This window comes from Carcharodon carcharias, chromosome 17 (assembly GCF_017639515.1).
Source record: "Carcharodon carcharias isolate sCarCar2 chromosome 17, sCarCar2.pri, whole genome shotgun sequence".
Lineage (NCBI taxonomy): Eukaryota > Metazoa > Chordata > Chondrichthyes > Lamniformes > Lamnidae > Carcharodon > Carcharodon carcharias.
The window spans coordinates 59,127,797-59,416,154 of record NC_054483.1 but is presented as its reverse complement, the minus strand read 5'-3'; the positions used below and the strand labels follow the sequence as shown (position 1 = coordinate 59,416,154).

At 40.9% G+C, this 288,358-nt stretch overlaps 2 protein-coding genes and 1 long non-coding RNA gene across 7 annotated transcripts; 1 reads left to right on the top strand and 2 right to left on the bottom strand.

Moving 5' to 3' along the window:
• Positions 1–48,447: 48,447 nt before the first annotated feature.
• Positions 48,448–215,380, bottom strand: ptenb (phosphatase and tensin homolog B). 3 transcript variants are annotated; one of them, XM_041209711.1, is made up of 9 exons: positions 215,022–215,380; positions 160,326–160,410; positions 121,939–121,983; positions 84,507–84,550; positions 83,580–83,818; positions 71,524–71,665; positions 68,653–68,819; positions 64,619–64,834; positions 48,448–52,053 (listed from the first exon to the last, which is right to left on the bottom strand). In XM_041209711.1, exons 1-9 carry the CDS (start codon positions 215,098–215,100, stop codon positions 51,865–51,867), a joined length of 1,206 nt encoding a protein of 401 aa, XP_041065645.1. In that variant the 5' UTR covers positions 215,101–215,380; the 3' UTR covers positions 48,448–51,864. The 3 variants fall into 3 exon arrangements, with proteins under 3 accessions (XP_041065645.1, XP_041065646.1, XP_041065648.1); XM_041209712.1 differs by lacking the exons at positions 121,939–121,983; positions 160,326–160,410; positions 215,022–215,380 and adding an exon at positions 109,567–109,585; XM_041209714.1 differs by lacking the exons at positions 83,580–83,818; positions 84,507–84,550; positions 121,939–121,983; positions 160,326–160,410; positions 215,022–215,380 and adding an exon at positions 78,866–78,962.
• Positions 215,381–234,035: 18,655 nt separating this feature from the next.
• atad1b (ATPase family AAA domain containing 1b) lies at positions 234,036–273,238 on the top strand. Of its 3 annotated transcripts, none has more exons than XM_041209604.1 (10): positions 234,036–234,106; positions 236,672–236,859; positions 247,131–247,229; positions 250,602–250,722; positions 253,400–253,600; positions 260,238–260,344; positions 262,219–262,308; positions 265,151–265,201; positions 268,026–268,162; positions 270,240–273,238. In XM_041209604.1, the coding sequence occupies exons 2-10, from the start codon at positions 236,686–236,688 to the stop codon at positions 270,358–270,360; spliced, it is 1,101 nt and encodes a 366-aa protein (XP_041065538.1). In that variant the 5' UTR covers positions 234,036–234,106; positions 236,672–236,685; the 3' UTR covers positions 270,361–273,238. The 3 variants fall into 3 exon arrangements, with proteins under 3 accessions (XP_041065538.1, XP_041065539.1, XP_041065537.1); XM_041209605.1 differs by having other exon boundaries at positions 234,042–234,063; XM_041209603.1 differs by lacking the exon at positions 234,036–234,106 and adding an exon at positions 234,553–234,682.
• A 1,791-nt stretch (positions 273,239–275,029) lies between these two features.
• LOC121289794 lies at positions 275,030–285,075 on the bottom strand. The gene is made up of 3 exons (XR_005945651.1): positions 284,409–285,075; positions 280,258–280,297; positions 275,030–275,982 (listed from the first exon to the last, which is right to left on the bottom strand). It is a non-coding gene; the product is annotated as an uncharacterized LOC121289794 (long non-coding RNA).
• Between the last annotated feature and the right edge of the window lie 3,283 nt (positions 285,076–288,358).

Here is a 288,358-nt window from a genome sequence, read left to right as displayed (position 1 = left end):
TCCAACAACACTCAAGAAGCTTGATACTATTCGAGACAGAGCAGTCCAATTGATTGGCATCCTATCCACAAACATTCACTCCTGCCCTCTACTGCTGCACAGTGGCAGCAGTGTGTACCATCTACAAGATGCACTGCAGAAACTCACTGAGGCTCCTTAGACACCACCTTCCAAACCTATGACCACTATCATCCAGAGGAGAAGGGCAGCAGATACATGGGAACACCACCACCTGGAAGTTCCCCTCCAAGTCACTCACCATCCTGACTTGGAAATATATTGCCGTTCCTTCACTGTCGCTGGATCAAAATCCTGGAATTCCCTCCCTAACAGCACAGTGGGTGTACCTACACCACATGGAGCAGTTCAAGAATGCAGCTCACCATCACCTTCTCAAGGGCAATTAGGGATGGGCAATAAAGGCTGCCCTAGCCAGCAATGCCCACATCCTATAAATGAATTTTAAAAATCCAATAACGAATGGGATGTTTCCCTGTCAAATTAACAATATTGTATGTTGCTATTTAAGTAAAATTTGTACTCTCTGGCTTGTTTAATTGTGGGATCTCCTCTCAGATGCACACAAACTAATACTGAATAATATAGTTGCTTGTTTTAAGATTAATGACCCATGCTGCACATATATTGGATGATATTTGTAACCAGCTGCCAACAACGGGACCTGTGATTGTTTGGTAAACTGGTTGGCGCATCTTGAAAGGGTAAAAAATAAAATGTATGATTGAAGAGGGGGATTAAGCTGGGGCCGGGGGATGATGGGATAATGGGCCCAGAAACAGGAGGAACACTGGACCTGTTTCTCTGATCCTGTCACTTAGGCTGGACTCTTGTTATACAGTGACCCTTTTGAAACTCAGAATTTTATGTCATTGTGAAGCAGGAACTACAAACTGCACAAGGTACTTGCACTCTGAATTTGTATCTGACATTTCCTCAATGAGGTCCAGTTTTGTAATGGATTTTCTATTTCAGATATAGATTTTAATGCATTTTGTTTTGAAGTCAAAATGGAGTTTGCTGTGCAATGTTAAAGGGCTAAGACTGTAAAACAGTGTGCTAACGCAATGGCTTGTTGCAGGCTGAACTTTTGCACATGTGCAAATATTGCTTTGCTAATGAACTCAGCCAAACCCAATGTTTAAGCAGGCCCAACTAATTCTATCATAAGCAGCCATAAAATTAAACAGGTATGGGATTGAGTTGTGACAACACTTGAAAAATACAGGACAAAATCTGTTACATCAACTCAGACAGAACCTAACCTATATTTGTCATGTTTCTCCAGGGAGAAATATTTTCACTGAACTTATCAAAATGAAGCATATAAATATTTATCAATGACTGAGAGTTTGGAAGATGATGAGATTTGAAGTTACTAGAGGATTCCTGAGACCCAGAGTGGCAAGGGCTGGATTAAAAGCCCCACGTAGTACAGCTGTGATAGTTTTGGTCTCAAGGTTAAGTGAGGCTTGAAAGCAATGCTGCTTTTTTGGGAGTGGGGTGGTGTGTGGGGAGAGGGGAAGGGGTTGAAATAAGACTTGGACATTGCAACTAGAAATTGGAATTCAAAAATCAGACATTGCAACATGGGTTATGAATTGGCAGTTCATTATACACACTGCCCATTATCGTCAATGAAAAAGGCAATCAGGAAAGATGTAAAATGAGCACCAATAACCCACACCCATTTTATGCTAGTGCTTAAGATTAACTTCGTCTTCCATGTTTATCAACGGCTCAGTTTTATTTATCTACTTCTAAAAACGGATCCACAACCAAAGAGTGTCTCGAGCCTCTCTGACCTTTCCGACTACACCACATTTTTAACCTCCCTTACCTGCCCAAGCTCCTTGAATGCAAAGATACCACTTCCTTTTCCCAAAATTTCTTTCTGAATTCCTCCAATCATCTGCCCACAGTATTATTAGTTGGCAACTTCCAGAATTTTGATCCAGTGATGTTGAACAAATGACAATTTATTTCCAAGTCAAGATGGTGTGTGACTTTAAGGGAAATTTGCAACTGATGGTGCTCCCATGCACCTGCTGCCCTTGTCCTTCAAGGTGGTAGAGATTACATGCTAAGGAGGTGCTGTTGAAAAAGACTTGGCAAGTTCTGCAGTGCATCCTGTAGTTGGTACACACTGCTACCACTGTGTGTCAGTGGTGGAGGAATTGAATGTTTAGGTGATGGATGGGGTGCCAATCAAGTGAGCTGCTTTGTCCTGGATGATTTCCAGCTTCTTGAGTGTTGTTGGAACTGCACTCATCCTGACAAGTGGAGAGTACTTGATACAGTCCTAACTTGTGCCTTCTAGATGGTGGACAGGCTTTGGGGAGTCAGGAGGTGAGATACCTGCTGGAGAATTCCCAGCATCTGACCTGCTCTTGTAGCCACAGTATTTATATGGCTAGTCCAGTTCAATTTCTCGTCAATGGTCACCCCCAGGATGTTGATAGTGGGGGATTCAGTCATGGTAATGCGATGAATGTCATGGGGAGATGGCTAGATTCTCTCTTGTTAGAGATGGTCATTGCCTGGCACTTGTGTGGCATGAATGTTTCCTGCCACTTATCAGCCCAAGCCTGAATGTTGTCCAGGTTTTGCTGCATGTGGGCATGGACTGCTTCAGTATCTGAAGACCTGCAAATGGAAATGAACACTGTGCAATCATCAGCAAGCATTCCTACTTCTGACCTGATGTTGGAGGCAAGGCCATTGATGAAGCAGCTGAAGATGATCAGGCCCAGGACACTACCCTGACAAATTGGATGGAAAAATCCATTGAATAATTGATATATTGTAAGGGGTTAATGTTGCAATATTGCTGTGAAATGAAGGCTACATGAGCAAGAAGCATTCACTACAATGCAGCACAGGGGTTCTTAGCCCATCAATGCAGGACAGGATGCCACCCACTTCAAAACCAACCAGTTCAGTCAGCTTAAAAGCAAAATACTGCAGGTGCTGGAAACCTGAAACAAAAACAGAAAATGCTGGAAAAACTCAACTGGTCTAACAGCATCTGTGGAGAAAGAAACAGAGTTAATGTTTTGGGCCCATATGACTGTTCTTCAGAGCTAAAGAGAAGGAAAAATGTGATGAAATTTATATTGTTTAAGGGGGGTGGAGCAGGTGAAGCTGGATAGAAGGCCAGTAATAAGTGGGGGCAAAGGAGAGATTGACAAAGATGTCATGAACAAAAGGACAAAGGAGGTGTTAATGGTAGTGATACTGACTAAAGGAGTGCTGATAGTGGCATTAAGGTAAGAAAGCAGAATGTGATAATAGCAGGACGAGGGTAAGCACTCTGGAAAGAACAACGTGAACAACTAATAGATGGTCCTGGTGGGGGTGGGGTGCAAGGACAGTGGTGGAGAGAAAAAATTGAAAATGGGATAAAAGGTGGGGATAAAACAATGAATAAAAATGAAAATAAGTAAAAATAATCTCCTGCACCTCTGCCCTCACACTTCCTCTCCCTACCAGAGCCATGATGGAGTCCCTCTTGTCCTCACTTTTCACCCCACCAGCTTCTGCATTCAAAGGATCATCCTCTGCCATTTCCGTCAACTCCAGCATGATGCCACCACCAAACACATCTTCCCCTCACCCGCCCCTGTCAGCATTCCATGGGGACCATTCCCTCTGGGGCACCCCCAACACCTCATCCCCTTCTCACAGCACCTTCCCACACAATCGTAAAAGGTGCAACACCTGCCCTTTTACCTCCTCACCATTCAAAGGCTCAAACACGCCTTTCAGGTGAAGCAGCACTCCACTTGCATCTCCTTCAATTTGGTCTACTGCATTCGCTGCTCCCAATGCCAGTCTTCCTGTCACTTGCCATTTCAATACACCACCCTGCTCTCATGCCCACATGTCCATCCTTGGCCTGCTGTAATGTTCCAGCAAAGCCCAATGCAAACTCGAGGTACAGCACCTCATCTTCCAATTAGGCACTTTACAGCCTTCCAGACTTAACATTGAGATCAACAACTTCAAACCATGAACTGTCTCATCTATCCTCACCCCTTTTTACCCCCTTTATTCAATATTCATTTTTATTTAAAATTTTTTTTAATCCACGTATTTTTATTTATTTTAATTTTTATTCATTTATTCATTGTTTTATCCCCACCTTTTATCCTTTTTCCGATCTTTTCTCCCCAACTCCGTCCCCTCCCCCCACCCCACCCCCACAAGTGCCATCTGTTACTTGTTCATGTTGTTCCTTTCAGAGTGTTTACCCTTGCCCTGCTATTATCACATTCCGCTTTCTGACCTTAATGTCACCATCAGCACCTCCTCTAGCCCGTACCGCTACCATTAATAGCCCCTTTATCCTTTTGTTCATGACATCTTTGTCAATTTCTCCTTTGCCCCCGCCTATCACTGGCCTTATATCCAGATTCACCTGCTTCACCCCCCCCCTTTAAACTTTCATCACGTTTTTACTTCTCTTTAGCTCTGAAGAACAGTCATACGAATTCGAAATGTTAACTCTGCTTTTCTCTCCATAGATGCTGTTGGACCTGCTGAGTTTTTCCAGCATTTTCCATTTCAGTTCAGTAAGCATGAGAGATTATAGACAGGGACCATTCAGTCAACAGGTCCCACCTGCTTCATCTAACACTATTACCATAACCTCCTGTTCCTTTCTCCCATATATGTTTATCTAGCTTCCTCTTAAGTTGGCATAACCACTCCGTGTGGTAGCAAGTTTCACATTCTCACCACTCCCGTGTAAAAATAAAAGTTTCTCCTGAGTTCCCTATTGGACTTATTAGTGACTATCTTACATCCATACTTCCTAGCTCTGATCTGTCCCCACAAATGAAAACATAATTTCTATTTGTACCCTATGAAACCCTTTCAGAATCTGAGAGGCCTCCATCAGGTCACCCTCTGTCTTCTCTTTTCTAGGGAAAAGAGCCACAGCCTGTTAATCTTCCCTGATAGGTATAACCTCTCTGTTCTGGTACCATTCTCAAATCTTTTTTGAACCTTCCACATGACGGATTCAGACATGGATGCAGGCCAGGAGGGGGAGAATGATTGACCTGAAGAAAGTTGCAGAGTTAACATTGCAATGTAGCTTTCTATGTTAATTACCTGATCTAAGGATGCAAGCCACAACCTGTAACATGTTTGGGTTCCATTCACTGAATACTTACCATACATAGTCATATTATAGTCTGGGAAAAATACAAGCAGCAGTTTAGAACTGAAAATGAAGTCAGACAGGAATCTCAAGGGGGTTTGACACAGGAAATCCTTGTAGGACAATTTTGCTGAATGACGCATGTTCATTTAGAACCAGACAGGATGTTCTGGAGAATGGGCAGCTGTAAGTCACTGTCTGTGGTACTTAAAGTTGTAAAATCTCAAGACTACTTGCCAACTTGTGGGACAAAATGGCAAATAATAAAAAGAAAATGCTAAATAAACTCAGAAGCTTCAAATCCTGAAACCTGTTTGACCAGGTCACTTTGGACATTGTTAGAAGGGACTGCATCAGGGGAGTTCTCAATAACAAAGCTAGCCCCATTCTCATCTTGTCAAATCTTGTTCCCTACTTGCTGATTGACACACAACTCAAGTGTAAGAAGATTAATATCATATATTTATGTGGCCATTGTTTGGAGGTACATTTCTGCAGCAGCTGTAATATATATGAGGGTAGATTTTCCAGTCAGCACCATTATTTCCAAAAGCATGGAATAAGCATGCAAGAGCTGGGAAAGGAGATTCCCTTCATCAGATTCTCACCAATTTAAGATCCAAACTGGGCATTTTATTCTGGAGCATTATTGTTATATTTAAATTTCCCCTTGCACAGTTCACCAACCATCCTGTCAGTAAAACTTTTCCTCTTATTTATTCTATTCATAATTTTGACCACCTCCATCAAAACTTCTGTTAACCTTCTCTAACAATCTCCAACCTGATTTGGAAATTCTGTGTCACCTGCAAACTTTGAAATTATGCTCAGGGTATTAATATGTATCAAAAAGAACTGTGCTCCTAATATACAGTGGTTGACACCACTGTATACTTCATCCAGTTATGTTTCGGACTGTTTGCCACTTTCTGGGCTGAATTTTACATCCCGAGGGCAGGCATGCGCCTAACCTGATCGAGCATAAAATCACGCGAGAAGTCGCCGGGCGAGCATCCCGACGTCATTGCTCACTTATGCGATATTTCACTCAGTGGGTGCACACATAAGTCAGAAACGTCCCTGCCGACCATTAAGAGGGCAACCAAGCCCGTTAATGGCGCAATTGTCTCTGATTTCTTGTGGCCCGTTCAACCTTACCGTTAGCAGACAGGCAAATCAGCCAGGCGGACTTGGCATTTTTCATCAAACCTCATCCAAGGGCAGGATGAAATGTCCATTATGAAATAAAATAAAAATAAATATCTGCAGCATTTTATCAGCTATATTTTCAGGTGAATGACTGTGATTCATGGACGTTTCTTTTCAGATTTTAAAAACCTTATTTGGCAATTTTCAGGTCTGTAGCTCCGAGGTAACTATCTGCCTTCAGGGAGCTTTCTCACAGTGCTCAGCCCTGCCTTCAGTGACATAATTGCCCACCTTCTTCCCATTCCCACCCAGCACTCTGGGCATTTCAGTGTGCATTTCATTAATTGGCCAGCCAGCGTGAAATCACGGTCAGGGGCCGATCGCGGTTGGCAGTTTGTTTCCGAACCGTTCCCGGGCCCGCTGATCAGGCGCGCCCGCCAAAGGTAAAATTCAGGCCTCTGTCTCATAGCCACTATCATATCCAGGCTGCCACTGCCATTTGAATCCATGAACTTTAATTTTGCTAGAAAGTCTAGTATGTGACACTTAACCAAACAACATTTGGAAGTTCATATATAGATTAACTGCATTACCTTCATCAATCCTTTCGATTATTTAATCGATGAACTCAATCAAGTTTGTCACACACGATTTGCTTTTAACAAGTGCACCAAACAAGTACCATCGATCAAGAAGAAAACCCACCACCAACTTTTTAGGACAATTAGGAATGAGCAATAAATGCCAGCTTTGCCAGCAACGCCCACACCTCAAGAATTAATGATGGAAACAAAACTGTGCTGACTGGCATTTAGTAACCCATGTCTTACCAAGTGAAAATTAGCTTTGTCCCAGTATATTGGAAGTAGAAGATGTGCCACCACTGATGTTAGGCTGACTAGTTTATCTTTGTCCTCTTTTTTGAACAGGGGGGTAACGTTTGCAGTCCACCAGTCCTCTGATGTCCCTACAATATCCAAAGAAGATTAATTGATTAATCCTCGAGATTATTTTTCCAAAGCCTTCCAGGCTCTTCCAGAACCTTTGCTATTTTCACTCTTACTTCCCCTCAGCAGGCTAGACTGCACCTCATTTACTTTTCTACTTTCAGCACTGTCAAGCATTTAAATAACTGCTCTTTATCTATTTTTATCCAAACAATTTTTCCATCCTTTTCTCCTTTACTAGAACACTGCGTCTATTTTCATAAAAGAGGATAATGCCAAAGTACTCATCCCATACCTCAACTCTGACCTCTGCCTCCACAAGAAGATTTCACTTTTGGTCTCTAATTGGCTCCACCTTCCTTTGACTAACCTTTTTTTACTTATAAGCTTATGAAAGACTGTGGTGTTCCCTTTTATAACATCTGCTAATCTATTCCCATATCCCCTCTTTGTCCCACTTATTTTCTTTTTCATTCTTCTCTGCACGTTTCACTTGAGCCTTTGCTAAATGACAATGCTTGATAATATTTGTGACAGTTTATTACCATGACAAATTGGCATTTATGAAATGTAATGATTCCTATTTCAAATAACATAAGCTTTTAAAGTGACGGCACACATTTCAAACACAGCAACAACACTTATTTAACTATGGATGACGTGGGACCTTCTTCAACAAAAAGATGAAACAGTTCATTAAATAAGCTGGTCAGGAATGATCCATTAAAATATGGGAGACACTTCTGAGAATTCACTAAAAGCCAATCATAATAAAAGAAGAAATGTTGTTGCAAAAGAAGGAGGAGCTTGACTGGCACACCTTGAGAAGGAATCGGTTAATTGTCAGAGACGGCGGAGGTCTGCCAGCAGAGAAAACGTATTAAGCCAAGTGTTGTGAGATACAAGATGCAAAGATTATAGTCCCAGTATGTTGCTCAGCTATTTTATCTTCACTTCAAAACTATGAGGTGTGACCAGTTCACCCTAGTGCCATTTTTGGATGAGGAAAAGGCTTAAAACCAAATTTTCTACATTAATACATTTTTCACATGGATGGCCTGTGATCATCAAGGACTGATACTTACAACAGCTGGTTGAACTGATAGAGTAAAATGGTCCTATAACTGCTGCCATGTTGCTTGCATGATAATTTTCCTTGCAGGGACAAAATGAATATGAGAAACACATCAGAGCAAAGGTAAGTGTCAGACTGCATCATTTGCTTTTGTCAAAGAAGTGGGTAATCCTGTAAAAATGTATTTGACAAACACACCCAACACTCAGTTGCTTAAGTCAGCCAGTGGCTGGAGTTGTACAAATTGGGAAAGCCCAGATCTGAAGCCTGGTCAATGCAGAGTTATGTTAATACCAGTAACTGGCCTTGGTGCTCATGGTGCAAGGACCTAGATTGCTGTTCTAGATAACCATCCAGTGATCCCTGCAGCAAGTGCATATGCTTGGACATTTGAGGGAAAACATGATCAGGCTTGAATGTGATGCAGAGTTGTGAGTAGAGTATTATGGTACAATTGATTCCATGTGTGCATTTGCAGAAGAAAGGAACAGAAATAGATGAACTAGCAATTACAGAGATAGAAAGAAAAAAGACTTACACATTAATGATGGGCCTTTTGCAACCTCAGGAAGTCCCAAAGTACTTTACAACAAATGAAATACTTTTTATGAGCAGTCTTTTTGTAATGTAAGTTAATCTAACCAAACTATTTAATTTTTCAATAATAGCCTCCCCAGGATCCTCTATGTCTAAACCTATATTGTAAACAAATTTAACATATCAATATTATGGTTTAATGATAAATATCATTACCATATCCTGATGTAATTTATTTCTTAGTATGTTGAGATTTTCAAATCTACATGCAGGTGATCAGAGACTTGATTTAACTAAAAAAACAATTAAGATAAAAGCAATGTCATTCATGTATACAATGCTCTGAGGGTTAAAAAAAGTTAATTTTTAGCATGAATGTCACAGGAGTATTTAATTTTTAAAAATTCATTTGTGGGATGTGGGCTTCACTGGCCAGGACATCATTTATTGCCCATTCCTAATTGCTCTTGAGAAGGCGGCAGTGAGCTGCCTCCTTGAACTGCTGCAGCCCATGTGGTGTAGGTACACCCACAGTGCTGTTAGAGAGGGAGTTCCAGGATTTTGACCCAGCAACAGTGAAGCAATGGCGATATATTTTTAAGTCAGGATGCTAAGTGGCTTGGAGGGGGGTGGGGGGGGAAACTTCCAGGTGGTAGTGTTCTCATGTCTTTACTGCCCTTGTCCTTCTAGATGGTAGTGGTTGTGGGTTTGGAAGGTGCTGTCTGACGATACTTGGTGAGTTTCTGCAGTGCATCTTGTAGATGATACACACTGCTGCTACTGTGTGTCAATGGTGGAGGGAGTGAATGTTTGTGGAAGGGTGCAAATCAAGTGGGCTGCTTTGTCCTGGATGATGTCAAGCTTCTTGAGTGTTGTTGGAGCTGCAGTCATCCAGGCAAGTGGAGAGAATTCTATCACACTCCTGACTTGTGCTTTGTATATGGTGGAACAGGCTTTGGGGAGTCAGGAGATGAGTTACTCATCACAGGATTCCAACCTGCTTTTGTAGCTACAGTATTTATACGCCTAGTCCAGTTCAGTTTCGTCAATGGTAACCCCAGGATGTTGATAGTGGGGGATCCAGTCATGGGGGATTCAATGCCATTGAATTTCAAGGGGCAATGGTTAGATTCTCTCTTATTGGAGATGGTCATTGCCTGGCACTTGTGTGGCATGAATGTTACTTGCCACTTGTCAGCCCAAGCCTGCATATTGTCCAGGTCTTGCTGCATTTGGACATGGACTGCTTCAGTATCTGAGGAGTCACGAATGGTGCTGAACATTGTGTAATCATCAGCGAACATCCCCACTTCTGACCTTATGATGGAAGGAAGATCATTGAGGAAGCAGCTGAAAAGAAATCTAATGAATTGGTGAAGACAAAGACAACTGGACTTGACTTGTTGGTAGCTTCCACATTGTGTTTCTTTTACAGCTGAAGATTTGGTTCAAGGGGCTTTTTTGTTTTAACTTTTGTAGCAATTGATATTTGGTTTCTAAACATTATCATACATTGTGGTGGCAAATAATCTCTGCCAAGGACCCAGGTCTTATGGAACTGTATTGTCTGATTTCAGCTACAGTTTTGCCATCACTGTATACTATTGCTTGCCTGCTGTGCTGGTGCTATTTGGGTTTAGGTTGTGCCACCAGGGCTCTAGTTGCCATGCACAAGTCGGGTCATGAATACTCCAAGTGCTTAAGTTATGTGGAGGCTGCTGCCCAGCAGTCTCTGAAACTAAGCCAGAAGTGACAACATTTTAAAGAATTTATTTTGCTTCAGCCTGTAAGAACACATGGATTTCTCAGATGGTGCTATATTTCGTTCAGCTCAAAACCACCTCCAATCTGACATTAAATAAAAATTTCACTTAGGAGACCACAGAAAGGGTGGGGAAACAGAAAAAAAGTATCAGTCTGATGCACAGATTGTGTGGTACGGAGCTCAAAACTGAGGTACGCTTTTGGGACAGAGTTGAGAGGACTTTACATATATGTGATGTGTGGTTGATAACCAGACAGGGTGCATGAAATTAAGTTCCTTTCTTCAGCTCTATCTGGCCTGGCAGGCGTCCTGCTTACACCTCTACACCTGTATTCGTACAGGACAAGCTGGCACACAAGAGGGAGAGGTCGCAGACCAGTGGAGGAATACTTGAAATGAAGGTCCTCATAAACATTGAAAATAGAGTCATCCAGCTGGCTGGCGATAATCTGGACTGTTCCTGTGCTGATGGTGAGGTCAATGGTACTCAATGAAGTGAGGATCCAGCAGTGCAACATCCATCCAACAACCATGCAGTCAACGGGGTCCACGACCCATGTCTTGACTTAAGATCCGAAGACACCTCGGAAGAAGAACCTGAAGACACCCTAATTGAAGACCCATCATAGCACTAACCCACACCCTCCACCAGTGCAGTGACACATTCCTCAGTGGGACCTAGTTCTAGAGTAGCCTTGGGGGTCACAATCTGGTGAGCACATCACATTATCTGATCCACAGCAGGCAGTGGCAGGGACTTCCCTTCCCAGAGCTCCTGCACTTGGAGGACTGCTGGAGGCCAGAAATTTGCTGAGTCCAAGTCAGATGATGAGCCTCTGGACTCGGTCATGTCACAGTTGCTGGAGCTGCAAAAGCAACCTCAGAGGCATCAGGAAAGGATATCCGCTACACTCCTCAGATTGCAAGGCATGATGGAGGAGTCCATCCACATTCAGTCTGAGGTGATAGCGCCAGCATGCCAATGTACCAAGGTCAACACTGGTAGGATGGCGGCCACCATGGTGACCTTGGTCCAGGACATTGCTCCTGCACTGCTGCGCGAGCTGAACGCCTTTGCTTATGCTATTGTTGGCCTCCAAAAGTGTCAACAAGAGAAGGGTGTGTGGTAGCTCTATCTCACTCCAGCTTCCCCTTCTCCTCAAGGAATCATCCAGGGGCCCTATGGTCCCCGTAGGGAGGAGGATCAGCAGGTGCACACCCCAGGGTCATCCACCCAGATGACCCCAGCAGTGTCCAGCCCATCTGAATCCCCTCTTCCTGTGCCCACACCAGCTCCAGCTCCACAGGCCAAGGAGGGTGCCAGTGCCACACAGCAGGACTACAAAAGCAGGCCGGGGACCTCCAGGTCTCAGCTCTCCAGAGGACACCCATCAAGGTCAACACAGACAGGGTGTAGCAGTCAGCAGGTTGTCTCCACCTCCGCTGTGGTTGTTGGGGGAGCAGCAAGACATAGCAGCAGGGTTAGGAAGGTTAAGAAGATGTAAATCTTTCGAGTCAAGCCAATTAACTAAATTAACAAAATCAAGGATAAAGTAAAAGCAGCCCCTTAAAGGGAAACTGCAAAAACAAAGACAAAATTTAAAACGATCAAAAGGGTCTATAAACTACCGCAGTGCCCACCGAACATGGAAGGCTTCGATGGTGCCGGCAGACACCGCGTGCTCCCTCTCCAGGGACACCCAGCTGTGAACGTAGCCGCGGAAGAGGGGAAACAATCGGGTCGGACGAACCCCTCTTTCGCCCGCTGCCTTGACCTGTTAATGGCTAACTTGGCCAGGACCAGGTGCAGGTTCACGAGGAGGTCCACCTCCCACCCTGTAAGACAACCATGTTCCATGTTTGATCAGATCCTGGTAAATGACGGGCAATGTTTGCAAGGAACCATGAAGGCCCCTGAGGTCTACAAACAGAAGCCACTTGGTGGAAAAAATACGTCACCAGGGCACACCATCTCAGAGGGGGTTCATCGTACAGGTATCATTACAGGGCCTGAAGGCAGAAAGTCACCACCTGGGTGCATAGGCACACAAGCGCCTGACTGCCCTCCCTAAGCCGGAAACTCAGAACCTTAGCAGTGACCCAGTGAAGCCTTTTGTCCCAGAAGATGTCGAGGAGCATTCTCTGGATTTTCGTGACAAAATCCGGGGAAGAGGTCAAAGTGACCAGCCGGTACCACAACAGAACACTTGCCCCAGTTGATCCTGGCAGAGGACTCAGCAGAGTAGACCTCCTGGCACTCGCAGGTCAGCCGGGTCAGTGAACATGAGGAGCATGTCATTGGCGTAAGCCGAGAGGACCACCCCGATGCCCGGCCCGCGCACAGCCAATCTTGACAACCTCCCCCGCAAGAGGCGCAGGAAAAGCTCCACACAGATAGAATACAATTGGCCAGACAGGAGGTAACCCTGACGCACTCCCCTCCCAAAGTGAAGGGCCGATGTCAGGGACCCGTTAACCTTAATTAGACACTCTGCGGCAGTGTACAGAAGTCGGATCCAGGTGACGAAATGCATCCTGAACCCGAATGCTCGCATAGTCCCGAATAAATATTCTGATCCACCCTGTTGAACATCTTCTCCTGGTCAAGAGGCAGGAAGGTGCTCGACAGACCAGTTCTCTAGGAAAAATGGATGATATCCCACACCAAATGGATGTTATCAAAGATGGTCCAGCCCAGGATGGTCAGCATGGATCATGTGATCCAGCACGGTGCCAAGGCGAGATGATGTTGCCCTGGCAAAGATTTTATAATCCGTGCTGAGGAGGGAGACCAGGCACCAGTTCTTAAGTTGGCAGAGATCCCCCTTCTTAGGCAGCAGGGCAATGACCACCCTGCGCCACGAGAGGGGCATCTCCCCATTTGCGATAGTCTCCCTCAGGACCCCCACGCAGTCGCTCCCCAGGATGTCCCAGAACGCCCTGAAGAACTCCACAGCCAGCCCGTCCAACCCCGGGGATTTGGCCCTGGAGAGGCTGTTGAGGCGCCGGTCAGCTCCCCCAGACTTATAGGGGAGTCAAGCTTTCCGGCGCCCTCCGGGCCGACCTGCGGCAGGTCCTCCCACAAAACGCTGCGAGCATCCTTGCTGGACAGATCCGGAGAGAACAGGGCAATGTAGTATGTTCTGGCAATGGCCTGAAGCCCTCCGGATCTGAGACAAGGGATCCGTCGTCGGCCAGCAGTGTAAGGAGCTGCTGACGGACCCCGTGCCTTTTTACCAGCGAGTAGAAGGGGGAGCCGCGGTCCAAGTCCTGCAGGAACTGGATCAGTGACCTCACGAACACGCCCTGGGACCCAACGAGTTGCAGGTCCTGCAGCGCGCCTTTCTTGTCATCGTACACCAGCCGCGGGGCAGGATCCGCATCGGGCTGACGGAGATGTGCCTCCAGGTCGAGCACCTCCTTCTCCAATTCCTCAACCCTGGATTTCCACCTCTTTGTCGACCCCGTCACGTACTCCTGACAGAAAACGCGGACGTGAGCCTTGCCCATGTCCCACCATAGCCTTAAGGAGGGGAAGCCTCCCCCTTTCCTTCTCCAGCCGGCCCAGAAATGACGGAACGGGTCCAGGAACCACTTGTTCTCCAGCAGCAGGTTGTTATTGAGCCAGTACGCAGACCCCGTCCGAGCGCAGAACGTAGTAAGCTCCACCCACACCAGACAGTGGTCCGTGCACGGCACCCATTGCACAGAAGCCGACGGAACGCAGGACACGTACGCCCTCAAAATGTAAAGGCAGTCAAGTCTGGACACTCCAATTCCAGGTGACATGAAAGTAAAAACACTGGAGTCAGGATGGAGATGTTGCCAGACGTCCACCAAGTCGAAGGACCCAACCAGGTCCTGCAACTTACTCACACCCAGTGTGTAGTGCTGGCAGGTCCCAGGCTTCGAGGGTACAGTTGAAATCTCCCCCGATGACTGTGAACTCACCCATGTCGATGGAGCCCAGGTCATTGGACGCTTCCTCAAAGAAGCTTGCTTGCTGCTGCACACCCAGGGGAGTGTAACACATTCAAAAAGTGAAGCGCTGCACCCCCGAGGTGCACAGTGAGGTGCAGCAACCGGCCTGGCACTGGCTCCTTGACCCCCAAGATCTCTGGCTGAAAATGCGTGGCCAACAAGATAGCCACCCCACCAGGATTGGAGGTTGGGTGACTGATGTAGACCCCCCCCTCGCCACTCCAGGAGCTTTGTCTCCCGGAATGGTATGGGTTTCCTGCAGGAAGCACACCGCATCCCTCCCGTCCCGGAGGACCAAGAAGTTCTGGAACCTGTGCTGAGTGTCCCTGCTGCTGTGGATGATGAGCTGGCTATGGTAGTCTTCATTGTCAGAAGTATGTGCTACCATCACCCAGTGTAAGTGCAGGAGGAGAGGACTATTTTAAGTCTTCCTCTTTTTCAGGAGCCCAGGGAGAAGCGTGTGGACCCTCATCTTAGCGTTCCAGTCCAGCTTGGAGCTTTTAGGGCTTCGTGGGTGGACCAGAACACCAGTGGATATGAATGCCACCGGTCCAAGGCCAACTGGCCCCTGTCTCGGCAATCGCGATTGCTCACAAGAAAGCCCCAGGAGGGGGGATAAGAGGGCAGTCGACAGCAAGCACCTGGGGATCCACCACCTCACCTGATAATGACTCCAAGTTGACCACCAAAACTCCGCCCTCCTCTGGGGCATTGCCTCCTTCTTCCGACCCCTCCGGGGGCTGATCTGGAGCCCCCAGCTGGGTCTACATCTGCCTCAATCCCACCCCCAGGATCAAGGGCAGAGGGGTCCTCTTTGATCTCCTTTTCTGGTTCTGGGCCACAGGGCAGCGGCAGCTCAGAACCCCGCTCTGCCCCAGGCACCGGGTCGCCTGGTGAGCCCAGAAAATGTTTCGGACTGGCGCTAAAGATTGGGAGGAAGCGGGGAGCCTTTCCTTGCCATCACTGCCTGATGACCCAGTGGTTGGGGCCATGAAGAGATTGCTGCAGTCCCCTGGCGATCCAGATGACATCTCGGGGGTACAATGTAGGTTGGGGTGGGGCACCGCTGCTAGGATGATACCCACACCGACACCTGAGGGGACCTCCTCAGGGGATTGCAGCAAGGGGTCAGGGATTTGGGCTCCCCCTAGAGAATGGAGCGAGGACTTATGGGCGGAGAAGCCACCACTTTTTCATTGGGGAGGAGATACTTCCAAACTCATGAGTTGCAAGGTCCTGCCCCTCCAAGGGGTTGGCATCTATTCAGGGGTAGGCTGGGGGCTGGGCAGACCTCCATCTGCTAGACCCCACCACCTCATCCAGCCACTCCGGATGCTTCGCCCTCTGGGGTTTGGGCGGGTCAAACTTTTTAAGGTGGATCACCGACTCAGGGTCATACGCCCCTTGTTGCTGGACCCGGGAACCCGTGCGGGGATGACGCCAGGCCCAGCACATAGTGTTGAGGTGCCCATGGGCCCAGGAGCATGCAAGGTTATGTCACCGGGGCTGGATGTTGTTTTTTTTTTACCCCGAGTTGGTGTCTTCGAGGGTCTGGGGATCAGAGGGTTTGGGGGTTTCAAGTGATTTGGGGGGGCCATCTCCGGGTGGCGGGTCTTTCTCCGTGACTTCTTATGGCACAGATTCTCTCCCCCCGATCTCGCCAGCAGCTGAGGTGACCTTAGCCACCAGTGTCACTGCCCCTTGTGGGGGAGCAGATGGAGCGATGGTGAGGGGAGGTGCGGCATGCCAGCCACGTCCACCTGGGTGGCGCTGGCGGCCTTGGAGGCGGGGTAGTTCTTCCTCATGTTCCCACCTTGCACCGCGTGCCATCCAAAACACCCGGTAGGCTGCCCCCTCGAAAATGACATCAAACCACCCCTCCATGCGCTCCTCCCGGGCTAGACGAATGAAGACCTGGCGCTGGAGGGAGTACACAAGACGGAGACTGGGCTCCCTGAGGCTGAGCGGGACCAGCACCACCCCGGACCTGACCTCCTCCAGTTGGTGAAGGTGGGGTGGAGGAGCTCACTGGGAATGAAGGGTGGGACAGTGGATAACACGAGCCTCTCCGGGGTGGCCTCTATAGGGTCCACCGCCAGATAGGTCCTGCCCACAGTGAGCTGCCTTGCCAGGGCCAAGTGCACTGCCCTCTCAGGCCTCAGGAAGATCACCGCCTTCCTGTACATGCGCTGAGGGGCCGACAACCCTGTCCAAAGCCTCCACGCATGCCTCCATATTCATCTCGGGGTGAGTGTAGCTCTTTATCTCTAGGGTCTTTGTTAGGAGGTGGAATGTTGATGGGACCATGGAAGCCACAGGAGCAGTCACTCCCACATAGGGGTTCTTGTGGGACCCAGCCACCGGAGATAGCGCTGTCACCACCACCGTCCCCTAGGCCCGGCTATCGGTGACCCTGTTGCACCCATAGGGGCTAAGCCACACCCACCTCAAACTTCAGGCGGAGAGAGAGAGGCATTAAAAGATGGCGTAATCTCTCCCTCTTGGCAGCAGTACAGGTAGAGAGGGGGGAAAGAGAGAGGGAAAAGGACAGCAAGACACAAAAGGGAAAGGGTAAAGGGTGCAGGGTGGGTCTGTGGCACTCAGTGGAGTAGTGTGTGGTTGGGGGCCTCGCTATTCTCCCTGTAGGGGGAGGCGATGTCTTCACCAGGCAGCTGGTACAGCCTGGCACACAGAATTCAGCCCTGTCTCTCTTCACAAGGCAGCACCAACTACCTGGACTCAGACACAGGTGAAGTGAGGAGTGGGGCAGGGTGGGGGGTTGTTGCAGGATCTTGAAAACACGCACAGCCCTTCTCAAGTCTCTGCGATTGCCTCCTTTCCTCCCCCTACAATGCACGTGGTGTCTTCTGCCCCCACCAAACAAATGTCCAGACACCCACCTCAGATGTTATCACAAAAAGTCTTTGCCTCCTGGCCTCCCTTCCTGTAGTGCCTCCCCTCTCTCTCTCTCTCTCTTCCCAGGTCCTGCAGGCTCCAGACCCCTGCAGCCCCAGCAAAAAGCACCAGCAAGAATGTCTCCTTGCCTAAGGCTCCTTGTTCTGATGAGCAGTGTTCGTGTCAATCAGATGTGAAACCTTTCTGCACAAGATAAAGGCAGGTGTCTCAGTCCAGGGCCCCCTATCTGTGCAGTGTGGAACCTTCAGACCAAAGTGATGGTGCGGCTTCACACTCATTGGACACATTAGTGATGTCTGTGCTTTGACCGTGCTGGTCATTGCTGCCAGAGTGTTGTGGGCAGGGGTCACAGAGTTCTGTCATTCTCTCCGCATGCTCTCAGCACCTTTAAGGTGAGGCTGGCTCCCATCTCTTCAGCATCTGTGTCCAATGATGCTGTGCTCCTGAAGGGGTCAGGTGCTGAAGGCGGACAAAGGATCAGGTGCGCATTTAAAGTTTCACAGCTGTGTCTCCAAGATATAACCCTGGTCACAGAGCACAAACGAGCTGCCCTCAGCCAGACAGGAGTCAGACATTCACAGAGGAAGATCTATGGAGTGTCCACACCGCATGTCGTCATCGTCCTCCTGGAATCAAGCGACTGTTAGGGCCTCCGCTGTGTCTCCGTAATATGAGCCTGAGCACTGAGAGTATGTGTGCTGCTATCAACCAAACAGATTCACAGGTGCAAAGTGAGGATGTCAGGACTGTCCTCACTGTATCTAGTCATCATCCAAAAACAAATCTTGCGGCTATGAGGGCCTCCCAAGTGCGCCTGCCTCATCATGCCAGTGTGATAGCCTCATCGCCAACATCCTTGCCTTCAACCCCCTTCTCATTGGAGGATACGTGCAACTTTCCATCTCCTCCTCAGCCAGGTCCTCCTCACTTTGCAGTGCCAGGTTATGGAGTGCGCAGTGATTAACAACAATGCACGATACCATCTGGGGACTGTTTTGGAGGCCTCCACCAGACCAGTCGAGGCATCGGAACCTAATTTTCAATGTGTTATGTAATGTTTTCCTTAGTTGGTAAAATTCACCACATATCTGTTTTAATTAGAGATTTTCCATTTATTTTACATTGGAATTCTTTAGAAACAAACATATTGCAGCTTTTATTTGAAAAATGTTTTAATTATAGTCTTTTTCCTAAATCTTAGAACACGGGTAATTTCATAAAAATATTTGCTGGCCATTACCTTATAGGTTTTATGCTCTCAAATGTTAATATTTGACCCTATTTATAGATTGCTACGTAAATCTATTGCTTTTCTCCCCACCCCCAAAAAAATTAAAAGAACTATTTCCATACTTCTGTCATCCACATGGAAATCTAAGAACCAAAACTTTCAGTATTATAAGGGGGTCATTAGGACCGAAACCCTGAGCAAACTTTCCCCTCCGGCTAGATCAATAAAAATGGCAGCCCTGAAACTTACTGAAGTTTGGGAATTTTTGGCCTAAACAACTGTTTTATGCTCCTCCATCAGCTTTAAACAAGGGTTTGCATCCAGTAATTACTTTTGTTGCTTTCATAAGTACGTAGTTAAATAATTGTGAAGATTTACACTCAAAATCTTGAGGCTTTAATCCTGGGCCTGAATTTTACCCTTGGCGGTTGTGTACGGTCGGCGGACTTTGGATCAGTTGGGAAACAGGCCCCCGAATGCAAACGGCTCAGGACCGGGATTTCATGATGGCTGGCCAATGAAGGCCCGCTCAGCGTGAAACGAGTCTTCCCAATGGTTGGGAATGGCCAGATGGAGACGGGGGCCTGTCGGGCGCTGGGTCCAATGGCGACTGGCGGGCAGTTTATAAACGGCAGAGGCAGCTCCTTGTCAGGAAAGAATCATATGTTCTGCATTCTGAAGAGTGAAGCTATGGCCTCAATAGCAGCTGGAGATGCCAGGTAGGAGGGCAGGTTGTGAGCACTCGGCCCCCTGTTTTCAGGACGAGTGCCTCGCGGTACTCTTGGAAGAGATGGCTGCCAGGAGGGACACCCTGTTTCCCAGAGATAGGAGGAGGAGGCTACCGCACCAGGTAATAAAAGCTTGGAGCAGAATTTTCACCTCGGTGGGTGGGCGCGCACGCCTGACTCGCTCGAGCGTGAAATGACACACAATGACATTGGGCGAGCGTCCCGACGTCAACACACTGTTGCGCAATAGTTCGGTCGGCGGGCGCACGTGGGGATTGGCAGCACGCCCGCCTAATTCAAAGGTCTATTAAGGCCATTAAAGTACTAATTAACTTAAATGTTTCATTGCCCAGTTGGCAGGCAGGCAAAAAGGCCAAGCGGCCTTTGCACTTTTTAGGAAACCTCATCCACAGGAGGGATGAGATTTCCAACAGCAAATAAAAATTAAATAAAAACATTTACATCTCTGTCACATCAACAGGGACATGTTATGACTGAGTCACATAAGGGGACCTGTTTCTTAAAACTTAAAAATTCCTCATTTCTGTTTTTCAGAATTCATCTCCCTGAGGCAGCTTTGTGCCTCAGGGAGATTTTCCAATGCGCACCTGTGCTCATGAGTGAACTTCCCCTGCTTGACTTCCTCCCCCAACCCCACACAGGTAGCACTGAGCACTGCAGCATGCATTTCACACTAGGCAGGCCTTAATTGGCCCGGCAGCGTGAAATTGCAGTCTAGCCACGACTGCGGGGGATGGTCGGCTTCCCGACTGGCCCCGTCCATGCCTGCCAAACCTGCCCAACAAAGGGCAAAATTCTGCCCTTGGGGGGAGGTGGCAGCTGAGGTCAGCAGCCATGACGTTATGTGGCGTACATGGGTGCAGTGTTGCAAAAGATTCGACGATCTGCAGCTCGTGAAGAGTAAGTACCGTGTTGGCATGGATCAGTGTGGAGAAGTGTTAAGGGCTCACCCCCGCACCCCACCCCCCCCCCCCCCCCCCCCCCCCCCCAACCCCCCAACCCAAACCCGGTGCAGCTCAAAAGTGCTAAAGTCTGAGTACCAACTGTCAATTACGCCAGAGCTGGCCAAGGGAGTGAGCCCAGGCTGCTTGGACTAAGTGCCTTCTGGCTCAAGGGCCACAACTACGTTGTGCCCTGAGAGGTGTTGCTCAGGTGGGGTTGGCCAGGCTACAATGGCACAGCAGGTAGAGAGTGGACTAATCAATGCTCCTCTGTCCTTTCAGGAGAAGTCGAGCCATAACCACATTGAGAGGTCACGGACAGGCGGAGGCCCCCCAAACTTCCTAATATTGACCAGATTTGAGCAGGGCACTTTGGAACTGGAAAGCCGGCACACACCTCATTTTGCCGGTTGTGGAGAGCCAGGCGTGTCAGATAAAGGTAAGAGTGCAGTGCACAGAGGTGAAAGTTTCGGATAGTGCAAACATTCTAGTGTAGTCTCTTAATTGATGGGAGCCTCAAAACTGGAGTCCCCATTGATCAGTGAAAGATGATGGCACCATGGTGCAGGTCTCCGTTGTCTCACCAGGGTGCCTGGCATGCACAGTGACAGTGTAATGACTTAAACTAATGACATGTCCTTGTTCTCCCTCAGATTCACCAGCATTCACTCATTTGCAGGACCCCGAAGAGCCACCCCTGACGCCAGAGGACCGTCAGGTTTCAGCAGTACCTGCATCACACCCGCTCCCTGAAGCAGGCACCAGTGCAGATACCAGCACCTCAGTGGGCATTAGATCTTCGGCTAGAATGTTGGTGACCATAAGACGTAGGAGCAGAAGTAGGCCATTTGGCCCACCGGGTCTATTCAATGAGATCATGGCTGATCTGATAATCCTCAACTCCACTTTCCTGCCTTTTCCCCATAACCCTTGGCTCCCTCACCGATTAAAAATCTATGTATCTCTCCCTTGAATATACTTAATGACCCAGCCTCTACAGCCCTCTGCGGTAAAGAATTCCACAGATTCACTATCATCTGAGAGAATAAATTCCTCCTCATCTCTGCTTTAAATGGGTGACCCCTTACTCTGAGATTATACCCTCTGGTCCTAGACTCTCCCACAAGGGGAAATGACCTCTCAGCATCTACCCTGTCAAGCACCCTAAGAATCTTATATGTTTTAATAAGGTAGTCTCTCATTCTTCTAAACTCCAATGAGTACAGGCCCAACCTACTCAACCTCTCCTCATAAGAAAATCCCTCCATACCCAGGATCAACCAAGTGAACCTTCTCTGGACTGCCTCCAATGCCAGTATATCTTTCCTTCACTGAGGGGACCAAAGTTGTTCACAGTATTCTAGGTGTGGTCTAACCAGTGCCTTGTATAGTTTATCAAGACTTTCCTATTTTTATACTCTATTCCCTTTGAAATAAAGGTCAACATTTCATTTGCCTTCCCTATTACCTGCTGAACTTGTATGTTAGCTTTTTGAGATTCATGCACGAGGACTCCCAAATCTCTCTGTGCTGCAGATTTCTGCAGTCTTTCTCCACTTAAATAATAGTCAGCTCCTCTATTCTTCCTGCCAAAGTGCATAACCTCAAATTTTCCCACATTATATTCCATCTGCCAAGTTTTTGCCCACTCACTTAACCTGTCTATATCCCTCAGTAGACTCTTTGCATCATCCTCACCACTTGCCTTCCCACCTATTTTTGGGCAATACTACATTCACTTTCCTGACTCAAGTCATTAATTCATATTGTAATTAATTGTGGCCCCAAAACTGATCCCTGTGGCACTCCACTAGTTACAGGTTGCCATCCTGAAAATACCCCCCTTATCCCAACTCTCTGTCTTCTATTAGTTAGCCAATCCTCAATCGATGCTGATATACTACCCCAATACCATGGGCTCTTATCTCATTAAGTAACCTTATGTAAGTTATGTGCTGTACCTTATCATACGCCTTTTGGAAATCCAAATATATTACATCTACTGATTCCCATTTATCTTTCCTCTTTGTTACTTCCTCAAAGAATTCTAATAAAATTGTCAGGCATGATTTCCCCTTCATGAAACCATGCTGTCTCTGCATGATTATATTATGCATTTCTAAATGCTCTGCTATTACATCCTTTATAATAGACTCGAACATTATCCCAATGACAGATGTTAAGTTAACTGGCCTACAGTTACCTGTTTTTTGTCTCCCTCCTTTTTTGAATAAGGGTGTTATATTTGCAGTTTTCTAATCCTCTGGGGCTTTTCCCGGATCAAAGGGCAACATTTTGCCCCCGTTGGGGGGGATGTGTAGCAGCGGATGGGGGTGGGCGGGTTCCTGATCGGCACCCCGTTTGGGGGCGCGCCGCCATTTTACGTGGGTGGGCCAATTAAGGCCCACCCAGCGTGATGTCCGCTAGGAAGCACTATGCATGCGCACGAAAGAGCGCACAGATCTCCCTGAGGCAAAGTGCTGCCTCAGGGAGATCGGCTCATATGTTAAACTTTAAATAAAGCTGAGAAAAAAAATTTCGCTGCCATGTCCCCTCATGTGACACTGTCACATGAGTTGGGACATGTCCATATCTTTTATTTTGAAATATTCTTACATTTTTAAGTCCCTCATGAAACCTCATCCCACCCGTGGATGAGGTTTCATGCTTTTCCTCTCGGCCGCCTGGCCTCCCCGCCTGTCCGCCAACCTTAAGGGTCCATTAATTACCTGAATTACTTTTTTTTAAAGGCCTTAAGTGGTCATTGACAGTTCGACGGGTGCAGCCTACCGAACTGACAATCTAAATGACGCATTTCACGCATCAGCAAGCAGGCCTCGGCCCCGCTCGCTGACTGGAAGATCCTGCCCTAAGGATTCTTGGAAGATTACTACCAGTGCATCCACTGTCTCTGTAGCTACTTCCTTTAATATCCTAGGATGCAACCTATCAGGTCCAGGGGAATTATCAGCCTTTAGCCCCATTAGTTTTCCTAGTACTTTTTCTCTAGTGATAGTAATTGTATTTATTTCCTCCCCCATTTTTGCCCCTTGATTATTTAGTATTTTTGGAATGCTCTCAGTGCCCTCTACCATGAAGACTGAAGCAAAGTATTTATTTAATGTTTTTATTCAACTCTTCTGCCATTTCCTGGTTCCCCATTATTATTTTCCCAGCCTCATTTTCATGTTCAATTTGGCCTCTCTCTTCCTTTTTATACATTTAAAGAAGCTCTTACTGTCCATTTTTATATTATTTGCTAGTTTACCCTCAAAGTTTATTTTCTCCCTCTTTATTTTTTTTGGTCATCTTTTGTTGGTTCTTAAAACTTTCCAAATCCTCTAGTTTACCACTAATCTTTGCCACATTATATGTTTTTTCTTTCAATTTGATACTATCCTTAACCTCCTTGGTTAACCATGGTTGGTTTATTCCCTTCCTACAATCCTTCTTCCTCACTCGGATATATCTTTGTTGTGAGTCACGAACTATTTTCTTAAATGTCTGCCATTGGTCATTAACCATCTTTTCTGCTAAACTCCTTTCCCAGCCCACTCCAGCCAACTCTGCCCTCATTCTTTTGTAGTTACCGTTATTTAAGTTTAGCACAGTTGTTTCTGATTCAGGTTTCTCACTCTCAAACTGAATGCTAAATTCTACCATGTTATGGTCACTGTTTCCTAGGGGATCTTACAGTCTGAGATCATTTATTAAACCTGCCTCGTTACACATTACCAGATCCAAAATAGCCTGATCCCTGGTTGGATCCACAACATATTGTTCTTGGAAACTGTCCCAAATACACTCTATGAATTCTTCCTTGTTTCTACCTCTGCCTGATTTTTCCAATCTACATGAAGATTGAAGTCATCCATGATTAATGTGTTGCCCTTTTTACATGCCCTCATTATCTTCTGATTTATTCTCTGTCCTACAGTATAGCCACTGTTAGGGGGCCTATAGATTACTCACACCAGTGTCTTCTTCCCCTTGTTATTTCTTACCCCAACCCATATGGATTCTACATCTTCCGATCCAAGATCATTTCTTGCTTTTGTACTTATTCCGTCTTGTACTAACAAAGCTGCCCCATCACCTTTCCTTTCTGCCTGTCCTTTCGAAAAATCACATATCCCTGAATATTTAGTTCCCAGCTTTGATGTCCTTGTAAACATGTCTCCGTAATGGCTATAAGATCATAACCATTAAACTATATTTGTGCCTGTTCATTTATCCTGTTCCAAATACTACATTTAAATAAAGAGCCATTAATTTTGCCTTTTTTCATTCATTTCCCCCTTTGACCCTATTTGCTGCTGTTTTTTTAATGTGTGTACTCTCTGTCCCACTCTGGGAATCATTCCCTGAATAGCTGCCCTGCAATGCTGCCATATCCTTTTGCTTTGTAAGCCTAAGTATCCCCTCTCCACATCCCCTGTCTATTTAGTTTAAAGCCTTCTCTACATCCCTAGTTATTTGATTCAGTAGGACATTGGTCCCAGCATCGTTGAAATGAAGCCTGTCCCACTGGAACATCTCCCATCTATCCCAGTACTGGTGCCAGTGCCCCACTAACTGAAGCCAATTCCTCCCACACCAATTTTGATCCACGCATTTACCTCCCTAACTTTATTTACCCTATGCCATTTGCCTGTGGCTCAGGTAGTAATCCCAAGATTATTATCTGAAGGTTCTGTTCTTTAATTTAGCTCCTAACTGTTCAAATTCTTTCAGCAGAACCTCCTTTCTGGTCCTATCAATGTCAGTACCAACTTGGATGACGACAACTGGATCCCTCCTCTCCCACTCCAAGTTCCTCTCCTGCCCTGAGGAGATGTCCTTAACCCTGGCACCGCGCAGGCAACACACACTTCGGGACTCAAGCTCACAGCTACAGAGTACAGTATCTATCCCCCCTAATTATACTGTCCCCTACCATTATTATATTCCTATTTCCCCCCCTACTTGAATGGCTCCCTGTACCACAGTGCCATCGTCAGTTCGCTCATCCTCCTTGTAATCTCCCCTCTCGTCCACACAGCTTGCAAGAACCTTGTAACTGTTGGATAATTGCAGGGGCCGAGGATCCTCGAACGCTACCCCGAGTCCCACACCTGCTTCACCTGCAGTAACACCGTCCTGTCCCTCATCACAGACCAAATTTGAATTACCTAATCTGAGAGGTGTGACCACCTCCTTGAGCAAAACGTCCAAGTAGCTTTCCCCCTCTCTGATGTGGGGCAATATCTGCAGCTCAGACTCCAGCTCCTTAACTCAGGTTCAAAGTTCCTTGAGCTGCAAATACTTACTACAGATATGGTTGCTCTGGGTCACCTTGGTGACCAGCAGCTCCCACATGCTGCAGCAGCAGCAACACATCACCCGTCCAGTGATCACTATTGTATTTTATTTAATTACTTACTCTAGTATCTCTGTTCTTTACACTTGAAGAATCTCCTGCTCTTTACACTTTATTGTAATTTTTTTTTACACCAGTATCAATCTTATGCTTGACAAGCTATTTTTCAGAAAAAGAGAACAAAAAGATTAGAAACCTAAACACAAACTAAAGGCCTTACTTTTACTTTAAATGCTAGAAATACTCACCAATCAGAAGCTCTCTGCATTCTTTTCCCTCTCGTGCTCTTCAACGGTCTCACACTCTTCTCTCACTCTCACTGTTAAAAGCCCCGCTCCTCTCTCACTCTCTCTCTCGTTGTAAGTGATCACACTGTTTCTCTCACACTCTCTTGCTGTAAATGACCACGCTGTTTCTCTCACACACTCTATTGTAAATAAACTCCCAATAAAGTCTCCCTGCTGATGGTTCCTTGTTACGATGAGGTGTTTATGTCACTCAGATGTAAAACCTTGGTTCCTGCACAAGATAGAGACAGGTGTCTCAGTCCAGGGTCTCCTTCCTATGCAGTCTGTAACCTTCAGACCAAAGTGAAGGTCTGGCTTCAATCTCACTGGACACATCAGTGATGCCTGCACCTTGATGGTTCTTGTCAATGCTGCCAGAATGTCATGGGCAGCCATCACAGAGTTCCCTCATTCTCCCTGTGCGCTCTCAGCACCTTTGAGGTGGGGCAGGCCCCCATCTCTTCAGCATCTGTGTCCGGTGACAGTGTGGTCCTGAAGGGGTCTGGTGCTGGAGGCTGACAAAGGATCAGGTGCGTTTAAAGTTTCAAGGCTGCATCTCCATGATATGACCCTGATCACAGCGTGAGCTGCCCTCAGACAGACAGGAGTCAGACATTCATAGAGGCAATGTGAATATCTATGGAATGTCATCACTGCATGACGTCATAATTCTCCCGGAATCTAGTGGCTATTAGGGCCTCTATTGTGTCTCCGTGACATGAGCCTGAGCATTGAGGGTATGTGTAGATCGAGGGGCAAACATCACCCAGGAGGACATCCCTGCTCCTCTGAATAGACAGAGCCTCAGTTTAACCTTCTGTCTGAAGGATAGCATCTCTAACAGTGCAGTACTCTCTAGCATTGTCCTAAACTGCCAGCTCAGGTTGTGTGGGCAACCTCTAGGGGCTTGAATTTTAATCACCAAGAATAGTCAGGGATATTTCAAATGCTTCAAATAATTGTTTTTTGGATTGTGACCATAACTCGACTCCAATGTGCCCATTTCCGCATTTAACAGAGTTGTGCGTCAATACCTGCAAGTAAACTACTCACCATAGCTGGGACCATATTAATCCATCGGGGTATTGAAGATGGGCTTCAGATAGGTCTGGAGGTGCCCTTAGGGTGTCCAGAATGATAGAGGGATGCTGCATCCTGCACAGGTGTTGCACAGCAGAGAAGAATACAGGTTAAAGAGGATGAAGGGGATCATCACTCATTTTTGGATGAGGAACATATAAATGAGGAGGGGGAGACAAAGCTGGAGCACTCACCCATTGCTACCAAGGATGTAAAAGTTCACTAGGGTCGACTTGTATGGCAAAACATAAGACATGAAACCCTGTAGTCCACCCCCATCACTAGGACCACCCCCACTGCCCTCACCACTTTGCACTAAATATTCCTTCAATCCTTCGTCCAATCATTGCATGTCCAGTCAATGTGTTCTGTCATAAAATGCCATTCATCAAATGACAATTGAGAGGTTGAATTGGCACTCCTATTGGCAAATGTTGTGTTTCATTAAAAAATAAGGAACATGACTTCATATTTTGCCACACATACACACACTTGCTGAATAATCTTTTGTTGAACTTACTATTTCCACTTCTCCTATGTGTTGCAATCACTGTAACTTGAGCAGAGGTAGAGGCAAGCTGCTCAAATCCCAGTCTGGGGAGCTTTTGGCCGATGCCCTCTGGGTTTCGAAGCCCATGATGGCCCCACCAAAGACTGCTTCTCCCACACTATTGTAGGGGGAGACATCGGGAGACGAGGGAGCATGTCGGGTACTTACTGAGGGCTGTAAAATAGGTGGGAAGTTGGGGTACTGTGAACGGAGTTCCCACTTCCATGTTCCCCTACTCCAGAGAGCTGTGGAGGCTCAGTCATTGAGTATGTTCAGAGCAGAGGTCCACTGATTTCTAGATACCAAAGGCATCAGTGGATACCAGGAGAGTGTGGGAAGATGGTGTTGAGGTAGAAGATCAGCCACAATCCAGTTAAATGATGGAGCAGGCTTGAAGGGCTGAATGGGCCACTCTTGCTCTTATGTTCACCATAATCCCTCTCTTGGGCCAGCAGCACATCACTCCCATTCTACTGCAGACCAATTGAAGATTAGCGACAGCTTCTGCACTGCCGTGACCTTGGCCTACAAGAACTTAACTGAGAGGCTGTGCTTGAGGGTTCAACAGAGGTGGCTCCTCCCTTCATGATGTACAGTCTCACCATTCTGTGACCACCAATCCACTAGTGATCCAATTGGACACCTCCATCATCACCACTATTTTGGAGATGTGTGCATGGCACAACTGTCAGTACCTGGCTAAATTGCAGATGCAAATCTACTTTTCTCCTTCTCAGTGATCACCTAGCTCAGCTGAGCAGAGCATGGAGAGGATTCCACCCTCAGCATAGATCCCTACAGTTGTCCTTGACCCCAGTGTCACCTTGTGCTCATTTGAGAGGTATGAATCACGATGTGAAAACCCAACTAATTATCTTTGTGGATCTTCTAAACTGGGTATTAGCGCTGGTGCACATTGTGCATCCTGTGATGGTGCACCCTCAGAAGGAATGAGCTTCTCTATGGAATCACCCTCATGAAAGTCCTGTGATACTTGCTTTACATGTAACACTCCTGGAAGACAAAGCAAAGGGATGTGATTTAGTTGTGGCAAACTCCTAAGGCAGGATTTTGAGGTTGTCGGACAGGTGTGGTGGACGGGCCCATGAGCAGCCAGGAAATGGTCTGCTGCACTTGATTGGCCCCCAACCGCGATTTCACGCTGGCGGGTCAATTAAGGCCCACCCAGCATGAAATACGGCTCTGCACTGGTCGTGAAGGGCTAAGCGGTGGTGGGGGCCTGTTGGCCGCTGGGTCCAATGGAGCACTGCCTCCTCCATTTTCTTTGTCAAAAGGAAAGGATTCCACTAGAACGTCCAGATAGTTTGTTACTACAAGACGCAGATTCTGCATGTCTGTGCAAAGTACCCTGGCAGGTCCCATGACACTTATATCTTGAGACACAAAGCTATTCAAAAAAAAAAATGGTGACTCTCATGAAGAGGCAGCTCCAGGAACAGAATCAGGCGTTCCTGGGGTTGCACTCGGACCTGAAAGCCCTCACATAGGCACTGACCTCAGGTGGTCAGTGTCAGTGTGGGAGATGGATGAGGAACCCAGTGTCCCTACCTCCCTGAAGAATAGAGAGGGCAGCCTCCACACCCTCCATGTTCTCCTCATTGTGCTTGTCTTCCGACAAACTACTGGATTCATCCTCTGTAGCCTGTGGAGCTGCCTCAAGACCCTCTTCCTCCAGTGGGTCCCCCTTTGCCAGTGCCAGATTATGGAGAGCGCAGCATGCAACCACTATCAGTGGCGCCTGTTCTGGAGGCTAATGTAGTGCTCCCCTGAATGGTCTAGGCATCGGAAGTGCACCTTCAGAAGACCTATGGTCCTCTCTATCACCGTCCTTTTGGAGGCATGACTCCTATTATAATGCAGCTCTGCCTCTGTTCTTGGGTGGCAGAGAGGCACCATAAGCCATCTTTTCAATGGATAGCTCTTGTGACCCAGGAGCCATCCATCCAATTGGGCTGGGGCGTTGAATAGCCCTGTGTCTCAAGATATAAGCGTCATGGGACCTGCCAGGGTACCTTGCACAGACATGCAGAATCTGCATCTTGTAGTAACACACTATCTGGACGTTCTAGTGGAATCCTTTCCTTTTGATGAAGGCACCCGGCTGACCAGCTGGCACCTCGATGGCCACATGTGTGCAGAGGTGACAGTGGTATACAGTTGGGAGAGAGTTGCCCTGGGAGTCCTCAACATCAACTCGGGACCCCAAAAGGTTTTATGACATCAGGTCAAACATGGGCAAGGAAACCTCATTTACCTGATTACCATGTATCGTCCTCCTTCAGCCGATGAATCAGTGCTCATCCATATTGAACACCACTTGGAGAAAGCACTGAGGGTGGGAAGGGAACACTGTACTCTGGGTGGGGTACTACAATGTCCATCACCAAGAATGGCTCAGTGGCACCACTACTGATCGAGCTGGCCAAGTCCTAAAGGACATAGCTGCTAGACCGGGTCTGTGGCAAGTGGTGAGGGAACCAACAAGAGGGAAAAACATACTTGACCTTATCCTCACCAACCTGCCTGCCACGGATGCATCCATCCATGACAGTGTCGGTAGGAGCGACCACCGCACAGTCCTTGTGGAGATGAAGTCCCACCTACTCATTGAGGATACCCTCCATCGTGTTGTGTGGCACCACTACCGTGCTAATTGGGATAGGTTTTGAACAGATCTAGCAACTCAAGACTGGGCATCCATGAGGTGCTGTGGGCCATCACCAGCAGCAGCATTGTACTCGAACATAATCTGCAACCTCATAGCTCGGCATATCCCCCATTATACCATTACCATCAGGCCAGGGGATCAACCCTGGTTCAATGAAGAGTGCAGGAGGGCATGCCAGGAGCAGCACCAAGCATACCTAAAAATGAAGTGTCAACCTGGTGAAGCTATAACACAGGACACTTGTGGGCCAAACAGCATAAGCAGCAAGTGACGGAGCTAAGCGATCCCACAACCAACAAAACAGATATAAGCTCTGCAGTCCTGCCACATCCAGTTGTGAATGGTGGTGGACAATTAAAAATTCACTGGAGGAGGATGCGCCACAAATATCCCCATCCTCAATGATGGAGAAGTCCACCATATCAGTGCAAAATATAAGGCTGAAGCATTTGCCACAATCTTCAGCCAGAAGTGCCAAGTGGATGACCCATCTGGGCCTCCTCCGGAGGTCCCCGGCATCACTTATGTCAGTCTTCAGCCAATTCGATTCACTCCACATATATCAAGAAATGGCTGAAGGCACTAGATACGGCAAAGGATATGGGCCCTGACAATGTTCCAGCAGTAGTACTGAAGACTTGTGCTCCAGAATTTGCCGCGCACCTATCCAAGCTGTTCCAGTGCAGCTACAACACTGGCATCTGCCAGCTATGTGGAAAATTGCCCAGTTATGTCCTGTACACAAAAAGTAGGACAAATACAACCCAGCCATTTACCACCCCATCAGTCTACCCTCGATCATCAGTAAGGTAATGGAAGGGGTCATCAACAGTGCTATCAAGCAGAACTTGCTTAGCAATAACCTGCTCACTGATGTCCAGTTTGGGTTTCACCAGGGCTAGTCAGCTCCTGACCTCATCACAGCCTTGGTTCAAACATGGACAAAAGAGCAGAACGCCAGAGGTAAGGTGAAAGTGACTGCCCTTGACATCCAGGCCATATTTGACAGAGTGTGGCATCAAGGAGCCCTAGCAAAACTGGAGTCAATAGGAATCAGGGGGGAAAATTTCCACTGTTTGGAGTCATGCCTAGCACAAAGGAAGATGGTTGTGGTTGTTGGAGGTCAGTCATCTCAGCTCAGGGATATCATGTTAGTGTCCTCGGCCCAACCATCTTCAGCTGCTTCATCAATGACCTTCCTTCCATTGTAAGGTCATAAGTGGGGATGTTCGCTGATGATTGCACAGTGTTCAGCACCATTCGCGACTCCTCAGATACTGAAACAGTCCATGTCCAAATGCAGCAAGACCTCGACAATATCCAGGCTTGGGCTGACAAGTAACATTCGCACCACACAAGTGTCAGACATTGACCATCTCCAACAAGAGAGAATCCAACCACTGCCCCTTGATGTTCAATGGCATTACCATTACTGAATCCCCCACTATCAACATCCTGGGGGTTACCATTGTCAAGGAACTGAACTGGACTAGCCAGGTAAATACTGTGGCTACAAGAGCAGGTCAGATGCTAGGAATCATGCGATGAGTAACTCCCCTTCTGACTCCCCAAAGCCTGTCCACCATCTACAAGGCAGAAGTCAGGAGTGTGATGTAATTCTCCTCACTTGCCTGGATGAGTGCAGCTCCCACACACTCAAGAAGCTTGACACCATCCAGGACAAAGCAGCCTGCTTGACTGGCACCACATCCACAAACATTCACTCCCTCCATCATCAACGCACATTAGTAGCAGTGTGTACCATTTACAAGATACTGCAGGAATTCACCAAGGCTCTTTCGACAGCACCTTCCAAACCCACGACCACTACCATCTGGTAGGGCAAGGGCAGCAGATATATGGGAACACCACCACCTATAAGTTCCCCTCCAAGTCATTCACCATCCTAACTTGGAAATATATCGTAGTTCCTTCATTGTCGCTGGGTCAAAATCCTGGAACTCCCTTCCTAACAGCACTGTGGGTGTACATACACCACATGGACTGTAATGGTTCAAGGCAGCAGCTCACTACCACCTTCTCAAGGGCAACTAGGGATGGGCAATAAATGCTGGCCCAGCCAGTGAAGCCCACATCCAGAGAATGAATTAAAAAAAAAAATCGATTGCACCCTGGATACAGGGGAACCCAGCAATTGCTGCAAACACTCTGGCTTGCTCAGCCTGGCTGGCCTCGCCCATACGAAATGAATAAATGTCATTACCCGCCTGTACAGAGCTTCTGTCACCAGCTTGACGCAACTGTGGAGAGCTGATTGGGACACTCCACACAGATCCCCCACTGATCCCTGGAAAGATCCTGAGGCATAGAAGTTGAGGGCCACTATGGCCTTCAGAGCCACTGGCATGGGGTGTCCACCCACACAGTTAGAGGTGATCTCAGGCCCAATCATCTGACAAATGGAGGTCACAGTCTACCTAGAGAGGTGGAGCCTCCTTCGGCATTGCACCTCGGACATATTGAGGTAGCTGCTTCATTGCTCGTGAACCCTGGCAGGATAGCAGCGTCTTCAGTGGCCCCTTCCACCTTGGACTACCTGCTGACCCTGCGCCTCTCCTCCCACACGTCGCTCCCCTGGAAGCCGCGCTGGGGCACCTGGTCTCCTCCCCCTTCTGCCCCTTTCTTCTTCCTCAGATGAGGTGTCTCCAGCAGAGAGCACAGTCCCCATTACCAGGATTCCAGCAGGCTGTCTGATACCTGGATTTTCTGGGGGCCTTGGAGACACCAACAAATCCTAAGTGAAGCCTGGAAATGCTAAGAACGAAGCTCAAAACGGAGATGAAGCGGTCAAGTTCAAATAAGCAACCAGCAGCAAACTCTCTCTTAAACTCCTCACTACTCACAATGGCAATGCTGTTGTGGCCCTTTTTATCCCACCCTTGGATGAATTTTAGCAAAACGTGGGTTGACCGCCTGCCCATTTTGCCTGTGCAATGAGCGCGAAATTGCGTAGTCAACATAAAATCTGGATCAGTTCGGTTTTTAATGGCCTTAAGTGGCCTTTTAATTGATGGTGGGTGTGGCTCTGACACCTGCGCGCACTTGCTGACAAGATTGTGTGCATGCATGCGTGTGGGATGACGTTGTGACACTCGCCCGACGTCTTCTCGCGCAATTTTACACCCGATTGGGTTGGGCGCACACTAACCTGCAGGGCATAAAATTCTGTCCCTACAAGGCTAAGCTCATAACCTGGCAATTATGTAACTAACATTGATTAAAACAATCAACTTAGTTGCTACAGACCAATAATCATTCCATACACCTTAAGAATTTAAGTCAGTTTGAAAACACAAGGAAGATACTGGAGCAGAAAATTATACACAGGTAGGCTGTAATGATAAACATTGAAAACATAAAACTAATGATAATTCAGTCTTCTGTAGTCATTAAAAGCATTATTGGAGTAATGAGTAATTGCACTAACTTTTAAACTTCCCACGTTCAATTATCCCTGTTGGTGATGTTAGCTATCAGCCAAATAACAGTAGGGGGTGGGTGGGGATGGGGGGTGGTCCCCCAATTACTCACAATGCCCCAGGCTAGAGAAGAAAGTCAGTCAGGACTTACAGATAGCAGCTGATTGCTATCTAGTGACTTATGCTGGAAAGTGCACATGAGATAAGAAGGATCGGGCTACATGTGATGCTTTTTGCAGCTGAATAGTCTGTTGAAATTGATGACTACGATCAAAGAGGAAAAGTGTTACTTGGGCATTGCATTGGAGCTACAAGTGCTTTTGAGACCAAAATCCAAGATGGATTAATATCCTACAGAGAAGAATGCTGGCACAAAAAAGTGGATTACTTAACATTTATCTTGGTTCAACAGTATTGCTAGAGGATAAGATAAAACAGCAGAAATTCTTCATTTTCATGGAATTCAAAAAGCTTGATAAAATCTGAAATTGCTTTCACTTGGTATGAAGATTATTCTCAGCATCGCAATTCTATCTTATCACTCAAACAGGAATTTTAAAATTGGTTAATTGTTACATGCCTATTTGTTCGTTGATTATATAGCCACATCCACTCTTGCATGAGACAGTGATTTCACTTTAAATATATGTATTTGCAACAGCAACAACTAGACAAAGTGGAGGATCAACCATTTTCCAAGAGCTGACATACTTTACTAATCCACTGTGGACAGAACAAAACTTCTATATTCCAAATAAATCATAATCTGCACAAATCATTGTCATTAAAGACCAGTCATTTCACCAAAACAAAGACAACCATGGAAGATGTTGTTGTATTTACAGACCTAGTCAATACATCAATTTGGCATACATATTAGTGATTATTTTTGGTAAAACACTGTCACTATTATTTTTATTTAAAATTGTTTGATGCACATAGTAAGTCATGGTGACCTTATTTAAATTATTAAACGCGCTGACGTACCTATATTTTATTAAATTCTGATAGGATTATTTAATGTCAACTCTTAACTGTTATGCTTTGTATGTAATTTTTGTGGCAGGTTCTGAAACATTTACAGCTATTTCACTCAAGAGCTTAAACACCAATTGCTACAACCGCAGCATTCAACTTATGAAATCTGATTTTTCCTGCTATCTTTCAAGATGCTCTATGTATGCTGAATACCAAAAAACAATTTGTAAATGAGGGAACATTCAAAAATCAGGGTAATTCAATAAAATCAGCATTTTTTCATTGCTTAAGTGTCAGCAACAACAAGACAGACTGTCTATCCAACTGGAAAAATCACTGATAACTTGAAAAGTTTTGAGATGAAATACACTGTTCCCTATATTAACAGGGTGTGGGAGAGCTCAGGGAAAAATGAAACAAGGCCAGTGAAGGCACAGCCTCACTTAAATAATACACTGCAGACCCCTGCTCAAGAGTCAGCCAAAGTGACAGCCTGGCCAGTGGATGGGATTGCAAACAGATAGCAGGGCTGCAACCAGTGATCCATAGTGATTGTACACAGCATTCAAAAGTTACCAGTAGCTCTGGGCAGCGATTGGGAGGGGTATATGATTGGGGCCAAGGATTGGGTTGGGGGTGCCATAGGTTTCCTTTTTGAGGTACGAGTGGAACATCCTGCTCTTCCTAGCTTATAAAAAGTGCTGAAAGTAGCCTTAGCAAGTCAATGTTTGCTGCCTCAAATCTGCTGCTGGGAATCGTACAGCTTGTGCCTCTCACTCACATGCAGGACCAATGATATCCTCAGGCTGTGACTTGGGAATATTAATGGTCTGATTTCTGTTTGTTAAAGTGTAAACTGCAGGGAATGGAGTTGGGTTCTCCACCTTGATTAATTGCCCTCCCCTACTCTCTCCCACTCCCCCAATTCTCTCCCACCACTGAAGGTGGTGATGGGGCATGGAGTTAAAATCAAAGAAGTCACAGTTTCTTCATCCTTGTATCGTTATTAAAAGCTATGCCACATGTTTGGAAATAAAGATAGTTTAAGTAAGTTATATTGGTACTTGTAGGTGTTAGGAATGAGTTTTAGCTTTAAAGTTTAAATTTGATTTATATTTCTGTACTGTGTGTTAAGAAAGGTCAAATTGAGTTTTAGTTTCACTTTAAAAAGGTGCCTGCATTTCTAATGAAATTTTTTACAACTGTTGCAGCGAGGTTAAACAAACAAGAGTAGGAAAGACAGTGCTGTTGCCTAGCAACAGGGGTCCAGAGAGACAGGTCCCTCCCACAGACACACAACTAAAGAAACAGCAGTCTTAAGTTCAGTTTGAAGCCAGGACCCCAGAGAGACTGGACACTGGGAGAGGGAGCTGCATATTTCCCAAAAGAACCAAATGTTCCCAATGCCAAAGGAGTGAGACAGAAACAGGGGAAAGTCCCAAGCAGACCTTCTAGTCAAAGGAAGGACAGGAACCTGGAAAAGGTCCTGCTAAGTGAAGAGTGAGGGACAGAGAGAAAGGCTCCAAGCTTCAGATTTAAAGAGATAAAAGCTGCAGAAAGGAAATTTAAAGCGAACACAGCTTGCAGGATGCAAGAAGGTCCAAAGGGACTACTAAAGCTCTGTAATTCTTTGCTATGGGCATGTGAAGCAGTGGTACTGCTGACAGCTGAGTCAGTGAGAGAGTATGCTTGGAAGACAGCTTGAATGCATGTGGTGACCTAGGGGAGAGGAAGATTGGAAGGAGAGTTCGAAAACCTGGAGGTGAACCCTTGCAGAAGGCATCTGAGAGAAAGCGTCCGTTCGGGAGAAGATTCCAAGGCGAGGTCTTGGCGAGTGGAGATTGGAAGCCCTCATGTGAAAGATGGAGTTCAGTGAAACTGGTTGGCTCATGGTGTGACAAGCACGTAGGGGGAGTTGAGATCATCTCCAAAGCATCTGGTTGAGGTAGCATTTGCCACTTGGTTTCAGAGTGTGGTGTGTCTGACCACAGGGTGCTTATTGGTACATGGACTGTGTACTTACTGTGGACATTAAAATATAAGATAGCTTCTGCAACTTGTGTTATCCTTACAAATCTGCATATATCTGTAAAGGTATACTTGTGGGTGAAGGTGTATTGTAATTTAGTTCATCTTTTCTTGTTGAATAAATGTTTTATTCGTTTGTAGAGTTTTTCAGCTGAACCTTATGACTGTTCAGTAGCCACTCTCCACGTATCTAAACAAACAATTAAAAGTTAGGATCTATCAAGCAGGGTTCCACTCTGGGATCAGGCTTGTCCAGGGGTGACCTCAGCTGGGATCATAACACACATTTCATTGGTTAAAATTATATGCTACTTGCTTTTTATGACCAGGCAGAGGCTTAGTGGCTAAAAAAAAATCAGCCTCAGGTGGTAGTGAGCAACAAGCAGTAATCGAAGGTCACCAAAACAAAGTATGAGTTGCTACATATAGCTGAAAGCAATTTCCTGAGTAAGGGCCATGGAAAGAATTAAAGTGGAGGATCTTGAAATCAATTCATTGATGCAGTGAGTCAGTGGAGTTTATTTGCAATGCTCCATGCCAGCTGTGGCTTAGTTAGCAGCAATTGCACTTCACAAGGTTTTGGGTTCAACTCAGGACGTGAACACAAAAAATCAAGGCTTCAGTGCCATACCGAGGGAGTGCTGCACTGTCACAAGATAATTTTTTTCAGATGAGACGTTGAACCAAGGCCCCATCTACCTGCTACCTGGGTGGATGTAAATGCTCCCATGCCCCCTTGCTTTGAATTTAAACAAAAGCTTGGCAGTTAACTGTTCCCTGGTGCATTCTCCATGACAATGCCTCTACCAATGTCCACTTGCCAACCAATTAGCACTCTGTTCTCATGCAGTATAAATTGTTGTTCTCTTTACAAATGGTATTCTTGCATTTGTCCAGATGAACACAAGATGAAAAGCTTCAACAGCTTGTCTCTTTTTTTTCCAGCAAATACTTGCTAATATCCAATGAGATCAGTCAGAAGCTCTCCTCATTTCCAATTGTTGCTTCTGTCTGCTTTATTTTCAAGTCATGTATCCTCAATGATGATACTTTTGCATAACTCCTCATGAAGGATTGACTTGGTCATGTTTTACCATTACTAACGCCCTGAACACTTCCTCCCAATGAAAGGATTTAGGTGACATTCTAAAAGTTACATCTGGCTGCTCAGTTCTCAAACAAATATTTGAAGTTTTAGTTGAAACAGAACTTTTATGCTTCCTCAAGATTACTTTAAGAACACCAGGTAAATTTATGTTGGATCCACAGAGCTCACTTTCTCCTACATCCATCTACAGTTGGGTTCAATGCTTGTACACATTTACAATGAAAGGAAGGCAAATTTTAGCTGATACCAACATTATAAATCAAGCTCAATCATATTTAATCCAAAGAAGCCCATGCACAACTATTTTCTCTCATAGCCCCTGTACCATTTCTGTTTTACATTAATATTTGTGACTCCATTGTGACTATTTTGAAGAGCAGGGGTGTTATCTCTGGCATCCTGGTCAATATTTATCCCTCAATCAACATCACAAAAAAAGATTATCATTATCGCATTGCTGTTTGTGGGAGTTTGCTGTGCTTAAATTGGCTGCCGCATTGCGTAAATGACAAGGGACTACGCCTCCAAAAGCAATTCATTTGCTCTAAAGTGCTTTGAAGCTCTGGTGGTTGTGAAAAGCGTTCTTTAAATGCAAGTCTTTCTTTTCATTTAACTGATGACATTGACATAGGTTTTAGATTCCTCAATCAAATTTGCTGGACAAATTTTCCAATTGCTGCTGTGCAGGCTAATGTGGAGAATTCACTTAATATATCTTAATTTTTGATTCTTTAACATTTCTACTTATCTTGCTTTTTTAAACCAGTTCACCACAGTTTTAAAGTTTACCACAGTTATGCAACATTAAGAAATTGCTCTGAATCGAAGTAAAAGTAGAAGTGTAAGCTATTACAAAACTGCATTTTTGTGGAAATCTCGAGGCAGTATTTAGTAAATTTCAATGCATCAGATTTCGATAAGTGGACAAAACGGTACACAATGCTCTGATGCACTAAATAAAGGCAAGTGCAAAGTCTAAAGTCTCTATGGTTGTGAAGATATATCGCCTGGGAAGGTGATGGCATAGTGGTATTGTCCCAGGGACACAGGGGAATGCTCTGGGGACCTGGGTTGAATCCTGCCACAGCAGATGGGGAAATTTGAATTCAATTTAAAAAATATGGAATTAAAAATCTAATGAAACAATTGTCGATTGCTGTGAAAACCCATCTGGTTCACGAATGTCCAGGGAAGGAAATTTGCCATCCTTACCTGGCCTACATGTCATTCGGTTGTACCAAATTGCTACAAAGTCTCAAAAAGGTAAAAGGGCCAACTAGCATCAACCTAGGCATCAGAAGTGATGACGCTGCAAAATTCTCCTTACAGGCATCCAGAAGCTAGTGCCAAATTAGGGGAGCTGCCTCACAGGTGACAGCCTTACAGATAATGTCCCTGGCGGCACAATGGCATACAGTTGGGAGGGAGTTGCCCTGGGAGTCCTCAACATCGACTCCAGACCCCATGAAGTCTCATGACATCAGGTCAAACATAGGCACGGAAACCTTCTGCGGATTACCATGTACCGCCCTCCCTCCGCTGATGAATCAGTCTATGCTGAACACCATTTAGAGGAAACACTGAGCGTGGCAAGGGCGCAGAACACTCTCTGGGTGAGTTAGAACATCCATCATCAAGAGTGGCTCGGTAGCACCACTACTGGCCTAGTCCTAAAGGACATAGCTGCTAGACTGGGTCTGCAGTGGTGAGGGAACCAACAAGAGGGAAAAACATTCTTGGCCTCATCCTCACCAACCTGTCTGCTGCAAATGCATCTGCCCATGACAGTAGCGGTAGGAGAGTCCTTGTGGAGACAAGGTCCTGCCTTCACATTGAGGATACCCTCTATCGTGTTGCGTGGCACTACCACCATGCTAAATGGGATAGATTTCCAACAGATCTAGCAACTGAAGACTGGGCATCCATGAGGCGTATGAGCAGAATTGTACTCAAACACAATCTGTAACCTCATAGCTCAGCATATCCCCCACTCTAACATTACCATCAAGCCAGGGGATCAACGCTGGTTCAATGAAGAGTGCAGGAGTACATGCTAGGAGCAGCACCAAGCATACCTAAAAATGAGGTGTCAACCTGGTGAAGCTACAACACGAGACTACCTATGTGCTAAACAGCATAAGCAGCAAGTGATAGAGCTAAGCGATCCCACAACCAACTGATCAAATCTAAGCTCTGCAGTTCTGCCACATCCAGTTGTGAATGGTGGTGGACAATTAAACAACTCACTCGAGGAGGAGGCTCCATAAATATCCTCATCCTCAATGACAGGGGAACCAAGCACATTAGTGCAAAAGGTAAGGCTGAAGCATTTGCTACAATCTTCAGCCAGAAGTGCCGAGTGGATTATTCATCGTGGCCTCCTCCCAAGGTCCCCAGCATCACAGATACTAGACTTCAGCCAATTCAATTCACTACACATGCTATCAAGAAATGGCTGAAGGCACTGGATGCTACAAAGGCTATGGGTCCTGACAATGTGCCGTACTGAAGACTGGCACTCCAGAACCTGCTGCACCCCTATCCAAGCTGTTCCATTACGGCTACAACACTGGCATCTGCCCGCTGATGTGGAAAATTGTCCAGGTATGTCCTGCACACAAAAACCAGGGCAAATTGAACCCGGCCAATTACCTCCCCATCAATCTACTCTTGATCATCAATAAAGTAATGAAAAAGGTTATCAGCAGTGCTATCAAGCGGTACTTGATTAACAATAATCTGCTCACTGACGTCCAGTTGGGTTCCACCAGGTCTACTCAGGTCCTGACCTCATTACAGTCTTGGTTCAAACATGGGCTAAAGTGCTGAACTCCTGAAGCGAGGTAAGAGTGACTGACCTTGACATCAAGGCAGCATTTGACCGAGTTTGGCATCAAGGAGCACTTGCAAAACTGGAGTCAATGGGAATCAGAGGTAAACTCTCCATTGGTTGGAATCATACCTAGCCCAAATAAAGAAGGTTGTGATTGTTGGAGGCCAGTCATCTCAGCTTCAGGACATCATTGCATGAGTTCCTCAGGGTAGTCTCCTCAGCCCAACCATCTTCAGCTGCTTCATCAATGACATTCTTTCCATCATAAGAAGGTTCCTAATTTTTTTTAATTCATTCACGGGCTGTGGGCTTCGTTGGCTGGGCCAGTGGAGATGCTCGCTGATGATTGCACAGTTCAGCACCATTCGCGACTCCTCAGATACTGAAGCAGTCCATGTCCAAATGCAGCAAGACTTCAAAAATATCCAGGCTTGGGCTGACAAGTGACAAGTAACATTCATGCCACACAAGTGCCAGGCAATGACCATCTCCAGCAAGAGAGAATCTAATCATCGCCCCAGGTCATTCAATGTCAGTACCATCACTGAATCCCCCACGATCAACATCCTGGGGGTTACCATTGACCAGAAACTGAACTGGACTAGCCATATAAGTACTGTGGCTACAAGAGCAGGTCAGACGCTAGGAATCCTGTGACGAGTAACTCCCCAAAGCTTGTCCACCATCTACAAGGCACAAGTCAAGAGTTGGAAGGAATACTCCCCACTTGCCTGGATGAGTGTAGCTCCCACAATGCTCAAAAAGCTCGAGACCTTCCAGGACAAAGCAGCCCGCTTGATTGGCACTCCATCCACAAACATTCACTCCCTCCACAGGAGCTGGTGTGTACCATCTACAAGATGCACTGCAGGAATTCACATAGGCTCCTTCGACGGCACCTTCCAACCTACGACTACTACCATCTGGAAGGAGAAGGGCTGCAGATAGATGGGAACCACCACCTGGAAGTTCACTGCCAAGTGACTCACCATCCTGACTTGGAAACATATTGCCATTCCTTCACTGTCGCTGGATCAAAATCCTGGAACATCTCTCCCTGACAGGTACCCGTGGGTGTACCTACACCACATGGACTGCAGTGCTTCAAGAAGGCAGCTAACCGCTACCTTCTCAACTGCAACTAGGAATGGGCAATAAATGCTGGCCCAGCCAACAAAGCCCACAGCCCATGAATGAATAAAAAAATTTAGGAACCTTTATTCAAACTAAACTTTTTTCCATATTCTGTGACATAGCTAAAATGTGCTACTGAATATGGTCATTACTTCAAAGGATGTGAGTTAGGTTTCTCTACACAACTGTCTTATTTTTGTGGTACACCATCAACGTTGCAGCCGGATTTGTGTGTTTGACCTTCTGTAACTGCTACTCTGAATAGAATCTTTTCTCTTCATAATCTTGAGCGAATGGAATAATTCAAAATATTTGTGCAGCTCAGAAATCAGTCAATAAGGTAAGTTCTACCTTTTGTAACAATGCTTTCCAGATTGCTCTGGAACAAAGTCCAGTCCTTGCACTTACTTGTATGACCCTCAATCTCCTCTAACACAATGGGATGTTGAAATAATTTAGATCTCACTTCTGCAATTTCAGAAACTGGGTGCTCACTTGTAGCTCTAAGTTAGAGACCATGTAAATGGTAGTTTGTTAATACAGAACATGGCAATGCCTTGACCAGAATCGACCTGCTTGCTTTGAATTTAAACAAAAGCTTGGCAGTTAACTGTTCCCTGGTGCATTCTCCATGACAATGCCTCTACCAGTGTCCACTTGCCAACCAATTAGTACTCTTTTCTCATGCAGTATAAATTGTTGTTCTCTTTACAAATGGTATTCTTGCATTTGTCCTGATGAACACAAGATGAAAAGCTTCAACAGCTTGTCTCTTTTTTTTCCAGCAAATACTTGCTAATATCCAATGAGATCAGTCAGAAGCTCTCCTCATTTCCAATTGTTGCTTCTGTCTGCTTTATTTTCAAGTCATGTATCCTCAATGATGATACTTTTGCATAACTCCTCATGAAGGATTGACTTGGTCATGTTTTACCATTACTAACTCCCTGAACACTTCCTCTCAATGAAAGGATTTAGGTGACATTCTAAAAGTTACATCTGGCTGCTCAGTTCTCAAACAAATATTTGAAGTTTTAGTTGAAACAGAACTTTTATGCTTCCTCAAGATTACTTTAAGAACACCAGGTAAATTTATGTTGGATCCACAGAGCTCACTTGATTGCCTTTCTCCTACATCCATCTACAGTTGAGTTCAATGCTTGTACACATTTACAATGAAAGGAAGGCAAATTTTAGCTGATACCAACATTATGAATCAAGCTCAATCATATTTAATCCAAAGAAGCCCATGCACAACTATTTTCTCTCATAGCCCCTGTACCATTTCTGTTTTACATTAATATTTGTGACTCCATTCATGTTTCTTGAAAAAAAATGTTACCCCTGCTTTTAGTTTGTTAAAATAGTGTACAATTTATTTGTTGCTTGGTATATGCCCCCCTAATTCTACTAGACTTAGGTAAGTAATGGTTACATTTCACTTCTGTATGGCCACTGTCTCAGGTTGAATGGTTCACATTTGACTGAGCTTCCAGCCCCATATCTGCTCCTGCACAAACACCGCTATTTCCACCCCATAACATTGTTTACCTCCATCCCGCATCCGGACTCAACTATTCCAATACTTCCCTGGCCAATCACCTATCCTTCATCCTCCAAAAGCTTCAGCTCATTCAATAACTTCAATTAAAAAAAACTTGGTACCCAAATTCCATCCCTCACCAAGTCCTGGTATCGTTGCCTTCACTGGCCTATATTGGCTTTTGGTCCGCCAACATCTCTGCAACATCCTTCAGCCCTATAATCCTCTCATAACTCTGTGTAAGATCATAAGAAATAGGAACAGAGGCAAGGCATTTGGCCCCTCTAGCCTGCTCAGCCATTCAATAAGATCATGGCTGATCTGATTGTGTCTTTAACTCCACTTTCCTGCTGCCACAGGTTGATTCCCTTGTAGATCAAAAATCTAACTCAGCCTTGAATATATTCAATGACCCAGCCTCCACTGCCCGCTAGGGGAGTGAATTCCAAACACTAATGATCCTCAGAATAAATTTCTCCTCATCTCAGTCTTATATGGAAAACCCCTTATTTTGAAACTATGCCTCAAGAATTCCTCCAATTCAGGCCTCTTGTGCACTCCCTTCTATCGTGCCAGCAGGTCCTTGAAATTCCTTCCCTGATGTTTTTCACCTATCTCTTACTTTAAGACTTCCATTTAAAACTCACCTTTTTGACCAAGGTTTCAGTTAAACTTCCTAATGACTTCCTTAGCTTGGCATTCGTTTTTGTCTGACGGTGCTCCTGTGAAGTGTCACAGAATGCCATTTCTTTGTTAAGTACTACATAAATACAAGTTGTTTTACCTTTCAGTGCAACGTTCTGCACTAGAATTATTCAGCCCCCACCCCAGGTACTTCCTATTTTACTTACCGAGCAGCTGCTTTCTAGAAGCTAAGTGGCTATAATCTGGCAAAATAAACCTTAAGAACAGAAAACTGAAACAGAAAGAATTAGACAAGGGTAAGTGCATGCATTATCAACATCCCAAATAATCTATTCCTTCAACATTATTATTCAGCTTCTCCCATTATCCCTTGCTCATTATTCTAAACTCATTAGGTTCAGCCTCTTATTTACAAGAGTCTTTGATTGCCAAATAAATGGGCAATGCGCCATCCTTTCATAAGGTCACTATTTTAAGATTTAAAATCACATTTTTGCAATCCCTACCACATGAAAAAGGACTTCAAATATAAAAGTTCCTCGTTTGGTCATCTGTAGTTTACAGCTCTTCTCAAAATCTTATTTAACTCTGCCTTCCACCCCACCTTCTCTGGTTCAGGGCTTCACACGTCTCATTTTCTGCTTCATATGCAAATAAAGTCAATGTAGTTATTCCAATATCATTGCTTCCCCTCCCTACAAAGTCACAAACGGTAAATCCAGATGAGTCTTCTTCTGTCTCTTATCTTTCCAAGTTTATCAAACCCTGGGTGCTGCTGAGAAAATTGCCTCGTTTCCTAAAGTCTTTTGTAGCATTCTGTATTTGAGGCAAGAGAGCATCAGCTTGGAAACAATCAGAAGGCGGAACAGAATTCACAGGGACATACATTTTAGGCTAGATTTACTAAGCATTCACATTCAATGAGCATAATGGGTAACCCAGAAATTTTAATTTGCAAGTAATTTGGGCAGTACAAACAAGAAAAATGTCTGGAAATATATGAACTGTCACGTGCAGTTTTCTCCTCCTAAAAGAGCTGAAAGATTCAAGGTCTTCAATATCTCAGTCTTGCAATGTTCACTTACTTCAATCAACAATGGTCTTGTGTGGGGGTGATGGTTCTCAACAAGCTCTTCAACAGTTGTGAAGATGTGATCAGACTCTTCAAAGTTGTGCAACGCAAGCATTTGTGTTGCTGTTGATGAAATATATAAGAAAGAGATGCAGAACCCTGGGGGGAGGAAGCTTCAATCAATGCATGATAAAATTCTAACTGCTGATCAACATTTGGTCTCATTTGGATAATTCTGTCTTTTTATGAAAAATCACTTAAGGAGTAAAGCAAAACCTGCTCAAAATAGAAAAACAGATATAAACTAAATCACAATGCTTTTGTAAATGAGGAAAATAGCTTTTGAAAAATTCTTAAAAGAATTTTCTACGACAGTCAGTCTGTTGCTGACAGAAAAACATGACCTGAGAAGGGAATCTGCAAACCCTAATGTACAGAGATCATGCAGCTGTTCCAACTAAAAAACTCATAGGAATAATTTTTTATGCTTATGTTCCCAACCATGTTTTGGATGGTAGCCTAATTCTATTGTATGTTAAAAGATTAGTAAGGAAAATGGTTTCAGATTTTATAAATGATACAATTGTGCAGTAGTACTGACACCTCCCCCCACCTCCCGCAAACAAGAACATAATAGCAGAAAATAACAAAATGAAAAAAGAACACAACCCTTTGCCTTCACAATCCTAGAAATGCACTGGGCATTTTTCATTACTAGTCAATTACCTGATCAGAAAATATATCTGCTTGATAGGAAATTCAGCCACATCAAATTAGACTAGGACAAACATTATCAAATAATGCATCAAATATTTCAATAAATGGCAAATTGCCAAGTGGCTAGATCAATCCCTACATTTTAAATAGGGTTTCAAATAATATTTCAGGTTTACAATAATGAGATGTTTTAACCAACCAATATAAATTGGGAGTGTCAGGTGGTTTAGAGTTAAGGTTAGTGAATGTTAAGAGTTATGGCCCAGCACATCTGAAAAGCAACAGAAGCAGTTCACATCTCAATTTGGTAATGGAAAGTGATTCAGATAGTGTTCAAGGAATGGAAGTAGTGGTACCCCTGGATGAGTGATTATAATATGGCATTATCTGTTATTTAACATGGCTGAGGTCCAGAAGCCAGGTACACAATTTGACAAAAAAGACTACATTTAAGTGAAAGATAGAAGAAACAATTTGAATTGGGGGTGGGAGAAGTGGAAAGAAACAAAATGTTAGTAACTTAATGAACCATGAAGTATACCTATGTTCAGCAACAGACTAAACAGGTATGAATAGATTATGAGGATCTCCTCAGAGCTTGCAGGGTGAAAGAGAAGGCACTGAGATAAATGTGAACCTTCAGAAATAGGTTATATAAGTGGTCAAAGGGGTAAAGAGGAACCAGGAAATATGATTGCAGCAGATAATAAATGTAACAAGAAATTGTTTCAGTACGATATATAAGAGGTGAGAAGAAGTGAAAATCTTAACAGAACAAAAATGGAAAATTAATATAAAATAAATATTCTCAATGATAACTTTTGAGCAGAGTAACTGATTGGGAACGGGGTGGGGGGGTGGTCAAGTCATATATTTAAAAACAATGAGCTGATAACTATTGGAAGAAGCTTGAGGGCCATAGTGCATTGATTATACTGCTCAATTTCCCCCTGGGCTATAGGACAAGGAACTTCTTATATCATTAAGCAGAGGATTTATAGGGTGGTGGTGGCTGGAGTGGAAGAATGGTGGTGGGAGAAGGAAATCCACAACAGAAACATATTATGTAGTCTGGATGGAGCAAAACATTTTTCCCACTTTGGACTTTACACTCAAGTATCCCCTCCAAAGTGGCATGCAATACATTAGCAGAGATAATCTAAGTTGCTAATGACTTTAACATGAATGAGTTGGAAATCCCAGATAAGTACAAAACAAACTCTCACAGATCAATGTTATTGGCTGAATAGATTATTGGAATCTGAAGGAATTGAGGGATATGAAGGTTGGACAGGAAAGTGGAGTTGAAGTGGAAGATCATCAAATGATCTTACTGAGTGGCAGATCAGGCTCAAGGGGCCATTTGGCCTACTCCTGTGTCTATTTTTTATGTTTTTAGTGAAACATTGGCAGATGAAAATCAATTTGAAATACTGTACGTTAGAAGAAAAATAACCTAACATCATATGTACATTCTGGATGACATTGACCTAGGAAGCTGAAAGAGAACGAGGGATGTTAGTTGACTTCATATTAGTCACTGTGGAGCAGCAGTAAACACAGCAACTAGAAAACTGAAGCACATGGCTGAATTACTACAAGTCAGAGGATGGCATGCTGAAACTTTACAGTGCTGTGATCAAACCATACTGATTACAAACCACCAGGGTAACAGTCAAGCTGTGGAATTTGTGCAGAACAAGGATGACCCCTAGTATCAGTGAACCAAGGACCAATAAAGAAAAGACCAGAGAAACCTGGATTTTTTCAGCTTTGAAAGAAGGCATAACAGGGAAACATAAAACAATACAAGATATTAAACAGTAGAGTTAAGTCTGAACCACAACTTCTAGATAAACCTTAACAGCTGGTGGGAGGTTTTACTCTGGTAAGGGCACTATATAAATACAATTTTTTGTTGGGATAAGAGGATTGATTGAGGAATGTCAAAAGCTTCACACAAAGAACAATTAATAAACTGAACAGACAGCCAAGTAGAAAAATGGAAGTGTAAACTGTGGAGCTGGTCAAGAGTGGTTGGATGCAAGAATAGGCATTTTCCTAGATGAGTGAACTAAGAAGGACCAAAAGAGCTTTACAATATTTATTTTCGGTGGGAAAAATTAATGGGGGTGGGGAAGGGGTGTGAATTGGATGTAAAGGTGAAAAATACTGCTCATTTTAAGCTGGTAATGCCAGTCACAGCATTCGTAGGCATTTTTACCTACAACTGCCATATTACCAAAGTAATTTTTCTATCATATTAAACCCATCAGATTTTCTCAATCAAAACAGTGGATACTCAGATTCCTTGTATGTAAAAGAGATTTAAAACCTTAAGATATAGTACTTAAGGTACAATACTTTTGTCTTCTTTCTACCACAAAATTACATTATTTTAGCAAAAAGACAGGATTATGAAGGCAAATATAACCATTCAAGATGGAACACTTGAGGTTAAATACTATGACCACTGCACAATGACAAGAATGAGACTTTAATCTTTAATCATTTTAAAGTGGCGTTTATAACAGTAAGATAAAGGGTAGTTAACAAACAACACATACAATAACAAATAGACATCGGATTTTATGAGCATCAATAATCTGTACAATTTACATTTGTTGGTTTACTTTTTGTGTATTCTCAGTGCATAGCATTACACACAGAGCAAATAGCTGCACAGCACAATAGTATCTTTAACAGGCTGAAATGGAAAAGGCTGTTTTACAGGCTGAAAATATATTTTTGTATACATATTCTATATGAAACGAAATCCAAATCTGAACAGGCAGAGCAGCAGGCAGCTTTGTCCTACACTGCAGTGAAGCCCCTTTATAGTGCACAGTTCCACCTTTTCCATCTGCATGCATGATGACAGAATTTTGAACAGTATTTTAAGTAAACAAGAGGCACTTTGTGGCAACCACAGGCTTTGTTAAACATATTGCACAAATCTGGTATTACTAATGACATGGACTCTCACACTGGCACCTTATGAATATTTTAAAGCTGAAACTTGGATATTTGATGCTGCCTGTGAAATCCACTCAGCCCATATCTTGTGCCACAGTGCAGGACCCCTGAGGCCACCCATGCAACTGCCCTTTAAGATTTACTGTGGCAAATATAATTCAGTGGGGCTACAGATGACTAAGGATGGCCAAGTAAATTCCTTTACAGTGATGCTGTCAACAAACAATTTCAGACATTAAGCTGCTGCACATCCAAAGAATTTTTTATTAAGCGTATAGTCTGGAAACTCAAGAGAGATAACCTACAGAATGTATTTACCAGACTAATTATGAATACTGTCATAAATAAAAAAAGAGACTGGACAACTTTTTCAGTCAAAGTAACGCATGTCTGGCTCTACAGGGATGGTATCAATACAAGAATATGAAAACATACTATTACCACCTTTCCCACCTTCAGCATGCAAGGCCTTTAGAAGGTTTGGAAAAGTTGTTTATGGACCCCAATACACCCTCAATTTTCAACAGAAAATGAAAAAACTCTTACAGTGCAAAAGCCCGGTACAATATGCAGCTGCTCTTACCCCGGCTCCTTAGCGTTCCAAGTGACACTGAGAATTTTATTTTCAGTGTCCTGAAGATGAAAGGGCCGTCTCTTTGCCCCCTAATGTTAAAGGGAAAATAAAGCTGTATAAATACTTTGCCTGAAGCCAAGCTAAGTATTTCCAAGGCATGTAAGGCAGGAAAGTTTTCCTTCACTTGTTTTTGTGCACCTTTTACAAACTGGCTTTTATTGCCTGCTCCTGGTTGTCAAAATTTCCTTTTATTATCAATATAAAAAGATATAGTGGTAAACGTCTTTATGAAAGATGATATACATAAGGAAACTCTTCAAAAGTGGCATGTCTCAAATGTTCAGTTGTGAGCAACAGAAGTGAAGGGATTTTGAAAGGGACGGTGGGGGGGGAATCAATAAAAAACATTAAAAGGAACGTTCCATCAATAAAAGAAAACTGTCAACAGAAGCTTGTCATTTTATCTATAAACCTATATTCCTTCCCTCTTGAGCTACAATTGTCCATTTCTCTTTCACTGCACAACTCATGCTCTTCACATTAGCTTTTGGACAGTTTTAAAGCGCCACTACAAAGAAAGATTTAAAAGATTCATGGTTTATAGCAAGGACAGACACCAGAACTGAAACATCTAGACACTAACCAACACTAAATGTTTTGGGAAGTTACTTCCAGCCCAAACTGGATGTAATGTTTGTAATTGTAGTTGTCCATCACCAAATGGCCAAGCATATTAAATTTAGTGCTGAAGTAAAGAAAATAATAGATACAATTTAATGCAATAACCCTCCAGCAAAATACAGTTTTCCCCATCTATAACAGTCTACTTTTCCCTCTTGAAAGAGGACACAAAGGGATTCTCACAACAGACTTTTACCACGTCTGTGTAACTCCATTTGGCTGGGCCCCATGGGAGTATGCAGTTCTATTTTTCTACAATTACAGGAAATGACGACGACTACCGGTTTAACACATTAACCAACAGAGCACACCAGACTTCATTTCATGCTGTTACAAATAAGTAACGTATACACAGCTTCCTAGATATGAATGCAAAATCTCTTATTTTTAATGTTAAAATCCTGTGCATACAGTGACCTTTTGTCAAAACCTGCTTACCCTGTTGAAAAATCAGTTGCAACAATTTTCCCTGTTTACTTACACACAACATACGTTATGCATGTGACACATATTACCTAAACATGCTGCATACTCCCAATCCAAATTTTCCCTTACCACATATCATATGCCAATACTAGATTTGGAGAAAGAAGGCATCTTGCCAACAGAAATAAAACAGCTAGTACTACATAAACGTAATGAGGGTAATTTATATAGATACTGACTTAAAGTCCAAAACAGTACTAACAAAAGAGTGATCAACTTCAAGCACTGGCCTTGGTTACACAGGACATAATGGAGCAGCACCAATTAAAATAATTCTAGCTAACTTATTAAATCATTGTAAAATTCTCCTTTTTACATTAACTGTTTAACTTTGAGCGGGCATGCTGCCACATTTATAAGATTAAGCCATTATTACCAAGGGACTCCAGCTTGTAACATCCCCTAAGAAAGGAAGGAAAAAACTTGAAAATTTTCCCTACGTGGACTCCACATTCTGGACATCTGTGGGCCAGTAAGTTGTTTTTATTTTATCTGAGATTCAAGCCTCCTCCCAGAAAGAATTCCTCAATCCAGCTGCCTTTTCTAGCACCAGTGTGCTTTGAAAGCACAAAAAGCAAGCAGCAGTAGCAGCAGATTGCACAATCTCCTAGGCTTAATGCCTTCTAGAAAGGTGCAATGAGCTGTAGGTGGTACTGGAACCAGAGTATGGATTTTTTTTTCCTTTCTGTGCATCCTTTCTAATCCCTTTTCCCAAAACATGCATTTTATGCAAACCTTTTCACAAGTCCTCCTAGCTGATAACAGACTGATCTGTTGTTAGATGGATTTAAAGGGGCAGGGCACAAACCCTTTGTACAGGTAAGTTAGCACCTACTGTTGGCAATGTAACACAAAAGGAAAAAATTTCCTACGTACACACCAGATCTGTCTCCACTTTTTATAAAACTGGAATTAAATGGGAAAGTGCCTCTTTTTCCTGATTGCGTTTTTATGTGCCATTTGACACACAAAAATGTATACATATAACATATCCACGCAATCTCTTTTCATTGGACAACAGTGTCAAAACCTTGATGATGTGTATATGGGGCTAAACAACATTGGTCAGGAAAAGATCATTGTTCCTATAATTGGTGTAGCATTTTACTTGACACATTGTCCTATTGCCATTAAAAAAGGTACTTGCTTTCAGTTTATTCAAGTTTGTTTCCTTTTTCTCGCAGTTTTAATTTTCCCATAAAAATATTTCAGACTTTTGTTATTTGTGTATGCTGATCTTCATCAAAAGGTTCATTCTCTGGGTCAGAGTCAGTGGTGTCCGAGTATCTATAGTCCTCTGGTTCATTATCACTAACATCTGGCGTTACTGTGGTTGAACTATTGCCCATGGGATGCTGTTGTCGTTCCTCTACCGTTTTTGTGAATAACAGCTTCACCTGCACAGTAAAAAAGGTATAAAATAGTTACACATCAGGTATATCACATCAATTTGAAGCACTTTTTTGAATTAATTTGTAAGAAAGACACCGTGCTCTTTAGTGTAATGAATCATCCTACAAATCTGAATAAATATTGTACTACTGCAATTCTCTAGCTATTTTAGACAGGTAGATCAAAAGGTGTTCAAGTGACAGAATGTACCCTTGAAGCTTGAACTTGAATGCATTTTCAATCTGGCATTACAGGTATAAAACCACAATATTCATACTTCAAAATAGTATGCTCTGCACATTTAAATAAAATCACAAGGGTACACAATATGCACAAATCCAGGAACGGTCGTCTAAGCTATTTAAGTCCCAGCTGTTAAGTCAGGTAACGACCAGAAACAACTAATATTATCTGAACTGAACTGCAGAAAACTGGTAACAGCTAAATGTCAAATGAGTACAGTAGTAAATGCACGTAGAGTTTTAAGAGACATGGATTATATTATTGTGGTAGTGTTTGAAACAAAACAACAGTGTGGTGGAATAAGTTTGTAAATGGTACTGGCCTACCAATCCAGAGGTTGAAATTTCAAATACCATCCTGCTGTAAAGCCAAATTTAAAAAAATCTGGTGATTTGCAGGCTATCACTAGAAAATGACCATGAGAATTTTCCCTTATGTCACAGAAACCCAACTGCCATCCTCACTTGATCAGGCCTATGTATGAATGCAGTTCCACACCATGTGTTGAGATAAAGTATTCGAGCACACCAGGATATGCAATAAATACATTCCAAACATTCCAAAATAAAAGAAATATAAAATGATTATGCTGTCAACGACATACATAGAATTAGTGCACAGAAACATACAGTTTGGTCCAATGTGTCAGTGGTTAAAATCCACTGCAACTTCCCAGAGTAATGGGACCTGCCTCCATTTTGCAGTATTCCTTTTTCCCCACCTGTATAAATCAAGCCTCCCCTTAAATGGGTCAACAGTTCCAGGTGGCAGCACAATGCACATTCTCATCACTCTCTGAAATGAAATCCCTTATTTAACCTGATAGTGGCCAACATATTTATGCCCCATTGTTCTGGACTCACATGTAAAAATTACTACGCATGGCTTGGAAATATTGTGAAATGTATACTCGAGCATATATTCTTTAGAACTAAACAGAAAAACATGGCATTTCAGAAAATATTCTTTATATTTCTTGGATATTGAATTTAAGAAACACCTTCAACCTTCCTCAATTTTTGAATGTAAAGCAATCTTCATAAAGGAAGATTCTAAACAAAGTAACTTAGTTACAAGTAAGAAAGTAACTTAGGACACTAACTATTTTGTACCAGCAAAGCTAGTCAAATGATCTTCTATACATAAGGGCTTAATTCTGAACTACAGTTCAGTCCTTGACCAATGAAGATAGTGACAAAGTTTAAATAGAGCAGATTGAACACAGATGCAAAGCTTTAATATATAGTAGGTCATAAAGAGCACTGTATGGGAGCTGAATTTCTCAGAGGAATACAATACAATACAAATTAGGCAATTAATGTTCTTCCTCATTCAATCAATCAATCACAACATTCAAATGAATTAAACCAGAATTAATATGAACAATTAGAGATAAGGGACAGTGACCGAATATTAGGACAGCAATAATTTGATCAGTTTGGAACTGTCAGACTAAGTTAAAAAAAAATGCAAGAATGGCTCCACTTTTGCCCAAGAGAATCTGGATCAGTTACAACTAAAAAACAAAATCACAAATCTATTCAATGATGGGTTTATCCAAGATGCTATCACCAGAAAAACAAATGATTCCTTGAAATAGAGATCTCCATTGTAGCTCCTTGATGGCCCTGTGGAAAAATGAACTGGCAGGTGCCATAAAGACTAGCATGGTCCCAGGTTAATCAGAGGTCTGTGCTGAGTTCCCTGATTTTAGCCACGCCACTCCACAGTGCAACTAGTATCAGTACTCTAGGCCATAAGGGAATATTTCTTGATTTTCTATGTATTGATGTAATGGAGAAAAGTTGATGGCAGCTACAGCCATATTGGGTTTCCTATCCTCACTTGATTTTCTTGGTGAAGTGAGGGGTGGTAAGGAAAGATGGCAAGGTTGAGTAGTGGTGGGGCGGGAGCAGGGTAGGAGGTGGAAGAGGAGATGCGATGGTGGAGAGGTGGAGGGAGGCGAGGTGGAAACAATTGTGATTCTTTTGCCAATCTCCTTAACACGACAAAATTGTGGCAAATCATGAGTGTCAGGGATACCATCTTGGAAAAAGATAGTTTCAATGTTTTTTTTTAAAAAAAGTTCTCTACTTAGTTAAAATATGATTTACCAGTAGTTTAGGCAGGTTGGTGAGAGATTCTGTATCTTTGTTAGTGTCACTGTTGGGACATTGAGTAAAGGATGAATCCAGAGCCAGTCCTTTCCTTAATATAGGTATATTCACAAAACCACAGAGCATAGGCAGTCCTCTTACCCCCACGGCCCGCCCACCTCCCCCCCTAGCCCAACAATGGTGCAAACCAGTTCTTATATACTTAAGAATAATTCCCTAATCTTTCCCCAATTAGTAACAGTTGCGCTCACTTACAAACTAAAAAATACACGGCATTGTAACAGAACTCCAACATTAAAAATCCTAACCCAACAAATTATGATTCCTTAATCTGAAATTCAAATCATGTAGCATGGCAATTAATTGTGGTTTTCCAAAACATTCTTGCATCCTGAAAGTTAACTAGAAGTTTGGAAACTTTGATAATTTAAGTAACTAAACTGCCCCATATAATCTCAGATCCAGATGAAGCCAAATTCTTTGAGCAATCCAATGGATGTCCACATAAGTGATGAAAAGGGAAAAATCCAGGGATGGAAAATGTCAACAATGGACAGAATTTTCACTTAGAAGTACTGGAATGTTCTCAGGAATCTACAGGGATGTCTCTCCCCCTTGCAGATCCCTAGGCTCCCCTCTTGAATTAAAGGTAAATAATCACCATCTTCATTGCACTAGAAAAAACACAATAATCTAGCAACCTCATATGGTTTAGAGGCTTCACCATTTTTTGTGTCAGAGCCCTGCTTGCTAACAGCAGTCTGTACCTCTGCAACTGCAAACTTATGTGAAGGCTACTGCTATATAGCTGTGGGATGAAAGCTTTGTTTGAGGAACCTCAGAAGAGAATCCTTATTAAACTGTTCACAAGCTTTGGGGAATCATGTTAATGGGAGGGCTCCTGAACTCACCAGCTCATTATTTGCTAAAGAATCCTTGCCAAATCTGAATTCTGGATGAGTATTGGCAAAACCAGAATTTTAATTGATGACAGCATAACTGCCAAGGTTTACCTTAGTTGTACAACAGTCATTTTGTCAGCTATTATTTTATCCTGCCTGCTGGTTGGTCTTGTAAATAGAATGTCAAGTGGAAGAACTTTTCCCCAAACCCAATAAGTTTATACTTTCTAAATCATCAGTCAGGGCAGTCTGATTTGATTTTGAATGCTCTTTTTTAGCTGGATCTCAAGAGCAGTCGGGTCAAAATAATTTCTTCAGTTGACAATTATCCAATAGGCCTTATCTGTGATAGATTCGTATGGCTTTGTAAAGCTGATAAAATACATTTTCAGCTATTCATTTGAGCTTGGAACCTTGATTTACTTTTCCTGACTTCTCTCTTCAAGCATCCTAGAAAAAGTTTTTAATAGTATTAACACAATAAAGTCTTTATTACCTGTGTAAATTTCTATACTGCCATCATGGCCCCTTTTAAGAGTTTGATAATGGATAAGAACGTGGAGGCAGGAAAAACTTCGAGTTCTCAAGCCATGTCATAGCAAGACTATTAATCTATCCATATAAAAATCCAGCTCAGGCTGTGGAGCTCTTAATTAACCAACCAACAATGTCATGCAGCAATCACTTTGTAAACCAAGAAAATAGTAAACTAAGGCAAACTGTACAGAAAAGCACAGCAAAACATAAAACCAGAGCTGTTAAATGTTTCTCTGTGCATAAAAGAAATGTCACTGACAGGAGAAAAACCAAGGTGTAGATTGTCACAAGCCATAAAATATGAAGACTGCCTAATAAATATAGTTCTTATCCATTATCAAACTCTTAAAAGGGGCCATGATGGCAGTATAGAAATTTACACAGGTAATAAAGACTTTATTGTGTTAATACTATTAAAAACTGTTTCTAGGATGCTTGAAGAGAGAAGTCAGGAAAAGTAAATCTAGGTTCCAAGCTCAAATTAAATGTATTTTATCAGCTTTACAAAGCTATAAGAATCTATCACAGATAAGGCCTTTTGGATAATTGTCAACTGAAGTTGAAAACAAATTGTGACAATGCTTATTTACTCAATAGGATATTTTTTAAATATGCCATATTAAGTTTGAAATGGATCAAATGTACAATTATGAAAATTTCCTTCATGTTACAAGGAGGTACGTAATATAAGGAGGATCTTTATCTCGAGATGTAAAGAGGAGTTATATCGGTGCAAATCTACAGAACCACAGAAATCCACTGCACAGAAACAGAAGAAACAGGTCATTATGTGTGCTCTACCAAAGGGCCGTTATAATCAAAACCTAATCTCACTGCTCCCTTTTCGCTCATAAGTCTTTGCTTCAATTTTGCATTTATTTTTCTGCATTCTTAATTCAAGGAATTACACTTGTGAGCTCAAAGTGTCACTGTTTATCCACACCCATAAGTCTCCTTCCATTAATATAATGGTTTGCATTTATATAAGTGTCTTTAATGTAATGTCCTTCACAGGAGCATTATCAAATAAAATTTGAAACTGTGCCATGTAAGGAGAAATTAGGATAGATGACCAAAAGTACTTGGCCATGAGTTAGTTTTTAAGGAGTGTGTTAAAGAAGGAGGGGTAGGAATATTAGGGCCGAGTCAGCTGAAGATATGGCTGCCAATGATGGAACGATTAAAATTGGGGATAGAATGGGAGAGGCGAGATCTTGAGAGAGTTTGAAGATGTTACAAAGATAGGGAGGGGTGAGGCCCAGGAGGGATTTGAAAATAAGGCCGGGAATTTTAAAATCGAGGCTTGCCAGACCGGGAGCCAACATTGGTCAGTACAGAGGTGATGGGCAAATGGAACTTGGTCTGAGTTAGGATACGGGCAACATGGATGAACTAATTTTTTTAGAGGGTGGAGAATGGAAGCTTGGCCAGGAAAGCATTGGAATAGTCCTGTATAGAGATAACAAAGGTATGGATGCGGGTTTCCACAAATGAACCTGAACTGCGGCAGAGATGGGCAATGTCATAGAGGTGGAATTAGGTGGCCTTGGTGATGGAGCGAAATATAGTTGGAAGCTCACATACTTCTTTTACTTGTATTTTCTCCCAAAAGGTACTGTCACACAATCCACGTTCAACCGCAAAGCCACCTTTCTGCCCATTGGTTAAATTTTCTTCTTGAAGCCTTTTACGCAGTTTTTCACTGTTTGCCAAAACTCCTGTTCTTGTGTCATTTTCAAATTTTGAGATTGTACTCCCAACATCCAAATCCAAATCTATGGGCGGAATCTTTCCAGATTTGCACAAAGTGCGGTTGCGGGCAGGGAAAAGTATGTTTTACCTGCTGGTCGCAACGGTGGCTTCTTGAGCTGTATGGTCCCATTCCACCTCATTAATTATGCATTCACGGGGAACACACTGACTCACTGGTGGGCAAGCTCGGGTATGCCCACCATGTCGTGACCTCAGTGTTTCTCGCTCTGGGTGCCATATTTAAAATGCACCAGTGTGCATGCCTACTTCAAGTCTTCAGACCAGGACTGCACCAGGCAGCAGAAGGCAAAGAAGACAGCAATCCCCAAGTTTAGTTACACCTGCTGGATGCAGGTGGAAGGCTGCTGCAATGTCCTCTACCCCCACTCTGGCCGCAGGAGGTCCACCAGAGTCACCAATCTGCCCTGTGGCAGCAGTGGTCAGTGCCATTGGAGCACAGAGGAGATCAACAATTCAGTGCAGGAAGAGGGTGTTTGCTCTCATCTGTTCCACCAGGGTAAGTCAAACATCTCAACACTTTCAACTCTCTCACTGTCAAACCCATCACACATCCACAGGGATTTGCACCTCAAGGGACACCACTACATCTCACACACGCCTTCAGAGCTCCATCAGGCTTATATGTTCTGGAGCTCACATCCTCGTCCCATCCATGTCTCTGCTCACCATGCAAACATTCCACGGAGTGCCATGCATCCTGCTCACACTCACTCCATCTGTTTTCATGCAGAAGAAGCTGACTCACAACAACATGGAGAGGCCCCAGACTGGGGGGAGGTGGTGGAGAGGCCCCAGACCGGGGGAGGTGGTGGAGAGGCCCCAACCAGGGGTGGAGAGACCCACATTAAGCCCCACACTCACTTTGAAAGCATGCAATCATACTGACTAGTTTGGAGATGGTACGTGTCTGTGGTGACAGTGAGGTTGGCAGTGAACACCCCCATGTGAGAATCCCGCACCATAGCATCTCTCTCTCTCAAACCAGCTAAGAATGCTCTCTCTCATGGTTTTGACTCTGCTGCCATGCACAAATTATCTCTACTTTGGTTGACAGGGAGCTCTGCCAACCGACTGACACCCTCAGCCAGCCGGTCCCTGAGCTCCATACAGGTCCTCACCTCCACCATTGAAAATATGGAAATAAGAAGCCTGAAAGATCTTCCACAGTACTTACCCACACCTTCCATCAGCACAGAGATACAGACCTCAGTGGGACCTAGATTTAGAGCAGGTTCGGGCTCACAATCTGGTGGTCACATGTCTGCAACAGGACGGGGCAAATTTAGCCGAGCACCCTGACACCTGAAGGACTGCTGGGGAAGAGACATCTATGAGGTCCGAGTCAGATGATGAGCCTCTGGATTCAGCCTTCCAACTCATCGTGGAGAGTCAGCAGAAGGCTGGAAAACATCATGCAGAGCTGTTGGAAGCACTCAACAGAGCAGCTCGCGAGTTGGAGGAGTGCGTCCGCCTGCTCTCTGATGAAATAGTGCCCACAAGTGTGCATGTGGGGGTCTCCATGGGAAGGATGACAAACATTATGGAGACCCCGGTCCAACAGAACATGGAGAAGCAAGCTGACCTGCACTCCATCGAGTTCTTGCAGTGGCAATGCGAGGGGAAACAGGGCACATCAATATTCCTCCAGGTGCTCCTTCCTCTCAAGGAGTCAGACCGGGGCCCTTGGGCACCCGAAGGCAGGAGGAACGGCAGCTGGACGCCCCTAGGTCATCCGCTCAGGAATCTCAGACTGTCCTCTGCCTCTGAATACCCTTTGCCTGTGACCCCCTCAAACACGTCCTCTGTCACCCCAGAGGGAGCAGCTGGCCCATAGGAGGATAGCCAAAGCAAGCCGGGGTTCTCAAGGCCTCAGCTCTCCAGAGGACATATGCCAAAGTCATCAGAGGCAACATAGTCAACCCTTGCACATACCGTCTCCACCGTGTCTGCAGATGTCAGGGCAGTACCTGTAAGAAGTAGTGGGCCTAGAAAAGTTAAGAATTTCTGATCACAAGTGGTTGCACAGGTGAACACATTCTGTCACTTTATAATCTGAAAATATATTCATTTTCACTGAATAATGTCTAATAGAGTCTTTCAGCTTCATTTACAGGCTTCCCAAGTCCTCCCCCTGCATCCCCCTACTAGCAGTTCAACGCACACAGCCAGACTATGAGTGATTCTGGAGGGAGAAGTGTGCGTGTGCGCGTGTGTGGCAGGACCTTTCGGAGCCTTGTGCAAGCATTCTCCCACATATGCGGAGACTTCCTCCATCAAACTCGTCTCTATGTCCTGAGCATTTTGAATGTTGCCTGCCGGGGGTCTCTTTCAGCTGTCCATTTCAGCTGACCCGCATCTCCACCCACCCACTTATTGCCCTCCCTTGCAGCACCTGTGCCCAACGAACACGAGGTTCCGCTCACTTATGATTTCGACAACCATGGTAGTCGTTAAGTTTCTACTCAGCTCTCCTGTCCTTTCTCCTCCTCCAGTCACCCATGTGTCCCCCCCCCACCCGCCACCTCCCCCCCCCACCGGCATCACCTTCCACCTCCCCACCATCACCTACCAACCAGAACCCTTTTTTCTCCAGGATGTCCAGGTGAACGTGCACCTTCCCTACCTCCCTGAGAATTCTATTTTATCCACATTGACCTCCCTGATCTCCTTCCCACTCAAGGGGCTGTGTATCTGCCTCCAAGTCCCCATTAACCATTTTCACCGTCCCCTCTACCGCTACCATGCACCCACACCCTCCGACCCTTTCGGCTCACTCTGTGGCCCCCCATATTCACCATTCCCTCTAGCATGTCCACCCTCAGTTCGCTCTCCAGGAAACAGTAATTGACACCACAGACCCCTCCCTTACACGTTCACCTGGACATCCCCACCCTCCATCCAGGACTCCCCCACTCCTGACTCTTCCCCTCTTCTGAATCTTCCCCTCCAGACTCCTAGCCTCCAGGCTCCTCCCCAACCCCTTTCAGATCCCTCCCCTCCCCCTTCTCCAGACCCATCCCCTCCCTTCAGACCATACCCTGCCTTCCTGCCCCCTTCCCAACCAATCCTCTCCCTCCCCACCCCCTCCTCCCCTCCCAACCATTCCCCCCTCCGGACTACTCACCCCCAACGCCCTCCTCTCCTGACGCGCCCCGTCAAGACCCCACCCCTCCCCCCGACTCCTCCCCCTCCCTCCCTTCCCCACCCCTCTGCTCCCCTCTCTCCATCCCCCTCTGCTCCCCTCCCCTCTGCTCCCACCTCCCGACACATCCCCTCCTACAAACATCTTCCCCTCCAGACCCCTCCCCTCCCCAACCCCACCTCCAGACTCCTCCTTCCCTCACAACTTCCTACCCCGACACCTACCTCCCCAGTTTGTGCATTCTCCCCCGTTACACCCTCCTCCCCCTGTACTCCCTCCCCACCTCACCTCCTCCAGGCCCCCAACCCCAAGTACACCTCCCTCACCTAATCAAACCTAGACCTTCCTCTCCCCCCACCCCCTGACTCGCCAATCATCCAAAGCAGCCAATGGGCAAGGCCGTGATGTCCTGAAGCAGACCCCAGACATCAAATGAGATCTCCCACCATTAGTAAGCTGCTTCACGACAGAGCCATGTCCATGTGAATCCAGACAGCATACGATGCACATGTTCCGTCATGGTCTGGTAGCTGCAGGGCTCCAGCATCTTCTGCTCCTCGGATGTCTGCGATGTGAGCAAGGCCCTAATGCTATGTCCCGACTTCTGCATTTCACACTTGTCCAAACGTGTTCTGGGCTGGCATGTTTTCCCACTGATGTGTGTGGTAAATATGACATGGAGGGCTGATTCCAGCGAGCAGGCAAGATGATGAGTTGCAAATGTACTGAAATTAGGTTCCCGATGTTGGATGGCAGGAAAGACGCCATTGTGGGGCGGCGAGGAATGGCTAACTGGTTTCACAACAACATGAAACCAATTTTTGGCCTTCCTGTTATATTGTTTCCCCCCACCTGCCATGATGCCCGCTGCCAACTGGGGTGTAAAATTCTGGCCTCTATGTGCACAGCATAAAAATGGATCTAGCATGGACCCTTGGGAAACCATTTCCAATGCCTCTGTAAATTCAGGCAATACCCATTTACCCTAAGCTCTGTTTCCTGTCTGTCAACCAATTTTGTATCCAAGCTGCCTGTGCTTGCTCTTATATTATATGCATGAAATGTTTTAATAATGTCTTTTGAGAGACTTTGTCAAATGCCTTTGAAAATTCACATACACTACACGTACTACAGTCCCTGTCTCTATGCAATTAGTCTTTTCAAACAACTAACTTTGTCAAGCACATCATGTTATCTAAATTGGTTAATCCATAAATTTCTAAATGTTTACTAACTTTATCTCCAATGAAAGGTTCTCTGCAAATGATATTAGACTAACTCATCTATAGTTCCCTAATGTATTCTACTCTTCCTTTTTGAACTAGGTTGAACATCTGTTGCTCTCTGGTCCCACTGCACTAATCGCATTTTAAGTTAGACTGAAAAAAAATCCTGCATCTCAGAAAAGGTCGGGGCTTGCCAGCTTAAAGCAGTTGGAAGATGCCAAAAATCTAAATGCAGGTGAGAATTTTCTACCACCCAACATCAATTTCTCAGAAAAAAACAGGAGTGTCTTGAAAGTAGAAGTATTTTATTGACATTCATGATCGACAGCACTGAGCTTGACATTTGTGAGCCCCTCCTCAATATAATGTGACATGAGGTAGTCACCTTAAGCTGCATTCCAAAGGTTCCAGTCCATCAGACTGGTGTATGCAGAGTTATGATGGTTCATTCTGGATATTTATTACTTGGTTCAGCCTTTTTCGTTGGGCACAGTTTAGTGAAACAATGAAACATTAAACTGTATCGCAACTTAGCCAGTGAAAGAAGGCCTTGAGGACAATATTTTGTGGATGAGTTCAGTGTTTTTATTTTCTGGAACTTTGTTTATTGTACCTACATGTTTTCAATGATAATTTATACAGCCATATTGGAATTGCCTCTGTGTAATCGCATAATAGTCCTAAAAAGCTGGTCCAGGGCACCTGATCACCTTGGTTTTATTTGCACTTATATTTCTTTTTCATCTGTTTGTTCTGTTCGAATTTTGTGAACTTGCAGTTAAAGAAAGGCCAATTCTTTGTGTTTTCTCATTGGTGGTTAAACCTAATTTAGAATACCAAGATCTGTAACTATTTTAAGACAATTGGCAAAAAAAACAGGGAAGAGGGAAGAGATGAAGATGTCTCTATTTTGCGCAGCAAGTTATGACGACCTGGAATGGACTAACTGAAAAGGTGATGGGAGCAGATTCAATAGTTACATAGCTTGAAAAGGTAAAACTTGCAGAGGTATGGGGAAAGAGAAGGGGAGTGGGGCTAACTGGATAGCTTTTCCAAAGACCCGGCAAATGGCATGATAGAAGCATAGGATCTTACAGCACAGAAGGAAGACTAAGAATTGGCAGCTTGAGATATAGTACATTTTTGGGAACATTAATTTTAATTTTATGTGTTGCAATGACGCTCTATGATTTTTACCTATGCACTTCACAGACAAAAAGCTTGGAAACTCCTCGACTGCATACTTAGAACAAGTCAAGATGGTGGCTGAATTACATTTTGAATAATTTGATTGGTTAGCTAGTTTTACAATTGTTGTTTTATAGTTGAGACTTCAGAATTGTGAAGAATTCATACTTCAGTTGAGGATATCAACATGAGTTAATGATTTGACATGATTCGTTCCTTTTTCATATGATACTGATTCAATCAGATATAATTGCAACAGACATTTCTAACAAGCAACACTTTCAAGAGTGACGCATATTTTCCCTATGTACTAGATGCAAGAGATTTAACTATTTTCTACAGTTAGCAAATACATTGGAATGGGATTAGACAAAAATCACCCTTCCAAGTATTTGAGATCATTTACAGACTGAAAAGGCTTGCAAGTGTCTGAAAATTGTCCTTAAATCGTAAGTTATTTATTAAGTGCAAATCAATGTACAACAAAATTAAATTTCTAATGGCCTTAAGAGCTGTACAAATATATATGAGCTTTGTGAACAAATAATCTATATGGAATAGTTAACATCAAGTTGAGTGGCTAATTTCTCGATTTACTAAGAGGCTAAAAAGCATGTGGCAGAAAAGCATAGTGAATTTTGTTGGAACAAACCAAAATTCCAGGGCAATGCAAGTAATTGTGATAAAAGCAAAAAACTGCGAATGCTGGAAATCCAAAACAAAAACAAAAATAAAAATACCTGGAAAAACTCAGCAGGTCTGACAGCATCTGCGGAGAGGAACACAGTTAACGTTTCAAGTCCGTATGACTCTTCAACAGTAATTGTGATGCCTACTTACTATTTTCAGTGGATAGCAATTGAGAAAATTAATATAGCATAAACAATCACCTAAAGTTTCAAAAGTGTGATATGTGCTCAAAGGAAATTGCAAAACAGATTAGTGGTGATATTAAAAGCTTGCAGTTTTTACTTGGTCGGGGGTTAACAAGAATCATTCTTCAATAATCCCATACGTGGCCAAAACTGATATATCTAGTACAATTCCACACAACCAACTGATCATACAATTAATAGCAAAAGAATAACCCTACTACTTCTGTGGTTAAGAATTTATTCATTTCCTGTCCTGTTACCTGGTGCATACATTACTAGGTAATGAGTGATTTCTGCAAGAAAAATAATCCTGGCAGATAAGACACAAAACTACAAAACTAGGCTGATCTTAGAATATCAGTTTCGTACCAAAAATCTAAAATGATGAGCCAAGATTCTACAAATTCAAAAAGATCAGGTATTCAGTAACCAATGGTCAACAAGCTACTAAAACACAAGAGGTTTCTATATTAATAAGTACAAAATCATTTGGCACCAACTGCAAAGTTCAATAAAAGTATATTACACTTTCCATTTTCTACATTTTATATAAAACCATTTACTGACCTTGAAATTTGGTGAGAAGTATCTGTTGGCCTTGTCTTTATTTGCCTTGTCAAGTTCATTTTTAGTCAATGTGAGGGCCAGATATTCCTTGTCATTATCTGTACGCCAACCATCGTCGTCCTTGTCTGTAACTATGCTGCCATTTTCTACTTTATCTAAGTTCTCATTTGGTTGTGGGATGAAGAACGTATTTATCCAGAAATGGAACATTTTATCCTGAAGAAAAGAAAATAGCCCATAAATCTCATTTAATATTAATAGAGTCCGGTCTCCATTATAAGAAATAGCTTGCTCCATTTAAGCCATACTCTGGCTGAATACGATCCCAATATTGAGTCCTTAGCCTTAAAAAAAAAGACCCAGCAGTGATACAGAAGCAGTGGGGCAATCACTGGTCTGTTAGGTGGTGAGGAAGAAGGGTTTGAGAGGAAAACCATGTTTGAATCCTGTTCAAGATATTGGCAATATACGAGAGGCAAATTTCTTACATACTTAATAACTTGCTCTATGTAAGCTCTAAAGCTCAATTCTCAAGTTGAATTCAAAAAAGTATTAAATACTGTTTCCAAAGGGCAATTTCTGTTTCCGAAAGTGTGGGAAGTAGATAATGATTGAATTACAGCCATTGCACATCTTTTAGATGTCGGAATAAATTTTCTTACTGCGCTGGAAAGGCAAGGCACCAAAGAAAAATGCATCTGGCTATTAGGAATAGAACAATTAAAACCAGGCATAAATGACTGAAAGAGTTACTAACTGAAATTTTAAAGTGCTGTAATGAATTAAAATGTACTCATACAGACCTGGTAGTAGATTGGCTGCAGATGCTGCATGTCCTGGAGGAGAGAAAATGCAAGGAAAGGAGGAGCAAAACAAAACAGTACTTTTGATAGTTTTAAGCAATGAGGAACTGATGAAATGGGGGATTGCAAACAAAATAAAGGAACTAATCCAAAACATTTCCTCAAAAGCTCAGCAAGTGTATTACCAAGTTACCCAGCTAGATTCAACTTTCACTCTGTGTCAAGTTAGCTGATCTCAGCCAGCCAAAAAGGTGTCAGAGGTACTACAGTATACCTCAGTGGATCAAGGTTAAGGAAGAGAAAATCATCTAGCACCACTCCCAATTGCTATCCAGCAACTTTTACTGAAAAGGCATAGGAATGGGCATTGGGAGGAAAAAAAGATTAAGCACAAATATGAACCTCTTGCATTCAAATGGCCTGCTGACACTCAAGGCACAGAACTGCACATGACTAATAGGCAATTGGGTGAATTATCTCAGGGATCTGTGCTTGTGGAATGGCACCTCAGCAATGTCTTCAGATTGGGAGGAAGACAACTGATGAACAAAAAATGAAAACCTCTTTCCTTCTTCCTGTTGATAAGCAGCTTACATGTGGTAGGGAAAATATAAAAACTGTCAGATTAATATATTATGCACCCACCTAACCCTCAAACCAATTCCAAATTGCAAATAAAAGTTACAAAATTAGATTCACTGTTTAGGTCAATTACATAAGTCATAGAATCAATTAAAATTATCAGTAAGTGCCATGGTGAAGGATTCCCTCTGTATACAATGTGTAAAGAAAACATTCATAAATAAAACCAATTTATAAATGATGCTTTTGCAGTTTTGTGGAACATAGCAGAGAAATTCTCTTCTATAGAAGGCAGTAGCCAGCTGTGGCCACTAAACTGTTTTCAGAACAGCACCAAACTATGATAAATAAATTTAACGCTGCTGGTCCTTAACTTATTATTCTTATGAACTATAACGATGCTGAGTGGCAATTTTGACTGTGATACGCTAGAGTATCAGCCTATACACCCCACAAAAAAGCTGATTGCATAAATTAGTTGAGGTATGTTAGTGTTGAAGAATGGAATACTTTTCATTTCAGACACCCAGGATCAGCATTAAGCACTCCCAGCTCCAGCAAAGCAGTTAGATGCAAACTTCCAACCAGCCAATAGTCTCAACCTTAGGAGCTCCCATCTTTTTTCCATTTCCTGTTTCAGCTTCCCTGTGGCATCAATGATTGCAAGTGCTAAAATTTGAGCTGTTTGTTCCACAGCTACAAGAAACTGGATAATGCATGCCAAAACTCATTTAAAGACCCAATTTAAATTTAGAGTTAATGGCTGTTGCTTGGATTGGAGAAGTTGGAGGATTAAAAGTGAGTCAGTGTTGGGCCCATTGGTTTTCAATATAATCGATGATTTGAACTGGGGCATGTCAAGTACTACATTGAAATTTACTGATTACATAAGAGTAGGTGGCTTGGCAAACAGCAGGGAGGACAATCAGTTTAGCGAAAGCAGACATGTACATATGTTACAGAAAGGAAATAAAAGCAAGAGTTTATAGTATAGATACAGATCATCAGGAATGAGACTACAGTTATGAGGAGACTTGAGATATTAGGAGTATTTCCAATGAAGCAGAGAAAGCCAAGAAGAAATTTAATAGAGGTTTGAAGCAGACGAAGATATAAGGTTACAAGGAGATAGCAGGGCACCAATATTAGTAATATATTGTCAAGCAATCAAGCAGAGCAGACATGATAGATCGAATGGCCTACTTCTGTGCTTATACATTTCAGCAGTTTTATGGTTAGCAGCAAGCTAAAAGAAGAGGCTGTCATCCTATTACTTTAAACCCAGGTACCAAGACTAAAGTCCTGTGTATGACTCATTTCAGTACCCAGTTCTCCTATTTATTGCACAGAAACATTATACATACAACCGTAAACCTGAAATATTAAGTTTTAATTTTCCTTATTATAAAAACCCATCCAGTCATGCAAAACAAAGTCAGATGACAACCCGCCAGGTGTAATGGTGACAATAGAAGACACTAGAAATTAACTAAAATTGGTTGACTAATACACTCTAAAAGCATATTACAACTTGTCCAAACATTTGAAAATCTATTATCCTTCATTTTTGATCATGTCAAAGATTTAATTTGCTGCACCAGGATTTAAGCTGATACCCAAAACCAATTAGTGGTTTGGAAATATTTATACTTTAATTCTTACATGTGTAGGAGCCATTTCATCTGATTGCGATAAACAGGATGGGGCAACTTATCAAGGAATGACATTCTTCTATTTGGCACGTAAATATCATATCACCAATTGACCTGTTTGCTTATATGACCATATCAATTTTCACAGTTCTAGGTCACAAGTAACTTAAAACTCAGATGTTGAGCTAGTTTTCAGTCAAAAGCCATTTTGTCAATGTGATTCATGCTTCCAAAATGATTAGTATATTAAGGAAAGTAAAAGAATGCAGATAAGTGTTTTTCTTTTTTGAAAAACATATTATAATGTATTCAGAGCAACAGTTAAATAACATTACAGTTAAATGTAAATACAGAAGGGACGAAACTGCAAGAAAAGACACTGCAAGCAGATTTTAGCTTTAGTTGTACAGGCTTCATTGTACAACAGTAGAACTATAATAGGCAAGGGCACATTTTCATTATGAAAGTTTATGCTAGACAATGTTTGAGACAAAACTTTACAATGGCCTGTTCATGTCATTCTAGCACCCCAGGAGTTAAACAGTTGTGCAGCAACAATTAACTGGATATACTTTAATACATTCTGATGAAAAGTCATTGACCTGAAACATCAATCGTTTCTCACTCTACAGATGCTACCAGCCCAGCTGAGTAGTTCCATAGTTTTCTGTTCTCATTTCAGATTTCCAGCACCTATAATATTTTGTTTTTATAATTTGTACACATTGTTTGCAAAATAGATTCAATCTCAGTTAGTGTTGTGTTTGACTGTTGAATGCCTTTGGTGATGGAATATCGGGAGTGGAAATCAAACAGTTGAAATTAGTCAAGTGTTATTATACTTTACATTTCTGCTCATTTTTTTCAAAAAGGTTACTGATGGCAAGACTTCTTCTTGCACTGCACTTTACAGACTAAAGCTTGTGTCCTTGCTGTATACCAAGATATTTACACTCTTAGTTCTATCAAAATGGCTCCAGATCTAGTGAAAACAAACCTTTTTCATCATCTTGTTCTGTTTGTGGAAGAATTCCACTTTAATATCTCCACACACTGGTAGAGGTTGAGGAAAATCAAAATACATATATTTGTCTTCACGCCTGGTCGGTCCCAAAGGGGAAGTGAAGATCTTCACCTTCAGCTGTGAAACCACAAACATAGGATCTAAGAGAGAACAAAAGAGTTTTAGCTTTTCAGTTCTAGCAAAGAAAGGGAAATATTCACTATAATGTTCTTTAAGTAGCTAAACTGCAAAATTTATAATGCAGCTCAGTGTAAATGAAAAATCTGATGGCTTCAGGTGACAATTTAAATGTTCAGAGCCATAACATAATCTATTCTTCAATAACTATGCTACAAATTGGTATAAAAGATCCTCCCTTAATCGTATACTGGTTTCCTTTTGTAAATGAGCATGCTTTGAAGGGTCACATTAATTGAGAATTAATAATTCAGAGATTCATGTGGAAATGAAATTCATTACATAGAAATTTTAATTTGACCTGTATATTTCAAGGCATTAACCAGATAAGAAGGCAAAATGATACTGCTGTCAGTGGCACATGATCTTGAAACTTAAAGGGTTTATCTCAAAGCATTCAAAGTTGAAAATTCTGCTTCAACAGTCCTGTTACTGCCTACTTCCACCTCTTACCCCAAGTCAGGATCTTCCTTCCTAACGGTCCTTAGTGGGAGATGCAGAAGCATTGAGTACTGTCCTCATGAAGCACCAAACTTAAAAAATGGTTGTACAACTTCAAAAGGAAATCAATCAGGTAGCAATTTGAGCACCCTGTCACAGCTTTGTGAACTTTCATTCATACGGGTTCAATTAATGCTTTTTTTAAAAAAATAACATTTTATATGGGGAAAATGCCTTTTATTTGTCAGATGGGGGTGAAAGCTCATTCCACACCAAATGGATGAAAATGTTTGCTGCCATGCTTTTGACATGAAGTAAGGGCAGTGCATCCCTGGATGATCATAAGAATGGGTCATGGCAGAAAACTGCCCATCATCCGATATAAATTGACAAGCTCAAAGAAGCCAAAAGGATAAATGCCTGCAAGTGGAAAAATTCAATTTGTTTGGAAAGTAGTAGATATTCTTCTCAAACTGGAGTTAAGGTCCATTGATTGGTGGCAGTAGAAAGGAGGTACACCTAATTGGGTACGCTATTCCTGAATACTGAACGACACCACTTTTTTTTTTAAAAGTAATAATACGATGGAGTTTTCTGTTGCTTTAGTGGTATTAGGCAATAGAGAGTTGCATTCCCGCTCTGTCTAAATTAGCACCTCTCAATTATGGCGGCAAAAAGGGCATGTTAACTGACTTTCCTGGACCAGGGATGGACAGAAGAAGAAAGAAAAACATAGGCCAGAATTTTATGGAGCTTGAGTTGGCAATCTGAACTCGAACAAAATCGCAGGTGAAGATGTCAGGCGCATGCCCTGACGACATGGCGCCCTCACACAATATTACGGTTGGCAGGAATTGGAAGTGCGCTTGCCACCAATTAAAAGGGCAATTGAGTCCATTAAACATGCAGTTGTCCCAAATTTTACATGGCCCATGCGCTTTTACGCTTGGCACATGGGCCAATTGGCCAGGTGACGTTCATGTATTTTCACCATTCTGGATCCAGGGCCGGATAAAAAGCCCGAACATGTTTGAGGTTTGATGATTCATGAGTATTGCTGTCAGTTGTGTGTAGTGTCATTATAGTTTGGGGCATTTTATTCTACAAAGCCAGCATTCTCTCGGGAAACTGAAGCCTTGTTTCAAGTTTTAAGATTTGTTTCATGCTGGCCAGCGGTTAATTGGCTTGCCATCGTGAAATTGCTGTCGGGGGCCGATGGAGGGTGGGAGCATATTTCATACTCACTTCCGGTCACACCAATCGTGCTCCCGCGCCAAGCGTAAAATTCAGGCCATACTTTTGCTTCTGACTGCACCTAGTGATCCCCTGCTCGATAAGGAGTATGTGAAAGAGAAGAAGCTTGGTAGTAGCGCATCTCATATCAAAATGGCCTGTCAACTCACCAGCTTCATTTATGAATACTAGTCACTTGGTTAGACACCAGGAGCAGTACCAATGTTCAAAAATACTATTCATCAAAACAAGCCCTTCCCAGAAGAGCAGCGGGTGTGGGGGGAGGTGGGCAGGGTGAATTGGGCAAGGACGGTAAGTTGATTAATTCTTTTTGGTTTCTGACCTACAATTTGCTTAGTATTGAAATGCAATTTGATGACAAACTTATCTAATTTGAGTAGCATGAAAGGACATTCTACGAGTGTTGATCAAAACATGAAAATACCAAGAATTATTTTCAGTTCATCATATTCATGCAATCTCTGAAAATCTTCAAAGTTAACAGATTTTAGTTTTATAAATACTAATCACTTTAACAAAGTACATTTTTGCACCCAGCCCCACCAAACTCACACCTCACCAAGAGCTGGTCAACTGAATTAAACAATCAGCTCTGCAGATAACATTATACAGTAGCATCCAAACTTTCTGGTTCTATTCTCTCAATCTGGATTCCAGGGAGATTCTATTTAGCAGCATAAACGATCCTTTGAGAATTTATTTATTTTTTTTTTTTTTACAAATTTTGACTTAAAAAAACATAGTCCAAACAGATATTAAGAAAGCATATTTGACCATTACTTAGAAATATCAGTTGAAAATGTTTGTCCTAGATACAGTTATAATACACTAAAGTACAGCTCAAACCTTTTGTAGTATTATACTGTCCATCTGCCTGGTCAACAGCAAACTGAAACAGCAATATACTATTACAATTTTCTGTCCCTTTCCAACAAATGTATATATTGCTAAAAATAGTAAAACAAAACTTACTGCATGTTCCACCACTGAACATTGGAACCGTTTCAAACTGCATCTTGTGAAACAATAATGCCACTGGTTTGTAATCCAATCTGTGCTTCAAAAGGTAGCTGTAATAATATACATAACGCCTCTGGCTGGGAATTGTTACGCCCTAAAAAAAAGTAAAATATATACGTGGATACTGTTCAATGCTACAGTATAATTGCTTTGAACAGCTCAGTTTCTAGTTGCCAGTTTACTTCAATTCCTGGCAACAAAAGCATTAGAGATGCCTGGATATACACTGTAGTTTCAGAACAGCAATTAGCAGTGACTAATTTTGCATTGCAACAATATGGATACAAATCCACCAGCATTTTATATGACATGCAACCAAAATGTCTGGTAATATATTTTAACTATGGCATGTTGAATCATTTATAGTGGTAGGATTCCAAGGCCCACAGGCTCTGTTTACTAAATTTACACCGGTATATCTGCTGGCAGCAATTACACTTCAATTATTACAAGGACAAGTCCACAATAATTCAAGAACATTGGTTTATTCTAATGCATTGGGCATTTAAAAACTTACTAAGGATAACATAAATAACCAAACATTGAAAAAGTCACTTAACCCATTTGCCCATTCCTCAAAAATCTATGGAACTGCCTCAATATCCTTTACACATGCTTCAAGCCTATTTTCTATCTTTTGATTTTCTACATTAAGTTCCGAATTTGCTCAGCCTAATATTCTGAACATTTTATATTCCCAAAGCAAATTTAATATTTTCTTTAGCATTAATTGCATCCTGTAGCATTTTAATCTTCAAAGCCACCATTCTCTAGGGAAAGTGAAGTCTTGTTTCAAGTTTTAAGATAGTAGAGTCTAGGCAACAGTGACCTCAACAGTGTGTAGTCAAGATGCCTGGAGATTAATCATGCTGCAGCCACACTGCCCTCTGCTCTCTTACCCACCTTAACTCCACTTGCATTCATATGGACCCTAACATCTCATTACATTAACAGCTACTCCACAACTGCCATGAGTGACCGACTTTGTCTGCTCCCATTCCAGACTGACTGAACCTCCCCATTACTTATAAGCAGCTTTCCTACTTCACACTACCAACAAACTACCTCTTCTGTCCTATCTGATTTCCATCTACAGTTCACTTAAGATTAACAGAAGAGATCTTCTATTTGGCTCTTTCCATCAAACCCTCTTGCCTTCCTTCCACTAAGGAGAATGTCCCTGCTTTAACTTGTGGAAAGGGAAGCTGTTTAGTTGATACCACACCACTTATAGTGGAACAATGACAATCATTCCTCGCACAGAGAGAACACATCTCTTCACCTGAGTAAAGAGATGAAAGCTGGATACTGTCTCAAAAAATACTCCAAATGTTTGTGTTACTTATTTTACTCATTATCCCCAACACAATGAAATTGTGTTCACCTTTTTCAATTCACAGAATAACAAAGGAACAAAAAGCATTAACAGCTATTTCCCAACATGACCATAGTTGAGCTAAAACCTTTCCTGACTATAGATACACACAACAAATTTCCAGCAGTTGTCAGTGTTAGTAACCAGGAACCCGAACCTCAATGAATTTTTCTCCTACCTTGCTGACCATGCTGATGCCTATCATTTTTTTAAAAATATTTTCATTTCCAAGTGAATATTAAATTACCCTCCTTCTAAAGATCCTTAGCAAGCAAAAATCCCATGCTGATTTTAATATACCGTGAATAAGAGAGTTCATGAAATGCCAAGGAAAATTATCCTACCTTGATCTATATGTGTAAGCAATAAATAGATGTTGAATAGGAGAAATAGCCATTTTAATTCCCTTATACCAAATAGGTTATGTGCAGAATTCTTTTCAAGTAAATTTGCGTGTTTTGGGAATTATAAAGGATAAAATGATGGCACTTTCCTCTATCCCATGTGAGCTCCCTCTGTTCACATGCCATTATTTTGAAGATCTAAACAGGAACCAATTACATCAGGCTCTCTGTGACATGGAAATCAATGAGAAAACGCGCACAAATACTTAGCTCTACAATGTGACAGTTGAACTTATGTCACTGCACCATTTCAAACTGTATGAAGGCAACAGAGTTCAGCTGCAATTTGGCAAATAGATGCAGTATTATTGCCAAAAGGCATATAAATACAGCAAACTCATCACAGTTGGAGAGTAACAGCTTCAGTTGTAATGTCATACACATTCATTATTCTCATGCAAAATGGGGCTTGATCAGAGATTATCAATACACTGTATAAATACTTCTTGCATCTTATTCCTCCCTGCACTTTTCCTGCCTCCCCTGAAAGTATGAACTCCTCAATGTTCTGCAGACACCAGCTGCCCTCTGGAACGTCAGAGAAGTGATCATTCTTCATGGAAGCCAAAACAACTGAGCCTGATTTGGTTTTCACTCAAAACCACATAAAATAAATTTCCAGGAATTACCTGATAGCAATTAGAAATAAGACCTCCTTCTCCCTCAAACCTCAAATGCAGAGGAATTGAAGGCATTTGCACCACACCAGCTATTGCCTCAATCATTATCAGCTAATCTAGCACAGATCAGCAAAGTAACTTGGTCCATCTGGTCTAATGGCTTAAAACCACATCTCATGGCGTTTTTACTCACTAGGCCACAAGCTGAATTCAATGCCATGCACTGCATTCCTGACAACGCCAAGAAATTGGAATGCAAATTGAGTGAAGCTTAATAAAATGCACAGGTATTCAATAAGATGCTTTGTAACAGAAGTTAATGACAACAAGATAGTGATCAAGGTCATATATTAATTCATTTTCAAAGCTCACTTTCTATTAATTTTCTTTTTTGAAATGACATAAGTTGATTGCTTAACTTATGTCAGCACCATATTTTTACCAAGTGGATCAATTTTCCATTTACTTCATTGGATTACTTAATTTGAAGTTAAAATATGTCTGTGCAGCATCTTAATCCTTTGAGAAACTATCTTATAGCATACACCTTGATCCACTCTCACCTCATCTCTATGACACTGAAGTAGATCTTACTTCTGCTGTCGCTCAATATCTATGTGAAAACCATATTCTCTATTGTTTCTGTCAAATGAGCACCTTACAGCCAGAAAAACAAATCATGTGAACTTTATAGTGTCCTCAACCACCTTAATGATTCAACCCTGTTAACTGTATTCAGTTCCAGCTTTCCTTTGTTGACCTCTCTTTGATCAATCCTGATGCCCCACTCAGTTACAGCATGGAATTTACAGTGTAATTGGCTGTAACAGTACACCTAATCAAGTCTTAATAAAGCATTGTAATTAGTTACAGAGAACCCCTGCTTACTGGCTGACTAATGGAGAAGGGCAGATATGGCTGAAAGGGAATGAAAATAATGAAACTTGCAGACAAGTTTATGTATGATTCATACTTGCTAAAAAATGTACATTAAGCATAAATGTACATAAGATGCCTAGTTTTTAAAGGTTCTTACAATAAATTGGGAACTTTGGCAATAGGAGGAGGTTTTACAATATGACAAGATAGATAGCAGTTGATGAAGATCACTCAACCCATCTTATCTCAATCATCCAAAAAAAAGTCCCAATAAAACAACTTTTTTTCCAAATGATTCCAGGATTTCTGCCTTCATTATTCTACCCATTTATCTCATGAACCAAGCCACTCACATCTAGCATCTATGTTCTTCCTGACCTGCATTTGCTCTTGGTTCTCAATGCAAGTTTAAAATTCTTATCCTAGTACTTAAGTCCCTTCACAGCCACAATCCCATCCCTAGCCTTCTACAGCTATACAACAAGCCCTGAAATACTTTGTTCTGAGTTGCTTAGTGTGTAGCCCTGCCTCCCTTGACCCCACCAGTGGTGGCATTCACCTGTGCTTGACAAACTAGAATTACGTCTCAAAACCCTTCTCCTTTAAAACCCTCCTTCAACCCATCTCTGACAACCTTTTCTGATCCCTCCTAATATTTCCTCATTTAGTTTGATTTCCATTTGTTTCTTATGGCCTGGTGAAGTGCTTTGGGACAATTTTTTGACATTAAGTATGTTACATAAATAAAAGTATTATTACTTTAAAATAGAGTCTGGATTTACCTTTTCAATTACATTTACTATTTATGTTCCTCTATGAAGTCATCTCCTTTTAACTTCTCTAGATTTTAACCTCATTATACAATCCTTTGAAATTAGGGATCAGCCTTGCAGTTCTTTTGTGAAACCTCTCCAAGGCTTGAATGCCACCCTTATGATGTGGTGACCAGAAATAGACATAGTACTTACCCAAGGTGTGATCTGAGTCTGATTAAGGCACTATATAGTTTATGTATGACAGCCTTGTAATTAAATAGTGGGACGGAGATAAAGCAGCAAATTTGCAGGCAACTTTTACGAAGATGTGAGAAGTTTAGAATAGTGGTAATGGGAGACTTCAACTAACCAACTGTAGACAAAGAGGAGGAATTCCAGAAATCAGTGCAAGCGAATGTTTTTGATCCAGTCCAACAAGGAAGGAAGCACTGCTGGAACTAGTTCCAGGGGAAATAGGGAAAGTGGAGCATGGCTTAGTGGAGGAATATTTAGAAACTGTGATCACAATATCACTGTGGAATTATGGAAAAGGACCAGGGGAAATCAGATGTGAAAAATACTCAACTGGGGAAGGACACATCTCAGTGAGTTGAAAAAGCTTCTGCTTAGATTAACTGGAATCAAAGATTGACAGGTATAACAGTAAATGACAGGTATAACAGTAAATGAGCAATGCTTTCAAAGAGAAGACAGTTCAGATATAGACGAGACACATGTCCCATGAGAGGGAAAGGAAGGGCAATCAAAGATAAAGGTAATATGATTATCAAGTTTATAATTCAGTAGAGGACCAAGTAGGATACAGAAAGACAAGCAAGAACTGAAAATGGAAATAAGAGGGGCAAAGAGCAAATGCGAATAGATTGTGGGTAACATAAAAGGAACACTAAAATCTTTTATAAACATATAAATAATAAAAGGGCACTCAAGACTGGGGCTGATCTTAATGTGGAGGCAGAAGATATGGTGAGTACTTTGTATCTGTCTACACAAAAAAAATGATACTGCCAATGTCACAGTAAAGGAGGAGGTAGTAAATAGGATAAAAGGTGGTAAAGAGGAGATGCATATAAAGTTAGCAGCACTGTAAAATACAGAAGTCACATCCAATCTGGATGGGATGCAACCTAGGTTGCTGAGGAGAGTAAGCATGGAGACTGGAGAGGCTCTAGCCACAATATTCCAATCCACCTTAGATATGGGAGCAGTGCTAGAGGATTGGAGGATGTAAATGTTCCTCCCTGTTAAAAAAAATGAGAGAAGCTTAAATCTGGCAACTACAAGCCAGTTTGCCTAATATTACTGATGGGACACCTTTAGGCAAACTAATCTGGGACAAAATTAATCTGTGTCTTTTCAAGTTCCAATTAATGACATCCAGTGTGATTTGTTAAAAGCATATTCTGTTTGACCAACTTGATTGAGTTCTCTGATGAAGTAACAGAGGGCTGAAGAAGGTAGTGCAGTTAATATTGCGTATTTGGATTTGCAAGGATGTTTGCTGCGTATTTGGATTTGCAAGGATGTTTGCTAAAGACGCAAGAGAATTCTTAGCAAATTGAAGTTCATGGGACTAAAGGGTCAGTGGTATACAAGATTAAGAAATTTGTTAAGGGATATAAAGCAGAGAGGACTGGTGAACAGATGTTTTCAGACTGGAGAGATGTGTGCAGTGGGGTTCTCCAGGGGTTGGTGTTGGGTCCACTTCTCTTTTTAATATATATTATATATATATATATATATATATATATATATATATATAAATAAATGACATTGACCTAGGTATACAGGGTATAATTTCAAAGCTTGCATAAGAAACAAAACCTGGGAATGTAGTAAACACTGAGGAGGATAGAAACAGTTTTCAGATGCATGACAGATGAAATGTAATGCACAGAAGTGTGAAATGATTCAGTTTGGTAGGAAGAATGAAGAGAGGGAATCTAAACACAATTTTAAAGCGGATGCAGGGACAGTGAGCTAGGTTGTATGCACAAAAACATTTGAAGGCAGGACGACAAGTTAAGGTGACTGTTAAAAAAAGGCATATGAAAGCAAGGAAGTTATGCTAAACCTACATAAACCATTGAGCTGTAGTATTATGGCCAATTCTAGGCACCACATTTTGAGACTCAAAGGAAGGGTGGGGCTGAGATTTTATATTGCTCTACAAGCAAATGTCTCCACAGGCTACAGCAGTATAAAGGTGTATCTGATTTAGCTTGAGCTATAAAGCCATAGACTCTGTTATCAATTCTGGGCACCGGTTAGAGCAACCAACTTTGTCTTTAAAATTTGGTCTGTTGATCTTCAAACATTCTTAGAAACATAGAATGAAAAAGCACAGGTGGAGGTTAAGGGCTTAAGAGAGGGTGAAGAGAAGATTAGTTGGCAGCATGGATGAAAGACTTTAGTGTGTGGAGAGACCAGAGAAAGTATGGTTCTTCTCCACTGAGCAGAGGGGGTTAAATGAAAATTTGGCAGGTGTTCACAATCATCAATGGGTTTGACAGGATAAATCAGGAGAAACTGTTTCCCGTGGCAGAAGGGTTGGCAGCCAGAATGCACAAATTGAAGGTAATTAGTAAAAGAACCAGAGGCAACATTAGGAAAATAAAATTACAGGCAAGTTGTACGATTTAGAATGCACTGTTTGAAAGATAAGTTGAAGCAGATTCAATAAAAACTTACGACAGGCAACTTGATAAATACTTGAATGGGGAAATTTACAGAGCAATGGGGAAAGATTAGGGGAGTGGAACTAATGGTTAGCTCTTTCAAAGAGGCAACGTAGACACAATGAGCTGAATGACCTCCTTCTGTACTGCTTCTATGAATGTAAGAAGATCAACAAACCAAATTTTAAATGCAAAGTGGTGTTCCTCTAAATGTTGGCCAGAATTGATAACAGACTCCATTGGTTAACAGTTCAAGCTCAATCACATACACTTTCATACTGCTGTAGCCTGTGGAGAGATTTGCTTGCAGATCAACTGTAAAAGCTCATATTTTAATACATAATTGAATACGTTGATTTTTCTAAATCAAAATAAATTACAATGTTATATCATTGTACACCCATATAGTATGATATGAAAGTGTGTTTGCGTGTGTGGAGAGGGATTTTAATAAGTTAAGAGTTGAATAAATTAGCTATGTTTTGTTCATCTTCATAGATTTTCAGCCTCCATGTACAAATTGAACATTTGCTATCATCCCACAGGGGACAGGGATGCTAACCTTAGGATGCTGTCGCTTTCAGAATTTCATGCCCTGCGTAGTCAAGTAGCCTTCCTTGCTCTGGACCTTGCCATTAGTTCTTTGGCCAGAGGAAGCTGCACTGAAATTCCAAACAAGAGCAAAAGCACTGAATCATCCAACAGTGAACAGTAGATCAACTCCAAGCCACATCAGGAGAGAAAGAGCAATGCAGGATTGGTTGGGAGGAAGCTTTATAAATGAAAGTCAAATGAGCAACATTATACCCATAGTGGGAAATTTAATTTTCCTCAATTTGAGCATATCAAAACACAAAAACTACCAGTGGTACTCAGAGGAAACATCAAGGCACTGTGGAGCTTAACTCCTAAATGTTCATTGCCCTGAAAGGCTCAGTCAAGACAGTGATGCTTATTGTAAGCATTTACATTATTCAAGGTTGCTACCTTAGAGACAGTCTAGAATTAAATGCTCCATACGTTGGCCCAAGAAGGTGCTGCAAAGTGATAAATACCACTATCCAAAAAGGTTTGTTTAATGATACAAAAAAAATGCTCCTAAATCAAACTGTGGATTTTTATTCTATGAATATCAAAAGGCAACGTCAAGTGGTGAATACATTTTTTTGAGGCAAAATGAAACTCAAATTTTGTCTGTAAAAAATCAGATGTTCAAAGATTGCCTCATCCATCCATGTAAATATAACAGAGTGATCTACTGCTAACACATGCAATCCACTAACCTTCTATATTAAAAAAAGAGCCAATAACTGTTTTTGTTAAGTACCTTAAGTAGCAGAATGTGTACTCATTTCAGGTTACTTAGCCAGCAGCATTTTTAAATGTGATTTAAAAAAATATGATGTAAAATCACAGTCCTAAAAGACTAAAACTGCAATTGTAACATGTGTGGACAAAAGGTTTTCAATCCCATAATGCATGCCCTCCAAGGAAAGGTTTTTCTAAAAGCCAATAATGTCATAAATACTTAGTGCTAGAAATATTATTCTTTGAAGACACTTCACTCAACAGCCACGTAGGAAACTTGTGGTGGGAGACTGCAATGGTAAATCAGATTCTCTGGTTTGTAGAAACCTTGTACAAGATTCTGAGACTAATTAATGGTGCCTAGAACCATTAGAACTACAGCCATAGTCAATTGAAAACGTTGGTGCTTTGTGAACTCAAGTACAAATAAAAAGGTCAATATGTAAAAACTAGCCAGGAGTGGATAAACCATAGTAGAGGGATTGCACGAATATTTTCACAAACAAGCACCAAGAAGAAAGTCAAGTCTTGATAAGGGATGAGCAAGGGTTGCACCTCTACCCCAAACAACACCTGAATCACACAGCATATTGATTGGTGGATGTGAGAGAATGCTTTTTGTTTGGAAGCAAGCTATTACAAAGAATGTCTTGTAATGAAGAGAATTGGGATGATTGAACATGAACTCCAATCATACTAGTTAATGCTATGATTTGGAGTGCAGTTACTGACACTAAATTTTACAATTCCCTAATGGCTATGAAATAATGGGTTTCTCATATCATATGTACCTGTTACTAGTACTGGTTGTTGCAGTTCTATGATTTATCTTGAACCTCTGGTCTTGGAATCTAGACTCAAAATGGGTAAGTCAGAGTGATGTAAACAGAAGCCTCCCAGAGAGGGATTAAGCACAACAGAGCTCACACATCTGGTTACAACAAAGGCCATTATTAATAAATGTTGCTAAACTATTTATACAGCAGTCCACAAAGGGGTTGGTAATAATGCTTGTAAATAGAAAGCTAGCTGAGTTATGAATAAAATAAATAACAATATTGTTTCTTATCCTTATATGTTTGCTTTTAAATTTACAATTTATAAGTATTCCCTGTACTGTATCTATATACGCTAAATCATGAAGAAGCCCAGACATCAATGTCCGAGACAGTACTTTGCACAGAAACTCTTCCCTGATACCACTACTGCCATCCTCTTCCTCCCTAGTTCCTTTCCAGGACTGAAAATATGCCCACAGTCCTACAGAATCAACACTTGCCCTGGGCAACTCAACTGAAAACAATGGATCCCTTATTGCCAGTTAATCTGTTTTTAGTGATGTTGGTTGAAGGATAAACAACTCCTCATCCTTCCTTTGAAATCGTGCCATGGAATCTTTTACATCATCTGAGAAAATAACTGTTCTCGGTTTACTGTTTTAGCTGAAGGACGGCACTTCCATCAGTGCAGCAGTCCCCAGTCCTGATGTGTCACCCTTGATTTTGTGCTCAACCCACAGCCATCTGACTCAAAGGCACGAACACAAACAACTGAGCCATGTCAACACCTTTGGGTTTCCTTGGGAATGAACATCAGAGAACCACACCTACACCCCAGGCTAGTGATGTGGTTGTGTTAGCTGCCATCTTAAAGACAACTTTATACTGGGATGAACATAATGATACCAATGGAGAGAATAAAATTACCAGCTGGAGATTAGGACACACAGGTGAATTGGCCAAAGCTTTATCACTGAAGGTCAACCTAAATAGTTGGCTAATTTATGAATGTTTATACAGGTCTGAAAAATCCAACACATTCTCCCAGCCATACTAGTGAATGAAGAAAGTAGATGAATTAGTGCATCTTCGTGTAGGCATTTGACAATATTTCTTAACAGCTGATTCTTTATCTGACTAGGGTTTGGACAAATGCATGTGTTAACTGGACCACAAGGTCTTTGTGTTTGATAATCAAGCTTCAAATCCTCACAATCAGAATTGCCTTCCAGGAAATGAAGGCAACATACTTTGAAAAGTTAATCAACAAAAAAAGCAACATAAACTGATATTATGCAAGTTGATCATTGAAAATAAGCAATGATTTACAATCTAATTTAGTAACCAGGAGCTGGTTTTGGCTGGTGACCAAGATAGGGTCGACATGAGGTAGATTAATTGAAGTTGGGTCATAATCAAAGTCTTGCCAGTAAAGTAACACAAGAAACTTTGCAACAACAATCTTGAGAAACACAAAGCCTGGTAAACAGTCAACATTACAGGAAGATAAAAGTGTTTTTAACAGAACCACATACCAGAGATGGTATGGGACACTCAATTGCTAGTATGGAATGATTGTAACTTGTTACCTGTAGTTGGAGGATGAATGAATGAAGAACATAGGTACCATTTAATGAAATTTAATCCAGAAGTGTGAAATGATTCATTTTGGTAAAAAGAACAAGGACAGGCCATGTAAAATAAAGGGTACAATTCTACAGTGGGTCTAGGAATAGAAGGACATGGGGGTATATGTGCACAAATCAATGAAGGGCAAGTTTAGAAAGTGGTCTTGGGCTTCATAAATAGGGGGATAGAGTACAAAAGCAAGGATGTTATGACAAACCTATTTAGAACACTGGTTCGGCCTCAACTGGAATAGTGTGTCCAATTCTGAGTATCACACTTAAGGAAGGGTGTAAAGGCATTAGGAGAGGTGCAGAAAAGATTTACAAGAATAGTTCAGGGATAAAGAACTTCAGTCTTGTGGATAGATTGGAGAAGCTGGGACTGTTCTCCTTGGGGAACAGAAGATTAAGAGGCCTTGCCAGAAATGCCCGCATCCCATGAAAGAATAAAGAAAAAAAAAATTCTATGATTCTATTTACATAGAAGTGAAAAAACATAGAAGAAGAAAACCAAACAAAAAACATGAAAGGGGATAAGGACAAATGGAAAATAAAGAGAAAACAAGAGAAAGGAGAGGCAAGGCAAAAAAAAAATACAAATAAATGAGAGGAAAGCGAAAGAAAATATTGATAAAGGAAAGGACAAATTAATGGAGGGGAGCAGCCCCTTTGATTTTCCACCTAATTTTAGCCTACAGTAAATAGATGTTTGCAGGTAGAGTGTAGTGGTGTTATGAATGGGAGGAAGAGAGAAAGGGGAAATAAATGTAGATTAAACTCCTCAGTGAACATTCCTTTGAATACTACCTCCTATCAGACAGATGTGGTTGAGTTTCAACATAAGATACAATTAAAATACAACACCAATTCCAATTAAGATATGTCAATTTCAGTCAAAACAGGTATTCAGAAAATGAATAGCTCTGTAAAGGAACAAGGTGGAGGAAGTAGTAGTTATAAATTGTCAATCCACTAATATAAATAATTGAGATTTGAGATCCTAAGTTGGCTAAACAATTCCATTTACGATCACATAAAATGACTTTTCTTCAGTTGTAGAAAATCCAAATTATTTACAAATTACAATTCACTTTTATGTTTCTTTATTGAATGGGACATGCCAGATTTCAGTGATAAAGCTACATTCCAAATTATCTTTTGGCAGTGTAGAAGTGGAGTGCAGTCAAATGTTCATGAGGAATGCGATTATTTATCACGTCCTAAGCCAAAAGATAATAAAATTGGCATTAACACTACTCGTTTAAACTTATTAGTCTGTAAACATTTGAACCATTTTCTTTTACCATAACTTATCAGTTAGAAAATAATAAAATTGAGAATGTTTTGATCCAAAGTTGCTTTGAAATTTCCTTAAAATTACAAAAATTAAACACCAATTTAATTCAGTAAAATAGGTACCTTTCAAACCCTTTTCCAAAATTTGGATATTTAGTTTGCTTAAACATACACATGAGCATTAGCAACATTTGGCGCTCAAACAAAATTCTTCACTTGCAAATTTATTTCATATCACATTGTGATTAAACATATCTCTACTCACCTTCTTATCTATAGTTCTTGCTTGGCCATAGAATTCTAGGGCTTCTTGTGCTTTTAAAAATTTGCCACGATGAAGCAAATAAGCACAGATCATTACTCCTGTCCGTCCCTTTCCAGCTTTGCAATGGATTGCTGCAACATTGTTATCATCTTCACTCAACCAGTGGTCTAGATCTTCACAAAATGGCTTAATGAGTTCTAGTTGTGGTGGATTGTGGTCTTCAAACGGATACTGTGCGACTAAGAGGATAGGAGAGTAAAATAATTCAAACAAGTGAGCAAACTACCATTTTTATAATTTTAGCATGTATATCATGCATAGCAGCCGCAAAGAAAACATTAGAATGCTGACTAAGATCGGTCCAAGGTTTAACTTCAATAAACTCCACCAAAGTATTTTGGGACTATTTAACTTTAGACGAATATAAGTTATTGCATACAAAATTATTGCCGGTCAAAGCAAAAGAAAATAATAAAGCTATTGAAATATTGTTAATATATTGTACTAAATGTGCGTATGCTATTTTAGCTACTCTGCCAATAAAATTAGCTAATGCCAAATGTCTTCAGCATACAAAGGTGAAATATACTTGTTAAAAAAAAGGCACAAGCCAATTTTCCAGTGTACACTTGACATTTTGTATTCAGTCTGTTGCATTATTGCAGTATTTTTTGCACCACGTTATTGAGTCATAATGTAAACAGAATATTACAACTCCTGCTACACTTCTTATTCCACCAGAATCAACCAGAGAACAATGAGATTCACATCACCAACTACTCGCATCAAATGCCAACAATTTGGCAACCTTCAGTCTATTTTTTATTTACACATTTCTAATTTAGTAAATGATACATGATACAAGGAGGCTTTTGATTCATGACTTAATTTCATTACGGCAGTGCCTACCTATAATTGTTAACCCACCTCTGCAATTAAATTTAGTAGCATCATAATGTCTCTCTGCACATCTGCAAAGAAAAGTAGAAAAAATATTAATCCAAATATCCAAACTAGGATATACCGAACACTTTAAGTTTATCATATATTTAGGCTACTAGACATGTTGATTACACAAACAAAATTAATACACATCAAACAGAGTAGGTAAGAAAGTGTCCAACAGATATCTTAATGCAGATTAACTCTGAATACAGTCACAGAGCCATCATTTAATGTAATCTGAAAATTGATCTTCCTAGTGGCTTTTAAGGACCTTATTTTAACATCCATTCAATAGTTTTCAATAACTGCAATCCAAGATAAATATTCAGTTTTGTTGTGACTAAGTATTAAGCTTAGATTTATGAAACAAAGAATCAAGATTACCTGAATCAGGTATTAGATATACAAAGGAAAACAGATGTTTAACATCAAAGGCCTTTATTGACGACACAAATGTCCTAAAATTGCTGTCAAAATAACATCAAAGCTAATAGTGCACCCCATTATTTATGTGCACAGCATCTTCAAACAAAGCCAGACGCGCAATTAAACACAGAAGTCAAAAAGTTGCTGTCACGATGCATTGCCGTTATCTTTGCGAAAATGACACCTTTGTCTAGCTCCCCATTCAAATACATTAAACAGCAGATAGTTCCTGTACTTAGCAGGTAGTTAGGAGGGAAACTCTACACAGAAAATTAAATCAAATCATCTCAAGTCTAAACACCTTTTTAACAACATAATACATATTATTTACTGCCAGTCAACCACTCTGGCACTAAAAATTAACTAGTACAAGCTAGAGTCTTATTGCTTCAGGTTTTAAGTGCTGTTGGAGATTTATATATTTTAATTTATCACCACGGTTTTGCAGTAGAAATAACAGTGAGGATATCAGTACTCCTGATAATTAATGAGTAAATCAGGCAACAATTTCTGGTGACTGAACAGGTGCAGATAAACACGGAAATTAGGAAGCTGCTGACTGAATTGCCCCGCTTCTCCTGAATTTTCATTATACTATTACTTCACTGAGAAACTTGGCACTGAAATGTGTGCAATGGCATGGGGCTGGGGCTTGTCTATTCCAGTCTAAGTGAATTTTTAACAGCATGGTAATTCTTAATTACTAACAAACAATCCCTCCAGCACAGAAATTTAACTTTAGCAAGTGAAGTTTCATCCCTTCAGATTTTAATTATTGTAGGAGATTTTTTTAAATTAAAATAGTTGTGCTTTTTTCTTTCGGTCATTAAGCTACAATTACTTAAAGTGCAATAGACTTCTTGTTAAGCAATCTCTCAGGTTTAAGGATGACTTCTTCCATTCTAAGGTTGTGGATTCTGCCGTGACTAAAAAATCTAATGCCACAGGTGGGGCAGGTAGTGTTTGATGAGGTGGTTGGAGGTGGGGTACTCAGATTTTGGTACGCTCCTTCCGCTGTTTGCACTTGGCCTCCACCTGGGGCTGTCGGAGATGTTCAAAATGGTTGGCACCATCGCAGATGCATCTTCTCCAGTTTGCATAGTCTCGAGCAAGAAATTCCCACAAATTGGTGGGGGTGTTGCAGTTTTTTCAGGGAGGCTTTGAGGGCGCTTTGTCTGCCCTCCTGGTAACCACTTGTCATGATGAAGCTTGGACCAGAGGGCTTGCTTTGAGAATCTTGTGTCAGGCATGCAGACAATCTGGCCCGCCAACGTAGCTGAATAACCATTACTAGTGCTTCGATACTGGAGATGTTGGCCTGAGAGAGGACACTGAAATTGGAGTGCTTATGGTGCCACTGAATTTGCAGGATTTTGTTGAGGCATCACTGGTGATATTTCTCCAGGGATTTAAGGTGTCTGCTGTACATTGCTCATGTCTCAGATGCAAAAAAGGAGGGCAGGTAGTACTGCAGCCCTGTAGACCATGAGTTGGTGCTGGGTTTGTCATCAAGCACTTTTTCTAGGAAGGCCAAAGGCTGCACCAGCACACTGGAGGCGATCTTGAGTTCCATTGTTGATGTCTGCCTTGCTGGGAGGAGGTTCCAAAGGTATGAGAAATGATCAATGTTGTCCAATGGTTCACCGTGGAGCTTGATAGTCAGGGGGCAATGTTGAACTGCAAGGGCAGGCTGGTAAAGGACCTTTGTCTTCTGAATGTTTAGCTTAAGGCCCATTCTTCATATGTCTCTGTCAACGCGTCGCCAACAGTGCAATAGACACACCATATCACATAATTACCAGAAAGAATTTAAGCTGGTATACTTTTCTCTAGGAAAGGGAAGGCTGAAGGATGACCTAACAGATGTCTTCAAAATTCATTAAAGGTTTTGATGAAGTGGGCATAGAGATGATATGATTCCACTTGTGGGGAAGTTCAAAACTAGGTGTCGTAAATATAAGACAGCCAGTCACTTATCAATTCAATAAGGAATGCAGGAGAAATTTCTTGAGAGTGGTTAGACTCTGGAGCTTGCTGTCACTTTGAATAGTTGTTGCATTTAAGGGGAAGCTAGATAAGTACACAAGGGAGAAAGAGGTAGAACGGCAGGCTGATGCGGTCAGATGAGTAAAATAGTGTAGAGCATCAATACTTGTTAAATTGGGCCAAATCAGTGTTGTTAATTCTAAGTAATTTGAGAATATTTTCTAGTTTATGTTAGCCTCAACTGTAAAAATGCTTCTTTTTAATTCAATTTATAAATTAATATGGCAATTGTACTGACTGGTTCATATTTGTTTCTCCCACTATTTAGCTCCCACAATAAGCTTAAAATGGTTTACAGAAGTTTGAATCAGTTGTTTTTCAGAAAGCATAAAATGAGGGGGTCCTCAGTGCTGCTTGGTCTTTACTAATGGCTGGTGAGTGAGGGAGTTTTAATGGTTAAGTTCTATCTAAAGTCTAGTTCTTTTTCTTTAATTTAGCAATCAACTAAAATTTACTCCTTAAATTGAGAAATTACATTTAATCCAGCCTTAAACAAGCTCTCTGAGAGGAGCTGCAGCTAGTTAATTAGGTGGCTAGCTTAAACTGGTTTTCAGAAGCTTGAATCAGTTGCTTTTCAGGAAGTATAAAAACAGGGGGTGCTCAGTGCTGCTTGGTCTGCACTGAGAGTTGCTTTGAGTGTATAGAATGTCTGGGTGAGTTGGATGAGGGAGGTGTCCCTTTCTTTTTCAGCCTCTTACTTTGGTATAGGGAAAGAAGCTGATTGGTGAGTAAGTGGTAAAGTTATTCTACTTATTCTAATTGTAACAAATAATTTTTAAAGTTATGGTATGGGAGGTCAGCTTGGCAGAGTGGAATGTACATCCTGCGGTATGTGGTAAGTCATAGATGCACTGTGTATCTTAGATGAACACATCTGCAGAAGCTTGAGCACTGGATTTTGGAACTCAAATGGTAGCTGGAGTCACTAGTACATTCATGAAGCAGAGAGCTATGTGGATAGCACATTTAGGGAGGTGGTCACACTGCAGTTTAAGAGCGTGCTGGCAGAGGGAGAATGGGTAATTGCCAGGTAGTCTAAGAGAACCAGGCAGGCAGTGCAAGAGTTCCTGGAGTCAATCTTGCTTGCCAATCTGTTTTCCATTTTGGATACTGGTGAGGATGATTCCTCAGTGGAGTGCAGCCAGAGCAAAGTCCATGGCACCACAAGTGGCTCAGCTGCACAAGAGAGGAGGAAGAAGAGCAATAGTGATAGGGGGTTCCATAATCAGGGGATCGAACAGGTGTTCCTGTGGCTGTAAACATAACTCCAAGATGGTGTGTTGCCTCCCTAGTGCCAGGGTCAAGAACGTCATGAAGTGGCTGCAGGATATCGTTCTGGGGGTGGCGGGTGAACAGCCAGAGGTTGTGGCCCACATTGGTACTAAAGACATGGTAGGAAGAGGGATGCGGTCCTGAAAACAGATTTTAGTGAGTTAGGAAGGAAATTATAAAGCAGCACCTCAAGCAGTAATCTCAGGATTACTCCCAGTGCCATGTGCTAGTGAGCATAGGATTGAACAATTGTACACTAGGCTGGAGAATTGGTGTAAGAGGGAGAGCATCAGATTTGAGGCATTGGGATCAGTTCTGGTGCAGGTGGGACTTCTACAAGATAGACAGGTTACATCTCAACAGGACTGGGTCTAACATCCTCACAGGGAGATTCAGTAGTGCTGTTGGGGAGGGTTTAAAGTAGCTTATCGGGGGATGGGAACCGGAGGTATAGCCAGAATAATGTTAAAAGTCAAAATTAAGGGCACTCTACCTGAATGCACACAGCATTCACAACAAGGTAGATGATTTAAAGGCACAAATATAGGTAAATGGGTATGATCTCATTTCCATTATGGAAACGTAGCTACACTGTGACCAAGACTGGGAACTGAATATTCAAGGATACTTGACATTTAGGAGGGACAGACAAAAAGGAAAAGGTGGTCATGTTGTGCTGATAATAAGTGGTGGGATCAGTACGTTAGTAAGTTAGTAAGGAAGGATCTCAGGTCGGAAGAACAAAATATGGAATCTGTTTGAGTGGAGCTAAGAAACAGCAAACATTGGTAGGAGCTGTTTATAGGCCACCAAATAGTAGTTGTAGTGTGGAGCATGATATTAATCAGGAGATTAGAGAAGCACGTAGCATGGGTAATACAGCAATCATGGATGACTTCAATCTGCATACAGACCTGGTAAATCTAATGAGCACTAATGCTGTGGAGGACGTGTTTCTGGAGTATGTTAGGGATGGTTTTCTGGAGCACTAGGCTGAGAACAGACTAGACAACAGGCTATTTTAGATCTAATTATGTAACGAGAAAGGGTTAATTAATAACCTTGCTGTAAAAGAACCTTTAAAGATGAGTGACCATTTGATGACGAATTTTACATTATGTTTGAAAATAAGGTCATTCAATCTGAAGCCAGAGCGTTAAATTTGAACAAAGGAAATTATGAAGGTATGAGGGGCAAATTGGCTGAGGCAGATTGGGGAAAATACAATAAAGGGTGTGATGGTACCATGTAATGGGTAGTCTTTAAGGAATTATTACATAGTTTACAGTAATTATACATTCCTTCAAGGTACAAAAACCCAAAAAGAAAAGTCAGTCAACAGTGGTTAACAAAGGAAGTTAGGGATTGTTTAAGATTAAAAGGGCCTATAAAGTTGTCAGAGATAGTGGCAAACCTGAGGATTGGGAGCATTTTAGAATACAGCAAAGGAGGACCAAGAAACAGATAAAGAAAGGGAGAATAGAATGTGACTAGCAAAAATCATAAAGACATACTGCAAAAACTTCTATAGATATGTAAAAAGCAAGCATATGGCTAAGACAAATTTGGGTCCATTACAGGCAGTCAGGAGAATTTATAATGAGGAATAGAGAAATGGCAGGGAAGCTAAACTTGTGCCTGTCTTCACTGAAGAAGATACAAGAAATCTCCCAGAATTAGAGATCCAAGGAACTAAGGAGAACGAGGAATTGAAGGAAATTAGTATTAGTAAAAAGGCTGTATAGGAGAAATTGATGGGGCTGAAGATTGATAAGTCCCTGGGAGCTGATATTCTACATCCCAGAGTGTTGAAAGAGGATGCCATGGAGATGGTGGATGCATTTGTGATCATCTTCCCAAATTCTATAGATTCTGGAATGGTTCCTGCAGATTGGGAGGTAGCAAATATCACCCCATCATTTAATAAGAGAGGGAGAAAGAAAACAGCTACAGACTTGTTAGCCTTACATCAGTAGTAGGGAAAAACCTGGAATCTGTTATAAAGGATGTGATAAATGGACACTTGGATAATAATGATCTGATTGGGCATTGTCCACATGGATTTATGAATGGGAAATCACGTTTGATGAACCTGTTAGGATTCTTTGGAGGAATTAAGGGGAGTTGATGGATGCAGTGTACTTGGATTTTTAGAAGGCTTTTGACTAAGTTCCCCCACAGAAGGTTGGTTAGCAAAATTAAAGCACATGGGATAGGAGGTAATATACTGGCATGGAGTAAGGATTGATTAACAGGCAGAAAACAGTAGGGATAAACAGGTCATTCTCATGTTGGCAGGCTGTGACTAGTGGGGTAATGCAAGGATCAGTACTTGGGCTCCAGCTGTTCACAATATATATCAATGATTTGGATGTGTGTACCAAATGTAATATTTCCAAGCTCATGGATGACACAAAGCCAGGTGGAAATGTATGTTGAGGAACATGTAAAGTGGCTTCAAGGGGATTTGAACAGACTGAGTCTGGCTATGGTGGATTGGGAAAATACACAAAGATTTGGTGGTAGACAGGCAATTGCTAGTATTTATAAAAAAAAAAACTACATGGTATACAACAGATACATTCCTCTAAAGCACAAACACCTAAAAAGTAAGGTAAATCGACCTTGGTTAATGAAAGATATTAAAGACTGCGTTAGATCAAAGAAAGTGGCTGATAAGAATGTCAGGAAAAGTGGTAAGTGTGAGGATGGGGAGCAGTTTAAATCCGAGCAAGAGGACCAAGAAATTGATTAAGAAAGGAAAAACAATATGAATGCAAACTAGTGAGGAACATAAAGACAGACTGTAGAAGCTTCTTTAGGTACTTGAAAAGAAAAGGATTAGCTGGGACAAATGTGGGAACAGAAGAATTTATAATGGAGAAGAGGGAGATAATTGTTTAGTTTCTGCACTACTTTGTGTCTGCCTTCATGGAAGAAGATACAGAAAATCTCCTGGAAATACTATGTGATCAAGGGACTTGTGAAACTGAGGAACTAAAAGAAACTAATTAGTAAAGAGGCAATACTTAAAAGTTAACTGGATTGAAGGTTGATAAATCTTCTGGACCAGACGAGCTTCATCAGTGTTGAAGGAAGTGGCTAGAGGGGTTATGGCCGCATTAGTGGTTATCGTTCAAAATTTTACAGGTCCTGGAAAGCTTCCTGCCGGCTGGAAAGTAGCAAACGGAACCCCGCTATTTAAGAAGGGAGGGTAAGGAGAAATGGAAAACTACAGCCCTGTTAGTTTGACGTTATTAGGGGAAATGTTAGAATCTATTACAAAGGATGTGATAACTGGACAGTTAGAAAATGTCGGTTCGAAAATGCAGCAAGACCTGGATGATATCCAGGCATGGGCTGACAAGTGGCAAGTAACAAGTGTCAGGCAATGACCATTTCCAACAAAAGAGAATCCAACTATTGTCCCTTGATGTTCAATGGCATGACCATCACTGAATCCCCCACTATCAACATCCTGAGGGTTTGGTTGACCAGAAACCGAACTAGACTAGCCATATAAATACTGTAGCTACAAGAGCAGGTCAGAGGCTAGGAATTGTGCGACAAGTAACTCCCCTCCTGTCTCCCCAAAGCCTGTCCATCATCTACAAGGCACACTATCAGGATTGTGATAGAATAATCCCCACTTGCCTGGATGACTGCAGCTCCTACAACACAAGAAGCTTGACACCATCCAGGACAAAGCAGCCCGCTTGATTGGCACCAAATCCAAACAGTCACTCCCTCCACCCACAGACGTACTGAAGCAGCAGTGTGTACCACCTACAAGATCACTAAGGCTCCTTCGACAGCACCTTCCAAAATTACGACCGCTACCATCTAGAAGGACAAGCGCAGCAGACAGATGGGGACACCACCACCTGGGAGTTCCCCTCCAAATCACTCACCATCCTGACTTGGAAATATATCATCATTCCTTCACTGTCGCTGGGACAAAATCCTGGAACTCCCTAACAGCACTGTGGGTGTACCTACATCACATGAACTGCAGCAGTTCAAGAAAGCAGCCCACCACCACCTTAAGGGCAACTGGGGATGGACAATAAATGCTGGCCCAGCCAGCAAAGCCCACATCCCATGAATGAATATTTTTTAAAATGGTAAAATTGGGCAGAGTCAACATGGATTTGTGTTTGACAAACTTATTGGAGCTTTTTGCGGATTTTACTTCTTCCATAGATAAAGAACAACCAGTGGGTGTGATGTGTTTGGATTTTCAGAATGCTTCTAATAAGGTCCCACACAGGTTCATGACGAGAGGTTGGAATGTGGGTGTCCAAAAGGGCCTGGGTGTCCTTGATCATGAGTCACAAAAAGCTAACATGCAAGTGCAACAAACAATTAGGAAGACAAATGGTATTGTTATGACCACAACCAGTGTTAAATGCTGTGCAAACCAAATCCCAGAGGGAAATTTGGCTTATGGGCCATACCCTTTTTATTGTATTCTGAAAACGTACCGATCTCAACCTTAAGAGGTCCAGTAACACTTCTAGTATTTTTAAAAATTAAAAATAAAAGCTTTATTAACAGAAATAAAAGCTTTATTAACAGGAATAAAAGAAAACTTAAGCACACAAGATTACCGTTATACAATTAAAGGTTAGTCGTACAAAACAATCCCCAAAAAAAAAACACTACTTGGTCAAACCTACAGGCAAAAACACCTTCCAGACAACACTCCCTTATAGATGTTAACTATATAGAAACCCAGTAATATTACACAAAGAAAACAGCTGTAGCTTCAATAAAGGCATACCACATGACCTCTACTGTCATCCACTCTGCGGTGGAATTCATTTCAGAATAAAACTACTTGCTGCAGCCTAAGTTTCTGGCTTGACCGGATGGCTGGTTTAAATGGCATCATCTCCGAGCCCAGAGCTCCAGCTAAACAGCTCCAGCTCTCGACAGTAACTCTAATGCACCATTTATCCTTTTCATCTCCGATCCCATTGTTCTCACGTTTTATTGAAGCTAAAATCCTTCCAAGTATAAAATCTGTTATGCCTCTCCTTTGTCTTTGCTTTTGGGTCAATAAAATATAATAGCCACACTATTATTTACCTATGAAACTCCTGCAAGATGCAAACATATTTCTTGTCACCTCTGACTCTCACTTGATAGTCAAACAAACTCTCCAGTTACTTAAAAATGCAAATGTCAGATTTAACCTGTTTACTTGTACCTCAAACTTAACACTTCTATCCCTTTCATGTTGTAAACAACCATTGACTCCTATCAATCTCTTGTCCAACTTAATTAAATCACACACAGACACACACCGCTCACCCACCCCAAGCCTTCTTTACAGAATAACACAATATTCCCCCAAAATATTAAATAACATCCATTCTCACAATGTTGACCTACATTATGGGAGAATTTAGGTACAGGAGTAAAAATGTCTTGCTGCTGTTATATAGAGCCTTGGTGAGACTTCACCTGAAGTCTTGTGCACAGTTTTGGTTCACCAGGTTAATATCTTGGATGGCACGATTGTCTTATGAGGAGACCACGTCTGTATTCCTGAGAGTTTCAAAGAATGTGGGGTGACCTGATTGAAACTTAAATTCTTACACAGCAGGACAGGCTGGATGTAGATGAGATATTTCCCTCGGCTGATGAGTCTAAAACCAGGGCAGTTCAGCATAAGGGGCATTTAGGACAGAAATGAGGCAGAATTTCTTCATTCAGAGGGTGGTGAATCTTTGGAACACTCTGTCCCAGAGGGCTATGGAAGCTCAATCATTGAGCATGTTCAAGACAGAAATAGACAGATTTCTGGTGACTAATGACATCAAGGGATATGGAGGTTTCGCAGGAAAGTGGCATTGAGGTAGATGATCGATCATGATCTAACTGAATGGCCGAGCAGGCTTGATGGGCCAAATGAACTACTCCTGTTCCTATGTGAGTGGGCAAGAACATGGCAGATGGAATATAATGTGAAAAAAAATGAGGATATCCACTTTGGTAGGAAGAACAAGTGTGCAGAGTATTTCTTAAATGTTGAGAGATTAGAAAGTGTACACACGGACCTGGGTGTCCTCGTCAATACGTCAATGAAAGCTAATGTGCAACTGCAGCAAGCAATTAGGAAGGCTAATGGCACGTTAGCCTTTATCAAAGAGGATTTGAGTACAGGAGTAGTGAAATTTTGCTTTGATTGTATAAAACCTTGGTTAGATGGCAACAGGAGTACTGTATGCAGTTTTTGTCCCCTTTCCTTAGGAAGGATATTATTGCCATAGAGGGAGTGCAACAAAGGTTCAACAGACTTATTCCCAAGATGGCAGGACTGTCCTATGAAGAGAGATTGGAGAAACTGGACCTCCATTCTCTAGAGTTTTGAAGGAGAAGTGATCTCATTGAATCCTACAAAATACTTAAAGGAATAGATGTTGGTAAGTAGATGCTGGCAAGATGTTACCCCTGGTTTGGGAGTCTAGAGCCAGGGAGCACAGCTACAAAATAAGGGGGAAGCCACTTAGGACTGAGATGAGGAGACATTTTTTTACTCAGAGGCTGTGAATCTTTGGAATTCTCTACCCCAGAGGGCTGCGGAAGCTCAGTCATTGAGCATGTTTAAAGCAAAAAATGATAGATTCGAAATACCAATGACAAAGGTGTAGGCGGACAGTGTTGTTTTTTTGGGGGGGGGGGGGGCATTGAAGCAGATGACCAGCCATGATCGTATTGAATGGGCTACATGACCTACTCCTATGTTCCTAAGATCATGAACGTGCTTAAAGCACAGAATGATTGATAGATTCTAAATACCAATGACAAAGGGATATGGGGACAGTGTGGGAGGAGAAAAGGCATTGAAGTGGATGACCAGCCATGATCGGATTGAATGCGCTGCATGGCCTACTCCCATGTTCCTAAGATCATAAGCAAGAATGGTTAAGCATCACACGAGAGACACTTCATCTATTCCACTAAAGGTTAATCTGTCTATGGCACGACTGGAATTGGAAGGATCCTGGGGTGCAGGATCACATTTATTAATTTTGCTTCCAATTTCCACCCCTGCATCATTTTCACATGGTCCATCTCTGACACTTCCCTTCCTTGACCTCTCTGTCTCAATTTCTGGTGATAGACTGTCCACCATTATTCATTACAAGCCTGCCGACTCCCATAGCTACCTCGACTACAGCTCCTCACACCTTACTTCCTGTAAGGACTCCATCCCATTCTTTCAGTTCCTTCGCCTCCATCGCATCTATTCTGATGATGCCACTTTCAAAAACAGTTCCTCTGACATGTCTTCCTTCTTCCTTAACCGAGGTTTTTCACCCACGATGAATGACAGAGCCCTCAACCGTCCGGCCCATCTCCTGTGCATCCGCCCTCACACCTTCCTCTTCCTCCCAGAACCATAATAGGGTCCCCCTTGTCCTCACTTATCAGCCCACCAGCCTCCACATTCAAAGGATCATCCTCCCCCATTTCTGCCAACTCCAGCATAATGCCACCACCAAATACATCTTCCCATCATCCCCATTGGCATTCCACAGGGACCATTCCCTCCGGGACACCATGGTCCACTTCTCCATCACCCCCTACACCTCAACCCCCTCCCATGGCACCTTCCCATCTAACTGCAGAAGGTGCAACACATGCCTCTTTACTTCCCCCCTCCTCACCGTCCAAGGGCTCAAACACACCTTTCAAGGGAAGCAGCACTTCACTTGCATTTCCCTCAATTTAGTCAACTGCATTCACTGCTCCCAATGCGGGCTCCTCTACATTGGAGAGACCAAACGCAGAGTGGGTGACCGCTTTGCGGAACACCTTCGGTCTGTCCTTAAGCATGACCCAGACCTCTCTGTCGCTTGCCATTTCAACACACCACCCTGCTTTCATGCCTGCTGCAATGTTGCACTGAAACTCAATGCAAACTGGAGGAACAGCGCCTCATCTTCCAATTAGGCACTTTACAGCTTCCAGACTTAACATCGAGTTCAACAACTTCAGATCATGAACTTTCTCCTTCATCCCCATCCCGCTCCCCATTTTTTTCTATTAAAAAAAATTTTCTTTTCCCACCTATTTCTATTATTTTTAAATTTATTTCCATCCAATGTTTTATCTCCACCTTTCAGCCCATTTCAATCCCTTCCCCCTACCCCTCCCCCACTAGGGCCATCTGTCACTTGCTCATCCTGCTTTCTACACAATGTCACCATTAGCACATTCCTTAGCTAATATCACCACTGTCAACACCCCTTTGTCCTTTTGTCTATGACATCTTCGGCAATCTCTTCTTTGCCACCCCTATCACTAGCCCTCTATCCAGCTCCACCTGTCCCACCCCCCTCAAACAGCTTAAATTTCACCTCATTTCTATTTTTCTTTAGTTCTGATGAAGAGTCATACGGACTCAAAACGTTAACTGTATTCCTCTCAGCAGATGCTGTCAGACCTGCTGAGTTTTTCCAGCCATTTTTGTTTTTGTTTCAGATTTCCAGCATCCCCAATATTTTGCTTTTATCTTAGAGTTAATTTTAGAGTCCGCACGTCTCTTTTTCACCTCTGTGGACTCGAGGCATGTGGATTCAAAACGTTAGCTCTGTTTTTCTCTCCACAGATGCTGTCAGACCTGCTGACTCTTTCCAGCATTTTCTGTTTTTATTACTTTTAAATGTTCTTTAGTTGAAATAAATTCCACTTCTGCAGAGCTCAGATAGAATCCAAACTTCTATACAAGATTGGAGATTTAAAAAAAAAACACTTAATTTGAAAAATAAAGTACAAGTAATTTTAAGGGAAAAGCAGGTACTCGTTGTTCATTATTTGCCCATTCTCCTTTCATTCTTTTAATCTTTTTCCCTTCATCTATTTTAACTTCTCTCTTTTTCATCAATCATTTCTACAGTAGCAAAAGTTGCCTTATTCTTTCGAGGATAAAGGCAGGAGATGTATGACATGAACAATTGTAACCACAGTGTCAAACTGAGGTATTTTACACTTTGTAAACTCCACTTGTACCTTGCTGCATGCAAATTTTCTTTTTCAGTCCTGAGCTGTACATACAAATCCACTTCAAAGTCAGAATTTTATGCTAGTGATTAACCTAGGGGAGAATGATTTTAGTTGGGAGAAAGTGTTAACTGTTTGACTGCTCCAGTGACCATTACAACCAGTGCAAGCAAAGCATTTCATCATAGCCCCAAAGCTCCAAACGGCTACTACAATTCCACTGTTACTGATTATGCTTCAGGAGATCCATGTGCTGGTACTTTTATTGCTGATACTACCATATATTGTTTGTGTGATCAACTGCCAACATTCAAATTGTAAACCAAAGGTTGTGCTCTAGCTTGTCTTATATCTTTTCCTGACCTGTATGCAGTTAAATACTACTAAATGTAATGCCATATGAGTAGACTCAAGTAGACATGAGCATATGCATCTTGACATAAATTTAGACAATTACACCCTGTCAGAAGTGAAAGCCTTGAAAATCTTGGGTATGTACTTTCAAGCTGACATGAAGTGCAATAGCTAAGAGTACAGTATGCCTCATCCCTTTCAGACCCCCTGCCCATGATCTGTTGTTGATTCACACTGATTACATCTGCCCTTGATCGAAAATACTTGTCTGTGTGGCATGCTGGCCTCACATGTCAACCACACAGATTCAAAAAATACAGAAGCACTCACTGAGATTGATCTTAGGTCCTTGATACTAATCGTAAGACAGTGCCCTTCATGTTATAAAGTTTAACTCTACAAATAAGAGTTAATACTTGTACTAAATTTGGAAAATCCCTTATGCAAACTACCCAATTTCAGAACTGGTTAACTCCACCATGCTCAGAGCAATCAAGGAAATTCAGAAATTTAACTAAATTCAAGTCTGTAAGATGTAGGACAGAAAGCTACTGGTATGGCCCTATTCCTACATGGTTCAGGTATCAATTAAATATTTAAGTTTAAATTTATAAGTTCTTTAGTGCCTGTAATGTAGGAATGGTATATTGGTTTGTAGTTTTAATATAATTTTACCCTTTTACTATCCCATTCAACACTTCCCTGTTACCTGCTGAATTTATTCTTGTTTCTACATGATTGTTACATGGTTGCGAATTTTTAACCTGATTCCTTAACCTTTGTGAATTTTCAGTGCAAGCTACACTGCAATTCAGCCTTTGAGCTGTGAACATGTTTCTTGAATAAAATGCATTATTATAATACTTTTTAGTCTGATTTCACTTGCCTTGTTCCAGCTCATTACACAGAATCCTTTCTGGCATTTTGAGGTATTCCATAAGGGCAACATAGCGTGACCAGCACAGCACAACCTTAAGTCAATGATTTTGGTACAATTGAGGATTTTATAGTTGATATTTTTTTCTTGACACTTGGTATATGAAATGGCTCAGATGTTTGAGGCAGTTTTTTTTACCTTAATCATATCCTGGTTTCAGGTGTGACTTTTCAATTTTCTGGGTGCAGTGATGGCTTTATTGTTGCAAGTGAATTCTTCATCTATTAGTGTATCAGTTACAAAAGCTTCAACTAGGTAAGTGAACGAGCTGGGAACATTTAGTTTATTATTAAATGGGTGACAATGATTTGGTTTTGTGTAATACTTATCAAGAGCTGGCTGATACATAAAACTTTATTTTCTTCATCATGTGGTTGTTTCAGTGGAAATTCTGCTTTGCCAAGGCAAAATGCCTGCTCAGAAATGGTACTATTTTGAAGTGGCTTATACCAAGCCATTATACTTCGCTTTCAGAAGTGAGTAATGCACACTTTGTACTGCAATACATGATCCCAGCATCTTTTGCATGGCCCAGGTTTCAATGCAAAATGCCTAGACTGAGAGTTAAATATCACACTCAAATAAAAAGGGCACTGAGGTCATACATAAGCTCCTTAATAAGTGTGATTTGCTTGTCTCAAATATATACCTTTCTCTATTGTTTGGCTGGTTGGAGTGTGGAAGTTGGGAAGGAACAGAGGGTGAAGGGAACCTGTTCAAAAACAATTGTGGGCTTAATTTATAATTCAACTTCCTGATGCTCAGGAATTTTGGTTCCTTAGAAGCTTAAGTTACAAGAACCTAAGTTCCCTTCATAAAACTATTTCAACAACTTGCATTTATATTGCACCTTTAACATTGAAAAACATTCCAAGGTGGAGCAAGAGAGATGTAGAAAGGTCCAGTGACTTAGGGAGAAAGTTCCAGAGCCTAAGGTCCAGGCAGCTGAAGGCATGGCCACCAACAGTGGAGCAATTTGAATCATGGGTATGCAGACTGCCAGAATTGGAGAATCATAGTTACCTTGTAGTGTTATAGGACTGGAGGAGGTTACCAAGATGGTGGGGCATGAAGACAAAGCTATGGGGGGGGATTTGAAAACAAGAAGCTTATCAAGGTGTTGACGGACTGAGTCAATGTAGGTCAATGAACACAGGGGTGATGAGTGAACGGTACTTGATGTGAGTTAGGATACGAACAGCAGAGCTTTGGAGGAGTTCCAAATGTATAAGATGGGCCAGTAGGAAAAGCATTGGGAAAGTCAAATCTAGAGGTAACAAAGTAATGGATAGATTTTTCAGCAGCGGATATGCTGATGCAGAAGTGCAGACATGCAATGTCACAGCAGAAAATAGGTAGCCTTGGCAATGGAACATTAAGATGGTCAGAAGCTCAACTCGGGGTCAAACAGGACATCAGAGTGAACAGGTGTGACAGCATCTGCAGAGAGGAATACAGTATGACTCTTCATCAGAACTGAGGAAATATAGAAATGAAGTGAAATATAAGACTTTTGAGGGGGGTGCGACAGGTAGAGCTGGAAAGAGGGCCAGTGTTAGGTGGAGGCAAAGAAAAGATTGTCAAAGATGTCATAGACAAAAGGACAAAGGGGTGTTGACGGTGGTGATATTAGCTGAGCAATGTGCTAATGGTGACATTAAGGGTTGAAAGCAGAATGAGCAAGTAACAGATAGCACTTGTGGGGGGAAGGGATCGAAATAGGCTAAAAGGTGGAGATGAAACAATGGATGGAGATACATTTAAAAATAATGGAAATAAGTAGGGAAAGAAAAATATATTAAGATAAATTATTGGAAAAGGTGGGGGAGGGGGTTGGAAATGTAGAGACTGCATTGGGAGCAGTGAATGCAGTAGATTAAATTGAGGGAAATGCAAGTGAAGTGCTGCTTCACTTGAAAGGAGTGTTTGGGCCCTTGGACGGTGAGGAGAGGGGAAGTAAAGGGGCAGGTGTTGCACCTTCTGCAGTTGTATGGGAAGGTGCCGTGGGAGGGAGTTGAGGTGTAGGGGCTGATGGAGGAGCGGACCAGGGTGTCCCGGAGGGAATGGTCTCTGTGGAATGCCACCAGAGAGGGTGATGGGAAGATGTGTTTGGTGGTGGCATCATGCTGGAGTTGGCAGAAATGGAGGATGATCCTTTGAATGCGGAGGCTGGTGCGGTGATGAGGACAAGGGGGACCCTATCATGGTTCTGGGAGGGAGAGGAAGGCGTGAGGACAGATGTGTGGGAGATGGGCCGGACACAGTTGAGGGCCCTGTCAACCACCATGGGTGGAAAACCTCAGTTCAGGAAGAAGGAAGACATGTCAGAGGAAATGTTTTGGAAAGTAACATCATCAGAACAGATATGACAGAGGCAAAGGAACAGAGAATGGGATGGAGTCCTTACAGGAAGCAGGGTGCGAGGAGCTGTAGTCCAGTAGCTGTTGGAGTTGGTAGGCTTGTAATGAATATTGGTGGACAGTCTATCACCAGAAATTGAGACAGGGGTCAAGGAAGGGAAGTGTCAGTGATGGACAATGTGAAAATGATGGAGGGGTGGAAATTAGAAGCAAAATTAATAAATTTTTCCAGGTCCAGATGAGAGCATGAAGCGGCACCAAAGCAGTCATCAATGTACCGGAGAAAGAGTTGTGGGAGGGGGCCTGAGTAGGACTGGAACAAGGAATACCCCATAAAGAGACAGGCATAGCTGGGGCCCATGTATGGGCAATTTATATTTTTGTTTCAGATTTCCAGCAGCCGCAGTATTTTGCTTTTACCAGAGTGAACAGTCTAGTTCAGCTTAAGACAGAGGCCAGGGAGCAGGATGGAGTTGGTGACTTGGAGACAGAGCTTTGTGGAAGGAACCAAAGATAATGGTTTTGATCTTCCTAATATTTAATTGGAGAAAATTTTCAACAATATCGGTTATTTTGTCAGATGGTCTACATCTCCTTTTTCTGTAATCAATGGAAATTTTAAAGTTGCTGTATTGCTTCCATATATTCCAGGCATCGATACTGGGATCACTTTTAATAACTGAATACAATTTTCTCATTCGTACAGAGCAGTAAATAATACAAAAATCAATCTAAACAACTTAGCTGTTCAAATCCACTTATTATTTACGTTGGAAAGGAGTGATGGAGGATTGCATAATGTTAGAGACCATTTAAGGTTTAAAGAAATCCAAACACCCAGCAATTCAACAGAACTACACAAGATTTCACATTTTTAAACAAAATAAAACTTTATTACATATAAAGTGAAATTAAACAAATCAAGCACCACTAACTTGAGTCGTTATAAGTTATAGCATTGTGCTATAAACTCAGTTTAAATTTTTACTTCTCCCCCACCCCTCCAAGAATTCCCTTATCTTACAAATCTTGAAGGGTCATTCACTTCTCGAGGACCAAACCAAAGGTTTGCTGAACTCTAGAATTTACTCGCATTTCTCTTCAGAGTTCCAGTGTCCTCCAATTCACACAATTTCATGGGGATCTTTCCATAATATTTTGGCTAAGTGACCCTTCAAGTTCTTCTAAAACCTCACAGCTCGGGATTCCACCGCTTGAGCACGGGTCTCCCTGCAACTCCTGCACAGTGGTTTAAAACATCAGAAAGCACCTTGGTTTCCAACAGCCCACTGCTTTGGTTTCAAACTGCAACCAAGCTGATTACTTCTAGAATTCTAACCGTAACAAGGTTAACTGCCTTTCACTGAAGGTGACTGTAAATTTCTTCCTTTAGCTAACAGCTAAATAAATCTTCCAGTTGTTTTTCTCCTTAACCCAACTTTGTCTTATACTGAATACAAGCTCACAATCCCAGGCTGCGTCATGGACGACAGTTGACACTTTCTCTTTCTTAACTACTTTTCCAAATATCCAGTCTTGCCTGCTGGCTATGCACTAATTGAGTTCAGAGATAATTCAAAACAAAGAATCTCATTAAGCTCCACCCATCTCCAGGATGATGTGACACAGGGCCCAGTTCCAGGTAGAAATGAAAATGAACTACCTTTTAATTCCAAAGCTTTTCTTTATTCTGGGGAAACCACATGAATAACTTATCTTTTCCTGGAATAATCACAATAGTCATATCTCCAGTTCTTTAGCTATGTAAGCCAATCTGCTGTTTTATGATCTTATCTTTCTGGCTGTTCGCCTCTTAAGTTAACACGATCTCAACCTCTAAGTGTGATAAACTCCAAACGTATTTGAATTGCATTTGCTTCAGGGATGATTATCAGTTTCAAAACCAGTTAAAACTTTAATTCATATAATTAAAATTTATATTCTAAAATAGACATTCACAACAATAGTATGGAAGAAGCTGTCAACATCCATTAATATTTCATATTTGCCACACCAAATTTCCAAATTGCCATACCTGTACTTTTCCTGCCTTGATCTGGCAAATATTTGGCAATAGAATTTTGTCACTGAGTATTTGCCTTGAAGTCAGGTGATATACATTGTAAAGGCATCTTTCTTCTGCATGGTCCCTTACTGGGTCATGCTACTGGAACAAGTGCAACACTTCGACACTTTTATACTCTTGAAGGAGGTCATAACACAAGAGATGTCTCATGTAACCTCAAATATTCCACCAAAAGAATATCTTCAGATGCTAACCATTAAACTCCAATTGATTTTGACCTGGGACAGAACAATAAAGATCTGCAAAATTGGAGGACACAAATGAGCCCTAGAACAAAAGGAAATCCATTCAACAGAAAATTTAGTTGTTTTCTTTTCGCATTCCCCCAGAACATTGCTACTGACTAATCAAGTATGCAGGTACGAAGGGAGATGTTTACATTAAAATGGTGGTTTCTACTTCAAGCTCAATGTCCAATTAAGCTAAATGAAAACAAAGTTTACTAAAAGTATGCAAGCTACTTCAGATAGCTTTATGACAAATATTATCATCCATAGCCCAATAGGTGCCCAGCTTATAGCTGTATGCACTGGACATGATGGTAGTAACAAAAAGTTCACCCTATAACTCATTTTAGGGTACTGTAATTAAGTTCCTGATTTACTCAGTTCTATAACTATAAGAGGTTTGATTTCTTTAAGCCATTGGTTTTTAACCATATGGGTGAATACCAATACAATACACTTGTGTGTCTAAATCATACTAATGAGAAAGAAGCCAAAAAATCAAGCATTACAATTTATTTGTTTGAAATGTAAAGTAAACATTACCTTAGGTAGGAACCTCAGTTATGTTTCAAAACCTACAATCTAAATGCCAGGGTACAGAGAAATGATTAACTATCTGTGCCTCAATCTTACTATGTTGAAACCAAATCAGCCAGCAATTTTTTTTTTGTGCAATGGTTTTTAGATCACAAGCATCAGTTGCAGAAGAAGCATTCATAAGTTATATGCCAGATGGAAATTAATGGAGGGTACTGCTCAATTGTCAATTAACAAATATTCTCCCAAAGAACCCGAGGAACGTGAAAGGCTGAGATGATGACAATGTGGATTCAAACAGAACATCACTTCAGATGGGGGTCAACAGAGGCCAAAATAATCACAGGTAGATGACACCCTATGCAAAACATCTAATAGTGCTAGAGGAACACTAGAAGACAAAATATTTGCAGTTGTAGGTAATATGTTGAGGACTCATATGAAGAAAGGTAGATGACTTCTGATGAGGAAAGACAATGACTCAATGAGCATTTCCTTTCAACAGCCAAATCAAGTGGGAAAACTGTTGAATTCAGGTACAGAATTCGCTCTATCTGGAGAGAGAGGAGGTTCCTATTATGGGGTGCAGACGTCAATAGAGCATTGTTTTGTCAAGATTGAGAAGGCCAAAATAGTGTTCTCAAAATTAAATTCCTTCCTTCTACAAAACATTTTTGGAAGATTCTGTCAATCAGGGAAAATGGTAGGATTATTTAAGAAATTTAGGTCCACCTTAAAGATACACATCCAGCTTCCAGGATGTGACCTATGATCATAGGGCAAAAAAGTGAGTTAATAGTTAGCCAGTGATGCATAGGTGTCCATCTTTAGATGTTATCAAATCCTAAAGATTTGGATAACTTTTAAATGTATCTTGCTGAATAGTGGTCCAGCCAACCTATCAACTCTGGTCATGAGTTGTTTCAAAAGCATCTGCCATTGCTTCATGCACCAGGCTGATCAATCAGTAATGCAACTCGACAGGAATAGATCATGGGTCCTGCATTACCTGGTGACACACTGGTCTACTGTGGTGTCATCTGTTGAGACACTTATTCAAATTGCCTAATACCAGAGATTGAAAGCATTTAAACTCTAGCCACACTACTTATAATGCAAGTTGACTGATGTACCAAGTGAACTCAAATGCTGTCTACTGAACCTAAAGATACCAAGCTGGAAAATGCATCTGTCATCTACATTAATACACGGAGAACGGGTTGAGAAAGGATAGTTGGCAGAAATCAGGTTGATCAATGATTGATATAGCCTGTGACAAGGGACTGCTGGTGGAGTATGTTCAATGGGAGACATCTCATGAATACTCAGATTTGGGTATCACAGGGTGACTGGTATTCTAGGGTATTACTATTCTGAAATTATTTCATTTTCCGTAAGTAGGTCCACTGATCCACACAAGATGGCAAAGTAACCTAGAACTTGAAACAGCACCTTAACAAAGATAGCACACTTCTGGCTTTGAGCAGGCTTTTGCAATTTACTACAAAGCTTAGCTCCTGGAAGGAGCTGAGCTCCTGTCAAATAACTAAGCAAAGAGATCCCTGATTTGATGCTCTTTAAAGCTGAACCAATGTTTTGTGGTTTACAATTTTTTTTAAATGTGGGGGAATCCCATGCAAATACTCCCAAACATCTTGCACCACCTACCTAAATTCTGAAAGATAATGCCAGCTACCCAGAGAGAACTGCTGTACTAGATTCATCACTGACTACTGAGGAGGAAATACTGCAGGATTATGTATCAGTCAAAATGTAGCAGTTTACCTAAATAGCAAAAGTTTTGTAAAGAATTGTTAAATGCAAATGAGCTGAAACAAGATGAGAACAAGACAGTAAATATTTTTTAAAGGTTTCTTAAAACTATACACAATGAAAGATTTAAGTGACTTGCCTCCCCCATCCAAAAGAAGTGCCAAGACAAAAATCAAGTCTTGATAGAAACAAGATAGAAGCTGAAAGGGTTCTCCATTTGACCCTGGGTTGAGCTTCCTGATATTCTCTCCATCAACAAGACTAAGTACATCCACCTCTGCCCCACCACAGCCCATTTGCAGTTGAAACCTTTAACCAGGCCATTGTTATCTCTAGATTTGACTATTTCAAAGGCTCTCCTGGCTGGTTTTCCACCTTCCACTCTCCAAAAACCCTCATCAAAACTCTGGTACTCATATCTTAAACTTACATCAATTAATGGTCTCCCATCCCACCTGTGTTCGCTGACCTACATCGGCTCTTGGTGTGACTATGCATCAAATTGAAAATTCTTATCATAGGATTCAAATCCCACCATGTCCTCACCCATTCCTACCTTTATATCCTCCTTCAGTCCTATAGCCTTCTGATTTCCTCCACTTCCTGTCTCTTACGCATCCCTGATTTCCAATACTCCTCCATTGGTGGCATTGTCTCAGCTGCCGAGGGCTGAAGCTCTGGAATTCACTCCCTAAACCTCACTGGCTCGCTCTCTCTCTCCCTCCCCTCTAAGAAGTTTTTTAAAATCTACCTCTTTTGACCAAGCTTTGGGTAACCTGTCTTAATATCTCCTTCCACAGCTCTGAGTCAAATTTTGCCTGTTATGTTTCTGTAAAGCACCTTTGAGAGTTAAACCAAGTTAAAGATGTGACAAAAATGCAAATTGTTAAGCAAAATAAATCTCCATGGTTAGATTAGGATATTTATTACCAGAACGTTGAAGTTTGAGACATTGAGAGTCATTGAGAGTTAAGACATTGGGGAGGTAACAGATTATCAGGAACAGGCTAATATGGTACACATATTCAAAACAATAGTAAATCAGACAAAACTATTAAGTCTTATATTAATTTAATGTAAAATGAAAACTATTATTAGGAGTAAACATTATGTATACAACAGCCATCTTGTAAACAGCAGTCAACATAGCTTTAAGAAAACAAAGTCCTATCTGACCAATTTTCTTCATTTATTTGAGAGAATGACAACCCAAGTTGACTGTGCTATAATCCATAAAATGTTGCGCACTTAACTTCCAAAAAGCACTGAATAAAGTTCCACACAAAGACTACTAGTTAAGTTCAAAAGTGACGAGGATTGAAAATAGAATTTGTGAATGGATAGCAACTTGGCTGACAGGTATGAACCAATAGATGCTGATTAGCAATGTTGCCTCAACCTCAAAGGCTGGTACAAGCCTGCCTCTAAGTTACTGCATGTGTATGCCTGCATAAAAAAAAAGTTAGGGTCTGTGCACACAAAAATTGCCCACGCACCTGGAAAAAAAAAGTACAAGAAACATTTATGTTGGGATGGGGGCCAAGAATAAATATGGATTTGGATACTAGAGAATTCAGTGCTGGGTCCCTTACTGCTTTTACTTGACATAATACGATAGCAGCAGTGTGTACAATCTATAAATACACTGCAGGAATTCACCAAGGCTCCTTTGACAGCACCTTTCAAACCCACGATCACTATATACCTGGAAGGACAAGAGCAGCAGATAAATGGGAACACCACCACCTGGAAGTTCTCCTCCAAGTCACTCACCATCCTGACTTGGAAATATATCACTGTTCCTTCACTGTCACTGGGTCAAAATCCTGGAACTTCCTCCCTAACAGCACTGTGGATGTACCTGCACCACATGGACTGCAGCTGTTCAAGAAGGTAACTCACCACCACCTTCTGAAGGGCAATTAGGGATGGGCAATAAATGCTGGCCAAGTCAGTGAAGCCCACATCCCATGAATGAATAAAAAACATGAAATGTTGCAAATCAGCTAGCCAGGTGGTGAAGGATTGAACCAAACCCCAGTCTTTATAAAACTTAAGTTTTTATTTAGGGATTCACATTACAAACATGCATCAACAAACTCAACCTCCACCGTTTCAGTCTGTTGTTATACATAGAAGCTCAAATTTCAGAATAAGGGGTAGCCCATTTTAGTCAGTAATGAGAAGGAATTTCTTCTGAGGATCATGAATCTTTGGAATTCTCTCATGGATTATGTGGAGTCTGAGTCATTGAACATATTCAAAGCTAAGATAGATACTGGAACTCCAGAAGAGTCAGGGGTTATGGGAGCAGACAGAAAAATGGGGTTAAGGACAAGATCAAATCAGCCATAATCTTACTGAATGGCAATGCAGGTTCAAGGGGTTATACAGCCTCCTCTTGCTCCTTTTTTTTAATACTCTTATGAATGACCTATTCATGCCCACCACCTGACTACAATTAACATCACTAATTTGAACTCAGAAACTCTTGTCAAACTTGCACACCATAGTAAACTTTAGGTAGTGGAATCAAGAAAGACAGTCCAGAAATTACTAAACGAGTTGCATAGAATATAAGTAGACTAAACAATGGGAAATTAAATGGAATGTAACCACGTGTCATGTATTCTGTTGAAGGAAAAAGTACGACATACATAATCCATGAACAGAGGTGAAATGGTGAAGGATGCAGTTGAAAGACTTAATTTTAGTGAACAATGCTCTGCATCTAAAACAATCCAGAACAGCAATCAAAAGCAAAAATTGTGCTTTAATACAGTGCCTTCCACACTCTCAAGATGTCTCAAGTGCTTTACAACTTAAATACTTTAGAAGGGTCGTCACAATTCACAAATGCCAGGTAATGACCACCTTCAACAAGAGAGCTTCTAACTTTCTCTCCATGACACTCAAAGGTGTCACAATTGTCAAATCCCCGTCTGCATTCAGCAGAGCAGGTCAGAGGCTGGCTATTCTATAGTAAGAAGCTCACCCCCCAAAGTCTCTCCACTTATATTCTAGAGGCATTGTAAAGATCATATCTTTTTATTTCTGTCAAGGCTGTGAACTAAAATCACAATGGCTGCAGTTTGAAAGACATACTCACTGGGACAGTGTGAAGGACATATACAATGTTGCTGTCCTGGAACAGAGTGTGCCATGAAAGACAGGATGGTGCTGAGGAGGAATCCAGTCTAGTGGGGAACTGCCTGGCAACAATGTTTTAATTGGCTCCAGACCAGGGTTTGTGAGAGAGCAGTGCAGCAGAATATCTCCTAGCCTGAAAGGAAGAAAACCTAAAATCTCTCTCTCCTATGTCTAAGATTCTAATAATTCTACAATAATAGCTCGTTGGCTTTTTCTCCTCATAGCTCTATAACCTGCTCCCTCTCTGAAAACCCCTGTCAAGAGGCAAAGGGAAAAATCACTGTTGGAGACATTGAAAGGCAAGTGCTCAACCAGTGAACTAAAGACTGAAAGTGCTGGAAGACCACCTCAAAGAACTGAAAGGAATTTGGAAGACATTGATCAAAATCAACCCATCGTGTCCTATACTCCAGAATTGGTGCTAGTGAACTGCTTTATCCCACCCTTAAAATTCATGTTTTTGGGTGTCTTTTGTGTTTTGAATGTGTGTGTATAGGGCTTTAAGAAGGGGTAGAGTTTAGGTTATAGAGTTAAAAATTAGCAGTTCATACTTTCTTTTGCCACTGGTTAACAACAGTTTGTTCAATAAACAGTTATTTACTTACTAAGTTCACAAACCTGCTGCTCATATTCTGTTAACCTAAATTAAACAATTAGGTGGGCTGATCCAACTTCCTCATATTTATCACGGCTTGGGGAGCAGTGGGACTTGTATAGCAGCGCACTATCCCCAGTGAGTTGTGACAGTATGATAGAATGTTTTTCCATTTGTCTGGATGGGACAGCTGCAAAAAATCTCAAGACATGCTATACTATCCAGGGCAAAGAAATCTGCTTGATCAACACTCCATCCACTTACTTAAACATCCATTCCCTCCATCCATGGAGAACCTTGGCTGCAGTATCCATTAAATAAAGCATCCACTGCAGCAAAATGCCAGTTTCTTTAGCAGCATCCCTCAAACCTTCAAAGCTCCCCATGGAAGGACAAGGGCAGTAAGTAACTGGGAACAGCACCACCACCGCAGCGGCAACTAGAGATGGATAACAAATGCTGGTCTTGCCGGCAATGTCCATACCCTAAGAATGAATCAAAAATATTTTGAACAAATTTCTGGAGTGCCGGACACAAAAAACCCTTGAATAATTTATAAACAACTGGATGTCACAATGGTGAGAGTGTAGGAGAGCTGTGGATGCATGAACTAAGATAGACCAAATACCAACTAGCAAGTCAAAAAACTGCAAAAAAAATTAAAGACACCAAATTTCAAAACATGCCAACATCCTTTGAAATTCCAACATGCTTTGAAATTCCAACATGCTGAGCCAGTCAATGGGTAGGATGTAATTGCTCGTTCTGTGCAATACATTACTTCATTGAGCAATTGCTGAAAAGTGCAACAAGGTAAATCAATGTCATATCATTTTTAAAAGGCCAGCTGCTAACAATAAATGAAAAATAGGATTTTTGTGTCCTATGCAGTAATCCAGAGCCAGATAAACATAAGGCAAGGCTGGAGCTTGATAGCAAAAACCTACATTTTTATGTTTTTTTTGGGGGGGGTGGGAGAATGAGGAATTGATAGAGAAAATCTAATATGTCAACATGCCAAGTCAGGAACCTATCTAACCCATTGCAGGGCAGGGAAAAGCTGAGAGTACAGTCAGCCTTTACATACAGTGGAGTTGTTTTAAGAGGCAAGTTGAGATGCTGCCACATAATAAAATCGTACAGTGTTTTAAAGGGGTAACATTTCTAGATGCAATATTTTCATGCACAAACGTGGCCACACTTCAATAGCAAATGAATGATACAAACTATAACAGGCACATTTGAGATGAGACGTTACATTCCAGCCTCAAGTTTCAGAAACAGTCAACTCCTTTTTTTACTGTTCATGAGCTAAAATTTATTATGTTAACTCATTTAAAATAATCTGTGCTCCAAGTACATATACTCCAGCCTTGTTAAAAGGTTGGAGTTACGAAATTTCAAGAGTGGAATATTTACTATGCACTGTCTTAGGTCACTTAATAGCCACAATTAGGAAGAGCAAATGAAGATTCGTCATGCATTTATTTCACAATGGCTAGCCACTTGGTTGAATGCCCACATTTCAGCACTTTTGTTGGACAGGCTTTGGTGAAGTAGGTACACTGGCATTTTTCTGGACTTCGCTTAAAGTGCAAACTGATTTGTTGCTCAACAGTATCGCGAATAATGAACACGAACAATTGATTTCTGGGTCCATTTAATAATACAATTTCTGACAGAGCACAACATTCAAAGAGAAACAGTAAGCATTCCCAATATTCCGGGTAACATTCTGCACTTAGCTAACAACCTTATGAAAAACAGTAGTTCATTTCATCTACTGTTTATGAATTCTTGATATGTGCGGATTGGCTGCTGTGTTTTCCTAAATAACAACTGTAACTACGTTTTAAAAGCAATTGTTGGCTACAAATAGCTTTAGGGTGCTCTGAGGACATAAAAATACACATTGTAAACATGATCCTCTCCTCAACTTCTTGTGGGTCACAACAAGTCTCAGTTTTCTCCTTATTTGTCACTTACCTTGTACCACAATGTCTTGACTAAATCTTCATCTGATATAGATCTATTTCATCACCATAATGCACCTCATTAAAGTAAGCAATTGTCCTAGATTATCTTTTCTGGTGCTGTCCAATACATTAACCACTAACCACATGGAAATCCAAATTGCATTTCGGTTGGTAAGTAAAAAAAATGAGCAAAGCACCATGATCTCAATATTCATATTCACAGGCTCTTCATGAGTTTGTTTTTTTTAATATATTCTTTCATGGGATGTGGGCGTCACCAGCAAGGCCAGTATTTGTTGCCCTTGAACTGAGTAGCTTGCAACCTTTCAGAGGCTGTGGTCCTGAAGTCACATGTAGGCCAGACTAGGTAAGGATGGTAGTTTCCTTCTCTAAAGGACATTAATGAATCAGATGGGCTTTTACACCAATTGATGATAGTTCCATGATAATTCCACATTTATTAATCAAACTTAAATTCCACCAGCTGCTGCTGTGTTGGAATTTGAACCCATGTCCCCAAACCATTACCCTGGGCCTCTGGATTACTAGTTAGCACATCACCACTAAGCCACCAATTCCCTCCTTACTCCTTCTGAGGTAAGATGAAATGCAAATTGGAACTGTTATTTTTGATTATTGAGTTACTTTCTTGCTTACTGAAGTTATATATGTTTATTAAGTAAATATACATATGCAAAGTATATTTGTCTATACCGACTGCATGTAAGGTGTTTTATACTAGTATACCATAGCGAGTCAACAATTTTGATTGGACATACTATTAGAACAATCCAAAACTAAACTCCACAGGCTCCATCTACCTTTCTCTGCTTCAAATATTTATCCACGTTTTCTTGTAAAGGTGCAACTGTCTTTGCCCCAACTACTCACTATAAACAAAGCATTCCAAGTTCCAACATTTCCCTGCGTTATGAAATTTACCTAACCTCGTTATTTTAATGATTTCAAATTGATGACTGTGTCACTGACACTCCAACTCAAAGAAAGTCTTCCTCTAGTTACCCCTTAAATCAAGTGAAAACCATATGTTGAGACTAATTCTTTCCACTCCACATATTTTGATAGCAGAGAAAACAAGTGAAAGGATAGCTAAAATGACATAAAATTGATTTTTTTTATACAAATGCATAATAATGTTAAGAATAGTTGTGCTGGTCTTCCTAAACGATTTTGTTGGTAAATGCATTTGTGAACAGGGATAGAAAATAATGTCCTCGTTAATATGACAAATTCCACATTCAGAATGCTCAGTGACGGATAGGTTGCAAGGAATCCCCTGCTTTATATCATCCCAACATTTCCTTGGACAAAAATAACCATGTTCACACAGCTGGAATCAAGTAATATTACTTCAGTTTAAAAAAATACACGAGTACAGTATTAATATGAAGGCAAATAACAACATTCAATGTTAGTGCCAAAGCTTCCCTTTTACATTATTTTTACGTGTTCTTGGGATGTGGACATCGCTGACACACCAGCATTTACTGTCCATTCCTAATTCCCTTGAAAAGGTGGTGATGAGCTTCCTTCTTGAACTGTTGTAGTTCTTGTGGTGGAGGTGTGCCCACAATGCTGTTAGGAAAAGAATTCCAGGATTTTGACCCACCACAGGGAAGGAACGGTGATATGTTTCCAAGTCAGGACAGTGTGTCACTTGCAGGTAGTGATATCACCATGCACCTGTTGCCCTGGGTGGTTCATCCGAGTGGCAGAGGTTAGGAGTTTAGAAAGTGTTGTCAAAGGAGCCTTGGTGAGTTGCTGCAGTGCACCTTGTGGATGGTGGACAATGCTGCCAGTGAGATTTTAAGCTGGCGGATGTGGTGCCAATCAAGCAAGCTGCTTTGCCCCAAATGAATGAAGAGCCTCTTGAATGCTGTTGGAGCTGCACTCACCCAAGCAAGGGCATATATTCCATCATAATCTTGGCTTGTGCCCTGCAGGTGTGTAAGGCTTTGGGAAGTCAGGTGGTGAGCTATTCACTGCAGAATTTCCAGCCTCTGACTTGATCCTGTAGCCACATTATTTATTTGGTTGGTCCAGTTAAGTTTCTGATCAATTTTTAAAACGTTGATCCTGGGGAACTCAGCAACGGTAATGCCTTTGAATTGCAAGGGGAGTTACATTGTCTTTTGTCAGAGATGGTCATTGTCTGGTACTTGTGTGGTGTTAATATTACTTGACCAAGCCTAATGTTTTTAATGTCTTGCTTCATGCAAGCACAGACTGCTTCATTAGCTGAAGTGTCACAAATGGGACTGAACATTGTGCAGTCACCAGTGAACACCCCCATTTTTGACCTAGTGATATAGGGAAGGTCATTGATGAATCAGCTAAAGATGGTTGAGCTTAGTTCAATGCCCCAAGAGATCCTGCAGTGATGTCCTAGACCCATGATAATTGACCTCCAACAACCGAAACTATCTCAGTAACCTTCACAGGACTGGGGAAATTTAGAAATGTAATAGGTTTTAAGCAAGTGAAAGAGACGAGAGCGGAAAAAGAACAAAAGGAAAGGTCTCTTATTGGGTGGAAGACAGAAGAGATGAAATGACAGAGGAATTTGTGGTGCAGGGCCAAAGGCAGAGAAGTCAGCATGGCAGCAAGGTGGAGAATTAAAATGATAGGCAACCAGAAGCTTGGGGTCAGGCTTGCAGATTGAACAGAGGTGTTCCACAAAGCGATCACCCAATATAGAGCTGACCACATTGCAAGCAGGAAATACAGTATACTAAACTGAAAGAAGTACATGTCAATCACTGGTTTATCTGGAAGAAGTGTTTGGGATTTTGAACACTGAAGACACAGGAGGTAAAAAGGCAAGTGTTGCATCTCTTGCACTTGCATGGAAACAAGGCATGGTATGGGAAGGGGGTGACTGAGGAATGTCCAGAGTGTTTCCATGGCACCTCTCTGTCCTCTGCCTCCTAAAGTATCCAAGTGAATGTCAGCATAATCTCAAGGAACAACACCTCATTTTCCAATTAAGCACTTTAGTGTCTTTTGGACTCAACAGAGTTCAACAATTTCAGAATGTTATCTCTGCCCCCATTTTGTTTCCTTTTCTTCACAGGTTTCGGTTTTACAATAGTTTTTCCTCCTTTTTGTTTTTGGAAAGCAGTTGATCATCATTCTGCTCTTTACACATTATCTCAATACATCCATTGTTTCTTCATTTGTTCCATCACCACTCCCTCAGCCCTGCATCACCAACTCTTTTGTCATTGAATCGCTATCGTTTTCTACCTTGTCACAGGCCCTCTCTTTTCCACCCCGCCTTCACTTACTGAAAACCAATTACATTTCTAACTTTTCCCAGTTCTGATGAAAGGTCACCAACGTGAAACATAAACTGTTTCTCTCTCCACAGATGCTGCCTGACTTGTTGAATATTTCCAACATTTTCTGTTTTCACTTCAGATTGCTCCCTTAATGTTCCAGTAGGGAGTTGGAGAAGCAACTCGAGCATCTCCAAATTAGTAAGGGAATAGATTTTATTTTTAAACCACTTCTCCAGGAGCTAACATTTTCTTTCATAAAATGGATCAGCATGTTGAAGAAAGTATTCCCCCATGATTTTTGTTCCTTGCTAATTGCAGTCTTTCGGTATGCAGACTATATTAACAAAAACCAAAGATTTCATTTGTACTGTTATGCTATATCTTAAGTCAAACTCAACATCTCCACTAATCCACTCTTCTTTACTACCTCGTCAAGTAAATACATAGTTTACCAAATGTCTTCCTAAATCAGCCTCGCTGTATAAAATCATGAAGCTTTATAGCATGGAAAGAGGCCATTTGGTCCATTGTGTTTGGTTTGGCTCTCAGATCTCTTAAAATTTAAGTGCCATATAGTTCGCAAAGCACACCAGTTAACAAATATCTAAAATACTATGGTTCAAGCAAGAATTTGTTAATTTGCCGTAACTAACTTTACCAGTCCAGGGTCCAGAACCCTGTGTGCTAAACTGTGGTACTCAAATCAGCTGTCAATGACAATCAAATACTACTCCTCAAAGTATCTTAATAATAAGCTATTAACAGCTGAAAAACAAGGCTACATTGTACTATGCTAGTCTTTCTGGAACTAATCTGCTCCAGTGGAAAAGAATGTAGGCTACAAGGCATAATATTCATTCCCTCTTCCCCAATCCCTCCTCTTACATCAGCAGATCTCTATGGCTATTTGGCCACTTAATTAAAAAATTGTTAATGACAATGTTAAATACTAACTGTAAAATGCCATTGAATGTGTCCTGTAAAGGTATGTTCTCAGTCTAAACAACTGTTCAATCTGCAGTAAGCAATATCAGTTTGGGAGATGAGTTAAACCCAAGGTCTGCAAAGGATTAAAATAAAACGAACAGGGAGAAAATACATGTAACCACTGCAATTTTTTTTTAAAAGTTACATACAACAGATAAAATATTAATGCATAATTTTGTACAGGTGAAATGTGAATATCAAATTGTGGTAACACTATAATGATAGTTTTTTTATACCATGTATTCTTTTGAATATTATTTTCTACACTGGAAATAAATTCAGATTAGACTGAGAACAACAGATCTTCCATGGCACTGGAAGAGAAAATATTGGTTTAGAATACTCAGGGTACCACATTAAAACAAAATCTTGCCAGGCTGTTAAGATAATTGGCTTGAATTTGTTAGAACGGCATCTTGCGGCATGCCTGGTTAGTTAAACTTTTTCCTGCACCGTCAGCTCAATCTTTTTTTCTCCTGTTCAGTAGCTGGAAGTGCTTTTCTCAGATGAAATTCTGTTGTTGGACTTGGTCACCAACCTGAATAATGGACCAATGGTATATGCCCTAAAGTGGATGACTGTGGCTTGGCACAGCTCAAGACATGATCTCAAATGTGTTCAATGAAAAACGATTCAGTTATCTTACCTCAATCTCAGTGCTACTGAAACTGTCATTGGCACCTTTATCATCTCCAAGCTGTAGTATTCGCCTCTCCTCACAGACCTCCAACAGTCCCTATTTATAAACTACATTTTGTCCAAAACTGTCAACTGAATTGCCAACCATAACTGGCTCCACAAACCTCAAAGAACCAAATTCAAAATCTCTGTTCTCATTTACTAGCCAGCCAACAGGCTCAGCCCTGTGAGCCACCAGAACTTCCTCCAATCCTACCAATGCATGCCCTTTTGTGTTGAGACTGGATTCCTTTGAAATTCCACTCTCATCTAAGCCTTGACTGTTGGACCTACACCTTACTGCTCTTCTGTCTCATTTCCTCTCTCCTCTCTTTAGCCATGCCTTTGGTCACATCCTCCCTTAGGCTGTGGTATCCAGCTGTTTTGAAATGCTTTGGAACATTTGATTGTTGAAGGTACCATATCATTCTGGTACTTGCTAAACGTGACAATATTGCTGAGGTAACTGAAGTCATACACTAGGTTCTAATGGAGTATAATTTACAATAATTTATTTATTGCAAAGAAAATGACAAAATCCACAACATTTTCTAGTTTCAACATCCTGCGGGTAACCATTGACTAGAAACTGAACTGGACCAGTCACATAATACTGTGGCTGCAAGAGCAAGTCAGAGGGAGATCAGTGTTCTACAGCAGGTTACTCACCTCCCGACTCCCCAAGCCTTTCCAACATCTAAAGGCACAAGTCAGGAGTGTTTTGGAATATTTTCCACTTGCCTGAATGAGCGCAGCTCTAAAACCACTTGAGAAGATCAACAGCACCTAGGTCAAAGCAGGGCAGACTGAGTGCATCACTGCCCATGGAAATGTCACCTTAATTTGACTGGCTAAGTTTATGTTAAAGGTTTTAGTTTTTGTTACAGTATATTAAAGGTGTCCCTTTCAAAAGGGGTATTTAGTTCCACTTAATTGACAACCTTCTGACTGGATCAAAAGGAGGCAGGTCAAAGCAGTTCAACTTGATCAGCACTCTATTTACCACCCTAAACATTCACTCTCCAACCCCTTTCTCCAGTTTTTCTCCAGTTTAAAATAGATTAAGCTAAGGAAAAGTAAGAGTTCTAGTTTTTATTTAAAAGTACATAAATAATTTAGCTTTTTTTTAAAACTGTATTTAACTTAAAGGGTTTTTTTTCCAACTAGAGGCATGGCAGGGCAGCTCAGCCCCGTGTTGTGTACCGCCTGCAACATGTGGGAAGTCTTAGACGCTCCTTTCCTTGTGATCGACCATGTGTGCAGGAAGCGCCACCAGCTGCAGCTAGTTGAGCTCCGGGTTTCGGAGCTTGAGCGGCAACTGGAGGCACTGAGGTGCATCCGCAAGGCTGAGAGTTTCGTGGATAACACGTTTTTAGATGTAGTCACTCCACAGCTTACAGAAGTGCAGACAGAGACGGAATGGGTAACCATCAGTCAGAAGAAAGGTGTCAGGCAGGTAGTCAGGAAATCCCCAGGGTGCATCTCGCTCGAGAACCATTTTTCTGTGTTGGAAAACTGTGAGAGTGACGGTTCCTTTGGGGAATGCAGCCACACTCATGGCACTGTGAGTGGCTAGCTGCACAGTTGGGGGGAGGAAACAGAGGGGAAGAGCAATAGTGGTAGGAGACTTGATAGTAAGGGGCACAGACAGGTGTTTCTGCGGCCATAGACGTGACTCCAGGATGGTATGTTGCCTCCCTGGTGCCAGGGTCAAGGATGTCACTAAACGGCTGCAGGGCGTTCTAAAGGACAGGGCAAACAGACACAGGTCGTGGTACATATTGGTACCAACGACATAGGTAGTAGGAGGGATGAGGTCCTGCAAGCGGAATTTAAGGAGCTGGGAAACATTAAAAAACAGGACCTCAAAGGTAGTAATCTCCGGATTACTTCTGATGCCACGCGCTAGCGAGTATAGAAATAGGAAGTTAGTCCAGATGAATGCGTGGCTGGAGAGATGGTGCTGGAGACATTGGGACCATTTCTGGGGGCGGTGGGACCTGTACAAGGCAGACGGGTTGCACCTGAACCAGAATGGGACCAACATCCTTGCGGGGGGGGGGTCTGGTGAATAAGGCAGATGAGTTGAGAACACAAATTAACACATGGAAATATGATGTAATTCCTGTCACAGACATAGTTGAGGGGTACGATTGGCAGCTCAATATTCCAGGATATAGGGTCTTCAGGCGAGACACGGAAGGAGGTAAAAGGAGAGTATCACAATATTGATCAAGGAATCAATTATAGCAGTAAGGAGGGTCGACATTTTAGAGGGCTCCTCAAATGAAGGCTCCTCATATGGGTTAGAACTTAAAAACAAAAAGGAGCAATCACATTGCTGGGAGTGTACTATAGGCCCCCAAACAGTCAGAGAGAAAGAGAAGAGCAGATATGTAGGCAAATTTCAGAGAAGTGTAAAAATAATAGGGTAGTAATCACAGAATCATACAGTGCAGAAAAGGCCCTTCAAGTCTGCACTGACACATGAGAAACACCTGACCTACCTACCTAATCCCATTCATTAGCACTTGGCCCATTGCTTGGAATGTTATGTTAAGCAATAGTAACTCTTTCGAGTACAAACCCGTTTCCATCTGTTTCAGATGAAGTTACATTGTTTCATAGTTTGCCATTGTGAGATTTGAACTCTTGATCTTGGGGTTACAAACCCAGTACCATAACCACTTGGCTATTTGGGCCAAGTGTTAAGCAATAGTAGGGGAATTTCAATTTCCCCAACATTAACTGGGTTAGTCATAGTGTGATAGGCTTAGAGGGAGCGGAATTCTCAAAATGCATCCAGGAGAGCTTTGTAAGCCAGTACATAGAAGGTCCTACAAGAGAGGGGGCAGTCCTGGACTTAATTTTAGGGAATGAAGCTAGGCAAGTGGTAGAGGTATCAGTGAGGGGCATTTTGTAAATAGTGATCATAACTCTGTTAGATTCAAGGTTGTTATGGAAAAGGACAAGGATGGGCCAGAAATCAGAGTTCTAAAATGGAGGAAGGCTGATGTTAATAAGGTCAGATATGACTTGGCCAGAATGGACTGAGAGCAACTACTTTTAGGTAAATCTGCTTCAGAGCAGTGGGACTCATTCAAGAAGGAAATAGAGAGGGTGCAGGACCAACATATTCCAGGAAAGATAAAGGGTGGGGCCAACAAATCCAGGGAACCCTGGATGCAAGGGATATACAGGATTGGATAAAGAGAAAAAGGGAGGCTTATGGTAGATACCAAGGGCTCAAAACAGTGGAAGCCCCAGAGGAGTATAGAATGTGTAGGGGGGAACTTAAAAAGGAAATCAGGAGAGCAAAAAAGGGGCATGAAAAGGCATTGGCAAATAAAAAAGAAAAATCCAAAGTTATTTTACAAGTACATTAAGAGTAAGGGGATAACTAGGGAAAGAGTAGGGAGCATTAAGGACGAAATGGTAATTTGTGTATGGAGCTGGAAGATGTAGGTAGGGTTCCAAATGAATACTGTGTGTCGGTGTTCACAAGTGAGAATGTTGACGTGGGTATGAAAATCAGGTGGAAAGACTGTGATATAATTAAAGAAATTAGCATAGAAAGGGAAGAGGTTCTAAATGGTCTGGCAGGCTTAAAAGTGGATAAATCTCCAGGCCCGGATAATATGTATCTCAGGCTGTTGAGTGAGGCAAGGGAGGAAGCAGCAGGGGCGCTGGCAATAATTTTCAATATCTCTCTGGCCACAGGAGAGGTGCTAGAGGACTGGAGGACAGCCAATGCAGTACCGTTATTCAAGAAGGGACAAAGTGATAAACCAGGGAACTATAGGCCAGTCAGTCTAACCTCAGTGGTGGGGAAACTATTGGAAGCAATTTTGAGGGACAGAATTAATCTGCTCTTGGAGAGGCATGGATTAATCAAGGACAATCAGCATGGTTTTGTTAAGTGGAAGTCATGTCTGACCAATTTGATTGAATTTTTTGAAGAGGTGACGAGGTGTGTAGATGAAGGCAATGCATTTGACGTAGTCTACTTGGACTTCAGTAAGCTTTTTGATAAGGTTCCACATGGGAGGCTGTAATGAAGGTAAGAGTCCATGGGATCCAAGGCAATTTGGCAAATTGAATCCAGAATTGGTCGAGCGGCAGGAAGCAGAGGGTGATGGTCGAGAGGTGTTTTTGTGACTGGATGCCTGTGTCCAGTGGGGGTCCACAGGGATTGGTGTTGGGTCCCTTGCTGTTTGTGGTATATATAAACCATTTAGACTTGAATGTAGTGGGGGGTTGATCAGTAAGTTCGCGGATGACACGGAAATTGGTGGGTTGGTAAATAGTGAGGAGGATAGCCTTAGATTACAGGAGGATATAGACGGCTGGTCAGATGGGCTGATCAGTGTCAAATGGAATTTAATCCGGATAAGTGTGAGGTGATGCACTTGGGCAGGACAAACAAGGCACAGGAATACACGATGAATGGTAGGACCCTGAGAAGTACTGAGGATCAGAGGGACCTTGGTGTGCATGTCCACTGGTCCCTTAAGGTAGCAGAACAGGTAGATAAGGTGGTTAAGAAGGCATATGGGATACTTGCCTTTATTAGGTGAGGCATAGAACATAAGAGCGGGGGGTGGGGGGGTTATGCTGGAAATGTATAAAATGCAAGTTAGGCCACAGCTAGAGTATTGCGTGCAGTTCTGGAATCCGAGTTATAGGAAGGATGTGATTACACTTGAGAGAGTGCAAAGGAGATTTATCAGGATGTTGCCTGGGCAGGAGAGTTTTAGTTATATGGGGAGATTGGATAGTCTGGGGTTATTTTCCTTGGAGCAGAGGAGATTGAGGGGGGGACATGATTGAGATGTATAAAATTATGAGGGCATAGATAGGGTAAACAGGAAGGAACCTTTCCCCTTGGTGGAGGGATCAACAACCAGGGGGCATAGATTTAAGGTAAGGGGCAGGAGGTTTAGAGGGGATGTGAGGAAGAATTTTTTCACCCAAAGGGTGTTGGGAATCTGGAACTTACTGCCTGAAAGGGTGGTAGAGACAGAAACCCTCATAACATTTAAGAGGTATTTGGGTGTGCACTTGTGATGCCATGGCATACTAGGCTATGGGCCTAGTGCTGGAAAATGGGATTAGAACAGTTAGGTACTTGTTTGACCGGCACTGGCTCGATGGGCCGAAGGGCCTTTTCCCGTGCTGTAGACCTCTATGACCATGACTCTATGAGCATTGTGGTTGCTGTGCATTCCATTGACATGCGCTACAGAAACTCACTAGCTTTTTTTTGGCAGCACCTTCTAAACCCGTGACCTCTACCACCTAGAAAGACAGGGTCAGCAGGTGCACGGGAACACTACCACCTGCAAGTTCCCCTCTAAGCCACACCAACGTGACTTGGAAATATATTGCTGTTCCTTCATTGTCACTGGATTAATATCCAGGAACTCCCCATCTGAAAACAATGGACAGAATCTTCACTGCAGGCACGACAGTAGTTCAATAAAATGGCTCACCATTACTTTCTCAAGGGCAATGAATACTGGCCTTGCCAGCAACCCCCATATCCTGTGAATGGATAAATGAAAAACAAAAAAGTTCCCTGCTGATCGCTGCATTTTTTCGAAATGGAATATTTTGTATTGATATGGTTATTCATTTGACTTCTACTATTTAACATCTTTAACCAGGAAGAGATAATATAAGATAATACTTACAGGTTGTATATTTTGTAATGGTTTTTATGCTTTGCATCCAGAAACCTAGGTTAAGACAAAAAATGTTTTTTTTTAGACTTGGTTAGAAATGGTTTGCCACTAAACTTTCAACTTCAATCTGCAGAATTACACTCTTCTAAATACTAATTTGCAAATCAATGGAAATATTAATTATTTTTGCGTGGTTTCTCGCCAACAATATTATCAATTTGCATAATTTAGATAAGTTCCATGAGACTAAAATTAAGCCAGCCTTTTCTTTCAAAGATTGTTTAAACAGGATAAAAAGGGGGTCGATTAGAAACAGACTTGAAACTGGAAAGAAAATGTAGCTACTAATGACCTCATGACTATGAGTAGAATTTTTAAAATCTTAACAAATTGCAATTCAAAATCAATTACATTAATCATACATAGATATGGATAGATGGACAGTGGTATAGCACACAAGCAAAGCTATTTGACACCTTGTCCATACAAAAAGCTATTGAGAATCAGAGGACTGAATTTGGATCAAATGTGCTATTTAGCTTCTTTATGTATTTCATAATGTATTAATAATATAAGAAAATAAGAAACAGAACAGGCACGGTTAGCAATTCAGTAAGATCGTGGCTTAGCTTTTACATCAATTCCACTTTCCCACCCTATCCCCATAACCCACGATTCCCTTTGTGCCCAAAAGCCATCAATCTTAGTGTTAGACATATTCAATGACTGAGCCCTTTGAAGTGGGGAATTCCAAAGATTCAAAACTTTTTGAACGAGGAAATTTCCCTTCATTTCAGTCCTATATGATCAACCCATCATACTTAGATTTTATCCCTCGTTCTAGACATTCCAGCCAATAGTTACAGCCTTTACTTGGGTAAGTAAAGAAGTAATAGGTGGATGCTAGAGGAGCTATAAATTGGCAACAGCAGAACCATAAGTAGCACTGTTGTTTGAAAAATTGGGAGCAATGGTATGACTTTTATTGTTGAACTCAGTGTTGAGTCCAGAAGGTAGTAAAGCATCTAATTGAAAGAAGTGGTGCTGTTCCTCAAACTTCCATTCAGCTTCATTAGAATGGTATAGGAAGCAGAGGTCAGAGAGGTAAGAGTGGGAGTGAGCAGAGCATTGTCAATTTTATTATAGAATATGCAATCTATTCACATGCTATAGGAATAAAGATAAGCTTGACTGACAATACTATAGAACCAGTTAGCATCCATGGTCTCCACAGTACTCAACACAAAATATTCATAAATTAATTGCAACATGCTCAATTGCTGTCCATTAGGACCTCGAAAATAAACCTGTGATAGGTCTTCCACAATATGTTATTCTACAAGCCACAGTCTTGTGATATCAGTGGAGACCTGCTACACTGCTTTTGGAATTGGTAACATTGCTGCAAACAGGAAGTTGTGGTTCATGACTGTGAATCTGCTTGGAGGCTGATGGCTAGCCATTGGGACCGTTACTTTTATTCTTTTCATAAATAACTTAGGTGTAATGATCAAGGAATGATCCCCAAGTTCAGAGACATTAAAATTTGTGAGGATCAGGAATACATGGAAAGGAACTTCTGTAACATGATGTAAGATTGCTTGAGGAATGGGGTAAAGGCAGAAATTTGGCCTTTACCTCAGTTAAGTGCCATGTAAAGCACTAACAAGCTACATGTATTAAAAGCCATTGAGATTCAAAATGATGGCTTTTTTGGGCACAAAGGGAATCGTGGGTTATGGGGATAGGGTGGGAAATGGAGTTGATGTAAAAGCTCAGCCACAATCTTACTGAATTGCTAACCGTGCCTGTTCTGGTTCTTATTTTTTTTATATTATTAATACGTTATGAAATACACAATGAGAGAGAAAAGGATCCTTGACATTATTGTTCATAGTTCTCTAAATGTTCATGAGCAATGCCAAGAAGCCATAGCCAAAGCAAATAGGGTATTCGGTTGCAGAATTAGAACTATTTAATATAAAACAAAGTACAATGTGTTGAGAGTGGTATGGGGGAGTGGAAACAGGGCTTCTGATATGTTTGGTGCTAAATCTCACACTTCACTGAGAAAAGGATGCTATGTTAACAAAATCTTCCTCAAATCTGCCTTCCAGAAAATTCATCCACTGAAGCCTGTGAGAGAGGGAGTATATGCCTCATGAAAAATTCCTGCTGTGAGATACAGATGCTGACCTAACTGTTGATACATATCTTAGTCCCTCCACTGGATGAATATTTGGGTTTGCTGCAATATTGATGTCCAGCAACTCCTACTGGGAGGGTGGGGGCTCAGCAACAACCTCCTAGGTGGCAATTAGAATCTCAGAAACTTAATGTTCTGTCCTTGAGTTTTGCCTTTGGCTTGCAGGACATTTCATAGTGGCACATCCTCAGCACTGAACTAGTTTGCTAAATTCTCAGTATTGATTTATGCCAGTTGAGATTTTGGCACTGTGCTATTGAGACCAGCCAGATTCAATGAACTTGCTGATTCCTGATTCAGAGTGGCCGACTTTCTTTTGCTTTTTTAGCTCTCAACTTACCCTGAATAATAGATCATGGAATTAATACTCTATGCAAGTGTAGTTTGAGAAACTGAGCAAATATTCAGGCAGGTTTTGGTGACATAATGCTTGTGCATTCATTATGCCAATGATTGGAAATGAGTTATTGCGTTTGGGCAGTATTTAAAGCCTTGGAGTAGACATACTGTCCCACTTGGTTTGTACTAAACAATAACAGTTTAGCTAAGAGGGCAGGAACTCTATGCTGAGAGGAAAGTTTAAATTTTCTGCTTCAGACCCTTTTTTCTTTTGTTCCTGTTTGTTTTTATTGCTCTTTTACATAGCCAACTGGAGAACTTCTTTTATTCTTTCATGAGAAGTGAACGTCATTGGCAAGGCTAGCATTTGTTACTCATCCCTAAGTGCCCTTCACATGCGATTGCTCAGTGGTTCTTGTCATATGGCTTGGGCGGTACAATATTGCAGCTGAACCTGTAATAAGGTCAATAGTCTTGATTCAATTTCTTTTGATATTTGTGTCCTAATAAGGACTGTTGTTGATACTCATTTTCAAAGGTAATTAAACATAGTCATAATGGGCCACTATTTGCACAGATAATGAAAAAGACTTTTATTTATATAGTGCCTTTCACAATGACCTGACACCTCAAAACGCTTTACAGCCAATGAAGCACTTTTGAAGAGTAGTGTAGTTGCTGTTGTAACGTAGGAAACATGGCAGCCAATCTGCAAACACCAAACTCCCATGAACAGCACTGTGATAATGACCAAATAAATTTTTGTCCTGATGTTGATTGAGGGATAAATATTAGTCAGGATGCCGGCGTTAGCTCTCCTGCACTTCTTTGAAATAGTGCCTTGGAATCTTTTGCCATCCACCCAAGAGGAGGGCAAGAGGGGTCTCATTTTGAAGATGGTGCCTCAGGCAGCACAGCACTCCCTCAGTACAGCACTGGAGCATCAGCCAGGACTTTTGTGCTCAATTCCTGGAGTGGGACTTGACACAATCTTGTGATGCAGAAGCAATAGTAGTACTAACTGAATCACAGTTGACACCAACTCAAGTGTAGCTTGTATAAGGAATAAAAATACCATGTTCGTGGAATTAAACAATTACATCTCTCAATTTTGTTTTCAAGGACAATGGCAGGAGGTTTTGCTGGTAAGTCAACCAGAGCTTGTTGATCAAATGTGACCAAGAAGTCATGGGCTGGATAGATACAAAGATACGCTCTAGAGGTTGGTCACATCTCATCAACACTCCCAATTCACAGTATAACAATTGGCCAGTTTGGAAACAGAATAAACTTAGAAAGTGAACACCTATAAAGGATTCTCTGATCTAAACTGCCTCAGTTAATTCGGTGAAGATGAAAGTTTTATCCTAATTCATCAGGGAGTAAAGTGCAAAGTGGAAAGAAGACAGCCTTTTTAGCTGAGAAAAGTAAACAGTAGCAATGGCACAGGTGGTGACTATCTACAGGATATGGAAGCATGAGATCAGTGACAGTACATATCTGCATATCACAATGTCACTTCTCCAAAACATGATCAAACTAAACTTTACTCCTACAGTCTATGAAAGATGCTTAAATGAAGAAAGCATGTAAAATTTTGAACTGGAAGGATAATCTGTTGTCACATGCCATATTCAATACAAAATATAGTTCAGTTATTCTACAAATTTTAAAATAGGAAGTAATAAATTATTTTTAAGCAAAGTATTCCAACATCTTAGTGCAAGATTGAACAATAAGGGTACTGATTAGAGAAAAGGGATTTGCATATAAATTAAAGGAGTCAAGAGACACAGCTAGCATCACAAGAAGTGAAATGAGAGTGCACAACTGCATTTTTTTTTGTTCTGAGCTGGCAGATCAAAACAACAATTTACAAGATTAGTGAATTTACTTTCAACAATGACACCAAGATAGGAGGCAACTAAGTAAAGTCAACAACATAGCAATGGTTGCTACTTTTTTCTCATCATGGATGAGCAATTTTTCCATTAATTCTCCCAGTGACTTGGGGAGATATGGTAGACAAAACTGAAGTTGTAAAACAAAGCTTTTAGACAACTATATAGGTTATTTGTTGATGCTGGAGCTGTGGAATCTGCCACACTTTTCAAACAGGGTGGATTTCCCAATAATAAGAGCCATGCAAAACAAAATAATCTGTATGGGTAGGTGTCCTACAGAGAGCACAGATAAACTCTTAAGTTGGCCTGCGATATTCTTGCTTGGAGGAGGAAGCAGGTATGCAGAGGTTCCCTACTCCACTGTCTAGAAACAAACAAAAAGCTGCCATTAATAACATTGCTGAAATCATTAAGCCCTAGCCAACAATTGCTCCACCAAAGCGGTGTTCTCATTTGCAATGGTTCAGCAAGTGCTCTTGGTTTTATATTAGAAAAATGAAGTATTGTGCACACATACTTCAGCAGAAGAAACACAATAGCAGGGGGGAAAAAAGTGTCTTGAGATTCAAAACACTTAAAAGTTTGTGCCAAATTGGCAAAATTGATGGTTTATGATTTCCCAACCTTCTTTGTCAAAAGAAGTCAAGCGACACAATATATTACACAGCTAGCATCACAAGAAGTGAAATGAGAGTGCACTCAACTGCATTTTTTTGTTCTGTGCTGGCAGATCAAAACAACAATTTACAAGATCAGTGAATTTACCTTCAAGAACGACTTCTTTGGCAAACAAGACCTGATTGATTTACAATTATTGTATTTTGGGATGTCAGGTGTCTGACATGAATGAAAATCCAGCAGTGTGTTTAAAGCATGTTCATCCAAGTTAATGTCTATACAGATACCTAATTGCCTGATATAGAACGTGTACACTTGCCATTTATGGAATTATCCCATTTGTTCAATATTCAATTCTGAATGAGTCACAATTTTCTCCAATAAAACATTGGGAAGACCGAAGCCAGTCTTCAATCCACGTCTCAAAATCCATTCTCTCGTCATAGATTCCAACCCTGGTCACTGCCTCCAGCTGAACCAGATTTTCATAGAAAAGTTACAGCGCAGAAGGAATCATTCGGCCCATCTTGTCCATGCCAGCCTGAGGACACCCAGGTGCCCTTTCTAATCCCACCTTCCTGCACCCAGCCTATAGCCCTGCAGATCCAGGTACTCTCTAAAAGGGTTTAAAGTTTCTGTCTCTACCTCCAACTTGGGCAGCAAATTCCAGACACCCACTACCCTCTGCGTAAAAAAATTCTTCCTCATGTGCCCCCTACACCTTCTGCCACTTATCTTGAATCTATGTCCCCCAGTTCTAGAATTCTCCATCAAGGGAAACAATTTTATCCTGTCCACTCTATCTATCCCCCTCATAATTTTGTACACCTTAATCAAGTCACCTCTCAGCCTTCTTTGTTCTAAGGAAAATAACCCCAACCTATCCAATCTCTCCTCGTAGCTACACTTTTCTAACCCTGGCAACATTCTTGTAAACCTCCTCTGCACTCTCTCCAGAGCTATTACGTCCTTCCTGTAATGTGGTGATCAGAACTGCACACAATACTCCAGTTGTGGCCTCACCAGTGTTTTGTACAATTCCAACATTGTATCCTTACTCTTATATTCTATACCTCTGCCAATAAAGGAGAGCATTCCATATTAATTCTTTACAACCTTGTCTACTTGAACTGTTGCCTTCAGGGACCTGTGTACTTGTATGCCAAGATCTCTCACTTCATCTACCCCTCTTAGTATATTCCCATTTATTGTGTAATCCCTGTAACTGTTTGACCTCCCTAAATGTATGACCTCACACTTCTCTATGTTAAAATCCATCTGCCACTTTACCGCCCACTCCACCATCTATATCGTTTTGGAGATTTTGGCTATCCTCTACACTTATCCACTACTCGGCCAATCTTTGTGTCATATACAAATTTCCCAATCATGCCCCCCACGTTCACGTCCAAATCTTTAATATATAACACAAACAGCAAGGGTCCCAACACTGAGCACTGTGGAACACCACTTGAGACAACTTTCCATTCGCGAGGGCATCCATCAACCATTACCCTTTGTTTCCTGTTACAAAGCCAACCTTTTATCCAGTTTGCCATGTTACCCTGAATCCCATGGGCTTTTACTTTCCTGACCAATCTGCCATGTGGGACCTTGTCAAATGCCTTGCTAAAATCCATGTACACAACATCCACTGCACTACCTTCATCAACACTTCTTGTCACTTCCTCAAAGAATTCAATCAAATTTGTGAGGCAAGACCTTCCTTTAACAAATCCATGCTGACCATCCCTAACTAGTCCATGCTTTTCCACATGACAGTTAATCCTATCTCTCAGGATGATTCTACTCATTTGCTCACCACCAATGTAAGACTAACTGGCCTATAATTGTTTCCATTTCCTTTGATCCTTTTTTAAACAATGGAACTACGTTTACATTTCTCCAGTCCTCCAGTGCTGCCCCTGTATCTAATGAAGATTGGAAAATCATCCTCAGAGCTATCTCCTCCCTGACTTCCATTTGGCCCTGATGACTTATCAACTTTCAAGGATTTCAACCCTTCGAGTACTTCCTCCCTCTTTATGACTATCCCATCCAATATCTCGCAGTGTTCCTCCTACTATATATACATCCTCCCTTTCCTTTGTAAACACGGAGACAAAATATTCATTTGAAACCCTTCCCACAGCCTCTGCATCTACACACAAGTTTTCATCTTCATCTCTGATAGGTCCCACTTTTTCCTTAACTAACCTTTTTAGCATTAATGTATTTGTAAAACATCTTTGAGTTATCTTTAACTTTACCTGCTAATCTTTTATCATGCCCTCTCCGATTTCCTTATTTCCTTTTTTACTTCGTCCCTGCACTTCCTATATTCGTCTAGACTATCTGCAGTGCTTAGTTCTTGGGGCCTATCGTACACTTTCTTTTTCTGTTTGATGTTCCCCTGTATTCCCCTAGACAACCGGGGTGGGTCTAGATCTTTCTTGGAACCTCAACATCCTATTTGACAGTCATCTAAGTTGAGCTTCCAATCCTATATCCTCTACATCAGAGGCCACCCACTTCCACAAATCTAACAGTGCCCATCACCAGCCCTGCCTCAGATTAATTTCCGTGCAAACCTTCCTCCATTCTTTTGTTACTTTCATAAGTAACTACTTCAATACTCTCCTGACCAGTCTCACATATTGCAATCTCTATAAACTTCAACTCACACGGGACTCTACTAACATCTAGTTGGGTTCACCCAAAACCCCTGCGCTTGCTGACCAATACTGGATCCCACTCCACCAATGCTTCACCAATCCTTAAACTTTAAAATGTTTATCTTTGTTTTCAAATTCCTCCATGTCGTCTCCCCTCTTTATCTTCACCAACCCGACAAACTTCCAAGAACTCTTGTGTTACGCCAACTGCGGTTTGTGTACCTCCTAACCCCTGCGCCTCAGCATTGGTGGCCATGTCATTAGACGTGTAGGCTCTATGCTCTGAAATTCCCTCCTCAACTTCTCTCTCTTCTCATTTAGGCCACTTGTTTAAAGCCAGCCTCTTTAGCCAAACTTTTAGTTGCGAGCCCAAATGTCTCCTTTTTTGACTCAGTATTAATTTTGCCCAATTACACTCTTGTGAAACACTTTGGGATATCTTATTGGGTTAAAGACCTTCCGCTCACACCCAGTTGAGTACAGGGTTACTGTACTTGGAACTAGCTAAAGCAGGTGATCGATTCAATTGTTATCAGTATACTGAAGTGATACAAATTTACCCGTCCCATATCAGATTACCACATATACCACAGATAGCTGATGCTGTTCTATCAGGTAAGTTCTCTTGGAGCCATGTCAAGTGAAAAGATGCTACTTACTTTCTCTCACGGCTACAATGTATAGTTTGCAAAACGTTCAGACCAAAATCCCTCCAGGCTCATAAATAATGCTTTAAGTATCATACAAACTGATAAATTCAAAACATTTCATCATTTGCCCAGAGCAAATAGTTTTCACAGGTGAGATTTATGACAGAAGGTCCACTCAACACCCTTTTGAAGAGAGAAAACCCAATCGTGGGAACCCCTTTGATTGCGCAAACACACTTTTTAGTAATCAGTCCAGTCTGAGGCCTAAAAAGCTCAATAATCCTCAGATCTTCCGCTGACACTTCCTTCTAGCGCTGCAATAAGAACCCCAAAATAGCAGTGCTGCATCTTCTGCCCTCAAAATGTCACACGTTCTGTTGGTTGAAGAGATCCTGTCCCGTATAGATAATAACCTCCAACCCAAGAGTCACAGGGGACATAATCAGACAAAACTCTCGATCAGACCTTCCTCCAATGGGTGAAGATGCAAAAATGTTGACAGAACTTTAGTGTGGTCTATCTAATGTAACACAAAGGGCAGGATTTTCCTGTCGGCAAGCAGGGGGCGGGGCCTGCTCACCGACAGGTAAAATGACGCACGGTGACGTTGGGCGGAACTCCCGACATCACCGAGCCCCAATTAAATTTTCAGGTAGGTGGGGGCGCAGCAAAATCTGCTGTGCGCCCGCCTACCTATCAATGGCCAATTGAGGTCATTGACAGAGTCATTGAAGTAATTAATTGACCTGCCCATCCAACCTTAAGGTTGGTGGGCAGGCCAGGAGCCCTGGCGGGCTTCAGAAAAAGCATGAAACCTCATCCACGGGCAGGATGATGTTTCATATAGGTTTTTTAAAAATTAATTAAATTTTCTTAAAAAGTTATGGATATGTCCCAACTCATATGACAGTGTCACATGAGGGGGCACGTCAGGGATTTCTTTTCTCTATTCTTAATATTTTTGACAGCCGAGCCGATCTCCCTGAGGCAGCACGTAGCCTCATGTACATGCGCAAAAGAGCGCACCTCTCATGTTTAGGAATCCCACCCCCACCCCCCCCCCCCACCACCCACACAGTGTGGACTTAATTGGCCCGCCCATGTAAATTGGCAGCGTGCCCACAATTGTGGGCACCGATTGGAGGCGCGCCTCTTGCATGCCCGCACTTCAAATCCCCCCCGACAGGGGGAAAATTCTGCCTAAAGGCTCAGAAAGGTGTAGCTGACCTATGTCGCTGAATCTCTTTGTGATGTCAATTCCAGAGTAACAGGTGACTAATCAGAGATAATAGAACAAGGGATGCATTTGGAAGGAAAAGAATATGATACGTTGCCTATCTCTGCTCTACCCAAGACCATCTGCTGGTGAAATACTCATCTATGCATTTGTTACCTTTCAATACTCTCCTGGCTGACCCCACATCTTCCACCCTATAAATCTGACCTCATCCAAATCTCTGCAAACCATGCCCTTATCTGTACCAAGTTCAGCTCAACAATCAACCCCTCGCTGACCTACATTGGCTTCTAGCCCACTAACATTTCGATGCTGAAATTCTCATCCTTATGTTCAAATCCTTCACAGCTTCACCCTTTGATCTTTTTATCCTCCTCCAGCCCTCGACACCCTCGAGAACTCTGCATTACTCCAATTTTGGCCTTTTGAGCACCTCTTCACTGAAACCATGCCTCCAGTCGTCTAGGCCTGGAGGCCTCAAATTCCTCCCTAAACATTTCTAACTTCCTCCTTTTAAACATTACTTAAAATTTACCTATTTAACAAAAATTTTCAACAACCTACATAATATCTCCTCTTTTTTAATAAAAACAGAAAATGCTGGAAAAACTCAGGTCTGACAGCATCTATGGAGAGAGAAACAGAGTTAACATTTCGCATCCGTTTGACTCTTCTTCAGAGCTAAAAAGGCTTTTAGCTCTGAAGAGCTACTGGCATCAGTACTGGGGAAAGCAGGGGCTCTACCGTTGGGACGGTTTACACCTGAACCATGTTGCGTAGCATTCATAACAAACTAAATGAATTGATGGTCTACTATGAAGTATTTAAATATGATTTGATAGCAATTACAGAGACAAGGCTGTAGGATGACAAAGATTGGGTTCTTAATATTGAGAGGTACATGACATTCAAGAATAGGAAGTTAGGTAAAGTTGAAGGGGGTAGCACTGTTAATCAAAGAGGACATTGGTGCAATAGCTAGAGATGACCTTGGTTCAAGAGATTAGGATATTTGGTCGGTTTGGGCAGAGATGAGAAATAGGAGCAGAAAAAAGTCATTTCTAGGAGTGGTCTACAGGCTCCCTAACAGTAGCCAAAGTGTAGGGCAAAGTATTCAAGAGAAAATATTGTTTTGCTTGTGATAAAGGGATGGCAATAATTATGGATGATTTTAATCTACATATAAACTGGAAAAATCAGATTGACAGTAGTAGCCTGGGTGAGGAGTTCTTAAAATGCTTCTGAGATAGTTTCTTAGAGCAGCATGTTCTGGAACCAACCAGAGAGCAGGTTATATTAGACTTGGTATTGTGCAATGTGACAGGATTAATTAATGACCTCAAAGTAAAGGCACCCTTAGGTAGCAGCGACCACCATATGATTGACTTTTACATCCAGTTTGAAAGGGAGAAGAGTGGGTCTAAGCGTAGTACCTTAAACTTATATAACGGCAACCACATGGAGGTGAAAGCTAAACTAGCTGAAGTGAACTGGAAAACTAGGCTAGAGGATAGATCAATAGAGAAGCAATGGCAGACATTTAAAGGGATATTTCAGTACATTCCAATTACAAAGAAAAATTCTAAGGGGAGACCCACCATCCATGGTTAACTAAAGAAGTTAAGGAAAGCATCAAACTTAAGCAAAAAGCATACAACTCCGCAAAGATGGGTGGCAGGAGATATGATTGGTCAGAATATAAAGGATGGCAGAAAATGACTAAAAGGTTAACCAGGAGAAAGAAATTAGAATATGAGAGGAAGCTAGCTAGAAATGTAAAAATGGATAGCAAGAGTTTCTACTGGTACTTAAAAAGGGAAAGAGTAAGTAAAGTGAGTGTTGGTCCTCTAGAGAGTGACAGTGGGGAGTTAATAGTAGATAATAAGGAAATGAACAAATATTTTGCTTGTATTCATTATAGAGGATACAAAAAATATTCTAGTAATAGCTGCTGGAGGTGAAAAAGAGAGAGGAACTTGATGAAACTAAAATCACTAGGGAAATGGTACTGAGCAAATTGATGAACTGTGGGCTGGCAAGTTTCTGGGTCCCAATGGACTACATCCTAGGGTCTTAAAAGAGGTGGCTAATGAGGTTGTTACTGTGCTGGTATTAATTTTCCAAAATTCGCTAGATTCTGAAAAGGTTCCATCAGACTGGAAAGTAGCAAATATAACCCCTCTATTCAAGGGATGGAGGGAGGCAGGAAACAGGAAACAGGAAACTACAGGCCAGTTAGCTTGACATCTGTCATGGGGAAGTTGTTAGAATCAATCATTGAAGAGGTTATAGATTGGCACTTAGAATAGTTCAAGGCAATCGGGAAGAGTCAGGTTTTGTGAAAGGAAAATCATGTTTAACCAATTTATTGGGGTTTTTTGAAGGAGTAATGTGCACGATGGATAAAGGAGAATCTGTAGACGTACTGTACTTGGATTTCAAGAAGGCATTTGATAATGTGCCACATCAAAGATTATTATGGAAAATGAAAGTGCATGGTGTATGGGGTAATACATTAGCATGGATAGAAGATTTGCTGGCTGGCAAAAAGCAGAGAGTATGCATAAATGGGTCTTTTTTGGATTGGCAAGATGTGATGAGTGAAGTCCCATAGGGGTCTGTGCTGGGGCCTCAACTTTTTATGATTTACATCAATGACTTAGATGAGGGGAGCAAAGACATGGTAGCTAAATTTGCAGATGACATCAAGATAGGTAATAAAGTATGTTGTAAAGAGGACATGAGGAGGTTGCAGATGGATAGGTTGGATGAATGGGCAAAGATCTGGAAAATGGAGTTTAATGTGGAAAAAGTGAAGCTGCTCACTTTGGCAGCAAGAACAAAAATGGAGAGTGGTGCATAATTCTGAGGTGTTAGCGGGATCTAGATGTTCTAGTACATGAGTCACAAAAAGTTAGTATGCAGTACAGCAAGTAATTAAGGCAGCTAATGGAATGCTATCCCATATTATGAGAGGGATTGAACATAAAAGGGAGGACATTATGCTTCAGTTATACAGGGCATTGGTGACACCTCATCTCGAATACTATATATAATTTTGGTCTTCTTATTTAAGGAAGGATGTAAATGCATTGGAGGCAGTTCAGAGGAGGTTTACTAGGTTAATATCTAGAATGAGTGGGTTGTCTTATGAAGAAAAATTGGACAGACTGGGCTTATTTCCACCGGAGTTTAGAAGAGTGAGAGGTGACTTGATTAAATATACAAGATCCTGAACGGCCTTGACAATGTGGGTGTCGAAAGGATGTTTCCTCTTGTGGGTGAGTCCAGAACTAGGGGGCACTGTTTTAAAATTAGGGGTCGCCCTTTTTGGGCAGGGATGAGGAGAAATTTTTTCTCTGAGGGTTGTGCGACTTTGGAACTCTCCTTCAGAAGGCAGTGGAGGCGTGGTCTTTGAACATTTTTAAGACAGAGGTAGATTGATTCCCATGCCCAATGAGAATCTAAGGTTATTGGGAGTAGATGGGAATGTGGAAATCGAAACACAAGGAGATTAGCCATGATCTTATTGAATGGCTGAGCAGACTCAAAGGGCTGAATGGTCTACTCATGCAGCTCTTTATGTTATCACCTCTTTTTACTTGGTGTCAATTTTTGTCTGATTATACTCCAGTAAGCTGCTATAAAAATGCAAAATGTTGTTGTAATTCATTAAAAAGGTTTAAAAAATTAAGCTACGGGCACCCAAAATAAGACTAGAAAACACAATGTAATGAAAAAAATCACCTCCATCAAGGGTGCACTTACACAGCAGGTTTAACATTCACACAAGAAATGCACTAAATTATACCAGTGTAATTGTGGACCTGAGGTCCCTTCTCTAGTAAAAATTTTCCATTCACAAGTTCCAAATGTTAATATAAAAGTCTTTAATTCCCAGTGGATTTAATGTATTGTTAGCTTTTTATTAAGTAAGAGTACAACCTATGCGCAATAGTTTTTTTAGCTCATGAGAAAACGTGGTGTCCATTCTGATGGTACCTTCACTCAAGTCAATTTGCAGTCTGATGTCAGAAACATGGTCACGTGGTGGTATACCAGGCAAAGCCACAGAAGTAATCAAAATATTTGGGTACTGAGTTTTAAGGTGGCACTTACTGTTATTTCAAATAGTCTGTACAAAAAGCATACTCTTTCATAGTGAAAAGTATAGAGGAACAGAGGGACCTTGGAGTGCATTTACACAGACTGACAAAAGTAGGACAGGTAGATAAGGTGGTTAAAGTATATGGGATACTTTTCTTTATTAGCTGAAGCATAGAATATAAGAACAAAGAGGTTATGCCAGAACAGTATAAGACATTAGTAAGGCCATAGTTAGAGCACTGCTAATAGTTCTGGTGATCATATTACAGGGCGGATGTGAATACATTAGCGAAGATAGAGTCAAAAATGATGTTGCCAGGATTGGGGAATTTTAGCCATAAGGGAAGATTAGACAGGCAGGGGTTATTTTCTTTGGAAAATAGGGGACTGAATAGAATGGACAGGAAGGACCTATTTCCCTTAACTGAGAGGTCAATAATCAGAGGCATAGATTTAAAGTAATTGTCAGAAATACTAGAGGCAAGCTAATAAATGTTTTCGCACAGAGGGTGGTGGTGTCTGTAACTCACCGGAAAGGGTGGTCGAGGCAAAAGCCCTCATCACCCTCATCACATTTAAAAAAATAAACTTGAACATGCACTTGTAGTGCATAAGGCCATGGAGCTAAGAACCTCGAGCTGGAAAGTGGAAAACAAAAACAAAAATACCTGTAAAATCTCAGCAGGTCTGGCAGCATCAGCGGAGAAGAGCAAAGTTGACGTTTCGAGTCCTTATGACCCTTCAACAGAACTAAGTAGAAATAAGAAAGGGGTGAAATATAAGCTGGTTTCAGTCGGGGGCGGGGGGGGGTGGTGTTGTTGGGACATGCAAGCAGTGACAGCAGGAGATAACCAAAAGATGAGACAGGCAAAAGAACAAAGAGGTGTTGAAGGTGGTGATATTATCTAAAAGAATATGCTAATTAAGAATGGAGAGCAGGACAAACAAGGTAGCTCTAGTGGGGGTGGGGTGAAATACACCATGGGTGGAATACGTTTAAAAATAATGGAAATAGGTGGGAAAAGAAAAATCTATATAAATTATTGGAAAAAACAAAAGGGAGGGGGAAGAAACGGAAAGGGGTTGGGGATGGAGGAGGGAGTTCAAGACCTCTCTGTCGCTTGCCATTTTAACACTCCAACCTGCTCTCTTGCCCACGTCTGGCCTTGGCTTGCTGCATTGTTCCAGTGAAGCTCAATGCAAACTGGAGGAACAGCACCTCATCTTCCGACTAGGCACTTTACAGCCTTCCGGACCGAATATTGAGTTCAACAACTTTAGATCTTGAACTCCCTCCTCCATCCCCACCCCCTTTCCATTTCTTCCCCCTCCCTTTTGTTTTTTCCAATAATTTATATAGATTTTTCTTTTCCCACCTAATTGCATTATTTTTAAACGTATTCCACCCATGGTTTATTTCACCCCACCCCCACTAGAGCTACCTTGCTTGTCCTGCTCTCCACTCTTAATTAGCATATTCTTTTAGATAATATCACCTTCAACACCTCTTTGTTCTTTTGTCTGTGACATCTTCTGGTTATCTCCTCCTATCACTGCTTGTTTGTCCCAACAACACCTCCACCACCCCCCCAACCCCCGCTTATATTTCACCCCTTTCCTATTTCTACTTAGTTCCGTTGAAGGGTCATGAGGACTCGAAACGTCAACTTTGCTCTTCTCCGCCGATGCTGCCAGACCTGCTGAGTTTTTCCGGGTATTTTTGTTTTTGTTTTGGATTTCCAGCATCCGCAGTTTTTTGTTTTATCTCTGGAAAGTGGAAATTGGCCGGCTATTGATTCTTGCACCAGCATAGATGTGATGGGCTGAATGGCTTCCTTCTATGCAGTAAATCTTCTACATGTCCAGTGCAGTTTTCAGCCCTTTGACTCTCAAGTACAACTTATCTATTTAATGTCTGAAAATATATAATCTGGAGTGCTTGTGCTTGGCCACTACTGGGTGCTATTTGATCACTAACCAGTGTGGAACCCATCTGATTGGGCTACCATGCACAAATTCTGTAAATGTGCTTAAGTGGTCCGCATGCCCAAATGATCATTTTACAACTTTCAGGATAGTAGAGGAGATTCTTGTCAACAAATACTGACCCACATGCATAACGAGGGGAAGGAAGCCAACAGAGTAAAACCGTGCTGGTCGGTTTCACTCAAGCTTGAGGATTTCTCATTCATTGTGTATTCCTTTACTTTGTCAGTCCTCCCCGAATATATTACTTTGCACTTATCTGGTTTGAACTCTTCACCAGTTTTCTGCCCACTGGATCAGTCCATTGATATCTTCCTGCAGTCCACAGCTTTCTTCTCACCATCAACCACTTGGCCAATTTTTGTATCAGCTGCAAACTCCCTAATCATGTCACCTACATTTAAGTCTAAATCAGTAATATTTATCTCAAAAATCCCTGCAGACAGCGCCTTTCAGTCACACAAAACCCATTGACCATTACCCTAAGTTAATTTTAGATCCAGCTTGCTCTTGGATCCCATGGGCTCTTATTTTTCTGACTAATTTGCCATGTGGGGCCTTGTCAAAAGGCTTGCTAAAATTTAAATAGACTACATTAAACTTGACGTGCTATCATTTTTGCAACCTCCTCAAAAAATTCAATCAAGTTAGTGAGACAACCTTCCCTTAACAAATCCAAGCCAACTGTCCTTGATTAATCTGTGCCTTTTTAAATAACAATCTATATTGTCACTCAGAATTTTTTCCAATAATCTGTCCACCACTGAAGTTAGGCTGTCTGACCTGTAAACTTCCTCCCTTTCAAACAACATTACAACATTAGCAGTCCTTCAGTCCACCAGCACTATGTCTGTAGCAGAGAAGATTGTAAAATGGTGGTCAGAGCTTCCACTATTTGCCCTTGCTTCTCTTAGCTGCCTTGGATACATTTAATCATGGCCTGCCAATTTACCCACCTTCAAAGACACTAAACCTCTTAATATTTCTTCTCTCATGCTATTTACCTTTGCAATATTTCACATTCCTTCTCCTTTACAATTGTTTGCATCAGCCCTCCTCCTCTTTTGCAAAGAGGGACACATAGTATTTAGCAATAATCATGCCCACATATGCCTCTACACACAAGTTACCTTTTTTGTCATTAATCAGCCCTATTCTTTTCTTAGTTATCCTTCTGCTTTTCATGTATTCATAAAGCATCTTTGGGTTTTTCTTGATTTTACTTGCCGATATTTTTCATGGTCTCTCTGATCATTTTTATTTCATCCCTGCATTTTCTGTACATCTCTAGGCTTTCTGCAGTATTGATCACTCAATATCTGATGCAAGCTTCCCGTTTTGGCTATATTCTACTGATTGTTCTTTGACATCAGGAGAAGGGGGCCTAGATTTGGGAGCTCCATCCTTATTCTTTGTGGAAGCATATTTGTTCTGTACCCTCTCTATCTCATCCTCAAATATCTCCCGATTTACATTCAAATTCCCATTTCCAGTCTCCTTTTGCCAAATCACATCCCAGCTTAGTAAGATTGGCCTTTCCCTGATTTATAACTTTTATTCCTGGTCTATCTTTGTCCTTTTCTATAACTATGCTGAATCTAACTAAATTATGATCACCATCACCAAAATGCTCTCCCACTGATATCCTGTACAACAGCCAAGCTCCATTTTCTAAAACTAAGAATAGAATTCCTCCATCCCTAGATGAATTTGTTAATACTGGCAAAAAAAAAGTTCTCTTGACAGCATTTTTAGAATTCTGCATCGTCTATACCTTTTACATTGACTCTAAACCAGTTGTTAGGGTAGTTGAAATCCCCTACCATTATTGCCATATTGTTTCACTTATCAGCATATTTACACTTCAATCTCCCTCTGAATGTTGGAGGTCTATTGTATACTGCCAACCTTTTTTGTTCTTCAGTAGAAGTCATACAGCCTCATTTGATGATCCTTCTAGCATATCATCCTTCCTCACCAAAGCAATTGTTTGTTTAAAGGTACTAATATTGCGAGCGAGCTCCATTTTTTAATTCACCTCTGCCTCTCACCTGCAAACCCTGTAACCAGATAAATTACGCTGTCATTCTTTAAGCCATATTTCAGAAACAACCAAGATATCATACTTCCAAGTCTCCAATGTGCCCTCAGTTCATCTTCCTTACAGCGCGGCAGGAGGCCATTCGGCCCACTGAATCCATGCCGGCATCCTAATCATCCCCACTCACTCGGTCATTCCCCGCAGCCCTGCAAGTTTATTTTCTTCAAGTGCCCATCCAATTTCTTTTTGGAATCATTGATTGCTTCCACTTCCAGCACCTTGGTGAGCAGAGAGTTCCAGGCCATTACTACTCACTGCATAAAAAGTTCTTCTTCACATTCCTCCTCCATCTCTTGCCCAAGATGTTAAATCTGTGTTCCCTAGTCCTTACACCATCAACTAAAGGGATGAGTTTATCCTTGTCTACCTTATCTCATTTGTTCGTTCTTTGGTGTCACCTTCTTCCCAGAAAGTTGACTGCTATGGATCGCCACCTCTGTCTATCCTGTGCCGCCCTTACATATTCCGCATAGGTCAAGTACATCCAGTCTATTATATCTGTCAACCAATTTATTATATCCGTCAACCAATTCTCCTCTGTGTCTCTCTCCTACATTTTCACCAGAATCTTTGTATTAAAGCATATACCAATAATCACTGAGCAATTGCTTTGTTGTAGCCTTTATGTCCTTTGCCTTGCATACTCAGTAGTTTTTTGTCTTCAATTTTCAGCTTTATTTAGCTACCTTCTGAATCGGAGCTCATGTTCCTACCCCTGCCAAACTAACTTAAATCCTTCCCAAGAGTAACAGCAAACCTCCTCACCATGATATTGGTCCTGGACCTGTTGAGGTGCAATCTGGCTAGCTTGTGCAGGTCCCATATCCCCTAGAACTGATTCCAATGCCCCATGAATCAAAAGCCCTCGCTCATGCATCATCCCAGCCACATATTCATTTGCACCATCTTCCTATTTCTGTACTCACTGGTGCTTGGCACCAGGAATACGACCTTCGAAGTTCTACTTTTAAATTTCCTTCCTGGCTCTCAAAAAACAAGATGAAGAACCTCATCGCTCTTTCTACCTATGTATTTGGTACCAACATGGACCACAACCTCTGGCTTTTACCCTCTCCCCTCGGAATGCTCTGAAGCCGTTCAGTAACATCCTTGACCCCAGCAGCAGGGAGGCATCATTCTATCCCGATGTCAAGTCAGTGACTGCAGAAACACCTGTCTGCTCTCCTAATTACTGAATCCTCTATCATTATTGCTTTTCTGACCTCCATCCTTTACCTCTGCACAGAGCCACTGCTCTTCCCACTGCTGATAAAGTGGTCTACTGGTGGGATTGCATTGGAAATCATCCCGCACAGCACCCTGAAATTTTATGGCCCCTCCACCCCCACACCGCACCACCTGGAAGCAGGTAAAATCTTGTCCTTGGTTTCTCTCTCCATAGATGCTGCCTGATCTGCTGAATAGTTCTAACATTATTAGTTTCTGTTTCCGACTTTCGACGTTATTATGCTTTTTATTTCTTAAAAATTCTCTTTTAACACAGCTGATATGGTGATGTGACAGACTTTTGGGGATCAAGAGCACTCTGCTCAATGCTTATCGTTTCAAGAGAAATTTACAGTTAAATAAGATACTGGAAATTATACCAAAAATGCATTAAAAAATTAACATAAGAGGGGCAGCAAATCGTGGGGTGGGGGGTGGAGAAGGAATAAATTTTTCACCATCATTTGCCAAAACTTGTGAATCCGACACTGGGATAAAAAAACTGAAATTATTGACTGGATACTTGTAGCTTAAGTTTGGGTCCTTGTCCATCAGTGCTGTCACTGTTAATGAGTTTTTACTTGTCAGAGGTAGGAATCACAGAATCGCAGTGCAGGAGAGGCCCTTTGGCCCATCGAATCTGCACCAACATGTGAGAAACACCTGACCTACCTACCTAATCCCATTTACCAGCACTTGGCCCATAGCCTTGAATGTTATGACATGCCAAGTGCCTGCCTATCCAGGTACTTTTTAAAGGATGTGAGGCAACCTGCCTCCACCACCCACCCAGGCAGCGCATTCCAGGCCGTCACCACCCTCTGGGTAAAATAGTTGTTCCTCACATCCCCCCCCAAACCTCCTGCCCCTCACCTTGAACTTATGTCCCCTTGTGACTGACCCTTCAACTAAGGGGAACAGCTGCTCCCTATCCACCCTGTCCATGCCCCTCAAAATCTTGTACACCTCGATCAGGTTGCCCCTCAGTCTTCTCTGTTCCAACAAAAACAACCCAAGTCTATCCAACCTCGCTTCATAACTTAAATGATTCATTTGGGTTCATTGAATAATGGGTTTTAATTCTCAGACAAACAATGATTGAATCATGGAAATCAACTCCAAAACACCGACAAAAATCCTGAAAAATCTGGTCATAAGAGAGCCTCAGCCTCAGGCCTACATTAAGGATTTTTTTTTCAGAGATGTCAACTTTTAGGGGTCGTGACAGGTTTTGCTATGCTCATATAGAAGCTTTTACAGTTTAAGCGCTCACAGCCAATCAGTATTGTATGAAATATAATAATTATTATACTGTAAATAAATAAGTATGCCAGTTAATTGATTTTGGTTAAGGGCTAAATGCTGGCCTGGACACCATGAGAACTTCCCCGTTCTTTCTTTGATTAGTTCCATGAGATCTTTGTTGCTGTATGTGAGCTACACAGAAAAATAGTTGTCTTAAGTATTTTATGCAGCAATCATATTTTAGCCTTCCCTTAAGAAATAAATTTATGCCCATTGTTTACAAATTAATCTGTTAATGGAATCCAGAGAACAGCACTTGTACTATTGTACCATCTCATATGACAAATGTCCGGTTTTGAACAGGAGGAAGTTACTTAGACAATGCAACACGTGGGTCAAATCAAGTTCATATACAGCTCATTTAAACATTAGAACACCCCTTATTTCAACAATTAAAAGGGAACTATGCAACTATCGTAGGTTAAATCAGTGTTGTCCAAAAGATTAGCCTTTAGCTATGTGGCTAATCGTATTTCTGATTAGCAAATAAAAAAATTGAGTAATGGACATTGGGCATGTGATCTCAATATTAATCTGCAGTATGTAAGTATACTTTAACCTCTTTATATGTTGGTAAAATTGTAAGCATAAAGCAGAATGTGCAAATGTTTTTTGATTGTTAAGTGTTTTACTTCCTTAGTTAAAAAAACATCTATCGCCATTTGATGACTAAGTATACATATCCAGTACATTTACCTGCATCGTGCAAGTGCCTTAATGGCTTTAACTACTAAAATTATTACATGTAGTCAGCAATTTCTAACTGAAAACATTGCATATGATGACCTAAAAAATTACCACAGAAAGACACATTATACTATCTTCAAACTACATGCCAACCAATACTGCAGAAAAAGCAGTGTAATGCTTTGAGTGTAAGCTTGCAATAACATAAGACCAGCAGCCCCAAGCATCTCGTTCTCTATTTGAGCATATTCCTCAAATCCTGATTATCGAACAAAACACTACTGAAATCTACATTTCATTTAAATTTGTCTTCCGTCTGTAGTATGAAGTAGAGTGTCAAAATTTGCAATTTGATTTAAATATACCTACTAAATCAGATGGCATAGTTGTGAGATGTTTCTGGTAGAAGAATAAAGAGGTCACATACTTCTTTCGGAAGCTTCTGAAGATCAGATGGAAGGATAATATACCGCTCACCCGAGCTGGTATGTCAACATTGAGACAGTCACAACTGAGTTGGGCTGGTCATGTAGCCAGAATACCTGACACCCACTTACCAAAGCAAATCTTCTATGGAGAGTCCAAGTTGTGCACCTGGCACAAGCAAATAAAAAACAATGCAGCCTTCTCTGAAAGCAAGCGCATATCAGAGGCAGAGAGAAATGATGCAGCTTCCTCTGAAAGCAAGCGCATATCAGAGGCAGAGAGAAAACGCAAGGAGAAGAAATCCTGAGCCAGCAACTCATCCAAAATTCAATTGTCTGCGTTATCCTGTTTTATTTGCAGCAGAACGTTCCAGGGGCAATTTGGCCTTAGTAGTCACCTACGTACCCAGAGGTAAACTCCAGAGGTGTGAATGACTGCCCTTGACATCAAGGCAGTATTTGACCAAGTGTGGCATCAAGGAGCCCTAGCAAAATTCAAGTCAATGGGAATCAGAGGGAAAACTCTCCACTGGCTGGAGTCATACCTAGCACAAAGGAAGATGGTTGTGATTGTTGGAGGTCAATCATTTTAGTTCCAGGACATCACTGAAGGAGTTCCTCAAGTAGTGTCCTAGGCCCAACCATCTTTAGCTGCTTCATCAATGCCTTCCTTCCATCATGTCAGAAGTGGAAACGGTTGTTGGTGATTAGACAACGTTCAGCATCATTTGCAACTCCTCAGGTACTGAAGCAGTCCATGTCCAAATGCAGCAAGACCTGGACAATATCAATACCTGGGCTGACAAGTGACAAGTAACATCTGCACCACACAAATGCCAAGCAATGACCATCTCCAACAAGAGAACACCTAACCATCACACTTTGACATTCAATGGCATTATCATCACTGAATCCCCCAATGTCAACAGCCTGGGGTTACCACTGACCAGAAACTGAACTGGACTAGCCATATAAATACTGTGGTTACAAGAGCAAATCAGAGACTAGGAATCCTGCAGCGGGTAACTCACCTCCTGACTCCCCAAAGCCTGTCCACCACCTACAAGGCACAAGTCAGGAGTGTGATGGAATACTTTCCACTTACCTGGATGAATGCAGCTCCAACAACACTCAAGAAGTTTGACACCATCTAGGACAAAGCAGCTCGTTTGATTGGCACCCCGTCCACAAACATTCACTCTCTTCACCACTGATGCACCGTGGCAGCAGCATGTACCATCCACAAGATGCACTGCAGGAACTCACCAAGGCTCCTTTGACAGCACCTTCCAAACCCACGACCACTACCCTCTAGAAAACACCACCAGGAAACACCACCAGGAAATTCCCCTCCAAGCCACTCCCATCCTGACTTGGAAATATATCGCTGCTCCTTCACTGTCAAAATCCTGGAACTTCCTTTCTAACAACAATGTGGGTGTAACCACAACACATGGACTGCAGCGGTTCAAGAAGGCTCCTCACCACTCACTACCTTCTGAAGGGCAATTAGGGATGGACAATAAATGTTGGCCTAGCTAGTGATGCCCACATCCCATAAATGAATTTTTTAAATACCCACCAGATTTCTACCCAACCTCCCCAGATGATGAACATAGTCATCTTCACCTCGAGCAATTAACAAGGTGGAAAGTCAGTGTCTAAAGGGACTAGGGGTGGTGGTGGTACAATGCACTAATCACAAAAGCAGTGTACAGTTTAATAAGGTAATAAAAAATGCAGGTTTCATTTCTAGAGGGACAGTGTTAAAAAGCAAACAAGTTACAATAAAGATGCATAGAACCTTGGTTAGACTGCACTCATAGTACCATGAACAGTATTGTTCTCCAATAGAGAGGAGGTGAAAATATAATTTACTAGAATGATACTGGAACTCAGCAGTTATATCTATCAGGAAATATAAAACTGGCTCAGGATCTTTACAACAGAGAAGACAGAGGAGTGACCTGATAGAGGCCTTTAAAATGAAAGTAAAAACAAAAATTCCTGGAAAAACTCAGCAGGTCTGACAGCATCTGTGGAGAGGAAGGCAGAGTTAATGTTTCGAGTCCATATGACTCTTCATCAGGACAGGTTTTGCTTTTATTTTAAAATGAAAGTGTTTGAAAGGGCAGAAGTAAAGAAAGTGTTTCTAGTTACAGGTGAGACTAAGGGCTGTAAATACAGCCATGAATCATGAATACATTCAATAAGGAATTCAGAAGTTCCTTTACCCAGAGAGTGATAAGAATGTCAAGTTCATTATCACAAATAATAGTTGAGGCAATTAGCTTACATGCATTTAGAGGGGAAGCCAGACAGCTACAAGGAGGAAAGGAATAGAAGGATATAATGATGGTTTTTGAAAAAGGGCAAGAGCAGCTTACACACTGCATGTGCTTGCTCAGCTGAATGGCCTGTTTCTGTGCTGTCAATAATATGTAATAATTGAATATTCAAATCATCTTGATGATGGAATATTTTTTTCAAAAGAGTAGCATTTCGTACTGGACTTTTATTAGTGCTTGTTTGGTACATTAGTTATTTAGTCAATTCAAGGTTACCATAATACCAGAATTTCAATCTGCTCAACTACTTCAGTGGCAAGTTCTGTAAATGTCATACTTCTGGAGCAAAGGTATCAGGGTATTAGAGCAAGGAGAATTACACATAATCTACACGACAAAAATGTGCCATTTTGACCAGCTGGTCAATGCCGATGTTTACAGCCTCTTTCCACTTTGTTTATCTCATCCCGCCCTTTCCCTATATCCCTCTATTCCATTCTTCTTCATGTATGCATCAAGCCTCTTCTTCAATGCTTGGATGCTATCTGCTTCAAACACTCCATGAGGCTGTATGTTGTATATTCTCACTACTGTGAAAATAAATTCCTCCTAATTTCTTCAATTGATTTGACTAATAATAACTACGCCATCTGATTTATGCTCCTTCATAATTTTGAAGACATCCATTAGGGTTCCTTGGTCTCTTTCCCAGAAAAGAGACAGCCTGCTTAATCCTTCCTGGTAACTGCACCCACTCAATTCTGGTAACATTTTTGTAACAATTTTCTACAGATTCTCCAGTGTTTCAATATCCTTTGGGTAATGGGGAGACCAGAATGGTGCACAGTACTCCAAGTATAATTTAACCACAGTTTGACATAAATTTATTAGAAATCCATTTCTTTGATTTATATTATACTTTCCCTGTGTAAATGTTTTGCTGCCTCATTTTTAGTGAGGATTCTAGTACTGCATCTTTCCTAACACCAACATTAATGTAACTAACTAGTCTACTGTTTCTGAATTAGTTCTCTCTCCCTTTTTGAAGCTTAAAATTACAATTGAAATAATCAGAAAATGCTGAAAACACTCAGCAGGGCAGGCAGCATCTGTGGTGAGAGGAACAAAGTTCACACTTCAAGTTAATGCCTTTTGGCAGAGTGGGAAGTTAGGGCTTTAACAGGATCGAAGCAAATACTTGTTAAATTGCTAACGTTTTCCACTTTGAAGAAAGGTCATTAATGTGAAACGTTAACTCTGTTCCTCCCTTTGTAGGTGCTGCTGACCTGATTAATTCCAGCATTTTCTGTTTTTGTTTCAGATTCCCAGCATCCGCAGTGTTTTATTTTTGTTGTGGGAATGACAATTCCTGCTCGTCAATCTTTTGCTCATTTCTTTATTAGTTGGATTTTTCTGCAGGGTACTAGGTGCCTCTGGTATCAGCTCTATTGTTTCTTATGAACATTTGAGGGTGCAAAGCACCTCAAATCCACTTTAGCCCTCTTCAAGTTTGCTTAGTTTGTCCAGCATCTCCTTTCTTTCTAACTTAATTTTTGTAATATTCCCTCTCTGCTGTGGTCATTTCCTCCTTGGCAGCCTCTTCAATGAAAGTATTAATTTGATATCTGAGCCATTTCATATCATCAGTGACTGAAGCAAGCTAGAAATTGGAAGTAAAAACAGAGAATGTTGAAATACTCAGCAAATCTGGCAGCATCTGTGAAGAGAGATGCAGAGTTAATGATTCGGGTCATTTCAGAAGTGATTGGAGTTTAAAACTAGGCAAGTCTTGTTAAAACTGTGTGTTGGTGAGGACGAATCTGGAGTACTAAGTACAGTTTTGGTCCCCGTATTTAAGAAAGGATATACTGGCATTGGAGGCAGTTCCAAAGAGATTCACTAGGTTGATTCCTAGGATGAAGGTGTTGACTTATCAAGAATGGCTAAACAGGTTAGGCCTTTATACATTAGAGTTTAGAAGAATGAGGGGTGATCTTATTGAAACATACAAGAATCTGAAGGGGCTTGACAGGGCAGATGTTGAGATGTTTCCACTAGGGGGGGAATCTCGAACTAGGGGACATCGTTAAGGAATAAGGGGATACCCATTTAAGACTGAGATATGAAAGAATTTCTTCTCTCAGAGGGTTGTAAATTCTCTACCCCAGAGAGTTGTGGAGGCCAGATCACTAAGTATTTTAAGAGGATATAGAAGATTTTTGAAATATCGGGGAGTTCGGGGCTATGAGTACTGGCACGAAAGAAGAGTTGAGGCCTGGGGCAGATCAGCCATGATATTATTGAATGGTGGGGCAGGCTTGAGTAGCTGAATGGCCTACTCCTGCTCCTATTTATGTTCTTATGATGAAAGATCATTAACGTGAAACACATTAACTCTTGTTTCTCTTTTCACAGATGCAGCCAAACCGGCTGAGCAATTCCAGCATTTTCTGCTTTTATTTCATATCATGAGTTTATCTTGGTGGTTCTTCTGAGTGGTTCTATCCCCAGCTTAATTCTTCTTTTGTAATTTGTGTAACAACAACATCTATTTATATAGCACCTTTAATGTAATAAAACATTACAAGGCACTTCACAGGAGTGTTATAAAGCAGGATTTGACATTGAGCCACATAAGGCAATAGTAGGGCAGATGGCTAAAACTTGGTCAAAAATGTATGGTTTAGGGAATGTCTTAAAAGAGGAAAGGGAGGATGAGAATCAAAGTAGTTTATGGGGGCGGGGGGGGGGGGGGGGGGGGGGGGGGGTGGGAATTCGGAGTTCAGGGTCTTGGAAACTGAAGGCTTGGCTGCCAAAAGTGCAGCAATTAAAGTTAGGATGCTCAAGAGTCCTGAATTAGGGGAGTACAGATATCTTGGACGGTTGTCCTGCTGGAGAAAATTATGCTGATGAGGAGGGATGAGACCATGGAGGGATCTGAAAACAATGGTCAGAATTTTAAAACTAAGGGTCAGTGTGTGAGTACAGAAGTGATAGACAAACGGAGTTTAGTGCATGTAAGGACACGGGCAGCCAGATTTTGGATGATCAAGTTTACAGAGGATAGAATGAGAGGTTCTGGTCAGGAATGCATTGGAATAGCCCAGAGGTAACAAAGGTATGGATGAGGATTTCAGCATGAGGTTTTGTGGCTCAGTGGTTGTGCGGCTCAGTGGTTGTGCCCCTACATCTGAGCCAGAAGCTCCAGGTTCAAGTCCCGCTTCAGGACTGGATGGCCACAGAAGGTGTGTTAATAACATGGCCAAACAGGTTGATTATCAGCCTGTAACATCCTTCCAATATGCCTGATATCAGGCAAAAACAGGAGAGTTTTCTGCTCAGCCATACTGCAGAAGGCAACGGCAAATCACTGCAGTACTTTGCCAAGCATAATTACGGACGAACCAATCCAAGGGAAGACCACAATCACCTCTTAGGCATAGTACCTGAAGAGAGAGAGGGTTTCAGCACCTACTGTACCTCCTCTCACCAACTTAAAGATGTCCTTGGCATCTTTGTGTGTGCAGTTATACCTGTTGCTACATATCAGTGCCAAAGGGAGTTTAAGCGCTTCAATGTCAGCTTCCCATTTTAAATATGAGAATCTGGAATATCTTTAAGGCAGAGTCAGCCTGGTAGGACCAAAATCATTCTATTATCCATGGCCGGTCTATCTGTTCAATTCCAGTTTCCTTCAGTTTCTTCCCTCAGCACAAATATCAGTGTTGTTCCAAATATCTAGTTCATGGTTCGTGTGTTTTAAAATATACCTTTCAGTTTAGAATATAACTTGTAGTTTTAAGAATTAAAGTTTTAGCTGCAGAAAATGGGGTAAATGCATCATAAACTAACTGAGAGGTTAGGGCACTTAGAACATCAGAATGGACGTGATAGAGTGATAAAACAGTAGGTGGAGAATCTTAAACAATGCACGACCTAACTGAAAATGGAAACATAGCAAGGAAACTGACCCTCCCCGTTTTTATGGAAACAAAAACTGAACCTGAGATTTGGAAACCAAAACTTCCAAGTAGATTGAAACTGGTTGAAGCTATATAAATGGTTGCAGAGCCATCCAAGTAGTAGTTGCAGTTTGCGACTGGTGTGTGCAGTTTGCAGCTCACAGAGAAGATAGCCAAAGTAAATGACAGTTAGATAGACCTGCACACTAAGTGGAGTAAAAACTAACTTCATCATTCACCGCATGGAAATGCGAATGGGACTTAATCTCAGTTTGGATTTTGAGAGGGAACAGAAGCTAGAAGATTGCCACAGGACTCTGTGAAAGACTAGGCAAAGAAAGCAACAAGCAGATTAGCTTGGAAGTATTGACAACGCAACCAAAGCAAGGGACTGAGGCATCAACAGTCAAGAGATGGTAAATGAAAGTTTTACCTCTAAGAATAGCTGGAGCTGAGGAGAATTGAAGTAGTCCCCAGAAGATGTGGCAAACTTATGGATGGTCCCTACAGAAGTAAATCACTTTAAGATTGATGCATCTCATAAGAGAATTCATAGAGGAAGTAAGAAGTAAACCTAATAGCAAAGTATATGTGGGTATAAACTATAGTATTCATTTGATCATATTTGCTTTCTTTCATGCATTTTACACAATAAAGTTTGCGTTTTGTTTAAAAGAAACATGAAATCTTGTGGCGTATTTCTATTGGCTAAAAGGTGTTCATGTTAACAGTCTCTAACCAAACTGTAACAGTGTTTTTAATTAGCCTGGGCAGAAAGTAAATTCTGATTCTAGAATTGATTATGTATCAGTGATTAATCAATTTCAGTACACAAACCATACAGAATATGCCACTAAACAGCAGGATACAGGTTTCTTAACAATCCACATAAGGAAGTGCACCCTCTGCAATTGGGGCGTCACCAAGTGAAGCTTTCAGCACTAGATAAACTGAGACCAGGGCAGAGTTGGGCAATGTTACAGGGGTGCTGATAGACAATCATAGTTATGGCGCAGATATGTGGTCGGAAGCCTATCACGGGGTCAAATATGACACCAAGATTGATAAGCAGGCAGTGTTGTTCACTACTTTGTCTGGAACCCAGCATCCCAAATAACCTGTTTGTTCTTGAGAAAGCAATGGAGTCAGTAGACAGGGTACAGAGTCTGTAGCAGGTTCAAAAACAATGACTTCAGTTTTCCAAATGTTTAGCTAGAGGAAATATTTGCTCATCCAGCACTGTATGTCGGGCAATTAGTCTGATAAATTAGTCACAGTGGAGAAGTCAAGAGGTTAGGGCTGGCTGTCATCAAAATGTATCGATCAAAATCAAAAACCAGAGTGTTTTTGAATGATATACCCGAGGGGAAGCGCATAAAGGCAAAATAGGAAGTTATCAGGAGAATATTCCCTTTAGTCACCCTCTGCTTCATTGTTTCTATACTTTGTGCATTTTGTTTTAGGTATAATTTTATCCTGTCTATTTATTTAGGGCATCCTATTCTTCGCTACCTTGTTCTTACTTTTTATTGAGTATATTTGTCTTGAACACTAAAGGTCTGGCAGTTATATATTGCTAAGTTTAGTTCTCATTATCTTTCTAAATTTTGCTCCCATTTACCTCCCTTAAATCATTCCCCATCCCTTTATGTAATCTATTGAGATATAGCTGACTTCTCAGTCTATGTGGTGTTTCAAATTCTGATGCCTAACAATTATTCATCTTACTGCAACCAGAGATTAAGCAAGCATTGCTTACTCTGAATCACTCTTACAATCCACACAATCAAGCACAATCTCTTGATCTCTGCAGTTGTTTGACTGCCGTGAATTCTGAATTTTGTCTTAAAGCCATCATTACATGTACTAATTATCAAAAATGCATATTCAGAAATCCAGTCTTTAGCCACTTAATTCTGCCTTGTCTCTTAAAATAAATAAATCAGTAACTCTAAACCAGCATAAAAAGATACCATACTCAAGTCCCGGTGTAGTAACCCGGGACTACACTAGTTACCACATGTAATGAGCAAATCATGTTTGCAATAAACGTGCCCACAAGCAGCGGGGAATGTACTTGCCTACAGATGAAAAGGGAAAGAGGCTTAAATTCTCCAGTTACAAGTGAATTGAATGAGCAGGCGGGATTTTTGTCACAATATCAAGAATTCTGCCAAAACGATTGCATTACTGTATGTAATGAACAAGTTAGCAATTAACAAAATGCCACCAATGACTTCCTGGGAGGAAAAAAGGCAATGTTGCAATTTCAGAAAGTTAGGAAAACTCAATGTCCTTGATCTGGTGCAATATTTCTCAGCAGATTTAGAAGAAACCACAAGGTAGCCGCTTCAGTAATCCAATTTCTTTTCTTCACCTACCCCTCCTTGCTTTCTCCTCGCCAAGAAATCAGTGACAATTGTTGACATGTGGTTTTGTATGTACGGCTACCCTCTGAATGACCCTTACTTCTTATACTAGCATGGATAACAAGCATCTGCGGTGTACGTTCCAGCTGAGCTCAATCTAGGCAACACACAAAGTCCACCCACAAGCACAGCGTAGGTGCAAATAAATTATTGAGTATTAACCACCCAGGATGAATTTTGATTTTGCATTCATTTTCTTACCCAAAGGTAGAGGCCAGGCATTGAATCTCCAACTTCACTGAGCTGGTAAAGAAAGACCAACACAGCAGGCACTATGACCAAGGGACTGCAGCAAGACCCCTAATTGCATATACTGCATGCACATAAGATTCATATTCATTCAAGACTTTTATGTCTTCTGGAAGACGGGTTGATAAGCATTCTTGCAAGTTGACACCACGCATACACAGACACGGACTCTTCCGCAACTAAAAAGCTCACCTCCTATGTTCAATAAATGGTAGTTTTTCTAACATGATAGATACAAATGTCTTGAGGAGACAATGGACAAGTGGTTCAATTCCCATTACCATGATAAGCAAGCAGTGTTGTTCACTACTTTGTCTGGAACCCAGCATCCCAGATAACCTGTCTGTTCTTGGGAGTTAGCACCTCATTTAGCCCAAATTTAATTTCTGGCCACATAGTAGGCTAATGCCAAAACCCCTTCTGAGGAAACAGATAAGAATCTCAGAAAGGACAGAGTTCATTTTTACCAACTGCATCCTTTTTACATCAATTTTACTGACACCACAAATGAATACTAACTCCCAGTGTATAATCAATGCCCCTGGGGAACTAACAAGAAAACACAAGCCAGGTTGATAAAATACTGCAGATGCTGGAAATCTGAAACAAAGACAGAAAATGCTGGAAAAACTCAGCAGGCCTGACAGCATCCGTGGAGAGAGAAAAACAAAGTTAACATTTTGAGTCCATATGACCTGAAGAAGGGTCTGAAGGGTCATACAGACTGAAAACATTAACTTTGTTTTTCTCTCTCCACAGATGCTGTCAGACCTGCTGAGTTTTTCCAGCATTTTCTGTTTTTGTTTTGCAAGCCAAGTTGATTTGTGTGTGCGACTGGAAAAGAAGCAAACCCCAGTACAACACAGGTTTGGTTATATATTTATGGTTGGTTGAATGGGATTAAAAAAATATTCAAGAAAGGAGTTATATCCCAAAGGCTGTCTAAATAAATTGTGGCTCAGTTTACAACTTACAAACAGCACATCATAAAATGAAATTTTATCTGACAAACTTAAGTATCCTCTGCCACAACACACAAGCTAAAATTTATACCCAAGAATAAAATTGGAAACTTAACTGATGTCTCAACTTGTGTTTCCAAGCGACAACACCTTCACCATTTTCAATTTTATTGCTCTCTCTCGGCAAAAGCCTTTGTTTTATCATCGCCATCAGTAAGTGCATTGCAAGACTAATTTATTCTTGTGCTTCAGATGACAGAAAACAAGGGTCAAGTTTCCAGATAGTTGGACCCAAAATTTCAATTACAGTCACTAAATAGAAGATAAGGGTTCTAGTCTTAAAAGTAACCCAGATGGCAGTTAACAGCAATGATGAAAATGATCAAGTTACAAGAAGCTATTGTAACACTCCCAGTCTATAATTTATGGAAAGGTGCAAACGCTTGCAGTGTTTTAAGGAAATAGAATGGAAAGGTGGAGACTTTATTAAAAAGCATTTTACGATACCAGAGATGCAACCATTTCACATTGCGGGATATACTCAACTGTCATTAACTGAGACGTAAATAAATGAATAGCTTCACAGTAAGCAAAGCAAATCAGAATCTGTTCATATTCGGAATGTCAACCAAGAAACAAACTTAATAACTTTAGCATCACAAAGACAAGTCCAGCTCATACTTCCTTGGATATCCACAACTTCTTTAATCTTTGCATGAAATTGCCTATTTAATGGTTCTAGAGCTTTTGGCTCCACTCCTACATGGAAGATTAGTCCAGGATTAAATTCTCTGTAAAAATACGTGCTAATATCAGTTCTGAACTTGTTTTTTCCGAGTTTGCACCAATGCTTATGCCCATGTTACCTTGTCATGTAGATACAGATCAATGTGCTCCAGATTAACCTTTGCTATTTCACTTTGTAAATAGATATCAGTAAGTTTCAGCACGACTGCTTCAAACTCATTCAGTATTCTACTGATGTGGCAATACAGCAGAGATGCTATTTGTTTTGTCGATTGCTACTTTGACTCAACAGTAACCAGCAAGTCATTTCAATCACTCCCACATCTTTTTCAGCCTCTCTTCCATGTCAAAGCCAGTTATCTTCCAATTTCTAAAATTTTGCACTGAATTACATACCAAATTTGGGGCAGGCTAGTGTGATGAAGTTGTGAAGGAGTTAGAAGTGGACAGAACTAAAACAAATTAAATTCAATGTAAACAAATGCAAGGCACTAATAGGCATTGGAACAAATAATATGGTCATCTTAAATTATAGTTTTGAAGTAAATATGAAAGAGGCAAATGGACATTTGGAAGTGACACTAGAATCAATGTTAAGCATGTCAAGTCAATATCAAGCAGCAATAAACAAAGCAAGCAGACTACTAAGCTGTATTGTCAAATCAGAAGATTGCAAGCATGAGACCACAATGCTAAAATCTTATGCAAATCTTACTATCCAAATCTAGCAAGTAGTAAACAGAAGGTTCATGAAGCTGTTCTTTGATCGCCAAGGGACAAGATATGAGGGAAAATTGGAAAAACTTATGATTTTCAGCCTTGAAAGGAAGAGCGATCCTTATACAAGATACACAAGTTATCAGATGGAATAGAAAAATCTCACATGAAAGAAACTTCTGGAAATTTGCAGTCAGGCAAAATCTATGACAAAAACAAAAGCTGATGTTACGAGTATAAACCCTTCTTCAGAACTAGAAGAAATTACAAATGAACAGCACTTAAAAGGGAACAGAACAAAACAGGCAGGAAGGGGATAAAACAACCATATACACAGGAAAAGAAATAGAATGACCCATAGAGTGGTGATCAGGAGATGGTTAAATGGCCGTATTTCACATGGACCTACAAATACAGAACAATGGGGCACAGGTGCACCCTGGTAAAAGCAATTTCAAAGGCTGATGCTAGAAAGCATTTCACATGAAAAGCTGTCTTTTATTCCCTGGAACTAAGAAACTTAAGGAGTGACCTGACAGGGGATTTTGAGATTATGAAAAGCTACAATCGAGTCATAGGGCCAAAGAGTCATTTATGAAACAAAAGGAGGCCAATCGGTCCATCGAGTCCCATGCCAGGTCTCCAAGGAGCAATACAGTTAGTCCCATTTCCCTGCTCTATCCCAGTACCTCTGCAAGTTTATTTCCTTCAAATACCCATCCAACTTTCTTTTGAAATCATTGATCGTCTCTGCTTCCACACCCTCATGGGCAGCAAATTCCAGATCATTACCGCTTGCTGCACAAAAAAATGTTCTTTCTCACATCCCCTGTATCCCATGACAAAACCTTCAATCTGTATCTGAGTCTTTGTACCATCAACTCATGGAGACAATTTTCCTTGACTACCTTATCCACCTCTATCAATCTCCCCTCAACCTCTTTTACTCCAAGGAGAGCAACCCCAACTTCTCCAACCTGAGTTTGTGCAGCTAAGATCCCCATCCCTGGAACTATTCTGGTAAATTTCCTCTGCACCCTCTCAAGGACCTCATATCCTTCCTAAAATGTGGTGACCAGAACGGAACACGATAGTTGATATCTACCCAGAGCTTTATAAGGGTTCAGCATAATTTCCCTACTTTTGTACTCAATGCTTCTATTTATGAAGCCCAAGGTCCCAAATACTTTGCTAACCTCAATATGCCACTGACCTTCAAACGTCCGAGCACATGCACCCCCAGGTACCACTGTCCAAGCACATTCTTCAAAACTATGTCATTAGGTCTATATTGCCCCTCCCTATCTCTTCTACCAAAATGCACTTCTCTGTACTGGATTCCATCTGTCACTTGCCTGCCCATCCTGTTAGCTTTCTATGTCCTGTTGCAGTTGATTAGTATCATCCTCACTGTTTGCCATTCTTCCAGATTTGGTATCATTGGCAAATTTTGAAATCTTAATCTGTATTCCAATATCCAAGTCATTTATATAATATTGAGGAAAGCACTGGTCCTAGCACTGAATTTTGGGAAACACCACTACCTACCATCCTAAAGTCTGAAAAATAACTATTTACCACTACTCGCCGGTTTCTGTCCCTAAGCCAATTTTTTTTAAAATCTGAGCTGACACTGACTCTCCTATTCCATGAGCCACAATTTTGTTAACCAGCCTTTTAATTAACAATTTAATTGAGACTTAATTAACCCCAACCACTCCAAATGCCTGTTGATTTTCCCCCGATTACTGTTTCTAAAGCCTTACCCACAACTGATGTTAAATTAACTGGCCTGTAGTTGCTAAGATTGTCCATACATCCTTTCTTGAATAAGGGTGTCACATTTGTCACTCTCCTTTCCTCTGGCCTCAGTACTTCTAAGCACATATCACCCTCTTTGTCCTTAATAGGACCCACTGCACCTCTTACTACCCGCTTAGTATCTACATGCTGTTTGAAGATTTTTGGGCTCCCTTTTACTTCGACTACCATTCCATTCTCATACTCTTTCTTTGCCAATCATAATTTCAATTTCACTGCCTCTCTTAACCTATTGTATTTGATCTGGTTCTCACTTGAAGAATTCACCCGACATGCATTATACACCCTCTTTTTTGCTTTTTCATATTCTCTATTGCCCTTGTCATTCGAAAAGTTCTGATTTTGGTTCCCTTATCTTTCAGCCTTATTGGAATGTACCAAGCCTATACTTGAAACATCTCATCCTTAAAGATTACCTATTGTTCCACTACAGTTTTTCCTGTCAGGTCTTTAGTTCCATTTTACCCTGGCTAGATCCTTTCTCATCCTATTGAAATTGATCCTTAGATATTCTAGGTTAGATTGCTCCTTGCTTTACTAGTCTAAACCTTATGATACAATGACCACTCCCATCCAAGTGTTCCTCCATAGACACTTGGGCCAGAATTTTACATTCCCCCTGACAGGTTTTTGGGGGGGTGGTAGTGGTGGTGGAGGGAAGTGTGTGAAATTGAAGGGATGGGATTCCCTCTTAGTCCCTGCCCCCCCCCGACCACACACCGATTTTACGCTTAGGTGGGCAAGGCCTCAAGCGGGGAGCCCGCCCTGCCCCAACTGAGCCCCTAAAGTGGCCAACTGTTAATTTCTAGGCTGGCAGAGGGACTGAAGTTGTATGGTGGAAGCCTGAAAATCAACTGAGTTAGATTCCGGATGGGAAGGTGGGAGGGAGAGCGGGTGGTGTAGGGTGGTGGAGCGGGGGGCACCTCCATCAGAAGCCACTTTCTGAAGTTGGGAGCTCTCCCCCCTCACCTTAAGGTCAGGTGGCCTCTGGACCTCTCGCCCCACCAGCTCACCCGCAAGTGCCCAATCGTCCCCTTTGTGCCCCCCGACCCCAGGTCTTCCCTACCCTCCCTGCCCTGAGGCTCTTTAAACTCACCTGGGGCTCTGGTGCACGTGCTTCATTTCAGGCATCCTCCTGCATTTTCTCACCCTATTCACTGCAGCTCTCGTCATTGCAGTGACTGCAGAGCTGCTGGCCAATCACATTGGAACTTCCTCTGAGTGAAATGAAATTTAATGCAGAAAAGTGTGAAGTGTTATGTTTTATTGGAGGAAAGAGGAGTCATCATATAAGCTGAGGGGAACAATTCCAAAAGGGGTGCAGTTACAGACAAACCTGGGGGTGTATGTGCACAAATCATTGAAGGTGGCAGGGCAAGAAAGTGGTTAAAAAAGCATTTAGAATCCTCGGCTTTATAAATCAAGGCATAGTGTACAAAAGCAAGGAACTTATAATGAACCTTTCTATAGAGAAAAACACTGATGTAGTCAGAACTGGAGTATCGTGCCCAGTTTTATGAAGGACATCAAGATCTCAGAAAAGGTGCAGAAAATATTTACAAGAATGGTTCCAGGTATCAGGGATTTAAATTATGTGAACAGATTGGAGAAGCTGGGGTTGTTCTCCTTAAAGAAAAGAAGGTTGAGAGGATTTTTGAGAGGCATTCAAAGCCATGCAGAACCTAGACAGAGTAGATAGAGAAAAACTGTTCCTGTTGGCAGAAGGGTCTAGAACCAGGGGAAACAGATTTAAGGTGATTGAAAGGCAACATGCAGAAAAAAATTATGTTGCAAGTGGTCATGATCTGGAATGCATTACCTAAAAGGGTGGTAGCGACAGATTCAATTGTGGCTTGCAAAAAGGAATTAGATGAGTTCTTGAAGGGGAAAAAAACTGCAGTGCTACTGGGAGAAAAATGTGGCGGGGTGGTGGTGGGGAATGGTACTAGTTGGATTTCACTTGCAGAGAGCTGGCATAGGCTCAACTGGCCAAACAGCCTCCTCCTGTGCGGTAATCATTTTAAGAATTAGACAGTTGCTCAAAAAGAAGGATACGAGAAGTGATCAAGACAGCGCAATTACATAAGGTGTCTCATGTGGAGAAATACATCAAAAAAGACTTGTTTCCTCTGCTCCAGATATAGTTCATGTATTATTGTTCAAATAGATAACAGACCCACAACTATCTTCAACATTTGCTGGAGAGATAGCCAGGCTGTAAAATTTGGAATGTATTTTTCTGCTGAAATGAACAAGAATTGTCCAAGCCTGCACACCATAGTGTGTCCAAGTAGGTCTTGAGGTACAATAAATAAGCAGTAAAATGCCCAATGATAGAAAAGAATCTGAACTTGTGCAGTTATGGTGGAGCATAAATTTAAAATTTGGTACATAGGAATGCTTCACTTTTTTGCGAAGAGCCACCATCTCAAAACAGCATCTTACTTTTGAGTCACGGTCAGGAATCCTCGATATACATTACAAATTGTGTGATATCAAGTTGGCACCAACACTTTCCAGTCAACTCTCAATATTAAATGTGCCAACTGCCCAAGGTGGCATATGGAAGTTAAATCACTTCCTTTCTAGATAAGATCCACAAGGCTTCACATTGCTGTAAAATCAAGTTCAACCAATGTAGACTTTGATGGAACAACTTGAGGTCTAGCCAAAGAATAGGCACTGATTAATAAAAACAGTTCTACTTTACTATCGTTCCTAAAGTATTTTAAAAATGCTTTAGAACAGAGTGCTGAAGGAACATGCCAGAATTATAAAAAACAAAAAACTCTGCTTTCAAAGCACAAAACTGTCTTGGCATACATAGATATCTGCTGTTATTATTGATATGTTCTATTCTTACATAACTACATGTTTAGTAGTTTGTTACAAGAACTCAAAGCTCAATGAATGCTAGCCTAACAGCAAGATTTACATGGTGATATCATAGTTTAAGCGTAAGGGCAGGAATGTCACACCAGTCAGATTATACTAGCAAAAACAAGCAGCATGAAAAGACATCCCATTTCAGTGGCAATCTCCACTGTATCTCTTGCAAATTTTCATCCTCTGTTTTTTCTTTTGTGGAGTCAGTCATAAAAAAGGGTCCAACTTGTTGTTGTAATGGAATGGTCAATTCAAACCGCATTAATTTATTTCAGGAAGTTTCAACCAACCAGAAGCAATTTTTAGGAAGAATGGGATCTCAAACTGACAGTGTGTTAGGACCAAAAACTTAGAAGTTTCTGGGAGGAAAAGGACAAGTAGTAGTTTTTATTTTTTCAGTTTTACCTTTAAAAAATATTACTACAATAAAGCATAACTTTGTTACATGATTCTTTCACCTAAGAATTAATGTCAACCACAAAATTCCAGACTTCCAACCAAAAAACAAACTTTTTTAGAAATGTCATTTTTGGCAATTTAAATTATGGAGCAGGAAGGTTTTGAAAAAAGCAATAAACCACAAATTCAAATACACAATTCCTTTCCCTGTAAACTAAGTATAAATGAAAATATGAATTAAGACATCAAGAGGGGTACACATTTTAAGCCTACCATCATAAACCATTTTTTTAAAATTACAGATGTACCAATTTCTAGAAGGACTTTTTTTCTAAGTACATTGAAATACCATCACTGAAATGGTATCCGAGGCTCATATAAACACAGCTCTCCATTTTCAACTGTTAAGAAAAATTTAAGATTCATATTTTCAAGAAAATGAAAATAACTTCTGAATAGAAATACTTACTTTACTACATCATCAATGTTATTTCTGTAGACGCCTTCAAGTCTCTCAGCTGGAAATCCCATGGCAATGATGTTTGGATAAATATCTGATTATGTAGGTTAAGAACAACAACAATATTTGTGACAGAAAAAACACATTTTTTTGCAGAAAGAACAAACACAATGTAAATTATTGAATTTAATAAGGTGTTTAGATTTAACTCTTCATTGTATTTGGATAGAATGCACCATAGCTATAAATGAAGTATTGAAATAGATGTGACCTTCTAAAATCTAGGTTATTGCTGCAAACACTATTTATGAATTTTACATTCCAATTGTTAGTAATTCAAATGAACCAGTTCACAATGTTCCAAGTAAGCAAGGTACTAATAAGTACAAATTAATGTGTTTTAGATAACCATTTCCTATAGAATTGCATGTCCCTTCATTTCATCATGTGCTGAAAATAGCTTTTTAATCTATTCAATAGTGTAGGCTGCCCATTGAAGGCTAATTCATGCCAGCCATCTGACTTTTGTTTTTGTTCGCTGAAGCTACAAAAACACTACTTAACCGTTAAATATTCTTAGATAGAACTGTTGGCCTAACCTCAGTGGAGAGTGGAAGCAACAGGAGAGTAAGCACAAAAGATGGAGGAATGTGCAAGAGAGAACACGAGAGGGGAGTGGGAAGGTGGAGAGGAGAAAAAAAGTGAGGATGGATATGGAAGAAAACTATTTGCTCAACTTTGCTACATACATCAATTTGTATTCAAGTAAACAGCATGATTTCAGCCTATGATATAAAACTGTAATCGAAAGTGGCCTCAATGGCAGAAGTGACAATGCTTTTGACCACCAGGACAGATTGTCCTCACCTGGTTGTACAGACCAGCAAAGTATTTAGGTTCACAGGTCTGTGCAGACCTTTCTCAAACAGTAAGGAAGGTACAGAAATAGCTACAGTCACAAAGCATAACTAACTTTGTACATCAGCAGTTGTTACAAAGAAATGGCCAAAGTGGAAATATCCCAACCCATGAAATATAAATCCTACAACTTCGGGAATTAGTCCTGAAATTTAAATTCAAGTGAATAATAGAATCCTTACAATTCCTTGATGCATTTGTGATCTAACTCCTAATATAGATGCAGCTCTATATTCATAGAGCTTCTTTAGTCTAGTTGTGAGTCAGCAATACACCTGAATTCAGAAGCTGTTGCTCAAGGCAGTTCTTGAGGAGCTTTTACGATGCCCTCAGAGAAGATGGGGATGCACACCTGCCAATTAGAAAATGTGGCACTGACATCAGGCAAATGTGAATCATGCATACAACTGCCTTCAAAATTGTTTTCAGTTTCACTAGTACCAGCGTCAAAACCCCAAATGCAATGGCTTAGTGGGCCCAATGCCAAAGCTGGAGAATTAATAAAAGCTGTAACTTGAATGAGCAGCGTTAATCTACAGGCTTACTGGGCAGAGTAGTGGCTTTGGTATATCATAACTCATCCATTTACAAGTCCCATTCTATCTGATTCTCTTCTGTCTTCAACCCCTGCTCCCCACCATCACCGCAACCAGCTGTTTCTTAAATGATTTTAAGGATTTAGCCTCCACCATTCTACCCAAAAATGGATACATAGAAGAAAGTCTTCTCAACAGATGTCTCAAATTATCTATTGTTAATTTGAACATATGTTCCTCTTGTCTTCTATGCAGTAATAGTGCTCTGGATTAGCACTTCCTATACTTCCGAGGTCTCCTCATGATCAATCCATTTCAAGACTGGCAAGTTTAAACATTTTTAATTTTCCTCATAACAACAACTTGTTTTATACAGTGCCTTTAACATAACAAAACATCCTGAGGTGCTTCACAGGAGCAATTTGACAGTGGGCTACATAAGGAGATATTAGGACAGGTGGCCAAAAAGTTAGGAAGGGAAACGCAGAGCCAAAGGCCCTGACAGCTGAAGGCATGGTCGTCAACGCTACTTCAGGCACAATTATCCTAAGCTACTTGGCACAGTAATTTCAACTATTTTTGCAATCATTAGCACTGATTTAAATTTGTCATTCTGGAATGGGACACCACAAAAGCATAAAGCAAGCTACACTTAGCCTGTTCAGGTGAACGTGAAAGGTCCCATGAAGATAACGGAAGAGGAGCAAAGGAATTTGTTAGGCATCCTAACTAACATTTATAGTAAAGTCCCGCCATCTGCATCTTCACCATATGTAAATTTGTTTATCTGCACAAAACGTTATGTATACCATTTTGCTGATTGCAGATCCAATGTTTACATACTTGCAGTTCTCAGAGAATAAAACTAGAAGAAAAGTTGGAGGAAATATTATAAAATAGAAAAAGCACCTCAATGAATATATTAAAAAAATATACTACAGAAGGTGTCCATGACGTATTTCCTGGACTAGAAGGTCTGCACTGTGAATCAACCACAAATGCCTGCTGGAAAAAGTCTGACCTGAAGCTGTGAATGATTTCACAGGGTTCCCCAATGTGGATGCTGTAGTAACCAAGATTGTTGAGTTGGCAAAACAAGTTGGAGGGGAGGGATTTGAATGCCTGGCCACAGGTAAGTAGAGGAGTTGCTTCAGTCTCAGAAAGCAGAAGTCTCTATGGAGGAATTGGTAGAACTGACAAAACCAGGTGAATGCAAAGGAGGAAGAAAAGCCTAAGAAAGCTTAATTCACACCTTAGATGATGGCAGACCTTAAGAATTGAAAAAACAGGCAACAGGATGTGGACACAAATAGGGGAAGAAGCACCATTTTTGTAGTGATTGACACTGCTATTGCTCCTTACTGAGCACTTTACAAGATTGAAAATCAAAAGGTGAAGCAGTCAAAAATAGCATATTTTAAAAATTTTACTGCCATTATCAACATCAGCTACCTCACCCACTCCCTCCACCTTCAAGTAAACCTCCACCAACTTCACTCCCAGGCCCATCACATTCTGCTGGACAGCCTTAAGGATGAGTATGATTAGTGTATTTGTTTTATTTTGTTCATTATATTTATTAAAAACTGCCGACAATGTGAGCCTGGGTTACTGACAGATAGAAAATGTACATAGTCTAACCATTAAAAACATTATAACCACATCAGTCTACATGTAGTCATGGTCTCCAGGTTCTACAAACATAATTATATGGTTGTAAAAGACAGATGCGTCCTTTCATTGAATTGTATATTGTATATAATAATGAGAAGTGATAGGCCCTCTACAAAATTTCATAATGCAAAGGAATTACCCATTTATATTGCAAGGCAAATTCTGCATCATCAGTTCATGGCAAACTGCTCATCTAGAAATTTGTGAATGTGCAGTATTTTGAAAAATTGGGGTTCACACCAGCTGTTTAGGTCAAATGGCACAGGAAAATTCCAATGGCCTGCTCACATCCAGGAATGATAATGACAGCTGTTGGAGGTGGGCAGAACAGGAAGATTTAGATGGGGCACCGAAGAGGAAGTTCGAGGGTGGGGGGGCACTGTGCCTGAAAGAACACTGGTGGAGCAGATAAAGTGGCGAACAAGGAATAAGTTAAGAATGAACACTGCACAAAGAGATGCATGGCTGGTGATCTCTCATTCTGGGTGGGATGAGGCTATGCAGAGATATTTGAAAGCAGGCTTTACTATTTTATTAAGAGAGTATTGGAATGGTGAACCAATAGGCTTTGAAAAGCACAGGCATGATGGTGGATGCAGGCCTCCTTATGAACACAGCAGCCTGCAGGAATAGTAGTTTGCGAAAGGTAGAAGTGTGCAGAACCAGAGCTGTGGAATGTAATTAAAAGTTTTACAATAAAGTGGGAAGTTGTAGCATCAGAAGTGGAAGATGTTTCAGTGGTCACAGAAAGCAGATTTTTTTTAGATGTGGGGACAACATTAAGGAAGGGTACCACAGTATGGTAATGTTGCACATTTCTGGGCTTAGCCTGAGGCAACAGACAAATAGGATAAAGGAGTCCCAACCAGAAGTGTGCATTACGCAGGAGCTGAAAAGGATAGCATTTGTTTTGCCAAATTCAGCTGGAGGAAGTTTCAGCTTCTACAGGACTTAATGTTAGAATAGCAAACAGCCTTGGAGTCAATTGAAGTGACAGGCTACAGGTGATACACGTGGATCCTATGCTTTGGGTTGGTATCATTAAGGGACAATATATAAATGATAAGGAGGAGCATTGATGAGTTACTGCCCCCCCAGAGATAATGCTACAGCAAGCAATTTAGAGCAGATTAAATGACAGGAAAGAGTATAAGCCACAGCAGGGTAATACCAGAGTGGACCGTGTGGTTTAAGCAAGCAAGGACGACAAAGATAATAGTGTGTCACAGTCACACAGGATCATGCTTGGCACTACAACCAGTGATGAGTGAGGTCTCAGTACTGAAGGCTTGGAAAATAGGCCGGTTCCAATGCAACGGTGCATTTCAGAACTTAAGAACAAGTGGATATTGGCACCGCTTGAAAAAGTAAATAGATGTGGACACAGCTTTGATGGGTGCAGAAACCAAGCAGGAGTACAGGGATGGATTAATGTTTGGTGGTGGTGGTGGGGAGGGATTGGGATTGAGTGAGTATGGACTGCACTTCATGGATTTGGAAGTTAATAGGTACGCAGTTGGTGGGTCGGAGATGTGAACTCCTTTTTTTGTCTTCAATCACATGTGGAAATTGGCCATTGTGCCAAGTACACGAGTGTGAACGTGCAGTTGTTTCCCAGCAGTTGTATTCGGGTGGATGTGGTGGGGTGGGGGGATTATCAATAACAGGATTTTAAATTTTCAAGTACAAACAGGATTTTTTGCAGCTAATAGGCAGGATCATATGGCAGGCATTTGTTTTGATTTCTTGCTTACGTATGAGGAAATGGTACATGTTCCACAGCAAAATTAACTTCTATAATGCAACTTCAGCATTTCAACTCTAAACAAAAATCACTCAGTATTACAACATTAATGTGTTTTATCGTACACATGCATACATAAGCTCCTGTTCATAAAGTTCAACATATATACAAATTATTTTTCTGGCCTAATGTTGAAATGAAAACTGTTGTGTCTCTCAACAGCTAATAACAAAGGTTTACTTGCCTGTAATTACAGTATCTTTACAGTGCAGGAGGGGGCCATTTGGCCCATACATAGCGGTGTATTTCAAGTTGTTTGATTCAATGGGGAAGAAAGGCATATAATTAAACTATATCTTGTCCTTGAAATTAAATCAATGGAAAAAATCACAAGCAACATTCTCTTGATTTTTCAATATTGTCTGGCAGTGGGCATAAAATGTTCCCTTTTGTGTCAGCATTTGCATTTCCTGCCCATTACAAATACCAGGCATCAGTGCACATTAACATGGTAAACTGCCATTAGCCTCGTTGATTTTAATTGATAGTGCTGAATTTGGGAATAAATGATAATTGTCAGCTGCTTCAGCTAACATGATTCAATCATTTTACTCCATGTCACAGGGACATGCATGAAATTTGTGCCTACAGTCCTATGCCTGATCCTTTCACTGCCTCCGATTTCTCACTGTTCGTCAGACATCCGGTATTGAATGAGCAGAAATATCCTCTAATTAAATACTGGAAAACGGAAGCCATTGACCTCAGTCCCTGCAACAAACCTTGCCTGACTCCATCTCTCTCCCTGGCAACGATGATAGTGAATCAGACTGTTTGCAACTTTGGCACCCTATTCAACAAGTTCAACTTCCAACCGCATATCTGCACCATCACTAAGACTGCCAATTTCCACCTCAATAACACCACTGTCTCAGACCCTGCATCAGTGCATCTGTAGCTGAGAATCCCATCCATGCCTTTGTTAGCTCCAGACACGACTATTCCAAGATTCGCCAGGCCAGCCACCCAATATTCAACCCTCCATGAACTTGAACACATGTAAAACTCTGCTGCCCATATCCAATCTCATCCCAAGTCTCATTCACCCATCGCCCCTAAGTCTCCGATTTATAGTGGCTTCCGGACCAACATCTCGATTTTAAAGTTCTCATCCATGTTTTTAAATGCCTCGATAAAAGCAAAATACTGCAGATACTAGAAGTCTGAAACAAAAACAGATAGCTGGAAAAACTCAGCAGGGCTGACAGCATCTGTGGAGAAGAAGACAGAGTTAACATTTCGAGTCCGTATGACTCTTCATCCAGGATAAAGAGTCATACGGACTCAAAACTTTAACTCTATCGTCTTCTCCACAGATGCTGTCAGACCTGCTGAGTTTTTCCAGCTATTTTTGTTTTTAAATGCCTCCATCCTTGTAACCTCTACCAAAAGAGTAAAGGAAATAGGTGTGTGCCAAATGGCATTGTGCCTACTTCACCATTCCCTTTTATATATTGTAGATGTTCTTACTTCTGCTTTTCTATCTCTTAACTCTCAATCTATTTCTCCTTCATTTTTGTTTAATTCATCCTCGGCAGGTTTCTAAAATCTTCCCAATGCTTTGGTCTGCCATTAATCCACATCCTTCAAGTAGAGTCGCTCTCTCAATGGAATATATTTTGTTGAGTATTATGAAATATCACCTTAAATGTCTGCCACTCCTCATCTATTGTCCTACCTTTTAGTCTATTTTCCCAGGTCAATTTAGCCAACTCTATCTTGATGCCTTTATAATTGCCTTTAAGTTTATGACAATAATTTCAGACCCACGTTTCTCACTTTCAAACTGAATGCGAAATTCTATAATGTTATAATCACTCTTCCCTAGAGGATCCTTTATTGAGATCACTAATTAATCATTAACCAGCCCTACAATCCTCCAAGATCTATGCACTGCTCCAGTTCTGGCTTTTTACACATTCCAAATTTGCTGTGTACAACAACCTAGGTCCCAAGCTCTAAAACTCCATTCCTCTTAGCGGTTGAACCTCTCTCTCTCTTTCTTTACGACATTCTTAAAATTTCTGTGGCCAAGCTTTTGATTATTTGTCCTAGTACCTTTATGTGACACCACAAGATGTTTTGCACCATTGAGGGAGAAATATCAATGCAAGTTGTTAAAAATGTTATTGATACATAAACTCTGTTAGAAAAGCTGGAAGAAAGAGTCAATATTTAAATGCTTACTACGTTAAGACTTAGAAAACTAATGTCACGGTGAAACTTATGTATCTATGGCAATCTAATCAAGATTTCCTCTTGTGGAACCTTTTTTTTCCAGAAAGAACTGAGTTGTAGTGTTAAAGCCTAAGCTATATGATCCACCAGTATAGCATTACCTCAGAGAGGTAATGCTCTCTGGGTTAAGAGAATTCCAAAGATTAATGACACTTAGAGAAAAATTCCTCCTCATCTCAGTCTTAAATGGGAGACCCTTTATAAACTGTGCCCCCCAGCTCTAGCTTACCCCACAAGAGGAAACATTCTCTACACTGTCAAGCCCCCTCAGAATCTTATATGTTTCAACAAGATCACCTCTCAATTTTTCTAAACTTCAAAGGGTATAGGCCCAACCTCCTCAACCTTTCCTCACATGACAACCCATTCCTCATAAGACAATCCATTCATCTCAGGAATAACAATGGTCAAAGTTTGGTTGAATCTCACATCTGGAAACTGATTATTGCTGTGAACATCCAAATAGAATATTAGGAAGTATTCTGAACAATAAAATCTTTCTGTGACACATTAAGATCTAAAGGACTGTGCCGTGGGCATGTATATTTAACATGACGGTAACATGGCACCAAACTTGAATTTTTTACCACCCTCAACAATGCTCACCCCTCATCCTCCCTTACATCCTCCACTCCACCCCCGACACTGCTGACTCTGTGCAGGTAGGCCAGGCTGAAGAGCCAGGAATTTGGGACAGTAAGCATTTTTGGGGGGTGGGTCCAGTGAGTAGCATTGGGTATGGGTGTGGTGTGGGGTGGGGTTTGCGCATGTGGACGTGTGCAGTGTTGAGGCTTAGAGATGTGCTCCTGAGTAGGCTTTACACCGTAGAGCAAACAGCCCAAGTTTGTGTATTTAGAGGTCTCAGTGAGGGCATGGAGACCATCAGCAAGGGCTCCCACAGAGTCATTTCTGAGGTATTAGAAGTTCCTGGATCAGCATTCGCTGCTATTGGGATCGAAGGATCTGGGTCAATGTGTGATGATGCGATTTTCCAAACTATGGAGAGAGTATAGAAATATCAATCAAAAATAGCAGCTCTGTGCTATGGGAAGCCACTCCTTTCTGTAATTCTAGCCTACCTGAAATACACATCAAAAACGCTACAGACACTTTATAGCATTAACAACTCCTCTGCCAAGCATAATTTTTGCACCACAGCATTCTAAACCACATAACATCGAACAATAAAGCCAATAACCAAACACGAGGTGCCTGCAACCTGAAGTCCAGCAGTAAGAAATTACTGGGAAGGGCTTGATTTAGAGTTTACAAGTCTACCTCTTGTTGCTTTGCTCATGTTAACTCAGATGATAATCAACTGTACAATCAAAAGAGCACTGTACAATATATTATTCTGCCACGGTTCAGTTGTGTTTAACTGACCTGTCATTTTGTAACATTAAAGAAATGGGGACCAAAGTCTAATTGGTCTAAGCCCAGAGATCAATTAGAGGTTAATGGCTATAAAAACAAAAAAACTGCAGATGCTGGAAATCCAAAACAAAAACAAGAACAGAATTACCTGGAAAAACTCAGCAGGTCTGGCAGCATCGTCGGAGAAGAAAAGAGTTGACGTTTCGAGTCCTCATGACCCTTCGACAGGACTCGAAACGTCAACTCTTTTCTTCTCCGCCGATGCTGCCAGACCTGCTGAGTTTTTCCAGGTAATTCTGTTTTTGTTTTTGTAGAGGTTAATGGCTGTTGAGTGAAGTTTGCAGATTGGAAGGGTTTGTATGTTTCTGACTCCAATTCACAAATAAGTAGCAAAAGTATACTTTTCTTTCCTCTTAAAAATATGATGAAATTGACCATCTGAATCTGATGAGCATAGACCACAAAACTCATTCAAATATCCCTGTAAAAAAAAATTTCCCAAACAATACAGGATAAGCCTAATTACAATCAGCTGTCATGGAGTCATTTTCTGTGATATGATCTATTTTGTGTACAAAGTTCCACAAACAGATTACTTTTGCCCTCTCTAGTGAACTGACTCTAAGATTCCTAGCTTACAAATTTCTCCATGACCTTGTCCGATCCTACTCAAGAAAGCTTCACCAGGCCCATATCTTGGTCATGATCCTTATTCCTCAGAATCGAGATTACTGCTTGTAACCTTTCCTATCTGCTTAACCATCTGAGGCTGATCTTTCAGCAATTTCACCTTTACCTTGTACAATTCCCCCCCCCAAAATCACGTTGGCTTGTTCCCTTCACCACCAACCCCTTCCATCCCAGGCCCCCAGCATCAATAATCTTCCAAATAAAATCATTCAACACACCATTATGTCCCTCTCTCCTTCTCTTTCCCAATTTTATTCACTTCCTTCCCAGTACTCTCAGTAAAGAAGCCAGAGATAGTCTGTTGCAGTAGGCTATGTAAATTGAAGTAGTGTTATGCATATAAATTTCAGCAAGAAGAATAAAGCTTTTTAGCTAACCATTAAAATTCAATTATAAAACTTGAAAGCTGAGGGGGAATTAAAAAGTCATATCTTTTTATTAAAGGAAACTCATAAATAGCAGTGCTGCAACTAGGATATCAGTAAAGTGTCACAGTGCTTGCACAAAATCATCATACCATGTCCACCAGCACTGTAAAAACACATCCAGCAAGTCAATTACAGACTTTGTCCTTTTAAACTTAAGCTGTGTTTAGAGAGGGCATTTTGAGCTAGGCAACTTAAGAGCGTGAAATACAGATGGTTTGTTCTGTTGCTAGTGTGACTAGGTAGGAATAAACAAATAATGAATTAGGAATATCTCAACACAAAACATAACAGTTCAAGTGCAATGTTCTACACAACATACTGTAACATGCTAAACTACAAAACATAGGATGGTAAAACAACAAAAAAGCGTTTTTATTATGCACATTTAATATATTCAAAATGCACCTAACCATTGTATTTCCTGGGCTGCACTGATTCTCATAAGCAAATTTCTTGCAGCTGATGTGCAAATGTATTCTAATTTTCTCAGGTGAATTTCCAAGAAAAACAACCTAATTGGAAAATAATTCCTAAAAATGACAGCCCTTATTTTCACCTCAGCTGCTGACTGTGAGCTCCAAGTAAGATTTCTAAGAATAGGAGGAAAGAAAGCAAAAGGAAAAGTGAGGAGCACAAGCTGAAGGAACAGAAGAGAGCAAGTGAAAGGGTAGGAAAGCAATCAAAAAGGGGAACAAGATGGGAATAAAAGAGAAGATAAATAATTAATATTTATTTAGGGAACCACAGAGGAAAAGTAAAACATTGTTTTCTAAGAAACAATTTTAAAAACGTCACTGTCTCTCAGGCGGTTACTTCGAATTTTTTGAAACATTTCCACATTGAGGCAATAACCAACAATTCCCCTGCATCCCTTAAGTAACAGCATTAACTTCTGACTCAAACTAATTGAGACTGAATATTGCCAATCAAGAAGTGCTAGTCATATGAAAACTACCAGTCATCACGCAACTAGCAATAAACGATTAACACAGAACAGAAAGGTAATCAAAAAAATCATTCTGAAAAATCAATCAGTCCAGCAAACATCTGATAAAAGGTTAGCGACCTGAAATATTAAATCTGTTTATCTCTCCACAGATGTTGCCTGTCCTGCTGAGGATTTCCAGCATTTTCTGTTCTTATTTCAAGCATCTGCACTAATTTTCTTTTGTACTACTAGCAGATACCTTGTTTGGTCAGAAAATGAAGTAAGAATACTGAAAAAAAAATTATTAACAACCAAAGTACTGGTAAATGTGAAATAAATCACAATAGCAGTATTCATACCCATGGAGCTGTTATTGTCCTTTTGGAAATTCAGTCATTAAGTTTCCAACCTGACCCATAGCCGAACCACTCTCTGGAGCCTGAATCTGGAGATCTGCTCATTAGCTTCAGTTGATTTTATTCAACCTGGTCATGCTTCCCATGCCTTTCCATGAGTTATAAATGATATTTATGTATTTTGTAATAATAATACATGTTAAACGGCTACAGCAGCTGCATTTTGCATCTTGAAGTAACAGTAGAAAGAACACTACATTCTGGAAGCATTAATAAGCTCATGTTTAAAGAATATCAGAACATAAGAAATAGGAACAGGAGTAAACCATTCAGCCCCTTGAGCCTGTTCCACCATTCAATAAGATCATGGTTGATCATCTCGTCTTTCAATTTCCACATTCCCATCCAAGTCCGATAACCTTTGATTCCCTTGCCAAACAAGAATTTATCTATCTCTGCCTTAAAAAATATTCAGTGACCCCGCCTCCACCATCTTCTGAGGCATAGAATTCCAAAGTCGTACAACCCTTAGAAAAATTTTCTTCTCATCTCTGTCCTAAAAGGGCGACCCCTAATTTTAAAACAGTGCCCCCTAGTTCTGAACTCACCCACAAGAGGAAATATTCTTTCGACGTCCAACTTGTCAAGGCCGTTCAGGGTCTTGTATACTTCAATCAAATCACCCCTCGTTAGTCTGTCCAGCCTTTCCTCATAAGGCAACCCACTCATTCCAGTAAACCTCCTCTGAACCACCTCCAATGCATTTACATCTTTCCTTAAATAAGGAGACCAAAACTTCACACAGTATTCGAGGTGCGGTCTCACCAATGCCCTGTATAACTGAAGGATAACATCCTTACTTTTATGTTCAATCCCTCTCGTAATAAAGGATAGCATTCCATTAGCCTTCAGTTTCAGACAGTAAAAAGTTCTGAATTTAAACCTTTTTATTTAAGACAAACTCTTTAGTTGTATGCATTAGTACAAGAGGAGGAAAATACAAAATCTTCTGATATTTTAGCATTTTTGGTATTCAGTATAATGTTAGTAGACCATAAAAAGTCTTTTCATTGTGTTACTGTAGGTAAAGGAGGTGTAATGAAGTTCCTCAAATGTTTGCAAAATAATTTTTTTGGTTATATTATTCTGTTTGATATTTTCAATTATGAAGGAAAAACAGCAAGACAGAATATTCTTATTTAAAGACATGCTTCCAATTAAAAACACAAGATACTGGTTGAAACAGGGAACCATTGTGCATTTCACACATACTTTATATAATATTTACAGATAAAATATTGACTTATTGCTTTTTGAGAAAATACTTTGAGCTGAATTTTACATTGGGGGTGGGGGGGGGGGGGGGGGGGGGGGGGGTGTGTCTCCGCCCACCCCCCCCCCCCCCCCCAGTGTAAATGTCGAGTCGGATCCTGCCTTTGTTTGGTTGGGTCACTCCGCAGCCCTTTAACGGGTGTGGGCCGTGAATTGGTTTCAGCCGGAACATCCACCCCATCAAGGAGGAAGTCCCATCTCAGAGCTCCTAGTCATTCAGAAGGACACCAGTTCTCCTGCTGCAGCAGCACCACTGGGAGCAGTGGCCATTTGCTGGAACTGCAGGCAGTCTCTGATGGGAGCATACTTTACATTCCAACTCTGTTATTGCAAGTCCAGTGTCTTGCCATGGCCAGGCTGCCATGCCCACAAGGGGTGGTGGGGTACCAGGGTTGGGGGGGGGGGGGGGGGGGGTGGATGGAAAGGGAAAATGAGATGGAAGTGAATACCTTGGGTGGGTGGGCAGTGGGGGTGGGGGTGGGATTCCTGGACAGAGCACTGATTGCCCAAGCTCCTGGTAAATCCCAATGGCAGCAGGGGATGGTCTTTAAATGGCCATTAATTGTCATCCCACCTTTGGAGATCATAAAATTCCAACCCTATTTTCTGAATGTAACAGCCTACCTTCTGACAGTTAGCATCAATATCCTTGTGCTCATAAAACCACATGTAACTAAATTAAATCAGTTGTTTTGACCACATCCAGCTGATTTGGGAGAGGAAGAGGTACTGGTGTGTTTAAAAGACGAAATCCCTGACAAAGAATGAAGCACAAATACATGGAAGGTTAAGAATCAAGTTTTGTAATAGGAAAGCTTAAGTGTTTCTTGTGTTCAACAAAAACGAATTGTTCAGGCCTATCTCCACATATTAACTGTTGCCCTTGCAGTTGCCTATTCTAGCTTATGTAAAAAATGTTAACTTCTTTTTTTGGATCCCTGCCAGAGTCCTCAGTCATGATTTCTGACTAGCACCAGTAAGCAATGCCATGGGAGATTTCCTTATAGCTAATGCAATGGGAGATTTCCCTTACAGCTAATGCCATGGGAGATTTCGCTTACAGCTAATGCCATGGGAGATTTCCCCTACAGCTAATGCCATGGGAGATTTCCCTTACAGCTAATGCCATGGGAGATTTCCCTTACAGCTAATGCCATGGGAGATTTCCCTTACAGCTAATGCCATGGGAGATTTCCCTTACAGCTAATGCCATGGGAGATTTCCCTTACAGCTAATGCCATGGGAGATTTCCCTTACAGCTAATGCCATGGGAGAATCCCTTGTATTTCAGATTTTATTTAGAACTCAGGCCACTTACATAAATTGGGGTTAAATATTAGAGCACAACTGCACAGCAACTATTTGAATTGAAGATAGCCAAAGTATTAATTTTGCAATACTCAGCATGCAGCAGAAAACAAACATTGGTAAATTTAAATTGTATCCATGATTTAACATAACAGGAATTGTAGAATCAAATTATTAACATGACAAAACAACATTAAGCAAGGTCTTCCTTAAGGTTAGCACGTATATGATCCTATATAGGGCTAAGAAAAATACCAAGGACATTGTCACTGAAAGAACTTCACACTCAACAGTTCAGTGACCTTCCTTTACTTTGTTGCTTTCTGGGATGTACCCTTAGTTCTTTGGTCAAAGGCTGTATTGACACCCCAAGCAACTGCAAGAGCACTGAAGCATAACAGTAAACATAAAACATCTCAAAACACACCAGACTACAAAGAAAAAAAGTGCTGGGAGAGAATTTTCTATGTGGAAAAGTTGACTCTGTATTCTAAAGTAATCAATCCCTTCATCATTTTAAAAACCTCCATTTGATCATCCCCTCAATCTAATAAACTCATGGGAAAACAAACCGAATTCATGCAACCTTGTTGTCTTAATTTAACCCTTTCAGCCCCCGTATTGTTCCAGCGAATTTGCACAGGGCCAATCTGAGGGCCAACATATCTTTGCTGAAAAGATTAACACTATGCTCCGGGTGGGGTATGAACAAAGTTTTTAAAACTAAATTCCTCACTTTTGTAATCCTATCCTTGGCCCCGCAGATTTAAGAATACATAAGAACCTAAGAACCAGGAGCAGCAGTAGGCAATTCAGTCCCTCGAGACTGCCCCGCCATGCAACACGATCATGGCTGATCTCATTTCAGCCTCAACTTCAATTTCCTGCCCTCTCCCCATAACCTTTCAACCCATTACTAATTAAAAATCGCTCTCCACCTTAAATTTATTCAGCGTCCCGGCATCCACTGCACTCTGAGGTACTGAATTCCACAGATTCACAATTCTTTGAGAAAAGTAATTCCTCCTCATCTCTGATTTAAATCTACCACCTCTTAGCCTAAAACTATGGCCTCTCATTCTAGAATGCCCCACAAGGGGAAACATCCGCTCCATGTCGACTTTGTCTATCCCCTTTAGCATCTTATATTCCTCAATTAGATCTCCCCTCATCCTTCTAAACTCTAGCGAGTATAGGCCTAAGCTGCTCAATCTCTTCTAAGACAAGCCCCACATCTTTAGAATCAATCTAGTGAACCTCCTCTGAACCGCCTCCAATGCAACTACATCCTTCCTCAAGTAAGTGGACCAAAACTGTGCACAGTACTCCAGGTGTGGTCTCACCAATGCCTTGTACAGTTGCAACAACACTTCCCTATTTTTATACTCTATTCCTTTAGCAATAAATGACAAAATTCCATTTGCCTTATTATTTGATGTACCTGCATACTAGCTTTCAGCAATTCATGCATGACGACACCCAGATCCCTCTGCAGTGAAGTTTCTCTCCATTTAAATAATAAGTCCCCTTTTCATTCTTCCGGCCAAAATGGATAACCTCACACTTGTCCACGTTAAACTCCATCTGCCAAATTTTGACCCATTCACCTAACCTGTCCATATCCATTTGTAAATTTCTTACTTCTTCACTGCAACTTACTTTCCCACCTATGTTGGCATCTGTAAATTTAGCTATAGTACCTTCTATCCCTGAATTCAAGTCATTAATATAGATTGTAAATAGTTGGGCCCCAAGGACCGAACCCTGTGGCACCCCACTAGTTACAGCTTGCCATCCAGAAAAAGACCCATTCATCCCAACTCTCTGCTTTCTATTGGTTAGCCAATTCTCTATCCAAGCTAATATATTACCCCAAACTCCATGTGATCTTATCTCGTGTATTAATCCTTTGTGTGGCACCTTGTCAAAGGCCTTCTGGAGGTCCAGATATACTACATCTACAGGATCCCTATTATCCACTTTGCTTGTCACATCTTCAAATAACTCTAGCAAATTAGTCAAACGTAATTTACTCTTCATAAAACCATGCTGACTCTGATGGATTGCATTTTGACTTTCCAAATGCCCCATTACTACTTCCTTAATAATGGATTCCAACAATTTCCCTACAACAGCCTTAAACTAACTGGTCTATAGTTTCCGACTTTCTGCTTCCCCCCTTTTTGAATAAGGGCGTTATATTAGCATTTTTCCAATCCACTGGAACCTTTACAGAATCCAGGGAATTTTGGAATATTATAGCCAATGCATCCACTATCTCCGCTGCTGTTTCCTTTAAGGCCCTGAGATGTAGGCCATCAGGTCCTGGGGACTTGTCACTCTTTAATCCCAATAGTTTGCTCAGTACTTTTTCTCTAGTGTTGGTGACTGTTCTAAGTTCCTCCTTCTCTATATCCTCTGCACTACCTGTTACTATTGGGGTGGTACTAGTGTCCTCCACCATGAAAACTGAGGCAAAATATTGATTAAGCGCCTCTGCCATTTCTGCGTTTCCCACTATTAACTCTCCAATCTCATCCTCCAAGGGACCAACACTCGCTTTTACTACTCTCCTTTTATATACTTGTAGAGTATGAAATCACTGCCAACACCTTCTATGATAGCCATCGAGCTGAAGACGACTTGAACCATTGGGTTATTGCCACTGGAGATCCTGGTGTCCCACATGGCACCTTGCATCAGGCACCTCAGCCTATTTGTAAGGATGAAAACTCAAAGGAAAAGCATCCCCGGGCATCACCTGACCACTCAACTCAACAGCCCAATTGTTAATTTAATGAGCTATAACTGTCAGTTTTTACATTTTGCACTACTTTTCTTCCATAATTTACCTTTGCTCTTTTTATTTTTTTTTTTAGTAACCCTTTGTTGATCTTTAAAAGTTTCCCAATCTTCCAGCCTGCCACTGACCTTTACAATTTGGTATGCCTTAGTTTTTACCTTTATGTTATCTTTAACTTCCTTTCTTAGCCATGGATGTTTTTTCCCCCTCTTACCATCTTTCTTCCTCTTTGGAATATATTTTACTTGGGAGGAATTGAATAACTCCTTAAATATCTGCTACTGTTCATCAACTGTCCTACCTTGTAGTCTTCCTGCCCAGTCCACTAGGGCCAAATCTGCCCTCATGCCTATGTAGTTACCTTTGTTTAACTCCAGAACACTAGTGTGGGACTCAAGTTTCTCACTCTCAAACTGAACTTGAAATGCTAGCATGCTATGATCACTCTTCCCTGGAGGATCCTTTACTATGAGATCATTAATTAATCCCATCTCATTGCACAAAACCAAATCCAGAAGAGCCTGCTCCCTAGTTGGTTCCACAACATATTGCTCCAAGAAGCAATCTCTAATACACTCTATGAACTCTCACTCGAGGCTACCCTTGCCACTTTGATTATTCCAGACTATATGCATATTAAAAACACCGATTATTGCCGTGCCTTTCTTACATGTATTTCCTGGTTTATACTGTGCCCTTCTGCTGAACGACTGTTTGGGGACCAATAGATTACTCCTATCAGGGACTTCTTTCCCTTGGTATTTCTTATTTCTACCCAGCCTGACTCTATGTCTTGCTCTCCAGTGCCTATATCATTCCTCAGTATAGCACTAATCTCTTCCTTTACTAACAAAGCTACACCACCTCCTTTCCTTCCTGCCTATCCTTCCGAAACACACAGTGCCCTCGGATATTCAACTCCCAGACCTGTTCTCCCTGTAACCACATTCAGGTACAAAGCCTTTAAGTTTGCCCTATTGTTAATTTTCCCTATTCTTATATGATTCTTTGGTACAATATAGCGCTCACATACTCTGTCCCTTCCTTTCACTTTTTGGTAACAATCAACCTCGTCACTAACCTGCACTCTTACCCTCTCCTTAAACTTTGATTTTTTTATATTTCCATGCAACTGAACCCTCCTTCCCACCATCACCACCACCCCCCACACCAAATATTTAGTTTAAAGCCCTATCTACAACCCTAGTTAAGCAATTCGCCAGGGCACTGGTCCCAGCATGATTCAAGTGGAGCCGATCCAAACAGAATAGCTCCCTTTCCCCAGTACTGGTGCCAATGTCCCATGAATTCAAACCCATTTCTCCCACACTAATCTTTGAGCCACGCATTTCTCTCTTTAATCTTATTGACCCTGTGCCAATTAGCTTGTGGCTCAGATAGTAATCCGGAGATTATTACCTTTTTGGTTCTGCTTTTTAATTTAGCCCCTCTTTCTTCGTTTTACCTATATTGTTGGTACCTACATGGACCACCACAACTGGATCTTTCCCCTCCCACCCCAAGTTCCTCTGCAGCCCAGATGAGATATCCTTAACCCTGGCACCAGATAGGCAACACAGCCTTTGGGACTCTCGATCCTGGCTACAGAGAACAGTATCTATTCCCCTAATTATACTATCCCCAATTACAACTACATTTCTCTTTTCTCCCCCCACTTGAATGGCTCCCTGTACCACGGTGCTATGGTCAGTTTGCTCATTCTCCTTACAGTCCCCGGTCTCGTCCACACAGGCAGCAAGAATCTCGAACCTGTTGGATAAGGGCAAGGGTTGAGGCTCCTGCAGTGCTACTTCCTGGATACCTCTACCTGCCTCACTCATAGTCACACTCTCCTGTTCCTGTCCTGACCATTGGCTGAATTTAAGGTAGTTAAGCTAAGGGGTGTGTCTGTCCCCTGAAACACAGCATCCAGCTAACTCTCCCCCTCCCTGTTGAGTTACAGCGTCTGAAGATCAGACTCCAGCTCATCAACTCTGAGCCGGAGTTCCTGGAAACCAACATGTGCTACAGGTGTGGTCACTAGGAACCTTCGAACAGTCCCCATTTAGCTTAAACAACATCCATAAGACCATGTGAGAAGATTATATCCTACCGGTTACTCAACATATCTGTTAGGCACAGTTACTATTTCAAAATATCCTAATGGCTATCCTTGGAAGATTACTCACACCATCTGAACTACCAAGTCGCATTTGTTCGCACTGACAAAAAAAACCTCAAAACAGAGCAGCCTCACAACAGTCACTCATAATCCTGGAATTTATAAATCGAAATATAAACCTGCCCAACAAAGTCAAATTCAAAACAAACACCAAAACCAACTAAAAAAATGTCAAAACTAACACAGCAGTTAAGCCCAACCAAAATTCTTTAAATACCGGCACGTACACTGGCTCATCCATAAAGTCAATGACTAAAGTGCTCCACTATCACCGCTACTGGAAACCTGCTGTACAATAAAAGATAAAAACAAGAAATCAAGTGAAACCAAATGACTGATCATCTTTATCTATCTACTAGTACAATCTGATTTTCCTAATGTTGGGTGTCACTTGATTTATTTTGAAGCTTGAAAAGATTAGCGGGTGTTGCTCATAATTTTAAAAAAATAAAAAAGGACATTCTTTTCCAACCAAACTCAGTTAAAAAAAAGTCACCTGTTTATAGGGTTCCTGCTGGTTCACCACTCGGACACTACACCAATGCTAAAACTAGGTTTAAAATGAGCCTCAGGCAGTTCATTTTTGATAAAATCACTGGCTATTTGTTTGAACACAGCATCACAAGTTTTGCATGTTAAATAGCATTGAACTGAGGCAAAATGACCACAATATGATCAATGCAGGAATGAGGGATACAGATGAGAAATAATGAAGCTGTGGATGGGGATTGAGTACAGGCTGACTAGCAAAATTGGTTGTGAAAAACACAGAAATGAGGTTTTAAGAGTAAACCAAGTTCAAGAAATGAACAGAAAGATAAACGCTGAGTATATAAAGTTTTCAAAAATTGTGTGTAGAGGTTGTGTAAAATCACAATTAAACAGCAAAGGTTCAGAAACCACATGCCAAAATGAAAAGTAAGCTAGCTCTGTTTCAAAATTATCTACCAATGATTTTGCACTGAAAGGCTTGCATATTCTGCATAGCTCAAGGTAGAGTATCCCTCCACAGGCATATTACAAGCAAAAGACACAGAACATGTCTGCAAAGCTCTTTGTTAATTTTAACAATACCTTCTCTTTAAGTGTTCAACATTTTAATAGAATAGAATCATAGGATGATTACAGCAAAAAAGGAGGCCATTTAGCCACTTGAGCCTGTGTTGGTTTTCTGCAAGAGCCGTTTAGCCCTTTCCTAATAGCCCTACAAATTTCTTTCCATTCAGATGGTTAACCAATTCCCATAACTGAATCTGTCTCCATCACCCTTTCAGGCAGTGCATTCCAGGTCGTAAGCACGTGCAACGTTAAATGTTATTCCTCATGTCACTTTGGGCCTTCTGTCACACTTTAAATCTGTGCTGTCTGGTTCATAACCCTTCTGATAATAGAAACAGTTCCTTGCTATACAGGCAGGTTATGATTTTGAACAGCTCCACCAAATCTTCTCTCAACCTTCCCTAATAAATAATTATGAGATTTTTATTATTTAAGGACATTTTCTTATGCCAAAGACCCTCAAACAACTTAAACTTGCAATGTCTAAGTACTATTATGAAATAAGCCCAGAAATTTACAATATTACTGATAATAACTATGCTCTATATGAAAAAAGAACTTATAGCATCTTTCACACCTTCAGGATGTCCCAAAGGGCTTCAAGCCAATGAAGTATTCTTTAAGCATAGTCACTATTGTAGTGTAGGAAAATGTGGCAGGTAATTTGGATCTGGCAAAGTCTCAGAAACAGCAATGAGAGAAATTATCACATAGCCTATTTTTGTGATGTGGGCAAAGGGATTAAACACTAGCCAGGATGCTGGAAGGGCTCCCTTGCTTCTTTTTAGTGCCATGGGTTATTTTGTGTTCACCTAAGGGAGCAGACAGGGTCTTGGTTCAAATGTCTCATCCAAGTGACAGCACTTCCAGCACACTCTGTGAGAGGTAAGAATGCTACCACTGAACCAAGGCTGACGTTAATACAAGACTTGGGTGCATGTTTAGCACGAAATGCAAAATAGAAACAAAAATCCCACAGTTTAGGAAAAAATATTTCTAGTACCTGGTGAGAAGCTGACAAACATAAAGCATTTGAGCTTTAGCTAAAGTTAAGACTAGGATGCAATGATCAATATGTATTGGATGCATATGAACAGATAATGTTAAAAACAAAGAATCCAATGAGACTAGTAACTGTGTTATTCTCTCAGCCAATTACGACGCAAGTACAGTTGTCTACCTGTCTAAGCTGAGGTAATTAAGTACTGTACATAATATTACACTGTATTTACTATTAGATACTATTTCAGTTTAAGTATCATTACTTCCAACAATTCAAAAAACTGTCACTACAAGTGCCTATTTCTTTCCCCATTCTAATTCTCAGTTCAATGTCGATTTCTATCATGCCCCACACTCTTTCCTTTCTAAACTGTGCCCTGGGTTCCACTATGGTCCCTCCATCCTTAACTTTTTCTGATACCTCAATCTTTCAGAAAATTTCCTTCTCCTCGTCCCTTCCCATTTAAGTTTGTAAATCTTCCTCTATGGCTGTCTACATGATCCTTTACTGATGAGAACAATTGTCTTGTCCAATCTTTTATGAAGCCCAAGAAAAACAATGAGATAGCAGCAAACATGTGCTGGGTACTGAGACTAAAAATGGGTACCGAGAATCATGTAGAGTGAAAATGCCTGGGAACTGCTGGACTGAAAGAAACTGAGGCCTAGGAAACTGGGCATTGGACAGAGTAGATCTGGGTAAGCTGCCCTATCCATTTTTACTAGCTGGGTCCATGAAACCTGACAGATTACATTCAAGGGATCTTGGGAGATCTACTTAAATAGAGCAGATAATTTTGATGAAGCATTTCAAATTTTTAGTAGATGGTTAAATGGGGCTGTCCTCATCAAGTTACATTACTGAAATTACAATTTACCATTCAAGAGCAGAATGTTTAGATACATGGTCTAATATCACAAGAATAGCCATTTGAAAAAAAAACAGTAGATTTTAAATGAGAGCAGTTCTGATCTGCCCACTTAAATGTTATAACCATGAAAAAACTGATTGTAGAAAGCTGGAACAAACACAAGCAAGGAAGGACAGTGTCACAGGGAAGACAAGAAAGTCTACCTGACAAGAATAATAAATAACCTATAACATACAATCATTCATCCTATAGCACCTCAAATTCTCATCTTTGAATTCTTCCCACAGCCTCCACCTACCCTCAACTAGCCATCTATCCCTTTCCATCAAATGATCAATCCTCTGTCCGTGGCCTAGTTCTTCACTTCTTCCCTTCATCTCACCCCTTGTGCAACAGCTTTCAGACTGGGTCCTACTCTCTGGAACTCCCTCCCTCAAAATTTCTCCCACTTGTTGCTATGGTGATTCTAAAACATCTTGACTGGCATCTGAACCCTAATTCTACAAGTAAGGATCTGTAGTATCATAATGGGAGCTTTTTTTTTAGTGTTTGTTGAATAAAGAAAGAACTTGCTTTTACATAGCACCTTAAGACACCCCCAGGAAGTGAGAATGAGACCATCAGTCTGCTGCTCAGTATCGTAACCTTAACAAACTTGATTTCATACAACCAAGAGAGACGTATTTAGCCGTATCTAAAGATGTATCCCAAAACATACAGAAGCACCAGGTGGGTGGAAGCATACTAAGAAAGCAACCCAAGCTTAGATTCTAGTAGCTAAAATCGTTTAAACTGTTTTTCCGATTTAGAAAGAATTAACTTGCATTTACATAGTACCTTTTATAAACTCAGGATGTCCCAAACCATTGCACAGTCAATCAAGCATTTTTGAAATGTAGTTAAGCATTGGGGTGTCAGGAAACATGGCAACCAATCTGCCTACAGCAAGTCCCACAAAACCAACGTGATGAATGTTGGCCAGAACAGTCGGAAAGCTCCCTTGTTCTTCCTTGAGTAGAACCATGGTAGTTGTTACATCCAACGGAGGAGGCAGATGGGGCATCAGTTTAACATTTCATCCCCAAAATGTGGCATTTTTGACAATGAAGCACTCCCTCAGGACAGCACTGAAATGTCAGCCTAGATCATGTGCTCAAGTCTCTGGAGTGGAACTTGAACCCACAATCAGCTGACTCAGAAGCAAGTGTTTTACCACTAAAGCAAGGTGAACAAGAAATTATTTATCACAACAGGCTTGATTACTTCCTTGTAACAGCCATTTCCCTCTCATATTCTCCGCATTTATCTAAAAGTCCTGCATCAAGAGTGCCTCCCTCTTCACATAAAAGGAACAAAAATGTGATTAACTCAAATAATCACCTTCTGTTAATTGTTCACAGAATCACAAAATCTTTACAGTGAAAAAGGTGGTAATTTGGCCCATCGAGTCTGCTCTCTGAAAGGGCATTCCATCTAGTCCCACATCCCTGCCTTATCCCCGTAACCTTTCACATTCTCTTTTTTCAGATAGCAATCAAATTCTTTTGAATACCTTGATTGAACCTGCCTCCACCACTCTCTCAGGAAGTTCATTCCACACTCCAACCACCCTCTGAGTGAAAAATTTCTTCCTGACACCACTAATTCATCATGAGCGACTGATTAACATCTCCATTCATTAACAGGTAGGGAAAAAGACAACCAACCAGCAACAAGAAACCAGCACAAAACTAAGCATTACGCTACTCAACATCTCCCCAGAACAATGCTGCATTTCCATGAGGGAACGCCAGACTGTCAAAATAGCTGTCTTATTTACAGCGAGAGAAACAGTGTGGTCATTTTCAGCGAGAGTGAGAGAGAGGAGCAGGGCCATTTACAGCGAGAGAGTGAGAGGAACAACATGGTCATTTACAACGAGAGGGTGAGAGAGGAGCAGGGCCTTTAACAGTGAAAGAGTGAGAGAAGAGAGTGAGACTATTAAAGAGCGTGAGAGGGAAAAGAGCGTGGACAGCAGCTGATTGGTAAGTAGGATCAGTGAGTATTTCTAGTCTTTAAAGTAAAAGTAAGGTCTTTAGTTTGCATTTATATCTCTAGTTTTTTTTTCTCCTTTTCATAAAGATATCTTAAGTATAAAATTGATACTGGTATGTATAAAAAAATATAAAGTGTAAAGATTGGGGATACTAGAGTAATTAATTAATAAATTGAATAAAATTCGATAGTGACGGCAGGAGGGTGATATGTTGCTGCTGCAGCATGTGGGAGCTGCTGGTCACTAAGGTGATCCAGGGCAAACACATCTGTACCAAGTGTTTACAGCTCAAGGAACTTCAGATCAGAGTTAAGGAGGTGGAGTCCAAGCTGCAAATATTGCGCCATGTCAGAGAGGGGGAAAGCTACCTAGACACTTTGCTCAAGGAGGCGGTCACACCTCTCAGATTAGGTAAATCAACTTTGGTCTGTGATGAGGGACAGAGTGTGTTACTGCAGGTGAAGCAGGTGTAGGGACTCGGGGGGTAGCGTTCAAGGAGCTTCAGCCCCTGCAACTGTCCAACAGTTACAAGGTTCTTGCAAGCTGTGTGGATGAGAGAGGGGACTGCAGGGAGGATAAGCAAACTGACCACAGCACCATGGTACAGGGAGCCATTCAAGTGGGGAGAGGAAATGGGAGCGTAGTAGTGGTAGGGGACAGTATAATTAGGGGGAAGATACTGTTCTCTGCAGCTGAGTCCCGAAGGCTATTTTGCCTGCCCGGTGACAGGGTTGACATCTCCTCAGGGCTGGAGAGGAACTTGGAGTGGGAGGGGAGGGATCCAGTTATCGTCGTCCATGTTGGTACCAACGACATTGACAGGACCAGAAAGGAGGTTCTGCTGAAAGAATTTGAACAGTTAGGAGCTAAACTAAAAAGCAGAACATTTAAGGTAATAATCTCAGGATTGCTACCTGAGCCACGGGCAAACTGGCATATGGTAAGTAAAATGAAGGAGTTAAATGCATGGCTGAGATTGGTGTGGGAAGAATGGGGCACTGGCACCAGTACTGAGAGCTGTTCCGGTGGGACGGGCTTCACTTGAACCGTGCTGGCACCAGTGTCCTGGCGAACCGAATAACTAGGGCTGTAGACAGGGCTTTAAACTAAATTGGGGGGGTGGAGGGGTGGGCAAACAGGGTCAAAGGAGGTAAAATGGTAAAAAGGCAAAATTAGTGGCCCTTTACTTAAATGCACGTAGTATTTGGAACAAAATAAAATTAACCACACAAATAGAGGTTGATGGGTATGATCTCAGCTATTACGGCGACATGGTTACAAGGAGATCAAAACTGGGAACTAAATATTCAGGGGTATGTGACTTTTTGAAATGTCAGGCAGGAAGGAAAGGGTGGTGGGGTAGCTTTGTTAGTATGAGATGGAATAAGTACAATAGCAAGAAAGGATCTTGGATCAGAAGATGTAGAATTCATATGGGTGGAGGTAGAAATAACAAGGGGAAGGCGACTGGTGGGAGTAATCCATAGGCCTCCTGACAGTAACTATATTGTAGGACAGAGAATAAATCAGGAGATAATGACGGCATGTAAAAAAGGCAGTACATTAATCGTGGGTGACATTAATCTTCATGTAGATTGGGAAAATCAAATTGGCAGAGGTAGACACGAGTAATCCCTATTCAGGACAGTTTCATAGAACAATGTGTTGTAATTCCAACCAGGGATCAGGCTATTTTGAATCTGGTAACGTGTAAAGACGCAGGTTTAATCAATGATCTCAGAGTAAAGGATCCCCTAGGTAACAGTGACCATAATATGATAGAATTTAGTATTCAGTTTGAGAATGAGAATCTTGGGTCGGAAACAACTATGCTAAACTTAAATAAGGGTAGTTACAATGGAATGAGGGCAGAGTTGGTTGGAGTGGACTGGGAAAGCAGCAATTGATGAACAACGGCAGACGTTTAAGAAAATAGTTCATGACTCTCAACAGTGAGGAAGAAAGATTCAAGCAAGGGGATAAACCGACCATGGTTAACCAAGGAAGTTAAGGACAGGATCAAATTGAAAGAAAAAACATACAATGTGGCTAAGATTAGTGGTAAACCAGAGGAATGAGAAAGTTTTAAAAACCAACAAAAGATGACCAAAAAAAGTCCTTGTGCATGAATCCCAAAAAGCTAACATACAAATTCAACAGGTAATAGGGAAGGTAAATGGAATGTTGGCCTTTATTTCAAAGGGAATGGAGTATAAAAATATGGAAGTCTTGCTAAAACTATACAAGACACTAGTTAGGCCACATCTAGAATACGGTGAACAATTTTGGTCCCCTTATCTAAGGAAAGATACACTGGCATTGCAGGTAGTCCAGAGAAGGTTCACTCGGTTGATCCTGGGTATGGACGGATTTTCTTATGAGGAGAGGTTGAATAGGTTGGGCCTGTACTCATTGGAGTTTAGAAGAATGAGAGGCGACCTTATAAGATTCTTAGGGGGCTTGACACGGTAGATACTGATAGGTTGTTTCCCCTTATGAGAGAGTCTAGGACCAGAGGGCATAATCTCAGAGTAAGAGGGCACCCATTTAAGGCAGAGATGAGGATGAATTTCTTCTCTCAGAGGGTAGTCAATCTGTGGAATTCTTTACGCAGAGGGCTGTAGAGGCTGGGTCATTAAGTATATTCATGGCTGAGTTGGATTTTTAATCAAGGATTATGGGGAAAAGGCAGGAAAGTGTAGCTGAGGATCATCAGATCAGCCATGATCTCATTGAATGGCAGAGCACTCGATGGGCCGAATGGCCTACTTATGCTCCTACATCTTATGGTCTTATGTCCCTGGTTACATGGTCTATAAATTAGCAACATATTAAAGTTTCCCAGCAGGTGAACGTGTTCCACTGTAGGAAAAAAATCCAGATTTAAATTTCAGCAGTTAATGATGCAACGATGATTTTGCTACCTTCCATCTGACCCCTCGCTTCATTCCCACGTCTTTTCTATCCTAGCGCACTTTCTTTCAAACCTAGTGTGTCAACCATTGTCAGCGAGTAACTCACTCAGCTCTCATTCACACGGTTCAGGGTTCAAGTCCCAAGGCTGGAGCATTAAAAAAACAAGGCTGATGCTCCATTCCAGCACTGAAGGAGCACTGCACTGTCAGAGGTTGCAGCTTTTGAATAAGACATTAAACTGAGGCCTCATCTGCCTACTCAGATGCATGCAAAAGAACCCATGGCATTATTTCAAAGAGATGGGGGAGTTATCCCTGATGAACAGGCCAATATTTATCCCCCAATCCACATCATAAAAAACATTATTTGTCCATTATCACATTGCTGTTTGTGGGAGTTTGCTGAGTGTAAATTAGCTGCCGCGTTTCCCATATTACAATAGTAACTACACTTCAAAGACTAGCTGTAAAACGTTGAGATGTTCGGTGCTCCTGAAAGCATGATATAAATGCAAGCCAAGTCATTCTTTCTTTCAGACTTCTGCCCCAGTTCCTGGACTTGGAGCTTCCTGGCAACGATAATTAATCATGCAATGATATACAGTGCAGAAGGACTACAGCAGTAACCACCAACATTTCTATAGTGCACCTCACAATTATCTTCATATTGGTGGCAAGTGTTTTTCTTTAAAAATCATTATGCCCCTGCCCTCAAACTCTTCCTTTGGCATCAAAAAGCCTCTAAAATACCTTTTCTCTGACCACACTTCAACGTGGAAATTCAAGGGGAAGGACACACGCACCATCCCCGCAAAACCTTCAAAATAAATTTTGTGCATCCCTGTCCCTGCTGCTCAGTTTGAGAAGTCAATTCCCAAAGCAAGGTCTCATGCAACTAACAACTACCCCAATGTTAACCTGCTGGATTAACTTAAGACCTGTGTGCAGCTAGACCTATTTTTAAAAACCAACTTTTCCTTGACATTTTACTTATTGAAACTTGCAGGTTCACACTGAAGCTGCCAGTGACTGGATAAGAGCTAGGCAACAGAAATTAACAGCTGAAATACCCTACCAATGTCAAAATAAAATCAACTGTTGATGTACAAATGTCTAGAAGTCAAAAAAAGATCAAGGAGGAAGAAGGGAGCACTGAAAGTTTGATGGGGAGAGAGGCTAAAGCATAGTTGAAGAAAAGGGTTTTTAAGAAGGCCCTTGATAGCATGAAGGAATTTTGAGGACAGAGGCATTGCACAAAGACACCTGTCAACTATGGAATGGGAGCAAGGAATAAGAACTAAATAATAGTTGGAGAACAAGAGAGTGTGGGTATAGTTGAAGGTGGTCACAGATAAGAGTGGGTAAAAGGCAGTGCAGGGACATGAAGATGAGGATCAAATTGAAGGAAGTCAGTGATTCTCAACAAGCAGAATTACATTCTACAAATAATAGTGTAACACTGGGGACAGGATTTTCCACACCTGCTCGCTGCCAAGACCTTATGGTGCTTCCGCAAGTCAGTGGACTTCTGGCTGGGCCACCACCTCACCTGTGGCAGGTCCCGCCCGCAACGGGGCCGGAAAATCCCGGCCAGGATCCCCCAGTTTTACTCAGGTTGAGTAGAATGATGTAGTAAACTTCTTAATTTATCAAGTACCATTAACTCCACTCTTAGTACTTCAAAATGCATGACTCATTATTAACTGAAATGAAACTTTCTTTACTGAGAACAGAGAACTAAAAATAATACAAAAAAGCAATTGTATAAAGACTACAATTGCCCTTTGAATATGAAGGGGGGAAATGAGCAATTTGTCCATTTGAGGATGGACAACACAACTGGAAACAGATTCCCTAGCACCGATTCCAATTTCAGCTATTTACATGGCTTTACTATTGTTCATTACACAGTGAAGATTTAATATTTTAATATTTAGTTTCACATTCTATTCAGTTGTATTTGCTACATTTAACTGTTCTTTGAAGCAATCTCAAAGCATTCAGACATCACTAAAACAATCAATTTTAAATCAAAATTCAATTCTCAATTAGGTCTTTTTTTGAACTAAGCAAAACCACAGAGTGCCAGAATGGCTGTTTTATAGAGACAAGATGGCATGGCAGAATTCTGTTCATTACTGGGCCCTTGACATGAAACAAGGAAACACTAATTGGATGAAAGTGCCCCTACAGTGAACAGGGTCCAATGTAAAAGAGATCAAGATATCCATTTTCAGTTTGAAGACCAAAAGATCCCAGAAAAACGTCCAAAATAATAAAGTTACCAATTGGAAGTCTTACCCCAAAATCCCAAGCATGACTAGCACAGAAAATGGAACAGTGGGATTAGGATTAAAATTTTATAATTGCGAGTAAATTTAAGAAAATGAATGGCACACAATCTTTTGGTCATGGGTTTGACTGAGATTCAACCCTAAGCAAAAGGCTGGGAGCATTGCAACTATGTGCAAAATGAACTTTTACAGAAAATTACTCTACATAGCCTTTTAAGGATTGTGCTGTAAAGTCCACTCAACTTGAGTTTCTGCTTTAATAATCACTGAAGTCATTACTATGCAAACAAAAAGGATTGCCTAAGATTTCTTGCTTCAAGGAGGAAAAAAATTTCATTCCCTTCAGAAAATAGGATTATTATCCTCATAATTTCATGAGTGACAATGAGATATTCACGCAGCACTAAACACAGCATGTATAGAACCTAAAAATATTTCCAAACATAACCAAATCCCTAGCTAGATATAGTAGTTAAATCAAACACAACACACAACTTTAGTATCTCCTTATTTGTGAGTTATTATCTGGAAGCACATTTTCTCGGTTGGGGAATAAAAGTAACAAACTCCAAAATAAGTGTAACAAATAACTAAAGGCTAAGGAAATGAATCAAGCCCAATCAAAATAAAATGGACTCAAATCATCTTTCTGATCATTGGGTTCTGACACACACAGAAATCATACTTCAGATTTTAGACCAAACTACTGAAAAATCTACATGTTGCAGTTTCTGTTTTCTCATATGGAGTGGATACACTCCCTTAGATGCATCCCATTGACCCAAGGTCAGAGTCTTTGGTACAGGATGACAAAATCAAAAATTTAGGGAGAACAAAGAATCTAAGGAATCCTTCTGAAATTTGGTTAGCTAAAACCATGCAAACCATCAGCTCAAAGCACTTATAAACTTCTCTGTCCATACATCCCAAGACCATCTAGCTGTTTGGGTTATTGCATGCAGGGTTATTGGGGCTCTTTGTGACTGATCTACCCTGAATGTCACATTGATGATGATCTGCTTCTATCACTGCTTGTTTGTCCCTACAACCACACCCTCCCTCCTCCACCTCTCTCTCTCTATCTCTCCACACCCCCCCACACACACACCTTAAACCAGCTTATATTTCAACTCTTTCTTGGACTCGAACTCAAGTTCTGTCGAAGGGTCATGAGGACTCGAAACGTCAACTCTTTTCTTCTCCGCCGATGCTGCCAGACCTGCTGAGTTTTTCCAGGTAATTCTGTTTTTGACAAAGCTGTTGAGTCTATCATCAGCAGTTGACCTAGCTGGTTCAGCTTTAATAAGCAAATCTGCTACAGAAGATTGTTGAGTTCTGTCTTTTCAGGCAAGTGATCCGAGTTACTGTTTCCAATACCTCACCTATCTCAACAAAGCATGATGGCAAGCATGGGTTCAGATCTTATTCGGCAGGCAGCAGTTACAGCAAATGCTCATTAATTATATAGGAGTAGATAGGTATGACTGCTTTACTACAATCCTGTTGACCACGGCATGACTATACACCTTACGCCATTTTCATTAGTTTGAGGTGTAGTGCATTAGCACTACATGCATGCCTCTCTGTAAACTAATCATAAGATTTGAAACTTGAATACGTGAGTGCACCTAGGTAACATGTTTCACCATCTATCATCTACAGTTTTAGTCTCACCATCTACAGAGCTAAGGGGCTTACACATGATTACATGGAACTAGTCAGCTACCTTGATTTAAGTCTAATGACACTCACAGGCCTCCTCTTATCCTAGATCTGCATGAGAAGTACTTTTTAAAAAAGAAATGTGTCCACTGTGAGGTTAGAGTTCGAATGCTAAGTGACATATTTATGTAAGCTACAGCCTTCCCTCTCTGCAAACATGCTCCCCTTTGTGCCTCAATCTACCTCACAGTCTAGCATTTTGCTTTCAATATTTTATGTATTTAAATTTGAAAATAAAGGGTTAATTTACAACAAAAACTGAAACAGAGAGGATCAAGAAATAATTAAAATACTATATTACTGCTCACCTTACCTTCCTCAAAACTATCAAGTAAACTATCAAAGTCAAGTTTGGCATATTTTGCTGTTGCATCCATAATTGAGTGATCCTCCTATCTTACAGCAATAATTCTACTTGCATTTACAAGGGAATTGCAAAAATATCATGTAGACTGTAAAGACTAACAGTGAAAAAGTTTCCATATAATCCATACTTCTCTGAAAATGGGTGAGCACAGCTACAGAGAATTAATATTTTAGCTAGCCAACTATTTATCTAGCAATGTACTACAACAACTTTTACCAGATGGCGAGTATCAGACCAAGTACACGGAACCTTTACAAAACTTAGCTATTTTTGCAGATACTTTCCTCCTATCTCCTTAATCAAAGTCTCATTGGGGCCTGCATCTTCAGTTTTTATTAGAGTCATAGTTCTTGACTATTCATTTTCAAAACGAGGAAACAAAAAATATCAAACAGAATCAGGTCAAAAGAAAAGAGAACAGAGGAGTGGATGTTTTACAATTAGTGCAAATCCAAAGTTGAGATTCTGAACATCAGCACAACTTATGTAAAGAAAACAAATTGTTCCAGTTAGTTTTAAGAGCCCTGCTTAGTGATGAGTTTACCAATCGTCCATTTTTTGTAGCTGCTTAATTTGCCAAATACTGTTAATTCCATCAACACAGGAACCTTTTCTGCACACATCAATAAGACAATACTTTTCTCTCAATACAAATACAGGAGATAGTGGATATAAACATCAATTCTGTGATTTTGAGATAAATACAAAAGACATAACTTTGGCAAAACAAAACAAGGGGTTTCCTATCTGCTCTACCTCTATGCCAAGTAACACATGGTGGGTCTATCACCAAATCATTAGGCTCACTAACTCCACATACAGAACCTAGTGCCAACAAGAGTAACAGCCCAAACCAAAGCTTTAGCTCACTAACAAACATAGGTTCAAATGAGTTGGATATTAACTTGCTTAACAAGACTAAATCCCAAGAACGAATTAGCTGAACAAAAATACAATTTAAGAATTAGAAGGTGCAAGATTGAAATGCCCTCATTGATGGAGGAAACAAATGAATTCTGCTTCTCTCCTCCCCTGAAAATTGGGATTCTCAAATGGTTATTGGTTTCCAGAGTCTGCCAGCCGTTCGATAACTTATCCAAGCAGCAGAATAGCTGTAACACGCTTGGTGCCTCTATGTTATTCAAATGTACTTTCTACATACTTCAGAAAGGTGTGCTTAACCAAAAAGGAAGTTTCAATAATCTACTTTTTAGGCTTGATGGAAAGCCAGAGATTTTTTTAGCCCTTAACACTAGTAAAATAGAAATATCTCAGACTACAGTCCTAATCCCAGTATGATGGACATCGCATAGAGAAGTTCTATGACTATTTTTCCTAAATTGCTCGCAACAGTCTTATTTACATTGTTGAACCACGTGTGAAACTTGTTTAAAATTAAACTTAACCTACTGTGGTTAGCAGTGTTTTCAGTGCTGCCAATAAAAAATCTTAAGCTGTCGCTCAGATGGTCTTGTATATAAATGGGAAAGACACCTAAGTCAAGTGTAAGAAAGCTCTTAAAAATGCATGCCCAGAGTTTCTAATTCTTTCTTATCCCCAGCCAGAAATGACTTTTCTGTGTATTCTTTTGAAAAGAAAGATATAATTTTATATAGCATCTGTCAAATCCCTGCAATATACAAGTAAAAGGCAGTTACTACTATTCAAGTGATGCATTACGGGAGCTTAGATAATCCAGTTCCATCATTGTATACAATGAAGCTGTAGCATGCATTATAAACACATGCAGTCACAATCTAGCTAGAAAAGCATGTTTAGAGCAAGTCAGCAATGTTATACAAATAACGGAATAGGGTTTTTGTTATTTCATTTAAGATTCAATTTTCGTTTTAAATGTTAAACCAAGGCACAGTGTGCAGGGCACAATCAAGTTTGAAAAGAATAAAAGTGGAGGGACATCAACCTATGCTCAAGTTTTAGAAGCTTAAAAATTAAAGAATGAGGCAGGGAAAGGGCTTCATAATTTTAAAGTCCTGGGAAAGAATAATTTACAATAGGAGCATGATGGAAAAAACGTAGAGTGTATAGGAGGCTCAAAGGGAAAACGTTCAAAGGAGCATATCAGAGATTCAGACAGACCAAGTAGCATTCTTCTTTTTGTAACACAGCAATGGAAGAAAGGTGTTCAAAGGGCCTAACCAGATAAGAGTATTTGAATATTAGACAAAGTACCTTAAGTTAAGTACCTAAGTTAAGAGATATTGAGGTCAAATGAAATGTCTAGCTTCTTGGAGGCATGAGACACATCAGGTAGGAGATGACAGGAAGCTAAGGTCAGTGATAGGTGTGGAAGCATTACCATCGCCGAATCCCCAAGCATCAACATCCTAGACTGGCAGCTACAACAGTAGATCAGAAGCTGAGAATTCTGCAGTGAGTAACTCACCTCCTGACTCCCAGAAGCCTGTCCACCATCTACAAGGCACAGCTCAGGAGTGTGATGGAATCCCCTCCATTTGCCTGGATGAGTGTAGTTCCGACAACACTCAAGAGGTTTGACACAAGCCAGAAAAAGGTAGCCCACTTGATCGCCACCCTATCCACTACATTAAACATTCATTCCCTCCACCACCAACATACAGTGGCAGCAATGTGTACCATACACTAGATGCACTCCAGTAACTAAGCAAGGATCCTTTGACAATGCCTTCCAAACCCGTGACCTTTACCTCCTCAGAGGACAAGGGCAGCAGATGCATGGGAGCACTATCACCTGCAAGTTTCGCTCCAAGCCACATATCATCTAGACTTGGATATATTGCCATTCCTTCACTTTCTCTGGGTCAAATTCCTCGAACTCCCTTCCTAACAGCATTGTGGATGTACCTACAGCACATGGACTGCAGCGGTTCAAGGCGGCAGCTCTCTACCACCTTCTCAAAGGCAATTATGGATGAGCAGCAAATGCTGGCATTGCCAGTGACACTCACATCCCATGAAAGAATAAAATACAAGGTCCAACCATGCAGCATGAACTATACTCAAATTACTAATAAACATCCTGAGGTACTACAAAAAAAAAATCATTGCTCCACTGATGAACATGGAGAACACCACTTATATTTTCAACCATTATACTGTGAGGCAACATGAAGAAATTGCTTGGTGTAGAGCAGAATCAACTGCAAGTATGGAGAGTATTGGGTGATGAGTGAAAGGAGTCATTCCCATGAAGATAAAGCAAAGTGCAAGGTTCTGGAAAACCCAAGAGTTGCTGAAAGGACAGAGTGCAGGCCAGCTATAATAGAGGTTTAAGAACAAAGTGATGGAAGGTATAAATGACAGGGTTAAGCAGCACTTACACCGCAATAACCTGCTCACTGACGGGCAGTTTGGGTACCAGCAGAGTCACTCAGCTCCTGGCCTCATTACAGGCTTGGTCCAAACATGGCCGAAGAGCTGAACTCAAGGGGTGAGGTCAGTGATTACTTGACATCAAAGTAGCAGTTGACCAAGTGTGGCATCAAGGAGCCAAAGCAAAACTGAAGTCAATGGGAATAGGGGGAAAACTTTCCACGATATAGATGGGTTGATGGAGTGTGCAGTAAAGTGGCAGATGGATTTTAACATAGAGAAGTGTGAAGTCATACATTTAGGGAGGTCAAACAGTTACATGGATTACAAAATAAATGGGAATATACTAAGAGGGGTAGATGAAGTGAGAGATCTTGGTGTACAAGTACACAGGTCCCTGAAGGCAGCAATTCAAGTAGACAAGGTTGTAAAGAAGTCATATGGAATGCTCTCCTTTATTGGCAGAGGTATAGAATATAAGAGTAAGGATATAATGTTGGAATTGTACAAAACACTGGTGAGGCCACAACTGGAGTATTGTGTGCAGTTCTGGTCACCACATTACAGGATGTAATAGCTCTGGAGAGAGTGCAGAGGAAGTTTACAAGAATGTTGCCAGGGTTAGAAAAGTGTAGCTACGATGAGAGATTGAATAGGTTGGGGCTATTTTCCTTAGAACAAAGAAGGCTGAGAGGTGACTTGATTGAGGTGTACAAAATTTTGAGGGGAATAGATAGAGTGGACAGGATAAAATTGTTTCCCTTGATGGAGAATTCTAGAACCGGGGGACATAGATTCAAGATGAGTGGCAGAAGGTGTTGGGGGGACATGAGGAAGAACTTTTTTACGCAGAGGGTAGTGAGTGTCAAGAATTCACTGCCCAAGTTGGTGGTAGAGGCAGAAACTTTAAACTCTTTTAAAAAGTACCTGGATCTGCACCTGAAGTGCTGTAAGCTGCAGGCTATGGGCCAGGTGCAGGAAGGTGAGATTAGAAAGGGCACCTGGGTGTCCTCGGGCTGCAATGGACAAGATGGGCCTTCTGTGCAGTAACTTTTCTATGGTGCTATGGCTGGAGTTATACCTATCACAAAGGAAGCTGGTTATGGCTATTGGAAGTCAATCATCTTAGTCCCAGGACATCAGGCAGGAGTTCCTCAGGGTAGTGTCCTAGGCCTAACCATCTTCAGCTGCTTCATCAATGACCTTCCCTCCATCATTAGGACAGGAGTGAGAATGTACAATCATCAGCAAACAATGTTCGGTACCATTTGTGATTCCTCAGATATGAAGCAGCCCAAGTCCACATGCAGCAAGATCTGGACAACATTCAGGCCATGGATGATAAGTGGCAAGTAACATCTGCGACACACAAATGCCAGGCAATAATCATCTCCAACAAGTGAGAATCTAACCATCTCCCTTGATATTCAATGATATTACCATTGCTGCATCCACCCACTAACAACATACTGGGAGTTACACTGACCAGAAACTAAACTGGACCAGCCATATAAATAATGTGGCTACAAGAACAGGTCAGAGGCTAGGAATTCTGCAGCGAGTAACTCACTCCTGACTCCCCAAAACTTGTCCACCATATACAAGTCAGGAATGTGATGGAATACTCTCGAATTGTCTGGATGAGTACATCTCCAACAACACTCAAAACTTGACACCATCTAGGACAAAGTAGCCCATTTGACTGGCACCCCATCCACCACCTTAAACATTCACTCCATCACCACAGTGACAGCAGCGTGTACCATCTACAAGATGCACTGCAGAAACTCACCAAGGTTCCTTCAAGAACACCTTCCATCAATTAACTAAATCGTATTCAACTCAATAAATAAACAAATTCCATTTTATTCGGTACAGAAATACTAACTGTGATCATATCAATAAAGATAAAATAAGGTAGGCTTCTTGCAGCTTGAAAACTCAAAAGATTATATGCAAAAAAGTTGGAGAACAAAAGAGGCTGACCAGATATTGAGTTTTTCCACGTTGTTCATAATCAGACCATCAAAGAACAATACAAATATCCTCTTATTTTGATTGCCAGTGTTAAAGTGACTAACACATTCAAAAATGCTCCAGTAGAATTACAGAATTTTTGTATCCAAGCATGACAAATCAAAATGCAGTGTTAGTCAAAAACTCAGTGATACACACTTTTTCCCAACTCAGGTTATTGAGATGAGATGCTGTTTAGCTGATCAGTGAAAAACAAATTGGAGAGAATATTAACATTGCATTGCAAAACATTTTAAAAATTCATTCATGGAATGTGGACGTTGTGGGCTCCATCAGCATTTATTGCCTATCCTAAATTGCCCTCAAGACGACAGTTCACCACCACCTTTTCAACAGTCCATGTGGTGTATGTACACCCACAGTGCTGTTCGAGAGGGAGTTCCAGATTTTTGACCCAGCAACAGTGAGGGAACGGAGGTATATTGCCAAATTATTCATAATGCAAGTGCTGTACAACATACTTCTAAAAATTGCAAAATATTACTGATGCAATTGTTTATTGCTATGTGCATCTATGTAGGGAAAAGTCACTCACAATGTTGCTAAAACACAACAAAAGAAAACACACTCTTGGTGTCTTCTTTCAACTACAGGAAAACCCACATGGGCAAAAACCACCATACAGTGAGTGACTTTATGATAGAGACACTACCACACAGAAGCAGGCCCATGTGGCCTATCAAGTCCATACTGACTCACTGCACAGCAATCCAATCAGTTTCAATTCCCCAGCCCTTTCCATTGCCCTGCAAATTTATTTCTCTCAAGTGCCTATCCAATTTCTCTTTGAAAATGTTCATCTTTGTTTCCACCACCCTTTTAGGCAGCAAGTTCCAGGTCAGTACCACTTGCTGCCATAAAACATTCTTCCTCACATCTTCTTGTATCTCTTGCCCAAAACCTTAAATCTGGGTCCCCGAGTACTTGTACCATCAGCTAATGGGAACATCTTTTCTTTTTTTACATTATCTAACTCTGTAGTAATCTTGTATATTGCTATCAATTTCCACTCAATCTCCTTTGCTCCAAGGAGAACAACCCCTGCCTTTCTAACCTAACCTTGTATATAAAATGCCTCATCCCTGAAACCATTCTGGTAAATTTCCTCTGCATCCTCTCAAGGACCATACATCCTTCCTAATCAATCTATACAAGGCAATGCAATCTACCCCTCTTAATTTGACGTTGATTCATTCAGATTTACCTGTATTCAAGTCTATGTGACCACTAAATTGTTACCTTACTGCCCAAAGGAATTTAACGTCAAATAACCAGAACTAATTAACTTCAAAATAAGTGCAGGTGACATTATAAAATTACTCATTGCACAGTGATTGACATGGCTCAATTCAAGTAACTGACCAATTCAACTTGAGCAAGACTTTTGAATTATGATGAGCAGACTATAACCGATAAACAATTTCTCTACGGAAATCTTACAAACATACATACAAATTAGGAGGAGTAGGCTGCTCAACTCCTCAAACATGTTCCATCATTTGATAAGATCATGGTTGATCTGATTGTGGAGCTTCAACTAAATCTCGATTTCTCTTTAATTCAGCAACATTTTCATCAAAACTCTGCAGACCCTCCTGAGATCATTTTATTAAGCTTCTGGTTTCCACAAAATGAAACTTACTTCAAGTTCAACTCTTCAAAATCACTTAAGTGACTGTAATCTGCTGTGGGAAGCCCAATGCAAAACAAGAGTCAATGGTTCCCCTGGGAATCAAATAACATTCATAAAGCACCCTACTTTTGCTCATAATTTCCATCATTTAAACATTCTGATCAGATTACATAGTTGTAATCTCTCACTAATAGAAACAACAGATACATCTCCTAATGCTTATGAACCCATCTTGTACATTTCAATTTATAGTTAGTACGTAATGGTAATGAACTGGCATTAAATTTAGTTATATCTGTTCTCATTACACAGGACTCACAAAGTTACTTTTCTCATTATCAATAATCCAGGTCTGGGATAAGACATATATTTCTATCTGGAAGCATAAGCAAAAAGTGAATCATAATCAGGATATGAGGTCTATTTTCAGTTTACAGCTTACAAGCAACCACGTATATTATAAAATTAGCATAACTTGTTTAATTTTTTTTAAAAAGCACAAGCCATACTGGAGCTCCTCTACCAGAACAATGCAACATGTCTGACCTATAATGGGCAATCGCTTTTCAGTCCTTGCAAAGGATGAATATTTTCTTGGTACCAGTTCTGTGCTATACTGGCTAATTCTTACCAACAGCAGACATTGCAGACGTAAAATGCCTTTAAAGGGGTGTGCCATCACTCTACAGGTTCTCTCAACATCAACCTAGCCCCCAGATTTGCCCAACTCTTACTGACTGCTGACCAGCAGCCATCATAGTCAGCAACATACCAGTCATGTAGGCTGCCTGTCCTCTCATAAGCCAACGATTAATTTACAAAAATAAAAGCAAAAAAACTGCGGATGCTGGAAATCCAAAACAAAAACAAAAATACCTGGAAAAACTCAGCAAGTCTGACAACATCTGCGGAGAGGAACACAGTTAACGTGTCGAGTCCGTATGACTCTTCAACAGAACTAAGGAAAAATAGAAAAGAGGTGAAATAGAAGCTTGGGGGGGGGCAGGTAGAGCTGGATAGAGGGCCAGTGATAGGTGGAGATAACCAAAAGATGTCATAGACAAAAGGACAAAGAGGTGTTGAAGCTGGTGATGTTATCTAAGAAATGTGATAATAAAGGTACAGATAGCCCTAGTGGAGGTGGGGTGGGGGGGAAGGGATCAAAATAGTCTAAAAGGTAGAGATAAAACAATGGATGGAAATACATTTTAAAATAATGGAAATAGGTGGGAAAAGAAAAATCTATATAAATTATTGGAAAAAAGGGAGATTGGAAAGGAGGTGGGGATGGAGGAGAGAGTTCATAATCTAAAATTGTTGAAATCAAATTTCAGTCTGGAAGGCTGTAAAGTGCCTAGTCGGAAGATGAGGTGCTATTCCTCCAGTTTGCGTTGAGCTTCACTGGAACAATGCAGCAGGCCAAGGACGGACATGTGGGCATGAGAGCAGGGTGGAGTGTTGAAATGCCAAGCGACAGGGAGGTCCGGGTCATGCTTGCGGAAAGACCGAAGGTGTTCCGCAAAGTGGTCACCCACTCTGCGTTTGGTCTCCCAATGTCGAGGAAACCACAATGGGAGCAGCGAATGCAGTAGACTAAATTGAGGGAAGTGCAAGTGAAATGCTGCTTCACTTGAAAGGAGTGTTTGGGCCCTTGGACGGTGAGGAGAGGGGAAGTAAAGGGGCAGATGTTGCACCTTCTGCGGTTGCATGGGAGGGGGTTGAGGTGTATGGGGTGATGGAGGAATAGACCAGGGTGTCCTGGAGGGAACGATCCCTGCAGAATGCTGCCGGGGGAGGGGGGTGAAGGGAAGATGTGTTAGGTGGTGGCATCATGCTGGAGTTGGCAGAAATGGTGGAGGATGATCCTTTGAATGCAGAGGCTGGTGGGGTGATAAGTGAGGACAAGGGGGACCCTATCATGGTTCTGGAAGGGAGAGGAAGGTGTGTGGGTGGACGCGCGGGAGATGGGCCGGACACGGTTGAGGGTCCTTTCAACCACCGTGGGTGGAAAACCTCGGTTAAGGAAGAAGGAAGACATGTCAGAGGAACTGTTTTTGAAAGTGGCATCATCAGAATAGATTTGACGGAGTCGGAGAAACTGAGAGAATGGGATGGAGATCTTACAGGAAGCGGGGTGTGAGGAGCTGTAGTCGAGGTAGCTGTGGGAGTCAGTAGCCTTGTAATGAATATCGGTGGACAGTCTAGCAACAGAAATTGAGACAGAGAGATCAAGGAAGGGAAGGGAAGTGTCAGAGATGGACCATGTGAAAATGATGGAGGGGTGGAAATTGGAAGCAAAGTTAGTAAATTTTTCCAGGTCCAGACGAGAGCATGAAGCAGCACCGAAGTAATCATTGATGTACCGGAGAAAGAGTTGTGGGAGGGGGCCAGAGTAGGACTGGAACAAGGAATGTTCCACATACCCCATGAAGAGACAGGCATAACTGGGGCCCAAGCGGGTACCCATAACCATACCTTTTATTTGAAGGAAGTGAGAGGAGTTTAAGGAGAAATTGTTCAGCGTGAGAACAAGTTCAGCCAGACGGAGGAGAATAATGGTGGATGGAGATTGTTCGGGCCTCTTTACAAAGTTCAACATTAAACACTAATCTGTCAACAATAAATTTTTTGCCATTTTGATCCAATGATAAACTGTTATTTTGTTACCATGAATTGTTTAATTTATTCCCATTCTCTTCCAATGCTGCTCCCGCTGTACATGCCACATCCGCCCACTTATCCTCTACTTCCGGACAACATGAGCCAACCATTCTATCTGAATTATCAGCACATACAAAACTAGAAGTTTTGACAGAGAAATGTCTCAATGTATTTGAATTGCGAAGCAACATACCCAGAAATAATTTGAATGGGAACGCATTAGGTACCCAGTCAGAGACAGAAGAAAACCCAGAGAGAAGAGAGGAAAAGCAAGTGGTGGGAAGAAACTGCAGAATTGATTCTTTTCAAGAGAAAGAGTTGTCAAAAGCAGAACCTAAACAGCATCAGAAACAAAAGATGGCTTGGAGTACGGGCGGGAGAAAACGGGCTCTGTTATTTCTATGTGTACAACACGCTTGGACAGAAATATGTAGGGAGAGACTGAAAACAGTGGGCCGTAGAATTAGTCTCTGGGAAAAACACTGGTCCTTTACTTGGACAAAGGAAGAGGGCAAACTGAAGTAAGCAAGAGTAGCTATTCCAAACCTGCTGCAGTGCTAGAGTGAGGTTGGGAATGTTGACAGTGCCCAGAGCCAAGAGACATGTTGAATAGTGCTGCTGTAAGGACAAGTATGATGCTCCAACTGGTGATACCACTGAATGTGGTTCCACCAGTGTAACTTTCATTAAAGAATTGGATAAATACTTGGAGAAAATTTGCCAGGATGTGGGGAAAGAGCTAGGGACTGGGACTAACTGGGTTGCTCTTTGAAAGACCTGATGCAAAGTCAATAGGCCGAAGTCTTCCTTTTGTACGTATTACTGTGCTGAAACAGTGAGAGCCCCAGTAGTGACTGCTCTGATGAATACAGCACTGCTTTTTCTGCAGCACTAAAAGTGTAGGTACCATTCAGCATAACCTATTTACACAAAGCTGGATTTTCAGCAATAATTTCAATTAAAAAGTATAATTAGGTTGAACATTGGCCATGATGTGCACATATTGTTGAAGATGCTGCCAGGTCTTGACAGAAGTTTTGTTGAACACCAGCAACAAGTTTCACATTAACTAAGTACAACAAATGTTTCATTTGTGTAACTAATTTACATAGAAAAAAATACTTACATGCAAGGGCTTCATGAAATTTTTGTAACACTGAAGTGGGGTCTCAGAAGCAAAAAGGTTGAGAACCCCTGGTTTAGATCATATGTAGTTAGGCTTCATATTGGATAGCTTAGTGAACACCCATAAGGGAAAGAAATTATGAATTCAAAGCACAAGTGCCCAAAATTTTAAAGTTATTAAGTTGTGTATTGAAAAAGCCTATTTGCTCATCTCCACGAGAACACAGCTCGAGTTTTAGATGGGAAACCTCTTCAAATCAGCCTTTTAGTTTATGAATGACACTAATCTCCACCTTGCAATGTTCATTCATATTAAAAATAACATTGATCAGCTCATGAGGTCAACATGTCATTTAAAAAGCTGCATTTTTTAATAATAAGGTACAGAAAGAAAAATACCATTGCATTGCAACAGATATCATTCCGAACAAAACGAGCAACCAACACTAAGTGTAACCAATTAATTTCTGTGTAGTACATGTGTTTTTTAATTCAACAGTTTTTTTGCCAGGCATTGACCCTTTTCATGCTTACAAAATGAGAACTGAATTTGTGGTGGCAATCTGCTTTTCAGCAAACTAAACTACTGTATGGCCGTGAAAGTCAAACTACATTAAGAACCTCTAAGCAATAAGAGGTTCTTGGAGTTGGAACAAAGTTAGTCATTTAGAGCACAGAAGGCCATTCAGCCCAATGGGACCGTACCAGTTCCCGTGAGCAATCCAGTCAGTACCACTCCCTCACTCATTACCCACAGCTCTGCAAGTTTATTTCTTCTATGTGCTCATCCAACTTCCTTTTAAAATCATTGATTGTTTCTAATCCACCACCCTCCTGTTGCAGCAAGTTCCAGGTTATTATCACTCACTGGATGAAAAACTTCCTCCTCACATTCCCCTTGAATCTCTTATCCTTAAATGTGAACCTAGCCCTTGTACAACCAGCTACCATAAATCACAGGCGATAAGTCAGCCTGATGTATAAGACAACCCCATTTTACCAACCCCAAAAATCATGTTTTTACATGTACCCAGCACATAAATTGACTCCCTTTTCAGCCATGACATGCTATACTCAGATTAGTAGGCAGCCTCAATTTTTCACCCCTCAAATGCAAGCTTTACTTACCAGTACCTTATAACTGGATGCAAGGGATCAAGCAGGCAATATGGGCTGTGTTGTGAAAATGCATGGGAGTTTAAGACACACCCACTCTGTGTCAGATGCCAATGACATTTCAAAATGGCAACCAACCACAAATATGCCAGTGTTCACTTTTATACCCAGCATATTACTCAACCATCCTGTCTTTGGTAGTGTTTTGAGGCTTCAAAGATCGCCTTATACGTCAACATCTACAGGAATGGGAACAGTTTTTCCTTGTCCACATTGGCTAAGCCTACCACAACATTGTAAACCTCCATTAAATCCACCCTCAATCTCCTCTGCTCCAAGAAGAACAACTCCACACTTTCCAACCTCACCTTGTAACTAAACCCCTTGCCCATAACTAAACCCCTTGCCCATCCCTAGGAACACTCTGGTAAATCTCCTTTGCATCCTCTAAAGACCTTTACATCTTTCCTAAAGTGTGATGACCAGGACTGGATGCAAACTCCTCTGCTTTTGTACTCAATACCTCTAATTATGAAGCTCAAGACCCCACACACTTTGCTAACCACTCTCTCAATATATCCTGCCCCTTTCAAAGATCGATGCACATACACCCCCAGATCCCTCTGTTCCTGCACATTCTTCAGAACTGTGCCATTGGGTTTATATTGCCTCTACCTATCTCTTCTGCCAATATGCATCACCTCACACTTCTCTGCATTAAATTCCATCTGCCATTTGCCTGCCCATTTTGCTGCTCTATGTCTTGTTGCAGGCAACATGTATCATCCCTCAGTGTTTGCTACTCCTTGTCGCCTTTTGCAAACAGGCAATTAAAACACTCATTAGCTTGTATTAACAATTTGCAATTACATAGATGATCACTCATGCAGACTAAGATGGCCAAAAGATTACAAGGGGATTTATATTGGCCCCAGGAGTAACTGCAACAGACCACATAGCTCTGAAACTGAACAAGAAAGGCAGCTGATGTGAAGCTAAAAGTCATTCTCAATACCTGGACACACATAGGGCAGAATTTTACGACAGCGGGGTTTTACGTTCCTGCTTTTGTCAATGACATTTATAACGGTCCGCCGCATTTGATGGCCCCGTCCCCGCCGAAACGGGGCAGTAAAGTTCATACACGTACAAGTTTAAACCGGGAATAAAAGCAGAAATTGCTAGAAAACTCAGGCCTGACAACATTTGTGGAAAGAGAAACAGAGTTAACGTTTCAAGTCTGTATGACCCCTGCTTCATACCCAGCTCTGAAGAAAGGTCATACGGACTCAAAATGTTAACTCTGTTTCTCTCTCCACAGATGCTGTCAGACCTGCTGAGTTCTTTCAGCATTTTCTGTTTTTATTTCAGATTTCCAGCATCCACAGTATTTTGCTTTTATCTTGAAGTTTAAACCTGGTATCCTTTTACAATGCCTGAGCAACATCTTTGTAAGGAACCTGCAACCAGAGAAGTGAGCTTATACCAACACAAGCAAGGTTATTCCAGAATGTTTACTGTACCAGAACAAGCATCATAATATAAATGGGATTTTAAGTTAGTGCTGATACATTGCACGTAACTACAAGCTTTGAGACTCAGTGATACTCTCAAGCCCCTCCTCCTCACTCCCCTCTCCTACCCCTAACCACCACCCCTCATAAAAAAACAAGAAAAGCTTAGCCTTGAAATTAACACATCCAATTTTGGAAACTGCAGTAAAATCATGAGCCATTAGTTGCACATTGGCTGAACAACATTTTGGACTACCATATCACATTGAAAAATCATTCTCTAAATGCTAGAGGATTGCAGTGCTAGCAGGGCACTTCCAAACTTCATTAAGTAACACCAGCTAGAGAGTAAAAGTACCGCCTGTTTTCTCCAACTTTAGGCTCAATACCAGAAATTCAAATATTCTGACTGCATCCACTAGGAAATAGACCACGCTGCCCAAACTAGTTACGTTTGGGACTCACATCCAAAGAGGTGTGGAGGTTAATTCTGGAACTGGATTTGTTAGGACAGCATCTTAACTTACTGTATCACCCACTTATCCCATTTCAACTACTCTCAAACTATTTATTTATATAAGTTTTTGATCACTTCTAGATTGTTAATTATTTTTGAAGTAGCTCTATTAGGTCCGTAAACCTTACTGAGATAACCAAAGAAAGTATATAGCACTTTCAGGACCACTGGACATCTCAAAGCAATGTACAGCCAATGAAATATTTTTGAAATGTAGGCTGTGTTGTAATGCAGGAAACACAACAAGCAAATTGCACAAAGCAAGATCCCACAAACAATGTGATATTTGTGATGCTGACTGGCAAGGTCACTGGGGAAAACTCCACTCCACTTTTTGAAACAGTGCCCTGGATCTTTTACATCAACCCAAAAGAGCAGATGAGTCCTGGGTCTCATCTAGAAAACGGCACATCTGGGAATGCAGCGCTGGAGTGGGATTTGATCCCACAATCTTATGACTCAAGAGGCCACACTACCACCAGCTTGGCCACAGCTAAAACTACACATGAAAACCTGAATTCATTAAAATAATTAAGCCATCTTAGTCAATCTTTGTGGCATTGCACACAGAGTCAAAACTAGGTGTGAACAAATTCATGATGCAAAAGTTGGCACAAAAGATGTGGTGCAGATGTAAGATAGATATAAAAATATGAACAAAGTTATACAAATAAATTAGGAGCATGTGCTCTTGTAATTATTAGTTTTGCCTCTACATCACTCCCTTTCTCTTCACATACCAAATAAAACGGTTATAATTGAACTGCGGAAGCAACAGTACATAAGCAATGAACAAGAATACATTACACATGTAAAGCTGATCATTTTTTATAACACAGTCTCAGAGAAGGCATTGCATCAACAACTTGTAGAGATAAAGTCACTGTGGGAGAATTTCAGGTGTTTTCCCCCATAATTCTTGACTTGCAGTCACTGAAGTCAATTTAACTTTTGAACATAACACACAAAATTCTAGAATAATTTTAAACCTAGAAGTAGTACACATGCACTCGAAAGCTTTCAAACTCAACATGAATTGTAGGGTACTGGTGGCATTTTTCTACAGAAAATCAGTAAAGCATTTCAAGACTACTCTTGGAAAAGCTCAAAACATCTTAATTAGTACAGGCACATTGATTAGTTTGAAGGCTTGGAAGACAATTACCATTGCAAAATTCTGATGTTTCACCAATGAATAAATTTTGCTAAATTTCTACAACATTGCATACAATAAATCCAGAGAACTTCCACAAAACAAAGCTTTTATAGAGTAATTGTGCATGCTAAACATTTGTTATGTTTTTCCACAATGTCACAATTCAAGGATAAGAACCAATGTGCTGTTTATATATACATTTTATATATACAAACAAAAAACATATATATAGGCATACATATTTCCCCAGATTACAACCATGCACCAATGCATCTCAGGTTCTTTTCCCACCTATCCTGACTATCATTACAGCCTTCACTCATTCCACCCCTCCGCTGTCAAACGTTCTCTTCACCCAAACCACCAGCTTGAGCTTCTGTCATGTCAGTTTTCAATTACTCAACAGCAAAACTGTGCTTTATATTATTGTCTCAAGCATTTCACACATAAACATCAGCTGTTCATTCACTTGGCAAAAAAAATCAGGTTACAGAATTTGCACAATTAATCTGTACGTCATAAGAAAATTTACTAATTCCTTCATAAAAGCAAGAATACAAAATCCTGGTTGAATCCCTTGGAGTTAGTATGAATCCTGTCTTAACAGGTTTAAGGCAACACTAATACTAACAAAAGCATGGTAGTAAAAAGCAGGCATAATTAAGTAACTTAGAGATAACTTATATCTAATAGGTGTAATGACAATAGGACTGTGGGATACTTAGAATATAAAAATATCTAACTTGTTATGTAGCCAATAACCTAAGTTCTGAAACAACTCTATGGCTTACAAGAAAGGTCTTTTCATGAAGTGCTTTGCCACAACTACAGAAGAATGGCATTTCATGTAAGCTATTGCCAGGGTTTTACAAAAGAGCACAAGAGCAGTCCACCAGTAACCACTGAATCCAGCTTGTCTGGAATGCTTATGAGATACACATTTGTTTTCTATTTTTGTTATCAGCGGAGCTCACAAGAAAAATCAACTATTTCACAAAACACTTTTCTACCACATTCAAAACCCATTTCACAGATCAATAGGGAAATTGACATGTAAATTTTTATTCTATTTCATTTTCACTCCATTGTCTTCACCATCATTAACCAATCAACCATAAACAACCAGGAGAACAAAGTCTTTTAATGTTCTCCACCTCAGAAAAAAGTTCAGAGGATAGCAGACAACTCCAAGACAGCCCTGACCCACAATTCAAACACATGAAAAGCTATATGAACATTTTGGTGTTAAAATGGTGAATTCAGTCTGAAATATTCCTTTTACTAGAAGTTAGTACAAAAACTATTAAAGCAAATACAATTCTGAATCCGTATGTGCTTCTCTTCTCCAGCTCTTTGGCAGATGGCTCCAAAAGAAATCAGACACTGCAAGAAATACGTAGATCATGAACTACCAAATTCTGCCAGGCTAAGTTACTATATTCATATCACACCAGTAGTGAGAACAATCTAATAGACTCAAAGATAAACACTGAGGGCATCAGAGTCAAACACCTAATGGCTTATGACAACTTTAAAATTTTCTCCTCCACATGCACACAGTAAGATTGATTCTCCATTTTGTAAACCCTTAACGTGCTCTAAATATCAGAATCAACCTTTGCCCCTTTAAAAAGGGAACTGCACTGTCACAAATGCCAACTGCTAAAAAGGGTATAATTGTACAGTCATATTACATGTCAGCAAGTTTCAGAAAGCATAATGATGGGCATAGCCACCTGGCTAGGTGTTGCCACTAAGCATGTGAAATATTTGTTTAGTTTCATTTTTAATCTTTTCCTACTGCTGGTTCAGGTCACAATCCAGCAATCTCTACAGATTGAGAACGTACTGAGTTCCAAAGGTGCTGGAGTTTAAAAATGTCCTTCAGCAACTGTGGAACTACTCTCTAAATTACTTGTTATGCTCCCCTCAAAGTAAAGATAAGCCCTACCTTCATTTGCAAGAATAATCCCAATCAATTTGCAGGAGGCCTACCACACCAATGCACAAGTCTACCAGATGACATGCAATGTTGACTATAGAACTTAAGTCTGACAACAATCACTAGCATATAACAACTAAATTTGGGGTAATTGTGTGTGTGTGTACATCATGCAATATTACCCAATTTAAGGTTACAGAGCAGAAGAGGGACCTAGATGTCTGATGTAGCTCAGTGGTCACACTATCGCCTGATTCAGAGCATGTGGGTTCAACTCTCGCTTCAGAGACCTGAGCACAAGGTCACAGCCCCATCTACCCTCTCAGGTGTACACAAAAGATCCCAGTGCACTATTCAAAGAGTAGGAACATTCACATTGGTTTACTGGCAACTATTTATCTCTCAACTAACAAAGCTAATAAAAAAGATTGCCTGGTATGATCACATTGCTGGTTGTGGGGGCCTTGCTGCCAACAAATTCAACAGACCAATTACCACCTCATCAGCCTACTCTCAATTATCAAAGTGATAGAGGGTCATTAACAGTGCTATCAAGCAGCAATTGCTCACCAATAACCTACTCACTGATGCCGAGTTTGGGTTCTGCCAGGACCACTTAACCCTTGACCTCACTAAAGACCATAGTCCAAACATGGATGAAAGAGCCAAACTCCAGAAGTGAGGTGAGGGGACTGCCTTTGACTGTGTGTCACATTAACAAATGCTAAGAAAACAGAAGTGAAAGGCAATTGGATGGGCAGGAAGAAATCTTCACTATTTGGCCAAGTCATACCTAGCACAAAAGAAGATGATTGTGATGGTTGGAGGCCAATCATCTGAGTCCCAGGGCATTGCCCTGAGGAATTCCTGCAGCAATGTCCAAGGCCAACCATCTTTAGCTGCTTCATCAATGATCTTCCTTCAATCCAACAGTGTTCAGTTCCATGCTTGCATGCAGCAGGACCTGAACAATTGTCAGGCTCGGACTGATAAGTGGCAAATAATGTTCGTACCACATAAGTGGCAAGCAATGAGCATCTCCAACAAGAGAGAGTCTAACCATCCCTGCTTGACATTACCACTGTCAAATCTCGGGCCACTGACCAGAAACCTAACTGGATCAGCTACATAAATGTTGTGACTACAAGTGCAGGTAGGAGGCTGGGTAAACTGTATTAAGTAACTCACCTCCTGACATCTCAAAGCTTTTCCACCATCCATGATGCACAAGTCAGGGGTTTAATGGATTACTCTCCACTTCCCTGAATGAATGCAGCTCCAAAAACACTCAAGGAGTTCCACACCATTCAGAACAAAGTGCCCGTTTTGCTGGTGCCCCATCCACCACCAGCGCATCATGGCCGCAGTGTGTATCATCTACAAGATGCACTGCAGCAACTCACCAAGGCTTCTTCAACAGTGCTTCCCAAAACCACAATCTCTACTGCCAAGGACAAGGACAGCAAACAGGAACACCACCATCTGCAAGTTCCCCTCCAAGTCTCTTGCTAACCTGTCTTGGAAATTTTTTGCTCTCCCTTCATAGCCACTGGTAAAAATCCTGCAACTCCCTACCTAATAACAAGGTAAATATCTTCCCTCACACACTGCAAATTTTCAAGACAACAGTACACCACCACCTTCTCAAGGGCAACTCGGCATGGGCAATAAATGCTAGCCTTGCCCACATGCTGTGAATTAATTTTTTTTTTAAATTCACTACTGCATTTCCTACATTAGTGACTACACAACATAAGAACTTTGTCAGCTGTAAAGCACTTTAGGACATCCTTAGGTCATGAAAGGCACTATATAAATCTAAGTTCTTTCTTTTATTGGAAAAACATTGAAATTCTACAACCAATACCACAAGGCTGCAGGGAAATCAAAGAATGTCAAGATGTATTGTTTAAACAGTTTCATAAAGAAGCAACTGGAAATACAATACTCAATGCAGTTATATATATGCTCGTCCCTTCACGTAACAGGAAACAATGAACCAGAAGAAGGCCCAGAGGAGGACACCCATCATGATACCTTATCATCAAACATTTGGGCATCAAGATGGGTTCAAGTACTACGACTTTTTCACTGAAATTTAGTCTCATGAATGAGGTATTTAAAATATGAATAGATCATATTCAGTCAGACAAGTTACTTGCACTGGATGAAAATAGGAGAACTAGAGAACACACCAACAAAGTGTTAGATTGGATGTCAGAAAGTATTGCTTTCTGCAGACTCATCAACCTAATCATCAAATAGATGGCCAACATATAGCTATAGATTCAGGTCAGCCCTTCAAAAAGGAAGCTGCACAAGTTCCTTTGTCAGGCAATGTGAAATTTTATGAATTGTGGGTGAGTCACTGTAGAACCCCTTTTCAAGGGGTTCTCCCGTTCCTCCCCAAAACTGGCCATGGTGTTTTTTATTTTACCTCTCCCAGGATTGGCATGGAGGCTGTGCCATGTCTGGATAGGACGGGCTTAATGAACCAGTTGTTCTTTTTGTGTTTTTTATATAAAAATATATATTCATCCAAATCAGATCAACATTCTGCAATTGCTGCTGCTTTATTCAACACTACCTTTTGTTATTTATTGGTAAAATAATTATTTTTGGTCCAATCCCATTTTAACTTTTCACAAAATTAACACAGAAAAGCATTATACAAAAAATAAAACCATCAGTGGGGCAATTCTGATGTAAAATTTCTTTTTAAGACTTTGAGAATTAGAACGTTTCATTTAGAAATCAGAACATTTATTTTACAATTCAAAAACAAAACTTTTTCTACAATAGAAATCCATTCCACTGAAATTTTAATTCATGTTTTATGAGTAATGTGACATTTGCCTAATCTCTCAAAACAGCTATACTTCATGGATATGGGGTGCAGATACTTTTTTGTTGGATGGCAGAGAAGAAAAAGGAAATATCATGTAAAGGCAATACAACTGATCAACTTGGTTGCCAAGGGCCAGAATTTCAAGTGGCGTCTAACTAAAGAGCACTCTCACCAATGTTCTAAAATATTGCTCCACATAAAGATGAGGTGCAAATCTGTTCGCACAATTTTACCTCCCAACTTAAAATCATATCACTGTGATCAGTTGCAGAGTGGATGAATAACAACTTTCCACAGCAAGAGGACAAATCCCTGCAGAATCAATAGTTCCATAAAAAATTATGGGCTCTACAGTTTTGTGTTCAACCCTACTACAAATTGAACATTAACATGAAAGTATGCCATTTTGCTCCCAATTACAATTTGGTGTAGTGACCCACAGAGGAAATAGAGTGACCTTCTCCTCCAGCTATCCACTGAAAATAGATAGAATCACTATAGAAAATGAGCCAGTTTGGAAAAAATAATGTACTCACTGAGGGTGAAGCAAAAGAAATTATTCAAAACCTAATCCTTGTTTCTGGCCCATTGCCAACAGACTGACATCGAAAATATTCCCCCACATCACTTTGGTTCGTGCAGGAGAATCACACATCAATCCACTGACTGAAGAAATCCCCAAAGTTACAAGAGTTGCATTCAAACACTAGTACAACTTATCAGAGCTAGCTGCTAAAGTTCCTCATGAGCTACTGTAAAATGTATACTGTAATCCATTAAAGCAATCAATGACAAAGCACTGTGCCTGAATAACATCAGAATCTTATTAAGGAAACACTTACTTTCAAAATCCCTTTAAAAAAAAAGTTTGATTAGGCTATGCAATCAGACTACATTAGATACTACACTTTAGAAATTTTGACAATTGTTGTAATGTACACAGATTACAATGCACACCAAATGGTAAATTCACATACATAACACACTGTACTCTGAAATAGAAACACATCCTTGAATTGAGATACATTAAAAGACTCCAAACTTAATCTCCCACTACTGGCTTTCTCTCAATTCCTTGATGCTTTTTCTTTGCAAGTGTCTCAGTTGTGCATTGCCCTATGTAAATACCAATAAAAATTATTATAGGGTGGATTCTGCATTACAATTACATAAGTGGAAACAAAGAAGTTCAAATGTTAAACCACAATAGATTCATGTGACACCTTATACATAAGAGATGTCACAAAATGCTTTATATACAACTAATTACTTCACACACTACAACAAATGCACTGACTGTTAAGTGCAAAATGATTACTATATTTATCTACATAACAAGATTCAACCAACAGAAATGGGATAAATTATCAATTAATTTTCTTTTTGTCGTTACACCAGATGCATATTGCCAGTTTAGTATTTCATCCAAAAGAAGACACCTCCAACAATGCAGCACGCACTCAGCACTGCACTGAAATGTAAACCTAGAACTCGTGCTCTGATCCTATAGTAGAACATGAACCCACAACAATTTGCCTTGGAAGCAAAAGCGCGTACTACAGAACCACACTGACACACAAAAGCAGAGTGCTCATATCTGAACATGATATTTTAACAACTTGCATTTATATAGTGGCTTTAACATAGTAAAGCATCCCATATTCCTTTCACCATACAGATAAAATTTGCAGCAAGTCTTATTCCTCATCTGTCCAATGAATGTTAAAATGGCCTCAATAGATGGCAGCAATCTATGGCTGAATTGCATGACTTGAAATGAAAACTATTGCACCATGTAATGTGAACTGTTGTGGTAGAAATGTGAAGCATATTAACATCTCCCAGCATAGGTATATTGTGGATTCTAAGTCATTAATGTATGCAAGACAAGTTACACCACATTATTTGCAATATTTACTATAGGCTGCTGCACTGCTGTTCCATTTCAATATTAATCACTCAAGAGTACCATTTTTCATTTCATTTCATCCATATTCTACTTCTCTGGTCACTCCAATCATGAAGGCAAAAAAACAAAATTCGATTTGGTTCAATAACAAACAAGAACTTCTTGTGTGCAATATGTGAAATATTAGCTTTTGAGTTTCATAAGATTTTAGATTAAGGGTCAGTGATAAGATGTGTATAAATCTGTATTTTCAGAGAGAGCTGTGTATGGAGGGGTTGGGGTGGGGGCACAATATTGAACAAGTTTACAGAGTACTTTTTAATTCAAAATAAGAATAACTGTCTTATTGCTAGGTCTGAACCAAGCACAGCTTTATTAACCATTTTGTTTTGCTTCATTTTTCACACTTAAGTCTTAAAAGTTTTTTCCAAATTCAAGCAAATTCCCAATTTATATTTATAATCCAGTTAATTATAAATATACTGCATGAAACATATGAAGTAGCAAATGTTTTCCCAAGGCCTAATATGCCAAATTTGTAGAATACTTTCTCCTCCAGTAGATCTGAGAAGCATGACAAAATGCATGTGGTATGGCTATTTCCAAATCATTCATTAAAGTTATAACAGGAAAGTATTAACGAAAATTACTCCTGAATTTTCTGTTGTTTTCATTTACAAAACTGTATCACCAGTAGTTCTGCCTCAAGATATTCAACTTAGTTATGCAAATATATTGCATACGATGTAGAATCATTGTGAAAATAGGCAAAATTGATTAACCAAAATATCAATACACAAATATAACAACCACTGCCACAGTGGAAAAACTCAGTTATACAAACTCATATTTGAATATTGCATCGTGAATGTACAATTTGCATTTCATCTACAGCACACACTGGGTATAATCAATCAGTTTTCCTAACATGCATAATGGACACCCATGTCCACAAAGTTGCAACTGTGAGATTCCAAGAACAAAGGTTTCAGTACTTTTCTTACGCCAAATTAAAAAAAAACACATCAAACTGCAGTTAATTCTAATCAAGTGAAAATTCATAAGCTACATTACAGGCTATTTCAAATTGTAGCAGTGCACAAGATCAGTGCGTCTTGTAATTTTAAACTGATGCACAATGACATCACCACCATAAACTGCTTGTTACAGTATTCCTCTTGCATGTTACTGTATTCCTTCCTTCTGTAAAACTGCTAAACTAGAAACAAGGCCAACTGTATCAGCAAGATCAGCAAAATGGCAAGTCGCTAGATCCATTCAAATCAAACAAAAAATAACCTCAGGTGACTCCTAGGCCATTAGGAGTGACAATATTAACAGTACAATGTCATTGTGGGTTCGTTCTTAACTGTATCTATGAAGTCTACTGCCCATTTCACTAGATAGCAGCATCACTTGTACAGTAAACTAAAAATTAGACTACTGAATCCCTGAGTGATTTACAATAGCAGCACAGTAAAGCAATTGCCCTCATCCCTGCAAAGTGATTATCTTTAATTATACGCAAGGTCGTGCAAAAATATTGAATGCAAAACCGTGCCTACAAAATTTGTTTAAGCGATATTGAGCATTTTGGCCAAAGGCACATAATTAACTTCATCCATTCCAATCTAGGCCAAGACCTAATCGCACTCTGCACAGTACGTATGCACCCCCACCACCACCACCCCCTGCAGAGGCTACGCATGGCAGCTCTAATTCTGCACAATAGGTATTTCAGTACCACAATGCAATGTATATAATGACATTACACATTTAACCTATAACGCCTGGGCCCCACGTTTTGTTACTAATTTTTAAATATAAAAGGAACTCACCCAACATTTCTATGCAGTCACTTACGAATTACCCAATTTAACTGCACTCGAGCACTGAAACTGATCAGAATCGTTAAAATTGTGTAATCCCCCCAATTTCTGCAAGAGTGACGGCCAGGTCTCCCCTCCCTTATCTGAAAAATTAAATGAGGCACTGCATGGATTTCTTTGCACTTCTCCATTCAAACCTTGATTTAGTGAGACGCAATTTTCCAAACCTCCTCCACCCCCACCCCCGCCAGAAAAAAAATGGATACATGTCAAGTCCAAGTCGAATCCGTCTTCCTGGTATCTCCTCTTGTTCCGGCTGACAAGTTCTTTGATTCTCGAAGCCATGCCTGTGTGGATCCTGGCTGAAGAGGAGGTGGTGATGGTGCTGGATGTGGAAATGGGTTTCTTCTTGGCTTGCTGTCACAACAGGGGCCTAAACACACCGACAGCCAGCTCCACACACACACTCCTCTCTCTCGCTCGCTGCCGCTCGCCTTTCCCCCGTTAATATTCTCCGCAGGGGGGTATCTCCGGCTTTTCTAGATCACCATCGAAAAAGGAGGGTGGGGGGTGGCGGCGGCGGCAGCAGCGGCCGGCGGAGGGGGGGTTGTAGAGAGGGGGGTAATAATCCAAGGGGGTGGGGGGGGGGGGGAAAAGTGAAACCGGTTGCGGGAGGTCGGGGTAAGGGGGGGGGGGGGGGGTTGGCCGCCACATTCACCGCCTCTCGCTGCGATTTTTCCTCCTCCACGATCGCCTCCACCACCGCCGCCGCCGCCGTTACCGTCGGTCGGGGGGGGGGGGAGGAGGCAGGGAAACGGAGGAAGGAAAATAAAATCCCTCAGCCTTGGTTCAAAAAGAGGAATTAGAAGAAAACCAATAACAGGACGATTCCTTTTCCTTCCCCCCCTTGTCAATAAATTAGGCGTTTAAAAAAATTACATCCGTCAGCCGCTCCTTGATCTCCGTCAGAAATAATAATCCATCCAACAGGCTCCGGGGATCCGGATCCGCTCCGTATTAAAAAATTATAAGCATTTAAAAAAAAGTCAGCAGGAAGCCGAGCTCCCCCCACCTCCTCTTCTCGCTTCACACACAAACACACACTTGCTCCTCTCTTTTTCCTTTCTTTCCTTTCTCTTTCTCGGCCGATCGCTCTGGCTCTGGCCCCGGCCCCGGCCACGGCCACGGCTCCGGCTCCGGCTCCAACTCCAACTCCAACTTCGGGCCACGGCTCCTCGACTCCAGCTCCTTCCCCCCCCACCCCCCCCAAAAGAAAAGCTGCTGCCTGCGACCGCCCGGACTCTCAAACTTCCATCATGGCTTCCCAGGGAAAAAAAGCGCAATGGCCCCGAGTGGGAATGAGAGGGGGGGGGGGGGAGAGAAAATAACCCTCCGCCTATTAAAACATAGTCCCTCCTTCACACCCCTCTCACGGCAATTCTAAACTTCTCCACCCTTCTCCCACTGCCAAAGGGCCGATCTTTCCCTTTGCGAGACAAGCTGGCGGGTTTCGGAACCGAATGTTTGGTTTTCCACCTTGTTTAGCTTTGGGAGTGTGTATGGGGGGGGGGGTGGTGGGTGTTGAATATGAAGTGAATTAAATCAGTATTACAACATTGGCGCTGGTGATTTGGCGGCGGCGTGAGACGGCACTACTTGCGGCAGTCACGTGCCCAATGCGATGATTTTTTTTTCTCCGCGAGCGGCGGTTGTTTAACGGCAGAGTCCGGCGCGCGGTGGAGAGGAGGGGGGAAATGCTGGTGGAGGTGTTGTGCCGTGTCCGAGCCCGGGAATGAAAACATGGAGGAGGATGGGACTCTCCCTCTCTTCCTTTCTGGTCACCCAACTCACTCCCCGCTGCCTTCACCATCAAAACCTCCCGCCAGTTGGATTCCTATCCAAAGAGAGAGAGAGTGAGGAGAGACATCAAGAGGTGGCTGGTTTGCGTTTATCAGATGCAAGACACCCGTTTGATTGATTTTAATTATTAAAGTCGTTATTCTTTTGATTTTTTGTACGGGCGGTGGAGAGAGAGGGGGAGGTTGGGGAAGGTGGTCCGTCCTCCGCCATCTTGGTAAAGGATCAACCTGTTTGGGCATGTGTTACTCTCTCCACCTTCAGCACTTCTGGCTGCTGTCTTCATCGGATGTTTATCAACTGACACCTTGAACGCTGTCATAAAATAAAACAACGAGGATTACACTTGTACAGCTCGGATCCTGAACTAGAAGGCAATTGCGCATGGAGGGAGTCATTTACGTTCCCGCTTTTTTGGCAATTGGTGAGGAGGTGGTGCTCGGACGCTAATGCTGAAATCCTCGTTATCTGAGCTATTTTACCGAATCTGTCAGTAAAGTAGTGTAGGGATGTACAATGTTGATTACGGATAGTATGAATATAAATACGGTTTTTGGGATGCTGAGGTGTAACCCCACCAGAGAATTAAAGAATCAACACATTAGGGTGACATCTCTATTTAGTTGAAGACTGGAGACAGGGACTGACTATTGGCGGCAGCAACATGAAACCTATTTTTTGAAATATTGTAGAATATTGTCTGTCTTAAGTTGTCTTAAGATGAATAAGCCCAACTGTTGATACTGAACCAAAACTAACAATAGTCTTTAAAACCGTGGCTATGATTTTAGTGACTTATGGCTGTAGTCCTCATGGAGGAATCATTCAAGTTTGCTTGGCATGTATTATGGTGTTCAGATCAGCTTCTTAATTTGCAGTTTGATCATTTATTTGAGCTTTGTGTAATTGTCATGTGGTTGAATAGAAGGAAGCAGAGCAAACAACGTATAATGTTGGAGATGGTCATTGTCTGGCCCTTGTGTGGCACGAATGTTACTTGCCACTTGTCAGCCCAAGCCTGGATATTGTCCAGGTCTTGCTGCATTTGGACATGAACGGCTCTAGTATCTAAGGAGTCGCGAATAGTGCCGAACATTGTGCAATCATCAGCGAACACCCCCACTTCTGACCTTTTGATGGAAGGAAGAGCATTGATGAAGCAGTTGAAGATGGTTGGGCCTAGGACACGATCCTGAGGAACTCCTGCAGTATGACCTGGAACTGAGACCAAATCATCTTCCTTTATGCTAGATATGACTCCAACCAGCAGAGAGTTTTCCTTCCAATTCCCATTGACTTCAATTTTGCTGGGGCACCTTCATGACACGCTCTGTCAAATGGTGCCTTGACATCAAGGGCAGTCACTCTCACCTATATCAGGAAGCACAGGGGTGATGATGGGACAGGAATTGGTGTGAGTTAAGACAGTAGAGCTGTGGATGACCTCAGGTTTACAGAGGATATATTGTAGGTGACCAGCAAGAATTGCATTGGAATAGTCAAGTCTAGAGGTAACAAAGGCATGAAATGGGATTTTGCCAGCAGATGAGCTGAGTTGGGAAATGTTGCAAAGGTGGAAATTGGCAGCCTTCAAGATGACACAAAAATAAGGCTGAGAGCTCATCTCAGGGTCAAATGTGACACCAAAGTTGCGAAGAATTTAATCTCAACTTGCCAGGAAGAGGGATGGAGTCAGTAGTTATGGAATGGAGTTTGGAGTGAGAACCAAAAACCCATTGCTTCAGTCTTCCAATAATTAATTCGAGAAAATTTCTACTTATCCAGTACTGGATGTCAGATGAGCATCTGATATTTTAACAACAGTAGAGGATTTGAGTGCGGTGGTGGTGAGATAGAACTGGTCAGCATACATGTGAAAATTAACACTGATTTCAGGTGATGTTGTCAAGGGGCAGCATGTAGATGAGGAATAGGATGGTGGGGGGAGGGGGGTGTCAATGATAGATCTTTGGGGACACCAGAGGTACTAGTACAGGAGCAGGAAAAGAAGCCATTGCAAGTAATCCTATGGCTACAATTAGATAGTTAGACTGGAAACAGGTGAGAGCACCCCCACCCAGCTGTGTGACATGGAGAGGCATTGGAGGAGGATTGGTGTGTGTCAAAAGTTGTAAACAGATTGAGAAGAACAAGGAAAGTTTACAAAACAAAAACAGAATTACCTGGAAAAACTCAGCAGGTCTGTTGAAGTTCTGTCGAAGGGTCATGAGGACTCGAAACGTCAACTCTTCTTCTCCACCGATGCTGCCAAACCTGCTGAGTTTTTCCAGGTAATTCTGTTTTTGTTTTGGATTTCCAGCATCTGCAGTTTTTTGTTTTTATCTAAGGAAAGTTTACATTTGTCATATACATGTAGGATGCCATTTGTGATATTGATGAGAGCTGTTTTGGTGCCATGACAGTGTGGAAACCTGATTGGAGGAATTCAAATGTAGAGTTCTGAGAAAGATTGCATTGGATTTGGGAAGCGACAAAATATCCAAGGACTTTGGGGAGGAAAGGGAGGTTGTGGATGGGCCTTGGCCCCAAATTCTGGAATACCCTGCCTTCACCTCGCTTACTACCTTTAAGACACTACTTAAAATCTACCCTTTTGACCAAGCTGATGTAATATCTCCTTATGTGGTTTGGTCTCATACCTTGCTCCTGTGAAGCACCTTTGGGGAGTTTTATAAAATAAAAGGTGCTAATTAAATATAGGTTCTTGTTCTTTGTTATTTTTATCAATACAATGTTATACAGTACAGCTACCAGAAAAATATTTTACTGTATTAGTTCCATTATTTTTTGTTCAAACAATTTCAGTTGATTACAATTTGAATATTTGGGAGAAATTCATCAAAGTGCTGAAATGGTAAACTAATAATGGATAGGTGAATATAATGGATTTGAGTTGTATTTAAGAGGAATCGACCTTATTGTTTAGACTTACTATAGTGTGCAAGGTTAATGATATAGTATAGAAAGTTGAGTCAGCAACTAAGAAACTTGATATACAAAACAAACTACAACAAATATGCATGTTAATGGTAAGCAGCACCTGCTTCAACTTAGAACTGAGCATGAGATTGACATCCAAAGCAATTAACCATAATTACAGCCAAGAACAATTAATCTTTCCGAGATTAGTATTTAGTATTATATTGCACATGCTAGGGTATATCGGAACCGAATAATGATATCAAAAAAGTTACGGTAATCAGAAAGATGCTAGCTTCTAATACCAGGATTTTTTTCTTGTGGCCAAGACAATTTCACTGCTGAGATGGTGGAAAGACAAATTTGCATCAAATATAATTTAGTTTGACTCCAGCACACAACTAGCGACACAATTATTGTGATTATTAATATTCAATGGGTGATCCATGGGCCTTAGGGGTATCACAATGGGATCTCAAAGGTCTCTAAGAGACTATCAGATTTCTGTGTCTGTACCTGGCATATTTTGCATTGTCAGCAATGTCTCAAAAATTTAAATCTGGACTTCTTTTGTCAATTTATTGACGTTATTTCTCCTGCTCTATACTAATAACTTTCTGTAATGTTAATGATTTCCTGTTTATAGCTGATTTTAGGACATGGTAAGCCCAGGAGTTTGACAATGTTTCTGGGGGCCTCCTAGTCTTTGTTGATATTTTGGAATGGTCCCCACAGAGAAAAAGTTTGCAAACCACTGGCCTGGCTGGAACTTGAAGTTCTTAATCACTTTATTTGCAATATCCCTGGAATCTTATGATCAAGATTCCCTTTTTCTTGCTTGTTACAAATCAGAATCTATGGAATATAATTAGTTCTACAAATGAGTTCTGCATTATAACTCCCAAATACTTATAAGTGATATATAATGGTCTTGCTCAGAAGAGGAATAAAAAAAATCTTCACATTTTTGCAGTGTTCAGTTTTTTTTTAATTGCAAAACAATGCTTAAACTACCAAATCTTGTTTAAAGATTTTTTTTGCAAATATTACATGAATTGAGCATTTTAAATTCAAAGCATTAATTGTTACACTTACTACTTTAGAGAACAATACTAACCTCCACAGTGTGTATTAAAATAGCATAGAAAAAACTATTTTTCCTTTGACTATTATACATGTATCTATTTCTGTCTCATATAGGCTTCTTGGAAAATACATAATATAATGGTATCTCCTGTAGACCACAATGCAGCTATTATTTCATGTCAAATCTTCTTAAAGATCATGTCCAAACCACCAAAAGTTACCTTGAACAAAATTAGTTCAAGTCATGTAAAATTCCTTGAGTCATTCACTCATGTCAAAGTGCCTGACATACAGTGGATAGACAAACAATCCAATCACAGGAACAGTATGCTACATATTGGAGTGTCCACTGAATAAAAGGGCCGCGTTCAAGTTCCCTCAAACTTAATCTCATTGCTGCAAGAACTTTCCACAATCCTCACAAGCCCAGGAAAAGAGACAAAACAATCAGGTAAACAGTAGGCAGCATAAAATGATAGGGATTGGTTCAGAACTTGCCTTACATTACTGTGGTGGTCCCCCTCTCACACATGTATATTCTTTTACAACTACAGTGTACTTATTTCTCTACTAACCATAGCCATGTTTACCCTTTAATTTCTGTATATCAGCAATGTTATGAATCACAGAATGCCTTGGAAGGATACTGCATCAGCAACAACTCCCTGGATTAGAAAGCACATCATTGGCACTCCACAGAAATTGAGAATTCTTGAAAGAATATTATTTTGATACCCTGATCTTGCCTCTTTTTAATATCCTCCCCTCACCCCCACGACCACCACTGTTGTAGAGTACCATGTATCATAAGGTGAGGGAAACTTATATTTTGTGGGGATGGGTTCTTCCCTCCCTTTCTCACACTAGGTTTTTCAACTTCTGTATTTTGGATCATTCATAAGTGAGTCCCAATTTCCTATGTCTTAATATCTTCTATAGCCCAAATACTTTGGTAACATGCCTATATGTTATTTTAACTACTGGAATTACACTTCAACAATCATGGCAATGCCTCTACCAATCAGCACTCTTCTCATACAGTATAAATATGTTGTTTCCCCTGACATTGGTATTTTCTTGCAAATTGTCCTGATGAGTGCAGTACAAAAAGCTTTGACAAAAAAAATGTTTTTTCAGAAATTATATTTCTATTGAGTTTAGCTTGAGAAAAGATTCTGACTATAGCTGGTTCTTTTCTAAATAATTCAAAGGAACCCTACCAAAGCTAAAACAAGATAAACTGTTTCATTTTTGTCATAAACAAGTAAAAATCTATTAAGTTGTGAAGGTGCGTTTATTTCACTATGGACAGAACTTGGTATAGCCCAGTATATATCAACTTAGTTGTGAAGGATGTTAACACTGTGAATTGCAATATTTGGCCATTTCAGTTACCAGTATTTAATATCAAGCCTCCCCAGGGTAGATATGGTGCAACAAGCTAACAGGAGTGATTCCCTCTGTTTCTGCCCCAACTTCAGAAAAACACCTCGTATTGAACCTAATTACCATTTAAATTCGTATCATAATCTATCACTATCAATCGCAGAAAAATTACCAGTTTAGGGATAATTTCATTACAAGTGTACAACCATTAGCATGTAATTTTCCCTCATTTCATATGGAACCTTCGCACAAAAAAACTCTTCTCACCTAGTTGGGCTGAATTAAATACAGTTTACAGAGCTGACATAACTGGAACAATGGCAGCTCACTGTGCCACCTAATGTCCATGCTTGATTTCTTGCCCTGGCACTAATACCTTTGGAGTTCCCCTAGGACCTCTTCCTCAGCCATGTGTTGCCATGCGGCAACATTATCCATAGACATTCAATCAGTTTCCACATGTATACTGTCTACATTAGTCCCATCTCTTCACTTCCTCTATGTTGTCACACTGCTTTAACTTTAAACTTTAATGCACACAATGCTCTGTTGTGTATCAAGTCCTCACAGATCTACATTGGCTTCCAGTCACAGATTGGTTACAGCACAGAAGAATGCCATTCAGCCCATCATATCTGTGCTGGCATCCAAAGAAGCAATTCACCTAGTGCCACTCCCATGTCTTCTCCAGTCCAAACCATCAGTTTTAAAATCCTCATCCTCTTGTTTAAATCCTTTCATGGCTTTTGGAAATAAAATTAATTCTATGATCAATAGATTTTAGCTGTAGCTACTATATCCATCAGTTAGTAGTTTTTGATGTCTGATGTCTCCAGTGTTGTACAGTGATCTTATGGATTAAGAAGTGCCAGTTGTAGAATATGAGCTTGCTATGTTGCAATGGAAAATCATAGCATAAACTGAATAAAGTGGAGTAAGACTATGGGTTCATTTTAACTTTTGTTTTTCTTTTAATGTGTATGTGCCACTTTGTTGGTTTTCTTTTCAAATTACCAAAACAACAATAACATATTTAATACCGGCTTTAACAGAGTAGAACATTATAAGGCACTTAAGTCAATTGACAGAAGTATAATCAAACAAAAATCTACGCTGCCAAAGAGTTTATAGCCGAGATGACTGAAACCATGGCCGTCAATGGTGGGATGAACGGAGTGGGCATATGCACAAAAGCCTAAAGTTCGAGGAGCACAAAAATTCTTGGAGGGTTATTGGGATGAAAAATAGTTACAAAGATAATGAGGGGTGAGATCATGAATGGATTTGAACATGATGAGTTAACATACAGGTACAGCAAGCAATTGGGCAACCAAGAAGCCTTGAAAGTAACATGTATGGCAGCTTCTATGGAGGGAGAAACAAGTTAGCAGGTCCAATTTTAACTCATTCAAGAATATTCACTTACACTGAGTTAGAGTTGGACTCAATTTCAGCTCAATGATGTTTCATCAAACACTGAGCTCTGATGAAAAGTCACCGACCTGAAATGTTAATGTTTCTCTCTCCACAACTGCTGCCATACATGCTAAGTAGTTCTACTATTTTCTGTTGTTGTTTCAAATTTCCAGCATCCACTTGTTTTCCTTTTAAAATAAATAAGTTTTGCTGCAATTCTATAAGGCTTTGACCACACCTGGCATACTTTGTATATCCTTCCTTAGGTAGGCAAACTAAAACTGTGCACATTGTCCAGTTTCAGTTTGCCTGCCTAAGGAAGATAATACATGCCCGAAAGATGGTGCAACAAAGATTCACTGGATTGATTCCTGGGATGAGAGAGCTACCCTACAAGGAGAGATCGAATAGAATGGGATGATCTTCTCTGGAGTTTAGAAGAATGAGAAATGATCTAATTGAAACATATAAAATTCTTTGAGATCCTGACAGGGTGAATGCCGAGAAACTGTCCCTCTGGTTGGATAGTCTAAAACTAAGGGTCATAGCCTCAGGATAAGCGGTCGCTCATTTAGTACTGGGGTGATAAGAATTTTCTTCACTTACAGGATTTTGAATCTTTGGAGTCCTCTACCAGAGGGCTGGGTGCTCAGTCAATAGATTTTTGGATAGTAAAGGAATTAAGGAATATGGAGATAGAGAGGGAAAGTGGAGTTGACGTATAAGTTGAGCCATGATCTTACTGAATGATGGAGCAGTCTCAGCTTGTAATAAGTCTTAGGGAGGAAAGGATATTTCTTCAAATGGAATTTATTTCCTGTTGATTTTTTTTTGTGCAATCACAGGAAAAAATGCAGTGTACCAAGGAACCTGCAGCTTGCCAATATGAACCATGACTTGGCAGCATCCATAATAGTTGTGGTTGCAAAGCCTTTGTCCTCCTTACAACAATATTTGATCTGTAGAATTTAACATGTGTAATCTGTATATGTCTAATGTTACTCTTGCGACTCTATTGTTTCCCAACAGATCTTTCCGTGACCTCAATTACAACAACTTGTACTTATAAAATGCCTTTAATATACAAAATATCCCAAAGTGCTTTATGGAGAAATAATGAGGGGAATGAAATAGTGATCCATGGAGATGATTAGGAGAAGTGTCTGGAGGTCCATTTCAAGTAGACCAATGGTATGACACAGGGCATGTCCAACGTTAGCAAACTAAAGTGCACACTAAAATACAAGTGCCCAGAAGAGGGCATCATTAGTACATGTGGTTTACCCTAACTAAAATTGTACATGAGTTTTAACATAAAATTTGATCCTCAGGGCTGATAAAGCAACCAATATACTAGGATGCCCACCTGTAGCTAAATCAATAGGTGGGTATGAAATTTTTAATCCAGTTTCCTAGAGAGGCAGAGGGGTTGAGGGAGACAGTTCCAGAGAATAAGACAAAGTGACTGAATGCTATTCCACCAAGGGTGGAGAGAAAGGAGGATGCGTAGGTTGAGGTGCAGGAGTTGCACAGAAGGCCAAAGTTGGAATGCAATGGGATACGGGAGGGAGGAAATTGTAGAGGGAGGGAGGGGCAAGGTAATGAAGGGATTTAAATCTAGAATTTTAATTTGGATGCTTTGGGGGACCGGAAACTAGTACTGATTGGAAAGACACCAGAAGTTAAAGAATGAGAAAGACTTAGTGAGGGATAGAATACAGATTAGCAAGTCTTTGGACAAGTTACTGTTTATGGTTAGTGGATAATGGAGAGCCAGGAAATAGAGCAAGTTGACTCCAGAATGACAACATGGGGAAGGGAAAAGAAGCTGTCAATGCTGTAACTGCTGTAGATGCACTGTTGTTGTCCAGCAGAACTACATAAGGGCAGCCCAACAATTGAACAATAGAGAAGAAGCAGTGGAGGAAATGGCATGTTTGGCTGTGTCAAAAACTATAGAAAGGTCAAGGAAATAAAATGCAATATGGTCACAATCACTGATAGTGACTTTTATGACTTTAACCAGGGCCATATTAGTGTTACAAAATGGAAAGGAGCCAAACTGGAAGGATTCAAACAGGGGTTTCAGGACATGTGAGTACAGAGCTGAGACACAATGACATGGTCAAGGATGTTAGGAAAGAGGGTTTAAAGATAGGTAAATCACTGAAGTGAATGGGTCAAGGGCAATTTTCTAAGTTAGAGGTGACAGTAGCTTTAAAAGGGGGGGGGTGCCAGAGGAAAGGGAATCATTAATAACATCAACAGTTGCTATGTGGCCCCCTGTGCATTCATACAATAAACGAGGGATAGAGGAAGAAAGGTTCACAGGGTAAGGACCACAGAATAAAGAATTATTTTTTCACATGAGTCCAGAGACCAGAATCAAAGTCCAATTGTGTATTCCTTCACAGAGGTCATCAGGTTGAAAATTGATGTTGGATAATTCACTTTTCAAGTAAAAATAACTTCCATGATGAGACAGGCAAGTGGAGATGAATTAGTCTTGGAGGCAATGGTACAGAAGTTCCAGTAGAAACAATGTGGATGGGGACCAAGCATTCAAACCTGGACAGAGCCCCATTTCTGTGCTGCTATAGGTGGAAGATGACTGAATGATTTGCAGTACAGCAAGACAGTATAATTGGTTCTCCCTGCCAGGGGGATCATGTCACATGACTCCCACCTCTCCACTTTGGCTTTGACAAAGGGTGTGTACTCCTTTGTCTGGGGTTGTCAATGTTCCAGCCATTAAGAATTTGAAAGGAAAGTTACAGGGGCCTAGCAGACAATTCAGCTCCGGCTGGCCAGATCTGGTTTATGAAATGGAGATGGCCTTTGTATAATTCCTTTGAATTTGGTTTCTGTAGACCAAAGGGGTGTTTAGTGTCTCTTCAGAGATAATGAGGTGCGAGTCCTTGCAATACTGCCCTGATAGCTCTTTTTTAGGGTCACAGCCAGACATAGCTTCAGTCATTCTAAAAAAAGTAATTGTCCAGTTTTAAAATTTTAGAAATTAGCTATGAGATGTGTGCCTATATTTTATAAAATATAGTGTGAGATCTTAACCCCGTTTCACCAGCTTATTGTGTTTTCAGCTTTTAAGAACAGAGAATGCTTGAAATGTAAGTTGCTGATGAACATGTAAAAGAGGAAAAAATGGATTAATCCCTTCATCAAAACTCAGTTCCAGGGTTTTGTTACAATGATATTGATGCACCCCTCTCTATCTTTAAACCGTCTAAAAGCATTTAATTTTTAAAAAGTTAAATCAACAGGTAATTTCCTCATCAACTTCTAATCTGGAAGGGGGTCCAAAATAGGGACAAATCGATAGTGAGCTAGTTTTTTCTTGTGAATGTCAGATGCACTGTTGATAATTGTAGATGTTTGTTGTAAAAGGGTTCCTTTCGCAAATTAACATTAATGAACTTGAGGTTAGATCATAATGACAGAAACTGGATGCTGAAATTCATATGAAATTTGAGCACCTACTTTTATTTTCATATTTGAAATATCTGTAACCCTTATCAGAGAGATTATAATTGTTTTAAAAGACTCCAAAATGCCAGTAAATTCACTAAATGAAATCCCTAAAATCAACATTTTCTAGGAGGGCAGTTCTCAGAATCCCAGAGAAAATAAGTCCTGCACCTTCTATTCTCATTTCCACCACTGCTGCAAACTGCACTTTTTACACTTTTCTTTCTCCCCCCACAGCAAGAATGATTGTTTATTGGCTGAGCTACAAGAAACATATGTCAATGCACTCTCCTCTACTCTTCAGGTGTCATAAGGCCAACACTTGGGGCCATTCTTGAGTTCCCAACTTTCAATGGGCTTGTGTTAGTTATTTTTGGGAGTTGCTAGTCAGAATTTACTAGCTTTCTAAATAGTTGTGTATCTTTGCACATCTAGCACAATTAGGGGCAGCTCTAGAGTACAGTAACCCCTCCTCCAAAGAGTCCATAACATTTGTTATCTGTGTATACTCCCTAACTTCACCATGAAATGAGGCCTCATCTTGCCTAGGATGACAAAGCTAAGGCAGAGTAAAAGGATGAAAAAGCCAACAAGGATGTAGCAGCAGGACCAGAATTGCAACAAGGAGGACTGGTGCACCTAGAACTGGTACCAGATGCCCTCCAAGAAGTGCCACAGCCAAATGGACAACCCATCTCTGCCAATTTATTTACATGCAAACTACCTTGCTCTACACCTTCATTCTTAGTTCCTTAATGACATTGTCATGTATTGGTATTTGTTTGACCAATTTTCTTCAGAAGGAATTTTGGAAATTAGTTCCAATTCAGTGCTGTATTTTAATGCACCTTTAAACTTGCTTCAAAATCTTTTGCTGCAACCACTGAGACAAAGCCATGGGGCAATAAGTCATTAGTTTTTCTCAATATTCAATCAGCCATTTATACCAGATGGGGAGCATGGAAGCCTGACAACGGGATGTCAATTGAGAATCTGTTCAGGGTTCTGGAGGACACTTCCTGGGGACATAAGGAGAAAACAAAGGGGAACGGGTAGTTGGGATGATTTGTTGAAAGATGAGACACGTGTAGGCAATTTATAAGAAGCCTTGGTCTGGTTCAATGGTAGACTGATTAAAAGCGAGCATTAATCAGTCCTCTAACTCAGGGGAAAGGAATGTAGTTTATTATTTTCTTTATTCATGGTAAGGATTTGAAGTTAAGGGAAGCAAGTTCATTCAGTTTTGTGCAAAATAAAGCCCCTGATGATGTATATTTGGCCTCATCTCACTGAAGTGTTATCAGGACACCCCTCCAACACAAGATTAGAGAAGGGCATTTGAGGTCACGTACAAAGGACACAATATCTAGCTTGGATCAGAAAAAAGACCTATGGCTACTCCTCTAGATTGCATGACTGTATAATTAGATACTCAGCAATATGGGTGAACTCCTGAATGTAAGAGACACAGGATCCATTTACGGAAGTGACCAGCCCCACTGAATCCAAGATAATACTGAAGGCAGACCAATAACAATAAGCAATTGCCATTACTGGTGGACTCTTGTTACACAGTAATCAAATAAATACTCAGCACAATGTTCAAAAATATGTGTAGAATATTTACTTTCTCTATTATGTAGTGTGAATATTGGCAGATTTGAGTTGGCGTGCTACTGTCCTTAGTGTTTGTGCTTTGTTTTAGCTGAATGACACCACAGTTATCACTCTTTCAAAGTGATTCTCTTGTGGGCAGAGTAAATTTGCTTGTTGCTTAACAACCTGTTAGTGTTCTGGTGGTCCTGGACCTGCTTCAGCTGTGCATCAAAGTCAGTGCACTCTGCTTTCAGCCACTTTTTCTCACCCTACCAGTGAGCTCACGGGGATGGTGAGCCATTAGTGCCATACATTTCATGCCTCCTCATCCTGAATCCTTGCAGAGCCTGGTCAGTAAAACTAGTTTTTCTCACTTTAGAGTATACCATTCTACAACAACTATCACATGCATTCATATAGTGCTTCCAGTGTAAAAACATTTTTACAGTACTTCGGCTTAGTAAATATTTGTCTTTGTTTTACCAGTCCCCAGTGTTCATCTGCACTTTACTTGCAGTTCACAGCTGAATAAGAGGATTATCATTTCCCTCTTTCCATTGATTGACCCAGCCAAATTTTAGCCTACAGATTGAAAACAGCAAAATTGTGAATAAAGCTGCAGTTTTTGTGCCTCCAATTACTAAGCTGTAATTAACCCCTTAATAGCACAACACAGGAGGTATACAAATAATGGATTGATAGTACAGTACTTGAGCATTGCTGTTGAAGCTTTTCATCTCACACTGTTCAGGATAGATTCACAAAAATACTAAATCACTAAGGGAACATCAATTTATAGTGCATGGGAAGAGGGTGCTGATCAGTTGGCAAGTGGACTCTGATTGATAGAGGCATTGCCATGGAGAATGCACCAGGGAACAGTTAACTGCTAAGCTTTTGTTTAAGTTCAAACCAGGCAGGTTGACTCTGATTGGACAAGGCATTGCCATGAACCAAGGAACAGCTGTCCCACAAGCTTTAGTTTAGTTGAAAAAAGCAAAATATGTGGACATCTTTCTGTTGCAAAGAACAGGGCCTGTTGTATGAATAGTTTCTAGCTATGTGGCACCCCTCAAATTATAGCCCTTGAGGACAGGCTAGCAGCCTGTTCCAGGAAAATGAGACACCTAGTAGACCAACAGTCTCTAGTAGCTGGAAGAGAATCAATAAGCTTAACACATCAACAGCAACTTCTGGGGTGAGAGGTTGTACTATGGTGAGGCTAATTAAACTGAGCTTTGGAGTTTGAGAGGTGATCTCATTCAAACAGGATAAACACTGAGAGGCTGTTTTCCCTGCTTGGGGAATCTAGAACAAGGCAGCACAGTCTCAGGATAAGGGGCTGATCATTAAGGGAGAAGAGGAGAAATTTCTTCACTTAAAGAGTTGTGAATCTTTGGAATTCTCTACCCCAGAGGGTTGTGGATGATCCATTGTTGAATAGATTAAAGGCGGAAATAGATAGATTTTAGTCTCTCAGAGAATGAAGGGATATGGAGAATGGCAGAAAAGTGGAGTTGAAACCCATAATCGTATTGAATGGCGGAACAGGCTCGATGTGCCACATGGTCTACTCCTGCCCCAATTTCTTATATTCTGGGTTGATACGGTCTCATTAGAAACTCAGAACCATGGAATCTTGCATTCTCATTTCTTCCCCTCTGCACAGACTTCTGGCCTGCCAATAACAGAAAGGTATTAACCTGAATAGTCAGATACATTTGAAGCAGATATAATAAGCCTGAAAATGTAAAGGTACCTAAATTATATGTAACCTTAGTGGTATAATTCTTGAGATTGTAACTGATCTGAATACACATCTTGACTAAATTATTGGCCTGAGTAATAGTGTTTGTATATCCAGGTAATTTTGATTGACATTGGCTTTCCAAGTGAGCATTGCATCTTGTGCTCTTGCTGAAAATGTTTATGACATATGGTCTACACTGTTACCTGTTATTACCCATTATTATACCAGTTAATATTACTTCATCAATAGAATGTTGAGAAGAAAATCTGTAATATTTGTTATTAAATAAATTATGGAATTATTTCAAATCTTCAATAATTAAAATGTAATCTAATGAATCAATATTGGTTCTGAAAGTTATTTTGAGTACCTTGGTGACAAATGTCTGTGAAGATGTACATGATTTCTAAGATAGAAAATGAATTCACCTACAGCCATACTCTGCAACTTTATCTTTTATTCTGATGAGGCTCCTGTTTTCATGACCTATCTGTTGTATTTTCTAACCTACTGGCCTAAATTATCTATCATGTTCTCTATGCCACAATACAATACTGCCAGTTGTGACACTTCATAGACATATGCAAAGCTATGTGTAAATGAAAAGTCAACAAAGAACAGACATCATGTCTTTACCATGCTATCTTTAAGCATTTAAATTAGCTGATTCTGTATTCTGAAACTAAGCATTAATTTTGTGTACCAAGTGTGAGGTAGTTAAACTTATTGGGCTGGATTTAGCCCTATCGTCGATGGATCCACCCTCAGGCCTGAAAGTTGTCAAGGATGTGGTGTGGGTCTGTGGCCATCGGCTAAATCCGATTATGTGACAGCAAGCTCGTGAATGTGAGTGAGGCGAACTTGGCGCTGGATCACCTGGCAGGGGGTGACTCTGATGTTGGGAAGGCTGCATTATGTGATGTCCTCGCAGGATCTGGCACCATGTTTAAAGGGCAACCAGCCCTGTGTTAGAGTTAGAAATTGCCTTGTAGGCTTTTTAAGAAAGTTCTGCAGCTAAGTCTCTGGCATCCGAATTTTTGTTGCTCCAGCATAAAAACACAGTGCAGGGAGAAGATTCCTTCGTCATCACACAAGAGCATCAACGGGTTCAGCTGGGGTCCAATATGTCTCAGTCCATCCAGTGCATTCCCTCCAGCACCTGAGAATGAAGAACGGGTTGGATGATTCCAATGCTGCCACTACCTCTCCATTTCCTTGCAGGCAGTCTCCTAAGTATCCCCTCTTAGGGACTCAGATGTGTGATGCCACTTTAAGGGATGACCCTTTAAATTTTGGACCTGGTACTCTTAGGATCTGAATTTCCTGCCTGAGGCTCTGCCCCTCAGTGTGTCAGCTCAGCAATTTGTTACGTAGAGAAAACATCTCCAAGATCAATCCAATCTCCTGGAAGTCCAAAGGACTCTCACACTGAGTCAAGGAAGCCACATAAAAGTCACCAGCTTTCATTGGCCGTATTACTGAAGGTATGAGAGACACATGTGAGTTTCACTAAATCAGGGAGAAGAGTTAAATAGCGTTGAATTGCATTTAAATTACATGCAAGAGGGCAATTAAGCATATTGATGAGCTTCCCGCTGCCAACAGGCTGCAGGTTTCCCCAATTGTTATCTTCCAGTCATTGACTTAATTGCTTACAGTTTTCCTGTGGCTGAGTCTGGCGCATGGCCTCCCACGCAATTCTATGTGCCCACCCACCATCTTGTCCACTCCAGCAGGCTCCACAAAACCCAGCCCAAGGTATGGCTTGGTATGTGTTATACAGCTGTGGAACTTCAGTAGCTAATAACAAGCCAGAATGGAAAGTCAGCTTTCCTAATGCCAAAATTTCAGAAATTAGAAAATATTGTGCCGCTGCCAATCTCCATGATGTGAAAATTGTTTCTGTAAAAGAAGGCCCCTAACTACATAATAATTTAGTAGATTAAGTGATGCATTTGAGAGATGGAGTGAAGCAAGTGCTGTCAGCTTGCAAAGGAAGATCAATGAAACAGCTGCGCTTTATATTCCTTATATCATTTTCACAGCATTATGATGCCTCTCGCTGAAGTTGGTGTCATCTCTAAAAGAACTCTTCAAAATTTTTAATTCTGAGGAAATAGTTCTTCATATTGTGCCAAGTGAATAAAATATAATTGGTGGTTTTGAAGTTCTGTTAATTTCTTAAATTCCTCATTGTGACATTTAATGTTATTTGAAGATATATAGTAAGAAACATCATGTTTTTTTACAAACCTTCTCCCTACTCCTTCCAAAGGTGTTGACTCTTACTGGCCCAAATTTTCTGGTGGTAATAATAATGAAACTCAATATTCGCCATGATTATTTCACTGAAACTGGGAGCAACTTTGAGAATTGGGGCTCACGCAAAATAATGCAGAAAAACAGAACTTGCTGTAGTGAGTCCATGCTCCCCCATTGGGTATGATGTAGCAGTTCCCACAGTCTGCTCTCCCTTGAAATCAGGAATTGATGAGAACTGCTTCTCTTAAAACTGTTGGTCTCACTATAAAAAACCCTGGAGAAAGTTACACGTTGTTGAGTGAGGCAGGTTTTTGCTAACTTCATAATTAATGTTAATCGCCCCTATTGGCCCTTAAAGCTAGTTTTATATTTGTAGCATGCTGATTTTTCCAGAACAATCAAATATTAACCTATTTTTAAAAAACATAAAAAATGTTTATTTCAGCCTCTATTTCAATACATTTATTTAAGTATCTGAAAATTTAATTTCAAAATGAGGGTCATTAGGTGCTTTTAACTTCCTGGTTTGCTGTGTGTGAATACTTCAATGTGAATGGCTGCCTATCTGCTTGCTGACATCACTGCTGCTGCATGCCAAGACATCCCCGTGATTTGGTGCCAGATTTAAACTGCCTTTGGGAAGTTGGAAATTCTTGCCACAAAGATTGCTAGATCTTTATAGGTAACATTTCTTCAAGGTCAGCGGTGAACACTCTTGCTTTGCAGCTGACAGTGAATCTGAACCAATATGGTTTGTCCAATGGTACCCCTTGATGTGATACCTGCCCAAGTGTGAGCCTGAACAGTGTGGCCAGCAGCTACTTCTGGGGAGGTGCTGAGAGAAAAGGTTAATTTTGACTTCAGATAATGCTCTCTGCTTTGCTTCTAACCACCATGCTTGGTGCTGAGGTTAAATGTGTCAGTACGGATCAGAGCGGAGTCTGTGATCTTATGTACCACCCCAAATCATATATTTTGGTTATGGCTAGGACCTGGAATGCATTGCCTGAGAGTGTGATGGAGGCAACTTCAATCGAGGCATTCAAAAGAGAATTAGACTTTTATATGAAAAGGAAGAATGTGCAGCGCTACAAGGAGAAGATGGGGGAATGGCACTAGGTGCATTGCTAATTAGAGCTGGTGCCGACACGATGGGCCGAATGGCCTCATTCTGCACGCAACCATTCTGTAATTCAACTCCCACTCCAGGACTTGACGGCCATTGAAGGTGTGTTCATAACCTGCCAAACAGATATCAGCCAATCCTTCCAGCACGCCTGATGGCAGGCAGTAAGAGCGGGACAGTTTTCGGGTCAGCCATATGGCAGAAGACAACAGCAAACCACTGCAGTACCTTGCCAAGCATAATCATGTACCAATCCAGTGTAAGGCCATGGTCGCCAACAAAACCCTTTTAGGGCATGGTAGCTGGAGGAGGAGGATTTCAGCTGAGGGTAAGTCTGTCCTGCGGAACTATTGTGCGGGCTCACTGTTCCCTGGACGCTGTGTTGGGACGGACACGGAAGCGGAAGGTGGGTAGTGTTAGAGCGCAGTTGTCTGGGCGCTCCAGGCCAGGTGAGTCCCTGTTTGGCTGCTTTCTCCTCCTCGCTGCAGGTTTTTGTGGGAAAGAGCGGGCAGTCTGAGTGTCCTTCCCTCACAGGCAGAGGCGGGTCAGTTGGGGGAGCGGGTGGGTGCCTCCCGGAGCGAGGAGGTGGCTGTCGGCGGCCGGTTTTGGGACATTTTTCAGGCGGCCTCTCTGCCTTCCCCGGGCGGCGGAGAGAAGGAGCCCGAGCCCGGGTCCAGGCAAACACCCATCCGGCTGGGCCTGGCAGGCTCCGGCCTCCAAGGGTCATTGAGGGAGTCTCACCGGTCGGAGTTTAACCTTGAAGAATATGTGATATGGCCGTCAAGTTGACTTTCATTTAAATTATTCCTGATGTTACTGTGCTTATTCGAGGGTGGAAACAACTGGACAGAAAGTGGAAAGCAAAAACAGAAAGTGGAACTGGCAAAAAACGAGGAGGGTGTTTAGAGGGAACGGGTTTTACCGGGAAACGATCCCGAGGAGTTAACACCAGCTGTTCACAGTTTAACCCCTTGGTGAAATACGCAGTATTCAAGTCTTCTGGAAAGCAGCTACCTCAAAATTATGTGAGACTAGTAATAATCAAGCGAAAGTTCAGAGTATGGAGATAAATTTTGTTTCATCAAGCGTCAAATTTGTAATGAAAAACACCAACTATAACTATTTCACCGTGACATTGCGTATTCGGTCTGAAAGTTGATCTGCTAAAGTGTGCCCAATGTCTAACACAATCTGTTCCCAATGGGGTTTACTGGTTATTGCACTGCAAGTATATATATTTTTCATTCTTTCATGGATGTGGGTGTCGTTGGCTAGATCAGCATTTATTGCCTATCCTTAAAAACGTACCTGGATGAGCACTTGGCACGTCATAACACTCAAGGCTATGGTCCAAGTGCCGGTAAATAGGATTAGGTAGGTCGGTTAGGTGTTTCTTTCATGTCGGTGCAGACTCGATGGGCCGAAGGGCCTCTTCTGCTCTGTGATTCTGTGAATTTCTCTTGAGAAGGTGGTGAGCTGCCTTCTTGAACCGCTGCAGTCCATGTGGTGTAGGTACACCCACAGTGCTGTTAGGGAGGGAGTTCCAGGCTTTTGATCCAGCGACAGTGAAGGAACTGTGATATATTTCTAAGTCAGAATGCTGAGTGGCTTGGAGGGGAACTTCCAGGTGGTGATGTTCCCATGTGTCTGCTGCCCTTGTCCTTCTAGATGATAGTGGTCATGGGTTTGGAAAGTGCTGTCTAAGGAGGCTTGGTGAGTTTCTGCATTGGATCTTGTAGATGTTACACATGGTTCCATTATGTGGCGGTGATTGAGAGGGTGAATATTTGTGGATGGGGTGTCAACTAAATGAGCTGCTTTGTCCTGGATGGTGTCAAGCTTCTTGAGTGTTGTTGGAGCTGCATTCACCCAGGCAAATGGAGAGTATTCCATCATGCCCCTGACTTGTGCCTTGTAGATGGTTGACAAGCTTGGGGCTTTGACGTATTCAGGTTATAACTAAAATGTGATGACTAATTTAATATTTTGTAGGCTGCTCTTATTGCTCTTAGAAATTGACTAACATAGTGTTCAGCATAGAAGCAGAAATTGCATTTGTTTTAATTAATGGTTTTTGTACTGACAATCAGTTGCATTTAGGTAGCACACAGTACAACGAGGTAATGCCTTAATTTCTAGGAGACCATTGGTAGTGTGAAGTAGATTGTCTATGTCAAAACATTCTTTATCTATCTTTGTTTGCAAAAAGTCGCCTGTGTAATACCAGCACCTGACAAAGCAGGACAGGGAAATCACATAGAAACAATCATGCCACAGATGCTTGTGACATCTAACGGTCTGGGAGGATTTCTTTTCAGAAGTAAAACATAGCATTGTTGGTTCTTCTATGACTTATTAAAATTCAGCAGCAATGTTTCAAGCATAGTTACTAGTTGTGATCAATTTCTGATTGATTCAGATATTTGTAAAATAAAATGTTGTCCAGTGTAAGGTTTCTACCTCCTGAGAAAGTGAAACTTTCATTTTGCTAAGCTGTGTATTGCCATAGTAGTGTGGAACAGGAAAACAAGTTTACAATTACAGTATCTAAATAAATTTTCTGTTACCATACATATTGGAACTAGTTGTATAGAATAATGCACTCAATTGTACATCTGACCGTTATGTAAATACTGTACTATTTAACGCCCCAAAATTGGAATTTATATACAATAAGCTGTAGGATCATTGGAAAAGCTGGAGGAAAAAAATGGCTTACCATGTGATGAACATGAAATTTTTGATGGATTTTAATTCACCAACAAAAAGGATAAAAAGGCACATGTGAGTGAAGTTCAGGCAAATTTACTCTGGTTCCTTCGTGAGGCACGGAGAGTTTATACCAGCTGCAAAATCGAGTCGGTGAAGTTAGTATAGTATTAACTGTTATTTTATAAACCTTAGTTCTTTACATAAGTGAAATGAGATTGAGTTCAATTTGCACGGAAGGTATCACAGTAACCTTTGGAAATAATGTGGGAGTTAACAAATGAAATCTTTTTATTTGCCTTTAGATCTAGCAGTAAAGATGGTTTTAAAAGAAATCCCAACAGAATCTTTGACTCGGCCTCTGTCACGCAATGAAATAGTTGGTTTAATTTTTCGCCTGACGATATTCGGTGCAGTAACATACTACACTATCAAATGGATGGTAGATGCCATTGATCCAACGAGAAAGCAAAAAATGGAAGCACAGAAGCAGGTTGGTATCTTGTTTTATACATTATAACACATATAACAATGTGATGGCATTTTGGAACGTTTTAGCCTTTCCTCTGCTCATTCTTTATGCTTAGAGATTTGTACATGTGTCATGGTCAGCTGAGACAGAGATTTATTATGTCTTCATAAATGAGATGAACTGAATACTCATCAGTTTAGATCCTGTATCAGCTGTAAATTAATGATGGTGTTACCTACTAGCAGTTGATGAATATGTTATATTAAAAATGGCGGAATAGTTGGAAGAATGATTTCAGAAAACTGCACTATCTAAGGACCAGAAAATGTCTCATCAAATTGCATGAGCAATGGTTACTTAATTTAAGATGGGTAACGTTGTCAAAGTGTGACCAAAAAGAAAGTAACAGGAAGTGTGTACCCTCTGCAAGATATTTAATAATACGATTTATTATATTCTTCATGGGCCATGATTTTTTTCTTACAATACCTTCTTTTAATATTTCAAATAATTTAACTTTTTCGCTTTAGTAGGTGCTATCAAGGATAGAGTGCTGTGAATTGTCTCCATTAAGTTTATCTTTTATATCCCTTGAGGCGATTTCTAGTCATATTGGAAATTTTCCCTAGTATGGCTCCATTCTAAAGCCAGATTGGCCAGCAAGGGACAAATTTATAGTTGATTAGTTCTTGGCTTTTTGGCAACTGTTGGTGGTGGCTGCACCTCATTCATGGCATTCTTCATCTTGGATGCAAGCATGGTTGAAAGGCATGGTGCCATGGAGATGAGGGTTTATTGGTTCATTCAGCAGTTATGCAAACAGTTGACTTTACAGATTGAAACTCTACGAAATAAGAAGCACAATTATAAATCTCTTTCCTGAAAGTGAAACAGATTCCGCGGTTACAATTCAGCAAGTGTACAAGCGAGGAAATATTTTTTATACGTTTCATTGGATGTGGACATTGCTGGTAAGGCCTGCATTTATTTCCCATCCCTAATTGCCCTTCAGAAAGTGGTGAGCTGCCTTCACGAATCGCTGAAGTCCATGCGGTGAAGGTACACGCACAGTTTGTTGAGGGGTGGGGGGATTTCTAGCATCAGTGGAGAAGTAGCAATCTAGTTACAAGTGAGGGTGGTGTGTGGTTTGGAGGGGAACTTGGAGTTGGTAATGCTCCCATGCATTTGCTGCTGCCCTTGATTCTTCTAGGCAGATGTGGTTGCAGGTTTGGTAGATGTTGTTGAAGAATCCTTAATGAGTTAGAATCATAGAAAATTTATGGCGCACAAAGAGGCCATTCAGCCCATAATGTCTACGCCGGCCAAAAAAGAGAAAAAAATAAACTAGCCGCTCATATTTAATCCCACTTTCCAGCACCTGGTCCACAGCCTTGCAGGTCACGGCACTTCAGATGCAGGTACCTTTTAAATGAGTTGAGCGTTTCAACCTCAACCACCTTCTTGGGCAGTGAATTCCAGATCCAACACCCTCTGGGTGAAAAAGTTTTTCCTCATGTCCCTTCTAATCCTTCTACCAATCACCTTAAACCTATGCCCCTTGGCAATTGACCTCTCAGCAAAGGGAAATGGGTCTTTCCTGTCAATCCTATCGAGGCCCCTCATAATTTTGTACACCTCAATTAGGTCACCCTTCAGCCTCCCCTGTTCTAAGGAAAACAACCCTAGCCTTTCCAATCTTTCCTCAGAGCTGCAGTTTTCAAGCCCTGGCAACATTCTTGTAAATCCTCTCTGCACTCCCTCCAGAGCAGTTATGTCCTTGCTGTAATGTGGTAACCAGAACTACGTACACAATTCCAGCTGTGGCCTTACCAGTGTTTTATACAGTTCCATCACTACACCCCTGCTTTTGTATTCAATTCCTCTTCCAATAAAGGAAAGCATTCCATATGCTTTCTCTACCACCTTACCCACCTGTCCAGTCATGCTCAGGGACCTGTGTATATACACTCCAAGGTCTCACTCTTCATCGACCTGTTATGAAAGTATAACAATTTTCAGAATATTTTTCTGCTTTATTGTGAAATAGGTTTATGGGTGTGAGTATAGTTGGGTCTGTGTGTGTGATTTAATTATATTTGGAGTCAGGTAGACTGCAAGTTTGGAATTATCAAAAGAAGCTAGGTGTAGAAATGTGTTTGAAATGCTAATGAGTAAACATGGGTGCTGGCTTAGCGTGTAAGGTGTGAAGGGTATTTGCATTTTTAGATAAGTGAAGGGATTGTTTGGATTTCAAGGGGATGTTAGTCTGTTTACAACTAGTCAGGTAAGCAAGGCTAAGGAATGTGTTTATTTTCCACAAAGGTTGCTGACAATATTGGCAACATGAAAGTTTTTATATTATGGGAAAGGTACTATTCCAAAGACATATGGAACAGTAGAATTTACACATTGAAAAGGGAGAAACATATATAAAGGAGATTGAAAGGCTATGTGTCAGAAGGCCACGTAAGATCTAACAGCGGTGTGTGAAACAGCCTTCAAGAAGCCATTTGTGCATAAGTCAGCTGTCTCCAGTAACTGAAGTTGGAGAAAGCCATTTGGAAATCCACGGTCAAATGGGTACTGTGTTAATTTGTCTATTTTAAAATCTAAAATTTATTTGGACTGTTGCCTTAAAGTGGGTATGTAACTGGGAGTCAAGTTATTTAGGAATTTTAGGAGTTGTTATAGTACTAAGTAATTTTAGTCTTATGTGTGTGTTTGAAATCTTTTATTTTGTTAATATTTTAATTTGACTTAAAATCTCTAAAGGTCTTGGTGGACTCATTACTTCTGAATTCAGTGCACACCTCCTCGTAATAAATACAAATTGCAAACTGTTGTGATAGTGGGACCAAGTTTCCCTTGTAGATTTGGACCACCTTGCACACAGCATCAGCCAAGTCATAACAGACCCCTCTCAATGACTTCCAACTTATTGAGTATTCCCTTGCTTTGTTTGCCCTCCCTAAATGCATCACTTCACACTTTTCCAGATTGAATTCCATTTGCCACTTTTCCACCCACTCAGCCAAACTATTGATATCATTCTGGAGACAACAGGTATCCTCTTCACAATCAGCTACATGGCTAATTTTTGTCATCTGCAAATTTTCCAGTCATGCTTTCCACATTTAAGTCCAGATCATTAATATATACAACAAACAGCAAGGGCCCCAACACTGAGCCCTGTGGAATGCCACTGGAAACTGCTTTCCATTCGCAAAAACATCCATTGGCTATTACCCTTTGTATTTTGTTGCTCAGCTATTTTTGGGTCCAACTCGCCACCTTCCCCTGTATCCTATGGGATCTCATTTTTTTGACCATTTCAAATGCCTTACTAAAATCCACGTAGACAACATTCACTGCACTACCCTCATCAATCCTCCTTGTTACTTCCTCAAAAAATTCTATTAAATTAGTAAGACACGATCTTCCCCTAACAAAATCATGCTGACTATCCCTGATCAATCTGTTCCGCTCTAAGTGACAGTTTATCCTGTCTCTCAGAATTGATTCCGATAATTTGCCCACCATTGAAGTCAGACTGACTGGCCTATATTTTCTATCCTATCCCTCGCACCCTTTTTAAATATTGGTACAACATTCGCAGACCTCCAATCCTCTGGTACCTCACCTGTACCTAGTGAGGATTGGAAATTGATCCTCGGAGTATCCGCTATATCCTGCCTGGCATCCTTTAACAACCTGGGATACAATCTATCCAGCCCTGGTGATTTATCCATCTTCAAGGATGCCAGTCCCTCGAGTACTTCCTCTCTCATTATGCTTATTGAATATAATATTTCACACGCCTCCTCTTTAACTAAAATGTCTGCATCATCCCTCTCCTTGCTGTATTGCATCCTGTAGAGGGTACACTGCTACCATTGTGCACCAATGACGGAGGGCATGAATGTCTAAGGTGGTGGATGGATGTCAATTAAGTGGGCTGTTTTGTATTGGATGATATCAAGTTTCTTGAGTGTTGTTAGAGCTGCACTCATCCATGCAAGAAGAGAGTATAAAATCGCACTCTTGGCTTGTGCCTCATTGATTATCAAAAGGGTTTGGGGAGTCAGGAGGTGAGTCACTTGCTGTAGAATACCCAGCCTCTGACCTGCCCTTGTAGCCATGGGTTTATATGACTGGTCCGTTGAGTTTCTGGTTAATGGATGTTGGTACTGCATGATTTGATGATAATGACCTTGAATGTCATGGAGATGTGGTTTGATTCTCTCTTGTTTGAGATGGTAATTTCCTGCCACTTGTATTTTGCAAAGTTACTTGCCCCTTATTAGCCCAAACCTGAATGCTCAGGTCTGGCTGCATGGAGTTCTTCAGTACTTGAGATGTGAATGGTACTGAACATTGTGTAAGCATCAGTGCACATTGCCACTTATGACCTTATGTTGAAGGGAAGGTCATTGAAACAGCTGAAGATGGTTGGGCCTAGGACACTACCCTGAGGAACTCCAGCAGTGATGTCCTGGGACTGAGATGATTGGTCTCCAACAACCACAACCATCTTCCTTTGTGCTAAGTATGACCCCAACCAGTGGAGAGTTTTTTTCCCAATTCCCATCACCTGCAATTTTGCTAGGGTTTCATGTGGTCGTTGATTAGGAGAGATATACTTACAATATGTAAATTTTATAATATGTACAGGTTGTCTCCAGCTCTATCAACTGGCTTTCTTGAATTAACACAAGATATAGTAAACTAACAAGGCACATATATTGGATGCAGCCATACTATCACCAGTATTGGAATGCTGCACTGCTACAGGGATCTTTCTGATGAGAGGTTAAGCACCTGCTTGCGTGGATGCAAACAATGCTATGACACTGTTTGAAGAAAAGCAGGTGTTTCTTCTGGTGACCCATCAACTTTTAACTGTCAGCCAACAACCCCCAAACCAACTTGAAATAGTCCTTTTATCTCATTGTTGTGGAACCTTGCTGCACGCACATTTATATAAATTTCAAAGGTGACTAAATGTCAAAAAGACCTCCATTGTCCAGCAAGTGATGTGGAGTGTCCCGAGACTATAAAGAGCTCTATGTGAATACAATGTCTCTCAGCACAGCTGTTAGTTTCTATTTTGCTCTTAACTCTTGTGAGCAGGGTTCAAAATATACTGGGGCGATGGGAAAATTCACCCTTGAAATCCCCCAAAAGCTTGCAAAAAAAAAAAAATCAATGATGGGGATGATGAATGAGAGAAAAATTGCCTCCCTACATGGGAGAGACCGAATCTGAGAAGCTGTTCCTCCAATCAAACATATTCTATCTCTCCCACGCTCACTGCCCCAGCTCTTCCAATCGTGGTTGCTCCTCGCCTGCTCTTGCTCTTCCTCCAGGGACAGAATAATTTGGAGGAGCAGCAAGGGCGGAAGAGAGGGAATCTGTGATTGGAGGAGCTAGCGCATTATTCTGGCTGATCCTGCTGCCGCCATCATGCTGAGCCCAAACCCAGATAAGGGAGAACAGGATAGCAACAAGTAGCAGAAGGTCTCATTCCATGATGCTCATCCAAGGTCAGCGACCATGGTGCCCGAGTTGGGACCAGGACCTAGCTCAGAGGTGGACGGGCTGGAGTTGGGCATGCTGGTGGGGAGAGAAGCAGCAGCAACAAGAGGGACAGATGAGATGGAGAAATGGTAAAGCCTCCACCTGAATAAACTTGCCTTTATTCGGCCTCTGACTGCAATGGGAGTTGACTTTAATAAATCATTAATTATAGTTTGCAGTTGGTGTGAGAATTGGATAAATATTCAAAGGGAAAAAGATTGCAGACCAAGGGATAAGAGTAGGAGGGAGCGGGGACTAATTTGATCACACTCTCTCAAAGAGCCAACACAGGCACGATAGGTTGAATGGTTTGACCTGTAACATTCCTTGATTTCGGATAATCAGCATACCTCTGCCAGTTTCTGTATTTGTGTTTAGACTTTGTGCCCATTGTAAAATACATGGCTTTGGTGGGGGTTGGGGAGCAGTACGGTTCATGAGTTAACCATCTATATAAAGTGGTATGTGCCTTTAATGTACTGGGATGCTTCTGTGCTAAGGGGTTCCAATCTATGTCTCATTAAAGCAAAGATTATCATGTGAGGAGGTGCATTAACTTGGAAGAAAATCACTGAATGTGAAATATATATCAATTAAACCATTCGTTATCTGATGGTTAGCTTGGTGCTGCAGAATTAATTTCGTATTTCCCTTGTTGCACACTGGGACCTTTGGAAGTCAATATCCTGACATGCTTATCAGCATTAACTTTAAACAGGAGTATTGAGGGGCATGAAGGCTCAAATTGACAGGACAAAACCAAAGAATAGTGAAGAGTGCTAATTGTTTGCAATTAATTTTAAAAAGGAGCTGTAGATGTAAGACTCATTCACAAGAAGTTGCCTTATGCGAAGTAGTTAGAACCATTTCATTTTGCAATTGGAATATGGGATATTGATTTATAATAAAATAATAGACATCTTATTTATAGATTCTAAGTTAAAAAGATTTAATTATATGTACATACAGACTTTGATTTTATCTATCTATGAAGAATACTCTTTGCTTTCTGTATTTGTGTTGATTTTTTAAATGTTGCTATGTGATTGCGTCATTTAATAAAGGAATTAGAGAGAATGAAGAATGAGCCCCTGAAAACCAAAAAGTAACCCTTGAGAAATTCGCAAGAGGAGCCCTGGAAAAAGGACATTATTTTGACCCCTGCTTGCAAGAATTGATGGTTTAAATGAAGACCTACTTATATAGCACCAAGTGCCTTCTCTCAGCATTATCTTTGTGTGTTAAATACAATTAAATTACTTTGAAATGCAAGAGCTGCAATGTTGGCAAAATTTTGTCAGGCACATAATTCCAAAAACAGCAATAAAACAAATGACAGTTAATTGTTAGTTGAGACATGGATGTTAGGCAAGACATTGGGAGAATTCTCTCCTCTTCTTCCGCCATTGTATTTTTCATAACCATATAAATAATGAAACGGCATTGGTTTAACATCTTATCTGTAGAATGGGTTGAATGACAATCTTCAATACTGCATTGGAGTGTTGAAGAAAGAACTTGCATTTTATATAGGGCCTTTCATGACCAAAAGAAATTTCCATGCTTTACAACTAATGAAGTACTTTCAAGTATAATCGCTGTTCTAATGTGGCAGCCACTTTGTGCAGAGTAACTTAGTCCCAGAACCAGCTGGATAAATGGTCATAAAATCTGTGCTTGTGATGTTGGTTGAGGAATAAATATTAGCTAGGACACTGATGAGCACTACGTTGTTCTTCACATTACGCCAGAGAATATTTTGCATTCATCTGAGAGAGACAGACAGTGCCTTGGTTTATTGTGTCATCCGAAAGCAATGCAGAAACCCTCCTGATACTGTTCTGGAGGGTCAGCGTAATTTGTGCCCCAGTCTTGGGAGTGAGACTTGAACCCACAATGTTGACACAAAACAGAGTGCTCCTAACTGAACTAAGCTAAAAATCTAACTCAGTGTAAATATAACCTACCACTTGGATGTTTCCTTGTTATTACACATCTAGTTTGCTTCTCTGACTTGCTTTGAACAGGTCGGCTATCTGTAACCTTACCAGTACTGTTTTGATCTCTTCCATTGCTTTATTCTAGCAGTTTTATTAATATTTTACAACTAGTTCAGATTTCTAGTACTGTAAATCCCTTAGCATTCAGACTATTTAAAAATGCAGGACTATAGAGTTTTTAATGATGTGGTGATTTTGTTGTGTTTTCATAACAGATTTCTGTTCAATACTCTTCAAATGTTTAACTTTGAAGAGCAGCTCTTGCACTATTTTATTAAAATTCAACTGGAGCAGGAATAATAATTCATACTTTTATCCCCTTTTCGTCAGTTGGGAATCCATGCACCACAAACCACGTTTCTGTCCACAGTTCAAGGAGCTCGACACTGGGACTTGACTTTTCAAGGTGGTTGAGCTCTATGGTATCAAATCATTTCTCCTCTTAAGCCTCCACATGGCCCTGGAGGTGGCTGACAGAAGCTGTCCAACGCCATGGAATATTGATTTTTGGAAAAAAAAATTGAACGAGTAAGAGTCTCAAAGATGGAAATTTAGACAAGTTTTGATGGAGCTCTAAATGATGGAGAAAGGCTCGTAGAACAGAAATATTGGGTAAAAAATTGATTGCAAACGTTATCCAGTTTTTAAAAATACTGAGTTGGATAATCTTGATGTAGCTTGATTATTTGCTTTGTGAGTACAAACTGGATGGCATGAATGCTAATTTTTGTTTAACACTTCAAATAAAGAGGAGTCTTTCCCCCAGATAGTGACCATATTATATAGATGTCCCACTAACTGAATGTTTTCCGAGAACATTGCAAAATAGGTTCAGATGAAGAAGGTCCTCAGCTCATCAGGATTACTTTCCAGAGTATACCAAGCCTACTAACTTTTTGTTGCAATGCCCAACTATTTCTGGGGTCCTGGACAGCCTTCCCTAGCAAATTGTTCTGTTGGCCGGTCTTGGTTTTTAAAATAAGCTCATTTTCTTTCATGTGATCTAATCTTGTTCTTCATAGTCCTGAGCAATCAGGATTATGAGGGATGTGATAACGTGGCATTTAGAAAATAATGGTGAAATTGGGCAGAGTCAATGCGTCATTTCATTTAGAAACTTTGGGAGGTTCCATGAGGTATTATCTAGTGCAATGTGTTTATTTTGTATTAATATTAATGGAGGAGGTATGCCCTCTTGTTCAGAATGCGTTATCTGTGTTGAACTTCAGCCACTGATCTATCCAGCTGCAAGCCTTGTCAAAAATCACTAAAATCTAATATTTACTGTTGCTTCTTAAAACCATGGTAACTCCTGCTTAGTACCATCTGTGAATTAAACAACAATGCAGTGTCATTGCAATTCCAGCTCATTTATCACTTTCCTGTTCGATGAGCAAGAGAAGTTCCAGCATATATCTCTCCCACCACCACTGCCAACATTACCCACACGTCCATGAACAGGCCTCTTCATCTCCAGTTCCTAAACCGGTAAAATACAACCTTATGAGCAGGTAAATGCTGGTGGTTGTTTTGCCTGAGGTAACAAAGTAATGCCCTGTAGGTGATGTCACATCTGTGACTAAGGGAATTATTTCTAAAATTTATTTCACCGTGCTTGTGGTATTAAGTGGGCTACTCACATATTTTAATAAAAAAACTTTATATTTTCAAGTTTCCTTCAGCTGAACCAGCTTCCTCCAGGCTAAAGCATTCCTAGGAAATGTAGGTTATGGGCATCTACAGCCCCTATCAATGCCATTGCACAATTGTTCAATGAGCAATGTATTTCTAATACGTTAGATTGGTCTTAACAGTGCTTCCTAGTCATTTTACCTAACAGATGGAGCTGCACAGGTGCAAGGAATGCTATCTGCGGCCCATTCTACAACCTGCAAGACTTCTCTGATAAATATGGTTATTTTGAGAATCAGTTAAAGCTGACATTAAAAATGCTGGGTCTAGAGTTACAAGGCTGCAGTATATTCTTTCTCTCCCCATCCCCACAAACATTTTTTTTCATTCATTCGTGGGACATGAGCATTTCATGTATTCCCCTGTATACTCAAACCCACACTTGGCAGTATCAGATTGAGAATATGATCCTTTAGTCTATTGTGCTGAATCTGTTCTCCCGGGTGTTTGTGTTCGCTGTGTAAGTCACACTCTATAACTTCTTAACACTTGGTGAATGTAAAGGAGAATGTAAGTATTTACAGAAACACATAGAGACCTCAGTGTGCCATTTTATTAGTAGATTAAAATTGTTAACAGGTTTGTGCTTCCAAGATCATATTTGGCATTCTGATAACTGAGGTGCTATGGAAGTTGAGTCACTTTGTACTTTGTACTCTAAGCACCTTGAGACAGCCTACATTAAAGATGCTGTATGAATGAAAGTTGTTGTTAAACTAATTAATGTATAATCCACAAGACTGGTTCAGCTAAGTGACTTTCAGTTCAATTATATTTTTAACCTTGGTTTTTCATTAAATTTATTGGCTATATTTTCATAGCTTGTGTTCTGTGGAAAAGTATATAATATGCTTTTGAAGTAAAATGTAGTAATACATGTTTCTATCGAACTGAGCACTGAGCTAACAGTTCATAATACTGAATGCAATTGGAAAGCAACAAAGTAAATTATGATTGAAGTGCAGCTGTGGGACTGTCCTTGCTTTCGTTTATATTTTACATTAATTATTAATTAACTTGCAGGCAGAAAGACTAATGAAGCAGATTGGCGTAAAAAATGTCAAGCTTTCAGAATATGAGATGAACATTGCAGCCCATCTAGTGGACCCCCTGAGTATGCAAGTAAGACATGTTTTAATTGTGTTCGATGTTCTTGCTGTCTTGGAAGGTAAAATATGGATTGAGTAGAATTACTAATCCTTATATTAGCTATGCACCATTGCAATTGGCATATAGTGGAAATCTCATTAGAGGCAACTTGCCGAATATAAAATTCCATTTTCCTTTTAGCTAGCAATTTAAATGTATTTATCCCTACCATCCGTACAGAGGAATAAGCCGTCGTTTGATTTTTGTCTTGCTCCACCTAGTACCAGTTGACCAGTGTCGGAAAGCTGCTATGAGGCGTCAAGGACATGACACCTTCCGTCTACTCCGTAGAAATTTATTGAGCTTTTTCCTCTAAATAGAAGTACAGCTTGAAACATTCTTTAGTAATGTCTTATGGCATCCTATAAAATTTGATGTTCCATTTCATTCAATCAGTAGGTGACCTGCCCTCAGGCTCCTGTTAATGGTGCTCTGGAGTTGACTAGTAAAAGAAGTGTAAGTAAAAGTGCCAAAGAACAGCCTTGGGAAACTCATCCCCTCTTAAATCTCCTTTGTCCATGTGGAAAGAGTTACCTTCACCTCTTCTAATAGTCCATCTAGGATTAGGACCTGCTTTTCAGAGAGTCACAATTGTGACTGTGTATCTTAGTGGCATATGGTCCTATGCCTACACTTCAAACAAAATATGTAATGCTGTGTCTTCAATTGCTTAATTAGTTTTTAATTTGTCTTATTTAACAATTTGGACTTAATTGGAGTATTGTGTCCAATTCTAGAAACCGCATTTCAGAAAGGATGTGATGGCTTCAGAAAGGGTGCTGAAAAGATTCAGGAGAATGGTTCCAAATTTGAGGGACTTCATCGAGGTGGATAGATTGGAGAAGCTAGGCTGCGCTCCTTAGAGAAAAGGTTGAGAGGAGATTTGATAGAGGTGTTCAAAATAACTAGATAGAGAGTAACTGTTCACATTGGTGGAAGGATGGAAAACCAGAATATACCAATTTGGAGAGATTGGCCAAGGAACCAAAGGCAACATGATAACTTTTTAATGCAGCGAGTGGTTAGGGCCTGGAATGCACTGCCTGAGAGTGTGGTGGAGGAAAAGTCAGTTGTAGCTTTCAAATACAATTGGATATGCACTGGAAGAGAAACTTGCAGCACCATGGGAAACTAAATTGCTCTAGCAGAGAGCTGGCATGAGCTTCATTGGCCAAATGTCATTCCTTCTGTTCTGTAGCCAATCTGATTCTATCTTTTAACAGTAGTTGAGGGCAAAAAGTCCATTTTTAATTTCATTCTGACTCTGATTGATTATAAGGTCAATAGTAATCCTCTTTTGAACAGATACACCCTGCATTTTAATACATTGTCCTATCTGAAACATAGAGTTCTTAATCAAGTATAGTGTGCATTAAAACTTTTATGGATTGTTCCACACAAACTTACCTATAATGAAAACAGAAACTGCAAATTAAAAACCCAAAACAGAAATTAAAAAAAGAATCTGCAATGCAGTGTGTGGCTCAAGCTAATGTTTCATTTTTCCATGAAATAAAACTTGATAATATATGGCTTTTTAAAAAGTGAATAATTTATTGTGTTCAAACTTAAAATGTGGTGCTGGGTGAAAAATTGACCAACTTTTGAACTGAGACTTTGTCAAATCAATTCATTGTTGGGAGAAAAATCACATAACTTAAATTTCCAAGACATTTGCTTCTAAATTTTTCAGGTAATCTACCTTCTTTGAGAAACACTTTTTTAGTGCAAAAAAGGCCAAAAAAAATCATGAAATGGTAAACTGTAGAAATAAAATTTGTGGTTTCAACAAAATTGTACTTTAAAGTTTAGAATGTGAGCACATAGCTTTGAAATTAAGAGTTAGGAAACTGCCTACTTAGTTGCAATTGCTAAATTATTCTCATTTTTGGAAAGCATAAAATGAATTCTCATATTTAAATATCGTCTTTAAAACTGACGTTCCGATGAAAGGTCATTCACTGTTTCTCTCTCTACAGATGCTGCCTGACCTGCTGAATATTTCCAGCACCTGCAGTATTCTGTTTTCTGACTTGGTCTTTAAAACTGCTGTCTTGTTTATACAGAGAAATAAAAATGAATCATTGCAGTAAATTAGAGTGTTTTCTCTCATCTCAGTTCCTGCTTGTAGATACTTGATAAGGAACCCAGGGAAATCAATCTTGGCTATCATCAAAGAAATTCTGAAATTGAGGTCTGAGTAATGATGATTTTTTAATCACTCAACTAACAGTGAACATACTTTATCCAACAGAGGGTAAATAAATTTGAGTATGTGATTGATGATTTCTTTAGTTACCTGTGGTTTATTAAAAGCAGCTCAGAGTTTCCAAAGTTCTATTTAATAGATCTACCAGAATAATTATTCTCTGATTCAGAGGCAGGATTCGATTTTCTTGGAGTTGCTACAAGTTTGTGCACATACAGCATGTTGACAATGCATCAATGTTGTTCCCTCTTCATTTGCTTGTGTCATGTATTTAACATTTCACTGAGACCCAATTCTCCAGATGAGGTGCTATAAACCATAATTTAAACTGAATTTAGTGTGAAGGCCAGCCCTCTGCCCCTCATGCTTGTTAAACTGCCTTTAACAAACAATGCTTCTAAAAATAAAAATTATACCTAATATGGGCTTAGTGCCAGGTAATGCTCAATCTTTAGAATATAAAATAAGTCACTGTGCTGTATCTTGCACAAATTGTGACATGCAATGTCTTAACTATTGTAACATTTCATTACAGTTGGACAGCAGAAATTGAATTAAATTATTTTGTTCATGCATACAAAGACCACTTTGACAGGGTTACATTTGGAGAACTAGTACATTGGTGTCGGCAATAAAATCAGTTTCTGCCCTATTCATTTTCTATTTTTTTTAAAAAACGTATCCATTTCGATAACAATATCTGAGTTAAGCTATAAAGCCCTCAGGATACATGAAATCAAAGGGTAATTCTGTAAGAAGAACAATTGCTGCTGTTCCTACTTTTAGAAGTCACGTGTGAGAAACACCACAGGAGATTCACTTGTAAATTACTAACTTAAATATTACTGAATATCTTAGGTTATTTAAGGCTTTTAAGGACTGTAATATCATTTGGAAAAATAAATCATCTAACTTTTTTCAACAGACTGCTAATGCTTATTTGTGCTGGTTAGTTTTGAAATGAAGCTTATTGAAAAGAAAACAATTTTTAATAAATGTCTAAGCAGGAAAATCTGCCATTGAAATTAGTCTATGCCTGCTTTTTTTTTACTGCATTGAACATTACTTAATCAAAACTGCCTTAATTTGTAGCATTTCCATGCTTTTTCAGTTATGTTTTCATTTGCTTTCATTAGGTTACCTGGGATGATGTTGCTGGCTTGGATGAAGTCATTTCAGAGCTCAAAGATACAGTGTTATTGCCCATTCAAAAAAGCCACCTCTTTGAAGGGTCGAAGCTGCTGCAGCCTCCAAAAGGTATATGGAAGTCCCAACATAAATGTTAACTAGGGCGAGCATGTATCCCACTTTTTGAAATAGCATTTGAAAGGCAATACAGCTAAGGACCTTTGAGTTGTATTTTGAGCAAATGGCCAGTTGGCAGGCTTGGTCCTGCACAATAATCTTGCAGGAAGTCTGTGATGCTGGTTATTCGTTGCTTTATAATTGAGGTTACAGGGTTGTTTGGTAGTATCCAGGATGATGGAGTAGCCCTATGTAGAGTTTGTACAACTAACCTTACCCGAAAAGGTGACCTCTCAATAGCTGGGCTAGCTAATTGTACCTAGTAGGCTGTTCTCTTTGCTCTGGTTGTGGAGGGGAGGAAAACCAAACACGTTCCATTGAGCGCATATCAAATTGCATGAATTCTTGTTGACAGACGATGCAAAAAAGCTTAGCAAAGGATCCTGCAGCCAGCATGAGAGCTGGCTTACTACTCATATCAGCATTACTGCACTGAGTGAGAGGTATGATTGATGAAAGATCACACTGGCTTATCCCTGTTGATGTAACGTTTAGAGTTCGCTACAGTGTTGCTGAGAACATGCAAAAAGGCATCAACGCCTGACAGCTGTGAGACTACCACTGAAACAAAAGTGAAGATGAGCTGAAGAATAGCTTTTTTTATGTTTATGCAACACTATCAGCAGTCAAGCAAATCATCATGGGAGATTTCAGTGTATGGATTGACAACTTGAATGATACACCGACTTCATGATGTTGGGAAAGCTGATAATAGAGGCCTTGCCTTGTGACAAAATGTATTGAGAATGAGCTGGTCATCTTAAGCCTAATCTTGCCCCAACCAGACAAACATTACCGATCCTAGATGTATCTGTGATCCATAAACCAGCATTTTATCAATTGTATCTTTGGCCAGTGGTCTGACCTAAAATATATAAAAATTGTATGTGGGGCAGAATGCTAGAGTATTGCTTGTATGAAATGCTTTATACTATTGTTGGCAATCCAACCACATTTGGTGCAAAATTGCCTTGAAGCCTTTTAGATGCTTACTTGTGAAGAGGTTTAAGGACCCAAGCAAGAGCTATGCAGAACCTACAGTACAGACCTTTCCGCTGGTGTAGCACCTACAGATATTATCACTATCAAGCGATTTGCACTACAGGATATCCTGCACTGCCATCATAGATGAAGCCATGACTGTCACACAGTGGCCGCTCCATAATAACGCGGATGAAATCTCTGCAGAAGGTTAATGAAGCCATCGAGGGAATGAAGATCGTGAAAGTTCCAGGACACAATGGGATTCCAGAAAAGATTTATTTGAGTAGATCTCATTGACTGGGCAGCTGGCGCCATCCCATTGGACTTACTCCCAGAAGTAGAAAGGAGAGAGGAGCAACAGAGGCAAATATTATGGAACTTTCCTTCTGATAATGAATACTTTTCAGTTGTCTGCTTGAAAATGCCATTGAATCGATCTTCAAGACTCAATGTGACCTTCAATAAATTGCAGCATGGTTGACATGTTTTTCTTCATTAGACACAATAAGAAGCAATGTATGGAATTGCATAAAGATTGTTACACCATATTTTCTGTTCTGATCAGTGTTTTGATTCTGTTCGCCAAATATATCAAAAGTATTTGATACACATGATATGGTAGTACCTGTCCATTACGCCCTACGCTCTTGCCTCAGCCAATTTCTGAACCAGATCATTATCTTGCCTTCAATCCCATGAACTTCAACTTCAGCCAACATACTTTTATGTGGGAATTTGTCTAATGCTTTCCATATTGATGACGTCCATAGACATTTCCCTTAGGAAGAATATATTGATCTTGGAGGAAGCTGCAGAGTAGATTTACTAGAATGATATCTGGACTTTAAGGCTTAAGCTCTGGGAAATTAATCAAATCATGATTGTGTTCCTGGAATTTACAACTTATTAACATAGAATTTAAAAGTTTGGATCTCTCTGCAAATGGCAATTGATGTTTGATAATTGATGGATTTTTGTTAGCCAAAGGTGTGGAGGAGAATGGGGTAAAGGCAGGTAAAAGAGAGGTCGCAGATAAGCCATGATCTCATTGAATGGTGCAATAGGCTTGAAGGGCTAAATGGCTCACTCCTGTTCTTCTGTTCCTATAGAGCAGTTGTGTTGAATGGCCTGGTTCTGCACTGTACATTCTGTATAAATCACGGTTGAAGAAAATATGTTGATTTTTGGCACTGTCTACATTCTTGAGAAACTAGTTTTGCATTTGAGGCCATGCCTACTCTAGTCTTTTACACTGTTGCACAGCGTAGTCCACTTGCTCCAAGCATCAACCGGAGTTGCTACAAGAGAGAGGCACTCAGCAGTGAGGTCTGTTCACGGCTCATGCTTTGGACCTTAATGCATTTCACATATCAGCACCTAATGGGCTTCAAGGTGATTCTGCAGAAGTGTAGTTGGATTGCCAACAATATCTTAAAAGTATATCATACAATGATCTGTGCAGTATTCCGCTGCACAAAACTACATGTTCCTAATGAAGGGTTGATTATTTCTCTTTATCTATGCACACTTCTAACCTACCTCAGAAATCCACTTTGGAGATAGGAAATAGAAACTGACTTTTCTTGGTTCTTTTAGTAGTATCATGTTGAAGCAACTTTCAAAAATGCCATTGTTTGTGTTTTAGGTGTACTCCTGTTTGGGCCTCCAGGCTGTGGAAAAACTCTTATTGCCAAGGCTACTGCTAAAGAGGCAGGTTGTCGGTTTATTAATCTACAGCCTTCCACCTTGACAGATAAATGGTATGGAGAATCCCAAAAACTGGCTGCAGCTGTTTTCTCGTTGGCTGTAAAACTACAACCTGCCATTGTCTTTATTGATGAAATTGGTAAGCATCTGTAATTTAGGTTATTGGTATTTTGTTCAAGGTCTCTAATAAGATTATAATTGCTAATATAAATTTGTAAGATATACAGCTTTCTCTCCACAGAATTTACGCTTTTGCTAAATTTTCACGCTTCAGGTCTGGTGTCATTCTTAATCTATAATTATCCTATCAAGTACATTGTTCCTGAATTTCACACTCCAGCTGGCTGCCTGATCCCACCCTCCTGATTGGCAGCAGGCAATCAGAATATCGCTACTGCTGTGTTATAGCCCAACCGCTGATCTAACTCTGAGTTGGCCAAGATTGGTAAATGTACCTATACTTTGCTGAAAGGAAGAGCAAAACACTGAACAAAGGAAGAACAAAGGAAAAATGACATTAGACAAAAATAAAAATGGTGTAAATTAGGTCACATAGGAACATAGCATTTAGGAGAGTAGGCCATTCGGCCCTTCGAGCCTTCTCCGCCATTCAATAAGATCATGGCTGATTTGACTGTGGTCTCAACTCCATTTCCCTGTCTGACCCGATGACCCTTGACTCCCTTCTCTATCAAAAATCTATCTAACTCAGCCTTGAATACATTTAATGACCCAGCTTCTGTTACTTTCTGGGGAAGAGAATTCCACCAACTAACATCCTTTGAGAGAAAAAAATGCCTCCTCAGCTCATCTTAAAAGGGAGACTCTTATTTTTAAACTGTGTCCCCTAGTTCTAGACACAAGAGGAAACATCCTCCAAATACCCACGACTAGGTTGGAATTACCAACAAAATTTTCTTTCCTTTGCTGACTCTGACCCAGAGATTTGCAGCCTTAATGGTGTCTTATTATTCAATCCTATGCTATTTGACCTTTTTGACTTTGATGTTGAGCTTTGAAAGCACCTGTCTTCCTCTTGATTTTTCTCGAGCATTTTTCTTCTTACCAGAAATTCATACGTAAGCTGGCCTATGATCCTCCAAGATGGGGAAGCTAGATAAGTACATGAGGAGGAAAGAATATGATAGGGGATGTCATGGTGAGGTGAGAGGAGCATAAACATCAGTGTAGACCTGTTGGGCTGTATGGCCTGTTTCTGTGATGTAAATTGTTTGCACTTCATTGTAATGTCTTCCTCTTGCACCCACACTTGATCTTTATCTTGCTTCCAATAAATACTTTGGATAATTTGAGTCTATTCTATCAAGCCAAATAGAATTTGGGATGTGGCCATTTGATAACACTATACTTCATCAAATGCCATTTGATGAGCAGTGAAGCACAGATAGAGGTTATACTGAGCTAATGCTTGTACTCTCATTGTTTACAAACAGATGATGTCTGGTTCTTTTTCCTTTTGTAGAAAGGATTTAGTTCTTCAGTAATTTCTGAATCGATGAAGGGTCTCATTCAAACAAATGCTAATTATGTGACTCACAACTCCCATTATTTAGTGATTGCTGCACTCCTCTGGTATTACAACAAAAGCATGCTGCAAAAGATCATGGGGGATTGTGCCCTGTATCATACACAAGACTAGTTATGTATAGCTTCTCAATCTTGCATCACCAATGTGGGTTGCAACATGTCAGTATAGATGTTATTATTTCAGTTGGAGCTTCTTCCCAATGCTTTTGCCTTGTTTACAGCTGCAAGACAGTTTGTGGAAGCAGAATTAGTCTCCAATGAACTGATATTTGCCGCCTTACATGTGGTGTGTATGGATTAGGGTCCCTGGGTTTAATAAATAAAATATGTTACCCATTGGATAATATCTCTGATGCCTATCACTTTTTCTCCCATAATAAAACACCATTAGACAATTTTTGTAGAGGCTAAAACTACTTGTGCAGTTTTACTTACAGGATAAAAACACAGTAATCAAAATACACAGCAAGGTACACTAACACAGTGCTGGAAATTAGAATAAATCCACATGGTCTTAGTATAGTCTTTTTGGTATTTTGCTCATTAAATTGTGATAAGCAACTGGCCTTTTGAATTAAATAGTTTTGTTTCTTGATCATTTAAGATGAGGTCTATGTGGATGAAGCAAGTTACTACTTGAACAAGGGATTTTGCCTTTTTCCTAAGGATATAATTTATTATTTTCTATTTTGAATTTTGATGAATGATGACAGCTATTTTAACTCTTTAAAAGCTGTATTGAATTGATCTCTTTTTACTTTGTCATGGTTTGCTGCTGTGTTTTTCTATTTTCTTCAAAGAAGCATTCATCCATTTCTCTTTCTTCCCTCATCTTTGTTTGCCTTAATAACCACTTGAATCTTATTCAGCCCTTGACTGGCTCACATCCAACTGATGCATCAAAGTGCATGTACTAGATGAATAAAGTTTTTGGTTAGAGATTGATCTTGACATATACATGGGATTCAACATTCCTGCTCTAATATCCCCAAAGTGTTTGAGAAGTCTTGAGACTCTTGAATGCTGTATCACTCACTGTTCCGACAAAGTCTGAATTATTACATTTTTTTTAAGACTGAACTACCATATATATGTGAATCTAGTCAATATATAAATGTACAGTATTAGTATCTCACTTTACACAGTTTTTAAATAACCAATAACATGACTGCTGTCAGGGATCTAGGAGTGCATCTGTTGACATCTCCAGGAAACTCTGCTTTGGGTGGCATTTGATTGTGACTTCAGTAAGACTGAATCAGACAGGACTAGAAAATATCTGAAAATAGTTTTCTTCCCTAAGTGACAGTAACCAGAGTATCATGGGATTTAGGTTAGTTATGGAAAAGGACAAAGAGGATTCAAGAGTAAAAATAATTCATTAGGGAGGGCCAGTTTCAATAGAGTGAGAACAGATCTGGTTCATGTAAATTGGAATCAAAGATTAGCAGACAAAACTGTAATGAAACAATTGGCTGCCTTTAAAGAGGTCGTCAGGTATAATTGAGGTATGTCAAAAGACAGAGGGAGTAAGATGAAGCAGGAAAAGGGTGAATATGACAGATATCATATTGATAACGCAAGTGAGAACCAGGCTGAATATATACATTTCAGAAGGAAAGTGAAAAAAGAAATATAAAAAGCAAAGAGAGAATGCGATGAGACTGACATCTAACACAAAATAACTGTTATAATCCCCAGCTGAGGTTTCCACTGGACAAACCTGATCCCAGGGTCAAACCCTGCTTGATAGATCCTAACTTTTATTTGTTTGTTTAGATATGTGGAGAGTGGCCACTGAACAGAGTCATCGGAGTCAGCTAATGAACTTTTAACAACAGTATAAAACACTTATTTAAAAAGAAAAGATGAACTATATTATAATACCCCTTCACCCACAAGTATACCTTTACAGATATATACAGATTTGTAAGGATAACACAAGTTACAAAAGCTATCTTATACTCTAATATTCACGGTAAGTACACAGTCCATGTAAACCAATAGGCATCCTGTGGTCAGACACAGAACACTCAAACCAAGTGATTGATACCACCTCAAGCAGATGCTATTGATCTCATCGACCCCCCGTAGACGCTTCTCCCACCATGAGCTAAATGGTCCCACTGCACTCTGTCTTTCACACTAGGATTTCCAATCTCCACTCCAAGAACTCGCTTCGGAATCTTCTCCCAAACTAATGCTTTCTCTCAGATGCCTTCGGCAAGAGTTGACCTCCAGAGTTTCAAACTCTCCTTAATGTTCCTCTTCCCTGGGCCACCACATGCATTCAAGCTTTCTTCCACGCACTCTCTCTCACTGACTCAGCTGTCAACAGTGCATCGCTGCTTCACATACCTAATGCAAAGAGTTACAGAACTTCAGCCATCTCTTGCACCTTCTTGCCTCTTGCAAGCTGTTTTCGCTTTAAATCTGCTTTCTGCAGCTTTTGCCTCGAAGTCTGAAGCTTCGAGCCTTTCTCTCTGTCCCTCATAACTTTACTTAATGGGTCTTTTCCAGGTTCCTGTCCTTCTTTGGATAGAAGGCCTGCTTGGAATTTTCTCCTGTTCCACTTACCTGGACTTTGGGGTCTTCTTTTGGTTGGGACTGGCTATCTGTCCCCTTTGCTCTAGTCTCCCCTGGCAGCTACTTTCAAAACCAACTGAACTCAAATAGCTTTCAAATCAAACTGCTGTTTTCTAGTTTCTTCTGTGTATTTGTGGGAGGGATCTGTCTCTCTATTCTTGTCTGTTTAACTTAGCTGCAACAGTTGTAAAACACTCATTAGAAATGCAGGTACCTTTTAAAGTGAAACTAAAACTCAATTTGACCTTTTTTAACACAGATACAGAAATGCAAATCAAACTTAGAAATGAGCTTCAGCTTTAATGTTTAACACCTACAAATAGAACTATAACTTACTTAAACTATCTCTATTTCCTAACACACCCAAAGCCTTCTATAGGCATATTATAATAAAAGGAGGAGTAGGGTCAATTAGGGACAAAAAGCAATTCATGCATTGAGGCTGGGGAATGGCTGAGGTATACAATGAGTACATTGCACCTGCACCAAGGAAGATTCTGCCAAAGTCATAGTGAAAGGGAAGACGATTGAGACACTGGATGGGCTAAAAATTGATATATGGTGCCATTCTTGGTATTAGAAAGGCTGGCTATACTTAAAGTTGATTGAACCATGGAACATGACTGAGAGGAGAAAGAAAGCAGCACCTAAAAGAGTGATCCAATCTGTGGCTCCAGAGCAGGTCAACTGCATTCTGAGAAAAATAAATGTATGATGTCGCAGGCAAACAGGTAGTTGATTGGTGAGCATTTTTCTCATTTATCGTTATCTTTCAATACTCAGGTAACTTTAGTAATTGTAAGGTTTTATTATTAGTGGTAGTAAGGTTTACTAATATTTATAAACTTTGTAACACTTAAAAAGCCTCCTAGGGTGCCTCTAGGCCACCAGGATCGATGGTGCATCTGAGGATACTGAGGCAGGTAAGGGTCGAAATTGTGGAGGCTTTGGTCATAATCATCCAGTCCTCCTTAGATAACAGGTTGGTGCCAGAGGACTGGAGAATATAAAATGTTACATCCTTGTTCATAAAAGGGTATGAGGTTAAACCCAGCAACTAATGGTCAGTCAGTTTAATCTGACTGGTGGTAGTAAAGCTTTTAGAAATGATCATCCGGGACATAATTAACAGTCACTTGGACAAATGTGGGTTAATTAAGCAAATTATGTTTAATTAACTTGATTGAGCTTTTTGATGCAGTGGCAGAGGGCTATTGAGGGTAATGGAGGTTGATGTGATGTAAATGGACTTGTGAAAGATGTTTGATTAAAGTGCTACATAACAGGCTTGTCAGAAGCCTATGGAATAAAAGGGACAGTGGCATCATGATACGAAGTTCGTTAAATGATAGGAAACAGAGTAGTGGTGAATGGTTCTTTTTCTAGAGGAAAGAATATAGTGGGAGTCCCCAGGGGCCTGTATAAGGACCACTGCTTTTCTTGAACTGTCAGTGAGCTAGACTTTGTTGTACAAGGCAAATTGACACAAAACTTGGAAGTATAGTGAACTGTGAAGAGGGTAGTGATAAACTTAAAGAGAACATGGTGGAATTTAACGCAGAGAAGTGTGAAGCAATACATTTTGGTAGGAAGAATGAGAATAGGCAAAATAAGATAAAGGGTACAATTCTAAAGTAGATGCAGGAGTAGAGGGACCTATGGTATATCTGCACAAATTATTGCAGGTGGTAGGACAGGTTGAAAAAGCTGTTCACAAAGTCTAAGGGATCCTGAGTTTTATATAAAGAGTTTTATATATATTTTATATATTATCACATTCCTTAGATAATATCACCAGCTTCAACACCTCTTTGTCCTTTTGTGTATGACATCTTTTGGTTATCTCCACCTATCACTGGCCCTCTATCCAGCTCTACTTGTCCCACCCCCTCCTTAAACCAGCTTATATTTCACCTCTTTTCTATTTTTACTTAGTTCTGTTGAAGAGTCATACGGACTCGAAACGTTAACTGTGTTCCTCTCCGCAGATGTTGTCAGACCTGCTGAGTTTTTCCAGGTATTTTTGTTTTGGATTTCCAGCATCCGTAGTTTTTTGCTTTTATATATAGCGGTATAGACTATAAAAGCACAGTAGTTATGGTGAACCTTTGAGGAGCACTGGTTTGACCTTAATTGGAGTATTGTGTCCAATTTTGGACACTAGTTAGAGAGAAAATGTTCCCATTGGCAGAAGGGTAAAAAATAAGAGGACACTGACTTAAGGTGATTGGAAGAAGCAACAGCAACATGATGAAACACTTTTTTACACAGTGAATGATTTGGATCTGGAATGCATTGCTTGAGATTATGGTGAAGGCAGATTCAATCATGGCTTTCAAAAGAGAATTGGATAATCATCTGAAGAGAGAAATTTTGCAGGACTACAGGGAAAGAGCAGGGGAATAGGACTAACTCAGTAGCTCTTGCAGGGAGCCAGTATGGACACAATGGGCTGAATGGCTTATGCTCTAACCATTTTATGATTCAATGATCCTATAATCCTGGTACTTTGTTCACCGTGAGAAAAAATTGACACTTCTATAAGAAGAAATTTGTTGAATTTTGCCAATGCAGTCTTCAGAGTTAGGTATGACAGTAATTTTGAGTAAATATTTATTGGAGTGTTTATTCTTATTTTTCAGATTCTTTTTTGCGCAATCGATCCAGCTCAGATCATGAAGCTACAGCAATGATGAAAGCTCAGTTCATGAGCCTCTGGGATGGTCTTGATACTGACTTCAACTGCCAGGTGACTACAGTATTTGATTTTAATATTGAAATCCTGCATCTTTTTGTCACCTGCAGGCTTGACTTACCTAGTTCATTCCTTGCCTCTCTCCTGTGCTCCATCCTACATACGCACACTCTTAACTTAATAACTCTGTTACATGCATCCTATCTCACACCAAGTCTTACTTCTGTATTTGTCCTGTGCTTGCCTCCCTTCATTGACTCGCCATTCCCCAATGCATTGAACTTGAGATCCACGTTCTTGTTGCTCCTATTATTATTGCTCCTATTGCCTTGCCACATCTTTTGTAATCCTTATACCAGGCCCCTTACTGGTTAGTGTTTTACCTATCATGGCTCAACACTCTAGAAATCTCTGATAAACATGTCAATTTGACTATCTGTCTCCCACACGCTTGCTCTCGCGCTCTGTCTCTACTTTTGAAAAGCTTACTCTAAATGTACATCGAACTATGCTTTTGGCCATCTCCCTTAACTCTTCTACTGTGCAACATTCATTTCCATTTCCTGAAGCATTTTATTATCTTAGAGATTATAAGTGCAGTGTTTTATGGTGAAATATCACTGTGTAGTACACTGATTATTATATCTGAACTTAATGATAGACGTAATCAGTTAAAACTCTCACCATTGTTGAAATTTATTTCCACTAACATTTTGTTTGGCATTATCCAGCAGTAAAACCAGTTATTGCCCCCTGCTGTACAAGTCACAGGCTGTAGACTACACATAATGAGTGAAAATGTTTCCCTTATTATTTAATACATGAGTATAATAACCCAAGTGCTTCTGCTATCCCCTGATCAATAATTTACTAGCAATCGTTATGAGTGTTTTTTTGTCAATTTTGCTCCAATGTCAGCCATTGTTTTAAATAACTTGTATTGTATTAATAACATTCTAGTTGCCTAGTTTTGTTCCACGTTATTTGGTGTGAGAGTTTTCAACACTGATAATTAGAACTTCTGCTGTCTACTTACTTGAAGTTGTTGAATCCTTGCTGCCAAGGGCACCATCAATGGTTCACTTAAGTAGTCATTACCCATATACAAGCCTTAAGGGTAAGTGTGGGGATTTGACCATTGGGCTATCACAGTCAAGCCTGACTTCACCTGGTATCCACAGTTGCATGCTTGCAGCAGGAGTTGCTGAAAAACCTGGCTATTTTCTCTGCCCCCCAGGCGGGTTTTTACGAAATTGACAATGGTTTCATGGTCATCATTAGACTTTTAATTCCAGAATTTTCACTGAATTCAAATTTCACTGTCTGCCATGCTGGGATTTGAACCCAGGTCCCCAGCAAATTACCCTGGGTATCTGGAGTGCTAGCCCAGTGATAATACCACTATGCCACTGCCTCTCCCTATGGGGTAAACTTGCTGAGCCATCTGGGAGCCCCACACAGGAATTCTTTTAATTTGAGTGAAACAGGTACCATGAACTTTTTCAAAGTAAGAGAGCTCTTGACAATCCATCTACTGTTATTTCAACTTGTTACAAATGCAGCATAGTTCTGCACTTGATTTTCCAGTAAAGACTGTAAATTTACAATTATTTCTAGAAACAAGAATGTGTAACTAAATGAATTTTCCCTTTTACTTGCTGTGATGTTGTCTGAGCTATAAAAAAAATGAAATGATGATTTGCTTTAGATTAAAAAGTAAGCTTATTTTAAATATACTGTTTATGACTTCTATTGATGACATCATCCTAACAAGCTGATTAAATTACCAGCTAAAGTCGTATTTCCATTGAAGACTATTCCAAAATAGGTGTGATGGGAATAGAGAACTCTGTATACAGCAGCCATTAGATCCATGCAGTTTTTATTAAAAAGCCTAATGTATTGATGCCTAATACCTCTTTTATTAGGTAATTGTGATGGGTGCTACTAACAGACCACAAGATCTTGACTCTGCCATTTTGCGAAGGATGCCAACAAGATTTCACATAAGGCAACCTGTAAGTACAGATACAGGTATAATGCTGTTGGACTCATGTTTAATATTTCTGTCATTATGGCCACAAGGATTATTCAGAAGTTTTGCACTTTTGAAGTGATTTGTGTTCATTTGGAAAATGTAAGATCTCTGAAAGGCAACATAATATAATTGGCGGAAAATATGTTTGCATTTATCAAATAGCTTATTCCATAGCAAATTACTTTTGGAGTGTATTGGCTGTTGTTTAGGTTAAGTAGGAGAAAACAATATTATCTAGAACTTGAGAGGATGTTGATAAATTAGTTTCACTATTTTATATTCTTCCTGTAAAATAAATGAACGAATCCGATGAACCTTTGCTAAGAATGTTTCAGTTAACAAAGGTTACTTGCATCAAGAGAGGCAAGTGGCACCATGGGATATGGATCTTAAATACAGTCCAGATAGGTTTTACTTCCCTTTCCTTGGTCACTGCTGGTTTATAATTGTGAATTTGAATTGAATTGTCAATATGAGAGAACCAGTTTTGATCTGTTTTACCATGGCACAAATTTGGACTGTAAGGTTGTACTTTGTTACATAATGGGGCAAATCTAACTTTACTGTTGCTTAATAAGAGTCCTAAATTTGGAAATTTCAGTCCAGTTTATGGTGGGTAAAAGCCCACAGTGCAAAATTGGCTGTGGATTTAATGAGGCAAATTAGCTTGGGACATGATGAATGCTGGCACTTTGGAGACCAAAAACTGATTCAATAATGATCAAAATAAACCCTATATGATTTGACAGGTCATAGTTTTCACATTATAATTGAGGGTTTGCAATATAGGGCAGAAGGAAGATGACGCAGATAAAAACAATTCTGTAAAGCAGATCCAACACCATGCAAAAGGAACACTAGTATTGAGACTTTGAGGAAGGGATGTGAAGTTGAATTCTTGTTGATGATGTTTCTCCCCTGTGCACAGATGGGACATATTGAATATTTGCAGTGAGATTTGCCGCTTCAGCATCAGGAGAGCAAATCAGGAAATTGTGTACTCCTGCCATTTTAATTTTACTGTATGGAAAAATCATGGTGGGTGCACGATATTGTGATGAGTTTGCAAGGTGCTCTGAGATGTGTAGCAGAAAATTTCCTTGCGTTTTTGGGGAAATTTGAAACAGTTATAAGTGAAGGCAAAAGAGAAAGTAGCAGGTTTGTGGTTAGAAACAGACCCTGATCTCTGACCCAAACAGAGGTTAGCAACACCCGACATATCTGGTATACAATCACATTGGGTTATTTTTAAAGGAACATTGAACTCCGATAGCTGCAATAAACCAAGATCCCTTTCCTAAGGGAATGCCAACATAATCTGAATGTTTGATTTTTGGATTGTTTAAGAACTTTTGGAATAAATGGACAACGTGACCTAAAAAAAAATCTAAGCTCTCTGCATTACCAATGCAAGTTGTTTAGATGAGATGTTAATAAATAAGTTTAAACTGCACTCTTTTTAGCTGTTATCATATCCAAGTTATGAAGAGGTACAATCAAAAAGAAATATTAAAACTTTAGCCATGACTTGGATTTGAGATTGAATTTGATTACTGTCGACGATGGATGTGTTATGGGCATACAGGAACAAATAAAAAAAAACTACTGCTTCAAAGCTTCAGGATTTTCATCAAACAAAACTATGCTTACCTCCATATAATAAATTCAGCAATGCCTCTGCATCTCTCCACTATCAAGAGAAATCTACTTCCAGAAATATCAACATCCTGGGGGCTACCATTGACCAGAAACTGAACTGGGCTAGCCATATAAATACTGTGGCTACAAGAGCAGGTCAGAGGGTGGAAATTCTGCAGGGAATAACACATCCTGACTCCCAAACACCTGTCTGCCAACGATGAGGCACAAGTCAGGAGTGTGATGGAATACTCCCCACTTGCCCGGATGAGTTCAACTCCAAAAATACTGAGGAGCTCACACTGTCCAGGACAAAACAGCCTGCTTGATTGGGACCCCATCCACCACCTTCAACATCCATTCCCTCCAACACCGATGTGCAATGGCAGCAGTGTGTACCGTCTACAAGATGCACTGCAGCAACTCACCAAAGCTCCTCCGACAACACCTTCCAAACCTGCAACCTCTACCACCTAGAAGGACAAGAGTAGCAGATGCATGGGAACACCACTTGTTGTTCCCCTCCAAATCACACACCATCCTGACTGTCGCTGGGTCAAAAATCTTAGAACTCCCTCCCTAACAGCACTGTGGGTGTACCTACAATACATGGACTGCAGTGGTTTAGTAAGGCGGTCACTACTACCTAGCAGTGATGCCCACATCCTGTGAAAGAATTAAAAAAATGACACCATTAATAATTAGCGCATGCTTTGCAATCTTTAAGTACTGAAAAGTACGATTAGGCGATGACACCAAATATAAGATGAGTCTTTTGACAGATTGTGACGAGGTTTGTAGGAGGGCATAGGTAGACCAGGATGGGTTGATGGTTGACTGATGCAGAAAAATGTAAAGGAATACATTTTGATAGTAAGGAAAGAGATGATGCCTTAAATGGTAAGAACATTAAATAGTGCAGAGGAACAAGAGATCCTGCAGTGCAAATACACAGGTCCTGAAAGGTGGCAATGCAAGTGGATGAGGCCATCAAAAGGTAAATTTTAGTTTTGAATTTGGCAACATAAAAGTGAGATAATATTGAACTTGTACAAGATTAATAGTGAGCTAAGCTGAACGAAATAGCCTTTTCATGTTCCCGGATAACATTAAACAATAACTTTTTTTATGTTGTATTGTCTTCCAATATTGAGAATTTACTGAATATTGTCTTTATTTCACAGAATATTGAGCAACGTCATTCAATTCTTAATTTAATTCTACGAAACGAAGAGGTATGTTGCTTTAGTTGGAGTGCCAAATGTTTTCCAAATTTTTGTTGTGTTTACCTTCTTTGGTCGTATGCCACATTTATTTTAATCAGTTATGTCTTCTAAGGCCACTTGTGACATTGGTTTAGAAATGTATTATTTATCATCCCAGTTTGTTGTTTAGAAAATAAGCCATGATAGTATAATGATCATGCTATTGGACTAGTAATTCTGAGGCCTGGACTAATAATCTGGAGGCATGAGTTTAAATCTCAAACTACCAGATTGTTTTAAAAACCCACCTAATTAATTTATACCCATTAGAGGAGGAAATCTGCTGTCCTCATCCAGTTCGGCCTGTCTGTGACTCCAGATTTACAGCAATGTGGTTGACTCTTAACTGCCCTCCAGAATGGCCCAGCAAGCCACTCAGTTGAAAGTCAGACCACCTGACATTGACAGGCACAAGATTTGACACAGCAAGACTAATCAACACTACAAAGTCATCCTCGCTATCATCTGGCAACTTGTGCCAAAGTTGAGAGACCTGTCCCACGGACTAGTCAAGCAACAGCCTGACAGTTACGCTTAACAGTTAGTATTTATATAGTGGCTTTCTCTTGAGTGCTTAATGGAGGTAGTACAAAAGAAAATAGGTCAGCAAACAATATATGGAGATATGCGGGCAGATAACTAAAAGCTTGAGTTGGTTTTAAGGAGTATCTTAAAGGCGGAAAGCAAGGATAAAGAGGGGTAGAGGTTTAAGAAGTGAATTTCAAAGCTTAGGGCCTAGGCAGCTGAAGGCACAGCCACCAATTGTGGAACAATTAAAATCAGAAATGCTCAAAAGGCTGGAATTAGAGGAGTGCAAATATCCAAGAGGGTTATAGGGTGGAGGAGATTTGCCTGGATGAATGCAACTGCAACAACACTGAGGAAACTCTATACCTTCCAGGACAAAGGAATCCATTTAATTGACGCCACTTCCACCCCCTTTAGCAGCCACTCTCTCCACCAGTAACACACCATGGTTGCAGTGTGTATATCTACATGAGGCACTGCAGCAACTCTTCAAGGCTTCTTCAGTAGGACCTATACCTGTACAAGGGCAAAAGGCACATGGAGCACCCCCACCAGCAGCATGTTCCCTCCAAGCCACATTCTATCCTAACTTGGAAAAAAATGTCGCTGTTCCTTCATCAAAATCCTGGAGCTCCCTAACCAACAGCACTGTTGGAATACCTTCACTGCAGTGGTTCAACAACGTGGCTCACCATCACCTTCTTGGACAACTGGGTATGGACAGTAAATACCAAGGATGACCACATGCTGTGAATGAATGAACAGAAAATTGAGAGGCCTGGAAATTAAAACTTTACGGCCAGTATCTGATAAAAGTGCAAACCACTGGCTAGTTACTGTTATCTTCAATAACATAGATACATATTGCTGATGTACTGTAAACTGTTCAGTCTGAAATGCTTGGGAATAAGTTTCTTGAGTTTGGAATTTTCCTGGATAATAGAATGACACTAGAATGCCTAACCACAAGCGTGTGAATCGGGAAACACAGATTAATATTTACATTAGGCATAAAACAAGGCAGTAATAAAAATTGTTTTACTTTTCCAAATAATGTATCTTCCATGTTTCCATTGCCAAAGTACTGTACTAAAATGATGCTGAGAGTTGCTTGGGTCTGCTCAAAAAATTTCTTGACAATTGGTGTTTTCAAATAATAGATTTCTGGAGTGGAGCTGTTACTGTATTCAGCAAATGACCTAGGAAAGCTCATGGAATCATTGAGCACGGAGCCTGTGTTGGATGGTGCTCTTTGTCACTGATTTGTGTCCTAGTCTACTCGTTCTGGTATAGGCTGCAGGAGCTCTGAACTTGGATAAAATGTGGAATAATTTCTATTTATTTGTCTCAGTTGAAGTTGAGCACTCCACTGTTAAGAACCTATGGGTATTGATCTATTCTGGTATGGTGGTATTTTTAAAACATTGCTTTACCAAACAAGTACACCTTTTCAGAATTGGTTCACCCCATAATTTTGCAATTATACTTTATTTCTTATAAAATTCTTCTTGCAGGTTTCCCATTTTCCATTCTATTAGCTTCAACTTGACAAAAAGCCAGTTGCCATAATCCCATCTGACAAAACCAGCAAGCAGTTCATCACAGCCCTCTTCGATCTGTATTGAATCCCTGCATTCATTTTTAAATCCTCATACTTGTCTTCAAACCCTACTCCTCAAAATCTTTGACCTCTTCAAGTTTTGCATTGCCTCTTGGCCCTTGCAACCTCAGACTATGCCCTTTTGTGGATCACTAATTGGTCAAGGCCATTACATTCACTCTGACAACAGTCTGGTTGTTTGACATTCCTTGGTAATGATTCTATTTACCACAGAAGAGTTTTTGCCCTTCTTGCCCCTCAGGGTGTTTCACTTTGTCTTCAAGGTTTAGGTTATACAGACAGGCACACACACTCCCTCTCCCTTGCCCCCTCCACTCCTCTCACTCTTCTCTTTCCATATCTTGTCAACTGAGTATTCACATCTGTGACAGTTGTGTAGGCTGACTCCTTTCATTTCCCTTCTCCCTGTGAAAAAGCAGCTTGTAACTACCTGGAATCTCCTTAATGTCCCCAGCTTTGGTTGAAAACTCACTTTAGGAAAATGGTGCACAGGTGCTCTGCCACTCCATATAATGTGCCAATGTGTCTGCAACCAGACTGTCCCTGACCTCCAGTTTAAAAATATATCAATTATTTTCCTAAGCTAATCATTTCAGAAATGAAATTTCAACCCAGTCTAAAGTATATGCTGTTTGTTATTAACAGGTGGACCAACGCTTGAATTTGAGCGAAGTTGCCAAGGAAACTGATGGCTTTTCAGGGAGTGACCTGAAAGAACTCTGTAGAGATGCTGCCATGTTTTGTGTCCGAGATTATGTCCATGGTTCTGATGAGGAGGAAAGGTTTGTATAAATCAGATCTTTTTTAAGGTGCAGTTTTAAGTTTAGTGTCTAAATGGATTTAATTCACAATCTGACAGCCAAATGATATAATTCACCAGCTATACGATGAACGTTGAATGGTCTATATAAGGCAATGGGAACATGGATTACCAGCATTTTTGTTCTGAGCTAATGTACACATCCTGCCAGACATGCTTTTAGCACTGTTAACATCAAGGCCATGAATATAACCACAGTATGAATCGTCAGATTGTGCAAGCAAATAAAACAGGTCTTCCACAGGCTGTGAATCAGTACTTTATTTATTATTTTTAAATATTTTTATTTGACAGTTTTTTTCAACCTTCAAGTGGTGAATGTTCTTTGAAGCTCTTGCACTATGTAATTTCACTAACTTGGAGTACAATTTCTAGCAAAGTTCTAAAACTAATATCAAATCCAGGATTCCTGCAACTGCAATTTGTTTTAATTCCTTTTGTTTAATAAATTGTTGTTTCTTAACGCTGATGACATTGAGAGGTTAATTAGATAAAACCAAAAAACTGCGGATGCTGGAAATCCAAAACAAAAACAGAATTACCTGGAAAAACTCAGCAGGTCTGGCAGCATCGGCGGAGAAGAAAAGAGTTGATGTTTCGAGTCCTCATGACCCTTCAACAGGAGAGGATAATTAGTGCTCATTTCAAAATGACTCTTGACAAGCAACATGGGTTTAAACAGCTTCTGTGTTTGTGACTTTACTTTGGGACATTGAGGTTTTGCAACTTTTATCTTTTTTTTTCTTTCAGTTCTGATTTGTTTTTACTTTTTTGTGTTCTTAGTTTTCCTGTTCTTTTTCTCGCTTGCATGGGCTTTCTTGTTCTATCTGTCTATCTATCTCCCTCTCTCACTGTTACTCAGACTGTGTCATCTCTGGGAGCATGGTTTCTCTCAATTTGTTAGATCCCAGAATGGACAAATTTTCAGCAGGAATATTTTTTTTTGCAAAAATATACTTTATTCATAAATCTTCAAAAACATTTCAAACATTTTAAATCACCATTACAAAAATACAAACAGGTTCAACTTTTACAAACTGAAACACAAGGTGTATCAGAAAAAACAATGAATATTTAAATCATTGGCAGACATACATTTTAATCTGTACAGACTGAGGGGCTCTTTACAGTTCCCAGCCCCCCAGTGCACTGTGGCAGAAAGGTCTTAGGCAGCGACCCTTCCCCATTGCGCCTTTGCGGTGGCTGCCCCAAATTTTCAGCAGGAATATTGGAAACTTCATATCATTCCCGTGTTACTTAATTGTGTAATGCCTCACGCTCTGCAACCAGTTGCTGAGGATGGTCATAAATTTTACATCTTTTGGTTGTGCTGACCTTCCAGCTCAGTTCTAGGGTCTGATGGGCAAGGTTTAAAGTGAGTGAGTGGTGTTTGAAAAACTATGTTGAATTCTCAGCGAAAGTTTTGTTATCTATTTGTTTATCTGTATTAGAGTTGTATGCTTTCATTTAGCATTATTATAATCTGCCACCAATGGTGTGCAAGATGCAAATCTGTAATTTGAAAATTGTTTTTAAAGCGTAATGAAAATAGAGAAATGCCACTGCTTCCCCCACTGGAGCTGCCCTTTATATGATGTTTAATAAACTGTAACTTGTGCAATACCACCCACAAATAACCTGATCCTGTTTCTCCTTTCATTCTGTTAATTGAAACCCAGATACAAGAGATATGAACCGGGGTGGGCCCCCAATCCTCCACTGTTCACTTAGTGACTGGTGGTTGGAATTGTTTGTTTAGCATACAGTTTGAGAACAATCGAAGCCCACAATCAGAAATTAGTTTTATCACAACACAAGTTGTGCTGGAAAACTCGTATCTGAAACAAAGGGCCAAATAGGAACGTGCAGAATTTTGTTCCAGTAAACAGAATTTTCAGTAAAGTTGATCTCATCCCATTTCTTAATAAAACCTTGTTCATAATTTATTCTAGCTGTTCTTAGTACAGATTAAGCAAATGCTCCTTCATTTAATACATTCATATCAACTGTTAATACCATACTTTTGTCTGTTTCAATAGTAATAAGGACAAGATTCGACCCATTAAACAACAGGACCTCCAAAGGGCAATAGCGAAGATGCGAAAGTCTAAAGGAGTTACCATGTTGAATGACTTGCAAGGTCACTTCGGTATAGACTGAGGGTAAATGTACCTGTCAAGTTACCAAGAAGGACAAATTGAGCTGCATTTTTACTGGGTGACTTGGCTGGATGATGGCTATTTCTCTGCTAATTTGTAGAGCTACATTTGGGGGGTGGGGGGGGGAGTTGTTTTACAAATTGTATTTCTGTGAATTTAGTATCACCCTCAACTGTAGTTCTTCGGGTCCACGTTCACAGAAAACTTTATACCGAGCTATTGTGAAATTCCTATTGACTGGGGCTTGTGCAGATATGAATACTAGTATTTTCTGTATATTAGTTCAGATAGTGAATGCATCAGTATCATTGTTTAAGATTTAATATTGGAAGAAAACTACTTGAATGATATAAATATCTGAGGGAAACTCAAGTGGCTTTTTAAGACACAATGAAAGTACTGACTGGTTGCACTGTAATCTGCATCATTTAATAATGAATTAGAGAGCACATAAAAGCTCTAAAAACTGAATAAATAATATGAAGAAACTATTCAAAGCAGTTTCTGACATTTGGTTGAGCCATAGCCATGTTTGTTTTTTAATTTAATTATAAACTAGGATGGTTATGCTTTTTAATGTATTTTTTTATTTTATGGTTCAATGTAAATAAATGTCTGAAGTCTGTCACATATTGTATGTTTTATCTATTCGTTATCATCTCGTTTGATGGAATGGAGGACCCATAAAGAGGTGTTCAAAGATAGTGATTGACTATGTTCGCTATTATTTTTCAAGGATATCTTTAAAAGCTTTGTACATAGCATTTCAAGCCTTTGCATGTAAGCACTATTTCAGAACTGAAAACCATTCACAAGAGCACAGGTGAACACGTTTTTATATATTTATGAAGAGAGGTTCAAAATTTGAATCTTTTTTCATTGCCATAGGAGTAGGTAAGGAGTAACTAATAGAGCTTTTCAAAACAAAACGAAGGATTGAGTCCACCAGTTGGCTGTTTGTGACAAAGGGAACACGGTCACAATTAACATAATAAAGGGGGATGTTTGTAAGAACCTTTTTTAATATGAGAGTCATGAGAACATAGATCATTTTGCCACAGATGACTATTGGGGCAAATAATGTAACAACATTAATATGTACATGAAAAGAATCTTGAACACTTATACGGGATGAGCTGGAAATGTGTTTATAGTAGATAACTCCAGTTCAAGAGCTTGCGCCAGACCAATTGCAATTTCAATTTAAAGTTCACCTCAGTACGTTAAATCGTTTGGATCAGTGTTTAATTGAAATTTTCTTTTGCAGCAGGAAACTTTTCTCTGCCACAGAAATTTTAAAAAAACATTACCAGTTAATGTACTAGTATTTGAAATTTTCTCCCCAGTAATGGTTACAAGTTGCTTGAGGTGAACAGACCCTCACACATCAAATTATCCAGTTTCCCAAGTTACAATTATTTCAACATTTTCAACTTTCAACCCTGATGGGAAGAGATCAACTGACAGTTTTGCTTTAAAATGAACTTAGTTATAAATCATGTAATAGAAACATTGTTAGCCCTTTCAATCTGGCCTATTGTAAGTCTCTATTGAGTCTCTAGAAGGAATGACTGATCTTGTATATTACAGGTTAAAATATATATAGAAAAGATGTAGCTGGGAATGAATTCCAATGAAATAATGAAATTAGTGTTCAGATGGACTTCAAGAACAGTGAGAGACACAAAATAGAAATGTCTGTCTTGTGATTTTAATGAGGTAGGATAAATTCATTTTAAAAGAAGCACCAGCCAATTGTCTCTCTGGTTCGTTCTGTGCTCATTAGCCTGAGGATGGCCAATACAGGTAACTGGCTACAGGAATTTTGCCCACGTCAACTTACTCAATGCTAATGCCCATCATAAATATATCTTTGGTGATTCATATCTCTCTATAGCCGCTCGAAACACAGCCCATTATCTTTTTTCCCCTCATGCAACCCCCTGCAGGATTATGCTATGTAAATACATCTTGGTATTGCTTTCCTAAAAAAAAAATGTGCTTTGTCTTTTTTTTTAATAAGTCTGTCTGAGATAATGTGAGCACGACTGAAAAGCAACATGGCTTCTTGGCCATTCTTCTGTTGGTTTCTAAGGTGCCTAAACTGTCCATCTTTTTGTTTGCCTGATTATGGTAAAGGAAAAGCTTTGCACTTCAGTGGAAAATATAATCCAGAGGTCTTTTAGTGGGTTCCATTTTTATTTTCTGCATCTCTAAAAGGGATTCCATTTAAAAATATGCATATACCATCATAGGGTTTAGAATAACTTGCTATCAGGAGCTGTTAAAACTATCTCTAGATGGTTAATTCAGTAAACAAAAATTGGATAATAATGTATGGTATCTTACTGGTATTTTTGTTTCTAATATGCTATAAGTAAATACATCTGACCCATAGTCTTAGGCTGTGTACAGTGATCTAGCAGTGTAGTACTTTCTGCTGTGAGGTGACAGGAGAGCATAGTTGATATCCCACAGCAGTTTATCATAATTCAGGATTTATTGTCAAACATGAGCTGCATTAGTCCATACAAAGCAGAAAATAATGACCCAGTTTATAGGTGATTCATTCTGCTTGTTGAAACAGTTAGTGGGTTGCAAACACAAGTAAAAGTGTGTGGAAAAGGTGAAAGTGAAAGGTAAATTAGAAAATTGCGGTTTACAAACAAGTCCTGCAATCTTAAAAAAAATCCTTAGCATTGCTATGCAGAGAACATAACCATTCTTGTGAATGTCAACAGGCGCCTACTGTAGAAATTTGTTCTACCTACACCTACAGTGGAAGAATACACAATAAGGATGTTATGTTATGTAACCTTATGTATTATATGGTAATCTGCCAATGTTCTTGGAGAAAAATAAAACATTTGCCTTTTGTAGTTGGCGTGTTCTTTCCTACTTTCTCATTCTGTCTTCCATTGTGTTTTTTGCCTTTCACTTTTTTCATTGTCTATTTGTCTATGAATCTCTACCATCTCTTTTGTTTTCTATATTCCTTCCATGTTTTTAGTGCCTCTCGCATGATCCTTTACCCGCACATTCCATATTTTATGTCTTGCCTTTTTGAAGTCTAGGATATCAAGCAAAAGTCGACAAAGCATATGAAGATACAGGCTCAGAGAGGTTTCTTGGGGAAAGTGCAAGCTTAAGAGAAAACTGAGAATGTAATTGCACCCTGGCAGCAAATGGGAAGTGGCTGGGAGACAGATTGGGATGAGCCTAAGATTGTTGCCTGGTAGAGGCATGGGGAATAATGCATGTTTGAGGGACCCAAGATTTACAGCTTGTAAGCACTGGGGTTCAGCTTTAGGAACATAGGGGTTTTGGGAGAGAAATAAAATGGACTTGCAACACTGAAAAAGGAGAGCATGGAAGGGGCTTGGGTTTATCAGTACTCCCTGCATCAGAAAGTACTGGGTGTATGATACAGTAATAAGGTTAGGAGCCCTCCGGTGAGAGCTAAGGTAGGGGAGCACTGATGGGATCTGGGATTTTACAGTATTTTGGAAGATGAGTCCTTCAGTTTTTGTATTCGAGGGTATGATTGATGGAAAGAAATGATGTGGGTTTGTTTGGTGTTGGGCACGGTGCTGGGGGGTTGACAGTGATGGGTTTGATGGTGTTGGGCACGAGATAAATGAGAAACGACTCATTTATCTGTGCTCGTTAAAAATGGAGTGTCAGTGTATGAGGGATTGTTTTCTATTTTTTTCACCCAGTGTCCTTATTAACCCTGTGTCAAGGTTTTGGAAGCAGATAAATTGCAAATGATTCCTCCTCTGCTCTACCTGATGAATATTTTAACAGGGTCTGAAGGACATTCGATACGAGCTAGGCAGTCACATCTCCCATACTGGAGAATCCCCTGGCCTCTCTGAGTCAAATGACCAGTTGATGTGAAGCTGGGCACATTTTATCCCAGTGCATTTATACCTCTGTCGAGCTGTGTTGCCACTGCCAAACCCCCACCCCTCTCTCAAGATCGTTCCACCCAGCAGAAGGTAACCAATCAGCCCAATGTTGCAAAAGCTAAAGAATTTTCTTAATGCTCATTCATGGGTTGTGGGCATTATTGCCCATCCCTAATTGCTGTTGAGAAGGTGGCTGCCTCCTTGAAGCGCTGCAGTCCATGTGGTGTAGGCTGTTCCAGGATGTTGACCCAGTGACAGTGAAGGACAGCGATATATTTCCAATTCAGGCTGGTGATCTTGCACCCCCGCCCCTAACCTGTATTAACTAGTTCCAGTATTAATATCATTTTCGATTTGTTTTTCATCTAGTTGCATGATGATTTCAGATGTGTTTAAGAAAAATATCAAACTATTTGTGTATTTTTATTACACTTTTTTTTTTGCTTCCTGTGTTTCTTCTGAAGACCAGTGGAAATAGTTGGCCAACTGCATAATTATCAGCCAATGCTGTGTCATGCTGTCTATTGACTAGCAAGCTTTGACTGGGGTCAGCTAGATAATACAGAATTAGATTTACCTGCAACCTAACATGGAACAGCCTTCTAATTACATGACACTGCAGATAGCTTAGGAAAGAGCAGGTGTAACTGCTACAGATGCATTTCAAGGAGCCACGGGACTCAAATGTCTGGTACTAAGACCTTTTGTGAGCATATATATACACCTATCCATGCAAAAGTGATAGGAATTTGACTTGTAGGTACCTCTTTATATAGTAGGCGTTGCTATGAGTTGTTAGAGTATCAATGCGTTATTAAGCATGTAAAATAAGTGAACTTAGTGATTTCAGCATTAGGCGAAGTTTGCTGCTTTGCTGGAGCCCATACGTGCACACGAGAAAACAGAGGAATCACATGATGATGACATGCATGTATGGAAAGCAAGCCTGCTCTGGGTCACATCTTACCCCCTCCAAAAAGAAAAAGATGTACCACCTGTTGAGTTTGTGTGAAATTCTGAAATTTAACTGAAACAAAGCACAATTTCAAGTAGGCGCTCTAACAAATAGTCATTCAACTGACATACAGGCTGACACTGTCTTCCAGTTGTGATGATCGCAATCTAACTACCAGTAGTTTTGGGTGTTGTCATTGTTACTTGTTTTGGACCATGCAGAGGACTGCTGAGGACCTGTGTTTCAGAAAAGTCCTCAACCCAAGGAGTTTTGATTACAGGTGGGTCATCAGCATTAATCAACTGACATTGATTCCTGTGATATGATGAGTCCCTGACTTGCTCGTTGTAACTTCTAGGACCCACCACACTTATACACATTTCAGTATTCCCAACTACTCTAGCCAGAGAATTTAATCCACCCTCTACCAACAGGTTGTATTACTTGAAGTGTTTCACATTCCTTTGCAAGTAATGTTGCTGACGTTGCTTCACACCAAACACACCCAAGTGTCTTCCTCTGTGAAATCAAGGTTGCAGGAGTGTTCTAGAAATAGAGTGTAATGTCTTGCTCCTATGACTCAAATGTCTCTGTGCAAGGCTTACACTTTCACTTGGTGTGTTGCTAGGAACTCTGACTGGAATCCTTGTGTTTCTGAAGTCGATTGACAGGCCTTGATGTCATTTTTAACTTTATGGATATTGAGGTGGTGGTGACATGTGCTTGAATCCCCATGTCTTGGCAAACGCTGCAAATTCTGTGGATACAAATTGTGGAATGTTATTTGTCAACAGGAAATCTTGCAAACATTTCCTTGCATTTCCCAAAACATTATGGCCAGAATTTTCTGTTTGTCGGTCGGGCAGGCAGCGCCCCTCACCTTTGGAAGAGCAGGCCATGGAGCTGGGCAGGAGTCAGGACGGCTGGGGGCGGTGAAGCTGGCATCCAGCGGCCAGCCATTTGAGGTTCACAGTCCCATCCACTCTGTCTGCCCACCATCCAAACCACTGATGGTTGCTGCAATCGTTAATGCTGCAACAATGCTCATTCACATATTGAGACATTCTGACGTGTGGGTCATACAGAGGGGACCCTCGTCCCCTTGAGGAATTGTGTCTCCACCACCTTCCAAAGTCACCTTATCCCATTTGTGACCACTATCACCATGGTCTAACATGCCATTGGATCGCTGCTGCACAGCCAGACATATTTCATCTGAGGGGGTTTGGGACCTCCAGCACCCTTTCAGCCAGTGGGCCCCACATTACTTTGTTCAAAAGGTCCTCAGCACCTCATGACACTCAACTTAGGTGAATGTCACCACCTTACTCATCCCTGCACCAAGGGGAAATGTTGCCTTCTGCCCACCCGGTCTAAGCGCTTTCTTATGGAATGAAGGCCAATAATGTGACCTCTCAATCTCCTGTGATTGATGGCAAATGTCACAACTGTTTGTGATGTTTCCTCAGCCCCGAAACTATCCAGGCCAGCATGCATCCAGATCAGGTACCTCTGCACTCTCCCCACTCCCACGGTTCATAACATGCCATGTGGCACTCCTGAGGCCATCTGACCAGCCTGTCTGCATGTGTGTTTAATGGTTGGGGCATGTCTTGACTCTTTTCCACCCCACCAATGTTCTTCTCCTTAGGGTCAGCAACTTATGAGGCTGGGGGGGAAAGTGATGAAAGGTTGAACTGAATGTACGCTAACTGATGCAATGTCCTTGTTGTTAATTTCAGCATCACCAGAGCGACCCGCAACTCGACCCCGCAGCCCCCAGTCCACACCTGAGGGGCAACATGTGCAACTTGCGGCACATCATTTCAGCCAGCCAGGCAGCAGCGCAGACAGACACACCTCGGTAAGGACTTTACCATCGGCTAATGTTCCGGGTCACTGTGGAGAGGGCACATCACGATGGTTGGAAGAGATGGTAGGGGCAGAGAGTGCCGATGGCGCCAGCAGCCAGAGGGCTGCAGGGGACGAGGCACATGCTGAGTCTAGCATTGATGACGTGCCTCTGGAGTTATCACCAATGCAGCAGCTACAGGACAGGCGGCAGGAAGTGTGTTTGCATCTGGCAGGGTTGCATGAGAGAATGCTTCAGTTGCTCTCTGTGATGGAGGAGTCCAGGCAGAGTGCACGTGAAGGTTTGACCCCCAGGGCAGAGCTACAGACTTCCTCCAATGAGAGATTGGCGACTCTCATAGAGAGGGGCTTCAATCGAATGGAACATTTTATGATTGGGATACGCTCTGACCTGCAAGCCCTCACAGCGGTACTGGCCACGGGTGGTCATTCCCAATGTGGGAGATGTTGTGGACACCAAGCATCGGCACTTGGTGCCCATGCATCAGCGGTGAGCAGGGAGGTCGAAAGGGACCTCATGTTGGCGCAACAGCTGCCTGTCTTCGCTGTGAGTTCCTCTCAGGGTGCTCCGGATGAGAGCAGCAGCTCCTCCGCGCCTCTGCCAGTCAATGTTTCTTCCATTGAGGCTGCGACAACTGGGGAGGGGCCAGTTCAGGAACTGGCCACTCCCTCCCAGCTGGGGCCATCACAGGCTCCACGGGCCAGAGGACGCCTGCCAAGGTCATCGAGGCCAATAGGACAGCAGAGTCAGCAGGCTGTCTCTCAAGCCACTCCGAGTGAAGGGGCGGCACCTAGATGTAGCACCCAAAAACATAAGCATAAGGCACCTTAGGCACTCCACGGGTATGTCACTGGTGATTTTGTGTTGGTCTTAGAATAGGGACCTCTTGGCCCTGCGCCCCTTGTGCCTGTGCCTGGACACCCAAGGTAGCTCCCCTGGAGGCTGATTGTCCTGTCCTGGCCTCCTCCTTATTCTATCCCTCCCTTCCTCCTCAGAGGAGCTGCCTTCAGTGGAGAGGTCAGAACCCATATCCCCAGGCTAAATGAAGGCCTCCAGAAAGCTGCAGGTCCAAGAAAGATGACTGTCTGCAGACTGGTTTCAAAGTACACAAGAAGCTCTTGGAAATCGATGAGAACTGCTAACAATCACACAGGCAACTTTTAAACATTTTCAGCGATTAAAACTTCATGTAAAACATGAACAACCCCTCTGAGTCCACATATCCCGACATTGCATGAGTTTTAATAAATATTCTCCTACCCGCCTGCCTGTTGGGCCCGTGCGCTGACCCAAAGTTCGCACGGTCCCCTCAAAATCCTGGATAATTGGCAAGTTAAGGGCCTTAATGAGCCCTTCAATTAATGGCTGACTAACGCCCCGCTGCTGAGCGCGCCTGCCAGCCGAAATAATGCGATGCCGCACACTGACGTCGGCATGCTCACGCGACGTCAGCGCGCAACATTTTAAGCGCAGACGTGTGGGCTCCGCCACCCGCATGTCAGCCAGAAAATTCTGGCCTATGTGTAGTAATGGAAATAGGGCAGGTTACTTTGTGTAAGATTATCACAGTCATTTTATCCATAAGCAAGGTACAGCCACTTAACTCACAAAGGTCAGCCTTCACCCAGGCCTAGCCACAATCTTGTGCTGAAATAGTGCTTCCTTATTTGGAAAACTCTGATTAGCTGACCCGATATCACACTTTGCAATGTATTGTTTAAGCGCTGTTGACATCCTGAGCTAATAGAGGCTGTTGTGTATTCAACAGATGCAACTTTCTATGTCGATGTATGTTGAATGAGCTACTGATATCATTTTTTTGGTATGTGGGTTGCTGCTCCTTGAATATCAATTTTCTTGGGAGAGTTAGTTCATCTTACAAGTTAAAGTCAGGATGGAGGCATTCAGGTGTCTCTGACTTGATCCTAGGTCAGCCTTGCTGAATGATAATCTGCAGTTTCTTCTGAATTGGTTCGAAGGCTGCAGCAATGATTAAGTTGTTGCCAGCATCTGTCTTCAACCAGTAGTAAATCAGGGCATTCAATTCCTGCTAGCTCACAGGCGTTAACTTCTGTCAGATATGCTTTGCTCAAGGTATTTGCTGGGACCATCTGCTGCCTTTAAAAGATACTTTCAGACAATATTATTGGAGTCTTCCTTTGAAGACTCTGAAATGGTTTCATATCTTCACTAACCATGACACAGCTCTCTTTTATGGAATTCATACTTTTTACCGCAGTGCCAGTGCTCCTGCATCTTTGGGGATTCTTTAGCATTGTCTCGAAGCTTACCTCTCTTGTGTTTTGGAGTTTCCCTGGCTTTAAGTGCTGCACGATACTGATCGTATATGTCAAAAGTATCTTTTTCCTATTGAGCTTATAATCTGCGTCATTGGCAGAACTAAGAGAACTTCATCAGCACCAGCACCAGCTTGATCCTGTCTCCAGTCACAGCCCAGCCTGACCATATGGGCTAGGCTTCATGAGCTTCTTCTCCAATCCTCCACCTGGTACCATGCCCTCAGTGGGCATTGGCAACCATGAACTTCCATTGGATTGGTCCATGATTATGCTTGGCAATGTATTGCAGTGATTTGCCATTGCCTTCTGCAGTATGGCTGATCTGAAAACTCTCCCACTCTTACCGCCTTGTATTGGAAAGATTTACGGGCTGATATTCAATCTGTTTGGCTACATTGGGACACACCTTCCATGGCCATCAAGCATGAAGTGGGACTTGAATCGATAACTTCTGGCCCAGAGGTACAGATGCTACCACTGCACTGCAAGACCTTCATCTTCACCTATTACTAAGAGATATGTCACTACCTGAGTAAGTTTCGAATCCTGTTGAAGCTGTGTCACAAGAATGCAGTTTTCTCAGTCTTATACAAATCTTTTCCACTTTTCTGCAGTATTTGCATTGTGGATTTCGAGAGCCAAAAGGTGGTGTAAGAGAACCTCACAACACCATTGTGTATACGCTTTAGTTTTCATGTAACTTTAAAAATAGTGTTGGCTATTGAGGCATCTACCAAAATAAAGAAAGTTACTTTAAACAATCAGTACCACTGCTACTACCACATGTCAATACCCCTTCAAACATTAGGCATAGTTGTGAATTGTTATTAAGATTTATTAAGCATATAGAGTAACTTACAGTAGTATCAGGAGATCAGAAGTCTTCTGCTTTACTGGACCTTATGCACAGTCGAGAGAGAGAGAATCAGATAATGAATCATGTTATAATGAGTCAGGCACCACACACGTATAAAAATATGCGCTCCCTGTCACAGTAGGTATTGTGACGTTAAATGTTAATTTCACCAATTCTGTCATTTGTAGTCCCAGATGTTCCTCAAGAAGAAAAATAGAGAAAGAGTTTGCTACATTGATTCCATTATTCCCAAGCATCTAGAGTGATTCAGATTCATTTTAGATCTCTGATGTATAAACAATATGATCACTTGTGAAAGATTCAAAATGGATCACATAGAACAACATTTATTATTGAGTTTATAGGGTCCAGTCAAGCTTCAGTGATTTGAAGGACATTTATGCTTCCTTTTCAAAGGGAAATCATTTAATTTCTTGCTGGCTGACTAAAATTATATCTAGTTAGGAAGTTCAGAGCTTTGGTTTGCAAGGGAATTTTAAAATATTGCCCGACATGCTAGCTTAGAAGCCTGAACTGCTTGTCATCCCAACACTTGGTTTTCACTGGTGCATCTGTCCAAAAATAAAGAGGTGACACTTTTAAATCTTTATGCTCACTTATTCCTTCAAATCTAACCCCTTTTCATACAAAAGGTGCAGTTGGCAGCATAGCTTCTCCATAGACTAACCTAGGCTTTGATTCATTGGAGGGCATGTAGTAGTTCACAACAATTTAATTCATTTTTTTGGTGGAGCATAAATTTTTCTTGTCCCCAGTTGAACACTCTGTTCATTGAAGCACATAAAATGTGAAGAAATAATGGTCCAGATTTTTCAATCAAAATTATGCTGTTATTTATGTGCAAGTGGTGCAGCAATGTCAGGCACGGGGCAAATGCATGTTTAGTCTCAAAAAGTCAAAATTTCCTGTCCGAGTTGTGCTGCTTCTTGAAAATGGCATTTTGCTGTCTGCCTCACCATTGAAATGCATTGAATGGTGTGCAGTTACTGTATTTGCACAGTTTATATAAACTAAACTTGCCCCAGAATGTTAAGTATAAGAACACTTCTAACAATGTGATGTGTAAATTACTGCCAAACAAACACTGTGGCATTGAAAATTAACTTTTACAAGTGTGAAGCCTCATTCCTTCTGGTCTTACATTTCAAATTTGACATTTTTACAATTAATTTTTTTGATTAACTTTGCCTGTCTCTTTTTTCCCCTCTCCTAATCCAATCTTTATTTCTCCCTCTTTATGTCTCCCTCTATACCTTCTTTTATTTTTGAATTCCTCCTCTCTAATTTACACCTCCTTCACTGTTAGTTTCACATTTCTTCAATCTGATTGGTTAAGGCGGTACACAGTTGTTTGCCTTGTTCACTCAGGTCCCTCACTGTGATGTTATCAGCTCACATTTTCAACAACTTGTCACACAAAGATAAAACTTAAAAACATAACCTTGCAAAGGCTAATGGAAGATGTTATTAGATACCCTGTTACAGCAGAGTCTGGCCCATTGAAACTAGTTTGAAAAGGAGAGGCAAAATGATCAGAGGACTGGGGAAAACTAAATGGATAGGTATTTCAAAGAGTTGACACAGGCACAATGGGTCAAATGGCCTCTTCCTGTGCTATACGATTCTAAAAAGAGGCATTAATGCCTTTTGCTTTTAGGTATTGCAGCATTCTGGAAATGTAGAATTATGCTTTCTTTAAGTTTGTTGGGGATTTTTATTCCTTCATGGGATGTGGGTGTCACTGGCAAGGCTAGCATTTGTTCCCATCCTTAATTGCTCTTTGGTAAATTTGTTAACAGGAAAATGTAGCAGAGCGGTTTTATTTTAACTTTGTTAAATTGGCACTGGGCCTACATATTTTTAGGCTGTAATAAATTCAATATTTATTAATACTTACTACATGATGTAGGCAACATGCCCTGTTTCTTATACAAACTAATTGACTAAATATAGACCCATAAATATACAAAGAAAATGGCAAACATCTCACATCAACATGAAATGTAAATTGCAAAGCTACAACTGCCTGTAGCAGATGGGTAAACTTGGAATTAAAAGGATGAGGGAGTGTTGTAGACAGCCTGGTTTCCTGCTGAACCATACCCATAATGCTGGATTAATGCCATGGTTCAATCAGAATTGAGGGTAAAAATTGTTCTTCGTTACCATCTAAGGGATAATTTTTGGCATTTTAGAATGCACATCCATGGGTGGCAAAACATAGAATTTAAGTGTTGATGAAACAACAAATGGTGATATAGGAACATGAGTATGCCTATTCTGCCATTTGATGAGATCATAGCTGATTTTAATATCATTCACCCACCTTAGCTCCACATCCATTTATATCTTGGCTAACAAAAATCTATCAATCCCAGCTATAAAATTATTAATTGAGCTAGCAGCAACTGTTTTTTGTGGAAGAAAGTTCCACACTGCTACCAGCCTTTGCATGAAAGTGTGTTTGTTAGTGTTTTTACTGATAACACAAAACTAAGTGGGAATGTGAGTTGTGAGGAGGGTTCAAAGAGGCTTCAAGGAGATTTAGACAGACTAACTAAGTGGACAAGAACATGGCAGATGGAATTTAATGTGGAAAAATACAAAGTCATCTACTTTGTTAAGAAAAACAGGAATGCAGAGTATTTTTTAAATGGGGAGAGATTGGGAAGTGTTGATGTCCAAAGGGACCTCGGTGTCCTTGTTCATAAATCACTGAAAGCTAACACACAGGTGCAGCAAGCAGTTAGGAAGGCCTTTATTGCAAGAATATTTGAGTACAAGAATATAGAAGTTTTGCTGCAATTGTATAGAGGTTTGGTGAGTCTGCACCTGGAGTATTGTGTACAGTTTTGGTCTCCTTACCTAAGGATATACTGGCCATAGAGGAAGTGCAATGAAGGTTTACCAGACTGATCCCTGGGATGACGGGATTGTCCTCTGAGGAGAGATTGAGGAGACTAGGTTTGTATTCTCTAGAGTTTAGAAGAATGAGAGGTGATCTCATTGAAACATACAAAATTCCTGCAGGATTCTCTTGGCATTCTCTACCTCCGAGGAGCTGTGCAGGATCAGTCATGAGCTATACTTAAGGCGAGATTTGATTGATTTCTAGAGATTAAAGATATCAAGGGATATGGGGATAGTGCAGGAAGATGGTGTTGAGGTAGAAGAACAGCCAGGATCTAGTTGACTGGCAGAGCAGGCTCAGGGGGGCTGAAAGGCCTATTCCTGCTCCTATTTCCTACATTCCTATGTTCTAACTTCTCTCTGAGTGACCTGGTTCTGATTTTAAGGTCAGGTCCCCTGCCCTTAGACTGCCCCGAAGATCAATCTCTTTATAAATTCTAAAAACCTCCAAACAAATCACCTCTTAACCTAATCACAAACATAATTTATCTAATCTCATGTCATAATCTAACCTTTGAAGCCCTGGCCTCATTCTGGAGAATCTGCACCACATTTCTTACTTTCTGAGTTATGGTGCCCAGCATTGTACACAATTTTTCCCGTAATGTAACCAGGGCTTCGTATAGTTTCATCAAGCTTCCTCTCATTTATATTCTCACCCTCTGGTTATAAAGGTTAATATCCCATTAGCCTATAGATCATTATTTTAACCAGATTACTACATTTTAGTGATCTGTTCACATGGACTCCATGATGTGCTAAATGCTTCGGTGCCAGTAAAATTGCGAGTTAAAGTCTATTCTCAAACGTGAACAATTTTATTCCTAAATAAGTACGTACCTACAGGGGAGCACTAGTCTATTTCTGTGGCTGCTTTAATGAAGAGGCTGTTCTGTTAACTGAGCCGCAAACGGAAGCATCTTAGAGATGAGATGGTGATTGGCATTGGAGGGCAGCCAGCATATGTGAATATGGGCAAAGCAATGAGCAGAGGTGACTTGGTGGATTTTTGGAAAGGCACCAAGATAGGTGTATGGAATTGGCCAGAAGTAAGCAGTATGTGGAAATGAGGTGCTTCCCCAGCAGGAAGTTTACACAACTCAGGAGTTGTCCTGAGCCGTCACCACAACACTGCCTTATGGTTTAATTAAAGAGCAAATCAATTTAAGTGAGTATACCTTTTTTTGCAAAGTATTTCCTGTTAATATAGAAAGGAAAAATACCTAGGACAGAATTTTCTTCGATGGTTTTCTAAAGAAGTCAATTTTTTCTCTGCTAAATCACTCCGGTGAGATCAGTGCCAAATGCCACCCCGTCAAATGTCCAAAGTAGTCGTTCATTGAGGCTGTATCTTTGGGCTAGCTTGAGGCTGGACTCATAGGCCAGAATTTCATGGCGCTTGAGCGGGCACGGGCTGGACCTGCCCTTGCAAGAAATCGCACGAGAAGAAGTGCTCTTGCACAATGTTATGGTCGGCGAGCGTGTGAAGGAATTGAAAGCATGCCCACTGACAATTAAACGGGCAATTAAGCCCATTAAACATGCAATTGCCCCGAATTTCACGTGCCTGTTTGTTTTTACGCTTGGTGAACGGGCCAATTGGTCCGGCAGTGTTCACATTTTTTCACCGTTCTCGATCCGGCATAATAGGCCTGAATGTGTTTGAGGTTTGATGATTCATGAGTATTGCTGTCAGTTGTTCGTTGCATCATTATAGATAGTTTGGGGCATTTTTTTTGTGAGCTGATATCTCTCCAACAATCCTGGAGCTCCCTGAGGCATCTTCACTGCAGTTGTCAGCCTTCAGCGAGCTCAGGTAATACTGCTCGCTTGCACCCTCGCTTGTGTCGGCACCTGCCCTTCTCCACCAAACACCTGCCCAATGCTGAGCGCATTTCACGCTGGCCGGCAGTTAATTGGCCAGCCAGCATGAAAATGCTGTTGGGAGCCGATGGAGGCAGGAGTGGAATTTCACTTCCGATTCCGGTCCTGCCAGTCACGGTCCCGCGCCAAGCCTAAAATTCAGCCCACTGTGGGATTTCACCAAGAAACACAGGAGAGCTGGCTGTTAACTGAAACAAGCAGATAACAAATTGGATGAAAAAAAATGAAAGGAATTAAAACTTCAAGGTTTGATAGTAGTCAGTTACAGAGCAGTGGGTGGGAGTAGATTTTTTTGCAAAAATATACTTTATTAATAAAATATCTTCAACCACATTCCAAACCATTTCTAAATCACCATTACGAAAGTACAATCAGGTTCAACTTTTACAACGTGTATCACAAGGTGCATCAGTACAAACAATGAATATTACAATCATTTGCAGACATTCATTTTGAGCTGTACAGCCTGAGGGGCTCTACACAGTTCCCAGTCCCTCGGTGCACTGTGGCAGAAAGGTCTTAGGCAGCAACCCTTCCCCATTGTGCCTTTGCGGCAGCTGCTCCAAGCTTTAGTGCGTCCCTCAGCACGTAGTCCTGGACTTTGGAATGTGCCTGTCTGCAACACTCAGTTGGGGACAACTCTTTGCGCTGGAAGACCAACAAGTTTCGGGCAGACCAAAGAGCGTCTTTCACCAAGTTGATGAACCTCCAGCTGTAGTTGATGTTTGTCTCGGTGTGTGTGCCTGGGAACAGCCTGTAGAGCACAGAGTCCTGTGTCACAGAACTGCTCGGGATGAACCTCGACAGAAATCACTGCATCTCTTTCCAGACCTTCTTTGCAAAGGCACACTCTACAAGGAGGTGAACAACCGTCTCTTCCCCACCACAGCCACCTCGAGGGCAACGTGCCGAGGGGCTGAGACTCCTGGCATTTAGGAAGGATCTGACGGGGAGGCCTTTCTCACTACCAGCCAAGCTATGTCTTGGTGCTTGTTGGAAAGTTCTGGTGATGAGGCATTCTGCCAAATGACTTTGATAGTCTGCTCGGGGAACCATCCCACAGGATCCACCCTCTCCTTGGGTGGGAGTAGAAGCTGGGTGGGTGGGCGGGGGTAGTGGGTTAAGAATTAGTGATTTCTAGAGCGTGAGTGTAAGCTGGCTCCAACACGGCCACTTTTGGGTTTAATGAAAGCTCACTTAGATATCTGCAAGAAACCAATTCACCGATGTCAAAAATTTGATAATTGGACTGGGGCAGATACATTAATCTCCTTAGGAGAGGTTAATGCTTTATTTAAATTGTTTATAACTTGGCTCCAAATTTAACTTGAGCAGCACAGGTTTCTCAGGGCATCGGAAACTGACCAGGGGAATGCAAGCGAGATTGAGTAGCAGTTCAGAAAGATATTTAAACTTCTCTGTTCCATCTGAATAAAACCTCACTTATTGCAGCTGTTGTTCCAGTTCCCTCTGGCAAATGTTTGGCAATGAGTTCCTGTGTGGATGCAGCTTTTTCTAAACTTTGACAAGATCAGGATGGAAGGTGTGTTGAATATGCTTGACACCACATCAGAAGAGGAAGACCATTACTATCTACTGTAGCAACAACTGCAACAAAATCAGCATGTGCACAGGAGGGATGTGCACCAGAGGAAACTGCGTAGCAAAGAGCTACGTAAGTTGGGGGGATATGTAGTAGCGAGGTACACAGGATAGACTTACATGAGGGAGCTGCATAGATGAGAGGGAGTTGCACATGAAGGAGATGCACAGGAGAGCTAATCTGAGTGTATGCAAAGCTGTGCAGCAGCCTGGAGGTTACCATGCAGGTCTTGTTCAGTGTTAAATACCTCAAGTGCATGGCATGGCCATGTAAAAATTTGAAGATACTGTGCGTTGATAAAAGTGGCTGCGTATGACAATGAAATATCACAGGGCACATTAGCAGGAGGCACTACCCATATCATAGGGTTTACAGATAGAGACTTAACTTCCTTGACCTTAAGGAAGCTTCTGTAGGCTGAGGTTTTCATGTCAGGTTGTGACAGGCAGCTGCATCCTCCTCCAGAAAGACTTGCTGCCTGTTGGACTGGGATGCCACAGTGGCTGTGAAAGTGACTACCGCCTTCAACTTTTTCACCTCTGCAGAGACGTTTCAGGATCTCTCAGTTGTCTGCACATAAACGTATAAGGTAAGTGAGGGCTGGGTTGTTCGCCAGGTCTGGGAATTATGTAAACTTCCCTGTGACGACAAGAGCCAGAATGAGTGGGTGCCCGGACTTCCCCAGATACATGGTGCCATTGATTGCCATGCACACACAGCATCAACACAGCAACAAAGTTTTTTTATAAACCGTAAGGGTATATTGATCCATCAATGCACAGCTAATGTGCGACCACAAGAAGATGTTCATGCAAATCTGCTCCAGATTCCCTAGCAGTTGATGCTACATGGAAAGTCACATGACCAAGTGTGTCATATAGGAAGTCTGAGGATGTATTGGAGATGCCAGCGAGGGTGTCCAGAATAATAATGGTATGATGCATCCAGCACAGTGCTCAGCAAACAGGATTACAGGTGGAGGAGGCCAAAGGGACTTATCGCTCTTCTTCAGATAAGGAAAATACAGAGGATGATGAGCAGAGGGAGGAGTAGAAGGATAGGAACATTTGAACAGGAGTAGGTCATTTGCCTAACTCTATCTATCTGCCTTTGCCCCATATTCTTTAATACCTTTGCTTAACAAAAACCTATCAATTTCAGGTTTAAAATTAACAATTGATCCAACATCAACAGCAATTGTGAGAGACAGTTCCAAACTTCTTCTACCCTTTTCATATAGAAATGTTTCTTAACTTTGCTCCTGAAAAGTCTGGCTCTCATTTTAGGCTATGAACCCTATTAATTGACTCCCAATTTGGAATAAATACTTTCTCTCCATCTACCCTATCTGTTCCACTTAGTTTCCCGGAAAATTTGATCAAATCACCCCTTAACTTTCTAAATTCCAGGCAATTCCACCCCAGTTTGTGTAATTTTTCCTTGTAATTTGACTCTTGGAGTCCAGATATCATTCTGGTAAATCTACACTTGTGCTCCCTCCAAGGCCAATACATCCTGCTAAAGATGTGGTGCTCAGAACTGAACAGGATATTCCAGATGTAGTCTAATTGGCGCTCTGCATTGTTGTACCATAACTTCTAATCCCCTGTATTCTTGTCCTCTAGTGTCTTTTTTGATCATTTTCTGTTCCTGTCCATGACACTGTAATGATCTAAATACATGAAC

Bases quoted from the DNA above. Each gene is read 5' to 3' on its own strand.
- ptenb (XM_041209711.1), bottom strand. From the start codon at position 215,100: ATGGCTTCGAGAATCAAAGAACTTGTCAGCCGGAACAAGAGGAGATAC. The intron at 121,984-160,325 runs GTAAGTATTTCT...GTCTTAACCTAG, and splicing joins AACATTGATGATGTAGTAAA to GTTTCTGGATGCAAAGCATA. The intron at 52,054-64,618 runs GTCAGTAAATGG...TTTACTGTGCAG, and splicing joins ACTTCTCACCAAATTTCAAG to GTGAAGCTGTTATTCACAAA.
- atad1b (XM_041209604.1), top strand. From the start codon at position 236,686: ATGGTTTTAAAAGAAATCCCAACAGAATCTTTGACTCGGCCTCTGTCA. The intron at 247,230-250,601 runs GTAAGACATGTT...TGCTTTCATTAG, and splicing joins TGGACCCCCTGAGTATGCAA to GTTACCTGGGATGATGTTGC. The intron at 253,601-260,237 runs GTAAGCATCTGT...CTTATTTTTCAG, and splicing joins TGTCTTTATTGATGAAATTG to ATTCTTTTTTGCGCAATCGA.